The sequence below is a fragment of the Mobula birostris genome, chromosome 14 (assembly GCF_030028105.1).
Source record: "Mobula birostris isolate sMobBir1 chromosome 14, sMobBir1.hap1, whole genome shotgun sequence".
In the NCBI taxonomy this organism is placed as follows: domain Eukaryota; kingdom Metazoa; phylum Chordata; class Chondrichthyes; order Myliobatiformes; family Myliobatidae; genus Mobula; species Mobula birostris.
Genome location: NC_092383.1, coordinates 54,347,547 through 54,594,797, shown reverse-complemented (window position 1 = coordinate 54,594,797; position 247,251 = coordinate 54,347,547). Strand labels below are relative to the sequence as shown.

Sequence of the window (247,251 nt, the reverse complement as noted above, 5' to 3'; positions counted from 1 at the left end):
CTCTCTATCATTACCTAGCTTTTTGAACCTTTCGTAAGCTCTTCTTTTCTTCTTGACTAGAGTTACAACAGCCTTTGTACACCACGGTTCCTGTACTCCACCGATCTTTCCTTGTCTCATTGGAACGTACCTATGCAGAACTCCACAGAAATACCCCCTGAACATTTGCCACATTACTTCTGTACATTTCCCTGAGCGTAGCTGTTTCCAATTTATGCTTCCAAGATCCTGCCTGATAGCCTCATACTTCCCCTTACTCCAATTAAACGCTTTGCTAACTTATCTGTTCCTATCCTTCTCCAATGCTATGGTAAAGGAGATGGAGTTGTGATCACTATCTCCAAAATGCTCTCCCACTGAGAGATCTGACACCTGACCAGGTTCATTTCCCAATACCAGATCAAGTACAGCCTCTCCTCTTGTAGGCTTATCTAAAGCGGCCAGTGCGTGAGTGGGCCAGTGAAGGAGTGGAGCTTTGAGGCTTTGACTCGAGAGGCTTCGAAGAGAAGAGGCCGAGGACAAGCTAGTTCGCAGTTAGTTTTTACAATGTCTCCTGAGACGGTGATGTGCCTCTCATGTGAGATGTGGCAGTCTTGGGGGAACTCCTCTCTCCAGCAAAGTCACATCTGCCAGAAGTGCATACAGCTGGGTGATCTGGAAGACCGTGTAAGGAACCTGGAGCAGCAGCTGGATGACCTTCAACTCATAAGGGAGAATGAAGCAGTCATAGATGAGAGCTACAGGGAGGTAGTCACACCTAGGCTGTCAGAAGCAGGTCGTTGGGTGACAGTGAGAGGGGGGAAAGTGAAGGTGAGCAGACAGGTAGTGCAGAGCACCCCTGTAGCCATTCCCCTGAATAATAAGTTTACCGTCCTGGATATTGTTGGCGGGGACGACCGACCAAGTGTGAGCCACGGTGGCAGGGCCTCCGGCACTGAGTCTGACCCTCTGGTGCAGAAGGGTGGGACGGAGAAGAGGAGAGCTGTCGTCATTGGAGACTCTATAGTCAGGGGAGCAGACAGGAGATTTTGTGGACGTGAGAAGGACACCCGCATAGTTTTTTGCCTCCCGAGTGCCAGGGTCCGGGATGTCTCTGACCGGGTGCACGACATCCTGGTACGAGAAGGGAAGCAACCAGAAGTCATGATACATGTTGGGACCAACGACATAGGCAGGAAGAGGAATGAGGTCCTGAAGTGTGAGTTTCGGGAACTAGGCAGAAGGCTGAAGAACAGGACCTCAAGGGTGGCATTCTCAGGATTGCTGCCAGTGCTACGTGACAGTGATGGTAAGAATTGGAGGAGATGGCAGTTGAATGCCTGGCTGAGGAGTTGGTGCAGGGAGCAAGGTTTTAGATTTTTAGGTCGTTGGGATCTCTTCTGGGGAAGGTGGGACCTGTACAGATTGGATAGGTTGCACCTGAACCTGAGGGGGAGCAATATCCTTGCAGGTAGGTTTGCTAGCATGGTTCGGGAGGGTTTAAACTAATTTGCAAGGGGGATGGGACCCAGAGCGATAGAGCAGTGAAAGAAGTGCATGGAGTAAAGCCAGATCTAACATACAGAGAGGCTTTGAGGAAAGAGAAGCAGAATAAACGGTGTAAAGACAGTAAGGTAGAAGGGCTGAAGTGTGTTTACCTCAATGCAAGAAGCATCAGGAACAAAGGTGATGAACTGAGAGCTTGGATACATACATGGAATTATGATGTAGTGGCCATTACAGAGACTTGGCTGGCACCAGGGCAGGAATGGATTCTCAATATTCCTGGATTTCAGTGCTTTAAAAGGGATAGAGAGGGCGGAAAAAGGGGAGGAGGGGTGGCATTACTGGTCAGGGATACTATTACAGCTACAGAAAGGGTGGGTAATGTAGCAGGATCCTCTTTTGAGTCAGTATGGGTGGAAGTCAGGAACAGGAAGGGAGCAGTTACTCTACTGGGGGTATTCTATAGGCCCCCTGGTAGCAGCAGAGATACAGAGGAGCAGATTAGGAGGCAGATTTTGGAAAGGTGCAAAAATAACAGGGTTGTTATCATGGGTGACTTTAACTTCCCTAATATTGATTGGCACCTGATTAGTTCCAAGGGTTTAGATGGGGCAGAATTTGTTAAGTGTGTCCAGGATGGACTCCCGTCACAGTGTGTGGACAGGCCGACCAGGGGGAATGCCATACTAGATCTAGTACTAGGTAATGAACCGGGTCAGGTCACAGATCTCTCGGTGGGTGAGCATCTGGGGGACAGTGACCACCACTCCCTGTCCTTTAGCATTATCATGGAAAAGGATAGAATCAGAGAGGACAGGAAAATTTTTAATTGGGGAAAGGCAAATTATGAGGCTATAAGGCTAGAACTTGCGTGTGTGAATTGGGATGATGTTTTTGCAGGGAAATGTACTATAGACTTGTGGTCGATGTTTAGAGATCTCTTGCAGGATGTTAGGGATAAATTTGTCCCGGTGAGGAAGATAAAGAATGGTAGGGAGAAGGAACCATGGGTGACAAGTGAGGTGGAAAATCTAGTCAGGTGGAAGAAGGCAGCATACATGAGGTTTAGGAAGCAAGGATCAGAAGGGTCTATTTAGGAATATAGGGAAGCAAGCTTAAGAAGGGGCTGAGAAGAGCAGGAAGAGGGCATGAGAAGGCCTTGGTGAGTAGGGTAAAGGAAAACCCCAAGGCATTCTTCAGTTATGTGAAGAAAAAAAGGATGACAGGAGTGAAGATAGGACCGATTAGAGATAAAGGTGGGAAGATGTGCCTGGAGGCTGTGGAAGTGAGCGAGGTCCTCAATGAATACTTCTCTTCAGTATTCACCAATGAGAGGGAACTTGATGATGGTGAGGACAATATGAGTGAGGTTGATGTTCTGGAGCATGCTGATATTAAGGGAGAGGAGGTGTTGGAGTTGTTAAAATACATTAGGACGGATAAGTCCCTGGGGCCTGACGGAATCTTCCCCAGGCTGCTCCATGAGGCGAGGGAAGAGATTGCTGAGCCTCTGGCTAGGATCTTTATGTCCTCGTTGTCCATGGGAATGGTACCGGAGGATTGGAGGGAGGCGAATGTTGTTCCCTTGTTCAAAAAAGGTAGTAGGGATAGTTCGGGTAATTATAGACCAGTAAGCCTTACGTCTGTGGTGGGAAAGCTGTTGGAAAAGATTCTTAGAGATAGGATCTACAGGCATTTAGAGAATCACGGTCTGATCAGGGACAGTCAGCATGGCTTTATGACGGGCAGATCATGTCTAACAAGCCTGATAGAGTTCTTTGAGGAGATGACCACGCATATAGACGACGGTAGTGCAGTGGATGTGATCTATATGGATTTTAGTAAGGCATTTGACAAGGTTCCACAAGGTAGGCTTATTCAGAAAGTTAGAAGGCATGGGATCCAGGGAAGTTTGGCCAGGTGGATTCAGAATTGGCTTGCCTGCAGAAGGCAGAAGGTGGTGGTGGAGGAAGTACATTCAGATTGGTGGATTGTGACTAGTGGTGTCCCACAAGGATCTGTCTGGGACCTCTATTTTTTTGTGATTTTTATTAATGACCTGGATGTGGGGGTAGAAGGGTGGGTTGGCAAGTTTGCAGATGACACAAAGGTTGGTGGTGTTGTAGATAGTGTAGAGGATTGTCAAAGATTGCAGAGAGACATTGATAGGATGCAGGAGTGGGCTGAGAAGTGGCAGATGGAGTTCAACCCAGAGAAGTGTGAGGTGGTACACTTTGGAAGGACAAACTCCAAGGCAGAGTACAAGGTAAATGGCAGGATACTTGGTAGTGTGGAGGAGCAGAGGGATCTCGGGGTATATGTCCACAGATTCCTGAATGTTGCCTCACAGGTAGATAGGGTAGTTAAGAAGGCTTATGGGGTGTTAGCTTTCATAAGTCGAGGGACAGAGTTTAAGAGTCGCGATGTAATGATGCAGCTCTATAAAACTCTGGTTAGGCCACACTTGGAGTACCGTGTCCAGTTCTGGTCACCTCACTATAGGAAGGATGTGGAAGCATTGGAAAGGGTACAGAGGAGATTTACCAGGATGCTGCCTGGTTTAGAAAGTATGCATTATGATCAGAGATTAAGAGAGCTAGGGCTTTACTCTTTGGAGAGAAGGAGGATGAGAGGAGACATGATAGAGGTGTACAAGATACTAAGACGAATAGATGGAGTTGATAGCCAGCGCCTCTTCCCCAGGGCACCACTGCTCAATACAAGAGGACATGGCTTTAAGGTAAGGGGTGGGAAATTCAAGGGGGATATTAGAGGAAGGTTGTTTACTCAGAGAGTGGTTGGTGCGTGGAATACACTGCCTGAGTCAGTGGTGGAGGCAGATACACTAGTGAAGTTTAAGAGACTACTAGACAGGTATATTGAGGAATTTAAGGTGGGGGCTTATATGGGAGGCAGGGTTTGAGGGTCGGCACAACATTGTGGGCCGAAGGGCCTGTACTGTGCTGTACTATTCTATGTTCTATGTTACATATTGTGTCTAGAAACCTTCCTGAACACACCTAACAAACTCCACCCCATCTAAACCCCTCACTCTAGGGACATGCCAATCGACATTTGGGAAATTAAAACCTCCCACCACGACAACCCTGTTATTATTACACCTTTCCAGAATCTGTCTCCCTATCCACTCCTCAATTTCCCTGTTACTATTGGGTGGTCTATAAAAAACACCCACTAGAGTTATTGTCCCCTTCCTGTTCCTAACTTCCACCCATAGAGACTCCGTAGAAAATCCCTCCATGTCTTCCTCCTTTTCTGCAGCCATGACACTATCTCTGATCAACAGTGACACACCCCCACCTCTATTGCCTCCCTCCCTGTCCTTTCTGCAACATCTGAAGCCTGGCACTTGAAGTAACCATTCCTGCCCCTGACCCATCCAAGTCTCTGTAATGGCCTTATATAACATCATAGATCCAAGTACTGATCCATGCTCTAAGCTCATCCACTTTGTTCATAATACTCCTTAGATTCAAAAAGACACATCTCAAACCATCTTTCTGAACCAGTCCCTTCTCGATCACCTGCCTATCCTCCCTCTCGCACTGTCTCCAAGCTTTCTTTATTTATGAGCCACCTGCCTCTTCCTCCGTCTCTTCAGTTTGGTTCCCAACCCCCAGCAATCCTAGTTTAAACTCTCCCCAATAGCCTTAGCAAACCGTCCCCTGGGATTCAAGTGCAACCCGTCCTTTTTGAACAGGTCACTCCTGCCCCAAAAGAGGTCCCTATGATCCACAAATCAGAATCCCTGCCCCCTGCTCCAATCCCTCAGCCACACATTTATCCTTCAGGTCACTCTACTCCTATACTCATTGTCCCGTGGCACAGGCAGTAATCCTGAGATGACTACCTTTGTGGTCCTGCTTCGCAACTTCCTTCCAAACCCCCTATAATCTGCTTTCAGGACCTCCTCCCTTTTCCTGCCTTTGTCGTTGGTACCAATATGTACCACGACTTCTGGCTGTTCTCTTTCCCACTTGAGGATATCTTAGACGCAATCAGAAACATCCCGGACCCTTGCACCTGGGAAGTAAACTACCACCCATGCTTCTTTCCTGCATCCACAGAATCGCCTGTCTGACTCCATAACTATAGAGTCCCCTATCACTGCTGCCATCCCCTTCCTTTCCTTGCCCTTCTGAGCCACAGGGCCAGACTCTATGCCAGAGGCGCAGCCACTGTTGCTTCCCCCAGGTAGGCCATCCTCCCACAACAGTACTCAAACAGGATGACTTATTGTCAGGGGGTACAGCCACAGGGGCACTCTTTAGCCTCTGACTCCTGCCCTTCCTTCTCCTGACTGTCACCCACATCTGTCTCCCGAGGACCCGGTGTGACTACCTGGCTATAGCTTCTCTGTATCACCTCCTCACTCTCTGTAACCAGACGAAGGTCATTGATCTGCATCTCCAGTTCCCTAACTCAGTCCATAAGGAGCTGCAGCTTGATGCACCTGGCGCAGATGTGGTCGTATGGGAGGCTGAGAGAAAACCCGGCTCACACACATACTTCCTGTCTGTAATCTATGCAGGCAACCTACCTTGCCTTGACCCATTAACGCCAAAGCTCCATTGAGCCAAAGCCCTCATACTCTGTCTCCCTCTACAAAGATGTCTCCTTTTGACCTCTCCTCGCTGTTCTCACTGGCTGACGTCCACGCGCTTGACCAGTCATTCCCTGATTAAACTGCTGAAGAAATACCCCTACTAATCCTACTTTTCTCCCACCACATGCTCTTCAATTACCCAAGATTCTTCCACACACACTGGGGGGAGGGGGAATGTAATTCGTTACAGCCAAAAAATCCACTGATGTGCATATATTTGGACTGTAGATGGAAATGGGAGCATCCAGAGAAAACCCACATGGTCACAGGGAGAATGTGCAAATTCCACTCAGGGTGACGAGTGAACCATTGTCTCTGATCCTGTGAGGCTGTAGCTCTGATGACGTGTCTCAGCCTGAAACGTCGACTGTTTACTCTTTTCGATAGATACTGCCTGACCTGCTGAGTTCCTCCAGCATTTTTGTGTGTGTTCCTTCAGATTTCCAGCATCTGCAGATTTTCTGTTACTTGTGAGGCTCTGCTAGCTTTATGCAAGGTGTACTAGTTATTCCAAGTATTATTGGAAAGTGTTTGGAAATATGCATTTTGGAAAATAGTGATAAAAATTGGGAAGTCGTTCGCGTACTCAGTTGCCACCACTACAGTCATGGAGGTAAGTCCAGGAAGAGTGACCAAACTGGATTGATGACATCCTTTCCAGTGATGCACCCTCAGAATGACTAAAGGCAAATATATAGAAACATGTACAGCAGAATAAACTACCAAAGAGCCAAAGTGGATTTTTTACTATGCAGTCTAATTGTTATTGAACAACTATCTGTTTGCGCACGCGGCCTCTCCGGTGAAATGATATCGTATTTGTTAAATAGGGGGCCATGCACAATTCTGATTTGATGGAGACAGACATGAGAAGCACGGAGGAACATCTGGAGAAACTTGTGAAATGCCCGGTTCGCTGCTGCTGCTACTGTGCTGTCGAGAATCTCTGGAGGGAAGGCCCCAAATCCTCGGCTTTTCCTGTTGCTGGTGGCCAGGGCTGGGGTCTAAGCACTTGGCAGAGATGGTGCTCAGTGCTCGGTGTCAGAGGGCTGGTCGGAGGCTCAAAGTTTTCGGACGACTCAGAGTCGGAATGTGGTCGGGTGCTTCCAGGATGCTGCATCAACAAGTTTGCAGCACTGGTAGCTCATGGCAGGGAGAGTTTTCTTCCTTTCCCATCTGCGTGAGATGTTGGGACTTTCGAGAGACTTTGAACTTTTTTTACCGTGCCCATGGCCTGTTCTTCATCAAATTACGGTATTGCTTGCACTGTTGTAACTATATGTTATAATTATGTGGTTTTTGTCAGTTTTTCAGTCTTGGTCTGTCCTGTGTTTCTGTGATATCACACCGGAGGAACATTGTATCATTTCTTAATGCATGAATTACTAAATGACAATAAAAGAGGACTGCATGTCCTCATAATCTAATCTAATCTTGTTGCTTCCATTGTTTCTTAAAGGGCAGCACTGAGGTTGGTATGGTTAAAGAAACCTTTAGAGACACTGACTATATCACAGTGACTGGCTAGCTTCTTTCTTAATAACATATGGAGACTAGCTCCTCTACAGGTTTTATGCCAACAAAGCTGCTAATGTTTTCACATGTGGTGGAGCTACTGTGGAGAGATTTAAACTGAAGACAATGTTTCAAAGTAAAGGAAAGCAATTCTGGCAAAGTAAGGATGTGCAGGCAGCAATCCAACAAGCATCTATGAGACTCAACAATGGGATTTCTGTCAAATAGTCCAACTTCACATTCCAATAAGAAATTTAATATTAGAAATAGTTAAATTTGTCCGTGGTTGATCAAAGCAAGAGATATACCTGAAGATACTAAAATGTTGTGAAATGAAATGATACGTTGAATACAACTAGGCTTTTCTCACTGAGGTTGGGTGAGACTAGATATGTAGAACTAGAGCTCATAGGGTGAAAGGCGAAATATTTAAGGGGAACCTGAGGGGGAGCTTCTTCACTCAGAGTATGGTGAGAGTGTGGAACAAACTGCCTGCAGAAGTGATGGATGCTGGTTCGACATCAACGTTTGAGAGAAATTTGGATAAGTACTGTACATGGATGGGAGGGGTATGGAGAACTATGGTTCTGGTGCAGGTCAATGGGACTAGCCAGAATAATAGCTTGGCACAGACTAAATGGGCCAAAGGGCCTGTTTTTGTGCTGTAGTATTCTATGACTCTATGTGTAAACCTGATATCCACAAAAAGATCAGCCATAAAGACAGAGCAATAATGAGATAAAAGTTCTTTGATTCAAGGCATGTACTGAAGCAGTTGTATACATTGAGGAACAGACTTAACTTGTAATGATTTTTACATGTGAGAATAAATAAATTATATGGATATTAAATATAACGATACTGTCAAAGGTTCAAAGGTTCATTTATTATCAAGGTATGCAAGTCTGAAATTCTCCTTCTCCAGATAGCCACGAAATCAAGCAAGAAAAGAACAGCAGCACAATCATAAACCCCCAACTCTCTCATCTCCACACAAAAAAAACAAACAAAACTGGGACAGGCACATTGACCCCCAAATCACCCTCCTCCACACACCAAAAAGTGCAAAAGATCGGGCGGGAAGAATAGAATACAAAAGAACCATAAGACTGAAAATAAAGTCCACAGTCCAAGTCCACATCCAAAACGCAGAAAACCTGGGCAACATTCTTCCTCTCAGTAGCAAAGCAATCTCACCAACGATAAAAAGGCAGTCTCTGCTTTCTGTACAGAGAAATCTCACCAACGATAAAAAGGCAGTCTCCACTCTTCGTGCAGAGCAATCTCACCAACGATAAAAAGGCAGTCTCTGCTTTCTGTGCAGAGCAATCTCACCAACGATAAAAAGGCAGTCTCTACTTTGCAGCCCCAGAGCAATCCGCCAGTCATAAAAAGGCAGGCAGCTGGCATTTCAATATCCCTCGTCATTTTAATTGATGAACAATGGAAGATTTAATTGGCAAAATGAAGTCAAACCTTGGCTTGCAGCCTTCTCGCCACGAGGTTCCTGCATGCTGCCTCTGCCTCCCAGAATCCCCTCGGAGACTGCAGAGGGCTGAAACACCCAAACAACTTCCAAACTATGAATTACTGGCTCCAACAGTTCTAGAATAACATTCAATATGAAAAACAAATGTAAAAGGCATGAAGGTAGTGTAATATATGGTTTCACGATCTATCCAGAAGATGTCAACTGAAGGAGCATTGTATGCAGACACCATCTTGACCAGAATGTCAGGTATATAAATAATGCATGAGCCAATGATTGCTGATCTTACTGATAGGTCAGAATGAAGTACATACTCATAATGCTCCTGACGATCTGTAGATACTATTGTGATTAAGGTTTACCAGCAGGAGCAGCATTGTCCAAGATCCACGTCAAATGATTTTACAGTCAGTATCAGAATCAGAATCAAGTTTAATATTACTGGAATGTTCGTGAAATATATTTTGTGGCAGCGTTACATTACAATACATCACCATAAAAAGGTACTATAAATTGCAGTAAGAAGTAGATGTAAAAACGAAATGAAAAAAGCAGTGCAAATGGAGAGTAGGTTCTTGACGATGGATGCTGCCCTTTTGAGGCATCGCCTTTGGAAAGCGTCTTCGATGCTGGGGAGGCCAGCGCCCATGATGGAGCAGGCTGAGATTATCACTTGCTGCAGATTTTTCTGATCCTGTGCAGTGACCCCTCCATACCATGGCACATCAGTAGAAATTTGAGAGAGTCTTTGGTGATATACCAAGTCTTCTCACACTCCTGATGAAAGTTAGCCAGTCATGCCTTCTTTGTAATTGCATCAATATGTTGGGCCCAGGTCAAATCTTCAGAGCTTGAAACCGCTCGTCCCTTTCCACTGCTGATCCTTTGATGTGTGTTCCCTTGACTTCCCCTTCATAAAGTCCACAATCGATTCCTTACTCTTACTGATGTTAAGTGCAAGGTTGTTGTTGCAACCCCCTCAATCAGCCGATCTATCTCATTCCTGTACAACTCCTTGTCACCATCTGCCAAAAATGGTTGTGTCATTGGCAAACTTACAAATGGCATTTGAACTATGCCGAGCCACGCAGTCGCAGGCGTGGAGAGTGTGAAGCAGTGGGCTAAGCACGCCTCCTTGAGGTGTGCCAGGGTTGATTATCAGTCAAAAGGAGTTGTTATTTCCCATCTGCACTGCATGTAGTCTCCCGGTGAGGAAGTTAAAAGATCCAGCTAGAGAGGGAGGTGCAAAGACCCAGGTTTTGGAGCTTGTTAAATAAAACTGAGGGCCTGAATACTGAGCTGTTATCAATAAACTACAGCCTGCTTATAGTCTGTTTTTACTCCCTGTATGAATGCAAAATCTACTTTGTCATTTTAAACCCACCCTGCTAACTCGCTACTGCAATAAATCCATTAAAGAGTAATCATTAATTCTGTACTCACAATTAATGTATTTTATATCTAGCATTACTTTGAATTTATATGAATTAATCACCATTTGCCAATCATTACCCTGTGCTAAAGCATTCCAAAGCTCTGACTACCATTAATGATTCCAGATTTTTGTAATTAATTAAAATCCCATCAAATTGGAAGCACTTAGAGAGAAGGTCCCTTGCAATTTGTGACTAATTGAGAAATGCTTTGCAGTTCTTCGTGGAACGTGCTCCAGGGGTGGTGATAGAGGCAGATACATTCGGGACATCAAAGGAATTCAAGGATATGCACATGGATGCTAGAAAAATAGAGGGAGATATATAGGAGGAAAGGGTTAGTTTGATCTCAGAGTAGTTTAAAAAAATGGTCAGAAGGGCCTGTACTGTGCTGTAATGTTCTATTTTCTCATTTAATCTTAGATTTTCAAAATGAGGTAGAGGGGGTCATTCAGCTTTTGATTGCTCCTTCAACTTTTTGAAAGAATTAATTCCACTTCCTGACATTTCTTTCCTCTTCAAGGTCTGACTTAATCTTCATATGCATTGTGTTTCTCACTCTGTTGTACAGCCTGTCTATAGGTTGCTGAGCAGTCAGTATACAGTGGCATGCAAAAGTTTGTGCACCCCCGGTCAAAATTTCTGTTACTGTGAATAGCTAAGCGAGTAAAAGATGACCCGATTTCCAAAAGGCACAAAGTAAAAGATGACACATTTCTTTAATATTTTAAGCAAGAAAACTTTTTTTATTTCCATCTCTTACAGTTTCAAAATAACAAAAAAGGAAAAGGGCCTGAAGCAAAAGTTTGGGCACCCTGCATGACAGTACTTAGTAGTACACCTTTTGGCAAGAATCACGCTTGTAAATGCCTTTGGTAGCCAGCTAAGAGTCTTTCAATTCTTGTTTGGGGGACTTTTGCCCACTCTTCCTTGCAAAAGGCTTCTAGTTCTGTGAGATTCTTGGGCCGCTTTGCAGGCACTGCTCTTTTGAGGTCTATCCACAGATTCTCGATGATGCTTAGGTCGGGGGACTGTGAGGGCCATGGCAAAACCTTCAGCTTGCGCCTCTTGAGGTAGTCCATTGTGGATTTTGAGGTGTGTTTAGGATCATTATCCTGTTGTAGAAGCTATCCTCTTTTCATCTTCAGCAATTTTACAGACAATGTGACATTTGCTTCCAGAATTTGCTGGTATTTAATTGAATTAATTCTTCCCTCTACCAGTAAATGTTCCCTGTGCCACTGGCTGCAACACAAGCCCAAAGCATGATCGATCCACCCCCGTGCTGAACAGTTGGAGAGGTGTTCTTTTCATGAAACTCTGCACCTTTTTTCTCCAAACATACCTTTGCTCATTACGACAAAAAGTTCTATTCAAAAGGTTCAACAGTCCACAGGGCTTGTTTCCAAAATGCATCAGGCTTGTTTAGATGTTCCTTTGAACCTTTTAATAGAACTTTTTGGCTGCAATGACAAAGGTATGTTTGGAGAAAAAAGGGTGGAGAATTTCATTCTTCTCAGTTCCAGTGAGTACAGGCTCAGAGCCATCAAACACTCCTCATACATTAACCCTTTCATTTCCTAGATCATTCCCATAAACCTCCTCCGGACTCTCTCCAATGCTAGTGCATGCTTTCTTAGATAAGGGTCTCAAAACTGCTCACAATACTCCAAGAACACCTTATAAAGCCTCAGCATTACATCCTTCCTTTCATATTCTAGTTCTCTTAAAATGAATACTAACATTACACTTGCCTTCCTTAACACTGATTCATCCTGCATTAGGACTCCCAATTCTCTGTGGATCTCTGATTCCTGAATTTGCTCCCAGTTTAGAGAATAGTCTTTGCCTTTGGTCCTTCTACCATAGTACATGACCATATACTTCCTAACAACAGTATCTGTACCTTCCATCTGTACCTCTCTGCCAATTCTCCTAACCTCTCCAAACCCTTCTGCATACTCCCTGATTTCTCAACACTTCCTGCCATTCCACCTTTCTATATATCATCCACAAACCTGGCCACAAAGCCATCAATTCCATCATCCAAATCATTGACACATAACATGAAGAGAAGCGGTCCCAATGCTGACACTTGCTGAACACCACCAGTCATCAGCAGCCAGTAAGAAAAGGCCCCCTTTATTCTCACTCTTTGCCTCTTGCCAGTCAGCCAATCTTCTATCCATGCTAGCATTTTATCTGTAATAACACGCGCTCTTATTTTGTTTAGTTGCTTCATGTGCGGTGCTTTGTCAAAGGCCTTCCAAGTAAACAATATCCATTGACTCTCCTTTGCTTTTCCTGCTTATTATTTCTTCAAAGATTTGCAGCAGTTTTGCCAGTCAGGCAAGATTTCCCCTTAAGGAAACCATGTTGACTACAGTCTATTTTATTATGTGCCTCTAATTACCCTGAAATCTCATTTTTATGGACTCCAACATCTTACCAACTATTGAAGTTAGGCTAACTGGCCTATAATTTCCTGTCATTAGCCTCCCTCCATTTTTAAAGAGTGGAGTGACATTTACAATTTTCCGATCATATGGAACTATTCTTGAAAGATCAGTACTGATGCCTCCACAGTCTCTTTATCCACCTCTTTCAGCACCCTGGTGTAGAGTTCATTTGGCATCTAGGGGACTTATCTACCTTCAAACATTTCAGCTTCCCAAGCACCTTCTCCTTAGTTACTATTACTCACTTCTGATCCCTGACTCTCAATTTCTTAGCATACTGCTGGTGACTTCCACAGTGAAGACTAACGCAAAATACTTGTTGATTTTGTCCGCCATATCCTCATCCCCCATTACTACCTCTCCAGGGTCATTTTCCAGCCGTCCGATATCCAATCTTACCTCTCTTTAATCGTTATATATCTGAAAAATCTTTTGGTATTCTTATTTATAATATTGGCTATCTTACCTTCGTATTTCATCTTTCTCGGCTTATGGCTCTTTAGTTGCTTTTAAAAGCTTCCCAATCCTCACTAACTTTTGATATAAGATATGCCCTCTCTTGTAGCTTTTATGCTGTCTTTGACTTCCCTTGTCAGCAACAGTTACCTCATTCTCCCTTTAAAAATGTCTTCTTCTTGGGGATGAATCAGTCCTGTGCTTTCCGAATTGCTCCTAGAAACATCTGCCATTGCTGTTATCCCTGCTAGTGTCCCCTTCCAATCAACTTTGGCCAATGTTCTTCATTGCACTGTGTAATGATTTGATCTGTATAAACAATGTGCAGGAGAAGCCCTTCACTGTACCTCAGTACATGATGGTTAAAAACAATTCCCATTCCAATTCCAAATGATACTTCCACGATCCTCCACATAGTGAAAACCGCCTTGCAACTGCTGCACAGGATTCCTTCTCTGCTGGCTCTTTCCTACCCAACTGGACATCAGTCTCATACAAACCCCTGAACTCTATGCAGCTGCAGGTGAGCACGAGGTCGGGGAAATTTTATGACCTGTTCCTGTTTGCTAAGAACCTCAATAACCCCGAGCCCCAATTCTAACAGGATGCACTTTTTGCATACACAAAATATCTTCCCATTCTTCACAAGAATTATACGTGGTCACCAAGCTCATAGCCAGCACCGCGGGGAGCAACACAAACCAAGGGGCTGTGGTAATACAGCTTCTGGGATGAGGGAGACCATGGGACATGGGTGGGCGGTCATCCTGCCCCAGTCTGCCCAATGCCAATCTTCTCTGTAAGCCCTTCCATTCTGGGAAATTGATAATTCCTTGCTGCAGAAGCATCAGCAGGTTTTCACACCAGGTCCTGACACAACAGCAGCATGGCGATTATGTCAGGTTCCTGCCACACTCAGCAACCACCTTTTCTAGAGGTTCACGAGGATCTTACCTGTGAATATTTGTGCTATAACTCCAATAGTGCTCTACAAGTTAGCTCTGTGGGTAGCTGTAGAAATGAAAGTCATTAGACATGCAGAGCTCTTCTCACAATACAGCAAAATTACTAAACTGATTTGTGTAGGTGAGTGATTAAATGAATGAGTCACTAACTCAAAGAAGTTCAAGCCAAATATGTGCAATGAAAGGTTTCCAATTTTCAAACTGAAACTACTCAGAAATTCCCCAACCATCTTCCAACGCCTCAATCCAGAAAGTGATCAATGTCAAATGTTCAGAAGTTCACGTGTTGTATTTGGAACTTATTGTTAATTCATGTATGTGAATGGAATGGTTGTTTAATGTAATATAAATTCAGCAAGCACCAAAACCCTCAGCTTATTTTAGCAATATGCAAATCTGATAATTAGAAGACTATTAGAATTCAGTTAAGGAAACTCATGATTTTAAACATGGCTTTCCTCACATCCATCCTTTGCTCTTTTCTGAAGTGACCTGAACTACGTTATGGGAAAAGCTGTTGTGCTGATGGCCAGCCTATCCTTACATCCTGGTGAACGCTGAGGCTGAAACTGAATGCAATTGATACTAATCTATAAATGCTGATTTCTTTCAACATAAGGTGCAATTTGAAGACGAGATAACATTAAAGCATCCTTTGTTATCACGACTGCAGGCTATTGTCTTATGCTTCTCCTCCCTCCAGATCCTGTGTAAGAAAATAAACCTGGAGAAAGCATAGAATGGAGAGAACATCGATGGAGACAGGCATGATGAATCTTTTGTTAGAACTAAACATTGATAACATGTTTTGAAAGACAATGTTGCCCTCTGTTTGAAAGTCCTAAAAAAATTGCTGATATTATTGGTTCCATTTCTCTCTTCATACACATTTCCTTCAGTTCTACATTTGACAGGTTTAATGTTCCAGTGTTAATGTTCTCTCTCCTTAGCCCATTTGGTCCATTGAGTCTGCCCTCACATTCAATCATTTCTGATCCTTCTTTCCCCCTCCTCAGTCCCACTCCCTGGCCTTCTCCCCGGCCTTCTCCCCATAACCTTCAATGCCATGGCCAATCGAGAACATATCATTCTTCACCTTAAATACACCCAACGACCTGGCCTTCCACAGCTGCCTGTGGTAACAAATTCCACAAATTCACCACCCTCTGGCTAAAGAAATTACTCCACATCTCTGTTTTAAATAGATACCACTCTATCCTGAGGCTGTGCCCTCTTGTCCTAGACTCTCCCACCATGGGAAATGTCCTTTCCACATCTACACTATCTAAGCCTTTCAACATTCAAAAGATTTCACTGAGATCCCCCTCATCCTTCTAAATTCCAGCAAGTACAGGCCCAGATCTATCAAATGTTCCTCATATTATAATGTTTTCATTCCTGGAATCATCCTTGTGAACCTTCTCTGGACCCTCCCCAAAGGTAGCACATCTCTTCTAAGATGAGGGGCACAAAACTGTTCACAATACTCAAGATGAGGCCGCACCAGTGCCTTATAAAGCCTCAGCATCACATCCTTGCTCTTGTATTCTAGATCTCTTGAAATGAATGCTAACATTGCATTTGCTTTCCACACCAAGGATTCTACCTGCATGTTAACCTTTAAGGTGTTCTGCATAAGGATACCCAAATCCCTTTGCATCTCAGATTTTTGGATTTTCTCTCCTTTTAGAAAATAGTCTCCATATTTATTTCTGCTGCTAAAATGCATGACCATGCATTTTCCAACATTGTATTTCAATTTCCACTTTCTTACCCATTCTCCTAATCAGTAAGTCCTTCTTCAGCCCAATGCTCTAACCATGCCAGTACCTATCCTGTAATACCATGGGCTCTTAACTTAGTAAGCTGCCTCATGTGTGGCACCTTGTCAAAGGCCTCCTGAAAATCCAACTTTCACTGCATCCCCTTTATCTATCCTACTTGTAATTTCCTCAAAGAATTCCAACAGATCTGTCAGGTAAGATTTTCCCTTAAGGAAACCTTGCTGACTTTGACCTATCTTGTCCTATGTCACCAAGTACTCAATAATCTCATCCTTAACAATTGATTCTAACATCTTCCCAACCACTGAGGTCAGGCTAAATGGTCTATAATTTCCTTTCTGCTGTGGTCCTCCTTTCTTAAAGAGCTAGAAACATAGAAATATAGAAGGGCATAATACAGCACCTTCAGCCCACAAAGTTGTGCCTTAGAAATTACTAGGCTTATCCATAGCCCTCTATTTTCCTAAGCTCCATGCACCTATCCAAAAGTCTCTTAAAAGACCCTATCGTATCCACCTCCACCACCATTGCCGGCAGCCCGTTCCACGCACTCACCACTCTCTGAGTAAAAAGCTTACTGCTGAGTTAAGTGACATTTGAAAATTTCCAGTTCTCTTGCACCATGATTTTTGAAAGATCATTAGTAATGCCTTCATAATCTCTACCGCTACCTTTTTCAGAACCCTAGGGTGCAGTTCATCTGGCCCAGATGATTTATGTACCCTTAGGTCTTTCAGCTTTTGAGCACCTTGTCCCTTGGAATTGTAACTGCACTCACTTCTCTTCCTTCACACACTTCAACATCTGGCACACTGCTGCTGTCTTCTGCGTGAAGACTGATGTAAAATACTCATTAATTCAACTGCCATTTCCTTGTCCCCGTTATTATTTCTCCAGCCTCATTTTCTAGCGGTCCTATATCCACTCTCATCTCTCTTTTATTTTTTATATACTTGAAAAAGCTTTCTTGATCCACTTTGATATTGTTTGCTAGCTTGATTTCATATTTCTTTTTTCTTCTAATGATTCTTCTAGTTGCTTTCTGTAGGTTTTTAAAACCTTCCCAATCCCCTATCTTCCCACTAATTTTTGCATTGTTGTATGCCCTCTCTTTGACTGCATCTCTTTGAACCATTTGACTTCATCTACAGACTATCCCCACGTTGCCTTTATCCCTTCAAAGATTTTCCTTCTGTGCTCTCTATCCCTTACCAACTCCCTGTAACTTTAAAACTAACTTGTTTTCCCAGTTCAGACAAAGAGTCTTAGGGTGGGGAGGCTTTGGTTCATCAGTCTCCAGTGAGAACAGGTTTGGGTGAGGTACGTATCTTCTTCATTCTTCATTTGTCAGTACACAGTCACGATGGCTCCAGGGGCTATGTTCTGTTCTCTGTGTGAGATGTGGGACTTCTGGGAGACCGACAGCCTCCCAGCTAACCACATCTGCACCAAGTGCACCAGCTGTAACTCCTCAGAGACCGTGTTAAGGAACTGGAGCTACAGCTTGTTGATCTTCAGCTCATACTGAAGACTGAGGCAGTGACAGATAGGAACTACAGGGAGGTTGCTACCCTAAGTTGTGGGAAGCAGGTACCTGGGTGACTGTCAGGAGAGGGAAAGGAGATGGACAGCCAGTACAGAGTACTCCTACAGTTATAAGTATACTGCTCTGGATACTGTTGTGGGGAACGACTGGTGCTGTGCTGAGGCTGGTGCTGTGGTTCAGAAGGGAAGGGGGAGAAGAGGAGTGCAGTAGTGATAAGGGATTCCATAGTTGGAGGAGCAGACACGGGATACGGTTGACGCCATAGAGACACCCAGATGGTATGTTGTCTCCCAGGTGCCAGGGTCAGGGAGGTCTCAGATCGGGTCCAAGGCATTCTAAATGGGAAGGGTGAGCAGCCAGTAGTTTTGGTACATATTGGCACCAATGACATAGGTAGGAAAAGGAAGGAAGTCCTGGAGAGAGAATTTAGGGAACTGGGTAGGAAGCTGAAAAGCAGGACCTCCAGGCTAATAATCTCTGGATGGCTGACTGTTCCACGCACCAGTGAGGGTAAGAATAAGATGATTTGGTAGATGAATGTGTGGCTGAGAAATTGGCGCAGGAGGCAAGGTTTCAGATTTTGGGATCATTGGGATCTCTTCTGGTGAAGGTGAGACCTGTACAAAATGGCAGGTTACACCTGAACCAGAGGGGGAGCAATATCCTTGCAGGCAGCTTTACTAGAATTGTTCAGGAGGGCTTAAACTAATTTGGCAAGGGGGTGGGAATGGGAGTGATAGGGCTGAGGATGGGGCAGTTGGTATACAAGTAGAGGCACTGTATAGTGAGACTGTCAGGAATGTCAGGCAGATGGTAGGGCAAAATTGTAGTCAGCAGGATGAGTTGAAGCGTAACAGGGGGTAAATTGAAAAAACAAGATGAATACAGGACTGAAAGTGTTATATTTGAATAAGAGCAGTATATGGAATTAGAGATCTAGTAGCACAGTTAGAGATTGGCATGTACGACCTTGTGGGCATCACTGAGTCGTAGCTGAAAGAAGATCATAGTAGGGAGCTTAACATCCAAGGACAGGTAGGTAGGCAGAAGTGGTAGTGTGGCTCTGTTGGTAAAAAATTAAATCAAATCCTTAGAAAGAGGTGACTTAGGATCGGAAGGTGTAGAATAATTGTGCGTACAGTTAAAGAACTACAAGGGTAAAAATACCCTTAAAGAACATTGGAAAGCTTTTAAAAAGCAACAGAAGGCAACTAAAATGAAAAGATGAAATATGTAGGTAATATAATAGAGGATTCTGTAACCTTTTTCAGATATATAAAGAGTAAAAGAGAGGTGAGAGTAGATATTGGATCACTGCAAAATGATGCTGGAGAAGTAGTAAAAGGGGACAAAATGGCAAGCAGATGAATAAGTATTTTGCATCAGTCTTCACTATAGAAGACACTAGCAATATGCCAGATGTTCGAGAGTTTCAGGGAGCAGTTGATATTATAAGGGTGAAGCTAAAAGGTCTGAAGGTAGATAAGTCACCTGGACCAGATGGACTACACCCCAGGGCTCTGAAAAGGTAGATGAAGAGATTGCGGAGGGATTAGCAATGATCTTTAAAGAATCAATAGATTCTGGCACGGTTCCAAAGGACTGGAAAATTGCAAATGTCACTCCTCTCTTCAGAAGGGAGCAGGCAGAAGAAAGGAAATTATAAGCCAGTTAGCCTTACCTCAGTGGTTGATAATATGTTGGAGTCAATTGTTAAGGATGAGGTTTCAGAGTACTTGGAGGCACATGATAAAATAGGCTAAAGTCCTTAAGGGGAAATCTTGCCTGGCTGGCAAATCTGTTGGAATTCTTTGAAGAAATAAAAAGCAAGATAGACAAAGGGGAGTTAGTGGATGTTGTTTGCTTGGAATTACGGAAGGCCTTTGACAAGGTGCCATACATGAGTCTGCTTACTAGCATGGATAGGCAGGAAGTAAAAAGTGGGAATAAAGGGAGCCTTTTCTGATTGGCTGCTGGTGACTAGTGGTGCGTCACAGGGATCTGTGTTGGAACTGTTTGTTTCTTACTTTACACAGTATGTCAATGATTTGAATGCAGGAGTTAATGGCTTTGTGGCCAGGTTTGCAGACAGTATAAAGAAAGGTGGAGGGAAAGGTAGTTTTGAGGAATCAGGGAGACTGCAGAATGACTTAGACAGATTGGAAGAATGGGCAAAGAAGTGGGAGATGGAATATAGTGTTGGGAAGTGGATGGTCATGCACTTTGGCAAAAGGAATAAAAGGGTAGACTATTTGCTAAATGGGGAGAAAATTCAAAAATCTGTGGTGCAAAAGGATTTGGGAATCCTTATGCAGGATTCCCCTAAAGGTTAATTTGCAGGTTGAGACTGTGTGAGGAAAGTAAATGCAATGTTTGAGAGGACTAGAATATAAATATAAGGGTGTAATGCTGAGGCTCTATAAGGCTTTGGTCAGACCACACTTGGAGTATTCTGAGCAGTTTTAAGTTCCTTATTTAAAAAAGGATGTGCTGACATTGGAGAGGTTTCAGAGGAAGTTCATGAAAATGATTCCAGGAATGCAAGGCTTATCATATGTGAAGTGTTTGATTGCCCTAGGTCTGTACTCACTGGAATTTAGAAGAATGTGGGGGTTGGGGAAGAGGGGTTGGAATCTCATTGAAACTTATTGAATGTTGAAATGCCTAGATAGAGTGGATGTGGAGAGGATGTTTCCTTTGGTGGCGGGGGTCTAGGACCAGAGGACACAGACTCAAAATAGAAGGATGTCCATTTAGAATGGAGATGAGGAGGAATTTCTTTAGCCAGAGGTTGATGAATCTGTAGAATTTGTTACCACAGGTGGCTGGGGAGGTCAGGTATTTGGGTTAATATAAGGTGAAAGTTGATAAGTCAAGGTGTGAAAGGTTATGGGGAGAAGGTAGGATAATGGGTTGAGAGAGTCATGGATCAGTCCTGATTTAATGGTGGCGCAGACTCAATGGGCTGAATGGCCTAATTCTGCTCCTATGTCTTTTGGTCATATGCTCTTACAGGTTTCAACCTAAAACCTTATCTCTTTTTCTCCTTCTACAGAAGCTGCTTGACAAGCTGAGAGTTTCCAGCATTTTCTGTTAATATTAATTTTACTTATCTACGTTCAATGTTTCCTGCATTAAAATCTGGAACAAACACAAGGCATTGAAAAATGACTACTCCTTCTGCTTAGATTCAGGAATGATCCTTCAGTCAGTTTGCTGTGTGGTCCTTACACTAATCATTTTAAATTTAACTTTTGGCATTTGACTTTCAATTAGATTATCATTGAGTGAGTGAGCAAATCAAAATGGAAGTCAGGCAATCTCTCTTTTCTAGACATATTTATCAGTAACAATGTCAACATCTAAAGATTAAACCTTTACACAAATAAATTAATAGATTTGAACCTAGATGCAGCCAGAGTTACCCCTAAATCTGAATTAAATCTGACTAATGGAGAGAGTGGGAATTACACAGGCAGTTAGTTGTTTCAAGATAAATCTACATGAAAGGGTGATAGGAAATAATTATAGCAATGACGAAAGTCTGACGTTATAATAGTTTCAACTCAATGTCAGCAAAACCAAGGAGCTGATTATTGACTTCAGGAGGAGGAAACCAGAGATCAACAAGCCAGTGCTCAATAGGGGATCAGAGGCAGAGAGAGTCGGCAACTTTAAATTCCTCAGAATTAACATTTCAGAGGAACAGTCCTGGGCCCAACATGTAAGTACCATTATGAAGAAAGCATGGCAGTCACACTACTTCCTTAGAAGTTTGTGAAGATTCAGCATGACATCTTATTTAAACTTTGACAAACCTCTATAAGTGTGTGGTGGAGAGTAATTGACTGGTTGCATGAAGGCTTGGTATGGAAACACAAATGCCCTTGAACTGAAAATCCTACAAAAAGCAGTGGATAAGACCCAGTCTGTCATGGGTAAAGCCACTGAGCATGTCTACATGGGGCACTATCACAGGAAAGCAGCATCCATCATCAAGTACCCCCACCAGCCAGGCCATGCTCTCTTCTCACTGTTGCCATCAAGAAGAAGGTACAGGAGCCTCAGGACTCACACCACCAGGTTCAGGAACAGTTATTACCCCTCAACCATCAGGAAGGAGGTACAGGAGCCTCAGGACCCACACCACCAGGTTCAGGAACAGTTATTACTGCTCAACCATCAGGCTCTTGAACAAGTGGATAACTTACTCAGCAGCTCTTACCCCATCACAGAACTGTCCCTTCAACCTATGGGCTTACTTTCAAGAACACTGTATTTCATATTCTCAATATTTATTGCTTAATTGTTTATTATTATTATTTCTGTTTTTTCTTTTGTATTTTCACAGTTTGTTGTCTTACACATTGGCTGCTTGTCTTTCCTGTGGGGTGCGGAGTTTCATTGATTCTATTATGGTTCTTGGATTTACTGAGTATGCCTGCAAGAAAACGAATAACAGAGTTGTATATGGAGACGTATATGTTCATAATAATAAATTTACTTTGTACATTTGTACTTTGTAATTGGCGATTAATTGGCAAGGTTAGTCCCTAAAAAGCTTTAAACAACATCAGGTTTGTATAACCTAACTAATGGGCAGTTTATCATCAAGCCATAACATCAAAAAATTTACAACATGGAAACAGGCCACTGGGCCCAACTAGTCTATGCTGACCCGTGAGTATATTTCTGCATTAACCCAATCGCACAGCATTTGGCCCATAGCTCTCTATAGCCCGGCTATTCAAATGCTCATCTAGAACCTTCTTAAATGCTGTCAGCAACTCAGTTTCAAACATTGCATTCCAGATAGTTACCATTCTCTGAGTGAAAATGATTCCCCCTCTGATCCATAAGACCAGAGCAGAATTAGGCCATTTGGCCCATCAAGGCTGCTCCGTCATTCCATCATGGATTATTTATTATCCCTCTCAATACCATTCTCCTGACTTCAACCCATAACCTTTGACACCCTTACTAATCAAGAACCTATCAGCCTCCACTGTAAGTATACCAAATGACAGCCATCCGGGGTAATGAATTGCACAGACTTACCACCCTCTGGCTAAAGAAATTTCTCCTCATATCTGTTCTAGAGGGACATCCATCTATTTTGAGGCTGTGCTCCCTGGTCCTAGAACCCTCCCCCCTTTACCCTAAATCTATGTTCTCTAGTTTTATCTACCTCTGATATGGGGTCAAGTTTCCTACAGTCCACATTATCTATTTCCTTCTTAATCTTATATGTCTCAACCATGTCTCTTAACCTCCTCCGCTCGAGGGAGAACAGAGCTATCTGCTGCAGACTCTCCTCAGAACTCAGCCGCTCCAACCTATATTGTTCAAATTAGCAATAAATTACCGGCATTTACAACCTCTACTGGTGGAAGAGAAGATCTTGGGTTTAAATGTTTATTTGCCTGTCTTCTAACTGGGCTCCAGTTGATCCTGCAAGGCCTTCATGGTGATGATGAGCTCTCTCCAGCGCTCAGTCTTCGTACAGATCTTTGACAGTAGATGTCGTGTGCTAACGCTGATCCAGGCCTGAGTCAGTGGACTGGGAAGGTTGAATCTTGCAAGGTGTACCTGTGTTGATTATCAGACCGGAATGATACAGGCTTAAACCTAAGTATCCTTGCGCTTAGTGCAAGGATTTCTCAAACTTTCTAGACAGGAAGATGAGTATGATAGAGCTGAATTTATCCTGATATTCATCGGTAGATCAGACCAGACATAGTTCCCAGGCAACCACTTATGCTCAGCTCCTAGGAATTTAAGATTACAATGCAAGCACCCAGCTATTTGTTTCAGAAAGATTTTTGCAACCAAGTTCAAATGATGACATTAGAATTATCAAGACCTTTACATTTTTCTGCCCTTGGCTCCTCGCTACTAAAGGAGAGACTACTTGCAGTTGACCAATTTGTTCCTCATCGTGACCTCAGGTAGTTAAACTAATACTTGTTACAGGAGAAACAACATCAATCTTTCATGACAGAACATATTGAGACTGAACACTTAAGCCTGGTTCAAACAAGAGAAAATCTGCAGTTGCTGAAAATCAAAGCAACACATACAAAATGTTGTAAGAACTCAGCAGACTAGGCAGCATCTATGGAAAAGAGTACAGTTGATATTTCAGTCTGAAACCCTTCAGCAAGACTGGAGAAAAAAAGATGAGGAGTAGAGTTAAGAGGTGGCGGGGGGGAGGGAGAAACAGAAGGGGATAGGTGAAACCGGGAGGGGAGGGGTGAAGTGACAAGCTGGGAATTTGATTGGTGAAAAATATACAGGGCTGGAGAAGTGGGAGTTTAATAGGAGAGGACAGAAAGGCATAGAAGAAAGAAAAGAGGAAGGAGCACCAGGTGGACAGGCAATGAGATAAGGTGAGAGAGGGAAAAGGGGATGAGGAATGGTGAAGGGGGAGCCATTACCGGAGGTTCAAGAAATTGATGTTCATATGGCATCAGGTTGGAGGCTACCCAGATCAATTATAAGGTGTTGTTCCTCCAACCTGAGTGTGGCCTCTTCGCAACAGTAGAGGAGGCCATGGTTAGACACAACAGAATGGGAATGGGAAGTGAAATTAAAATGGGTGGCCACTGGGAGATCCCACACGTTCTGGTGGATGGAGTGTAAGTGCTCGGCACAATGGTCTCCCAATCTGCGTTGGGTCTTGCTGATTTATAGGAGGGCACACCGGGAGCACCAGACACAGTAAATGATCCCATCAGACTCACAGATCAAGTGTCGCCTCACCCGGAAGGACTGTTTGGGGCCCTGACTGGTAGTGAGGGAGGTGGTGTAGGGGCAGGTGTAGCAATTGTTCCACTTGCCACCTGGCTGTCAGTTCTCTTGAGTACAGACTTGACGCAGCTTACTGGATAGTAATCACGGTCCAGCTATGTCCATATTACTGAGAGGTAAATTATAGGTATTTTTATTTTAATATGAAGCCAAGAAATGCTGGATGACTTTGTCTATTGTTAGTACTGGGAAAGGAAAAGGCTCATTTCTAAGACTAGGATAGTAGAATGATATAATCTGCAATCTGCACAGTGGACTCACTGACAGTCCCGGTTATTCAGAAATGGAGCTGGTCCAATCTGAGTGAGAAGACCTGGATTACACGAGGCAAGAAAATGCACCAGAGAGCAAGGCTGGAGGAAAGAATTGATGGTGTACTCCCAATGATGTCCATTCACCCAGATAAATGGATACCGGTCATCAGAAGAGCTGCCCACAGAGCCTTATATTGAATTCCAGCAATCCCAAAGCAGTACAGGTGTTGTAACTGTCATTTATTGGCCCATTGTAATTCTCTTGCATGTGCATTGACATGGGTTGACATGAAATGTTTTATAGTCATAAATGCCTGGAATTAGAACTGTCCGTTCTAGTGAACCGAAGTGAATAATACCAGTCATTTGCCCCTCATGGTTAAAAGGATGTGCCTTACACACAGAAACCTGCTGTAACACCATCCCTGTGCAGTTCCTGACATGATCACACCTCTTCTGCTCTTGGCACTTTGCAGTGCATCAAACGCTGAGAGGTGTCACTCTTACCTTCCTCGTGGCAGACAATGTACATCATTGAGATTGGGGACTGGGATAAGAGGAAATTCCAGATTTCTATGGAAGTGACCCTGTGGTTAGAGAAATGCTGGGGTCACCGTAAGGAAGGGCCCCGAGAAGAGATGGTCAGACGAGTACTGTGTTAGAGTAAGCATCCTTGTACTATGTGGCAATGCCAATAAAGATTTCATGACTTCACTTCTTAGAGGTGCTACAATAGTCCAGCTTGTCGAGATGCCACCTCACTGCTTTGGGGACAGTTCCAAAAGCGGCAGGTTTTGAATTGGGAAAAAGCACGGAATAAGCCAGGGAAAGGAGGAACAGCAGAGGAGAATTGGAAGGGGAGCAGAGAAAGTAACAGAACATTTTGCTAAAGGGAAAGATACAAGTCATGTAGATATTAGTGCTGCGATGGATTCATTATTACCACATGCAGCAGAATACCGTGAGAGCTTTAGCTCACATGCCATCCAGACAGATCAAAGCACACACACGGTAAGTACATTACGGCAGTAAAAAGGAAACGAGAATGCAGAGTATTGCGTTGGAGTTACAAAGAAGGTGCAATGCAGGTGGACAAAGTGCAAGAGCCATGCCAAGATAGATTGGGAGATCAGGAGCTCACCTTTTTGTGGTCAAAAGTCTCTTAATAGCAGAATAGAAGCTGCCCTTGAACATTCATTGAAGATTTTTTGTTCAGCAAACTGGGTATGTTAGGGATCATCAGACCAAGTAGCAAGTATTGAGTGCAGTGCATATTGTGATGATTTCAAATACACTTCTGTTATTCACTGTTATTTATTATCAGTGGACTTCGTTATGAGTATAAATGAACACTTGCAATGAAAAATAAATCACTGTCAGTTGATACAGGTGCCCGAGATGTGCCGCTGCGATGAACGGACAAAATTCAGCAATCCTCACTATTGTCTTACTTTAACTCAGCAAATCCCAAGGTATTTCCACAGAACTGTATTACATCTTTGCTAGTTCTTGGATCATTTTCATTTCACACGATATTCAAATCTAAGTGTGTTCTCAGGTGACTATAATACCCTTTTCGAGTGTTGATTAGCTCTTCGTATTGTAGAGAACACACATGCAGTGCCTACAGCAAAGATGTTAAATGAAAGTGAATTTGCATCAAAGCAAGTTGAAGTTCTATCCTCTGGTTTAATAGCAATTGCCACAGAAATGGAAGCAGATCATAAAAGATGCAGCCCCTAGTCATGCTGCACTACATTGCAAGTGTAACACAATGTCTGTGATGAATATAGGATTGCACCTACTTCAAATCTTCTACTGAGAGATAATCGTATTGTCTCTAATGGAACACATTATGGACACTGCTAAAGAAGGAACCGTAAAAGCAAAACAATTGTTAAGGGAGGAGTAATCGATTTTCTGGTTGAACACAAAATTGACAAATTTCTGGCATGTCTAACAACCACAAAGTTAAACCTCACAGAATCATTTCAAATATCAAAGCTACCCAAAGGATCATAGGTTAACATTAGTGCTGATATTGAAGACCTTTATCTAATAATCATTGATAGATTTGTTGTAGGAATTGTCAGTTCTCTCTCCACAGAAGTTACCATCTCAATGTTTCATTCAACATCGTGGGCAGAAGGGCCTGTACTGTGCTGTAATGTTCTATTTGTGCTGCTTGGTCTACTGCAGATAATGAGGACATGAAAATGGCCCTTCATTCAGTGCAAAAGAAAATTCAAGTCATTTGAAATCCACCTACCGTAGGTTCCACATGTATCAAGATAACATCTTATTGCCCTTGGGCCAGTAGTGAGATAAAGAGTCTTCTAAGAATGCTAAAGAAAAATGTGAACTGTCATGTTGAAGGGAGAGCAGGAAACAAATGTTTTCTGTTTTTGGTTCATGGAACTAGAGAGCAACACCACATTCATACCAGAAATACCTCCAGCTACATTTGGCTTTACATAACCTGCAGATAATGTCTATCGGAGATACCCTGTGAGATGGACAACAGAAGTCCAGATGAGTGTGATAATGCCAAAAGGAATACTGTGAAAACTTGTGCACAGAAGCTTAAATCTATGTCACAACAATGCAGAATGATAATTGTACGACCAAGGAGGCAAACCCACATGACACTCAGCCTTGGAAGCTACAGCCAGAAAACATAACGTAATCATGGTTTTCAACCAGTCATGCAAATTGCACTATTTGGCTAGTCACAATTTACACTTATTAAACAGGAAAAGAGCTGAAATGTTTTACTCCATTGAAGTGCGTTGTGATTTTTTGAATGCATCATTTCATTTACCATAGCTACCAAGCACTAAATGATGCAAAGCATATATGTTGCACACAAAAACTCCAACTGTGGAAAAAGGGAGCAACTGAGTGATGCAGAACTATCAATATTATTAGTTCTGCATCAGATGCTGCAGAAGCATTTGGTTAGCAAATGTGAATTACTCACCATAGTGTTATCATCCAGAAAAATATGTCCTTTATGGGAATATTGCATCCAATGCCTAGTTAGAAAAGTTGCCATTTATATGCACTTTCTTTACCTGGATGCCTGTTTGTACCTTTTTTTTTGTCTTTAATTTCTTTCTTCTAGTTTTAGCTCAGAAGATTTTTACAGGCATATTATCTGGGAACTTCAATGACTGCCTAAATGGTTGGCAAATGTCCTTGTTTAGCCATTTCTCACCATTTAAGTTCAAAAGCTGAGAGAAATGCAATCAAACTCAAATTCAAAATCAAAATCAAAAGTTATACCTTCCCCAGATGAGATCCCAATGATCCAGAAATCTAAAACCTTTCCCCCTGCACCAATACCTCAGCCATGCATTCGCCTGCAAAATCACCCTATTCTTACCCTCACTGGCACATGGCACAGGCAGCAATCCAGAGATTACTACCCTGGATGTCCAGTTTTACAGCTTTCTACCTAGCTCTCTAAAATCTCTCTTCAGGCCCTCCTCACCTTGTCTATCTGTGTCATTGGTGTCAATATGTACGAAGACTACTGGCTGCTCACCCTCGTCCTTGAGAATGCCATGGACCCGATCCGAGACATCCCTGATCCTGGCACCAGGGAGGCAACATACCATCTGGGTGTCTCTATCGCACCCACAGAATCTCGTCTCTGTTCCTCTGACTCAGGAAGCTCCTATCAACACTGCAGTCCTCTTCACTCTCTGCTCCTCTAAGCTACAGCACCAGATTCAGTGCCAGAGAACAGGTCACTGTGGCTCTCCCTGGTAGGTTGTTTCCCTCAATAGTATCTAAAGTTGTATACTTGTTACTGAGCGGATTGGCCACAGGTGTACTCTGCACCGGCTGTGTATTGCACTATCTTCTCCTGACAGTCACCCAGTTACCTGTCTCCTACAATCTGAGTTCCTTTCTTTCACTTCCTCAGTCACCCATATGAGACAAAGATCATCGAGGAGCAGCTTCAGTTTCTTAAAACGTTACCTCCGAAGATGAAGCTCGCTGCATCTGGTGCAGATGTGTTTATCCATGAGACTGGAAGTCTCATACATCCCACACACAGTGAAAAACACTGCCCCTGGAGCCATTCTCACTACACTACTCTGCCCTAACAGATGAGGAATGAACAAATAAGAAAAGAAAGAGAGAAACTTACCGAATACTTTACCTCACTCAAGCCTGATGAGCCAAAGCCACTCTAAGCACTGGCATATTCAAAAGAATGGCCACTCTGCTCGCACTTGAATTATTCTTATTGGCCCTTTCTAATGAATCCCTCTTGCTGAATGTCACTCCGCTCAGAGAAATTGCCGCAAGGCTCTGCCTTTTCGGTCTTGATCGCAGTCCTTATTGAAAGGTAGCTCTTTTTATGCACTCCCTCACATTGATTGCCCATCTCTAGTAATGCCATATTGACAGCATTCTTTGGGTAATTATATACGGTAGCTCAGCAAGTCTTTTTTTTTAACATATCATAAGACAAGTTCTTGCTTTTTCTCTCTGATTTGGTTATTGCTGTCAGTGATCAAATATTTTGCACTCTGCATTTTCTCTACAGCCTTGCAGATATTTATAGCACACACTTTCCACCTGTACCCTTGCTCACTAATCCAAATGTCTAATCAGCCAATCATGCGGCAGCAACTCAATGCATAAAAGCATGCAGACATGGTCAAGAGGTTCAGTTGTTGCTCAGGCCAAACATCAGCATGGGGAAGAAATGTGATGTAAGTGACTTTGACCGAGGAATGCTTGTTGGTGCCAGATGGGGTGGTTTGAGTATCTCAGAAACTGCTGATCTGGGATGGAATTAACTCAGAAAATGTGTAGTGTGGGTGTTTGATGGTAGGGTTGAGTTGATCTCCGATCCTGGAAATTCCCTTGCAAATGTTTTGTCACCATACAAGGAGACATCATCAGTGCGCTGTTCATTTGTGGTGTGCCATCCGAGTGCTTGGCCTTTATATACATATCAATCAGCTGATGGTCGTCATTATGGAAACTAAATTATGATGTAGGGAAGGTCTCATTGCTGATTGGTTGCATGGCAAACTGGGCACTGTGGTCTGGAACTTAGCTCACATTGGCTTATAAATGGGATCGAGGGCCATGTGTGTGTTTACAGAATTGTTTGCGGAAAACCACGCTTCTAGGAATTTTCTTGCATGCCACGTGTCTAATTACGCCATAACTTTCAATGATGCCCAGTCGAATTTGTGGCCCTCTTGATCTTCATGGGTAGAGACCAGGGAGAGTTGGTTATGTTACTTACAGCCAGTTGATGTTCATGGATCCTTGTGGATAGTTTTCTCCCAGTCTGGCTGACATAATATTTTGTCACACCCGTGTAGCACTGGTCTCATTGTGTGTGACGAGCTGGCGCACTCTTTGAGAAAATCAAATTACACTAGGTGCCAGTAGGCCATCAGAGGAATCCAGGTATCGGAATAAGGCAGTGAATAGAAACCACACACTCCTGGAGATAAGGTTTTGTTTATAAGAAAAGAACAATATGTACAAAATATTTACATGAGCAAGAACAATTCAAAATTCAAACATTCTGTTTAGGTTCTAAATCTTAGGCTACGTCCACAGTAGACTGGATAAATCCGTAACCGAAGCCTTTTCTCTTCATTTTGACCCTCCATCCACACTGAAACGGTGTTTTCATTCCCTGAAAATGGAGCTTTTCAGAAACGCTCTCCAGAGTGAATAAATGTGAAAACGCCTAATATCCGGCATAGGTGTATACAGGGTAACCGGCTATTTTTAAAACCGCTGTCATGACGTGCCGGAACAAATGGTGGCGGCAGCGCAGCATTTCATTGTTTTCTTGAACACAACCTCCAACACCACAACAATATCTGACAATAGATGTGTAACAGCCTGATGTAACATTGTGTGGAAATACAAGATAACACTGATGCAGACATGTTTTATACATTTAACAAGGTGCTTTATTAATGTATTGCTTGTGCAAACATTCAATAGATGCAATTGTCACTTTTGCCCAGTAACTCGTTTTATTGCACATGTTAAATACAGCAAAATAATACACAAAAACATGGCAAAAGTAAAGGCAAACAAATGAGATAACACCAAATTTCACTTTTGCCAGTAACAAGCCTTATTGCATTTAGTTGTAGCTGTCGTCCCTTTCATCGCTGAAGAGACCATGGCTATAGGAAATGTTTCTGGACAAATGCGCACCAAGTCTTTCGTTTGGCAATTTCCTTTTAAGTTTTTCTAGTCTGTAACTATACAAACGCGCACCAAGTATACCGTTTCCTCTTCACTTGTTTTCTGTGTGTCCTGTGCATGCCCAGTAGGAGGAGATTCGCTCAAATATCTGTTGTAATGTGGACGGAGGTATTTTCAAAAATGGCTAGTGTGGACGCCTATCGTTTTTACGCGAAACCAGCGTTTTCAAAATTATTCGGTCTAGTGTGGATGTAGCCTTAGATATCAAACCACAACAAATTCCTTTTTAATTAGAATCAATGAAATTGCTTTAATACTCTAACCTCTCTAACTAATTAGATCTAGTGTTATTCCCTATTTAAAAGTTTACAGACTAAACTTTTTACTTATCCCTAATTAGTTAGAAAACCAAATATAATTCCTAGTTTCAAGTATTATAGGTAACTTCAGTTTCAGTTCCAGGCAGTATATCTACAAGTTTAAATTCAAATTCAAAAACTATATATACACAGTTTTACTCCTTTCACGACAATTCTCCATCACAACTTTTAAACAAAGTAAATCTCATTCAGTAATTTATCAAAGTCTTCGCAAAAATAATCAGTTCTTGCAGAAAATCAGATTCGGATTCTTTGAAGGAAAATAAACTTGTACATCCAATCGTATTAAATCCACTGCGTCATTACACATTTCGTTCCCACACTGGTTCTTCATCTTGGGCGACTCGCCATCTTGTTTCTTAGTTCTTTGGAATGAAATAGTTTATCGTCCACAGAAAGTCAATTGACAATCTTGTACAGACCTTAACCAAAAGCCTTGGTATGATTTTACAGAACAAATTCCCAATTACACTGTGGGGATTTTAGACACTCGTCTCTGCCAATATTGTCCCGTTATAGCTCCCGCGTGTTATAGCCGTAGTATTGTCTTTCCTCCAGGGGTTTCACCCTGAGGGTTTCCACTTAGTAAGGTAAAGATACTCACTACTCATTCCACTCTTAACAGTTCATGTCTTCAGCTTCTAATTGTTGCTTCATTTCTCTCCTTTCCATTGCTGCGTCAGCCACCCCATGCCCTCGCATAGTGTTTTTTGCAAATTTTCCTCTTTGTTTTTAAATTGGTAAACCTCGTTTTCATCTCTCCACCAGTAGAACTTTCTAACATTACAACTTTGGGTTTAATTAACCTGGGTTACAATTTTCTGCAGTTCCTGCGCTGGATTTTGTAAACCACATTGGTCTTGCCCAATTGCTTGGTTTGATCTTTTGGTCTGCAGAGTATTGTCTTTAATGTTGCTGTTGGCTTATGCGTGACTGAAATTCTATGTTCTTGGAGCAGTCAGAATGTCATTTCTGAGATATTTCGAATGTATGGAAAGGAAAACCGGTTTAGTCGCTTTTTGGTTGGTGTGTTGTTGACCTCGTAGGCATCATCTGATGAAGTCACGTTGGTATCCTGCCTGTGGCCATCAAACTTTGCAGCTCCTCCCATGGAGGGTCAGACACCCTGAGCCAATAGGCTGGTCCTGGACTTATTTCCATCTGGCATAGTTTGCATTTTGTTGTTTGATTGTTTGTGGTTTTTGTATTGCTATATTTATGCTCTATTCTTGGTTGGTGCGGCTGTAACAAAACCCAATTTCCCTCGGGAACAATAAAGTATATCTATCTATCTATCCATTTTCAAAATACTTTAAAGAGACATTTCTCCTCTTTATCCTTTAGCTCCGCAGTGCTGCAGTCTGTCTCCGCTCTTTGAAACAAAGTTTTGATCGTGCTCTTCTTGTGTGCATTTGGGCGGTTAGTGTGAAAGTTTAGCATCTAATCTGCCTGTGTTCCCTTATGATAAACAGAAGTTTCCAAAGTGCCATCTGCATATCTACTGACAAGCACGTTCAAGAATGCCAGTGCACTTCAGTTCCCTCAGACCCATTTCCAGAAACAGATCCGGGATTTCCAGGCACAAAAGTCTTTAGAATTTACAGAGAATTGTGCAAACAGCATAAAACATTCCATGAGGAGCAGTTCTGTGGGCAAATATGCCTTGTTAATGAGAGAGGTCAGAGGAGAATGGCCAGACCATTTCAAGGTAACAGGAAGGTGACAGCAACTCAAATATTATCGTGTTGCAACAGTGGAGTGCAGAAGGGCATCTCAATGTATCGAACCTTGAAGTGGATGGGCTACAGCAGCAGAAGACCAGAAACATACACTGAATGGCAACCTTGTTAGGTACAGGAGGTACTTAATATAGTGGCCAGTGAGTGTATTATTGAGGGTGTCGTGCTGCAATATATTCCTGGATGCAATCTAAATTTTGAAAGGTTTCTGAGAACTGTTAAGTATCTTCAATGCCACTGTACAGCTCTAAGTGCAGCAGACCAGCATCCAGATGTACTGTTGGATGAATATTACAGCAAATCTTCTGGATTACCTAAGGACAAGACAGGAGTGGTATACCTAAACAAATCAGGAAGGTGCTGATATAGGAATATGTACATCTGGAGTGCTCAGTGAGTTAGACAGAGTTGGTGGAGCACAGAGTTAAGACCATAAGACAGAGAGTCTCAGAGATCTCAGAGAGCTGCATGATTGAGGACCATACAGAGATCATTTGGCATATGATGATGGGGAGAGATTTGGAAAATGAAACAGTAAGACTGTATTGCTGTAGGAGTAAGAGGCAACATCAAGAATGAACAGTACATTAAACATTACAGATTCTGCACATGCTGGAAATCCAGAGTAACACATAAAAAGAGGAATTCAGTAGGCCAGGCAGCATCTATGGAAAGGAATAAGCAGTCTACCTTTTGGGCCAAGGTCCAAGGTACTGATGAAGTGTCTTGGCCCGAAGCCTCAACTGTTTATTCTTTTCCGTTGATTAATACAGTAGCGCTGAGTAAATTGCTTTTGATGCTAATTCGGGTGATGCATTAAGGTTTCAGATGAGTTCTAAGTTACAGAATGTGCAAGGTACAAAAATTGGTACCGGTTTACTAAGATTAACATTATCAGAATAGTGGGAACGGGTTCACTTTATGCTGGCGCTCTTCTCTGGTCATCTGCAGAGTTGTCCCAGGCAAAGCTATTCATGGAAAAGCTCTGCCCCAGTACAATTTATCTGGATGCAGGTTTTTTATCCAAAAGTAAATGATGGCAAAAGGAAAGATCCAGGTAGTCCTTCCCTGAAAAATGTTGGGAACGCTTTGTGAGTGAAGGCATGCAACAGTCCCCTTCAAAACCTTGCCAGAAGTCATCAGCCCTCCAGCATCACACATAAGATTTTTTCTGTCTTTCTTCTATACACTCAATGTTTACCAAGCAGAGATTTGTTTCTTGAGTTAACCATCAGTTGACATTGCACCCAACAGTCCTGTCATTACCATTAGCTTCAGCCTTTAGGACAAATAATAATGCTTAGGAGTTTAGATCTCCTGGGTTCCAAGATTCCAGAGGGTTTATTAGAAACGTAGAAAAGAGAGCTGTGCCGAACATGTCCTTACCTTAGAAATTACCTAGAGTTACCCATAGCCCTCTATTTTCCTAAGCTCCATGTACCTATTCAGGAGTCTCTTAAAAGATCCTATCATATCCACCTCCACCAATGTCACTGGCAGCCAATTCCATGCACTCACCATTCTCTGTGTGAAAAAACTTACCCCTGACATCTCCTCTATACCTACTTCCAAGCACCTTAAAACTGCCCTCTCGTGTTTGCCATTTCAGCCCTGGGAGAAAGCCTCTGACTATCCACATGATCAATGCCTCTCAATATCTTGTACACCTCTGTCAGGTCACCTCTCATCCTCCGTTGCTCCAAGGAGAAAAGGCTGAGTTCACTCAACCTATTCTCATAAGGCATGCTCCCCAATCCAGGCAACATCCTTGTAAATCTCCTCTGCACCCTTTCTGTGGTTTCCACATCCTTCCTGTAGTAAGGCAACTAGAACTGAGCACAGTACTCCAAGTGGGGTCTGACCAGGGTCCTATACAGCTGCAATGTTACCTCTCGGCTCCTAAACTCAATCCCACGATTGATGAAGGCCAATACACCATATGCTTTCTTAACCACAGAGTCAACCTGCGCAGCAGCTTTGAGCGTCCTATAGACTCGGACCCCAAGATCCCTCTGATCGTCCACACTGCCAAGAGTCTTACCATTAATACTATATTCTACCATCATATTTGACCTATCAAAATGAACCACTTCGCACTTATCTGGGTTGAACTCCATCTGCCACTTCTCAGCCCAGTTTTGCATCCTATCAATGTCCCGCTGTAACCTCTGACAGCCCTCTACACTATCCACAACACTCCCAACTTTTGTGTCATCAGCAAATTTACTAACCCATCCCTCCACTTCCTCATCCAGGTCATTTATAAAAAACACGAAGAGAAGGGGTCCCAGAACAGATCCCTGAGGCACACCACTGGTCACCGACCCTCATGCAGAATATGACCCGTCTACAACCACTCTTTGCCTTCTGTAGGCAAGCCAGTTCTGGATCTACAAAGCAACGTCCCCTTGGATCCCATGCCTCCTTACTTCTCAATAAGCCTTGCATAGGGTACCTTGTCAAATGCCTGGCTGAAACACTACATCTACTGCACTACCTTCATCAATGTGTTTATTCACATTCTCGAAAAATTCAGTCAGGCTCGTAAGGCACAACCTGTCTTTGACAAAGCCAGGCTGACTATTCCTAATCATATTATACCTCTCTAAATGTTCAAAAATCCTGCCTCTCAGGATCTTCTTCATCAACTTGCCAACCACTGAGGTAAGACTCACTGGTCTATAATTTCCTGGGCTATCTCTACTCCCTTTCTTGAATAAGGGAACAACATCCGCAACCCTCCAATCCTCTAGAACCTCGTCCGTCCCCATTGATGATGCAAAGATCATCACCAGAGGCTCAGCAATCTCCTCCCTCGCTTCCCACAGTAGCCTAGGGTACATCTCTTCCGGTCCTGGTAACTTATCCAACTTGATGCTTTCCAAAAGCTCCAGCACATCCTCTTTCCTAATATCTTCATGCTCAAGCTGTTCAGTCCACTGTAAGTCATCTCTACAATTGCTATGTTCCTGAATAAGTACCTCTGCTATCTCCTCCACTTCCACACACACGTTTCCACCATCACACTTGATTGGTCCTATTCTCTCAGGTCATATCCTCTTGCTCTTCACATTAGAATGCCTGGCGGTTTTCCTTAATCCTGTCCACCAAGACCTTCTCATAGCCCCTTCTGGCTCTCCTAATTTCATTCTTAAGCTCCTTCCACCTAGTCTTATATTCTTCTAGATTTCTATCATTACCTTGCTCTTTAAACCTTTCGTAAGCTTTTCTTTTCTTCTAGACTAGATTTGCAACTGCCTTTATACACCACAGTTCCTGTACCCTACCATCCTTTCTCATTGGAACGTACCTATGCAGAACTCCACGCAAATATCTCCTGAACACTTGCCACACTTCTTCCGTAAATTTCCCTGAGAATATATATTCCCAATTTATGTTTCCGAGTTCCTGCCTGGTAGCCTCATATTTCCCCTTACTCTAATTAAACGCTTTCCTAACTTGTCTGTTCCTATCCCTCTCCAATGCGATGGTGAAGCAGATAGAATTGTGATCGCTATCTCCAAAATGCTCTCCCACTGAGAAACCTGACATCTGACCAGGTTAATTTCCCAATACCAGATCAAGTACAGCCTCTCCTCTTGTAGGCTTATCCACATATTGTGTCTAGAAACCTTCCTGAACACACCTAACAAACTGCACCCCATCTAAACCCCTTGCCCTAGGGAGATGCCAATCAATATCTGGGAAATTAAAATCTCCCACCACGACAACCCTGTTATTATTACACCTTTCCAGAATCTGTCTCCCTATCTGCTCCTCAATGTCCCTGTTACTATTGGGTGATCTATAAAAAACACCCAGTAGAGTTATTGACCCCTTCCTGTTCCTAACTTCCACCCACAGAGACTCCGTAGACAATCTCTTCATGCCTTCCTCCTTTTCTGCAGCCATGACACTATGCCTGATCAACAGTGCCATGCTCCCACTTCTTTTGTCTCCCTCCATGTCCTTTCTGAAACATCTAAAGTCTGGCACTTGAAGTCACCATTCCTGTCCCTGAGCCATCCAAGTCTCTGTAATGGACACAACATCTTAGCTCCAAGTACTGATCCACGCTCTAAGCTCATCTGCTTTGTTCATAATACTCCTTTAATTAACATAGACACATCTGCTATACTTTATTAGGAGTTTGAAGTGATTTGGCATGTTAACAAATATGCTCAAAACTTCTATAGTTGCACCGTGGAGAGCATTCTGACAGGCTGCATCACTGGCTGGTATGGAGGGGATACTGCACAGGACCGAAAGAAGCTGCAGAAGGTTGTAAATGTAGTCAGCTCCACCTTGGGCACTAGCCTACAAAGTACCCAGGACATCTTCAAGGAGTGGTGTCTCAGAAAGGCAGCGTCCATTATTAAGGACCCCCAGCACACAGGGCATGCCCTTTTCTCACTATTACCGTCAGGTAGGAGATACAGAAGCCTGAAGGCACACACTCAGCGATTCAGGAACAGCTTCTTCCCCTCTGCCATCCGATTCCTAAATGGACACTGAAGCTTTGGACACTACCTCACTTTTTTTAATATACCATATGTGTCTTTTGCACATTTTAAAAAATAATATATTCAATATACATGATTGATTTACTTGTTTATTTATTATGTTTTATTTTATTTATTATTTTTTTGCTCTCTCTGCTGGATTATGTATTGCATTGAACTGCTGCTGCAAAGTTAACAAATTTCATGTCACATGCCGGTGATAATAAACCTGATTCTGATTCCGATTCTGATTCTCAAACCATCGGTCTGAGCATGTCCCTTCTCTACCACCTTCCTATCCTCCCTCTCGCACTGCCTCCAAGCTTTCTCTATTTGTGAGCCAACTGCCTCTTCCTCTGTCTCTTCAGTTTGGTTCCCACCCCCCACCAATTCTAGTTTAAACTCTCCCCAATAGTCTTAGCAAACCTCCCCGCCAGGATATTGGTCCCCTTGGGATTCAAGTACAACCCGTCCTTTTTGTACAGGTCACACCTGCCCCAAAAGAGGTTCCAATGATCCAGAAATCTGAATCCCAGCTCCCTGCTCCAATCCCTCATCCACTCATTTATCCTCCGCTTCACTCTATTCCTATACTCACTGCCACTTGACACAGGCAGTAATCCCAAGATTACTACCTTTGAGATCCTGATTCTCAACTTCCTTCCTAACTCCCTGTAGTCTGTTTTTAGGACCTCCTCCCATTTCCTACCTATGTCGTTGGTACCAATACGTACCACGACCTCTGGCTGTTCACCTTCCCACTTCAAGATATCATGGACATGATCAGAAACATCCCGGACCCTGGCACCTGGGAGGCAAACTACCATCCGTGTTTCTTTCTGCATCCACAGAATCGCCTGTCTGACCCCCTAAGTATAGAGTCCCCTATCACTGTTGCCATCCTCTTCCTTTCCCTACCCTTCTGAGCCACAGGGCCAGACTCTGTGCCAGAGGTGCGACCACTGTTGCTTCCTCCAAGTAGGCCGTCCGCCCGCCAACAGTACTCAAACGGGAGTACTTGTTGTTAAGGGGGACAGCCACAGGGGTACTCTCTAGCCTCTGAATCTTGCTCCTCCCTCTCCTGACTGTTAGCCACTTATCTGTCTTCCAAAGCCCGGGAGTGACTACCTGCCTATAGCTCCTCTCTATCACCTCCTCATTCTCCCTGACCAGACAAAGGTCATTGAGCTGCATTTCCAGTTTCCTAACGTGGCCCTTAAGTCTCCCTAAATCTACTTCCATAAGTCTTCCCTATGGATCCCTGCTTCACACAAACCCTAACTTAAAATTGCCCTTCAAGGCCAGTGTCACTTTATTCCTTACTTGCATCCTTCTTACATCAATTGTTCAGGAGAAATAATGCTGGTGTTGTTCAAGAATTTATTAAGTTGAAAAGTAAGTGTCATTTAATAACTTTCATCTGACATTGATGTGCTTTTATGGTACGAAAAGAAATAAATGTTTTTATCTTTCCAAAAACATTCAGTTTCTCACAACAAACTTATTTGAATAATAGCACAACGCTCCATCAAGTAGCCTTGAATATTTAAATTTGGTAGTGGGAAGGATTAAAACCTATTTCACAGCAACTCCAAATCAAGTTATCAACACACTTAGTTGCTAAACAGAGAAAATGTAATGTTTTTTGCTAACAAGGGACCAAGAATTTGCTTACAGTCTGCTGACAATAAATATGCTAAACCATTGAATGGTGTGGGCAGATTTACGATCACAAGCTGAGTTCAGCCTGCCCTCTGCTGGAGTCTCTCCAGAAAAAATAACACTTTCTAAAGCCACTCTTACAATAAATAAAGGATTATTCCAAACTTGGAACATATAGAAATTCCACACAGCTCTCCCTCTTCATAGCACAGATGGAGAAGGCCAGGAACTCAAGAGTGTCAACATTTGCTTGCCGTAGTTTCCTGTGCAGACAAACCACACAGAAGGGAGGACTCCCAAAGAGCCAGGCACACAAAGTGCTAGAGGATCTCAACAAGTCAGGCAGCATTTTGTGTGCGTTGCTCTAGATTTCCAGTCAAAGCCTTTGTAGGTGATGTGGGCAGGGCCCATTCAAGTTAGTGTCACTAGTTTAGAGAACTGATTGATTAAATCACATCTAAAGATAGGAATCAGATGTGAGCCTGGAGATATAGTGGGAAGTAATTATTTTCTTTACTTGTACAAAGCATATTGACGAATACCTCTTCAGAACAGACCATTGCTGGCTCAGTGCAAACCATATTAATAGACAGGATCGGCTAATGTTAGTACAGTTTCTTGTAAAAGTGTGCTTCAGATCTGCTTAAAGGGTATTGTTAGCTTTGTCCTTTACTGAGTCAGAACAGGAGTGGTTTGTGGCAGAAGGGAAGCATGTGCATCAGACATCATTTTGAATGTAACCTGCTACATTCACACAATTGACATTACTAATCACAAACTTATTACCTAGAATTCTTAAGAATTCACTTGGAGAAACATAGGCAGTCGAGAAGCTAAAGTACCAGTTGATCTCATTCTTTTACTAAAGCATCCAACCTGCAGAAAATCAGCCAAACTCACATTTGTTTAACCACACTGGAGTCTGGAAGCCAAAGCTTACTTAGGATGTAGGACAGGCTGGAAACTGCAGGTCAAGCTGGAGCCATAGACCAGAGCTAGAGGTTCTTGCTATTAAAACTGAGGTGGTATTCTAAAATCACATTAACATGTATCAAACTGTTCACGGTAGAGAAATACAATCACCAGCAGCTCGCCTGTCCATTAACATATATCACATTAACGTATATCAAACTGTTCACGGTAGAGAATTACAATCACCAACAGCTCACCTGTCCATTAACGTATATCACATTAACGTATATTAAACTGTTCACGGTAGAGAATTACAATCACCAGCAGCTCACCTGTCCAAACCACCTTTCTACTGCTCCTGAGCAAAATCCTGAGATTTGAGTCACCACTAAGTGAAATTTCATTTTAATTACATCCACATACATAGAGTGTAAAGTTCTTCAAAGTGTTCAATTATCTCAAGGTAGATTATTGCACTGTAAGATGAAAAAATGTCAAGAGTTACTATATTGGAATATGAAATAAGTTACACCATATGTTTTTTTCGCTCTTGTTGGCATCTGTTCCCATCCCTCTGCTTTCTCCAACCTACACATACACATACCACTTAGATCTCAATTTAGTCAGTTTTGCATACAGGAGCACCAGCACCTAACTCTTTCCCTTGATGTGTGTTCCAGCCTAGTGAGTCAGATTAGTTCCAACTTGTGACTTGGAATATCAAGTGAAGGTAGTCATGTCTTACCTCCCAGGATTCATGACCAGCAGTGCTGGAAACATAGCAGGAGGAGTGAAAACTAACCAATACATTAGCTACTAGGTTCAAAAAGCCAAGAAATCTAGCATCCTTTTCCAGCGTTAGTAATGCTACCACAGGAAGAATTCAGCTACTTTATAAGTGAAAACTAAATCAAGATAATTAATTTTTTCAGTAGAACAATATGGTGATTTTTCAGAGAATGACGTCAGTTAAATAGAGAGATTGAATATGAATGCCCTCAGAGCAGGCAATATTCCGATGATGACTTAATTCTCTCTCCTTAACTTTGTCTGACCTGCTGTTTATATCTAATTTTTTTTGTTCCAGGATCTTTTGCCCTTGGTTATTTCTGTTTTCTGATGACACACAAAGATACCCCAATGCCAAATACAGCTACTGTGCTCATTGTTGCAATATTTACTGAAGCTCGGAGACGACACTGTCTTTGTTCACATATTCTTTTGGTGAATTTGGAGGATTTTGCAAGAACATTGTTGGTGGACCTTTCAAGTGATACCTGCCTTAGATAATCCAGATCTCAGAAGCATATGGGATTGAGCAAGATTTGCCAAAAGATGAGCTACGAAAAAATGATGAATCATTATTTTTAGAGCAATTTCAATGTCACATTTGAGTTGAGTACAAATAGTTGAACTTGATTTACCCAGTGTGAGTTTTGATCTACCCTTCCCTCTTCCATTACCCCATCATACTTCCTCTGTATTACCAGGCCTGAGAACTTTCTAAACTGTCTGAAAAAATTTAGCCTACAATACACAAATAGGTAACATAACAGTTTAAATACCAATTGGGTGCATATATCAAAGAATACATCTCTCAGACAAGAACATTCAAGATCGGATCGGATTGGTGAACTGCGATTAAGGAGATGTGAAAGCAATGGCTAAATACAGTAAGAAGTATTTGTTTGCAGAAAGCACAAGAAAGATGTTGTAGAAAAGAGAGCAGTCTGCAGCAACTGACAATGTGCTTGTGGCACCACACCTGCACATTTTTTGGTTTTCTTCTTTAAGGAGGGTTATACTTGCTTTGGAGACAGTTCAGAGAGGGATCACTAATTGCTGGGATGAAGGGGTCTTCAATGAGGAAGGTTGAGAATATTGAGCCTTTATTCATTGGGGTGTATAAGAATAGCAGGTGATGATATTGAAGCATACCCTGTATAAGATTTTGAGAGGCAAATAACCACTTCTCATGCTGTAAATTGATGTTGTGTTTGCAGATCACAGTCCTTATTCATTCTGTACCATCAACAACACCTTCCAAAGACGCGAGATAAGTATAAGAGGCAGCCGTTAGTCTTGCGAGACCATGGATCTCCGCCTGGAAAATCTTCACTCTCCAGGGCGCAAGCCTGGGCAAGGTTGTATGGAAGACTAGCAGCTGCCCATGCTGCAAGTCTCCCCTCTCCACGACAACAATGTTGTCCAAGGGAAGGGCATTAGGACTCATACAGTTTGGCACCAGTGTCGTCGCAGAGCAATGTGTGATTAAGTGCCTTGCTCAAGGACACAACACGTTGCCTTGGCTGGGGCTCGCACTCATGACCTTCAGATCGCTAGTCCAATGCTTTAAGCACTTGGCCACGTGCCCACACTCGAGATAAGTACTACATCATAAATTGATTTAAATTTTACCTTAATGCTGGATTTATTGAACAATAATAATAACAAGTCAATGGCAGCAGTGATACAACATATATATACATACATATATAAATATATATTTTTTACAATCGTTATACATAGTTAAGACTTGTTTGGTAAATTAAAGATTTGTAATTATTGTGTGAAATTCTAACAACAGTAACTTAATTACATAGTAGTTCATTTCATTTTGTCACCATCTATGGATACTGTCTGGTCCGATAACCTCTCCTTGAAAGTTCCAGGCAGAAGTGCTTATTTGAATACAACTGAAAGAACCCTTCAAATTGCAATATTGGATTAACTAGATTAGATTAGATTAGATTAGATTCAACTTTATTGTCATTGTGCCGAGTACAGATACAAAGCCAATGAAATGCAGTTATCATCTGACCAGAAATGCAAAGAATAGTGTTATTTACAAAATAACTGTGAATAAAAAGTAAGTGCTACAGCACACAAATATAAAAGTACTGAGACAGTACAATATGGGTGCAGTACTGCTTAGCGCTGTGATGTGAACCATGTTTGAAAAATCTCAGGATAGAAATACATTTGATTTGAAAAAAAAATTAAGTATTTATACTTGAATGACTTGGCTTCTGCCTTGACTAAATGTTAGGTAACAAATATAAGTTTTGTAAATAATACGATAAATTTAACTGGGGCTCCACCAAGAAAGCCAATGAAATGGTAAGTGTCAGCAGCATTGGGGGTGTTGGCCCAGGAGAGGACGTTAATGTGGGTTCACTTATCCTTTTGTTGAGTTTGAAGTATTTGCAGAGACCACATTGGTGGCATTTTGCCAGTGCTTCGAGATGCTTGCTGTAGGGAACCCAGATCTCAGGTGCATATAAGAGAGCAGCAATCAGCTTTGGGACAGGTCTGAGTTCTGGATCTTCAAACACTCTTTCCCCTGACTTATGTCAAGCCATGTTGATGCTTTGAAGGTCGTTGTGAATTTCACTGATGACGTCAACTTTCAGAGAAAAGTGGCTCTCAAGGGAAGGAAGTATCGCTCATTTTCCAGGATCTCATTATGAACCTTCAAAGAACAGTGTTGCACAGCAAGGACAGGCTTCTAAAAGAACTTAGTCTCACATTAAGGTGTTAATAATACTCCACAGTTCAGACCATGGCACTTACTTACTCAATGCAGCTCTATTCTATGCATCAGAAGTTTACAGACACCCTGTATAAGTGGCAGAAGAAAATGCACCACCTTCCAAACTACCACCCACTCACCCCAGCAGGCACCTGCCACCTCATCTCTGAAAGATATGGTTCCCATATTAATGTTCCCACATCAGAACCCAGAACATCAGAGTGAAAACAGGTCATAGACAGTCTTGAAGGGCTTCCTAAAAAGGAAGAAATATCCGCAATAAATTATTCATTTGTGCCACTCTCCACCCCCTATACATTAATTACTCATTATGTGAAATATTCTTATTTATTCCAACTTTTGTTCTTTTCACTTATTCTCACAATGCATTTTGAAGGAACAGTTTGATGCTGATCTTTAGTAAAGAACTTTAAATATAGTTGTTATGCAGACTGAATATGAAGGGAAAGATAAACAAAATGTTTAAACACTGATTTCCAAACTAAATAATATTTTATCAGATGCAAGTTAAACAACTCTCAAATTAACAAAGTTGTAATTCAGTTAAAGCCAAACTGAAAACTGCTATCAGCCGGGTTAAATAACCAGAGAGAAAGTAAGCTGACTGTAAGATTGGTGTTGATAGCAAAGCCCCTTTTTCATATATTTTGTCAGTTGGGTAGAAATTCATCTTTGATCTCTGACGCTTTGCACTTGCTATAATATTAGACATCTGGTATATTCTCTTTCAATATCCCTGCCACAAAAGTGAATGGGGCCAGATTTCAGAAGGGGAGGCATTCCTTGATATAATGCATACTTCAATCTCCCATTCAAGCTTGAGCTTTGAATTCAGAGTCCTTGAGTTGTAGGGTAACGTAACTGATAGAAATGTACCGAATTCACAACCACCGACATTGAGTTGGAGGTTCACTTTAAGGGGCTGGTCTGACATGATGACGTGATTACGTAAAGGGTTCTAGCGCACTTTTGTGTTCTGGTTTTTGGAGTTCAATGAATGTGTTGTGTCTATTTTCTTAGACTAAAAACACCTCACTTTGTTTTATTCGTGAAAACCTACGTTGGTGACCCTGATTCTCTGGGACAATTCCAGAGTTATTGAACATGTCAGCCAACACAGTCACTTTGAAACTGCTGGAGTTTTGGGAGCAAAATGCCATTGCTTGATTTGTACCAGCTATGGCCCAATTTACGCCGTGAGAAATCTCCACCGAGGACACCAAGTTCTGCTACATGGTAGCATTGCTCCGAACCTCCAATGCTACAAGAGTCTACGAGAGCATCTGACTAAACGCAATAAATACCAGTGGCTGAAAGCTCACCTTTGGACTATCAGAGTCTGAGCACACCAAACAGTTGTTCTCCTTGCCAGTCTCGGCGATGGTAGGCTGTCAGAACTATTGGACCCCATGCTGTCTCTCCTGGGAAATCACCATCTTGTTTTATTTTTAAAGAACTCTTCATGCAGCAAATGCCTGATCCAGTTTGCACAGCCCCCACTAATGTACCTGTGATGGACTGTAGGGAGCTTGCTGATAGACTACACTCAGCAAGGCAGTGGTGCATCATTACACCTCCTTTCTCTACCTCAATAAGGCCAGTCAGTAAGGCCCCCAAAATAAGGACACCCACAGCTGTGAAACAGATGATGCCATCCCTGTGTTTTTACCACTCTCGCTTTGTAGGAACGCTAGGAAGTGCCGACCGCCTTGCAGCTTTGACAGTGCCAGTGCAGCGGGACATCTGAGGGTTCCAGCTGTCGATGTTGTCTACTGTTCATTATGGACACTCTTTTGGGGTAACGTTTCCTGTGTGACACGGGTGCTCAAGCGAGTGTGCTGCCAGCATCACCTATTGATCAGAAGGCAAAGGGCAATGAAACCTTGCAGGAGGTTGCCAATGACAGCAGGATCCAGACTTATGCGACACGATGGTTGATGCTCTGGTTCAGTGGGTGAAGTTACATATGGGACTGTGCCTGGCTAAAGTGCTTGAACCTCTTCTCAGTGTAGGTTTCCTGTGTGCCCAAGGACTATTAGTTGACCTTAAAATCTGCCGGCTTGTGGACGTCAAGGACTTTGGGTCCTTACCCTGCTCCCCCAGTAAGTTCCCCACAACAACTCTGTCAAGCGCACGCATGTGAGTTTACTCGACTGCTGGGCAAATTCCCAAACCTCACCAAGCCCACATTCTGCACTACAGTCACAAAACATGGGGTCGAGCATCACGTTCCCACAACTGGCCCGCCAGTGCATGCCCGCATACGTAGACAGGACCCAGAAAAACTGGCAACCGCGAAGGCTGAGCTTGCCAACATGGAAAGACTTGGCATTGTACTCTGATCGAATAGCCCTTCCATATGGTCCTCAAGTCTGATGGTGGTTGCCACCCATGTGGCGATTAACAATGCCTTAATGAGACCATCCCCTGCCGCCCCCCGCCCCCCCCCCATCATTACCCGGTCTCACACATTCAAAATTTTTCGGCATGTTTAACCAGAAAGTTAAATTGTTTTCCCAAACTCAATCATCAGGTGATATGTGCTCAGAGGATATTCTCAAAATGGCTGTGATAACTCCGTTTGGCCTCTTAGAGTTTCTGTGAATGCTGTCTGGGCTGAAAATTGCTGCACAGACGTTCCAACAGATGGCTGATGGACTCTGTATTTAAAGATTTAGATTTTCTTTTTGTTTAACTGGATGACATACTTGTCCCCAGTGCGTCGAAATCGGAACGTGCATCTCATCTCCGCATGCTTTTCAAGCACTTAAGCCAATGCAGGTTGATTATAAACTCTGCTAAAGGCCAGTTTGGGTCGTCAACCATTGACTTCCTCAGCATCACATCTCCGCAGAAGGTGCAAATCCCCTCCCATAAAAAGTACCCATTATTATGGATTTCCCACTGCCCCCCACTTCTAAAAAAAATTACAGAAACTTTTAGGCATAGTGAATTTCTCTCACCGCTTCAGTCTGTCAGCTGCTGAACCTATGCTTCCCCTGTATAATAGGCTTAAAGGCAACACCCGTAATCACGTGCCTGACTGGTCAGCGGACATGACCAGGGCACTTGATGATACCAACAAGCTCTTTCCAACCCAACCCTACTGACACACCCACACCCCAATGCACCCACAGCCATTACTACTGATGCTTCAGACTATGCTGGGGGTGCGGTTCACGGACGGTTGGTCAGAGGCATGTGGCAGCCACACACTTGCTTCAGCTGGCAGCTCTGTTCCCTTAAAAGGAAGTACAGCATGTTTGACTGTGAGCTTCTCAGTCTCTATCTGGCTGCCCGCCATTTTCATTTTCTTCTCGAGGGTCACCTTTTCACGGCATTCATTGACCACAAACCCCTCGTGATTGCGATGGCCAAAATATCAGACCCTTGGTCTGCACAGCAGCAATAACATGTGGCCTACATATCCAAGCTCACAGAGGGTATACAACATATCGGGGGAAAGATAATGCAGTGGCTGATTGCCTCTCATGGCCTGCCGTTGAGGCGGTATGCATAGGTGTTGACTTTGCCGGCATGGCAGACGGGAAAGCCACTGACCCAGAGGCCTGGGCTTACTGAACAGCCACTGACCCAGAGGCCTGGGCTTACCAAACAGCAGTCATGGGCCTGCAGTTTGCTGACATTAAGTCTGGGGAAGCTGGGGTTTTTTCTCCAGTGCGATGTCTCAACCAGTCGACCTCACTTCGCATATTGAAGGTGGACTGTTTTTGACTTCATACATGGCCTCTCGAATCCAGGCCAGAACGCCTCACAGAAACTGATTGCACTGAAGTTTGTGTAGCACAGCCTTTGAAAGGATGCGAGGTTGGACAGCAGCCTGTGTGGAGAGCCAGTGGGCAAACATTAACCATCGTGTTCAGCCACCATTGGCACCTTGTGAGGTTCTTGACCGACCATATTGGTTCTCTTCCCCTCTCGCACTGTTTCACACACCTCCTTACCATGGTGGACAGTACCAGCTGGTAGCCAGAGGTCACTCCTGTAGCATCGACGATGGCCGCAGTTATGGTTCAGGTGTTCATCAGCACCTGGGTTTCTTGGTTTGGTCCCCCATCTGATATTTCCTCTGACCACGGTTCCCAATTCATAGCAGATCTCTGGGCTGTGATGGCCCAAAATTTCAGCATTAGGCTACATCACACCACAGCGTATCACCCGCAATCCAATGGCCTATGCGATTGGTTTCACCGCTCCTTAAAGGCTGCTCTGAGGACTTCCCTGACCGATGAGTGTTGGCATGATCATCTCCCTTGGGTCCTGGTGGGGCTCAGAACTGCTCCAAAAGAGGACCTGCAGTCGTCCACGACTAAGTTGGTATATGGACAACCATTACGAGTGCCAGGTGATTTCACTCCTGACTGTGACCACCTGGTCGGTCTCTCAACAGCGTTCCACGCTCCTCAGCAAATCAGTTCCTTTGCATCTATTCCTACCTCCCATCATGGCGTAGAGCACTCACGAATTCCTGTTGACTTATATTCTGCCTTGCTTGTTTTCATCTCCCATGATGCACGTCAGTATCCCCTTAGGTTCGTTCTAAATTTTGGAATGGGGAGAAAAGCTTTTATCATAGATAAGAGGGGTAAACCTGAATGTTTACTGGTAGATCTCCTTAAACCGGCTATCAAGATTTGAAGGATTCTACCACCAAGCCCCTGCCATCACGACATGGCCACAAGCATGTCAACACACCTCTGGACGAGCCAGAGGCACGTGCTGTTCCTCCACCCATGGGACACAGGACCCGAGATGAACGGCTCACATTGCTGGCTTCGGTGAATTCCTGTGTAGTGTAACATAATTTGATGGAAATGTACATAATTCACAACCACCAACATTGAGTTGGGGTTTATTTTAAGAAGTTAATCTGATGTGATGATGTAATTACGTAAAGGGTTCTAGCGTACTTTTGTGCTCAGGTTTTTGGAGTTTAATATATGTGTTGTTACAGTTTGCTTAAACTTGAAACACCACACATTGTTTTATTTGCGAAAACCTACAGAGTGTCTGTAGGATTTTGCAAGGCAGTTTTGACCTGAATCTCAAGATTTGGTTGTTTTCCATTTGTAAGTCTCAACAAGTGTGGGGTGCTAAATCAGAGCTGATACACAGGGTTAATATTAATGGATGTAAAGGTAGGAATTAGGATTCATAAATCAAACTAAGCAAATGGTGTCAACACTATTCACCCGAACATACTCGATAAATGGGGCTTCTATTCTACATGTCTTTGTGTCATACGTTAATCTATTAAAGCCTGGACTAGTTCCATATAACAAGAGAGAGATTTTGTGATACCTTTACTAAGTAGGAGTGGCCTCAGACCCTGGAGTTTAGCCTCAGTCTTAGGCAGCGTACCATGAGAAGATGCACAATGCAATCATCCAGAATATTCTGAAAGTTTTTAAAAAGTCCACATAACAATTGTAGTTTCAGATCCCAGCTTTTTGTTGCACAGTATAAGAAATTACCAGGGTGGGGAGTTAAAACTACATTTATGATTGCTTTGGAAATATTAACTTTAATAAACTGATGCTGAATAATTCCTGAAGGCATTGTCCTGTGGAATGATTACCTCATTAGCGGAGGTATGAATCATTTCACATAGGTTTTAAAGGTTTTCAATACACAAAGGGTTGTCCAACATTGAGAACAATGGCCCAATGGCATAGAATAATAAATTAATTTTAAAATGCATTAAAAATATGTGATGGTCTCTGTTGCTGCTTCTACCTACTCTGCACTGAAGGGGTGGGTGGGTGTGTGTGTGTGTGTGTGTGTGTGTGTGTGTGTGTGTGTGTGTGTGTGTGTGTGTGTGTGTGTGTGTGTGTAAACCAAGGTAATATTAACCAGTGCGTGACTAAATAATAGAATATCTCCCTCAATTAACTCTCTCAGAATCTCCCTCGATTAACTCTCTCAGAGAAAAACTCACTGGAAAACACTACAGTTCTTGCAGTGGCAGCAAGAAACGTAAACGAAGTTGGTCACTACGTATTTCTGTCATGTACATACACTGCACAGCAGACTGACAGACAGCAAATTGTTGGATGAGATCTCAACAGGCAAGTACGTGTGGAGAGGACACCAAGATGAATTCCCAAACAGATGTGGTGATGAGATTGTGTGGGGCAGAAGATCTGAGTGAACAGGGTATCACACTAATCCTCCTCACAAATAATACAAAATCACTACATTGGGGGCTGCTGATCTGTCTGCGGATTGAGAAGGCTCAAAGTGTATGCTGGATGGGGATAATAGAAGAGTAATTCTCACAACATGTTTTTCAGGTTTAGTGTCAAAAGTACAGCCAATATTACACAGATATATTTACAAAACCAATGCAGAAATAATTTCATAATATTATCTACATTACGGTAAAATAATAGTTTCACATTACTTTGATACCTGCCCACATAACTATTTAATATAGGGCCATAATTCTGATGTAAATTTGTGTAAAGTATTGTCAACAAGACAAAAAATACTTATCATGGACAGAAGTATAAAAATGGTTAGTTTTATCTTTTTTTCTGTTTTCCTTGCTCCTCAAAGCTGATGTCAGCCATGTTTTGGTTGGTCATGGCTTGGTGGACTATTGCCAACTCTGCACATCCATTCAGTCATTGATCAGAAAGTCTGGGATTTCACCTGCTGCTTGGTTCTTTATTTAAGTGATTGGAACTCTATCCCTTTCACGTGATGATAACCAATATTAGTTATAGGTCTGGTATATGAAGATTGTAAAAGCCATTGCACAAAGCTGAAAAGAAGAAAGAAGCGAATTTTATTCAATGCTGTGACTCAATAATTTTTCTAAGAATATTTAGAATAAAAATATTTTTACACATAAAAATATTTAGACAAGAAGGGAGATAATTTGATCCACTGCAGTAGTGTAAGGTCTTTGAAAGAATCACTCATTTTGCATTTGCTCCAGGTGCTTACAGACTTATCTCTGTGTTCATGTACTTCCCATTACCTTATTAAACCAGATACTACAAACAGTTTCACTTCCTTTCCTGTAGAACAAAAAATGTGAAATGGGGAAAAAAATTCATTTCCCCTGATAGTCAAGAGAAGAATGTAGAGTCATAGAACACTACAGCACAGAAACAGACTCTTTGACCTATCTAGTCTGTGCTGAACCATAGTACATCTCGTCCCATCAATGTGCAACCGCACCATAACCTTTCAAACAGCCTCTCATCCATTTACCTTTCCAAATTTCTTTTAAATGTTGTAATTGACCCTACATCCACTGCTTGAGCAGGCAGCTTGTTCCACACTCCCACAACCCACAGAATGAAGAATTTCCCTTTCATGTTCCCCTCAAACTTTTCACCTTTCACCCTAAGCCCATGACCTCTGGTTGGAGTCTCACCCAACACCAGTGGAAAAAGCCTGCTTGTATTTATCCCTTCTACACCCCTCATAATTTTCTATTCCTCTCTCAAATCTCCCTTCAATCGTCTATATTCTAGGAAATAAAGTCCTAACCTGTTCAACCTTTCCCTATAACTCAGGTTCTCAAGTCTCGGCAACATCCTTGTAAATTTTCTCTTCTCTCTTTCCATCTTATTGACATCTTTCCTGTAGCTAGGTGACCAAAACTGCACATAATATTCAGAATTAGGCCCACCGACATCTTGCACAGCTTCAACATAACATCCCATCTCCTGTACTCAATACTTTGATTTATGAAGGCCAATGTGCCAAAAGCTTTCTTTATGATCCTATCTACCTGTGACCCACTTTCAAGAAATTATAGATCTGCGTTGCCAGATCGCTCTGCTATACCATACTCCTCAGTGCCTTCTCACTCATCTTGCAAGGCCTGTCCTGGTTTGTCCTCCCAAAGTGCAACACCTCACACTTGACTCCATTAAATCCCATCGGCCATTTTTCCAGCTAGTCCAGATCCCGCTGCAGGGTGTGATAGTCTTCCTCACTGTTCACTACACCCCCAGTCTTGAAGTCATCTGCAAATCTGCTCATCCAGTTTACATGTTTTTAAATGCATTGTTTTTTATTTGGAGCTACCGTGCAGGGTGGGCTCTTCCAGCCCTTCAAACTGCACTGCCCCAGTAACGCCCGATCCAACCCGAGCCTAATCACGAGACAATTTACAATGACTGATTAACCTACCAACTGGTAGGCATGTCTTTGGACTCTAGAGGAAACTGGAGCATTGGAGGAACATCACACATTCCACAGAGACTCCTCACAGATGATGTCAGGATTGAAGTCTGACCTCCAACACCCAGCGCTGTAATAGCGTCACACTCGCCGATACACTGCTGTGGCGCCCATCCAGATCGTTGGTATAGATGACAAACAACAACGGACCCAGCTCTGATCCCTGCGGCACTCCACTCGTCACCGCCCTCCAGTCAGAGAGGCAACCGTCTACTACCTCTCTCTGGCTCCTTCAGCAAAGCCGATGTCCAATCCAATCTACTACCTCATCCTGAACGTCAAGCGACTGAGCCTGCTTGACCCACCCCCTCACGCAGAACTGTATCAAAGTCCAAGTAGACAATATCCACTGCCTTGTCTTCTTCAGTTTTCCTGGTAACCTTCTCAAAATTCTCTATAAGATTGGTTAGACATGACTTACCACGCACAAAGCAATGCTAATGATTCTTAGTAAGTCCCTGTTTATCCAAATACCTATATATCCAGTTTCTTAGACTACCTTTCAATAACTTTCCCTATACTGATATCAGGCTCAGCAGCCTATAATTTGTTGGCTTATTCTTAAACAGCACAACAACATTGGCTATTCTCAAATCCTCTGGCACTTCACCTGTTGCTAAGGATGTTTAAAGTATCTCTGCCAGGACCCCTGTAATTTCTGTTCTAGCCTCCCACAGGGTCCAAGAAAATACCTTGTTAGGCCCTGGGGATTTATCTACCCTAATTTGCCTCGACTCCTCTGTGATCTGTATAGGGTCCATGACCTCACTGCTGAATTGCTTCACATCTATAGACACTGTCTGTCTCCCAAGTAAATGCAGATGTAAAAAATCCATTTACGATCTCGCCTATACCCTTTAACTACACACATAGATAATCACTCTGACCTTCCAGAGGGCCAATCTTGTCCCTTGCTATCCTTTTGCTCCCAAAGTATCTTTAGAAGCCCTTAGGATTTTCCTTCACCTCATCTGCCAGAGCAACATCATATCTTCCTTTCGCTCTCCTGACTTCCTTCTTAGTGTTCCCTTGCTTTTCTTATGCAAAGAACATAGAACAGTACAGCACAGGAACAGGCCCTTGGTCCACAATTTTGTGCCAAACCAGCTAAAAAGTAGATCAAAAACTCACAATAACTAATCCATCTTAACTACACAATGTTCATATTCCCCCGTCTTCCTCATCTTCATGTACCTATCTAACCACCTCTTAAAAGCCTGTAATATATTTTCCTCTACCACCATACCAGGCAGCACATTCCAGGCATAGATCACTCTCTGATTAAAAAGCTTGTCCCTCATATCCCCCTTGAACCTGTACCCTCTCATCCTCATTGTATGCTCTCTGGTATTAGACATTTCTAACCTGGGAAGAAAGATACTCCTTGTCTACTCTATCTGTGCCTCTCATAATCTTATAAACCTCCATCAGATCTCCCCTCAGTCTTCACCACTCCAGAGAAAACCCAAGTTTCACCAGCCTCTCATAATGGCACATGCCCTCTAAATCAGCCAGCATCCTGGTAAACCTCTTCTACACACTCTCCAAAGCCTCAACATCCTTCCCATAATGGGCCAACCAGCATTGTAGGCAATCCTCCAGATGTGGCCTAACCAGAGTTTTATAAAGTCGCAATGTGACCTACGAGGGGGAGGTGGGGCATTAGCGGAAGTTAGAGAAGTCGATGTTCATGCCATCAGGTTGGAGGCTACCCAGACAGAATATAAGGTGTTGTTCCTCCACCCTGAGTGTGGCTTCATCTTTACAGTAGAGGAGGCCGTGGATAATTCCTCCAACCTGAGTGTGGCTTCATCTTCCCCCTCGTACCCCATCTGTTACTTATTTTTATACACACGTTCTTTCTCTCACTCTCCTTTTTCTCCCTCTGTCCCTCTGAATATACCCCTTGCCCATCCTCTGGGTCCCCCCCCACCTTGTCTTTCTTCCCGGACCTCCTGTCCCATGATCCTCTCGTATCCCTTTTGCCTATCACCTGTCCAGCTCTTGGCTCCAACCCTCCTCCTCCTGTCTTCTCCTATTATTTTGGATCTCCCCCTCCCCCTCCAACTTTCAAATCCCTTACTCACTCTTCCTTCAGTTAGTCCTGACTAAGTGTCTCGGCCTGAAACGTCGACTGCACCTCTTCCTAGAGATGCTGCCTGGCCTGCTACGTTCACCAGCAACTTTTATGTGTGTTGCTTGAATTTCCAGCATCTGCAGAATTCCTGTTGTTTATCCTTTTCCATAATTACTTTGAAACTATTGGCATTATGATCACTAAATGGAAAGTGCTCCCCTTCACAAACTTCTGTCACCTGTCCAGTCTCATTCCCTAATAGGAGATCTAATATCACTCTCTCTAGTTGGGACTTCTCTGTATAGATTAAGGAAAGTCTCCTGAACACATTTGACAAACTCTTTCCCATCTAGTCCTTTTACAGTATGGGAGTCACAGTTAATATATGGAAAGTTAAAATCACTTACAGCCACAACTTTATGTTTCTTGGAAGAGTTTACAATCTCTCCACAAATTTGCTCCTCTAAATCCCGTGGACTGTTGGGTGGTCTATAATATAATCCCACCAATGTCATCATACCTTTCTTATTCCTCAATTCCATTGATAAATCCTCACTAGATGAGCTCCCCAGACTGTCCTGTCTGAGCACTGCCATTACATTTTCCCCGACTAGTAATACCACCCCTGCCCTTTAACCTCTCCCATTCTATCATGTTTAAAACAATAGAACCCCAGAACACTGAGCTGCAAGTCCTGCCCTTTCTGCAACCGTGTCTCACTAATGACTACATTGTCAGAATTCCACAACTGTCCATGCCCTAAGCCCATCCACCTTTCCTACAATACTCCTTGCATTGAGATGTACGTAGCTCAGAATATTAGTCCCACCATGATCAACCTGTTGATTCCTAACTTTGTACGTAGGCTTAACAACATCTTTCTGCACAACTACTCCATTATCTGTTCTGCCACCATGGTTCCCATTCCACCCCCCGCCCCCATAACTCTAGTTTAACCCCCTGCCTGTGCAGCACCAGCAAACCTTCCCGCTAGGATACTAACCTGCTCCAATTCAGGTGCAAGTCATCCCTTCGGTTTAGATCCCACCGTCCCTGGTAGAGAACCTAATGATCCATATTTGAAGCCTTCCTTCCTGCACCAACTCCTTAGCTATGCGTTAAGTGGTATAATCTTCATATTTCTGGGCTCACTAGCACATGGCATGAATCAGAACTCTAGAGGTTATGTCCTTTAACATAGCACCTAACTAACTCCCTGAACTCACTCTGCAGGACCTCGTCACCCATCCTACCCATGTCATTGGTACCAACATGGACCTTGACCTCTGTTTGCTCACCCTGCTACTTAAGAATGCTGTGGACACATTCCAAGATATCTCTGACCCTGTCAGCTGGGAGGCAATGACCCATCCAAGAATCTTATTTTCATCTTCTGATATCTTGATTTTTTTCCCCATTAACTAAAACTATTGTTTGAAATATAGAACTTTTCCCACAGTTTGTTTCCCAGAGAGAACATGAGGATACTGGATGTTTTACATGAGGATACTGGGTGTGTTGCATGAGAAGATAAAGTGGAAGAAAATGGGAAAGAGTGTTGCTAGCACAACATCTCAACTGAAGTGGACTTCCTCAGATAGAAATTACATCATTTGAGATATTTCTCATCTTAATCTTTTCATTTTATTTTCATGTTACCAAAATCATAGCTCATCTGTTGAGCACAGCATTGCCTTTTATTTCAGATTTCCAAAAACTTCCATTTCCTGCTTTGCAAGGTCAATGTTGTTTGGTTGTTTTTCCCTGCACTCTTATTCACATCCTATCCATCTACAGTTAACAAGTATTCACCACCCTCTCTAAGGTGATGACAACACCATTTGTTTCACCCAGATTCCCTTGATTTCCAGCCAACCAAAGAAATTCCCTCTGTTCTCTCCACCTTATCATCAGGGCAAAGAAACTATAAGAATATTGTCGGCAGCCTAAACTCACGTTTCCTTGGTTTTCAAATTCTGATGAAAGGTCACAGCATGAAACTTTAACTCAAAAAACACATAAAAATACACCAAGTCTATGCCATTCAGCCCATCACTATGCCTCGCTATGGTTGATCCTTGCTGACCTCAGCTTCTCTTCAATGCTGTTTCCCATAACTCTATTTCTCTCTGCCCACTGCTAACTAACTTTTACATTTTCAACCTTTTTAGACTTCCATTATTTATCTCTGTATTTTTGTCGTTCTTCTCCTTAAAAGATTTACTACCAATAGGGAATTTTCAATATAGGACAAATAAGTTTCATTGTAATTCCCTTAAGACAGTGGAAGTTATTGCATGGTCTACCACCCAGATTTAGCAAATGCTCAAAACCAAGTATTCATGCACAGTTATTCATGGCCACCTTTCTAGTCAATGCTTTCAGCTGCCAGCTTGGTAAATTAATTTTTCCCCCATCCTCTCCTGAAGTCACAAGCATTTTTCATGATCGCGCCCTCTGGTATATCTACAGTGTCAAAACAAAGCACAACATTCGACAGGACCATGTTCAAACCAAAGTGGTAGTAAATTATTTAGACCAGAAATTACATTCCTGATCTTTCTTTCTCCTTTCAAGATTGAATTTTCCTTACTTTGCTTGACAAAACAACCAGAGGTGGTCTTTTAGTTCAAAAGTTACTTGTTATCTTCCAGTTAGGCAGTACTATATTTATCTTGTTACTCTTCACCTGCCTGTTCATGTATACGTACTTATTCTCTTATTGTGAAGAAATGTACAGCACATACGTAGAGAGCAAGAAGGAAACTCATTTTATAAAATGAGGGCAACAACTGGAAGGCAATCCCACAGCCCTTTATAAATCTTAATGAGTCTATCATGCTCAGTTTCACTAACCTGTTTACCTTTTCAATACCTTTACATATTTGAAAGTGACCTTACCTCAATTAAGAGCACTATTATACTGAAAGCGCCAACTAAATGGACGTAGTTCCGAAAATTCTCTGCAATCATTGAGAAACATCCCTGAAAAAAACGTAAGGTTAATAAGTGCGTCACATACAAAGAATCAATTATTGAATAAGTATCTTGTGCAGGGGACAGTCCAGGGGCACACAGGACATGGACACTCTCAGACATGACCACTGCTGCCACAGAGGCAGTGGCCAGCAAAGAACTGTGAAGATGTACGTCTTCATACTTTGTTATACTTCTCACACATCACTTCTACCCCACTCTGGCCTTGTAAGGTTCAAATGCTCCATATTTGCCTTTCTTCGGATATTATTGTTTGTTATTTCATTTCAGATAGCCAGGAGATACCACAACCGAGGGGCTTGAGTTAATTGGTAATGAAGACAATGACTGAGACACAGATACAGCAGCTCAGGTCCTGGCACATCACAGAGAGCATGCGATGGGTTTCAGGGGAAAATCTGTATGCAGTTAATCGTCAGACATGTTTGGATTAAGAAAGGTGGAGGGAAATGTTGCCCCTCCAGAGAGAGAGGGGCACACCAGCTCTGTTGCTGATGGCTCAAACAATTATGATGAAATGACCACTGGGCAAAGGCTACTGTGATGTTGTGCTTTGTGAGGTTAGCCATGACTAGAATCAACTCCCGAGCAAGGATGTGAAACCTGCTGCAGTTTGCCTATTGCTAAAATAGATTAACAACAGATGTGGCCTCATGGCTCTCCACTCAGCCTTAAGATCACTTGGACAATAGTGATACTTACATCAGACTGCTGGTTACAGTTTAGCATTCAACACCATTGTGGTAAACCGTATATATATGTTGTAACTGGGTTAACTGTCTGGACGCGCCCCTCTGTTGACTGCCCCTGTGGCTCCTCCCACTGACCCCTGAATAAAGGTGATTTGGCCCTGCTCCTCCCCCTCAATCCAGGGGCAGACACTCAGCATGCTGGAAGTCACATTTTACTGCGAATAAAAGCCTTTCAGTATTTACCCTACTTCAGTCTTTTGGAGTAATTGAAGGTGCATCAACAATCATACCCTCAGTTCTAATCAACACGCTCCTCTGGACCTCTCTCTGCAAATGGATCCTTAACTTCCTCACCAGGAGACCACAGTCTGTGTGGATCAGAAATAACATCTCATCCAGGCTGACAATCAACACTAATGCATCTCAAGGGTGTGTGCCTAGCCCACTGCTCTACTCTCTCTACACCCTCAGTTGTGTGACTGGGCACAGGTTAAACACCAACTACGGTACAAATTTGCCACTAACACAATTACTGTTGGCAGAATTTCAGATGGTGATGAAGTGGCGTACAGGAGCAAGATAGGTCAGCTGGTTGGGTGGTGTCGCAGCAACAACCTGACACTAAACATCAGTAAGACCAAAGAATTAATTGTGGGCTTCTGGAAGGAGAAGTTGAGGGAAAACACATCGAGGGATCAGAGTGGAAAGGGTGAGGAGTTTCAGGTTAATGGGTATCAACATCTCTGAGGATCTATCCTGGGCTCAATTGATGCAATTACAAAAAACACATGGCAGTGGCTATATTTCATTTGGAGTTGGAGGAGATTAGGTATGTCACCAAGGACTCTCACACATTTCTACAGAAATACCATGGAGAGGATTCCAACTGGATGCATCACCATCTGGTATGCAGGGACCACTGCACGGGATTGGAAAAGCTGTAAACTCAGCCAGCTCCATCATGGGCACCAGCCTCCCCAGCATCCAGGATACCTTCAAAAGATGATGCCTCAAAAAGGAGACACCTATCATGAAAGACCCCATCACCCAGAACATGCCCTACTCTCATTGCTACCATCAAGGGGGAGATACAGGAGCCCAAAGACAGACAGACAGACAGACAGACACACACACACACACACACATACGTTTTTAGGAACATCTCCTTCCCCTCCGCCACTGGGCAATGAATCTATAAACTCTTCCTCAGTATTTTATCTCTCTTTTCGCACCACATATTTATTTTTTATATATACTGTACTTCTTATAATTTATAGTTTTATTGCTATGTATTGCAATGAACTGCTGCCGCAAAACAACAAATTTCACAACATATACTGGTGATATTATATCGAATTCTGATTCTTTTCATGGTGCGCATTGTTGGATCTGCTTAAAACCATGCCCGTGTAAGGACTGTCAGCCAAGACACCCAGTGGGCCAATCCAGTACCACAATGTTTTAGCCTGGTTCAGGGAGTCCGTTAAGTCCTTACAAGCAATCAAAAATTCAAATACTACCCCTTTCTCTAGCCAATCAGAACGAAGGATATTTGGAAAAAGAAGCCCAAAGGACTTTAAGGCAGAAAGAAAAGAGATGGTGGCAATGAGAAGTGAGGGATAACTGGGTACTACAGGAAGTGATGGAGCAGTGGAGGGTCAAGGAGGGTTTGTAAAGAGTGGAGGAACACTCTTCCACCTGGAGTGAGGGAACACTGAGGGACAACAAGAAATTGAGAACAGGACAGTCATCAAAGGAGCACTGAAGGACCAGCAGAGACCCTGAGGAGCAAGGCACCTTTAAAAACTGAGAAGCTCAGAGGCAATGAGAATCAGACAAACAACTAACCTTCAGAGAAAGGGCAAAGACAGATAAAGAAACAAAAATGAACAATGAATATGTAATGATTCAAGAGGCTTGAATGGAAATGACCTGGCAGGAACTTGGACTCCCCACACTGATTCTTTCCTGGACACAGAGACTTCCAGCCAGCCACAGCACAGACACTCTCCAATTATAAGTGGCTGGCTGAACTCAGAACTTCATGTCCCAAGGCACATTAATCTGAGGAATGTAAATCACTTGAAATCTCCGGGTTTGCAATTTCCTGAAAAAATTCTGTATAGAGAAGGAAATCAGGCAAGTTATCACAAAAGTTAACCTTTACAGCCTAAGCAATGGCAAGAAGTTCTATACTGGAGAACAATTCAATCTTTCAGTTGTTTACCATAAATTTAATCATCCAATTCTATCAACAGGGAGTTAGGTTTCAATTAATTTTCATGATGCTAAGTTCTGTCCCGACCGTGGACAAAGGCTGCCTTCCATGCAGATGTTATTGAGCGACACAATTCATGTACAGTATTTAGCATGGGGGAAAGCTTTTATTAAATCTGTTTCAATTCTAATTTACTATTTCCATTTTTCTAAAGCCAATATACAATCAGCAAATACAATATACTGGGACAAGGTAGTAGTCTGAAGGCTTTTTTCCTTCCAAACACCTTGCCCTGAAAGTAAAATCCCTCGATTTTAGGGATCTAGGGGTGCTGAAATGTGAAATGTAACTCCAGCACTTTCTAATATCAATGAACAATGCGTGTTCTGTAATAGGAAGTGAAAACGTTTAAATTGGCATTAGATTTGACAGCCCCATTGCAGAATCAAAGCTGTCAAAGAGACTGAATGATTACAAATGTCTTCACCAGAAATTCAAAATCATCCTGCATTAAATATCAAAAATATATAAAACCATGTTTTTTTCAAAATTTGGAGTATTAAAAGGCATTTAATCAAACTCGAAATAATAATTTCATTTAAATTAAATCACATAAAGGGTAAGCTACCTTCTACTCTCCAACTAGTCCGTGGCCGTTCCTTCCCATTGAAGTGAATGGATCTGCTTTACTTGTATCAGATTATCCTGGCAAAGGTTCAGCGAATGGCAGGTCTGACAAAACTGAAGAGGTTTCGGCTTCCCTGCTGGTTTTCATAAGAAATTCACCAGCACAGGGTGAATACCCGAAAGCCAGCACTTACCTGAAGCAGAACATTGGACCTTAGACTATGCCTGCAAATACAAGCTTCACCCATTTAAGTGCTTATGTGAGGGTCCAGGCAAGATCTGGGCCGCTGTTCTGTTAAAGACAGTAGATCAAATATTAATTGGCAAGGGGAAAGTTGCAGAGTCAAATGAATCACCTTGAAAATGAGTCACAACAGTGCCTGTAGGACAATAGGTGAAAAGTGAAAACCATGACAACTGCAAACGCTGGAAATCTCCGAGTAAAATCAGGTGGCGCAGTGAAAGTCAGCAGGGCAAGCAACAACAGCAAAAGTGTCACAGATCCGAAATGTTGACTATTAATCTGTCCACAGATGCTAAGATTTCTCAACCTTTCGTTTTTGTTTCAAAAAACTTTGCACTTTCAGACAAACAGATCGCGGCCGTAAAAGAGTCAGAAACTGCCACAAGGGGATAGAGCTTAATTAATATCAAGTACATGTCATATTGTCACAGATGGAGATTTTGTGAAAGACTGCTTATGAATAGCACACGGGATGCTCTGCTGTGCCCCAAGCTTCAGATGTATGACTGATCAGCACCACATGTCGGGTCTAAGAAGTGCCATTTTCTCCACGCTGCAATGACACGCCAGCAAGCTTCATGTGTTCCTCCTTGGCGCAGACAAAACTTCTAATTTCTCAGTTACAGCCCAGTTGACTGTCTTTAGTGTGACAAGAGAGTTTAAGAGTTTGAGGTTTAGGAGGCAGCAGTGAGAATAAAGCTATTTTCAGGCAGACAATGGGCACAGACTTGTTCATCAATTGCTGGGGTAAAACCTGGTCTTTGGGTTTGGATTGGGAAATGCCAGGTTGATATTTTGACAAACGGCCCACCATCAATGAAGGGCAAGTGAAGTGCGGTGAATGTACAGCTCAGTTCCTCCAGCATCACTGTAACAGTCCGCCAGAAAACTCAATCTGGCAAACCCTGGGTGAGGGCAGCTGGTAGATGTCAATACCTTCCCAGTCAATGTCATATCCTAAAGAAAGACACAAACATTTATGGAATGGATTGATGGCAGAAACTGATAGGCAGGTGAAACAGGTAAAATGTTAAAGTCACTACTGTCAGCAATCAGAAGATTTTTTGATGATAGAAGAAATGTCTGTGACCATCCAGGAACTTATGAACTGGCCTTGTGTTTTGATGTTCATTCACTTATCAAACTTCCCCTCTAACTTAACAATCTGAATGTTTGGCTTCGGGGAAAGGGACAACTTACATCTGACCTCATCAGTCAAATCGCATCTTTCCAGCTAAACTGTAACATTTCTATACCAAATTCTACTGAGGTGATTTCCCACACTTTTTCCATCTGCAAACAGCTATTTCTAATCATGAGCTGAAGCTTTATCCTGATGCTGTGGACAAATTTTAGTGTTCATTTCAGCTGCAAGTCCCAGATAGACACAAAAATACAGAAAGGCTTGTTTTCTGATTTTCAACTGACCCAGAAGTAATTGAATCAAATATTTAACTTTAATTTATTGACCTAAAAAACTTTGACTCACTTTATTGTGAACATCATAAAATCTATTTTTTTATGGCTCTCTGCACTGAAAAGTTTCCAATCCTGGTTTTGTTCTCTTTCCTGGCAGCCATTTTTTTGCTCACATACACTTTTACCCCAGAATATTTGCAAATTAAGACAGCATAATTGAATTATTACTTCAAGATAATGTTGGTAATGTGTCTGGTAATGCGAAAATTGCCCAACTTTCCCAAAGTATTCTTCCAGAAACATTAGAATACTTGGAACCACTACAATTAGCCAACAGGCCATGAGAGCAGACACAGTCTCACTGGCTCTCTATTCAGCTTCAGAGCACCTGGACAACACCAATACACACACCTACTATATCTCAACATACAACTCCATCATCCCCTTAGCACTAATTCAAAAGCTTCAAAATCTGGGTCTCCGTACCTCCCGCTGCAACTAGATTCTTGAATTTCTCAATGGGAGACCATAGTCAGTGTGGATCAATAATAATATCTCCTCCTTAATGACAATGAACACAGGCGCACCTCAAGGATAATGCTTGGCCTACCGCTTTTCTCTCTCTATTCTTATGTCTGTGAGGCTGAGCGCAGTTCAAATGCCATCTATAAATTTGCCAGTGACGCCACTGTCGGCAGAATCTCAGATGACAGCCAGGATGCATATGAGAGCGAGAGAGATTGGCTGGTTGGGTGTCATTGCAACAATAGTCTTGCACTCCGTGTCAGAAAGATCAAGGAATTGATTGTGGAATTCAGGAACAGAAAGTCTGAAGAACTCCCAGCAATCCTCTTTAAGAGTCAGCCTTGGAAAGTGTGAGCAGCATCAACATTTCAGAGAATCTACTCTGGCCCAACACATTGATGCAATCCTGAAGAAGGCACGTGAGCAGCTAGACTTTGCTAGGAGTATGAGGAGATTTGGTTTGTCACCAAAGACTCTTGCAACCTTCTACAGATGTACAGAGAGCTCGGTTGGATCAGAGCCTGGAAAGAGATTCCAATGCGCAAGATCAAAAGAGGGGGCAGTAGATTTCAGACTCAGTCAGTTTGATCGTAGGTGCAAGCCTTTGCACTGTCGTTATTCAAGAAATCAGTGGATCTGGGGATACGTTAGGAAAACGGAGCTGAGGTGAAACTGAACCATTAAAGGGCAGAGTGGGTTGCTCTGCAGATCTAGAGGAACCTGCTAATATTTTCCAGAATGATTCTCATGGCTCTCCAACTGCCACTATAATTCCACTCTCCAATGCTCACGGGAATCCAGGATGAGGGAGGAACTTTTACCCACCAAGCTCCAAGCATCTGCCTGGTGTAACCGCTAAACCATGGAAGGCACAGAATCCTGTGAGCTTCCTGGAAGCAGAACACTGGGCTAACCTATCCATCATCTGCACACTCAGGGAGAAACAGCTTTCCTATTTGACAAAGAGCTCTGGGCTGGGAGTCTCTGGAATGCTCCTGGACATTCAGGATAGAGTGCAATGTGGGAGAATCTATGTGCTTATGTGGCTCTCCCATGCCACCAGTCAGAACAAAGAGCTTCTGTGACCTGTCCACAATAATTAACTTCAACCTGCAAATTTAGCAGGTATGTGAACCACTCTCTGGAATGAGATAAAACCATAAGACCATATGACATAGAAGCAGAATGAGGCCATTCAGCCCATTGAGTCTGCTCTGCCATTTCATCATGGCTGATTCATTCCCCTCTCAAGCTTATTTTCTTGCCTTATCCCCTGTAGCCTTACATGCCCTGACTAATCAAGAACCTATCAACCTTCGCTTTAAAAACACCCAATGACCTGACCTCCACAGCTACCAGTGGCAGTGAATTCTACAGATCCACTGCCCTTCAGCTAAAGAAATTCCTCCTCATCATTCTAAATGGATATCTCTCTATTCTGAGGCTGTGTCCTCTGGTCCTAGACTCCCCACCACTGGAAACATATCCTCCCCACATCCACTCTATCTAACATTCAATAGGTTTCAACGAGATCTCCCCTCATTCTTCTGAATTCCAACAAGTATAGGCCCAGAGCCATCAATTCCTGACATGGTATTCTACCTTCCACTTCTGTGTCCATTCTCCAAATCTGTTCTAAGTCATTCTGCATCCTCCCTGTTTCCTCAACACAACCAGCCCCTCCACCCATCTTCGAACTGCAAACTTGGCACAAAGCCATCAATTCCCTCATTCAAATTGTCGACATACAATGCAAGAAGTGGTCCCAACACCAATCCCTGTAGAGAGAACCTCAGGGTATCAGTGACCTTGGTCTCTGCAGGTAGAGAGGTCAAGGTCTGAATATATTGGAATACTTGCCCATAGAACCTGTCCCCACTGTTCTTAAAAAGTCTTAGCCACAAAATGCATTCCTCCTCAGGCAAGACAAGATGCAAATGCTGTTCCCAGCAAAGGGGTAGAATGTCTTAACCAAAATCTTTTTCCCCTGCCCTTCTAGATGCACTGAGAGCAAGATCTTAGCTCTTTCCTTCATTCCATTTTTGGTCATGTTGGAGGACCAGTAATATCACGACTAAAGCAGCTATAATATTGTTAATGAGGCTTATACTCAAATATTCTAAGAATAATGCACCAACAATTTCTTGGTAGTTGTCATCAATAATTTCTTCTCTATTCAACTCCAAGCAAGTTCTAAATAATTAATAAAAACTTTAAATAGCAGAAGTGTAGGATCACAAACACAAGAAAATCTGCAGACGCTGGAAATCCAAGCAACACACACAGAATGCTGGAGGAACTCATCAGGCCAGGCAGCATCTATGGAAAAGAGTAAAGTCGACGTTTTGGGCTGAGACCAGAATCCTGATGAAAGGCCTTTTGAGACCTTCCAAACTTCAATTAGATCATAACTGATCTTTATCTCATCTGCTTACATGTCTTTGCTTCGTAATGCTTATAGATTGACATTTAACTCATTGTACTGCATCACGTTTACATCAAAAGAAAAGTATGTACATCATAAAAACATTGGAAGTTCATTAATAAGAGGTGTGATTTATGGCAAGCACATAAACCAGTTTCTCTATACAAAAACGCAAACACGAGGAATTCTGCAGATGCTGGAATTTCAAGCAACACACATAAAAGTTGCTGATGAACACAGCAGGCCAGGCAGCATCTCTAGGAAGAGGTACAGTCGACGTTTCAGGCCGAGATCCTTCGTCAGGACTAACTGAAAGAAGAGCTAGTAAGAGATTTGAAAGTGGGAGGGGGAGGGGGAGATCCAAAATGATAGGAGAAGACAGGAGGGGGAGGGATGGAGCCAAGAGCTGGACAGTTGATTGGCAAAAAGGATATGAGAGGATCATGGGACAGGAGGCCCAGGGAGAAAGAAAAGGGGGAGGGGGGAAAAAGCCCAGAGGATGGACGAGGGGTATAGTCAGAGGGACAGAGGAAGAAAAAGGAGAGAGAGAGAAAAAGAATGTGTGTATATAAATAAATAACGGATGGGGTACAAGGCGGAGGTGGGGCATTAGTGGAAGTTTGAGAAGTCAATGTTCATGCCATCAGGTTGGAGGCTACCCAGATGGAATATAAGGTGTTAGACAATAGATAATAGACAATTATCCCCATAACCTTTGATTCTGCTATCTTTAAGAGCTCTATCTATCTCTTTTTTGAAAACATCCAGAGACTTGGCCTCCACAGCCTTCTGAGGCAGAGCATTCCATATATCCACCACTCTCTGGGTGAAAAAATTTTTCCTCAACTCCGTTCTAAATGGCCTACCCTTAATTCTTAAACTGTGGCCTCTGGTTCTGGACTCACCCATCAGCGGGAACATGCTTTCTGCCTCCAGCGTGTCTAATCCCTTAATAATCTTATATGTTTCAATAAGATTCCCTCTCAGCCTTCTAAATTCCAGAGTATACAAGCCCAGTCGCTCCAATCTTCCAACATATGACAGTCGCGCCATCCCAGGAATTAACCTTGTGAACCTACGCTGCACTCCCTCAATAGCAAGAATGTCCTTCCTTAAATTTGGAGACCAAAACTGCGCACAGTACTCCAGGTGTGGTCTCACCAGGGCCCTGTACAGCTGCAGAAGGACCTCTTTGCTCTTATACTCAATTCCTCTTGTTATGAAGGCCAACATGCCATTAGCTTTCTTCACTGCCTGCTGTACTTGCATGCTTGCTTTCAGTGACTGATGTACTAGAACACCTAGATCTCGTTGTGCTTCCCTTTTTCCTAACTTGACTCCATTTAGATAATAATCTACCTTCCCGTTCTTACCACCAAAGTGGATAACCTCACATTTATCCACATTAAACTGTATCTGCCATGCATCTGCCCACTTACCCAGCCTGTCCAAGTCACCCTGCATTCTCATAACATCCTCCTCACATTTCACACTGCCACCCAGCTTTGTGTCATCGGCAAATTTGCTAATGTTACTTTTAATTCCCTCAGCTAAATCATTAATATATATTGTAAACAGCTGTGGTCCCAGCACTGAACCCTGCGGTACCCCACTGGTCACCGCCTGCCATTCCGAAAGGGACCCGTTCATTGCTACTCTTTGCTTTCTGTCAGCCAGCCAATTTTCAATCCATGTCAGTACTCTGCCCCCAATACCATGTGCCCTAATTTTGCCCACTAATCTCCTATGTGGGACTATGTGTTGTTCCTCCAACCTGAGTGTGGCTTCATCTTTACAGTAGAGGAGGCCGTGGATAGACATACCAGAATGGGAATGGGACGTGGAATTAAAATGTATGGCCACTGGGAGATCCTGCTTTCTCTGGCAGACAGAGCGTAGGTGTTCAGCGAAACGATCTCCCAGTCTGCGTCGGGTCTTGCCAATGTATAGAAGGCCACATCGGGAGCACCGGACGCAGTATATCACCCCAGCGGACTCACAGGTGAAGTGTCGCCTCACCTGGAAGGACTGTCTGGGACCCTGAATGGTGGTGAGGGAGGAAGTTTAAGGGCATGTGTAGCACTTGTTCCGCTTACAAGGATAAGTGCCAGGAGGGAGATCGGTGGGGAGAGATGGGGGGGACAAGTGGACAAGGAAGCCTCCGGGTCCAACATATAATTCTCCGTAACTTCCGCCACCTCCAACGGGATCCCACCACTAAGCACATTTTTCCCTCCCCCTCCCCCCGCATTCCGCAGGGATTGCTCCCTACGCATCCTCTGGGTTTCCCCCCCCTCCGCCCTTTCCTTCCCCCTGGGCCTCCTGTCCCATGATCCTCTGATATCCCTTTTGCCAATCAACTGTCCAGCTCTTGGCTCCATCCCTCCCCCTCCTGTCTTCTCCTATCATTTTGAATCTCCCCCTCCCACTTTCAAATCTCTTACTAACTCTTCTTTCAGTTAGTCCTGACGAAGGGTCTCGGCCTGAAACGTTGACTGTACCTCTTCCTAGAGATGCTGCCTGGCCTGCTGCGTTCACCAGCAACTTTTATGTGTGTTGCTTCTCTATACGAAAACTGCTTCAGGTAGATAACAGTTACCTTGTTGTTTATGTAGCCAGCATCTCCCTGTACGCATTTGCTCCTGTCTAGGAGGTGCTCTACCGGTGAAGTGTTATTCCTTTTACAGCATGCTTCAGGCAGCAGTCTGTTTGGGAAAAGCTGGTAAAAAGTGGAATTCTGTCCAAAGTCACGAGGTCCATTTACACCACAGCAGGAAAACTGAAATGACAAGTCATAAATGTTATGCCTTTTATAGGAATTTGCCTTAACAAAATAGAAAATGAAAAGGTTTGAAGGTCCACCAAGAAAGTCAGATTAGATTGAATGAATAGTGAACACTTTTGATAGGCTCAGAGGGTCAGGCAGTGAATCACAGCAGATTCGCAAACAGTTACTGACACAGCACTCTCAAATGTGCAGTTCAGTACAGTGGGTGGGAAGGTTGAATGTATGGGAAGCACAAGCTACAGTAAATTAATAATAATAACAAATATAATAGAAAAGGTTTTGATGCACAAACATCATAAAATACCCACTGTCTATAGTGTGTGAACCCCATGGCTATCAGAAATGGTGAGTCAATAGGTCAAGAGTGAGTAAAGTGGTCTTGTCCAAGAATGTTGCCCATGTATCACAACCAACCACACTGCTCCACTGCATGTCGCGTCAGAAGAGTAGAGTAGATGTCTCCTGGTCTGGAAAACTATCCTTTGACCCCCCCCCCACCCCCTCCCACCAAAAGTTTCATTGTTGTTGTCAAATGAAGATGGAATCAACTCATGTGTGATGCGTTACGTGGTCAAATAGCGGGCTGGTGGTGAAGTGGCATCAGCACAGAACTTCAAAGCCAGTGGTTCCAAGTTCGTATCCAGCAAGCTTCTTGCACGCTTTCCATCTGTGCTGGGTTGAGGACTGGGCAAGCAACTCGGCCACATGAAAAACAGTCAAATGCTACAAAAATGGCAAAAATGCAATCCGAGGCGCGAAAAGGAACATCAACAGCAACAACATGGTCAGCACCCACAATTAAAATGCATTGCATGCTCAAACTAGCTGTTGAGACTCACTTAGTTGAGCGACAAGTTGGCAGCTGACACCTGTTGTGTCAGCTCCCAAACTTACATTAGTTTGGGAGAGAAATATTTCTTTCCTTAAAATAAACTTACATCCACCATGATTACATTCCAAGTCTTTGAAAAGACATCAGTAGAATTGTCACCTTTATATTTCATCTGCAATTCCTTTAAGAAGTAATCCTTTCGGATCTGAAAGTAAACAACAGTATGGAATTTAGGATACCATAATTGCAAGGAAATAGCTGAAAATTAAGATTTATTTCTGGTGATTGTACCTACCTGCTTTCGGAAGACCAATGCAAGGACGGCAGCTATCAGCTCCAGGATGAAAATGATCAAAATAAGCAGCAAAAACTGCAAATGACAGGAGAGAACTAATAATTCTTGTAATCATGGTGTGAGGAAGAGCAAAGTCATAAACCTGCATCATTGCAAATACATGCTGATATTTATGAGTTTCTGTACATTTTATTCATATCCATATTTAACCTCTACCTTTTTTATATATACAGAAAAAGAGCAATCCATATTTAAGAAATGTAAAATAGAGCATATCAAGCCATTTCAAACTCGTTTCAGGGTGTTTCTCAGGCTTTCAATAATTGAAGGTGCCAGCCTGTGTAATTCTGAAACTAGCAAACTTGTCTCATTTACAAAGTTTCAATTGCAAAGATACCAGTTTTTGCAGGTTTAAGCCAAAAATAGACATTATTGATCTAACATACATATTACATTTTGTTCAAAATGATGGTTTAGAGAAATTAAGATATTCTGATTAAAAATAATCCACATGGTACATAACACATAGTTCTGCACAAGAAATGAAAGATGAAATAGAGATCTGGAATCACCAGCAGGGACTGTTCACAACCTAGAACATATGTTCTGAAAAATACACTCCAAGTTTCTGCTTCCTCCATTAACTCCTGAAAAACGACTCAGATTTGGTCTTTTATAGGTCATTTTATAATAATTTTAGACTTGGATGAAGAAGTGAATTTAAAACAAAGTGAAAGACAAAGAATTTACCCAAGGCAAAAACTACATTTTCCAAAAGCCCCCTTCTGGAAAGCATTATGGGGTTGTTAAAACAAACCTTCGTGCCATCTTAAAAGTTTCCTGCCCCAGACAGTTAATCTAATCAATCATTCTGATTAGCCCCTCCCCTCTTTCACCCCAATCAGTACACTGCACTGTAAACACTTTAAACCACTTTTAAAGTGATATTTATACTGTAAATATATTTATGCATATTTTATTCCATATCCATATTTTAACCTCTAACTCTTTATCCAATTTTTTAATAACTGTTGAACATTTTTCTTTCTTGTTGTATGTCACATAAACGCACCACAGCAAATTCCCATATGTGTGTATGGCAAATAAAATTGAATAAAGTACATCTTTATATTCACTTTTATGGTTATAGTAGTCACTAGCAAAGCCTGCATTTATTGTTAATCCATCTTCTTTAACCACTACACTCCATATAGTGAATGTCACCCCAGCTCCCACACAGTGATGTTGAATAGGGAGTTCAAAAGTTTAGATCTAGCAATAATGAGAGACCACTAATGCATTTCCAAGCCAGGATAGTGTATGACTTGTAGGAACCCCTACAGATGGCTCTTCTCTCATGTTCCGGCTGCCCTATCTTTCAATTTAACATATATCACAAAGTTTAAGAAGTGGAAATGGTGATCACCAATGCTGAAACTTCATTTCAAAATTTCCTGATTGTTAGAGCAAGGGAAGATGGAAGAGAAAGATGAAGAAATAATTCCACATTTTCTGACAGTGAGACAGAATAAATTGCAGCGGACTTTCATTCCAATAATAGTGATGTAGAAAAGAACACGGAATTGTAATATCAGAATTTTTTAAAGGCTATGTCACTAAAAGTCAGAACTTTCCACCTTATATGGAGCTAGGTTACAAAATACTTAAAGATGTTTTAGCCTAGGAAATTTGCAAAAAAGAATTTGGTAAAAGTAATCTAAAGGTTATAGTAATGTTCAGAAAATTTTGTTATTATTTACAGAAAACAAAATAAACAGTTCTGCCTTTATATAGCACCAATCAGAATCCCAGGAGGCTTAATGCACTTTACAATCAATTGACTGTTAATGAAGTGTTTTACATGTTGTATTATAGGAAAAAGGAAACACAATAGATTCAATACTGGAAAATCCCACAATTAACAAGATAATGAACGAATTAGTTCATGCATTAATGTTAACTAGGACACATTGGACAGGACTCCACTGCTCTTTAAAGAGAATCTTCTACCAAAAAGTTGATATCTTATCTGAAAAGAACACATTATTAACAATGCACTGCTCCCTTCAATTTCAGTCTGAACTTTCAATTGATTTTATCTGTTGATAATTCCAGAGTGGGATTGGAGTTTACAATTTTAATGACTTCTGGGCAATCGTGTCCAAGTATACTGAATCTGATTCTCTGGAAATGTGTCAAGAATACTAAAGGATGAGCCAATATTTAGAATTTCTTGGGTCTGTGCCAATATTTTACAGGACCCACTGGAAGTAAGTCACTCAGTGCTTATAAATACCTTTATAGGTTGTCACAATTGGATTGGCTGCACTGCCCAAAGACATTTCAATCGTAACTGAAGAGCTAGTAAGTTAACAAGCTAAAATTAATTTGATAAAGTCATATAGCATAGAAACAGGCCCCTTGGTCCACCAGCCCATCAGTCACTCATTTTTACACTTGTAAATTTTCACAAATAAAACAAAGTGAAGCATTTTATATTTAATGAAACCCATAACACATTTTATTGAACTCCAAAGCGCATCAAAACCCTTTACGTAATAATGTCATCACGTCAGAGCAGCCTCTGAAAGTGAAACCCCAACTCAGTGTTGGTTGTTGTGAATTATGTACATTTCTCCCAATTACATTACCCTACACACCTATTTTACCCTAACCATAACCCTAATCTACAGACTAATGGAAATTACAGTGGCCAATCAATCTATCAACCTGCACATCTTTAGGGCACTGGAGCACCTGAAAGAAATCCATATGGTCTCAGGGAGAACGTGCAAACTCTACATACACAGCACCGAAGGTTGGGATTGAACCCAGGTCCCTGACACTGTGGGATGTACAATCTGCAACACTGTGTCGCCCAAAACACTAGCACTGCTAATGGTAACCATGAAATAGTTGGCTTATCATAAAATGAATCTAGTTTACTAATTTCCTCTGAAAAAGATGAACCGTTGTGGTTTATAAGTGACTACAAGATCAAAACATTGTGGATGAATCTTAATTTCATTCTGAAATGGCAAAACAGCCTATTCTGTAGCACCCAGTTTTTTTGTGCCTTCTTACAAACCATTCAGGAATGGACAACAGATTCTGGCTCAGCCCATTCTACACCAATTCAATTTTTTTTTTAAGTGTTGAGGGAATTTATAAGGTGTATCTGTTTTTACATTTGTACACAGGCTCCTTTATTAAGTAGGGTATTGGGATGTTACTTGAGTGAAATACAAGTTGTAATATTCGCATTCATTCATATACCTCTGAACAATCAAAAATATTGTAAAGGATTTAAGATTGGCATACGTACAGTCATAAGCAGTTGCTTGCTCTCTCGGATGGCTCCCCAACAACCTAAGAACCCTAGAAAGAAGAGAATTACTCCGACTGACAGAATGATGTAAGCCCCAGTATATATTAATGGGTTTGTAGCCACAATATTCTTGAAGCCATTGGGATTGGTTGTAACCCAGATGCCAACTCCCAGCAGACAAATACCTCCTGCCTGTAACAGACCAGAAAGAACAAAGTTATTACAGTGAGCTCTAGGCTCCTGCATTAAAATTCACTGAGAATCCTATAATTATCTCCACAACCTCTGGATATAATTTCATAAATGTTTCAAAGGTAAAGTATTTTTATCTTGCAATACAATTAAGCTGTAATCTAGTCTTTATTAAAATTACTCAGTATGGATTTGATTAAAATTATTGAGTAACATTGGCTGTTTCCATGGACACAGGGTTTAGCATGATATCTTGTATTTACCAATCTCATGAATATTCTGAGAGTTTTCTACCAAGGTCCCCTCTCTGAGCAGATAGCCATTCTCAACTCTTCACAAATGTCTCCAGTCAGTTACTTACAAAAATTAAACTATTGGACAGAAACATGAGGTACTTGAGACAGGTCCGAGATTTTTCCATTTGGACTCCAGTAGTTTTGTTGGTTTTAAACAGTGTTTGGTCTGCAAAAGCAAGCAAAAGGGCATCACAGTTTACAGTGTGCAACTATTTTATTACAATTTCGTTTGGATTACAAGAAGCCTTCTAACAGGCAGATTTGCAGAACAGTAAATGGTTAAACAGCACAGGAAAAGCCAGTACATTACTCCATGAATTTCACTGCAGTCAGGAGCACAATTTGAAATGGGGCTGAGAATTGTTGCTCTAGTTCGATCTGGTAGCATAGAAAATATCCCAAAGGAATAATCAGTTAATTTAAAGCCTGTTATCAATGCTTCTTATTTCCTTCCTTTCTGAAGTACTTCCTAAAACAACCTGAAGCTAGAAGATGGCATCCTTCAATCTGCTTTCTAGTCCTGAAATATAACAGATTAAACATTGTTATATTTATTTCTGAATTTACTGTGTTGTTCTGATTGGAACCTGATAAAGTTGTTATCATTGGAACAGAGCATTATTCCACCTATTGACTGCCAGTTGAACAAGTAACACAAATTGACCAATTCACACTCTTTTAATCAAACAAAGTGAACAGTTGATTTATTTGTTACTAGGATGGTTATGGGGAATACTTCAAAATGCAAATCAAATGGCACAGTGTGAACAATATTCAGACTCTTTCATAATATTGTTGGAGTAAGATTTTTAATCACCAATTAATTTTAGCCTGTGAATTATCATTAGTGAACTTATCTCAGCCAGAACTGGGCAAAAAAAGTATTAGTCAAAAGGCAAGGATACAGAAAAGATCATCTGTACAGTTTTGCTTGGACACACAAACAGCAACCTACAAATTTTCCCCTTGGATAGCTTCTCCCTCTTTCCTCTCCAATTTTCTTAGACTGATTGGTTTTATTGTTCTTTTTTTTAAAGCCAATTTCCTGTCATCAAGTAAACATGAACAGCTTGACAACAGCATGAAGCCCAGTCATAAAAATGTGACTGCCTCCCTCCCTAATGAAGTACTCAATGAAAACAGTTTCACATTGTCTTCACTGAATAACTTGTACAGCTGTGAACTCCATTCCTAACTCATTGTGTTAATTTACACTCAAAATCTAATTGATCCTACTTATCGCTTCCATGCTATAGTACTTGTCTAGCTTGTCTATGGAGAGCTGGTCCCTCCACAAACCAAATTTTATAGCTGATTTCCTGTCCACAGAGCAAATTCATGTTTTATTAGAATAACTGCAGTCCAACATTATACAGCTGGTGGACTGTAGTACATCGAGAAGACAATGGCTTCATTTACCAGGTTTTCCCTCCTGATAGCATGCACAGTGTTTCTACCAGCTGCATATCTTTCAACTGCAGTTCTTCTCATAAAAGATGAATTTCCTGAGCACACAGGAAGATCAGGCATAAGATCTGCTGTGTGATAAGGTCAGTTCTCCATAGACAGCGTAGACATTATTAGCTTCTCGAAAGTGATGGGTTGGATTCATTTTGGTAGGATTTTGTTTTATTTGTGAATTAATAATAATAATTGGAAATAAATTCATAATCACTCACATCTACACGCATCAAATATATAGAAAGCTATTGGCTGAAAAGTAAAACATGATTTTCTCTGTTGATTTGAAGCATTACTCAATTTTCGCTAAAAGGTTTATTTTCTCCACTAATGATGAAACATTTGATCGATCTGTAAAAGAGGCAAGCCTACTTAAGTAATTCTTGAGAGGTGTTAATGTTAGTGTTGTCACTCTTTATCTAGTTTATGCAAATCCCAACTGAAAATGTCATGACAAGTCATAAGAGAAGCTAATTCTAATTATACCCTTTTATAGTTAAACCCAGAGCAAAAACTGTCTTCTAGAAAGATGAAATTTGAATTTTACAAATAAATTTTGAAGGTTTTGGAAAAGTACTCTGATGAAAGATATTGCACATACCCAGGAAACTTATTAATAAACAAAAATAAAATAGATCTTTTATAAGAAACATAATAAATTAAATGGGAGGTCATTTGGCTATTGTTAAAGCTTCTGATTAGACTTGTATTGAAATCATCAAATTTGTGCTAGCGGAACATTCAAACCACTTTTCCATCTCATGCAAAAATGATATTGAGATATAAACTTGAAAGTTAATTTTACATTTAGTTTCCAATTGTACTTCAAATGATGTTCTAGTTTAAGTAATTCATTGACAAATGGTTTTGGTTTGCCTAGCTGGCAGTGGATCATCTTACAGGACTGCTCAAGCTCAAGTTTATTGTCATAAGCATACATCGACGGGGCATAAATACCAGGAAAATTGTTTTTATTGCAGCAGCAGCATAGTATATAACAACCATAACAAACAGAAGTTAACATAAACTTAACATAAATAATACATAACTTGCACTGATATCATTATGTTTATTTTGCTGTGTATGTTGAAAGATATAAAAATATATTCTGAGGTAGCCTTAGGTTTATCTGGTTGGTTCAAGAACCTGATAGCAGCTGTTGTTGATCTGTGAAGTGTGGATCTTCAGGCTCCTGTACCTCGTCCCTGATGCCAGCAGCAAGAAGACATGGCTTGGATGGGGCAGTCCATGATGATTGCTGTCATCTTCCTGAAATGTTGCCTCTTGTAGATGACCTTGATGGAGGGGCTGGCTGCACCTGTGATGGAACTAGCAGAGTCCTCTACTTTCTGCAGCCTCTTCCACTCCTATGCATTGGAATTCCAATTCCAGGTGAAGATGCAACCAGTCAGGATGGTCTCCACTGTGCAGATGTACAAGTCCATCAGAGTCATTGCTGACATGCCAAATCTCCTTAACCTTCTAAAAAAGTAGAGGTACTGGAGTACCTTCTTCACAGTTGCATCTACGTGCTAGGCCCCAGGATAGGCCCTTTTGAAACATTAACACCTAGAATCCCAAAGCTGCTCACCCTTTCAATGCAGATCTTTCAATCAGGACTGGTGAGTTTTTGCCTGACTTGGCCTGCCTGAAGTCCACAATCGTTTCCTTAGGGGATTAGGGGATGTACTGACAAGACCTTTGCTGCATTGCATAGATGGGGAATACACTGCAACTTCCTTCTTATGTGAGGCTCTAATGATCTTTGGTTCTGATGGATAACCAGGTCTTCCTGGTGGCTAAACTGTAGTTAGGACATGTTGCAGGCAAAAAAATGCAAGCAGTGAAAGTAAAACGGATGGGTATATTGTATGCAGCACTTATTTTGACTACTAGAAAATGGCTACCAAGAGATAAAAGACTAATTGTGAAGTGAGTCACAAAATATCTGGACTCCGTGGGACTGAGAAGTGTCGGTGACACTACACAACCTGGCTGAATTCAAGCAGGCAGGGGGACATGAAAACAGGAACTAGGGCTCATTCCACTTCCTTACTGTTGACTTACTGTAGATGCATTGAGCAATAAACTTTGGCAGTGAAATCCAAAGTGTTTTGACTGTGTAAACTCTCACAAGGCGAGGGACTAGGAGAACTCCTTGGATGATCTTTACAACCGTTATACTTCTCTCTTCTACATTGTTTCGAACAGTTGTCTTCTGTGTGTTTTCTTTTAAAGGTGGAATGAGAATTTGCTTAACCATCCCCTTCCTGTACCTCTCTTATATATAGCTGCAAAGTTGGCTGCAAACCCCCCCTGAAAGGTTCCAGAAATTCCACAAGATTAACTTCAAAACTGTAAAAACCTTACTATATACTTATAAATCACTTGTCTAAATAAAGTAATACTGTTTAGGAAATAATCAAGCTTCATATGTAATATCATCTGATCATTTTTTTTCCACAATTCTATGGGGATTACAGCCATTCACATAGGCCCAGTGAGCGATTCATTGGTATTAACCATCTTTGTCATTTCCAATCTGTATAATATTGTTGAAAATCAACATTGCTTCACTATTCCACACTGGCTGTTTGAAGGTAAAACAGATTTCGTTTTAGGTCAAAACCCTGTAGCAGTGATTCCTGACCTCCTATATGCTTCCAAGGCTGGGACTAGCTACAACTGGCAACTCAAGCCCCTGGAAAAATAGCAACAACATTGTCTCTAACCTGTAGATTGGAGTGGCACGGTAGCATAGTGGCTAGCACAACAAATGAGGCCAGAACTGGTGGTTTACACTAGTGGAAACCATTGAACATTGTGTTACATTCAGTTGAGCAAAGGGGGTAAACTAGTTTGATGTAATATTACCTCTAGTAAAATGTCATAGAAAGGGAAGTCATTCAGGCCCATCAATCACTTCTCCCCATTGCTGCCATCAATCAAACTCAACCATTCCTTCCCCGTTACCACCTTCAGACAAAATCATTGACCATCCCGTCCCTATCATCAGTATCATTATCACCATTTCAAACCTTCAATCATTCTTCCTCTTTTAATTATCATTATCTTACCAGACCTATCAAATATTCACCCCATTGCAGTCAAAGCTTTCAATGATCAAGATTCAAAGATTCAAAGCACGTTTATTCTCAAAGAATGTATAAATTATACAGCTTGAGATTTGTCTGCTTACAGGCATCCACAAAGCAAGAAACCCAAATTACCCAATTTGAAAAAAAGAAAGACCTACAAACCACTGTGCAGAGAAGGAGAGGAAAAAAAAACACAAATCATGCAGACAGTAGGAGCAAGCCAACAGAGTTTCGAACCAGACTGAGGCCACAGATCTACTCCCAGATCGGACAGAGTGGGCCCATGCCTCAGTCCCACCCAGTCAACACACTTTTCGTCCCTCTTCCCTCCTGGAGAACGCTCAAGAGCTTGAAGACTCATACTGCCAGATTTGGGAACAGCTTCTTTCCAACTGTGATAAGACTGCTGAATGGATCATGACCCGGATCTGGGCCATACCCTCCAAATATCCGGACCTGCCTCTCGGTTTTTTTGCACTACCTTACTTTCTGGTTTTCTATTTTCTATTTATGATTTATAATTTAAAATTTTAATATTCACTAGTTTTTACTATTTTTAATATTTAATATTTGTAATCCAGGGAGCGGGAAGCACAGAATCAAATATCGCTGTCATGATTGTTTGGCGACTATAAAGTATAAAGTATAAAGTCGCAGTTCATCACACCAGTGGGGCAGAAATGGTGAGCAGCCAGATCAATTCAAAGCCACAGCACTGTGGAGGAAGAATGAGCCTCACCTCCATTCCTGACACTCAGGCTTCAGGTCTATGTATGCCGGCATTTAAATTGTCCAAGAACCAGGTGGCTCCTCACTCTAGAGCCCAGACCCCAAAGCCACGGTACACTTGGGCTGCCCAACCTAAAGCCATTTTCGATCTCACCAAATCAGCTCGGCGCTTGGAACAATTCAACCTCACACCTGGGTCAGGTGAGTGGGAATCGAAACCCTTCTGCACCGCCTCTTCTCCGAATGGCTCACTCCATCTCCGGCAGCGATACGAATTCTGTCTCCGACCTCAGCTCGAACGCATTAAGCCTCACAATGCCCCAGCACAGCTCTTGCCTCAAACTAGCTTTCCCCCCACCTGCCTCCTCAATGTCTGTGGCAATAGTTCACCACAATTTCCTTCAGAAAAGATGTTTTTAGTCAAATCTCTTGCCTTATGATTTACCAGTAAGCTGTCACACACCTTCGATAGTGCCATCTTAAACTAGAAACATTGCTACTGTGCATTTTTCACCACCAATCAAACATATGGTGTCCCCTACTCTATCTCTCCATCAAATTACAGAGTATTCATCCATTATTGTCCTTTTGGTCAGTTCTGGCCATTGTTGCTTTTTGCCTCCTGTCAATGATATACTTGCTTACAGGAAATAGAAAAATCTTTTCACTGCAACAATCTACGAAGGAATAGCTTAGAAGATGAAAGCTGAATTTTGCTCCTTCAGGTGGGCCTCCAACCTTAGAGCTATGCAGAGAGAGAAAATGAAAGGGACAACTGGAACACTGAATGCCAAAGATAAGAAGTGAAAGTTAGGCACAGAATAAGTTTGAAAAGGAAATATGGGGCAAATCACACACATCTATTTCATTCTCATTTGCAAGCAATGCCACAGCATCTTGACTGACTTCCCGTGTAATCTCTAAGAGCCACCCGTCTTTGAGTTAAACATTTTCAGGTACCCACTCCTCTCTATCATCTTCCCAGATACAGCCTGTTGTCTGATATGCCTCTGATACCCACTAGCACCTTACTTGTACCCACAACAAATTTCACATCTTAAGACAATGGTAATAAGCCTGATTCCGATTGTGAATTCTCTCCAGACCATTCTCAGTCAGTGATAACCACTATTTTATCTATTTATCTGAAATACAGTACATTTTGTCTGGAATTTTTTCTCTCCAGTGCCATCCCAAGTACATATGATTCAGTTGTTCCCTTTCTCTCAGATAATTTTACCTGCACCTGTATTATACAAATACCCACTGCTACACATTTTATTTAATACATTTTCAGTTACCCTGCAGTTGAAAGGAATCCACCCACACAGCATTTAGTTTTATTAATTATCCTTTCTTAGGCAATCATTTTCCCTAAAACTCTACAACCAGCAGCAGCTGTCTGCATTCAATGTTCCCTGATGCTGCCTGTAAAAAAGCATGGGGTACCTGTTTTAGTTCAAATCTTTGTGATCTTGGCATGCATGACAGTTGTGGCCATTTATCTGGGCTGGCTATAATGCCTGGGGAGCTTATCGTATCTCACTTCTACACTGCTTTTAAGCCTGAATATATTATATTTCAAACACTTGAAATAAACAAAGCCTTAGTATTTTGGCAGAGATACAGCAACCTAATTCTTCAGCTCTATGGATTCTTAGATCAAGATATTGAGAATAATTCTCTTTAAGTGTTTCCATTCCTGAGCAGGCAGAACGAGAAATACTAAGAGCAGTTTTCAAAATTTTCTCAGCAATTTAGTTCATTGTGGTGTTAATTCTTATTTCGTCAAGCAACAAATAAACTTTGGCATTTTAAATTTCAAAACTATTTTTGTTCATACATTATAGGTTGGTTATTTGGAAGCCATCTAAGAAAAAAACAAAAGAAAAGCAATCTATGCAAAAAGACGAATTGAGGAAACATTGTTGGCAATTCTATATTCAGGACATTTACCAATTTGTCACTGGGTCCCGGGGTTACGATATTCTGTTTCATCTCGGGCAGATGCTTTGGATTGAAGGTTAACTTGCTTCTGCTCTGGTTTTCTGGGTTCTCAGGAGGCCAGTGTGAGTACCACTGATTCCTCTGCAGGTAAAGCAGGAAGTCGAATTTGGGTGGACTGTTGTCAAGACAATGCCTTCCTTCTGCCATTTAGGCAGGGCTTCCAATTCATGGCTCTGTGGTTCTTGACAGCAGTTAGAATTTTCCTTCTCGACTTTGAGCAGGACAAGGTGTTCCCAGGAGTCAGTGGGGAGGTTGCACTTTCAGCACCCTACTGAATTTTCTACCCAAGTGGTTTCAGGTATGGTAGAACATACCTCAGACATGCAAGTGAGCACAGAGGCCTGTCCTCAGCAATTTCCTGTGTAGTGTTGAAAACCCACTGCATTTCTTTGCAGGCCACACTGTAATAGCCTATTTCATTAAAAATGCTTGTGAAGTATATGTCACTGTTATAATGTAGAAAACATAGTAACCTTTATGGGAAATATCATAAACAGGAGATTCTAAACTAAGGACAAATAGAGGTCAATAACTCCAAAAGTCACCATCAATAACTCCAAAAGTCTGGAAGTAGAGTAAATACTGAAAGGCTTTTATTCGCAGTAAAATGTGACCTCCAGCATGCTGAGTGTCTGCCCCTGGACTGAGAGGAGGAGTAATGGCACAATCACCTTTATTCAGGGGTCTGTGGGAGGAGCCACAGGGGCAGTCAGCAGAGGGCTGTGTCCAGACAGGTAACCCAGTTACAACATAAATATATGGTTTAGAAAGAGGAGACTGAAAGACTATATCCCACAACACAAGTCCCCAGGCATGAAGAGTTAGACTGGGTATTTTAAACACAAAATACCCTGCAGATGCTGGGTTCAAAGCAACATTCACAACACGCTGGAGGAACTCAGCAGGTCGGGCAGCATCCGTGGAAATGATCAGTCAACGTTTCGGGCCAGAACCCTTCGTCAGGACTGTAGGGGGAAGGGGCAGAGGCCCTATAAAGAAGGTAGGGGGAGGGTGGGAAGGAGAAGGCTGGTAGGTTCCTGGTGAAAAACCAGTAAAGGGAAAGATAAAGGGGTGGGGGAGGGGAGGCAGGGAGGTGATAGGCAGGAAAGGTGAAGAAGCAATAGGGGAAAACACAATGGGTAGTAGAAGGAGGTGGAACCATGAGGGAGGTGATAGGCAGCTGGGGGAGGGGGCAAAGTGAAATAGGGATAGGGGAAGGGAGGGGGAGGGAATTACCGGAAGTTAGAGAATTCTATGTTCATACCAAGGGGCTGGAGACTACCTAGATGGTATATGAGGTGTTGCTCCTCCAACCTGAGTTTAGCCTCATCATGGCAGTGGAGGAGGCCATGTATGGACATATCTGAGTGGGAATGGAAAGCAGAGTTGAAGTGGGTGGCAACCAGGCCATCCTGTCTGTTGTGGCGGACGGAGCGGAGGTACTCGACGAAGCGGTCTCCCAATCTGCGTCGGGTTTCACCGATGTAGAGGAGGCTGCACCGGGACTGGGTATTTTGCTTATTTCACTAAAATTATGGGGTCATATTAATCTTAACAGGGCTAATTTGCTTCACTCTCACACTTATTTTCCCACTAACAACTGGGATAGAAGAAAATATACGCAGAGAATTATTTAAATATATTTAAAGTCATTATTATTCTTCCCCTTTAGTTTCAGCTTCCCCAATGGTCTCTTGCTCGAGGCAGCATTCTTCTTGCAATTGTCTAGACAGTAGGTATTCAACTATGAAAATATCACAGTTGAGCTTGATCCTTTGCTTGCCTCATGCACACAGAAAGCAATTCATCAAAACCCATTGGGAGTTGGGCTTTGGGCAGTTCTAGAGCACACAGATTGACATATAATGGCAAATGTAGCTAGCCAAACCAAACCAACTGTGAATTTTTCAGGTTGCTGCAGGTCACTTTTGGACGTTATTTACCCACGCTCCCTTTCAGCACATCACCGTTTTATTGATAACAACTACTTTTTAAGACCATAAGACATAGGAGCAGAATTAGGCCATTCAGCCCATGAGTCTGCTCTGCCATTCCATCAGGACTGATTTATTACCCTTCTCAACCCCGCTGTCTGGCCTTCTTCCCGTAACCTTTGATGCCCTGATTAATAAAGAACCTATCAACCTCCAGCTTAAATATACCCAATAACTTTGCCTGCACAGCCATCTGTGACAATGAATTCCACAGATTCACCACCCTCTGGCTAAAGAAATATTTCCTCACCTCTGTTCTAAGTGGATGTCCCTCAGTTTTGAGGTTGTGCGCTCCGGTCCTAGACACCTCTCTATAGGAAACGTCCTCTCCACATCCACTCTAAGTAGGCCTTACAATATTCAATGAGGTTCTCCCCAAACCCCATTCTTCTAAATTCCAAAGAATACAGGCTCAAAGACATCAAACAGTCCTCATTTGTTAACCCTTTCATTCCCAGGATCATTCTCTGGACCCTCTCTGATGCCAGCACATCCTTTCTTAGATAGAGCCCAAAACTGCTCACAATACTCCAAGTGCACTCTAACTTATGTCTTATAAATCCTCAGCATTACACCCTTGCTTTTGCATTCTAGTCATCTCAAAATGAAGGCCAACATTGCATTTGCCTTCTTTACCACTAACTCAACCTGCAAGTTAACATTCAGGGAATCCTGCACGAGGACTCCCAAGTCCCTTTGCTCTTTGGGCTTTTGAATTTTCATCCCATTTAGAAAATAGTCCATGCCTTTACTCCTTCTGCCAAAGTGTGTGACCATGCATGTCCCTCCATCTGCCACTTCTTATTCCATTCCTCCAAAATGACTGTCCTTATGCAGACACTCTTCTTCCTCAACACTACCTGTCCCTCCACCTATCTTTGTACCGCCTGCAAACCTGGCCACAAAGCCATCAATTTCTTCATCCAAATCATTGGCATATAACATGAAAAGAAGTGGTCCCAACACCGACCCCTGTGGCACACCACTAGTCACCAGCAGCCAACCTGAAAGGGCTCCCTTTATTCCCACTCTTTGCTTCCTGCCTGACAGCCTATCTTCTATCCACACTAGTACCTTTCCTGTAATACCATGGGCTCTTATCTTATTTAGTAGCCTCAGGTGTGGCATCTTGTCAAAGGCTTCTGAAAATCCAGATAAACAACATCCACAGACTCCCCTTTGTCTATCCTACTTGTTATTTCCTCAAAGAATTCCAACAGATTTATCAGGTAAGAGTTCCCTTTTGAAAACCATGCTGATTTTGGCCTATTTTATCAAGTGCCTCCAAGTACTCCGAAAACCTCATCCTTAATAATAGACTTCACCTTCTTTCCACAATCTTTTCAGTTACCTCTTTCAGAAACCTGGGTGCAGTCCATTTGTCCAGGTGACCTATGTATCTTCAGACTTTTCAGCCTCCAGAGTACTCACTTCTTAGGAATAGCAATAACACCGACTTCTGCCCTCATTTCTGGCATACCGTAAGTGTCTTCCACAGTGAAGACTGATGCAAAAAACTTATTCAGTTCATCTGCCATTTCTTTGATCCCCACTGCTACCAGTGGTCCCATATTCACTGTCATCTCTCTTTCAATCTTTATATATCTGAGAAAATTTTTTAATCCTCTTTTATATTATTGGCTAGATTAACTTCATATTTCATCTCTTTATCTTTTCTCTCTTTATGTTTCTTTTAGTCACCTTCTGTTGATTTTCAAAAGCTTCCCAATCCTCTGTGTTCCTACTAATTTTTGCTATATTGCATGCCCTCTCTTACTTTTATGCTGTCTTTGACTTCCCTTCTCAGCCATAATTGCCTCATCCTCCCTTTAGAATACTTCTTCATCTTTGGGATGCAAATTTCCTGTGACTTATGAATTCCTCCTACTGTTCTGCCATCATCCCTGCTAGTGTCCCCTTCCAATCAACTTTAGAAGGTGAATTCTATCATAATATGATAAATAGCCTCCTAAAGGTTCCATTATCTTCGGATGCCTAAACAAATCTAGATCATTATATAAAACCCAATCCGGAATTGCCATTCCACTAGTGGGCTCAACCAACGAGCTGCTCTAAAAACAATTTTGGAGATGTTCTACAAATTCCCTCTCCTGGATCCAGCAGCAACCTGATTTTCCCAATCTATATGCATATTGCATTTCCCCATGATCATTGCAACTTTGCCCTTTTTACAGGCTTTTTCTATTTCCCGCTGTAATTTGTAGCCCACATCCAGGCTACTGCTTGGAGGCCTGTATATAACTTTCATCAGGGTCTTTTTATCCTTGCAGTTTCTTAACTTTACACACAAGGATCCTACGTCTTCCGATCTTATATCACCTCTAAGGATTTGATTTCATTTTTTACCAACAGAACCCTCTGCCTACCTGCATTTCCATTCAATACGATGTGTATCATTGGATATTCAACTCCCAACTATGATCTTCTTTCATCCACCACTCAGTGACACCCATAACGTCATACCTGCCAACCTCTAACTGTGCTACAAGATCGTCTACCTTATTCCGTATACAGCTTGCATTCAAATATAGCACCTTCAGTCCTGTATTCATCACCCTTTTTGATTGTGGACCCCTGTTACACTTTAGCTCATGCCACTGTCTGCAATTTTGCCCTATCGTCTGCCTGTTCTTCTGTACAGTCTCACTAGCACTGTATTTGGTGGTATACCAACTGCCCCATCCTCAGCCCTATCACTCTGGTTCCCATCCCCTGCCAAATTAGTTTAGTCCTCGCAAACTGCCCGCAAGGATATTGGTCCCCCTTGGGTTCAGGTGTAAACCTTCCCTTTTGTACAGGACATACCTACCTTCCTTTAGAAGAGATTCTAACGATCCACAAATCTGAAACCCTGCCCCTGCACTAATTCCTCCACCACATACTCATCTGCCAAAGCATCCTATTCTTACCCTCACTGGCACATGGCGCAGGCTGCAGTTCAGAGATTACTAACCTGGAGGTCCTGCTTTTCAGCTTTCTGCCTAACTCCCCACATTCTTTCTCCAGTCTCTCCTCCCTTTTCCTACTAATTGGTACCAATAAGTAGCAGGACTTGTGGCTGTTCACCCACCCCCTTTGGGATTATATCTTTGTCATCCCCACAGAACAGCAGACTGCTATCTGATGGCATCCTTCAACAAGCTGCTTAAAGTGCACATCACCATACTGACTGACTCGCCCACTGCTTTCCCACATTACCCTCCAAGGAATAAAATTAATGTTCTTCATTCCCCACGGTACTTAGGCATCTGCAAGAGACGCAAGGGAACAACTCCTCGTGAGATCTAAAGTCACAGAGCAGGGAGGCAGTCTCATCAGCCCAATGAGCCCACAGTGAAGATGAAGCACCCATTTACAACAAATCTACACTCATTACACTATTTTCTTTTCCCCACAATTCCCCCCAAATTCTACTATCCATTGATATACCACTTAACCTACCAATCCATCTGCCTTTGAGGTGTGGGAGTGAACTGAGCACAGAGGAGTGCCATCTGCTTGCAGGAGAATGTGCAGACCTCCGATAGAAAGCACCAGAGCCCAGTGTAGACCCCAGTGCACTGGATTGCGAGCCAATGGTTCTACTAGCTATGAGACCATCAGACCATCAGACACAGGAGCAGAATTAGGCCATTCAGCTCATCAAGTCTGCTCCGCCATGACTGATTTACTATCCCTCTCATCCCCATGCTCCTGCCTTCTCCCTGTAACCTTTGACACCCTGACTAATCAAGAACCCATCAACTTCCACTTTAAATATACACAGAGGTTGGCCTCCGCAGCCATCTGTGGCATTGAGTTCCACAGATTCACCGGCCTCTGGCTAAAGAAATTCCTCCTCTTCGCCATTCTAAAGGAACGTCCTTGTATTCTGAGGCTGTTGCATCTGGTCCTAGACTTTCCCACAATAGGAAACATCCTCTCCTGTTTAAGCCAAAGTAAGGCAACGACACAATGATTTAAGCTTATATTCCATTCGTCCATTCAGTCAGAGTAAATAGAGAGAGTTAATAAATGCTTTCTCAACTCAGTGCGATACACAAAAGGAATAGCCAATTCAGCCGAGAACAAGGCTAGTTAACATCGCATGTGTGTGCCGTATAAATTTTTCACTGAACCGTCTCATATTTACAATGTGAATAGTCTGCTTCTGTTCATTTTCTTTGCTCAATTGGACAGAAACTTGGATAGTTTATCAGCTGCAGTGTGTTTTTAGCTGAACACTTTAGAAAGTCTCCCCACATGGTTATGATAAAGGCTCTACCGCTCAATTAAATCCAATAATGTTTTTCCAGCAGCGCTGTTCTTTGCACAATATCTGGAAACCAGTATAAGTCTGCATTGTGGTAAATTGAGATTTTAATCTGCAAAGGTAGGTTATATCCTGGGAGGTTTGTGGAGTATAATGTTAGAAAATATGACATTTTTCATTTAGGTAGGAGGAATAGAAAACCAGATTAACTTCTAAGACCATAAGACATAAGAGCAGAATCAGGCCATTCAGCCCATTGAGCGGGCTCTGCCATTAAATCATGGCTAATTTTTTTTATTGCAATACAGTGCGGAACAGGCCTGTCTAGCCCTTCGGGCTGCGCTGCCCAGCAACCCTGTTTTAACCTGACTAATCACAGGACAATTTACAATGACCTATTAACCCACCAACCAGTATGTCTTTGGAATGTGGGAGGAAACCAGAGCACCTGGAGGAAACCCACGCAGTCACAGGGAGGATATACAAACTCCTTACAGGCAGTGGTGGGAATTGAACCATTCCTCTCAACCCCATTCTCCAGCCTTCTCCCCACATTTGGTACCCTTAAAAAGATCATATCAACTTCTGCTTTATGTGCACCCAATGACTTGGCCTCCACAGCTGTCTGGGGCAATAAAATTCACAAATTCACCAAGCACTGACTAAAGAAATTCCTCCTCATCTAGTGGGACGTCCTTTTGTTCTGAAGCTGTGTCCTCAGGTCCCAGGTTCCTCCACTACTGGAAACACCCTTCCCACATCCACTCTATCTGGGCCTTTCAATCTAAACAGTGAAAAGTAGTAGCAAAAGCAGGAGAACTGAGCAGTCTGAGTGAGCGGTTTCAAGAGATGCAGAAAGTAAGTACCCAGGCACAGTAAGCAATTAGGAAGGCAAATGGCACAATGGACTTTATCTCAGAGGCAGGAGAACAAAGTTCAAGGAAATCCTTAAGAACCACTCAGCAAGTCAGACAGCATCTGCAGAAAGGTAAACAACTGATATCTCAACTGACAACTCACATCTGGATCTACTCGTCAGAAGAAAACCCTGTTGAGATCAGAGCCATGGGGTCATACAGCACGGAGGCAGGTCTTTGGGACCATAGAGTCTGTGCTGGCCATCCACCATTCATTGACGCTAATCCTGCATTAATCCTTTTTTTTAAAATTCTTGCTACATCTTTATCACCTCTCCCCAGATTCTACCACTCACGGACATACTGTGGGGAATTATCAATGATCAGTGAACCTACCAACCTGCATGTACCAAGAAGGCATGCCAGTGGCTACACTGCATTAGGAGTTTGAGGGAATTTGGTATGTCACCAAAGCTTCTGGCAAATTTCTATCGATGCCCAATAGACAGCATTCCGACTCCGCCATATGGGGTTGCATCACAGGGAGGGGAACGTTGACTCAGACCATGAGAGGCCTGCGTTGGGCATTTTCATGCCGTACAAGGCACAGATTGGAAGTCTGTGTGGGGCGCCACTCCCCGCACAGACACTGGAGCAATGTGTGGTTAAGTGCCTTGATCAAGGACACAAACACGCTGCCACAGCTGAGGCTATAACTAGCGACCTTCAGATCGCTTGACGAATGCCTTAACCACTTGGTCACAGGATCTCCAATACACAGGATCGAAAGAGGGTCATAGACTCTGCCATTTTCGTCACAGGCACAACCCTTCCCACCATCAAAGACATCTTCACAAGGCAGTGACTCAACAAATACCACTCATCATTATTGGCCCTCACTATGAGGCCATGCCCTCTTCTCATCACTACCATCAGGGAGGAGGTACAGGAGCCTAAAGATACACCCTCACTGTTTTAGCAACAGCTTCTTTCCCTCTGTCATCACACTTCTGAATGGTCCACGAACCCATGGGCACTACCTAGCCGTTCCTCTTTAGCACTATTTACTTATTGTTTGTGTAACCTATGTCATCTTCTATGTCTTACAATGTCCTGCTGTTACTAAACAATGGATGTCACGATTTACAGTATGTCAATGACAATGAGCCTGATGCTGATTCGACCTGTACATATTTGGCAAGGAGGTGGAAGCTGGAGAACACAAAGGAAATCCACAATCACAGGAAGAGCATGCAAACTCCACGCAGAAAGCACTGGAGGTCAGAACTGAACCCAGGTCACTGGAGCTTTACTAGTTCCACCCCTGTGCCACCTCTTGACTGATTCCAAAGGACCACCATTGGATATATTATTGGTGGGTCCCTGAGAAACATGGGTGACAGCCGTTATGTCTGGTAGGTCTGGAGATGATTTAGGAACCCATTTCTGAATACACGTGGTTGAGGGTATCCTGAAGATGACTGCTCACTTATGTGTGCAGCTGCCACAGGACACTCCTGTTACACACGTAAAGCTGGAGGATCTGTCTCATGTTGAAAATGTGACTGTCCATTTCCCTCCATAGTTGCTGCTCGTCGCACTAGATTCCTCCAACTTTCTGTGTGTTGCTCCAGATTCCAGCTTGTGAACTCTCCTATGTTTCCCCATAACACATGAACTGAAGGTTCTCTGGCACCTGCAGTCCACGTGTGGAGTTTTAGAGGTGGGTGCCCCAGTATCACATTGCCTTCACCATCTCTCCTTTGTTGTGATAGGAATAGAAGCCTATTGATTTCACACTTAATATGGGAATTGCAGTACACTGCCAGGTTCACATAACCTTACTGGTTGCTGGATACATTGGATCAACAACCATATGGGCCATGATGACCTGACCTAGCCTCCCATTAAAAACTTCTAACCTCACAACCTTCAGAGGCAGAGACTTTCCCTGTTGGGACAGGAGGACTTTTTTCAATATTATTTGGTCTAGAGCCTCTCCCTAGAATTTACCACCATGGCAACCCTACCAGAACTTAAAATCCTAAATGCCTTTTCTCTTTGGGTGACTGGAAGCTTAAAACCTCTCTGCTATGGCAAGATGACAGTGGGGGCTACAATTATGTGAAGCCCTAGTGACAGCACAGCTGTAACACTCTGAGGAAGGCTTACCTTCCAAATCGAAGAAAGGAAATATTTGCCTTTGAGTCAATGCAGAATATATTCATTAGGCCAGTTAACACAGAAAACCTACAGCACAATACAGGCCCTTCAGCCCACAAAACTGTGCCGAACATGCCTTTACCTTAGAAATTACCTAGGGTTACCTATAGCCCTCTATTTTTCTAAGCTCCATGTACCTATCCAGGAGTCTTTTAAAAGAAATTAGATTTGTCTTGCACAATAAATTTGGTAAGGATAGATATCAGATTAATGAGACCTAATATTCTGGGGTGGATGGAAGGGATGATGCTGGGAAGCTGTTTTACGTGGCTAAGTACCCCAGGATCAGGAGTCAGCAACTTTGGACAAAAGTAAATATTCAGTTCTTGAGAATCTTTGAGGCTAAGATTGACAGACGTTTGGCCATTAAGGGAAATCAAGAGAAATAGGAATGATGTGAGACTGTGTAGAAGATGGAGGATCGGCCAAGATGTTTGTGAATGGCAGAGCAGACATAATGTCTACCTGCCCCATTTACACGCCTGTTTATGTTCTCAAACAATGTCGATGAACAATCGGACTGTTACAGTTAATCTTTTGTTTTCTGACAATGCAGTTTGTCCTCAACCTCACTCCCTGAAACACAGTTCTAACTTTGACTTTTTTGCAATCATTTATTGATGAACTATTTTAATCTTACTAAAATCCTGCCATGGTCCATCTGTTTCAGAACAGATGTCTAAGTTAATCAGCCAAAAGGAGAGGAACCAGGCACTATCCTTAACTAATTATTTGCAGTGTGTCGTATGCTACCATACAACAGACAGCTCCATGATTTCCAGTTGTAAATGCTCAGCCCTCAGCAGAGCAAGAATACCAAATATCACTAGAGTAGAACAGGCAATAACTTGAGAAAATAACCTCTATCTTCACACCCTGTTCGTCACTCATAGAAGCCCACAGTTGTTGAAAAGGATGGTCCTTGGAACATTCACTATAAACCTTCTCAGACACAGGTCATTCTGGACCCTTGTTTCATTTTTAACAGATAAAATGGACCAAAAGTGTCTGCAATTATCCTCCAAAAATGTTCGGAGCCACACTTCCAGAATCTGAACATTGCTGGGTGAGGTACAACCGACTGCAGAGCAAAACCACAGTGTGTGCTGGAGGAAGGGCTTAGAAAAGATCAGTCATTGTTACCTACAACTGTAACAGAATCAGCATCAAAACAATTTCTTGCGCAGCCACAATCTTTGATTAATAGAATTATTAAAGTAAAGAGAACAGTTAATACCAGATGTTCCTATTTAGGAGCAAGACTTTTAACTTATACAGTGCCTCTCATACATTCAATATTATATATATCTCAAGTAAAACCCCAATAGCTTAAGAAAATTAGACCATTACAGATATTTCACTTAAATTGCATGCTAAACTCACCTTGTGCTGACTGTGTACGCCTCTGGTCTAGGAGCCTAATTGTTGCAATCACTTGAAAGGCAAACCCAGTGCTAACTGCATGCACATGGCTAAACCATCAGTCATTTTGTAAAATAACACAACATGGGCAAAGTCGGGGGTGACAAGCGGGCAGATTTTTTCCTCAGTGCTGCTGCATAGAGCAGCCAAGTCTAACACAAGGAATTCTGCTGAGAGAAATATGCAGAGCAGGAGATAAAGAGATAAGGGTGGAAGTTGCTGTGAGCTAAAATCTTTCATTAACAGGAATAATAGAGAAAACAGTGTTTACGATGTGTTTTTTTTAACAGAAGGAGGTAGGGACTAACACAGTGGATTAAAGTATGTCCTGCCTTTACCCCTAGAGAGAAGGAATTGTTTTTTCTTCTCTCTGCAGTTAGTTTCTATATAGGTCCCAAAGGAGACTTATTTAATGCATTTTTTCCAGCTATAGTTGCCATTCTCATCGGTAGTGGAGGAGTTCAAGGTGGCAAAGTGTAGAGTTATGTTAACACCAAGGGGCTCCGATGACAAGCTAATAAAACAAGCAGAAGTCACAACAAGATCGGGACAAAAGTGGGCCGCCAACTCGGCCATAGACCAGGCAGTGAGCTCCGTGCAATTGAGAGACATAATCGACAACCCATGCCTGGGATGACAAGGCCTTGGCTCTGCGCACTTCCAATGATGGGGGAGTGTAAGTGCGAGGGATAGGCATGACATTGTCCAGGCAGAGGTACGGAACTGTGAGGGCAAAAGGAGGTTATTGAAGGCAGTGGAGTTAGGGTTACAGGGTGCCTGGACAAAATGGGATGTTCCCAAGCACAAGCTCACTTGGGCAGAGGTTTGGAGACTGGAGCCCTTTCACATTTCTTTTCTCCTGCAAATTCTCCTGCATTTCTCCTGTATGACACTCTCCCTACACCATTACAGCTGCACATATGGGAGCTGAGAGAGGACCCTAACTGCAAGTTTTGTGGTCAGCAGGGTTCTCTGGCACACATACTGTCTGGATGCAAAACAGCTTTAACACAAGGACGATATAGGTGGTGCCATGACAAGTTCCTGCTGTCCTTTGCTGACACACTGAAGCGGGAGAGGTGTAAAAAGAGACCAGCTAGCAGACAGGTAAACAGGGCAGTCATTTTCACCAAGGAGATGGCCACACCATTCACATCAAAGAGGCCTAAATCCAATCTGGTGCAAACTGACAAATGATGGGAGATGAGGGTTGATGTGGAGAGGAAGCTGCTGTTCCCGGGGGTGGTACAAACCACACTTTGTTCAGACATCATACTGTGGTCCACCAAAGGCAGGAAAGCCATCCTGGTGGAGCTCACAGTACCATGGGAGGAAGATGCGAGGAGGCTCACAAGACGAAGGCTCTGAAGTACCAGTCCATTGTCCAGGAGTGAAGGGACAAAGCTTGGCAAATGTGGCTATTCCCAGAGGAGACTGGCTGTGGAGGGTTCCTGGCAAGGTCGACATGGAGGTGACTATCCATGCTGGGCCTTGATGAAAGGAGCAAGAACCAAGCATCTCACAGGATGGGAAAGGAAGCAGAAAGAGCCTCTTACTGGATATGGAGTAGATGGGAGGAGTTGAGCTGTAAGTCAAGAGCAGATGGGCAGTGACTTGGCCACCACTGCTGACCTGCCAACTGGAGAGTTTAGCAGTTAAGGGTTGAAACACACTATGAAGGTTGGGCTCCAACTGATAACATCTGCTTCTGGCCAAAGGTTATGGGTACCTCATCAGATAACTGAAGAGAGCAAGCGAGTGCACACTTTTCACTTGTATGCGTAATTCAGCTCTGAAAATATGTAAGGAAACTAACGATCAAGTTTTTTTTCAGTCATGTAATGTCCTCTTGGTCAATATTCGGTAACTATTAATTCTTTATTCCATCTCCTTCCAGCTCACTCACCTCCTGTAAGAAATACGTCAAGGTACTTATTTGACTTTGGAACCAAGTGGACTCTCTCTTCTGGATGGTGCAGACTTCCCGAGGACAATTCTCAAATCCTCTGCTGTTTTATCTAAGTAATCCTTTATGAGTTTTTTTTCTCCCCCGAGCTGGATTTCATCACACCAGCACTACTCTCCTTCGAATATCAGCCACTGATTCTCTGATCTGAAATTTGGCATTTCAGTTCACTGAGTTGTAAAAGGGTGCTAAGGCAGGTCAATAGTAGAAAAGATAAAAAATAATGTCAACATTTCAAACAAACTTTCCTTCTTTCCTGAAGTTGTTAGTTCTCAATGGATACAGTTACTAAAATATTAATGTGACCACCCAAATGATTAATGTTGATGTGAGAATTTAGACAATGAGGGTATTTACTGCTGGGAGAAGAGAAGGAGGGACGAGTTGCTGGATGAGATACTGGGATGAAAGCTCAGCTAACACCCACTTACACAGCCTTTCCAGCACAAATTACTGGATAGCAACAGTGGGAGCTTTCATTCTCTCAAATGTGTCTGTGGTCTGGATTACGTTCGACCAGAAGATCTCCTACCAACAACCTTATTAACCAATCAATCAGCCTTTCCCTCGCAAGTTCACCATATGCACAAGCCCCAAATCTCTGTACAGTAATAAACTTATCCTCCTCACTCTCAAACTACTGAAGAGATTATGGGGGAAGGAGTCATCGAGAGGATGATGGGGAAAGGGCTGTTGAATGACAGGAGGGGTGACACAGTCAGGTGATAGCTTGAGGCACTAGATGAGGGGATTAGAGAAGAGTTTATGAGGAGCTGGGTGGGGAGAGGCAGATGATAGTGTGGGATAATTAGATGGATCAAGTTCAGGTAGTCAGATAGATGGTGGACATACAAGCAATGAGGCTGGACAAATAAGTGTTAACAGGTGTCAGACAGTCTCACAAATTTCTACAGATATTCCACAGAGAACATTCTAACTGGCTGGTATGGCAGAGGGGCTACTGCACAGAAGCAAAACAAGCAGCAGAGAGTTGCAAACTTAGGCAGCTACATCGCGGGTACTAGCCTCTGTAGTATCCACAACACCTTCAAGGTGCGATGCCTCAAAAAGTCAGCATCCTTCATTAAGGACCTTCATCAGTCAGGTCATGCCTTGTTCTCAGTGATACAATCAGGAAGGAGGTATCGAAACCTGAAGGCACACACTCAATGATTCAGGTATAGCTTCTTCACCTCTGCCATCAGATATCTGAATGGACATTGAACCCATGAACATTACTATTTTTTTAATTTTAATTTTTGCACTACATATTTAATTAAACAATTTTTATATATACTTACTGTAATTCACATTTTTTCTCTATTATTATGTAGTGCATTGTACTGCTGCCAAGTCAACAAATTTCATGACATATGCCAGTGATACTAAACCAGATTCTGATTCAGAAGTGATGGAGGTTTGGCTGAAAACATTGTTGGCATGTGGGGCCGTTCAGGGCAAACAGTAACTAATGGCAAGCTAAATGCCATATCTGTCTGAAGGAAGATGATCCCTTCAGACTCACCTGCCCAGCCCAGGTAAGGTAGAGACAATTAGTAACACTCAAGCAGATGTCAATCATCTAGTTAATATTAGCCACTCTTTACTCTGGGCTCAAGTACACGGGAGAAATTTATCCAAGTGACAATGAAGATGTATGGCATGCTGTATCATGCCATTCCCTGGATCCAGCAATCTCCATGTATTGGGACATCACACACACAGAATAGTTGGAAACAATTTTGCTGCATGCTTTTCTACTCCAACCTGAAAACTGTCCTCAAGTTTGAAGAATCAGGTACAAAGAATGAAAAGCCATTTGGTTAAGATAATTGAAGAAATTTATAGAAACTATTCGCACTGAACAAGGATTATAACCTTAAAAATGGAGCAAGGCAGCTCTGAGATGTTCTTAAAAAATCTTTCTTCGCACATATTCCAGAGGAAGTTGAGAATTCCCTTCTATAAGGAGCAGTAAGGCTAGGTTCTTCTTCTTCTTTTTTGTTTTATGGCAGTTGGCAACCAGTTTTCAGTGCATTACCGCCACCTGCTAGACATCTTGTGTTCCAACCAAATATGTCCTGGAGTTCTCTACTTTAGACAATCTATTTCAGCCTGCAGTTCTCTATTAGCATCACTCTGTAGTTGCAATTCCTCGTGAATGCTTAATGAGCTCAGTAGATAATGCCGCCAACTGCTATTCTTCCCTAATTATGTCACATGTTTTCATGTAGATGCATTACCTCAATTACATTGATTTCATCTACATCACTTGTAAGACTAAAATCGTCTTGTTAAAGAATAGTAATTATCGCACGTTATACTTTTTAAATTGCTGTTTTTCCAAGTCTACCTGCTTTTTCAGGTTTTCCTTTTCTTGGATCGTAGCCTGCAGTTGTTTACTGAGACCTCGGAGTTCTTCTTCATTTGCTTCCATGTTTTCATTTTATAATCCGAATGTAGATAATTCACCTTGCAACAAATTCCTTTTCCTTTTGTATCCTTGTAATAATTTCCTCCGTTTCCAACCTCTTTCCAACTCACCGTTGTTCTTGTCAGGTACTTCTATTTGTTGTTGGAGTTCTGCACTTTTACCCTGGGCTTCAACCATAAAATCTGAGGATTTTCCTTAAGTTCTGAAACATTTCTTAAATTCTTGACCATTTGGGATAAATATACTGCCATTAAGATTCCATCTCCCCTGCCTGTGAACTGTTGGATCCTCCATTCAGCGTTTCTTTCACTTCTTCCCACCTAATCCCTTTAATACCAAGATACTTTTCTGCAGACTTGACAATAATTTTAATTTTCTCAGTTCTTTTGCTTGTTTGCGCTGAACAATTAATTGCATCCACCATAAAAAGCATGAAATCCTTTCTAGTCATTAATAGTGAATCCTTATTTTTCATATTACAGCTCTCATAATTCACCTAAAAGACTTGGAGGCCATTTATTCAACATTTTCATATGATGTAATTTGATCTTTTCCAAACTTATTTTATTTCTTTGTAATATTGGCTGAGAGGAACGGAGTCGTCGACACGAAGGTTTTCTCTTTTTTTTACGAAGTTACATAACAGCCCATGTCTTTTTTTTAGTTCAGTTGATTAATTCTGTTTAGATTAGTTTTTTGGGGGGGGGTCATAATTATTTTTTCCTTTTTCATGATTTTTTTTAGATATTTTTCTTTGTTTTATATTGTTCATCTGTATCCTATATGATTGGGAGTTTTATCATTTAAGTGTCAACTGGCTTTATAATTACTTATGCTAATTATAAAAATATATTCCCAATAACTTTGTACCATTACCATGTTATGTTTGTTATGAAACTGATAAAAAGATTGAAAAAGAAAGAAAGAAGGCGTTCACAATTCACCAGTTTATTTATTCTCTGTATTTGTTTGCTTGACAGCCTTTTTTCCATCGAATTCTTTCACTGCCTCTGCATAACTGATTCCTTGAGTTACTTTTACATATTGTATCTCAGCTGCCTTCTTGCTATAAATGCACCCTCGATAAGCTGTGCTGTGTTCCTCGCCACAATTGCAGCATTTCAGCCTAGCTCCCGCTTCACATTTCCCATATTCATGTTCTCCAGCGCATCTCCCACATCTTTGTTTTCCTCTGCAGACCGCCGCAATGTGCCCGAATTTCTGACATTTATAGCATCTTAAAGGCGGTGTTATATATATTCTAACCGCATAACACATATACCCTAAGTAAACGCCAGTCGGCAATCTCTCTTCATCAAAGTTAATCATTACTGATAAACTATCACACTTTCTCCCGTTTCTTGTAACTTTCAAACGTTTGGCCTCAATAATTTTTGCTCCTTTTATGTTCTGTTTAATCTCATCCATAGTAACTTTTGTTGGTATCCACGAAATAACTCCTCTAGTCTGCTTTCTATTGTTGGGTATTGAGCATTGTACTTCTTTGCCGTCTATTTTACATAATCTTATCACTTTGCCTTGCTGAGCACTATCCAGACAAATCACTAATAGCGATCCATTTTGTAAAACCTTTGCTTCTTTAATCTCGCCTATAATTTTGTTGAGCATCTTCGTCAAACGAATCGGGTTCCAATCACCAAATGACACCCCGTCTTCACTTAGTTTTATAATTGCTTTAACCTCATCTTCTTTCTGTTGTTTTGCTGTCCTGTTTTGATCATCCACTGACTCCTCAGACTTTGATATCCCATACCTCTGCTTTCTTTTCTTCCTCTTTCTGTTCTGTTCCTCTTTCCCGCCGACCTCCATCTCTAGTTCACTTCCACTCTCACCAAAAACTTCCTTCAACAGCTTGGCTCTTTCCTTGATATTCTCTCTCTCTGCCATTTTCCAGTCATAACACAACTCCTGGATCAGCCACTCCTCTTCTCCATTAACTTGAACTTTTTCTTTTCTCCATTCAGCCTTACTCCAGCCACTATCCTAATCAGCCAGTTTGTAAGGCTAGGTTAATAGTCAGGCCGAGGTACATCAATGAATTGTCAATGATTGGGCTGAGGTACATCAGTGAATTGTCAATGATTGGGCTGAGGTACATCGGTGAATTGTCAATGATTGGGCTGAGGTACATCGGTGAATTGTCAATGATTGGGCTGAGATATATCAGTGGATTGTCAATGATTGGGCTGAGATACATCAGGGAATTGTCAATGATTGGGCTGAGATACATAGGTGAATTGTCAATGATTGAACTGAGGTACATCAGTGAATTGTCAATGATTGAGCTGAGAGACATCAGTGAACTGTCAATGATTGGGCTGAGATATATCAGTGGATTGTCAATGATTGGGCTGAGATATATCAGTGAATTGTCAATGATTGGGCTGAGATACATCAGGGAATTGTCAATGACTGGGCTGAGATATATCAGTGGATTGTCAATGATTGGGCTGAGATATATCAGTGATTTGTCAATGATTGGGCTGAGATACATCAGGGAATTGTCAATGATTGGGATGAGATACATCAGTGAACTGTCAATGATTGGGCTGAGATACATCAGTGAATTGTCAATGATTGGGCTGAGAGATATCAGTGAATTGTCAATGATTGGGCTGAGGTACATCAGTGAACTGTCAATGATTGGGCTGAGATATATCAGTGGATTGTCAATGATTGGGCTGAGATATATCAGTGAATTGTCAATGATTGGGCTGAGATACATCAGGGAATTGTCAATGATTGGGCTGAGATACATCAGGGAATTGTCAATGATTGGGCTGAGATACATCAGTGAATTGTCAATGATTGGGCTGAGGTACATCAGTGAATTGTCAATGATTGAGCTGAGAGACATCAGTGAACTGTCAATGATTGGGCTGAGATATATCAGTGGATTGTCAATGACTGGGCTGAGATATATCAGTGATTTGTCAATGATTGGGCTGAGATACATCAGGGAATTGTCAATGATTGGGCTGAGATACATCAGTGAATTGTCAATGATTGGGCTGAGATACATCAGTGAACTGTCAATAATTGGGCTGAGATACATCAGGGAATTGTCAATGATTGGGCTGAGGTACATCAGTGAATTGTCAATGATTGAGCTGAGAGACATCAGTGAACTGTCAATGATTGGGCTGAGATATATCAGTGGATTGTCAATGACTGGGCTGAGATATATCAGTGATTTGTCAATGATTGGGCTGAGATACATCAGTGAACTGTCAATAATTGGGCTGAGATACATCAGGGAATTATCAATGATTGGGCTGAGATACATCAGGGAATCGTCAATGATTGGGCTGAGATACATCAGGGAATTGTCAATGATTGGGCTGAGATACATCAGGGAATTATCAATGATTGGGCTGAGATACATCAGGGAATTGTCAATGATTGGGCTGAGATACATCAGGGAATTATCAATGATTGGGCTGAGATACATCAGGGAATTGTCAATGATTGGGCTGAGATACATCAGGGAATTGTCAATGATTGGGCTGAGATATATCAGTGGATTGTCAATGATTGGGATGAGATACATCAGGGAATTGTCAATGATTGGGCTGAGATATATCAGTGGATTGTCAATGATTGGGATGAGATACATCAGTGAATTGTCAATGTCTGGGCTGAGATACATCGGTGAATTGTCAATGATTGGGCTTAGAGACATCAGTGAATTGTCAATGATTGGACAATTAGATGAATGACCTTTTCCTGTTGAGCCTCTATTCTCCCAGTTGCTGAGATTAGCACAAGTTCGCATGTCTTAGTCATTATACTTCCTTAGAGTGGCTATGCACTGGGCCTTGCCAATTATGTGCTCATTTACCTTCAGTTTTGGTTGCCCATTGTGAGAAGGATGTGGGGGCTCTGGGGAAGGTGCAAAGGAGTTTTACCATGATCCTGCCTTGATGAGAGGGCAGGTGCTATAAGGAGAGATTAGACTCCGTGGTTTAGATGCTCTAACTCTCCGGGATGTGAATGGCTGGTGTGGCGTCTTTAAAGTTTCAGGCCCACCCCTGGATTTTGGTGGCCATGTTCTGCCTCCAGGATTTTAATATTTAAAGAGCACCTGAACTGAGGTTCGGTGTTCAATGGTCAGTTCAACTTTGGATTCTTGTCTAGCATCTGATTTAGATCCCCATCTTTGTTTCAGTCTTGTTTAAAGTCTTGATTCTAGTCTCTGATATTCCAGGACTTGGGTCCTAATCATCCTCACCTCGGTATCTTATTGCGGGATGATTGAGCAGAACATGCACCCTGTGGGGTGTGAGAGCCTCCCTTCAGCTGTGACCAGCCACAGCGGGAAAAATTCTAGACAGACCCTGGAGATACACGACCTTCTGGTCACCATGTACTAACTATCACAAGGAGGAAGCGGCTGTCGCTTGGGTGAGGCTGTCAGTTGGTCCACAAGGCTAGTCCATCTTCTGATCCCAGAGAGATGAGGTAGTGACCCAGGCTCAGTGCTCATTGGTGACGAACTCCAGTTGTCCCAGTTCCCTATGGAGCGTGGAAAGTTGGCCAACGTGATCTCTCTCCTGACCGCAAGTGCCCTGGCCTGGGCCACCGAGCAATGGGAGGGGAGGTCGGAGATTTTCTCAGATTCAGAGGAATTCATGAATGTCATGAAGCGGGTATCATCCCACCAGAACAAAAAAAGCCTCAAGCCATCTGATTAAGGTATGTCAGGGTAGTTGGTCAGCAACCGACCATGCTGTTGAATTTCAGACTTTGGCAAGCATTGTTGCTGGAAAGGGGAGGCCTTGGCCACTGTGTACCACCATGGACTCCAAGGTGAACTAAAGGATGCCCTTGCCTTGGGAGAGCCGATAGAGGCTCTGGTCGACTGGTCTATCCACCTTGGTAGATGCCTGGCAGAGCAAGAATGGGATTACCTCAGGAAGTCAAAGAAGGCTAGCCTCAGCCCAGCTTCAAGGCATCACATTTCCACTCCTTGACCTCGGACAATGACCAGCCCACCTCTTGCACAGGGTCCTGTTGAGCCCATGTAATCTGCACAAGACTCCGCCGATGAGAGAGCCCAGCATCGAAGACGAGGTTGCTGTTATTTCTGCAGGGAAACAGGTCACCTGTGGGCCAAGTGTCTGAAGCTGCAGCCATCACTGCTAAGACCGTCAAGTGTCAGGAGGACTCTGACAATAGTGTCCACTACTCCCAACCCTATTGATTCTGGTGTCACGCTGAATGCAGAGATCTCCTGGGGTAAGAACAAATGAGAGGAGAATACCTTTATTGACTCTGGGGCAGCTGGTAATTTCTTGGACTTGAGGATGACCATTGACTCAACATACCTCTGCAGGAGTTGAGCCAGCCTATGTCTGCAACAGCCCCAGACGGTCGTCCTCTTGGTTCCGGGCAACAGACATCGGTTTTGCAGATAACGATAGAGAAACGTGTGGAGGACATTTGTTTCTATATGAATTTTCCTCACCTACCTCTGATCCTCGGGCACCCTTGGCTGTCCCAGCATAACCCATCCGTGAACTGGAACGAAAGGAGTATCATTGCAAGAGGGTATATTTTTGGCTTGGAGTTCCAACCTCCAGACTCTTCCAAGACGAGCAGCTGACAAGGAGGCAGATTTTTGTTCAGGGTAACCTGAAGCTTTTGGGAGACCCAATCCTACTTCCAAGGGAAGACAAGCCAGCTCCAGCCAAAAGGACCATGCGAGTCCTGACTCTGTCTAGTCGAGGTGTGTGCTGGAACTAGTGAGAAAGGGTCTCTAGTTCAGGAGCAAGCCAAGGAGGTGCCCAAACAGTCTGGAGCTCTAGCAGCCAAGCCTAAGGGATCAGGTTATGGGGTCCCATCTTAGAGAAAGGCTCCTAAATGTAGACCCTTGGAGACCATTGTCTGAGGATACGGATGAGGATTTGGACTCTGCTTCAGCTGAACACTCTAGTGAACTATGGAGAAGACTAAGGTCTGCTGAATCACTTCCGCTACCTAAAGAGCCTCAGGAGTCATCTGTGGAGGGAGGTTTGGGGATAATTGCAAAACCCAAGCTGGTTGAAACTCCTTCCAAGGATTTGGAGGAGGGCTTCAGCAAGAAAAAGGCTTCGACTCTTGCACCACACCAACCCTAAGACTGTGCTATAGAACTACCGCCTGGTACTTGTCTTCTGCAAGGTCAATTATACACGCTGTCAGGCCTGGAGAGAAGCACTATGGAGGAGGACATAAAGGAGGCTCTTGCCATGAGATTCATTCAGCCCTCCACCTCTCCAACCAGTGCTGGCTTCCTCATACAGAAAAAGGGCAGGAGCCTGCAGCCATGCATTGATTATAGATTGATTTGGGTATTCTCCACCACTCTTCCCTAAGCAGGATGCTGAAGTTGGGGTTCCTGCAGCTGAAGATCTTGCCCAATGCTGCAAGGAGAAATGGACTAGGCCAAGGGAGATTTTGTTAGCCTCTACCCAGAAGGCTGAAGTAAAGTCTAACTGCTAAAGAAGACAAGGATCAGCTAAGCAGCCAGGGAAACAAGTCTGGCTGTCTACTCAGGATTTGCCTCTCCAGGTGGAGTCTAGAAAGTTGACACCCAAGTTTGTTGGACCATTCAAGGTTCTCAAGAAAGTACACTTTGCAGCTCCCCAAGACCCTCAATCTCAATCCCACTTCCCACATTTCAAAATTAAAACCTGTAAACACCAGTCCTTTCACCCCACCACCATCAGTCCCGCTGCCACCCAGTCTTGTCAATGGGGAGCAGCTCTTTACCACAAAAGAATTCTGGATCCAAGAACTGATTGGGTGTTCAGAAGTTCCTCAAGGAACAGTGCTGGGTTCCTGAAAGGGATACCTTAGATCAGGTGCTCATCCATGACTACATAAGAAACAGGAGCAGAAGTAGTCTATCTTGCCCGCCGAGCCTGCTCTGCCATTCAATAAAATCATGGCTGATCTGACCATGGACTCATCTCCACCTACCTGCCTTTTCCCCATAACCTTTAATTCCCCTACTATGCAAAAATCTATCCAACCTTGTCTTAAATATATTTACTGAGGTAGCCTCCACTGCTTCATTGGGCAGAGAATTCCACAGACTCACCATTCTCCAGGAACAGCAGTTCCTCCCCATCTCCATCCTAAATTTACTCCCTGAATCTTGAGGCTATGTCCCCTAATTCTAGTCTCACCTACCAGTGGAAACAACTTTCCTGCCTCTATCTTATCTATCCCTTTCATAATTTTATATGATTCTATAAGATCTCCTCTCATCCTTCTGAACTCCAGCAAGTACAGTCCCAGGTGACTCAATCTCTCCTCATAGTCCAATCCCCTGATCTCTGGAATCAACCTGGTGAACCTCCTCTGCACCACCTCCAAAGCCAGTATATCCTTCCTCCAGTAAGGAGACCGAACTGCACGCAGTATTCCAGGTGTGGCCTCACCAGTACCCTGTAACCTCCTTGCTCTTAACAGCATAACCAACCTGCTCTTAAATTCAATCCCTCTAGCAATGAAAGCCAATATTCCATTTGCCCTCTTGATAGCCTGCTGCACCTGCAAACCAACCTTGTGTGATTCGTGCACAAGCGCTCCCAAGTCCGTCTTCACAGCAGCATGCTGCAATCTTTTACTATTTAAATAATAATCTGATCTTCCATTTGATGACAACCATCATCACCTCTCCAGGCAGTCGGGGCCATCAGGAGTCAACGGTAGGGGAGGGTGTCTGGTTACTACACGCACTCGACAGCAACAACTTCTGGGGTTGACACGCTCTAACTCTCCAGAATATAGATAGCTGACATGACCCCTTGAAGTTTCAGGACTGCCCTGCTAATTGTTCCACATGTTTTGGCACCAGGATTTTAATATTTAAAGAGCACCTGAACTGAAATTTGGTGCTCAATCATCAGCTCTAATTTAGATTCTTGTCTAGCATCTAGTTTAGAACCCTGTCTTTGTTTCAGTTTCGTATCATCTCAATTCTAGTCTCAGATACTCCAACATTTGGGTCCGAGGTCTCTCGTCACGTTAATAGAGGCATCTGAGAGACTCCCAGGCACATGAATGTACAGAGAATGAAGGGAGATGGACCATGTGTAGGCAGAAGGGATTTTTATAGTCTGCCATTAAAGGTAAATATATCACAGGTTCACTGTTTCTATCCTTAGATTTGACACCTTGGATTTAGCAACGCCATTATCCTCCTTGGGTTTGCCCCCCGCCCTTAAATAATCATTTTACATCACTTAGAACATACTATTTTCACAAGCACTTCTAACTTCAGACAAAAAACAAACACTGGCTCCCTTGAAATATCTCGCAAAGAGAAAGATCTATTGTTGATTTGACAAATATGGAAAGAAACCTAGAAACATATCAACTAACCTGAGTGACAAAGAACACATTTGACATGATGGAAATCTAAAGCAACTGTCAAAAATAAACCTGCTGGAACTGTGATCTCAACCTCAATAAATACTTCTATTAGAGAAAAGGCAGATGAATTTTATGCTGAAAATCCCCACCCAAATATACTAATAATTTTTCTCTGCTCTTCATATCTCTCATACCGGTTCTCTCTCTCAGGACATAAAGAATGAAAGCACAGATATTCAGGGGATGGTAAGATACTTCATGTGATTGTTATTCTGGTGATGATGTTTGGCAATATAGAATTGTCTCTCAGGATGTCACTGTGAGTGTAAAGAGATGCTTGTGATAGTAAAGGGCTTGCTAACCTAAATGGTTCTTCCACACTGTGCTTTAATGTTCCTTTATTGTGCTTCTCTGAGCTGCACACCTCTGACAATCGGAAAACTAATTCTGATCCACCCTCAACAACTAAAAGATTTACAACAATCATCTTTATTATTCAATAATATCCAGAACTGTTCACATCTTAGTCAAATATGAAGGCACTTTAACTAGATTTAAGAAATTCTTGGCAAGTTTTTTTGGACAGAGTCGTAGAGCCTGCTGACTAAAATTCCCATTCAAGCTAGTCCTATCTGCCCACAGATGGCTCATATCACTCTAACCCTTTCCTATCCATGTATCTGTCCAAGTACCTTTTAAATGTTAATAATGCACTTGCTTCAAGCAGTTCCTCTGGCTGCTCATTCCATATACCGACCACTCTCTGGATGAAAAGGTTGTCTCTCAGGTTCCTAATAAATCTCTCCCTTCTCACACTGAACCCGTGTCATTTAGTTCATGACTCCCCAACCCGGAGAAATGGATTGTCATATAATTCAACAAAATAGGACAGACAGTTTCAATCCAATCCAATATAAGGATCACTGAATTTTTTGCAATAATGAATTTCAAACTATCCAAGAATATTGCTGCTTAGAAGCTGGATTGACAAACATCATTTTTCTGTCCATTCAGTTTTAATGAAAATGAAAATTAGACCACAAAGCCATAACACGTATCAGCAAGATTAGGCCATTCAGCCATTCGAGTCTGCTCCACCTTTCCATCATGGCTGATCCCAAATCCCACTCAACCCCATACGCCTGCCTTCTCGCCAAATCCTTTGATGCCCTGACCAATCAGGAAACGTTCAACTTCTGCTTTAAATATACCCACGGATTTGGCCTCAACCGCAGTCTGTGGCAGAGTATTCCACAGATTCACTACGCTCTGGCTAAAAAAATTCATCCTTACCCCTGTTCTAAAAGGTCGCCCCTCAATGTTGGGGTTGGGGCCTTTGATTCTGGATACCCCCACCATACAAAACATCCTCTCCACATCCACCCTATCTAGTTCTTGCAACATTCAATAGGTTTTAATGAGATCCCCACCCCCCACCCCCATATTCTACTAAATTCCAGTGAGTACAGGCCCAAAGCTAACAGATGCTCCTCATATGTTAACTCCTTCATTCCCGGAATTATCCTCATGAACTTCATCTGGACTCTCTCCAATGACAACACATCCTTTCTGAGATATGGGGCCCAAAACTGTTGACCATACTCCATGTGCAGCCTGCCTACTGTCTTATAAAGCTCCAGCATTACCTCCTTGCTTTTAAATTCTATTCCCTTTGAAATAAATGCCATCATTGCATTTGCCTTCTTTCCCACAGACACAATCTGAAAATTAACCTTCTGGGAATCGTGCATAAGGATTCCTAAGTCCCTCTGCATCTTTGAGTTTGAACTTTCTCCCCCTTTAGATAATAGTCCACACTATTGTTTCTTTTACCAAAATGCATTAGCATACATTTCCCAACACTGCCACTTTTTTGCCCATTCTTCCAATTTGTCAAGTCCTGTTGCACTGCATTGCTTCCTCAGCACTACCTACCTTTCCACCTATCTTTGTATCATCCGCAAACTTTGTCACAAGGCCATCAATTCCACTGAGGGAAATTAAGGCAAAAGTAGTGCCCGTACTACAATTCCATGGTCCTCTGAACAACATGAACATAGAATAGCATGGCACAGTACAGGCCCTTCGGCCAACAATGAAGTGTTGACCTTCTAATCTACTTCAGGATCAATCTAACCATTCCCTCCCACAGAGCTCTCTAATTTTATTTCATCCACATGCCTATCTAAGGGTTTCTTGTGTCCCCAACGTTTCTGTCTCTACCACCACCTCTAGCAGTGCATTGAACACATTTACCATTCTCTGTGTAAAACACCTAGCTCTGACATTCCACCCCCCCCCCATATGTTCTTCCTTAAGATTACTGTATGTCCTCTCCTATGAGCCATTGCCATCCTGGGAAATGGCACTGGCTATCTATTCTACCTATGCCTCTTATCGTCTTGTACGCCTCTATCAAGTCACCTCTCAGCCTCCTTTGCTCCAAACAAGAAAAGCCTTAGGTCATGTCAACACTTGCACACAAGACATGCTCCCTAATTCAGGGAGCATTCTGGTAAATTTCCTCTGCACTCGATCCGAAGCTTCCACATTCTTGTGTGTAAATTTGTGCACTGGAACTCTATGATATGCAGCACATGCCTGGGCCCCCTTTTAGGATTTTCATTTATGTTTGGATAGCCTCGTCATTCATTGGCCTCTCCTGCTGAGACAATCCTTCACAATGGTCACTTCAATGTTACTAAAGTAGACTTGCCTCAATTGGTCCCCAGCCCTTTGAATCCAATGCTGTGAACTTTCTTCAAGTGGGTCCCCTTGGTGGGCATGCCTAGCTGTTCCTCACAATCCCTGAACCACTTCCTACCTCCATTCCACGGCATTGATATCTGAATCCTAAACATTCACCAAACCTCCCCTCTCCTCAATGAATGATCTGATGCTTCCACTGAAACTTATCCAAACTACTCCTCGCTAATCCTTGCATCAGGTTCTTATTTCAACCTTCCAAATCCATTGTCTATATCAGTCTCACAGTCCACACCTAAATATATGTCCTGGTTTTATCCTCCTACCAATCCCAGAAAAAGCTTCCCTTCTCCGCATTCAGAAGCCACACTACCTTCCACTGGAACCTCACATACTTCCCTTCCTTGACTTAATTTCCCCTGTGAGCACTGAAAGAAAAGGCCTTCCTTCATGTAAGCCCTGTTGTCTAGTGAAACCACTAGGCTTTCCATTGGGAGCTATTGATTAGAACAGTTATTAGGTCACCACACAATGACTTTTTAACAAGCCTAAACATACAATATTCAACTTCTAGACATGCATTCTTTGGCTCTGTACAGAAATTAGTGTTAGCTTCCTCCACTGTCTCTAAACTTCTCCAGCTGCATTTAGGGTTGAGAACCACTGTTGGTTCATTTTCATACAAACAGCTTTATTTATTGATAGATAAGCGCATGTTAGCTCAGCCAGTCCCCCCAATCCCATGAAATTGCAACCCCGCCACACTATGACTTATTAAAGATAAAGATTAGTTTTACTTGTCACACGTATATCAAAATGTACAGTGAAACGCCGTTTAGCATCAGATCAAATCAGTGAGGGTCGTGCTGGCAATTATCACCACACTCCTAGCATCATAGCATGCCTACAACTTACTGACCCTAACAATTCACCTTGGAAAGTGTACGGAAACTGGAGCATTCAAAGGAAGCACACGCAGTCACGAGAAGAATGTACAAATTCTTACCAGACAACGAAAGAAATTGAACCTGGATCTGTGATCGCTGGCCAATACACTACAACACTGCCCCTTGCGAGCACTAGCTGTTGTAATGCAGATAACGGATCACTTGATTTCCGTTATGTACAAGGTTAACTGCTCTCGGCTATAGTGTTTATCTATAGATCTAAGAAGAATCCATTCCCTTTCCCCATCATCTTTCTCCCATCACAAAGTTTCTAATGCTTACTGAGCTGCCTAACCTTAGGCTTCTCAATCACCTGACCGTCACTCGTGTGCTTGCTATGGACGTAAGGACATAGGCCCATCAAGTTCACACCATTTACACTAATCCTTCATTAATACCTTACATTATCCTGCCCACATTCTCATCAGCTTCCCCAGATTTTCACCATTCACCAACACACATGGGGTAACCTACAGAAGCCAATCAACCTACCATCCTGCATGTCTTTGAAGCTTGGCCAGAAATTAGAACACCCAGGTGGTCACCAGCAGAACGTGCGAACTCCACACACACAAGAATCTGAGGTCAGGGCTGAGTCCAGGTCTCTGGCACCGTGTAGCCGCAGCTCTTTTTTGGATGGAAACTGCACTGGGACCCAGCTTCAAAAGATTCTGCTTGTGTTAGTGGTGGCTATCTCATCCCTTTTAGTCCTGCGCCAGCGTTTGGACAAGGCACTCACTTTATTCACCGCAGAAAACTGAATGGATTAACTACACCAGTCAACCAACCTGGCATTTATGGTTATTTAAGAAATGTAATTATAGACCTTCAGCTGGAAGGGAGGAGACAGTTTAAACCATTTCCATATGGGTCCATAAAAAGGGTCAGGAAAAAAACATGGGGAACATTTAAGCCTATAATATAGAAAATGAAGTAATTCTCTGCACATGAGGAAGAAGTATAATTTTCTATGTAACTCAAAACATCATTTGAACTTTCCCTTTGCGAAGTTTTCTCCAGCATAACACACAAAAGGGCCCCATAGTTGCATTCATCTTAACATTTCATGAATCAAACAAAAACAAACACACGTAAGGATCTAGATAACCATTTTTCTACAATGTTCTGGATCAATAACTTACAAGAATATCTTAAACATGACATATAAATTCAAAGATAACAATCCAGCCACTGCTAAGTTCTGTTCGATAACTTTTTCTCTCATCTCTTGCAGATTATAACAGCACTTGATAAAGAACAAAACATCCAAGTGGAATAAACAGGAAGTAGAACTCATTGGTAGCTCGATGGCATGATGATTGAATGGTCTCTTTGCTGTGTGGTTCACAGATTTAACAAACTGTCTTAATCTGCAAATCTCTGCAATGTACTTGAGGATAATTGATAGGTGGCAAAGGACATAGCAGGAAGCCATTTGCCCCATCATATCCTTGTCAATAGAAAAAGTGCCACCCAAACTATCCTCACTTTCCAGCATTAAGTCAGAGCTCTCCACTCTGAATGCATATATCAAATTTATACCATGCTTGCAAGTTAGTGATCCAGAACACATCCCACCACTGTTCAAATTTAAATAGGTTTTCTGTCGCCATTACTCAGTCAGGCAGTGAATTTCAGACTCTTAACCCTCTCTGGGTGAAAAAGATTTCCTTTGTCACCCCTCTAATCTTTCTATTAATTATTTCACATCTATACCCCTGTTTGTAGGTTATTTCCCTGCTCAAAGACAAAAACTAATATATTCCCATCCCTTGAAGCCATTGAGTCAGAACTCAACTGAACAGTGATTTACTGCGCCTGCATAGATTGTGACCTGTAGTCTGGCTCTCAAGTCTCCTCTAATGTATAGCTGTTCTCACTCCTCCTGACCAGTTATGCAGACTCTAATGACCCACTTACAATCATTTTTATAATATTCCTTCCAGCAATCTAACAAGAAGAAAGAAGCCATTGATCTATTGGGAACAGGGTCAAAAGTGGATCTGTTTGATCATTAAACAGTAGGCTGGTCCAAATTTTTTCATTCAACAAAACTAAGACTGCCTGTTCCTCCAAACTCAAACACAACAAAACTAAGACTGCCTGTTCCTCCAAACTCAAACACAACAAAACTAAGACTGCCTGTTTCTCCAAACTCAAAAACAACAAAACTAAGACTGCCTGTTCCTCCAAACTCAAACACAACAAAACTAAGACTGCCTGTTTCTCCAAACTCAAAAACAACAAAACTAAGACTGCCTGTTTCTCCAAACTCAAAAACAACAAAACTAAGACTGCCTGTTTCTCCCAACTCAAACACAACAAAACTAAGACTGCCTGTTTCTCCAAACTCAAAAACAACAAAACTAAGACTGCCTGTTTCTCCAAACTCAAAAACAACAAAACTAAGACTGCCTGTTCCTCCAAACTCAAAAACAACAAAACTAAGACTGCCTGTTTCTCCAAACTCAAAAACAACAAAACTAAGACTGCCTGTTTCTCCAAACTCAAAAACAACAAAACTAAGACTGCCTGTTTCTCCCAACTCAAACACAACAAAACTAAGACTGCCTGTTTCTCCAAACTCAAAAACAACAAAACTAAGACTGCCTGTTCCTCCAAACTCAAACACAACAAAACTAAGACTACCTGTTTCTCCAAACTCAAACACAACAAAACTAAGACTGCCTGTTTCTCCAAACTCAAAAACAACAAAACTAAGACTGCCTGTTCCTCCAAACTCAAACACAACAAAACTAAGACTGCCTGTTTCTCCAAACTCAAAAACAACAAAACTAAGACTGCCTGTTCCTCCAAACTCAAAAACAACAAAACTAAGACTGCCTGTTTCTCCAAACTCAAACACAAATGCCTTTGAGTAAATCAGAAATGTTAACAATTAGGCTGGTGATGCACGTGCACCATTACACCCTCATGTTCAGTATTTAGATTGATCTGAGCTGTTGGATCTTTTCCGAGCAGATCATAGGAATTTCTCTTTTATAGATGTTTAAATGTGGTATCCTGGTATTTGGAAGTGGATTTCAGCTTTCATTTACCCAAGAGCATCTCTTTTTTAAGCAGTTAAAATACATTCCAGCATGAATTCTTTTTAACAAGTTATGTACTTTCTGCCCAACAGATACTTAACTATGGAAATGCCTATCAACCATTGAAGGTTGCAGGATAACTTTCCCATTTTGTTATTCCCCCATATGATCATCTCTGCCAGGGGAATGAGCCGCTGTGGGTTATTCTAATAAAGACTAGCAAGTGAATTCAAATCTTGAGTTTAGGATGGGGAGGAGGGTTAAAACTCCTGAGCATACATTTGTACCTGGCTTCAACATGGCATTGTTGAACTTAACTCTACACATTTGAATAGATGTTCTTAAGCCCCTACGCAGATGATAACTGCATGTATTGCATCTGCAGACCCCCACATAATGTAAGCCAACCACAACGTAATACTTATGCAGAAGCATTCCAGATTCTCAGTGAGCTGATGTAATGCTTTCAATCTCTGGCAGTTCACTCTTGCCTGTGAGTAGACTAGGAAAATGCCCTCTTCAAACTTGACTGATGACACACATGAAAAACACTTAATGAAGCCCAAGAAACAATCTGTGTCATCACTATAGGTATTATTGACCAAGCCATTAGCATCTCAAGGTATGATTCTAGAATGACACTCTGGAATACATTTGAACAGACACCAATCTGCGATCAGAAGCACGAGAAGACGTAGCTCACTCAGATTTGCCCGAATGAATACATAAGGCATCAATTTGCGGCAGTTTGGATTTTGCACAGTGGCCAATTAGTGATTAGGACTGATTGGCAAGAACAAATAAAAATAAGGCAGGGACAAGCAGAGTGGCCTTTGTTGGAGTGGACAGCATTAGAGTGGGTATTTGAGGCTTTAGCTTTTCAAGGATTCAGCAAGGAGAGGCTTGTGTGACAGAAGGCAAAAACATTTTACATAGATTTTTTTCCAGTTTATTTATTGTTTCGTCTGTATAATTGCACAGTTAGAACTGTAAGAATGACAGGCAGGAAAGCTGAATGCTCCTCTTGTGAGATGTGAGAAGGGAGAGAGATCTCCAGTGTCCCTGTCGACTACAACTGCAGAGTGCATCCAGCTGCAGCTTCTAACACCCCACGTTAAAGAGTTGGAGCTGGAATTGGATGAACTCCAGATCTTTCAGGAGGCTGAAGGAGTGATAGATAGGACAAATAAAGAGGTAGCTACGCCCAAAGTGCAGGACACAGGAAACTGGGTGACAGTCAGGAAGGAGAAAGGGATTAAGCAGTCAGTGCAGAGTTCCCCTGGGGCCATCCCCCTCAACAACAGGTCTATCACTTTGGATACTGTTGGGGATGATGATCTAACAGAGGAAAGTCACAGTGGCCAAGTCTCTGGCACTGAGTCTGGCTCTGCGACTCAGAAGGGAAGAGGCATGCTGGTGATAGGGGATTCAATAGTTAGGGGAACGGAAAGGAGGCTCTGTGGACGAGAGCAAGATTCCCAGATGGTATATTGCCTCTGGGAGCCAGGGTCTGGGACATCTTGGATCGAGTCCTCAGCAATCTTAAGTGGGAGGGTGTGCAGCCAGAGGTTGTGGTCCACATTGGTACCAATGACATGGGTTCTGCAAAATGAATTCAGGAACTAGGTGCTAAGTTAAAGAACAGGACCTCCAGGATTGTGATCGCAGGAATGCTACCTGTGCCACGTGCTAGGGAGGCCAGAGATCGGAAGCTTATTCAGCTTAACACATGGCTAGGAATTTGGTACCAGATCATCGGATCAATGGGCTCGCTTGTGGGTAAGGTAGGTCCTGTGCAGAAGAGACAGCTGGCACCCAACCTGGAGTGGGACTAATATCCTAGTGGGAAGATTTGCTAGAGCTGCACGGAGGGAGGTTTAAACTTGAGTTGCAGGGGGAAGGGAACGAGAGAGTCAGAACAGATAGTGCAGAGGTTGAGACAAAAAGGAGGTCCTGTCTAAGAAAGAAAAGGAGGTGCACAGCAGGTTTAGGCAGGTAGGAATAAATGAGGTACTTGAGGAGTATAAAAAATGCAAGAGAACAATTAAGAAAGAAATCAGGAGGACCAAAAGATTGCTCTATCAGACAAGGTAAAGGAGAATCCTAAGGGATTCTACAGATATTTTAAGAGCAAAAGGATTGCAAGGGATAAAATTGGTTGTCTAGAAGATCAGAATGGTAATCCATGTGTGGAGCCAAAAGAGATGGGGAGATCTTAAATGGATATTTTGCATCTGTATTTACCTGGAAGACGGACGGAGAGCCTGTAGAAGTGAGGCAAAGCAGCAGCAAGGTCATGGACCCTATACAGAATATAGAGGAGGTGGTGTTTGCTCTCTTGAGGCAAAGTAGGGTGGATAAATTCCCTGAGCCTGACAAAGTGTTCCCTCAGACCCTGTGGGAGGCTGCTGCAGAAATTGCAGGGGCCCTAGGCGAGATATTTACATTATCCTTAGCGTCAGGTTTGGAGGACAGCTAATGCTGCTCCAGTTTTTAAGAAAGGCTCTAAAATTAACCAGGAAAGTATGGGCCAATGAGCCTGGCATCAGTAGTGGGAAAGTTATTGGAAGATACTCTAAGCCAGGAGTCCCCAACCTTTTTTTGCACTGTGGACCGGTTTAATATTGACAATATTCTTGCGGACGGCCGACCCGGCGGGGGGGGGGGGGAGGCGCGGGTGGTAGGGTTGCCAACAGACAAGAATAACAATCAAATACATTGAGTTTGCTCTGAGAAAGACTACCATGACCACGAAGCCTTGCACGGGCACCAGTGCACATGCGTGTACGTGCCAATTTTTTTTCTACAAATCGTTTTTGGCGATTCTGTTCGGGGGTGGGGGGGCGTTAATCATGACCGGAATATAGGTGATAAATGGCTAATGCAATCAATTTCGTTTCTAAAAGGGTTTATCTAACGAATTTAATATTAAACACACAGAGCATATTTTCCTCACATGAATATAGTGATATGTCAATTATAAGTCACTTATAAGTCAATAGCATCATAACATTTTAAGTAACGTTTTGGATATTAAACACACAGCATGTAATTTCCCCGTATGAACATATAAAATCATTGCAACACACCAATATCGCTGAATCAGTGGGAGCTCTGGGCTTGTTTTCCTGCAACAAGACGGTCCTATCGAGGGGTGATGGGAGACAGCGATACTCGAAGGGGGTTCCTTATGTCCAGTCTATCCCGCAATTTAGTTTTTGTTGCATTCATTGCAGAGATATGTTGGAAATGGAAGCAACGTTTTCAGTGCTTTCATGGCTATCTCAGGATATTCAGCCTTGACTTTGATCCAGAATGCCGGCAGAGATGTTATGTCAAACACACTTTTCAGCCTGTCGTCAATTGCAAGCTTGAGGAGTTGATCTTCTTCCCGCGCTGACATGGATGATGCGTGGGTAATAACCTCGCGTGCGTTCAAGCTCAACAGTGGCCATGACAGGGAATGAGGAAAGGTGCAGCTGACTCATATCGCCAAATCATATCATTTCCTCGCTGCCCGGTAGCACATGCTTTGCAGCCCAGTACCGGTCCGCAGCCCGGTGGTTGGGGACCGTTGGTCTAAGCGATCGGATATATGAGTATTTGGATATACATGGACTGATTAGGGGGTAGTCAGCATGGTTTTGTACATGGTAGGTTGTGTCTAACCAATCTTATAGAGTTTTTTGAGAAAGTAAACAGGAAAGTTGATGAAGGCAAGGCAGTGGATGTTGTGTACATGGACTTTAGTAAAGCATTTCACTGGGCCCCTCATGGGAGTTTGGTCAAGAAGATGTAGTCACTCGGCATTCAAGGTGAGGTAGTAAATTGAATTAGACATTGATTTTGTGGGAGAAGCCAGAGAGTGGTAGTGGACGGTCGCCTCTCCGACTGCAGCCCTGTGACTAATGACATGCCTCAGCAATCAGAGCTGGGACCATTGTTGTTTACCATCTGTATCAATAATCAGTATGATATGTGGTTAACTGGATCAGCAAATTTGTGGATGACATCAAGATTGGGGGTGTAGTGGACAGCAAGGAAGACTATCATAGCTCACAGCTAGATCTGGACCAGCTGGAAAATGGGCTGAAAAATGGCAGATAGAATTTAATGAGGACAAGTGCGATGTGTCGGACTTCAGAAGGACCAACCAGGGTAGGTCTTACAGAGTGAATGGTACGGCCCCGGGGAGAGTAGCAGAACAAAGAGATCTGGGAATACAGGTTCATAATTCATTAAAAGGGTGTCACAGGTAGATACGGTCATTAAGAAAGCTTTTGGCACATTGGCCTTCATAAATCAAAGTATTGAGTACAGGAGATGGAATGTTATGTTAAAGTTGTATAGGACGTTGGTGAGACCTAATTTGGAATAGTGTGTGCAGTTTTGGTCACCTACCTACTGGAAGCATGTAAATAATATTGTAAGGGTACAGAGAAAATTTACAAAGATGTTGACTGGACTGGAAGAACAGAGTTATAAAGAAAGATTGAATAGGTTAGGACTTTATTCCTTGGAATGTAGAAGACTGAGGGGACACTTGACAGAAGTATACTAAATTATGAGGGGTTACAAAATTAGGCTAAATGCAAACAGGCTTTTTCCACTGAGGTTCGATGTGACTATAACAAAAGGTCGTGGGCTAAGAAAGAAAGGTGAAAAGTTTAAGGGGAACATGTTGGGAAACCACTTAACTCAGTGAGTAGTGAGAGAGTGGAAGTGGTGCACGTAAGCTTTATTTTAACGTTCAAGAGATGTTTGGATAGGGTCATGGATGGTAGGGGTATGGAGGCTATGGTCCTATTTGACTCTATAACACAGCATTGCTATAAAGAATTATAGCGTGCAGATTCAGAAACTACAGACAAAAACGATCCAGTGTAACTAGGGGCAGCCAGACTCCTAGAGTATATACTAGTAAACTGAACTAGTCACCTTCACTGATGGACTAGAGCAATCATATCCAGGGTTAATTTACTACTTGGCTTAAGTTCCACAGAAGCAGTGAACCTCAGGCAGGTACAGGATCACAAGGTAGAATGGAAGGGTAACAAGCATATTGTGGTGAGCATTTGGTCCAAGATGACAGATGAGAAGAGAACGGAGTTCTCAGGGGACCACCAGCCGCAGGAGATGTCTGTCAGCATCGGAAATCTACCACCGCCAGAACAGCAACCCGTCTCGCATCTCCAGTGTGCCCCACTGAGAGTGTAGGGCTTTGGGCCTGGATACAGGGCGGAGACCTCTGCCCACTCCAGCTGCCGTCCCACGCTCAGCCATTCCCCTCACCCGGGCCGGCATGGGATCGCTCACCTGCTGCTGGTCCATGGTGGGAAGGTCTCCCTCGCCACCAGCTGCCACCCGAAACATTGCCATTGCCACTTGCCCCTGGCTCTGCTATGTTGTATTGGGCCACGGCAGGGTGTGAGCACTGTGGCGGGCCACTGTGAAACCGGCGGTGGCTGTAGCTGCGTCTGCCGTGTCTGCTTTCTGGAGCTGCCCTGCTGGCATTGGCAGCACCAGAAATTTTTTCTTGCTGGTGCTACAGTGGGGCTGAATTACTCAGTGATGGTGCTGAGGGATATGCTGTATGGTAATACGTATTTGTAAGGCCAGATGCGTGCCGTTCAAAAGTCAGTTTCAAGCATTATGTGCCGACTATAAATGCCTCTGTTGATTCACAAGCAGCAGCAATTGATAGATCTAATATAGAAGTGAACTGTGACAGTGTCAACAGCATCGGAGACAACCCGGGCTACACAGAGCACAAACAAACAAACCAACAGAGCCATGAATCATGCATAAATCCTGCAATCAGTGTCAAATGTGTGCTTTTCAACTGAAAAACACAATGTCCACTGCTATTCGCATTACATAGACAGACAATGCCAAAAGATACACCATTACTAAAGTCAAATAAGGCAAACAACAGATGCAAGGCTTTACCAGGAGTTGCACAAATCGTACTCTGACCATGCAATACCTCAATTAATTTGGCTACTGAATTTAAAACAAAAATCAACAGAATCACCGCTTGGAAGTCTAAGCAAAACCAGTAGGCTTAATAGCAGTAAATGTAATAGTTTAGGATTTGCAGGAAACATAAGGACTATGGGGTATCCACCACAAAATAATGATTATAATCAGCATAAGTCTAGGCCGAAATTTTTTAAAAATCAACTGCACTCACCATTGATGTTTTCAGAGAAGCACGATCCATCTGTTGTTGTGATTGGTGGCGAAAGCATCAATGATTTACTGGATGTGAAGTGCTTTGGTCCTCCGACTGTTTATGGCCAATAGGGCCAAGCTGCTGTTCCGAGCATCGCCGCTGCTGTTCCTTAGGTAGTTTTTGAGGCATCTGAGGCAAGAGAAACTCTGTTCGCATGAGGCAGATGTAACAGGCAGAGTCAGTGATATGCAGATTAGTTTTTATCAATCTATAAATGCATCGTGGTAGGGTCTCATTAGAGCTAGAAATTCCACTGTGTCATTCACTGTCTGTCCTTGCTTTTGTTTTGTTTCCAGCAGACGCCGAACCTGATGTAGCTCTGCAGTCAGGTTCACTTCAGTCACTCCATAGTATTGGGCCATTGGCCAAAGACAATTCTTGCCTAGGAAGAACTTGTGTTTGGGACTCAATGCTGAGATTCCAGTCAGAACACCTCCAGTCTCAATTAAGAACCGTCTTTTCATTTCAGTCAGACGTCTGTCTATAACCCGATAGAAACAGTGGTTGTGAAGGTCATCAGAGGATGTGACAGGTGTGTGTTCAGTTTGGGCCTTAACAACAAAATCATGTAGGCAGCGGGGTGGCTGGGCCTGTCTCCTTTCATGTGGTCTGCTCTGTATACCGGCCTTGACGCACAGGTCCCTAGCTCTTGCCTGAATTTCACTCCATGGGTCCTCTCCCCATTTTGCTGAGAGTGCATCGATAATAGACTAAGCCAAGTCCACAGCGGATGAAAGCTCCAAACTGGGAGATTGTAGCTGGTCTGACATGAACTTGGTGACTCGGAATAAATCCTCAAACAGAGTGAGAAGTAAAGCAAACTGCTCGTCAATCAGTCCATTTACAGCTCTAGCCTCCGTTTTCCTCCGTGCATTTGGTTGACCCATAATATCCTGTAGTGTAGCTAGAATGGCAGGGAATGATTTCCTTATAGCCCACAAAGCTGTATATTGCCTTGCCCAGCGTGTATCTGACAATTTCTTCAACTCCACGGGCTGTGCAGTTGATTCCAGTTCTCTCTGTTTCTTCATGAAAAGATCGTGGGCAACAGAGTTTGAAAAGAAGTTGTAAAGCAGCTGCACAGTTTCAAAAAACTCACCCGCCCGCTTGTTGTACATTGCTCACAACATCCACTAAAACAAGGTTCAGTCTGTGAGCATGGCAGTGTATATATAATGCCTGTGGGGCCTCTCTCCTGAACCTCTCTTGTACCCCGTTATTACACCCGGACATCACTGCCGCCCCGTCATAACACTGACGTGTATATCAATAACACACTGAGCGAGTGTCTGTTCAATGCTTTCAAAAAGCGACTCTGCGTCCAACTCTTCTGCTGGAGAGAAGTGCAGGAATTCTTCAAGCACTCTTTCGTTATTCAAATACCACACTACCACTGATATTTGCTCCTTTTTACTCAAGTCTTTACTTTCATCCACCATGATGGCAAAATGTCCAGCCTCCTTGATTTCTGCACTTATTTGACGTCTGACCATATCTGCCATAATACCCATAATTTCATTTTCGATATCGTGATGGGTGGTTTTTGTATTTCCAGGATTGTCCTCTATTTTTTTAGCTACAGTCTTATCAAACTGCCCAATTGCACCGAGCAACTCAACAAAGTTTCCCCTATTGCCAGATCCATCATCCTCCCGGTGTCCTCCCCGGGCAATGCCTTGGCACGCAGTATAGCGTAGAGACTCAACCACTGCTCTCATATACTCACGATTTTCTTGGATAATCTTTGCATGTCCTTTATCAAGCATATATCCCAATCTTGAACCGTCTTGTTTTCTCAATCTGAATTCGGCCCATGCCTCCATAGCAAACTTACAAGCTGCACGTACATGATGGGTTTTAAAAGCTGTTGTAGCTTTCCGCCAGTTGTGGTAACCGATGACAGTGAAGGTAGACTCAGAATGGAACCCATGTCCTCCACACAGGAAATGCCAGCAAGCAAAGCAGAAAGTAGTATCTTTCGTGATCAAATATTCCAGCCAGGAGTACAGGTCAAACCAGCCACGAATAAAACCCCTTTGCTGATTACCAAACTGTCGCAAAGGGTACTTTTTCAATGTTGGCCGATGGGGTCCTTCCTCAGGCTGCTGGCTAACATTGCTAACAGTATTCCCACTAGCACTAAGAGCAGCTTCATCAACGTTCTCTTCTGAATCACATTCCATTTCTTGTTCCTCTACTTCGTCCTCACACTCCTTCGATGAACTGCTGTCGTCCTCATCCCCACTTACTTCTTCCTGCATGTCACTTTCAATTAGGTCAGGCTCAGACTGAGACACCACTGATTCCTCTGGATGAGGTCGTTTTCTCATTAAAAATTGATCCATTTTTCACTCTGGCCAAAATAATGCACGTGCCAGGCCCACGCTAGCTTGTAAAAGCACAATGTGTTTGCGTGGCATCCGTTAGTCTCGTGAGACTATGGATCTGTACCTGGATCCTACACAATGTATGTATGCTATCAATCTCTCGCGTGAGTGAGAAGGAGTGACATCACCACCTTAAGTGATCTTAGGTCAGCTTAACTGATCTGAGTGAGGACAGCAACGGCAAGACATTGACAATGAACGAATAAGTAGAAGTGTAGAGTGGATCTGACCTGAGACCAGCACAGAGTTTATAACTTTATTGCTGCGTGGGTGCTATGGTAATTGGGGGCGCTGTTTCACTAGATCAACTGGAGAAACAAGTTGTATTCAAAACCATACAGAGAAAGCAGCTGCAATTTGTATGTCAGATTTCAGTTAATTTCTTGCTGGTGCTATTGTAATTTCTGCTGGTGCTATAGCACCAGCAAGCACCACCTCAGCGCCACCACTGCCCACCAGACAGTCATGGCTTCAGCATCGAGGTAAAGAGTTGTCCCCGGCACATCCATACGGGCCCCCCAGTGGGACAGCAGGTCCAGACCAGTGATGCAGGCCAGCCACACCTTGTGCTTCTCTGTGTTGTTCCCCACCGCAATACGCAGCCACCTCTTCCCTCTCATCGCCGCACGGTCGCCGGAGTTCAAAGTCAGCTGGATCGCCATCATTGTCCACCCAGGTGGGATGGCTGGCCTGTGTCGGGGAGGACACCTGGACGGATGATGGTGATGGTTGACCCCCGCATCCACCAATGCATGGCATCTGACGCAGTCCACCTACAAGCCTTGCTCTTCACCCAAATGACCCACCTGGAGTGGCGACAACGGAGGCATTCTGCTGGGGGTTTCGGGCGGCACTGCCCATTCGGTGTTTCCTGATGTCTGCGCTGGGCTGTAGCAGTCCCGGGGCCAAGCGGCCTGCCCCGCCACACCAGTAGCAGAGATCACTCTGTGGGACGCAATGGGGCTGGCGCGGCGCTGGCTGCGCCCGTCCCACGGGCCCATTCTCGTCGGTGTCCTCCTCCACCTCAGTGACACAAGCCTGGGCTTACAGCGAGTGGGCTGATGCTGGAACACCTTAGGGAGGGGGCTAAGTTTGCTTCTGCCCTCTCCGTCTCAGCCAGCGATGATGGTGATGTTAGGGGAACATGCTACTGAAGGCACTACAGCGTCAGAGCCTTTACAAAGGCGTGGAGGGCAAGCTCTTCCTGGGAACTGGGGGTGGCCATGACAAGCACAGTGGTGAAGATCTGCTGTTAACGCCCTCAGGCTGTCTCGCACGCGTCGCTGCCTGCTGCCCAGATCTTCCCTCATTGCTTCCTCCAATGGCCTCTGCTCGAAATGCCACTATGAGCGCCCTATAGTCACGCTTCTGGGCCAGCGTTAGGTCGAGGAGGGCCTGCAGGGCATCCCTGTCCAGCGCCAGAGCAAGGTGCACTGCGCCATGCAGCAAGCGTGACTTGCACCAGGTAAGACTTCAGGTGGAGGGTACCATTGTATCCCGGGAGCTTCAGGGTGGACTTTGTGGCGTTAATTGCTGGGGCCCATTAATCCCTTCCGTTCTCCGGCGGCGTGGGTGGTGCCTCCCATGGCTGCGGCATCTTCGATTCCCCGGCATGGGCCGCAAGGGAGTGGGGGTGACGTGCTCCGGCATGACCCCTGGGTTGGGAAACCTGGGCACACTTGCCCCATTGCGGTTTCCTGGGAAGACACAGTGCTCGGCTCCCAGGTTCTTCCTGCGGAGTCAGTGTCCCGTCTTCAGGTGCCCGGCCTGGGACTGCGTTGGCGACATTCTGCTCGGTCCCTCGACTTGTTCCCTGGGTCTTCAGGTGCTCCATCCGACTCTGTAGCTCTTCAATTTCGCTGTCAGTTTCTAATCCCACTCCTGACACCAATGTGGCGAGCATTCGGTCCATGAAGACAAATAAGAGCTCGATTATCTCAACTGACATTTTTATTGTGACAGTCAGAGCACAGTAGCTCAGTGAGAACCAACACAGTCACATACAGACAGGATTGGTGATAATTACACACCCCAGTTACAGTCAGGGTGACCCACAAACACACAAGTGAACAACTATAACCCGAGCTAAACTGTAACAGTAAATGAACTTTAACATCTCACCATAATCCCACAGACAAGAACAATTTATAGCGCTGGCCACTAGGAATGCTGGGGCTAGCAGGCAACCAGGCCTCTGAGTGCCACAATATGTTTGGGAAGGTCCTGGTTTCTTCTGGCACTACATCAAAGGCAGTTAGAAAGCAGAACTTTATCTTTTAGTTGCCATCCCATTGGTACACGAGGACAAAAGGCTTGAGTGGAGACTAGGCATTTGCCACCACAAAAGTAAATACTAGGAGCCTATCATTTGCTCAAATGTTTGTCAAAACAACTTGCTTCTATCCTCCACCAAAGCACTGATTAACAGAAGTCAGGAAAAGGATGATCCTCCAGGTAATTTACTGCTGACTACTCCGGGGTTTCTAGCTAGTTCTTCAGTTGTTGGCTGAGTTTATCAATCCTGATTGGGCAGTTACTCAAAGTGGACTGATCTGTATTCCAACATGGCTAATATGTGATTTGAACTGAATTGAATTGACTTTATTACTCACATCCTTCATATACATGAGGAGTAAAAATCTTTACGTTCAGTCTCCATTCAAATGCGCAATTATAGTAATTTATAATAAATATTACATACAACAGGATAGTTAATATAACATAGAAAACAGTTGTGACAGCATGAATTAATCAGTCAGATGGCCTGGTGGAAGAAGCTGTCCCGGAGCCTGTTGGTCCTGGCTTTTATGCTGCGGTACCATTTCCCGGATGGTAGCAGCTGGAATAGATTGTGGTTGGGGTGACTCGGGTCCCCAATGATCTTTCGGGCCCTTTTTACACACCTGTCTTTGTAAACGTCCTGAATAGTGGGAAGTTCACGTCTACAGATGTGCTGGGCTGTCCATACCACTCTCTGCAGCGTCCTGCGATTGAGGGAAGTACAGTTCCCATACCAGGCAGTGATGCAGCCAGTCAGGATGCTCTCACTTGTGCCCCTGTACAAAATTCTTAGAATATGAGGGCCCATATCAAACTTCCTCAACCATCTGAGGTGAAAGAGGCGCTGTTGTGCCTTTTTCATCACACAGCCGGTATGGACAGATCACATGAGATCCTCGGTGATGTTTATGCTGAGGAGATTAAAGCTGTTCATCGTCTCGACCCCAGATCCATTGACGTCAATACAAGTTAGCCTGTCTCCCTTCCTCCTGTAGTCCACAACCAGCTCTTCTGTTTTTGCAAGGTGAAGGGAGAGGTTGTTTTCTTGACACCACTATGTCAGGGTGATAACCTCCTTTCTGTAGGCTGTCTCATTATTATTTGAGATTAAGCCAATCAGTGTTGTGTTGTCAGCAAATTTAATTTGCAGTTTGCCTTCTCTGCCTCCTGCAGGAGATGATGATAGCAAGTGTGGTTGGGTAGTATCAGAGGTACGGAGTCTATCTCCTGCTGTTTACACTGGGTCTCAAAGGTAACCCAGGTGTTACCAGGTGTGCCTTCTCCATTTGAGACAGGGATTCCCAAAAGTCAATGGGAATGCTACCTTTTTTCTTAAGGCATCATTAAAAGCCTTAACTTGTTTCCTCTGAACCATCTGGTATTACCTTGCCATGATAGAACTCAGAATAGAGAATGTGTTTTGCAAGCCTTGTGTTGGGTGGATGAACAGCATGACCTCCTGACCACAGCCCACTGAACAGAATTAGGAACTTGATGCAGAGGGTGTCAGGCTGGGAAAGGTCACTGACATTGCTTTACTTGTCTCTCCAATGGATTAGGAAGGTTTTGATAAGACAGCATTGGTGACATCTGGTTACCTACAACTCATGTCAAAGTAAATCAAAGCCAAAGTACATTTACTATCAAAGTACATATATATCACCGTATACTACCCTGAGATTCATTTTCTTGCAAGCATCTACAGCAAAATAAAGAAATACAATAGAATTTATGAAAAACTATATATAAACAAATCCAACAAAAAACAAAACAAAATAAGACCAATTGTGCAAATAAGATAATTAATACTGAGAACATGGGTTGTAAAGGATCTGTAGGTTTTGAAATCAGTGCTGAGTGAAGCTATCCATGCTAGCTCAGGAGCCTGATGCTTGAAGCGTAATAACTGTTCCTGAGCTTGCTCAGCATCCTGTCGAGGGTGAAGGGAGCATGGCCTGGGGGCATCCTGTAGAGGGCGAAGGGAGCATGGCCTGGATGGTGGATGCTACTTTCTTGTGGCAGCACTCCTTGTAAATGTACTCAATGGTGAGGGGGCTTTGCCTGTAATGGACTGGGCTGCAACCACCACTTTCTATAGCCTTTTGAACTTTGTTTTTATGAACTTCTTATATAGAAGAAAGCTGATGAGATTGGCAGCAGGTTATATAATCTATCGGCTCACTGATGTACCAATCTGCTGCAATTACAATTACAAGACACTGCACTGTGTTCCTTGCATGCCGAGTTCCCAAAATGCCCTATGCTGGCAAACAAAGACAGTGAATTGAACCCTATCTCTGAATGTCGAGGGCAGTTTCCATACAGATCAGGATGACCCCCACTCTGCGCTACGTTGTCTGAAATTAGCAAGTAGTGTTGTTATCTGGGTCAGAGAGAGGAATATTACTGGGATTCTAATGCTATCCCTTCTCAGTGATTTGCACAAGGATATTAGTGAGTGGTGTCTAATACTACATGTATATTCACAATGAATTCATGCATAGAATTCGTAGAACATAGGGCATACAGTACAGGAGGAGGCTTTTCAGCCCAAGATGTCTGTGCTGAACACAATGCCAAACTACACTAAATCTCTTCTGTCTGAACATGATCCATATCTCCTCATTCCCTGCGTATGCATTTCCCTGTCTAAAAGCTTCTTAAACACCACTATCATGTAGTGGGATGACCTGAGTGGAGAGAACTATTCAGAAAACACATAATTTCCCTCGGTATGTCTGCTGTATGAACAAAGCCAGATATAAAGCAAATAATTATGGTAATAGAGCAACACTTTAAAGAGACCTAACACTCATACGAATTCACTGCAGTCCACGTTCCTATGTTTATCTTTGTTGATTCAATAGAAGCCTTCTCTCTTCCTATTTTTTTCCGTGAGGCAAATCTAACGAAGTCTTAGCACATGCTCAGTGGTTGTGGGTTCACAGTACAAATGCACCATCAGTTGGGGAAAAATAAATTTTAAGGACTACTATTTTGTGGGTGTGTAAAAAATGCCTGAAATTATGAAAAACCATAAAAATTAATATCAGTGAAGGAAGCAGTGCTAGCTTTTGCTCCAGAGTGATTCAAAACTAGTCTCATGGGGTCTCACCTTACCCATTAAATAGAAGTCTTTCTTTGTTTTAAACCCCTAAATCATCTTCTACTTTAAAAATTACCCACTTTAACCTCGCAATATACAATAGTCCCTTCCTCTAGCCCATCTGTTTTTAAAGAAAACTCTTCAAACCTCCAGTCTGTAGAATCACACCCAGCTCCACCCTAAATGACTGGGAATGTAATGAACTGCATGCAGTGATTTACATTTAGCTTTTATGTTGAAGATTAATAATAAAGTTATTGTTGTTTGCAATTAATTTTAGCCTTGAATTCTGATTCAATACTAAATTAAAATCTTACTAATCTAAAACAATACTTCTATAAAATGACAGAGATTGATTTCACTGGCTGTCCATTTCGTTTCTCAGTCCAGCTGCTGTTAACTGCCATGTTGCTACACGTTAGCACTTACAGCAGAACTAAATGGTTTGATCTGTTGTGCTACTGCACTGATTAACATCAGCTGTAATACTGAAAACATTTATCTACATGGTCTTTATAACCAGAAGGCTTTTCAAAATAGCCTGATAATTTGATTAATCTGCCGTAACACTAAATTGAAAGATTATGTTTTGCTGTGCAAGGAATGTGTAATTGGTTACTGCAACTTTAACGACGAAGTTGCTTAACTGCTACTTTGGTAAAACACCCCTGAAGTATTTTGGTAATTGCTTATTTTGACGTTTAAGGTACAAGAGCTAAATTGTTAACAGTCTCCAGTAAGGAGTAACTTGAATCATTGTGCAGGGCATGAATCCTATCACCTCTTACCAAGTGAAATCGAGTGACATGGGTGACAATAGGGCTTCACTTCCAGATGAGCTCAGTGCCTTCTATGTTCAATTTGGCCATCAAAACATGGAGGAACTATCATGAACTCCCACAGTCTTTGATGGTCCTGTGATTTCAGTCTCTGAGTCCTTTGTGCGAGCATCCTTCAGGGTGGTGAACCCACGTAAGACATCCAACCTAGATGGGGTACCTGGCCAACTACTAAAGAACCGTGCTGATCAACTGCCTGGGGTACTCACTGATATCTTTAACCTTTCCCTTCGGCAGTCTGAGGTACCCACCTCTTTCAAGCAAGCTTCAGTTATACTGGTACCAAAGAAGAACATGATAACCTTCCTCAATAACTATCGTCCAGTAGCACTTACATTCACAGTGATTAAGTATTTTGAGAAGTCAGTGATGAAACATATCAACTCCTGCCTGAGAAGCGACTTGGATCCGTTCCAATTTGCCCACCGGCACAACAGTTCCACAGCAGATGCCATTTCATTGGCTCTACACTAAATCATGGAACATCTGGACAGCAAAGGTGTATCCATCAGGATGCTCTTCATCATTTAATGCTATCATCCCCTCCAAACAGATCAATAATATTCCAATCCTTGGCCTCGATAGATGCTTATGCAAATGGATCCTCAATTTTCTCATTTGCAGACTCAAGCCAGATCAAATTAGCACCAACATCTCCTCCACAATTCCCATCAGCACAGGCGACTTAGATGGTTGCGTGCCTAGCCCCCTGGTCTCCTTGCTTTACGTTGATGATTATGTGTGGCTAAACACAGATCCAATGCCATATTTTTTGCTGATGACACAACTGCCATAGGCCAAATCAAAGGTGGTGATAAGTCAACATATATGTAGAAGGGAGATTGAAAATCTAAACAACTACAACCCTGTACTCATTATTAGTGAAACGAAGAAGCTGATTGTTGACTTTAGGAGGAGGAAACCAGAGGTCCATGAGCCAGTCATCATCAGAGAATCAGAGGTGGTGAGCGACAGCAACTTTAAATTCCTCCATGTTATCATTTCAGAGGATCACTTCTGGGCCCTGCAGATAAGTACAATTATGAAGAAAGCATGGCAGTGCCTCTACTTCCTTAAGGGTTTATGAAGATTTGGCATGACATCCAAAACTTCAACAAACTTCTATAGATCTGCAGTGGAAAGTATATTGACTGGCTGCGTCACAGTCTGGTATGAAAACACTAATGGAAGATCCTACAAAAGGTAGTAGATACGGGCCAGTCCATCATGGTTAAAACCCTCCCCACCATTGAGCACATCTACGTGGAGCGTTGTCGCAGGAAAGCAGCACCCATCATCAGAAACCAGCACCGCCCCCCCCCCACCCAGGTCATGCTCTCTTCTCACTGCCGCCATCAGGAAGTAGGTACAGGAGCCTCAGAACTCACACCACCAGGTTCAGGAACAGTTATTAACACACAACCATCAGGGCTTGAAGCAAAGGGGATAACTTCACTCAACTTCACTGGCCCCATCACTGAACTGTTCCTACAACCTTTGGACTCACTTTCAAGGACTCTTCATCTCACATTCTCAATATTTATTGCTGATTATTATTTTTTTCCCTTTCTTGTTGCACTTGAACAGCTTGTAGTCTTTTGCAGCACTGGTGTCTGCCCTGTTGCTGCAGTCTACCATTGATCCTAGTGTGGCTATTGGGTTTGGGGTGATGCGATCCCCAACACTGTCTGTAAGCAGTTCTCCCTGTGACCACGTGTCTTTCCTCTGGGTGCTCTGGTTTCCTACCACAGTCCAAAGGTGAACCAGTTGGTGGGTTAATTGGTTATTGTAAATTGTCCCATGATTAGGCTAGGATTAAATCAGGGGTTGCTGGGCACCACAACTTGAAGGGCCAGAAGAGCCTATTTCACGCAAGAAAATGAATCTCAGGGTTGCATATGGTGACATATCTGTACTTTGACAATAAATTTCCTTTGAACTTAGAAATGTAATCATTTTACTGACTACTTTAAAAGAAATATCAATTATATATTTCTCATGAGTTGATTGATACTAATTTTTAGAACTTCAAAATGGTAGACAAACATTTATGATTATTGAAAAAGCCTAAGCAAATGAGATAATAGGATATGCTGAAATATATGGATTAACAGAGCAAAGTGAAGAAGCAGTTACCATTATTTTACATGGGAAAAATCTTTGAGCCTTCCCATACCCAAAAAATAACCTACCAAATCATACCAAATAACACAGAAAACCTATAATAACACTAACATATAGTAAAAGAAGGAATGATATGATAAATACACAGCCTATATAAAGTAGAAATAATGTATGTACAGTGTAGTTTCACTGAACAGAATTAGGAAGATTAAGCCAAAACCAATTTGTAGAAAAAAATCAGCACATACACGCATGTGCACGTCATGAATGCACGCGTCACGCATGTGCACACAGGTGCCCGCGCAAGGCTTCATGGTCATGGTAGTCTACCTCAGGGTAAACACAAGTGTCCCGTATTTGACTGCTACTTTTGTCCCTTATTTGGGACTGAGAAAGTTGACAACCTTAGTGGGGAGAGAGGCAGCAACTGGAGAAGAAATGATCAAGTTGGGTGCCCAAAGGTTTGGGGGAGCCTTGGTTTGTTAAAAACAGGGGCAAACTCAACAACATTAGTGAACCTACTTTCAGTCAAAACTTCAAACCCTGGCCTTGTCTGGTTACTTGAGAAGCCCGAGAGGAGGGTTCAATGTTTTGACTGAAAGCAGATTCTCCAGTTTGCCCCAACATCAGCCAAGGTTACTGTGCTGAATTCTAGCTGGCTCATGGATACTGCAGTTGGTAAAGAGAAGACAATGGAATGTTTGGAAACGTGGGCAACACGGTAGCACACTGGCTAGCACAATGCTTTTACAGCGGCAGTGGCCCAGCCGCTGCCTGTAAGGAGTTTGCACATTCTCCCCATGATTGAGTGGGTTCCCTTTAGATGTTCAGGCTTCCTCCTTTCAAAGGCATGCGGGTTCGTAGGTCAATTGGTCACATGGTGTAATTGGTCACATTGGTGTAATTGGTCACACGGTGTAATTGGTCACATGGTGTACTTGGTCACATGGTGTGATTGGTCACATGGTGTAATTGGGCACATGGTGTAATTGGTTGCATCGGTGTAATTGGGCACATGGTGTACTTGGTCACATAGTGTGATTGGTCACATGGTATAATTGGTCACATGGTGTACTTGGTCGCATAGGTGTAATTGGTCACACGGTGTAATTGGTCGCATGGTGTAATTGGTCCCATAGGTGTAATTGGTCACATGGTGTAATTGGTCACACGGTGTAACTGGGCACATGGTGTAATTGGTCACATGCTGTAACTGGTCACGGTGTAATTGGGCAGTGTGGTGTAATTGGTCACATGGTGTAATTGGCACATGGTGTAATTGGTCACATGGTGTAACTGGGCAGTGTGGTGTAATTGGTCACATGATGTAACTGGTCACATGGTGTAATTGGTCACGGTGTAATTGGGCACATGGTGTAATGGTCACATGGTGTAATTGGTCACATGGTGTAACTGGGCAGTGTGGGTGCGTTGGGCAAGAAGGGGCTGTTTTGGTGCTATACCTCCAAATAAATTTTTAAAAATTAACAGAAATCAAAGAAGAGAAATTAAGTAACACTAACGTTGAAGAAGGCAGCAGAGAGATTCCTATAAAAGTGGAAAGGAGCTCTGCAACATCAGTTACGATGACAAGGTGGCCAGGAACCTGTAGTAACTGTGCTGGGTGGCTATCGGTCATGATGCTGATGACCTTCTGAGTCATTTGGGTCAATCTAGTGGGTGTCTGTCTGGTGCCATATTGTAAAATAGTATATTCCTGAGAGTGGCCAATAATGATTTCAAACTGTAATAATTTCTCCAGCAATGCTCCACCATGCATTCACTAGATCTGAGGCAGCTCAATTTCCAGGACTATCATTTTACTCATTTGATCCATGTCTAGTGCTGCAAACAAGCAGGACTCATGCCAGGAAATTCCTGGATTGATGCAGAAAAGCCTGGAAATGGTCACTCTACATATGGTTGAGAATAGACTTTGAACATCAGGAACCTGATCACGCTTCGAAGCTAAAATATAGCAGGAGTTGATTAGGAAAGAAATAGATACCATTTTTGTAACCTAAATCTTCCCTGAATGTGAAAGTGAGGAACTCTGGCAATATCAGACAAGTATAATAATGCCTGATGTTCAGGAGACGTGTCAGAAATAAAAACATTGAAGCTAGGGCTGTTATTAAAAACATTTGAAGTACGAAACGGAGATAGCCTATGATTCAAACCAGGAACACATTTCATGCTTGTAGCTAATGCCTAGGGAATAAGATTGGTAGTGAATGCAAGGAGAACACAAAAAGAGAGTTCAGCTTGCAACAAGGGAGTTGCCAAGATTCCAGTGCCTTCATTGCTTGCCCACAACTCGCTAAGCCTAACTCGTACATCTTTGGAGTGTGGGAGGAAACTGGAGCACCTGGAGGAAGCCCACACGGTCATGAGGAGGACATACAAACTCCTGACAGGCGGTGGGGGGAGTCTAATCCCAATCAATGATCACTGGCGCTGCAGAGGTGAGTGTGCTAACCGCTGTGCTGCCAGGCCACCTTGGCACCATTAGGATATCTGCCTGACATGGGATAAAATGTAAGCTGCTGCAACTGCTTGTCGCAAGGTGAAAGACCAATCCAGGTCACAAAGGTAATGACGTTTGACAAAACTGCAGCATTGAATGTTAGAAGTTAACAAAATCCTAAAGTCAGATGATGTGATCACTCAATCACCAACCCAAAAACTGATGCAGTGTCATCAATCACAATATGCAACAACGAGGACGAAGGAGGGCAGCCTACCTCTTCCTTCTCCCCACGACATTACCCAATTGCAGATGGTAAATGAATGGAGAACTCCCTATTAGTCTCAGCTAAAATTAAACTGAGCTTTAAAGGTGAAAGGACACGTTGTTTCTTTGCTCCAACAAGTTCTCATTGCATTTGCAATCTAACAAAAATAACGAGTACTTTTTAAGATACCTTTGGCAGAGTACAATTTTACTTTCTCAGACCCTGTGCATATTAAGGGATTGATGTGTAATACGTAATGTACTCAGAAACAAGGGTGCTCTCAGTGATCTTGTGTCCAGATGAAGCATAAGTGCACAATGTATGCTCAGAAACCTCTTTGGCAATGACACAAGTTTTCATGGAGCATCAGAGGAATGATGTAAGAAATCTGAGTAAACCCATCTCCTCATAGAAGAATTCTTGTTCTGTCTATCAAGTCTCAGAGAGACCAGGGGCAAGTAAAGTAGAAGAAGTATCTGGTTTATACAAACCTGGATGTACGTGAATACACCCAACATGTTTATTGGCTCATCCCACCATGGCAGAGAATGAAGGTATTCAGCGAAACGGTCTCCCAATCTGTCTCGGGTCTCGCCAATATATAAAAGGCCACATCGGGAGCACCAGACGCAGTATATCACCTCAGCCGACTCACAGGTGAAGTGTCGCCTCACCTGGAAGGACTGTTTGGGGCCCTGAATGGTGGTGAGAGAGGAAGGGCACGTGTAGCACTTGTTCTGCTTACTCGGATAAGTAGGGACAGAAATTGGTGGGAAGGGATGGGGGGGGAACGAATGGACAAGGGAGTCGCGTAGGGAGTGATCCCTGTGGAAAGCAGGGTGGGGGGAGGGAAAGATGTGCTTAGTGGTGGGATCCCGATGGAGGTGGCGGAAGTTACAGAGAATTATATGTTGGACTCGGAGGCTGGTGGGGTGGTAGGTGGGGTGGTAACTCCTCTGTAAGGAGATTGTATGTCCTCCACGTGGAATACATGGGTTTTCCCCAGGTCCTCCAGTTTCCACCCACAGTCCAAAGACGCATGAGCTGGGTTCATCGGTCACTGTAGGTTAGGTTAGACTTAAATCGGTGTTGCTGGGCGGTATGGATCAAAGGGCCAAAAAGGCCTATTCCATGCTGTGTCTCTAAATAGATAGATAGATTGATAGATGAATAAATGCATACATACATAATTGATTGATAGATTGACAGACAGATGAATAAATACATAGACAGATAAATAAACAAATAACAGCTGGTAAAGATTTGGCATGTCATCTAAAACTTTGACTAACTTCTATAGATGTGTGTTGGAGAGTATATTACCTGGTTGCATCACAGCCTGGTATGGAAACACCAATGCCCTTGAATGGAAAAGCCTACAAGAAGTAGTGGATACAGCTCAGTTCATCACGTGTAAAGCCCTGTCCACCATTGAACACATCTACGTGGAGCACTGTCACAGGAAAGCAGCATCCATCATCAGCGGCCCCACCATCCAGACCATGCTCTCTTCTTGCTGCTGCCATCAGGAAGGAGATACAGATCCCTCACCAACAGGTTCAGGAATAGTTGTTACCCCTCAACCATCAGGCTCTTGAACCAAAGGGAAAAACTTAACCCACCCTAATACTGAACTGTTCCCACAACCTATGTTTCACTTTCAATGAGTCGGCATCTCATGTTCTCAATATTTATTGCTTAATTATTTATTATTATTATTGTTTTTCTCCTTTTATATTTGCAAAGATTGTTGTCATTTGCACATTGGTTCTTTGTCCATCTTCTTGTGTACTTTTTCATAGATTCTATTTGTTTTTGTTTTTATTTCCTGTGAATGAATCTCAGGGTAGGATATGGTGACATATATGTAGTTTGATAATAAATTTACTGTGAAGTTTGAACAACACCAGTTCAGGAACAGTTATTACCCCACGTGACGAAGGCCCGTCACTAACTACGGACAGCACATGGGGCACTCGGTAAAACACTCATCCCCAGCAGTAATAGTGACTGGGTCTGAACCAGAGCTGCTGCATGGAGCTGTCTCATTTCGAGGCAGCAGCAACCTGCACAGGTGTGCTGATGGTGGAGGATACCATCTTTAATTGGATAATTGAGTTAATTAGCTTTTGGATGGTCTAGGGGGAGGGGCTTAGCAGTTATAAGCCTCAGGTTACCAAGGCTTTGGGGTTAGTTTTCTTTGGTGTTTAGTCTGAGGGTGGCTGGTGAGCACTGTGAGGGTCATGTTTTTTGACTTCTCCAGTGCGTTCAACACCATCCGCCCTGCTCTGCAGGGGAAGAAGCTGACAGCGATGCAGGTGGATGCTTCCCTGGTGTCATGGATTCTTGATTACTTGACTGGCAGACCACAGTACGTGTGCTTGCAACACTGTGTGTCCGACAGAGTGATCAGCAGCACTGGGGCTCCACAGGGGACTGTCTTGTCTCCCTTTCTCTTCACCATTTACATCTCAGACTTCAACTACTGCACAGAGTCTTGTCATCTTCAGAAGTTTTCTGATGACTCTGCCATAGTTGGATGCATCAGCAAGGGAGATGAGGCTGAGTACAGGGCTACAGTAGGAAATTTTGTCATATGGTGTGAGCAGAATTATTTGCAGCTTAATGTGAAAAAGACTAAGGAGCTGGTGGTAGACCTGAGGAGAGCTACCTGGGGATACCAATTGACAATAAACTGGACTGGTCAAAGAACACTGAGGCTGTCTACAAGAAGGGTCAGAGCCGTCTCTATTTCCTGAGGAGACTGAGGTCCTTTAACATCTGCTGGACAATGCTGAGGATGTTCTACAAGTCTGTGGTGGCCAGTGCTATCATGTTTGCTGTTGTGTGCTGGGGTAGCAGGCTGAGGGTAGCAGACACCAACAGAATTAACAAACTCATTCGTAAAGCCAGTGATGTTGTGGGGATGGAACTAAACTCCCTGATGGTGGTGTCTGAAAAGAGGATGCTGTCTTAGTTGCATGCCATCTTGGACAATGTCTCCCATCCACTACATAATGTACTGGTTGGGCACAGGAGTACATTCAGCCAGAGACTCATTCCACCCAGATGCAACACAGAGTGTCATAGGAAGTCATTCCTGCCTGTAGCCATCAAACTTTACAACTCCTCCCTTGGAGGGTCAGACACCTGAGCCAATAGGCTGGTCCTGGACTTATTTCCTGGCATAATTTACATATTACTATTTAATTATTTATGGTTTTATTACTACTTGATTATTTATGGTGCAACTGTAATGAAAACCAATTTCCCCCAGGATCAATAAGGTATGACTATGACTATGACCCCAAGTTTTTTGTGACATATGGTGGTAGTGGTGGGATCAGTTTTTCTTTGGTATCCTTTGTCTCTGTGTCCCATGGCAGCTGTGTCAAGTCTATGAAAGGTGTCTCTCAGGAATCAGGTTCTAGGACCAGTCTTCCTGCTCCTTCACCTTTACCCCTGGCAGCTGGAGGGCTGGGAGGCAAGCCCACCTCCCGCTGCAGCTGCGATCCTGCTGCCACCAGGTCCTGTGCCAGCTGCACGTGCTCATGGATGTACCGCTGTGAAGCTGGGTTGTTGACCCGGTTATCCTCGTCTGGTGCCACATCCTGCAAGTACACCAGGTCATGGCGGGTCACACTGAAGATGGGCAAGCTGTGCAAGAAGGTAATGTGCTGCTCCAGGACAGGATCTGTCCCTCGCTGGCCGGCATGCAGAGTCTGCAGCTGCCTCTGGGTGTTCGAGTACGTGGGGTCCTCCAGCACAAACCGTTCCCTCAGCTCCTGTCTACTGAAGTACCGGAAAGGGTTCTTTCTCTCCCCCACCGACTGGCGAATCAGCGAATCCTTGAAGATCTGCCTCCTGTGGATCTTTTCCTCCACACTGCCACGGGTGACCAGGCGGTAGATGAGCACCTCTTCGGTCTGCCCAATTCTGTATGCCCTGTCCACGGCCTGGGCGTCGCTGCAGGGTTCCAGCTGGGGTCAACGATCACTACCCGGTTGGCAGCGGTGAGGATGAGGCCCACTCCACCCACCTGGGTGGTGAGTACGAAGACTGAGCAGTGGGAGTAGCGCTGGAAACTCTCCACCACCTCCTGCTGCTCAGGCAAGGCCATGGTGCCATCTATGCGGGCCATCTGGAAGCCCCTGGCGGTCAGCACCCTCTGGACAATGTCTAGCATCTTGCGTGACTGGGAGAAGACCAGGGTCCGGTGGCCCTCCTCCCTCAGCCTCTCCAATAAACCCAGCAGGAAGACCAACTTGCCCGACTCTTGGACCAGCAGAGACCTGATGGATGTCATAGCCGTCACCATCACCCGCCTCCAGCCCCAGTTCCCCCCAGACTCTCCTGCTGCCAGAGGTAAATTGACACTCTACCACCATCAGCGGATAACTTGACTCACCACAATGCTGAACAAATCCCACAATCTACAATCTCACTTTCAAAGACTCTATAACTCATATTTTTGGTATTATTTATTTTTATTTACACTGTTTGTTTTCTTTGCACATTGGTTCTTTGTCAGTTTTTGTTTATGTGTAGTTTTTCATTGATTCTCTTGTATTTCTTTGTTCACTGTAATCCACAGGGATGTGATGTATTAATCTCCAGAGAAAAGGGGAGGGGAGGGAATCAGCCTATTAACTACCTTTGTGGGTAGCTGCACCAGGCTTTGCATTGACTCTGGGTGTGCTAGCTCTTCAGTGCCTTTGCTGCTCAAGATGGTCTTCTGGATGAGATGGCACAGAGCTGTGATGTCTGTTAACCCCATGGCTCAGACCTGCTGCTTTTTTGGGTTTGAGGATAGCACAGTGAATTATGTGTCAGGTTAGGGTTTAGGGACAGGGATGAGAGAATGTTAGAGGTCCAGGGCAGTAAAGGAAGGTCGGGGCAGGAGCCGGTGTTCGGAGTGCGTTATGGTCCGGGGATGGGCAGCAGGCTCTGAGACCAGTAATCCCCAGGTCAGAGGCTCTTACAGGTAGGGATCGTGGGTCTGGTGTCTGCCTGCCCAATGTCACTAGGGTCAGAGGTCTGTGTGAGTCCAGAGTTGAGGCCTGAAGGTCAAACCCATGATCTGAGAGTCCTGGGTTCAATACCGAGACGCTGGCATCATCCTGAGGGCAAAGCTTAAGTTTGGAGTTTAAGCCTTGGCAATGCCAATGGTAGAAGCCCAAAGGACACAGACCAATGTCAGTGAGACCGTAGTTAGCGACTCAAAGGTCAGAGGTTAAAAGCTTAATGTCTGAGAGCCCGTGAATCTGGGCCAGGGCTTGGAGGTTGGAGGCCCAATGTTTATGAGTCAGAGAGTCTGGAGCAAAGACTGGAGGCCTGAAGGTGGCCTGCCTGATGTTGGTGGCCGGTTTGTGACTGGGTAGGAGGGTGGAAAAGGGGCTTTGTTTTGCTGTTGTTGTCTTGTTTTGTTGTTGCTAATTGTGTTGTTCTGCTGAACACTGAGGACATGCAATGTTGACACCAGAATGTGTGGTGGCACTTGCCGGCTGCCCCCTACACATTCTTGGGTGTGTTGGTTGTCAATGCAATGATAAATAAAGCTGAATTGGCTCTGTGCTGTAAAGGATGGGTTGGCCCTATTTCCACAGAATGTTTCATTTACCTGAACTGTACAGCACCACCTATCTCTCATAGAAAAGCTTATACAGGAGAACACTACTAACCACAAAGCAGTCAGGCAGTGGTGTGGACAAAATGACTTTATGGTCTTCAGGTAAAAGGAAAGGGCAGATCTTATACTGAGCAGTTAAAGTCATTTTCCGGAGCATCTTATCACCCATCACACACATCAATACCTTGTTTGATCTGTGAGGAGAGACCCTCCCCACTAGATCCTTCATACACGGTCAGAATCTGAACACCACCACATGCTGTGGAAATAAAATTGTCAACCATCTCCCTCTGGAATGCACATTTGTCGAGAAGGTCTGAGAAAGAATGCTGTAGTCTTTGTCAACGTTCAATCCGTCCAGCTGGACAGAACAGGGCTCCGTGCTCTACAAGCAGTTTCCATGGATACAAATTGAGACAAACACAAACTGCTGCTGGACAATTATCAATTTGATGTTTGTCTGAAATTTGCAGGTCATCGGATGAAAGGACATTGCATTCTGGTACAATCCAATGTGCAAGATTCGTTGCTGAAGCTCAGTACAACCTCTGTAAAAGGTCAATGGGGAAAGGACACAATTTACAGACCTCTCACCATCAAAAGGCTCCCTAACATTGCATTGGCAATGAATTTGAGAAATTTTACACACATAGCGACCAGTGCAAAGGCCTCTCAAATTCATCTAGAACATATGTAAAGATCTCTCAAATTCATTGCTAGCAAAAGAAATATCAATGCCATTATGTACATCTTCCAAGTAAATACAATGAGAGACTAGGCACAGTGAATGAAGACAAGTGAGTGTTTGCATGAATCAACCAATTTGTTTCCACTTATGTTTCTACTGTTTTTCTCTTAAGAATACAATTCATGCATAAAATTAGAAAATGAACAACACATGGCATTCATTCAAAGCAAAATAGATTGCAAGAGTCTGGAACAAAACAGAATAACAGAGGAACTCAGTAGGTCAGGCAGCATCTGTGGAGGCAAAAGGTGTGAGGCAGTATTTCAGGTCAATATTCTGCGTTAGGTTTTGGGTTTCAATTTGAAACTTCAATGTATACCATTTCCCTCCATAGAGACTGCTTGACTTGCTGAGTTTCAGTTTTCTCATCTTAGTTCCTGATTCCATCATTGGCAGTCCCTTTTGTTTTCTACAAATGCCCAATTTTTTACATTTTAAAATTTTATGAACTAGGTATATTGGGAGGGGGGAATAATTGAGGAGGCAAAGTAGCTGAACCAGATTCATAATTCCAAACTTTCAAGTCCTTTCCAAAGTGGTGGCTTAATCATTCCTGAGGAATATCCCAGGGCAGTGAGACACGCGAGATGAAGGACTGCAATCTGTTTCTCTCCTCTGTCCATCAGTATCAACCATGAGCAGATGGGAAGGGACAGAGAATTCCAACTTAATTAGCATCAGCTGAAATTAAACTGAACTTCCAGAGTGAAAGGACATGTCATTCTTTTTTGAACCAGCTCTCATTAGATTGATTGTCAGACATAAGGATTTGCTTTCTATCTGAGAACTGAATATAGTGGAAATACCGGGTACAAGTTATTATATTGCTTTATTGTACATTTAGTAAGCGAACAAGCATACTGACAGCTATACTAAAATTTTACCTCAATCAATTAATGTTCTAACCTCCTTTGAGAATAAGATTAATGAAAATGTACAACTCATTCCTGATCAAGGCCCCCGTTAAGTTTCCCAGTCAGCCTTTTGTCACTACTAGGTCTAGGCCTAAAGAAATGAACCTTCCCTCGTTCAGCCAAACTACACTCCACCACCAGCTGACTGACAGTAGCTCTTTTCTTCCCTCCCAGCATGAACGCAAGGATATTGTTCCCAACTTTTCTATCGTTGACAGAGGCCAAGTTGCATTGTTAGCAAACATCAGAACTCACTTTAATCAAATCGTTCCCATCACAAAAGCAGCAAATTACTTGTAAAACCATCTGAACAGAGATTTTAAAACTCCTTTAATGTCCCCACCCTCTCCAACTCCCCATTATTTTGGCAACTTCTTCAGTGCAGGGCTGCTGATATCTCAAAATCTCTTCTGACCAATTGGCTACAGCCTGTGGCTTCTCTAAACATGAATTGTTTTCAAAACTAAACAGTTAAGTTTAATTTACTTTTAAATATTTCTGGCAGCCATACATTAATGAAATATGACAGAAAATTTGAATGTGTAGATAAAATTCCATTTAGTATTATCACAGAACCAGGTTACAAACAGATTTTCGTTAAATGGAAACATAAACCTATTTTCTTCCTCCTTGAGTAATGAAGCAACACAGAGTATAATACGGTATATCCAATTTCAATGTTCAAAGTAAATTTATTATCTGAGTACATATATGTTCACCATATACAATCCTGAGATTCACTTTTTTCAGGTATTCACAGTAAATACTGCAATGTATGAATCTATTTCTTTTAAAGCAATGATCCCCCTTAGCATTATATATGGACTGATAACTTACCCATCACATAGGGAATGTGGGAGAGCATTTTTGAGGTAGGAATCACACCTCTATACCATAGCACTGGAGAGGGATAGGAACAGACATGGGAAATCATTTCATCGGGGTAGGGGGAAATATGTAGCTATTAGGTAGAAACTTGGGAGCAGATGTTCTCAGGGAAATGCATGGCAGAAATGTGGCAAATGTTCAGGGAACATTTGCATGGCATCCTGCATAAGTATGTTCCATTGAGGCAGGGAAGGGATGGTAGAGTAATAGATCCACGGTGTACAAAGGATGTAGAAAATCTAGTTAAGAAGAAAAGCAAAGCTTACAAAAGGTTTAAGAAAGTAGGTACTGTTATAGCCCTAGAAAATTACAAGGTTGCCAGGAAGGAGCTTAAGAATGAAATTAGGAGAACGAGAAGGGGCCATGAGAAGGCCTTGCTGAGCAGGATTAAGGAAACCCCCAAGGCATTCCACAAGAATGTGAAGAGCAAGAGGATGAGCTGTGTGAGAATAGGACCAATCAAGTGTGATAGTGGAAATGTGTGATTGGAGTCGGAGGAGGTAGCAGAGATACTTACGAATACTTTGCTTCAGTATTCTCCAGGGAAAAAGACCTTGGCAATTGTGGGGAGGGATGACTTACAGCGGACTGAAACACTTGAACATATAGACATTAAGAAAGAAGATGTGCTGGAGCTTTTGAAAAGCATTAAGTTAGACAATTTGCCAGGTTCAGATGAGATGTACCCCAGGCTACTGTGGGAAGTGAGGGAGGAGATTGCTGAGCCTCTGGCAATGATGTTTACATTATCAATAGGCACAGGAGAAATACCAGAGGATTGGAGGTTTGTTAATGCTGTTCCCTTGTTTAAGAAACGGAGTAGAGATAACCCAAGAAATTATAGACCAGTGAGTCTTACTTCAGTGATGGGCAAGTTGTTGGAGGAGATCCTGAGAGGCATGATTTATGAGCATTTGGGGAGACAGAATCTGATTAGGGATGGTCAATATGGTCTTGTCAAGGGCAGGCTGTGCCTTACGAGCCTGATTCAATTCTTTGAGGATGAAACAAAACACATTGATGAAGGTAGAGCAGTGGATGTAGTGTATATGGATTTCAGTAAGGCATTTGATAAGGTTCCCCATGCCCAGCTCATTCAGAAAGTAAGGAGGCATGGGATCCAAGGAGACTTTGCTTTGTGGATCCAGAATTGGCTTGCCCACAGAAGGCAAAGGGTGGTTGTGAATGGTTCATACTCTGCATGGAGGTCGGTGACCAGTGGTGTTCTGCGGGGATCTGTTCTGGGGCACCTCCTCTTTGTGATCTTTATAAATGAGCTGGATGAGGAAGTAGAAAAGTGGGTTAGTAAGTTTGCTGATGACACAAAAGTTGGGGATGTTGTGGATAGTCTGGAGGGCAGTCAGAGGTTACAGCGGGATATTGATAGGATGCAGAAAAGTGGCAGATGGAGTTCAACCCAGATAAGTGTGAAGTGGTTCATTCTGGTAGGTCAAATTTGAAGACAGAATTTAACATTAATGGTCAGACTCTTGGCAGTGTGGAGGATCAGAGAGAGATCATGGGGTCCATGTCGATAGGACTGTCAAAGCTGCTGTGCAGGTTGACAGTGTTGTTAAGAAGGTGTATGGTGTGTTGCCTTTCATCAACCGTGGGATTAAGTTCAAGCGCCGTGAGGTTATGTTACAGCTATATAAGACTTTGGTTAGACCCCACTTGGAGTACTGTGTTCAGTTCTGGTCACCTCACTACAGAAAGGATGTGAATATGTGGCCATCCACAGCTGCCAGAAGTGAGGCCTCGGCTGCCGACCTCAGAAATCGAGCCCGAGGCTCGGCTGGAGTGGAGGCCTCTGCAACCGTGACCCGGCATAAGGACTTGTTTCAGCCAGGAGCCCGGCCATTCGGGATTAAGTGTCGGCTTCGGGGCTTGACCCAATCGACAGCCCGGGCCCCCGGCAGCTGGAAGTGGCAGAGGAGCCTCACCCGTTACTCGGCCCGACCCGGAGCATCCGACGACACAACCAGCTAATCAATCCCTGCGGGATGCATCCACCAACCTCAAAGAGCTGACAACAACACACTGCATCGATGGAAACCTGGAAAGATGCACTATTTACTGAAGAAGCGTGGGAAAAGAGCTGGGCTGCTGGTCAGATTGAAGCTGAGGGGCTTCAGGGTCCCTATGCCCACCATCCTACTAGCCAATGTGCAAGCTACAGAGAACAAGGTGTATGATCTTAAAGGGAGACTCACCCACTACAGGGAGATGCAGAATTGCTGTGTATTCTGTTTCATGGAAACCTGGCTCTCCCCTGCCACCCCCGACTGTGCCATCCGACCGGAGGGATTTTTGATCCATCGGATGAACCGCACGGCATTTTCGGGCAAGACGAGGGGAGGTGGTGTCTGCCTACTGATCAACACTGGGTGGTGCTCGGACACAGTGGCACTGACAAGCTCCTGCAGCCCGGACCCGGAACACCTGTCGGTGAAGTGTCGTCCCTACTATCTGCCACAGGAATTCAGCTCAGTCATACTGACAGCGTCTACATTCCCCCCCAGGCGGACGTGGGGTGTGCTCTGAACATACTGTATGCCAACGTCAGTGGACTTGAGACCAGGTATCTGGAGACTTTGTTCATTACAGCCGGGGACTTTAACCAGGCCAACCTCAGAAAGGCACTGCCAAAGTTATACCAACATGTCTCCTGCCCCACTAAAGGCCCAAATATAGTTGAACCACTGCTACACAGCAGTCAAGGATGCCTACCGTTCCGTGCCACGACCTCACTTCGGAAAATCGGACCATTAGGCCGTACTCCTCCTCCCAGCTTACAAACAGAAACTGAAGTGGGAGGTCACGGTGTCAAAAGTAGTGTCGCGTTGGATGGAGGAAACAGATGAGGTCCTCTGTGACTGCTTTGAATCAGTGGACTGGTTAGTAACATAGAAACATAGAAAATAGGTACAGGAGTAGGCCATTCGGCCCTTCGAGCCTGCACCGCCATTCAGTATGATCATGGCTGATCATCCAACTCAGAACCCTGTACCAGCCTTCCCTCCATACCCCCGATCCCTTTGGCCACAATGGCCATATCTAACTCCCTCTTAAATATAGCCAATGAACTGGCCTCAACTGTTTCCTGTGGCAGAGAATTCCACAGATTCACCACTCTCTGTGTGAAGTAGTTTTTCCTCATCTTGGTCCTAAAAGGCTTCCCATTTATCCTCAAACTGTAACCCCTCGTTCTGGACTTCCCCAACATCGGGAACAATCTTCCTGCATCTAGCCTGTCCAATCCCTTTAGAATTTTATACGTTTCAATATGATCCCCCCCTCAATCTTCTAAATTCCAACGAGTATGAGCCTAATCGATTCAGTCTTTCATCATATGAAAGTCCTGCCATCCCAGGAATCAATCTGGTGAACCTTATTTGTACTCCCTCTATGGCAAGGATGTCTTTCCTCAGATTAGGGGACCAAAACTGCACACAATACTCCAGGTGTGGTCTCACCAAGGCCTTGTACAACTGCAGTAGTACCTCCCTACTCCTGTACTCGAATCCTCTCGCTAAGAATGCCAGCATACTATTCACCTTTTTCACCGCCTGCTGTACCTGCATGCCCACTTTCAATGACTGGTGTATCATGACACCCAGGTCTCGTTGCACCTCCCCTTTTCCTAATCGGCCACCATTCAGATAATAATCTGTTTTCCTGTTTTTGCCACCAAAGTGGATAACCTCACATTTATCCACATTAAATTGCATCTGCCATGAATTTGCCTACTCACCTAACCTATCCAAGTCACCCTGCATCCTCTTAGCATCCTCCTCACAGCTAACACTGCCGCCCAGCTTCGTGTCATCTGCAAACTTGGAGATGCTGCATTTAATTCCCTCATCTAAGTCATTAATATATATTGTAAACAACTGGGGTCCCAGCACTGAGCCTTGCGGTACCCCACTAGTCACTGCCTGCCATTCTGAAAAGGTCCCGTTTATTCCCACTCTTTGCTTCCTGTCTGCCAACCAATTCTCTATCCACATCAATACCTTACCCCCAATACCGTGTGCTTTAAGTTTGCACACTAATCTCCTGTGTGGGACCTTGTCAAAAGCCTTTTGAAAATCCAAATATACCACATCCACTGGTTCCCCCCATCCACTCTACTAGTTACATCCTCAAAAAATTCTATGAGATTCGTCAGACATGATTTTCCTTTCACAAATCCATGCTGACTTTGTCCGATCATTTCACCGCTTTCCAAATGTGCTGTTATCACATCTTTGATAACTGACTCCAGCAGTTTCCCCACCACCGACGTTAGGCTAATAATTCCCCGGTTTCTCTCTCCCTCCTTTTTTAAAAAGCCGGGGTACATTAGCCACCCTCCAATCCTCAGGAACTAGTCCAGAATCTAAAGAGTTTTGAAAAATTATTACTAATGCATCTACTATTTCTTGGGCTACTTCCTTAAGCACCCTGGGATGCAAACCATCTGGCCCTGGGGATTTATCTGCCTTTAATCCCTTCAATTTACCTAACACCAGTTCCCTACTAACATGTATTTCCCTCAGTTCCTCCATCTCACTGAACCCTCTATCCCCTTCTATATCCCGAAGATTATTTATGTCCTCCTTAGTGAAGACAGAACCAAAGTAGTTATTCAATTGCAAACAACAGGAATTCTGCAGATGCTGGAAATTCAAGGAACACACATCAAAGTTGCTGGTGAACGCAGCAGGCCAAGCAGCATCTGTAGGAAGAGGTGCAGTCGAAATTCCAGGCCAAGACCCTTCGTCAGGACAAACTGAAGGAAGAGTGAGTAAGGGATTTGAAAGTTGGAGGGGGAGGGGGAGATCCAAAATGATAGGAGAAGACAGGAGGGGGAGGGATGGAACCAAGAGCTGGACAGGTGATAGGCAAAAGGGGATACGAGAGGATCATGGGACAGGAGGTCTGGGAAGAAAGACGGGGGGGTGGGGGGGACCCAGAGGATGGGCAAGAGGTATATTCAGAGGGACAGAGGGAGAAAAAGGAGAGTGAGAGAAAGAATGTGTGTATAAAAATGAGTAACAGATGGGGTACGAGGGGGAGGTGGGGCTTAGCGGAAGTTAGAGAAGTCAATGTTCATGCCATCAGGTTGGAGGCTACCCAGACGGAATACAAGGTGTTGTTCCTCCAACCTGAGTGTGGTTTCATCTTTACAGTAGAGGAGGCCGTGGATAGTCATGTCAGAATGGGAATGGGATGTGGAATTAAAATGTGTGGCCACTGGGAGATCCTGCTTTCTCTGGCGGACAGAGCATAGATGTTCTGCAAAGCGGTCTCCCAGTCTGCGTCGGGTCTCGCCAATATATAAAAGGCCACATCGGGAGCACCGGATGCAGTATATCACCCCAGTCGACTCACAGATGAAGTGTTGCCTCACCTGGAAGGACTGTTTGGGGCCCTGAATGGTGGTAAGGGAGGAAGTGTAAGCCACCTCCAACGGGATCCCACCACTAAGCACATCTTTCCCTCCCCCCCCTCTGCATTCCGCAGGGATAGCTCCCTACACAACTCCCTTGTCCATTCGTCCCCCCCATCCCTCCCCACTGATCTCCCTCCTGGCACTTATCCGTGTAAACGGAACAAGTGTTACACATGCCCTTACACTCAGATCTGCAGCTGGATCTTCAACTTCCTCACAGACAGGACCCAGGCTGTAAAAATAGGGGACAAGCTGTCCTCTACAATTACTCTGAGCACTGGTGCCCCACAAGGCTGTGTACTCAGCCCCCCTGCTGTACTCACTGTACACCCATGATTGTGTAGCCAAGTTTCCATCAAACTCGATATATAAGTTTGCTGATGACACAACAATTGTAGGCCGTATCTCGGGCAATGATGAGTTTGAGTACAGAGAGGAAATTAAGAACCTGGTGGCATGGTGCGAAGACAATAACCTATCCCTCAATGTCAGCAAGATGAAGGAATTGGTTGTTGACTTCATAAGGAGTAGCGGACCGCACGACCCAATTTACATCGGTGGTGCGCAAGTGGAACAGGTCAAAAGCTTTAAGTTCCTTGGGGCCAATATCACAAATGACCTGACTTGGTCCAACCAAGCAGAGTTCACTGCCAAGAAGGCCCACCAGCGCCTTTACTTCCTGAGAAAACTAAAGAAATTTGGCCTGTCCCCTAAAACCCTCACTAATTTTTATAAATGCACCATAGAAAGCATTCTTCTAGGGCGCATCACAACCTGTTATGGAAGTTGTCCTGTCCAAGACCGTAAGAAGCTGCAGAAGATCGTGAACACGGCGCAGCACATCACACAAACCAATCTTCCATCCGTGGACTCACTTTACACTGCACGCTGTCGGAGCAGTGCTGCCAGGATAATCAAGGACACAACCCACCCAGCCAACAGACTCTTCGTCTCTCTTCCCTCTGGGAGAAGGCTCAAGAGCTTGAAGACTCATACAATCAGATTTGGGAACAGCTTCTTTCCAACTGTGATAAGACTGCTGAACGGATCCTGACCCGGATCTGGGCCGTACCCTCCAAATATCCGGACCTGCCTCTTGGTTTTTTTGCACTACTTTAGTTTCCATTTTTCTATTTTCTATTTATGATTTATAATTTAAATTTTTGATATTTACTGATTTTTACTATTTTTAATATTTAATATTTGTAATCCAGGGAGCAGGAAGTGCAGAATCAAATATCGCTGTGGTGATTGTACATTCTAGAATGAATTGTTTGGCGACAATAAAGTATAAAGTATGACTATAGAAAGAGTGCAGAGGAGATTTACAAGAGTGTTGCCTGGATTGGAGAGTGTGCCTTATGAGAATAGGTTGAGTGAACTTGGCCTTTTCTCCTCAGAGCGATGGAGGATGAGAGGTGTATAAGATGATGAGAGGCATTGATCATGTGGATAGCCAGAGGCTTTTCCCAGGGCTGAAATGGCTAACACAAAGGAGCATCGTTTTAAGGTGCTTGGAGGTAGATACCGAGGAGATGTCAGGGGTAAGTTTTTCACACAGGGAGTGGAGGGTGCATGGAATGCTCTGCCAGAGATGGTGGTGGAGGTGGATACAATAGGGTCTTTTAAGAGACTCTTAGACAGGTACATGGAACTTAGAAAACTAGAGGGCTATGCAGTAGGGAAATCCTAGGCAGTTTCTAGAGTAGGTTACATGGTCGGCACAACACTGTGGGCTGAAGGGCCTGTAGTGTGCTGTTGATTTCTATGATTCTATGTTCTAAGTTCTATTGATCTGTTGTCTACGCATGTATATTGATCTCTCTCTCGCTGCAATGTGAATACACCAGTTAAAGCCATCTCCCACATGTGTAGTTTTATTTTAATTGATGCATAGTTGCACAGACACAACAAATTGGCAATGAGTACGAACCTGAATGTTAGAGAATATCACCAACTGCACCAACAGTTACAGTATGATTACAGGACAAGACAGTGAGACAGGAAAGAGTTAAGCAGTACGGAGGAGACCATCACGGACGCTAACAAAGGGACGAGTGAGTAACTGCATAGAACACAGTGAAAGGCGCACAACTAGTAAAATTAAAGTGAAAGTAACATGGCGATAGCTTCAGTCAGGAAAGTTGATGAATTTGATAGTACTAATGAAGGTTGGGAGTTGTATATCGGGGGGGTTGAACTGTATTCTAAGGCAAATGACATGGATGAAAAAAAAAGGTATCCACATTACTTAGGTTAATGGGTGCTAAAACGTACAGACTCTTACACAACATAGGAACTCCTGAAAAGCCAGTAAGCAAGATGTTCGAACGAAATTGTTGCCACTTTACAAAATCACTTCAGCCCTAAACTGCTGGCAATTGCTGAAAGATTTAGATTTCACAAGAGGAGCTAGTCAAAGGATGAAAGCATTTCTGAATACATTGCAGAACTGCACAAACTTTCTAAGCACTGTGACTTTAGAGATGGACTCTCTGATACATTAAGGAACAGACTTGTATGTGGCATTCATAATCAAAGCACTCAAAAGAGGCCTAACCTTAGAACAGGCAATAATCATTGCAATATCGTTAGAAACTGCAGCAAACAATGCAGCAGAACTATAGAAAAAGAGTTTAGAATTGAAATGCACTAAATATTCCTGGATGGTGCAAAAAAATCAAAAATGTTATCAAAGTGGAAAATCCTTCCATTGACTGTTGGTTCAAAGAAAAACTTTGCAGAAAATGTCACAAAGTCACATAGAGTGTGCAAGGCAGACAAAAAGCACAAAGAGAAAAACAATACCTAGTGAAAAGTTTCAAATACAAAACTAAGCAAATACATAAAGTGCCTGAATGTGAAATGGAATCAGGCAACACAGAGTCTGATAAAGGTGAGCTGTCATACCTACAACTGCATAGTATTACTGAAGCAAGTCACAAAATCATCTGGATCACAATATATGTGTCTGGTGTAAAACTAAAAATGGAGCTGGATACAGGGTCAGATTTCTCTATAATTTCAAAGTTTGATGACAACAGACTGTTTTTTAAGCTACCATTAGAGAAGACTTCGATGATGCTAAAGACCTACACAGACAAAAAAGTGATTCCCAAAGGCAACATGGAAGTGAAAGTGATCTAAGGAGGCCAAGCATGGCAGTTAGAGCTTTATGAATTGGAAAGTGGGGGCCAGCACATTCTGGATGTGAAAAATCCAACTAGATTGGAAGGATATTGATAAACTCAAAGGCACGAAGGTCAGAATTGAACTGGATGAAGAAGCAACACTAAGATTCCATAAGGTGTATCCAGTGCCTTATGCACTACATCCTAAAGTGGATGCTGTAATTCAGAGCTTGGAGGCACCTAGAATTCTCTGCAGGGTTGAGTGGAGCGATTGGGCCATGCCCATTGTCCCGGTGATCAAGAAAGGGAAGGCCAGAGCCATTCGCATATGTGGGGATTTCAAAGTGAGCATGAACCCAGTGTTGTGTACTGTGCAGTATCCCCTGCCACGAATAGAAGACATTTTTGCATCTTTGGCAGGTGGGGAAAGGTTTTCAAGAAATGAATTGTCACAAGCCTATCTGCAAATGGAGATGGAGGAGTCAAGCAGGAAGTTCCTCATAATCAACACTCACAAAGGACTGTTCCAGTATAATCATCTTGTCTTTGGTGTCACATCAGCCCCAGATTGGCAAAGAACAATGGAACAAGTGCTCCAAGATATCCTAGGAACACAATGTTACCTTGATGGCATCATCATGACTGGCAAGAGTGCTAAATAAAGAGCACCTCCAGGACCTTGGTAAAGTGCTTACCAGGCTGAGTGGGTATGGTCTGCACACAAAGAGAGAGAAATGTGAGTATTTTTAAAGAATGAAATCTCATATTGTGGACATGTCATTGACAAGCAGGGCTTACATAAGTCACAAGAGAAGATTGAAGCAGTGTTACAGGCACCCAAACCGGAAAATATGTCACAACTCAGGTCACACTTGGGCCTTGTAAACTATTACCACCAGTTTCTCCCAAACATTGCTACAGTGCTGCACCCATTGAACACACTGTTACAGGCAGGAGCAAAGAGGGAACGGTCAGGAAGATGTGAAAGAGCATTCAAGGAAACAAAGAGGACTAATAAGATCAGGTGAATTGCTCACCCATTGTGTTCCACCTCTGCCCATCAGACTGGTATGCTATGTTTCCTCTATGGGTTTAGGAGCTATTTTGTCACAAACTATGAAAGATGGATCTGAGCATGATTGCATTTGCATCAAGATCACTGGTGACCGCAGAGCGCAACTACACACACATCGACCAAGAAACCCTTAGTCTAGTATGGGGAATAAAGAAGTTCTACCACTACTTCTATGGATAAAGGTTTATTCTAGTGACAGATCACCAGCCCCTTGTGTCTATTTTCAATCCCAGGAAGGGAATTCCAGTGACATCTTGACCCAGTTGCAATGTTGGGCACTGTTCTTAGGAGCCACTCTTATGACATAGAGTTTAAGGGTACCAAACAACACAGCAATGCTTCCACGGCTTATCATATCTTCCACTGTTGGCAATCAAAGAAGAAAAGTCTTCATTCTGTGACCCAGGAGAAGTGTCCCACTCCACATTGGTGGACCAGTTGCTGGTAACAAATTCTGAAATACAAAGGGAAACAAGGAACGACCTGCCATTGTCAAAGGTCTGTGGCATCACCACGCAAGGTGGCCAGCTCACAGTAACCTTATGTTTCCAGAGTTCTCAGTGAGACAAGACCAAGTACGTCAAAGAACGCTGGTGCGTGGATCTCGTGTTGTGACTCCCTCTAAACTGTGCACCAGAGTGTTAGAGAACCTGCATGAAGGACACCTGGGTACAGTCAAGATGAAGAGTCTCACATGGAGCTACGTGTGGTGGCCGAGCATAGATAAACAGCTTGAAAAATTGGCCAAAAGCTGTTTGGGATGCCAAAAGGATCCAAATGCACCCCCAGAGGAACTGTTACACCCATGGGAGTAGACGTCTTCGAAGTGGCCTGAGGTCATGCAAATAAAGACAACCACCTCAGCAAAAACTGTCTCTGCTCTGACTAGCTTCATCATAAACAGCTTACCAGAACAAACTCTGAGTGACAACGACCACAATACATACCAGAAGTATTTCGACTGTTCATGAGGAAAAATAGCATCAGACATTTCAAGTCAGCTCCTCACCACCCAGTAACAAATAGATTAGCTGAAAGGTGTATCCAACATCTTCAAGAAGTCCATTAAAGCTGTGGAGATTTTGCTACAGCACAAGGTGGACAATTTCCTTTTTGTGTATTGGAACTCTGTTCGTGCAACAACAGATGAAATAGCTGTTCATGAGCAGAATTCTGAGATCTCGCATAGACCTCCTGAAACCAAATCTACGAAGGGAAGTGCAGAATAAACAGTTCAGCTAATTGCCAAGTTAAGTAGCAAGAAGCTTCAAGATTGGTCAGGAAGTCCTAGCTCTAATTACCAAGAAGAGAAGTGGACACCTGGTAGGATAGCTACAAGAACTGGACCACTGATGTATATGGTAGATGTTGGAGATCAGATATAGAGATGTCATGTGGACCAGATACTGAATGCTCAACTGAAGAACACACCTGAATTGACTGTATCCAACAAGACGGACACATTACAGTCACCGAACTTACCTCTCAGTGAGGATAATGTCACTGACAGCAACATGACACTGGAAACTGAGAACATTGTCTTTGACCCGACACCTGCCAAACCTGATGCAACTCCACAGATCGAGAAGCGCTACAAGAACGTTGTTTTTGACAAGACACTTGCCAAACCTGATGGCACTCCACAAGTCCAGAGGTGCTGTCCTGAAAGAAACAGGGCGCCACCCAAAAGACTGAATCTTTAGTATAGTGAAGTTAGTTATGGACCGTTATTGAGAAAGCATGTTTATTTGAATAGTTTTGTCAAAGGGAAATTGAATATTTTGTACATATGCAGTTTTATGTTACATTAATCGAAAGGGGGAGGAAGTGTAATGTATGGATTTATTTATTTTAGAGCAATGACTCCCCTTAGTGCTATGTGTGGACTGATAACTTTGCACATTGATCTGTTCTCTACACATGCTTAATGATCTCTCTATCTCTCACTTCAATGTGAATACACTATTTAAAGCCATCTCCTGCATGCATGCTTGTACTTAATTGAAATGTAGTTGCACAGACACAAGAGATACAAAGAAAAACCATAGAACCAATGAAAAACTACACACAAAGACAGAGAAACAACCAATGTGCAAAAGGTGACGAATTGTGCAAATACAAAAATAAAAACAAAATAATAATAATAATAAGTAAATAATGAATAATAGTGAGAACCTGAGTTGTAGACTCCATGACTAGATAGCTACTGGACACCAGGAGAGTCAAGGAAGATGGTATTGCCAGGCAAATTCAGCAGCTAAGAAGGCTCCAACATCCATGGTCTGGACATTCTGCGTAAGCCTCCTGTTGGGCAATTAATGTAAAAATCGGAGAACAGTCACTGATATCAACGTATGAACTACCAAATGAGCACATCCAGAAGTAATAGGATTGTCATTGGAGACTCCAGTAGTGTAATTGAAGGAACCACATTATTGATGAAGATGAAGAATTAAGAATCTGATTTATTGGCAGGTATATTGTCACTAATATAAATTACTAAATGTGCTGTTTTATGGCAGCAATACAGTGGAAGCATAATAAATTGTTATGTTACAATAAAAATAAATAAATGATGCAGAAGAAGAATAGTAAGGTTGTGGTCACGAGATCGTCACCCACTCAGAAAGCTGATGGCAGAGGGGAAGAAGCTGTTCCTAAAATGCTGAGTTTGGGTCTTCAGGAGTATGGTAGTAATGAGAAGAGGGCATATCCTGGGTGGATCCTTAATTAAGGATGCTGCCTTCCTGAGTCACCACGTTTGAAGGTCTTCATGATGCTGGGGAGGCTTGTGCCTGTGATGATAGTGGCTGATGCTACAACCCTCTGAGGCTGAATGCAATTCCTTGCATTAACACATCCCTACCAGACAGTGATGCAACCAGTCAGAATGCTCGCAATAGTGCACCTATTCACCTAGATCTTTGTTGACATACCAAATCTCCTCAAACTCCTAATGACATATAGTCGCTGATTGCCTTCATTGTGACTGCATTAGTATGTGGGCCAAGAGTAGATTCTCTGCGATGTTGTCACAGGAACTTGAAGCTGTTCACCCTTTCCACTGTTGACCCCTCAATAAGGATTGGTGTGTGTTCTCCCTACATCCCTATCAATTCCCTGATCTGCTGATGCTGTGCACAAGGCTGTTCTTGCACCACCACTCAGCCAGCCAATCTATCTCACTCCTATATGCCTACTCATCACCATCTGAGATTGTGCCAACAACATTGGCAAATTTATAGATGGCACTTGAGCTATGCTAGGCACCCAGTCGTGACTGCAGAGTGGTAGAATTGGTAGAAACTTGAGTGAGAACAATCAGGTAAGCCTAATTTGTTACTTCAAATCTCCCAAGTTCATCCACATTGGATATTAGAAATGAGGGTACAATTCTGAAGGGATCTTTGTCAGCATTAAACTGCAAAGTGCTCATGGGTCCAATCCCATGTTCTTACTACCTGCACAGTTCCATCCTATTACACACAACAGGTCCAAAGAAGTCTCAATTTCAAGAAGGTAAGTTGGCATAATTTCACAACGTACCTTGACATATCAGCGATAGACATCCAACCTTACCCAACAATCTAGGAATAAACAGTTTGTAAACATGGGAAAAAAATTCCGCAAAGCCATGGAACGAACTGCAGAAGGGAACACACTCAGAGCAGACACCATTCACATATAAAACTGATCTTCTTGCAGGATTATTGCAAAGGGAGAAGAACTTGCTGCTGGGCTGACAAGGAGATTTTATGGGAGAAACTAACAGAAAATACAAACAAGATACGCATCTGCAAGAAAGTTTGGTTAGTTATTAAAAACAAAGCAATAAACCACAGAGAGCATAGCCACATTGCCAGGTGGCAGACCAACCGCTTAAAAATGGCAAAACTCCAAACAAGCAGCAGAAAAGGGAGCTGCAAAGGGACATACAAGAACGAGGAAACAGTTTTATTGACCACTTCACAGGGGAGCGAGCCATCAACAACTCCAAGATTGGAATAACGGATGCGGTCCAAGATTTGAAGAAAAATACATGCCATCGTATTTTGAAGTGAGGTAAGCATCCCTCAGATCCCTTAGTTATTTTCATTGCTTTGCCTTCTTTACAAATGTTAAGACTACACCATCCCGATTCTGATCTTACCCATTCCAAGAAGTTAACTCAACCCTGAGCATGCTGGTTTTCAACCATGCAAGTCACGGGTTGTCCTAATGGTAAACTCTACTCAATATATTGAAGTAAGCTTTGAGGAAAATACAGCATCACTGACATTACTTTTATTGGTCTCTCAATAACACTTAATCATCAAATCTTGCTTCAAAACTCTACAAAATGATGAGGGACCATCAGTAGAAATGCAAGTCCACTAATCTATAAAACAACCTCCATCACATCAAACAAGCTCAAGTTCAAGTTTATTTTTGTTCACACGTGTACTTCCAAATGAAACAATGTTCCTCCGGACCAAAGCGCACCACACAGTACCTATAGCTCACACACAAAGTAATATTACCACAGGTAAATTAGCAAATAATAACACGGAGGAAAATGCTGTTGCTTGTACTTGTAAGACAACAATTTCCACCAACATTGCCATCACTCTGCCGTACCTGCAATGCTAATGCCCAGCACATGTCTCAGCACCCCTGCTTACTAATGTTTACACAACTGACAAACTAATCTTCCACCAATTGTCTAGCAGCAGAACTGTAGGAAGAGGAATTAGTGCAGCTCAAGCACATCAGTTAGGTAAACAATGATGTTAATTAACTTCTACCAAAGTATAACAGCCTAGGCTCCCCCTACAGTATATGATTGTGAAGTGAATGCTGTAATAAGAAAAGCATCAAGTGGAACAGTGCCCATATCAGTCACTGTCTGAACCCAGTTGAGCTCGGAGTAACCACAGACCTTACTCACTAAAAGCGAAGAGATGGTGCTTCCTCTTGGGGTGGAGAAGAAATAGTCCTGCTGCAATATCACACTGTAGGCAAGGTAGCCACTCAAGAGCAGACATGGTGAAGTGGGACTAGACTACAAGACTCCAGATCTACGGTGGTGCTGAGAGACAGACTATGCAGCATCTTTTGGGATGCACTCTCCTCGGGAGTCGGCCAAGTTCATTTCAAGAGCCCAGCTGGTGAGCGTTTTTCTGAACCCATCAGTAGAAGGAACTATGACTTTGGTGGATAGACACAAGAGGACGGAAAAAGGGATTTGCAAATCAGATGGAAAGGTAGAATTGAGACAAACCAATCAGGAGCCACTTGTCGTACTCCAAAGAAAAGTGAAGAACGGTAAGAACACAACACTCAGTCCTTCATGTCCGTGTCAGCCCTCTGGTCAAACAACCTAATCTCATCCTTTTTTCCTTGAGCCCTGTAATGTCTTTTCTTCAGACTAATCCATTATAAAAGCAATACAACAAACCAATGTTTTATTAATGTTCAGGGCAGCTTCCTCACTTTTATACTCCATGCATCTACTGTTGATGTGTCTTAAGACTTCATGTGAGACTTCATGTGTTGTTTTTAACCATTTTATCAAGCTGTCTTACTTTCTTCAAGAAATAGCTTCCTGTTAACTAATTATTTGATCAAAGTTGATCTTCAATTGATCCCGTTATAGGTACTGTTCTAGAGATTTGCTGAATATGCCTGCAGGAAAATGAATCTCACCGTTGTATGTGAGTTACATATACTGTATGTGCTTTGATAATAACATTTACTTTGAACCTTCACAACACTCTAATCTAGTGGATCACAGGTGCACATTAAAACATTGTTCCTAATTTTCAAATAAGTCGTCAAAAGACCACAGCAAAAAAAACCCTCACACTGCCATGGAGAAAGCTGGTCTCATAATATCAGACCTGAAAGGCTTTTGTGAAGACACGGAAGTTCAGAGTTGGGAGGCCTTTTGTATTTTTAGCACCACTACCTCTTCTTCTGACATTCAGAAACATTGATGCAGGAAGTAATTTAAAGGATAAATTATCACTGGCACTTCGGAAGAAAAACATGTAAAGAAGACTATTAGAAAAGGGACCCCATATTGATTGATAAAGGTGTATGGTAGGTAATGATAATCAAGTGAACAGAGAAAGAAAGAACACCATGAACAGGTAATAAAACTAACACTGGGAAACACTCAGCAAATGAGAAGATATTTCATCCCATCATTGCACATTCTACCAATCTACACTATCTAATTTGATTTCATTTTTAAAGCATTCTGGATTTCCTTTCCTACCCTTTCAGAGCAGGGCAACACACACAAAATGCTGGAGGAAGTCAGTAGGCCACGCAACAATTGTGGAAAAAAGAGTCTTGGCCCGAAGTGTCGACTGTACTTTTTTCCATAGATGCTGCCTGGCCTGCTGAGTTCCTGCGGCATTCTGTGTGCGTTTCTTTGGATTTCCAGCATCTGCAGATTTTCTCTTGTTTGTGCTTTCAGAGCAGGGCTTGTTTGGTACTCCTAGCAACCCACCTATCTATTCCTCCCAAATGGCTCAAAGCTTACCATCAAGGAGTGGATAGCCCTGGGAGAGGAAATTGTTGCAAAGCACGAGCTGGCTTTATCTATAAGCCCATGCTGACCATGGGAGCTTTGCTGCTGACTGCAAGACAATAATACAAAGTAAAGTTAGTATCTTCTTTTATCACTTCTGCTTAAATTAAGTTTGCACTGCAAAAGCATGCATGTCCACTCATTTGCAGAAACAGAGCGCTACTTATCACCATTAGAATCCTAGTCAAATCAATGGTAAGCAAACACTGAGGAGAAGGACAACAATCTTTGCCAATGTAAATATTGCTAAGAATATTAATAACAAATATTAGGAACAGCCCAAGGAGGAGAAGTAGACAGATCCAACTACAACATCACAACTGCTCAAAGACCTTTGGATGGGTATCTGCATAGGAAAGGCATAAGGGGATGCAGGCCTAATGCGGACAAGTGGGATTATCATAGATGGGCATTATGGTTGATGTGAACAAGGTGGGCCAAAATGAGCCATTTCTGTGCAGCACGTTTCTGTGGTTCTACTTTATGATAGTAACAGGGCAAAATTCAACCCGGGTGGTGGCACCAAGCCATATGACCGTGAACAGACAATAAAAACAGAGATACTGGAAATATTCAGTGTCTGTGTAAACAGAAGATAGAATTAACATTTTTTCACATGGGAAAAGAGAAAACTAATTGGCTTAAAATTGCAGAGAAGGGAAGGATCAAACAGAGGAGAGATTTCTCTCCTTCTGCAACTTCTCTCTTCTCCAGTTCTGGTGGAGAGTCTTCAGAACAAAAAGTTAACTCTACAAATATTGCCTGGCCTACTGACTATTTCCAGCTTTTTCTGTTTTTATTTCAGATTTCCAGTATCTGCAGTTTCCTTTGGTTTTCCTTGATTGTAAACTGACAATCTATTCTACACAGCAGGCAACTATTTCCACGGGAACCATGGAAAAGAAAATCATGTGGAGATTAAAACAGGGAAGCAATTCACGATTACCTCCTTGTACAATTGGCCAAGATGAACCTTAAGCCTCAGTTCGTTAAAATTCCCATGCAGTTAATTAGAGGGCTTACGAAACTTATAGATCAGAATCAAGTTTAATATCACTGGCATATGTCGTGAAAGTTGTTAGCTTAGCGCCAGCGATACAATGCAATACATAATAAATAAAGAATATATAAATCAGTAAATCAATTACTGTAACTATATATATGTATATTAAATAGTTAAATTTAAAACAGTGCAAAAACAGAAATAATAAAAATGAGGTAGTGTTCATGGGTTCAATGTCCATTTAGGAATCGGATGGCAGAGAGGAAGAAGTTGTTCCTGAATTGCTGAGTGTGTGCCTTCAGGCCTCTGTACCTCCTTCTTGACGGTAACAATGAGAAGAGGGCATGTCCGGGGTAATGGAGGCGTTTTAATACTGGTCGCTGACTTTCTGAGGCACTGCTCAGAAACTGCTATTATCTGAATAGTATATTATTAGGTGGTAACCCAATCACAAACAAGAGAAAATCTGCAGATGCTGGACATTCAAGCAGCACACGCAAAGTGCTGGAGGAACTCAGCAGGCCAGGCAACATCAATGGAAAAGAGTACAGTCGACATTTCGGGCCAAGACCCTCCGGCAGGACTGGAAGAAAAAGGCTGTGGAGTAGATTTAAAAGGTGGAAGCACAAGGTGATAGTGAAACCTGAAGTGGGAGAGATGAAGTAAAGAGCAGGGAAGTTAACTGATGAAAGAGATACAGTGCTGAAGAAGGGGGAGTCTGATAGAAGAGGATAGAAGACCATAGAAGAAAGAAAAGGGGGAGAAGCACCAAATGGAGGTGATGGGTGGGCAAGGAGATACGGTGAGAGAGGGAAAAGGGGATGGGGAAATGGTGAAGGAGTACCCAGTGGCCACCCATTTTAATTGCACTTCCCACTCCTAGTCCAATATGTTTATCCATGGCCTCCTCAACTGTCGTGATGAGGCCACACTCAGGTTGGAGGAACAACAGTTTATTTTCCACCTGAGTTGCCTCCTACCTGATGGCATGAACATGGATTTCTCGAACCTCCAGTAATGTTTCCACCTCCCCCCCACCGCTGCTCTTTCGCCATTCCACATCGCCTTTTCCCTCTCTTAGCTTATCTCCTTGCCCGCCCATCGCCTCCTCTGGTGCTCCTCCCTCCCTCTTCTTTCTTCCATGGCCTTCTGTCCTCATCTATCAGAATCCCCCTTCTCCAGCCCTGGATTTCTTTCTGAAGGGTGTCGACTTGAAACTTCGACTCTTTTCCATAGATGCTGCCTGGCCTGCTGAGTTCCTCCAGCATTTTGTGTGTGTTATTAGGTGGTAAATTACCTAGTGCTCTGATATCATTACCAAAAGGTAACACTTTAAGGGAGTCGCTATATATTACGATATACTGGATGAAGAACACAGAAATTTAAGTAATCACAGAATTCTTTATTTGCTTGACTATGTTACTATATTGGTTGTAATTAGCATTCAGGTTAGTTTAAATAAGAAATAAGAATCATAATCAGAAATTAGTTCGCTCCTTGATCCTGCTTTACCACTTAAAAAGGTTATAGCTGATCTAAACCTGGTCTCAGCACCTCTTTGCTATTCTCTCCCTACACCCCCTCACTCCCTTGTAGATTTAGTATCTGTCAGTCTTTGTTTTGAGTAAATTCAGTGACTCTCTCCACAGATCCCTATGGGTAGAGAATTTCAAAGATTCCCATTAAGATTCTGATGGAGATTATCAGTATGGATGCTGAGATGTTTTCCATGGTGGAGCTAGTAAGAAGGCATAATTTTTTGAACAAGAGATGATCAATTTAAGATGGAAATATGGAAGAATTCCTGATTCAGAAATTATATCTCTTACTTTTAGATACCTCCAGAAGGAAATCATCTTTCCAGTGTCCATCCTAACAACCTCTCAGACTTCCATATTTCATTAACATCACCTCTCACTCTTCTCGAAGATCGTCCCAGAAGCAGTGTTTATTTCTTTCATTATTAGACGTTTAACTGATGATGTTGTCTAGGAGACAGTGGAATCGTTTACAGCGACACAGTACAATGAGCTCACATTGTTATGCAATGCATTTAGCACTATTGATGAGGATGAGTCCACTGCCTTATTTGGCTGTATAATTGTGCTTGGATGAGTGACAATTAAACTTGAACCTGAACCTGAATTTCCAGGAGCATGATAGTGAATGCCTGTGCCTTTGCTGTTACCAGAGCAACAAAGGTGATAAACAATGTCACAGTGCCACCTAATTGGCAACACAAAAAGCAAACGTTAATTCCAATTCCACAAGACCAGAGACCATAAGGACTAGGAGAGGCTATTTGACCCTTTGAGCTTTCTCTGCCATTTCATCATGGCTGATTTATTTTTCCTCTCAATCCCATCCTCCTGCCTTCTCCACGTGACCTGTGACGCCTTTACTGATCAAAAGTATATTAACCCCTGCTTTAAATACACCCAATGGCACATCCATCAATGGATTTCCCACCGTCTGGCTAAAGAAACACTCCCTCATCTTGTTCCAAAGAGATGTCCTTCTATTCTGAGGCTGAGCCCTCTGGTCCTATGCCCTCCCACTATTGGAAACATCCTCTCCATATCTACTCTATCTAGGCCTTCCAATATCCAATAGATTTCAATGAGACCTCCTCCCTTTTCTTCTATACTCCAGTGAAAATGGGTCCAGAGCCACCAAACATTCCTCATAGATTTACCCTTTCATTGCCATAATCATTCACATGAACCTCCTCTGGACACACTCCATTGCCAGCCTATTCTTTCTTAGAAATGAGGACTAAGTCTGCTCACAATGCTGTCTGGCCATTGCCTTATAATGCCCCAGCATTATACATCCTTGCTCTTATATTCTCCTGAAATTAACGCTACCATTGCATTTACCTTCCTTACTATTGACTCAACCTGCAAGTTAACCATTAGGGAATCCTCCACTAGGATTCCAATATCCTTTTCACCTCTGACTTCTGAATTCACTCTCCACTTAGAAAATATCCTATGCCTTATTCCTTCTAATCTGTCCAAATCCTTCTGCAGATATCCTGCTTTCTCAATGCTACCAGCCTTGTCATCTATCTTGGTGTCATCCACAAACTTGGGTACAAAGCTATCAATTCTGTCATGCAGATCCTTAACATTTAACGTGAAGAGTAGTGTACCCAACACCATTCCCTGTGGAACACCACTAGTCATCAACAGAAAAGGCCCCCTTTTATTTTCACTCTTTGTCTCCTACCTGTCAGCCCGTCTTCGATCCATGCTAGATTCTTTGCTGCAGTACCATGGACTTCTATTTTGTTTAGCAGCCTCATGTGTGGCTCTTGTCAAATGCCTTCTGTAAATCCAACTAAACATCCTCCACTGACTCTCCTTTTCTGACCTGCTTGTTATTTCCTTAAAGAATTCCAATAGATTTGTCAGGCAAGCTTCTCCCCTTAAGGAAACCATGTTGAATTCACCCTATTTTATCATGTGTCTTCAAGTACCCTGAGACCTCACCCTTAGTAATGGATCTAACATCTTCCCAACAATTGAAGTCTGGAATACTAGCCTATATTTACTTGTTCTTTGCCTCCCTCCCTTCTAAGAGAGTGGAGTGACATTTGCAATTTTCCAATCCGCTGGAACCATTCCAGTACCTAATGATTCTTGAAAGCTCATTACTGATGCCTCTACAATCTCTTCAGCCACCTCTATTAAAACTCTGGGGTACAGTCAATCCAGTCCAGGTGACTTATCTTCCTTCAGGCCTTTCAGCTTCCCAACACCGTCTCCTTAGTAATAGCAACTACACTCACTTCTGCCCCCTGACAAAGGACAATTCAAAAGACATCGCGTAATTAATGCAGAAATGCAATTTTTGTCCAACAACAGATATATGTATAATACATTGAATATTATGCTATTTTATGTTATATTAATATACTTTTATTTTCAAAATCACAAAATGGATTCTTCCACTGTGGGGTTAAAATGAAACATTTGTGATTATTAGATACTTGCTTCCAATATCATTTTGAACGTTGATTTTTTAATATAAGATGGCACATTGGTATGACTTTCTTCAACAGGAATGAATGCCAAATACTTTACCTGTCAAATGTTAACTCTGAATTTAATTATGTCTGAACTATTTTCTTCTGCAGGGAAATAAATGTCATATTTCTGAGTTTGAAAATGATTCCAATGTACAGTATTATTTTCATGAAAGCATCTTTAAAAAACACTCATTTGTTATGCAGGCAGACTGTATTTTCTGGGTGGGATAGGAATCATGATACAAATAGAAATGGTATAAATGCAGAGTATGTGGAAGATTAGAACTCAGTCAATTCCAAATCTCAGCTGAATTAACTTGGATTTAGTTGAATACCTATGCTGAAATGAATCTTGATTTTGACCTTCCAGATAAGAAGATAGAGTCTTTCTTTAATCAATATTGCTATGAATGCATAATTCTGAACTATAGAAAAAGACATGATTTTTGAAATCTAATTTTAGGTTCTGATAGCTGGAAACTGGGTTTCAGTTATGAATCAGGACATGAGATTCTGTATGTGCACCATCTGAAACAACTCAAGTTAACACTACATTAGTTTCTTCACAAGAGTGAGCAGAATAAGTGTTTTCTTCTCACCTTCAGCGTTAGGTCTGCAGGCTCAGTTCCATTACTTTAATATGTACAATATTAGATTTCTGCTGCAAAGCAGAAATCCTGTTGGGAATCCAGATGCATAAACCTAGAGCAAAACAGTCACTTAATATCTTCCAGTAAGGAGAGGGGTTGGTGAAGTGAGTCAACAGAGGATTTGTAAGTAAGGGTGAACATTTTTTAAAGTTTAGATGCTGGGTACCAAAGGAGTAAGCAGAAGGTGATTGAAAAACATGATCTGGTGCCACTTAGGTTAAGTACAGCCGTGATTTCAGTGAGTTAAGGAAAAGATAGGAACAGTCATGTTTAGAATTAACCAAGGCATGAGTGAGATTTTTAGCAGTTGGTTGATGCAGGGAAGCTGTTGGTTGAGGTTATAGAGGAAGAAGTAAGTGGTTTTGCGATCTATACGTAGGTGTGGGAACCACATCACAGTGTCACCAAAACTGCATCCCTTCTGTGATCTTTGCTCATTCTCCTAAGCTTCCAAATCCTTCAGAATCCCTGCCTCTGCAACACTGTCCTTCCACTAGTCTTTGTATCATCTACAAACCTGACCACAATGCCATCATCTCTTTCATCCAGATCATTAACGCATGAAGTAAGAAGTTGTATTCTTAATCCGGCATCTATAGAAGACAACTAGTCACTTGCAACCACCCGGAAAAGACACCTTTATCCCTATCCTCTGTGTTCTGCCAGTCAACCTATCTTTGTTCCATGCCAGTACCTTTCCCATAATATGGACTCTTGTTTAGTTGCCTCCTCACAAAACTGTCACCAAGTTGCCTTGCTTTTCTACAAAAAGGAAAAATTATTATTTTAATAAATGACAATCAATTTTAAAATTAATATTTACCTCTCAAAAAAAAGTATACTTCTTTGTGGTGTGGAATTCTGCTTTCTGTCACCTGGCCATTTATTCAAAGCAGTTCTATTAATTTGATGTTGATCCCACGTAAAAAATTTGAAATTGTTCATGATACATTTTTAACAGGAACCCAAGCATAAAAGTGTGGTCATATCAGTATTTTATATGCATGACAATTGTTACATGATGCTTAAAATCGGAATTATTTAATTGGAAATATTTCCTGGTAAACTCTGCAAATAAACAAATATCCCAGCAATGCTCCACTTTCTACCTTTATAGGTTCAGACAGTACTTCAACACCCCAGGTCAGCACCAACCATTTCACCTACTGACCTGTACAGCTTTGGGATGTGAGAGGAAGCCAGAACCTTCAGAAAAAAACAGCACTGTTCACAGGAAGGACATGCAAACTCCACAGAGACAGCACTCAAGGTCAAGCATGAGCCCGGGTCACAGGAGCTGTGAGACAGCAGCTCTATTAGCTGTGACACGGTACTTTCTCTGTTACTCAGTATAAAGTGCATGAAATTGTATATCATAGTGGTGTAACATTTGCTGACGGGAGAGTTCAAGAATTCAACGAGATTCGTGGGAGCTGAATTGAAAAAACAGAGTGGAAATCTGGTTGAAACGAGTGTTTTAAAAATCTGTGTACATATGGGATGTATTGCCTCTAAGTGCGTTTAATTCCTTTAAAAGGAGATTGAGAAAATATTTGAATAAGGATGGAACCATAATAAGCAGTATAAATTTTTAAAATACTCTTAGGAACACAGTAATGTAAAATTCCTCTGCGAATATAGCTAGTCAGAGTTGGAAAATATAGTCTGTACTGTTAAACTGACTCTGTGAAGTTTTGGTTGATTACTTTAGGACTGTGAAAAAGAAAGTTCACACAGATCTATGTTCAGAAACTTTTCCCTCAGGAGAAGTGATTAAGTGTTCCCTGTAATTTTCACCCCTGCTGGGTCACAAGTGAAAGAGTCACTTGTGCCATTGCTGCAATTATACCCTGGGCTGTCATAAATGTTTCATTTAATCACTCTTTGTCTTCATTCATGGCAATAAGCGACAGCTTAAAATAACTGAGCAAAAAGGTAATAGATAAGCAAATCCAATTGCTTCACTCAAAGTAAACATAATCACATTGTGTATGATATGGTCCAATGCATTTGATTTTAATTTTCTCAGTAGCTGAACGTCCTAGTGGACATATAAACTATTGGCTCCTATAAGTCTGTGGTATAAAATGTGATAGCGCATAAAAAAATGTTGGGGAATTCTCTCTCAGTCCTCCATGCTTATAACATTCGCAGAGGCTGCTGGCATGAGCAAAAACATCAACTGACATGCATCTCATGTTGTTTTTGCAATCGTGTTTTACAGGCTTGCTGTATGAGAATAGCATGGACCTTATGTGTAGCAACATGTCTTAACCTGAGGGCTAAGCCTTGTTGCTGTTTTCCTAAAAGACCCAAACCTAGTTGACTCACTGCCAAGGAGTCTGGCAATGAAGATTCTAGGCTATGCAATTAACCTGTTCACACCAGCATCAAAAACTTCCATTGGTAAAACAGGACACCTGCCCATCCCATCATTACACTTACGTCCATCTTGCTGCCTGACTCTTCCATGATACTTTTCTCCCAATCTGGAATTGCTAGGATACCTGTCCTCAGTCCACCATGCATCATTTAACTCTCAAAGGTCCCAATCCTTACCGTTCCCTTGATTTCCTCTCTCCATTGTTTCTCCACATCCCTCCCTTGCGCTTTTACAGCCCCTCCCAGTGAGCTCCCTCGTTTTTCAGATCTTTTGTTTCTACCACTCATCACCCCTCCCACAGGATCTTTCCCAGCCCTTGGTCTCCCGCCCACAATGAACCTCTTTCCGCCGTGGTATGATATTAAGGTTTATCATGTTTTTGCGTGAATATACTTGCAGGCCTGGCATTTCTGATTTGAACATGTAGAACTCTCTTAGCGCTCCACACACACAAAATGCTGGTGAACGCAGCAGGCCAGGCAGCATCTATAAGAAGAAGTACAGTCTACATTTTGGGCCGAGACCCTTCGCCAGGACTAACTGAAAAAAGAGATAGTAAGAAATTTAAAAGTGGGAGGGGGAGGGGAGATCCAAAATGATAGGAGAAGACAGGAAGGGGAGGGATGAAGCAAAGAGCTGGAAAATTGATTGGGAAAAGGGATACAAGGCTGGAGAAGGGAGAGGATCATGGGACGGGAGGTCTAGGGAGAAAGAAAGGGGGAGGGGAGCTCCAGAGGAAGATGGAGAGAAGACAAGGAGTAATTGTGAGAGTTTCTTTTAGTGCTCTGCTTGTTTCTTGGCTTTGAACAAAGGTATCCCCATTGTGCAAGTACACTGTGTGGTGTTGTTTCGCCATATGCTCTTACGTGTTGATGAATGTTTAAGCCAATACATTTCTGACCAGGCAAACAAGTTCTAGTTTAAGTTTATTGTCATCTGACTATATATATAAGTACCTACAGAACATACATCACAAACACCTCACAAAACAAAATAAGTTAATAAAATATAATTCAAAAAGCACATAGTGTGCAGCATTGGTAAACAGCAAACAGTAAGCAGTTCACTGTCTCAGTGACGAGACCTGGTGGTGGTAGGGTATTCATTAGTCTTACAGCCTGAGGAAAGAAGCTGTGTTAGCTCATCTGGCAGTCCTAGTCCTGATGCTCCTGTGTACAGTGATAACTTTAGATCATGAAGAAACCTTTACTGCTCAAGTGATGATATACTTTGTGAATTTCTTAGTATATGTTTCAAGTAATATTATAAAGCTAATTAAAAATATAAAGCACTTTGAAGCCTCACAATGCTCCCAAAACCAAAATCACATTATTATGTGTGGAATCTTGTTGTTCATCCTTTGCTGCTATGATCCCTTCATTACAATGTTGACTAGGCATCAGAAACATATATTTCACTAGCTTTGAAGTGCTGCGGGATTTTGCTGAGTACAGACTACAACGTTCGTACAAATTCCAATCAACTGCATGCAGACAATGTGTCTACTAACTATTCTACAGTCAAGAGATGAAATAGTTTGTATTCCCATTATGATTTTTCTAATTCTGCTCTCCCTGCATAAAAATTAAATGCAATTCTTTTCTTCACTGCTTGAATCAGAAACGTTGAAGCCCTTCTACTGATAGCTTTTCTCTATTGTGGAATTGTAGCTTTGGTATGGCAGGGCAAAATTATTTATCCTAAATTTCCTTTGTGTGTACGGGGTCTTTCTTTTTTGTTAAATTTAAAATGGCTTCTTTTGTTATGTCATACTGGGGAATGCTGAGACAGTCTCTAACTAGACAGTTGCTTGGGTTAATACAGATAGCAGGGTGCTATTAGCCAATGGGTGGTCATGTATCGTTTTGTTTCCGGATACAATGCTGTATCATACGACTGGGGACGGGGTATTTGGGGGGAGTCGGAGGAGAGACGGGGAGGATGGTGGACGGGGTTATTGACGGGGAGTCGGAGGAGAGATGGGGAGGACGGTGGACAGGGGTTTTGGGGGGGAGTCGGAGGAGAGATGGGGAGTCAGAGGGGAGACGGGAGGACGGTGGACGGGATTTTTGACGGGGAGTCGGAGGAGAGACGAGGAGGACGGTGGATGTGTGGAGGTTTTTGACAGGGAGTCAGAGGAGAGACAGGGAGGACGGTGGACGGGGGTTTTTGGGGGGAGTCGGAGGAGAGACGGGGAGGACGGTGGACGGGGGTTTTTGGGGGGAGTCGGAGGAGAGACGGGGAGGACGATGGACGGGGTTATTGATGGGGAGTCGGAGGAGAGACGAGGAGGACGGTGGATGTGCGGGGGTTTTTGGGGGGGAGTCGGAGGAGAGACGGGGAGGACGGCGAACGTGCGGAGAGGCTCCGGTCGATCACTCCGGGTAATCCCGAGCCGTGAGTCGACAGGATTCGGGTGGTCGTCCGGATTCGATTGAGCTCCAACAGTTGCGCGCGAAGAACTTGGACTTTGATAAGGTTGGCGTCTTTTTTTTCCATTACTTTCCTTTCTGTATCGAATTTATATTAATGTCATAGAATTAGCAATATCTATAAAGTGTACTTGTTAAAATTTACTGGGTGTGCTGGCTGATGATTGATGTTTGGGATTGAATCGGGCGGCAACTGACCCTGTGGGGAGTGTTGAGGCGGGTGCTGGGTGGGATTTCCCCTAGACATATACGAGCCAATATAACGGAACGTTACATATGTAACATATATAGCACCAAATAATCAGAATCTCAATGTATCAGTCATAATGAATTAATTCATATTACATTCTCCTCAACTTTTCAATTATTGGTTCAACATGCAGAATTTTTGCATCATTTTCAAAAGAATTAATAACAGGGTTTTCCTGAGGTTATGAAACATTGCAATGATTCTATGTCCTCCGTTGATTTAGTCGGGCACTCAAAGTAAGTAGTCAAAATGTTATCTTCTGTTTTAATAAAAAACTATGTAATTACAATCTGCTTTTCTATGCTTTATTACATTAATTGTATTGTTTTCAGTGCGTTTTTTAAAATCTACCATTGAGGAATTCACAATAAAAATGTAAAATCAGACTGATTTGAACTACTCTTCCCGTTGTGATTAACTTGACAACACTGCCAGCAAGAAGAAAGGTCCTACCAAAACAAAGCTCTTTTAAAAAGGATTTGTTTATCATATAAAGTTGCCTTTAGGGTTCAGCAAAGCCCAAACATCTTACAGCTGACAAAGTACATTTTAATATTGAACCCAACAATAGTTAAAATCATTTTGCTTAGTATAATTTCCCCCCAAATTTTCTAAGTCACACTTTGTCCATAGAACACGATTGATAAAACTTTGTAATCAGGAGCTGAGCCGCACAGGCTTGCTTTTAGAAATTTTGATACAGGCCCATGAAAAGTTAAGGAATTTGTTTGAGGAATTTTACTCCAACTTAGCCCTGTTCCGAAATAGTTACCTTAATCGTTCAATAATGTTTTTGCTTTCTCCTGCTTCATATCAAGTAGCTACCTACTACAATAGTAACCATAATAAGTTAGTAGGATTCACTGACCTGTAATTGAATAATCATTGGAGTTTCATAGCACTCGCATTTTCAGAGACCTTCAGAAAAACAGCTGCTGGTCCTGTGTGCAGAGTACATTGTGTGCAATGGAAAATCTTGGCCCGCTTTGTAGGTTTTCAGAGCACTAACTTCGAAGCATGTTTAATGATATTTTCCTGTTTGCTCTATTTATTTTGGCAAAATATAGCCAAGTTCTACAAGAGTTAATCTTCGCAGCAGATCTCTGTAAAGTTATTTTATGGTGCTGCAGCCGACCAGTTTTCAGGATTCTATTCAAATTACAGCAAAGTTAAAATGAGTCTGCTGTGTCAAAAATTGTTTGAAGTAAGTTTGAAAGTTTAACTCTGGTTGTCACCTATAGTTTACAGATCACTTGCACTCAGCTTCTCATTTCTCTTGCCTATATTGAGTCAGTCCTAGAATAATCTATCATTCTAAATCCTGAAGGTCAAAGGACCAAAGGATATGGAGATTAGAGATGATGATCAGCCTTGATGCTTATGATTGAGTGAGCATGTTCAAGAGGTCATATTTCCTACTCCAGCTCCTTTCCTTATGTTTTTAAGATCACTTGCCACTGTTGGATGAACCCCAAGAATATCTGCCTTTCTAAATTCCCCCCTGCCTTTGTAGCTGTCAGATCCGTAGACTGGAAAGGGAAGAACCATTCTGTCTCTGTACCCTAAGAAACACAAATTTCTATATTTCAATTTGGACCTCTCATACATGAAGAAGAATATTCTTTGATGTGAATTTTTTTATTATCCAGATGCCCCAGATGCCCAAGAATTAACTATTTGTTTCACTGAATTTTAGCTACATCTGGATTATTCTTTGAATTGGATGGCAAGGTTTCATCGTTTGAACAGCTTCCAGGGGTGCACTGAGATTATATGCATTTCTCCATTTCCAGAAAGAGGTACCCAAAAATACTTCTCCTAGAATGCTCTAAGGTCATTTAAACTTTATGTGTTTACTAAAAATCAACAACTTACTAAGTCCTGAAGAGTTTCAACCTGAAATGTTGGGTCCATAGATGTTGCCTGACCTACTGAGTTCCTCCAGCATTTATGTGTGTTGTATCTTACTAATGCAACCCTTTTATTGCAGTATAAACAAAAACAGAGAGTTTACAGTCAGGTTGAAGGCTCTTTATTTTCCCGTGAGTTCCCAGCGGTTTTAGAGTCTAAAAAGGCTCATTGGAAATATGACCAGTATGTGACTTTATTTGTCAAAATTGTATCATGATAATAACACAAACCATAATTATAAATGGGACCACAAAATGATATAAATAGCTGTACATCTGTAGTTAGGCCAATGCTAATAATCTAACGACATGAGTTCTAATCCCATCTTGGGGATCTGTGAGTTTGAATACATTTTTTTAATCATTAAATGAACAAGCTGTCATCTCTTCAATATGCCATCTGTTTCACTAGTGTCCTTCAGGGAAATAAATATCTTATTCTACCTATCTACCTTATCAAACACAATTGTAACTTAACTCCCCAGGCAAGCCATTCAGTTGGAACAGAGAATAAACCTATGCAGATTGCTCAGTTGCAACCAGAAAACAAAAAAAACGAAGATAAAGAACCAACCAAACCAACCTGGTAGAGTCCTCGTGAATAACCTCGGGGAATTAGTTCCAAAAGGGAGCTTTCTCACGGGCTGTCGTACACTGGTTGGTACTGACACTTGAATGTGTGGAGAGTCACAGAGATCTTGGCGTCTGTGTCCACAGGACACTCAAAGCTGCTGCGCAGGTTGACAGTGTTGATAAGAAGGTGTGTGGTGTGTTGGCCTTCATCATCTGTCGCATTGAGTTCAAGAGCCGTGAGGTAATGTTACAGCTGTAGGTATATAGCTATAGGTGAGGTAATGTTACCTTGATCAGACCCCATTTGGAGTACTGGGCTCAGTTCTGGTCACCTCACTACAGGAAGGATGTGGATACTATAGAGAGAGTGCAGTGAAGATTTATAAGGATGTTGCCTGGGGAGAATGCCTTACGAGAATAGGTTGAACAAACTTGACCTTTTCTCCTTGGAGTGATGGAGGATGAGAGGTGACCTGATAGAGCTGTATAAGATGATGAGAGGCATTGATTGTGTGTATAGTCAGAGGCTTTTTCCCAGGGCTGAAATGGCTAACACGAGGGGGCATAGTTGTAAGGTGCTTGGAAGTAGGTACAAGGGGATGTCAGAGGTAAGTTTTTCACACAGAGAGTGGTGTGTGTGTGGAATGCACTGCCAGCGATGGGGATAGATGCGGATACAATAGGGTCTTTTAAGAGCAGCTTCGATAGGTACATGGAGCTAAGTAAAATAGAGGGCTATGTGGTAGGATAATTTTAGGCAGTTTCCAAAGTAGTTTACATGGTTGGTACAATATTGTGGGCGAAGGGCCTGTAGATTTTTATGTTCTATGTTCTACGAACTCTGGACATAACATTAACTGATTTTGACCTGGAGCGTCACTTGAAGGTTATAGTTATCCACTCTGTAAAATGAACTGAAATATGATAATGACAATGTTGCTAGGTTAACCAGGTGGTGCAGTTTCTTGATGTAACAGCAACATTAAATGAATACTTTCATTATACACGTACAATATACACATGCACAAACCAGTAGCTACAGGCCACACCCTTACCCCTTTTAAAAAATGTAAGAACTTGCTTAAGAAGAAAGTAAAGACAAGAGATTCTGATGATGCTGGAAATGTTGAACAACACACACAAAATGCAGGAGAAATTCAGCAGGTCATTAGGCAGCATTTATGGAGAGAAGCAAACAGTCAACGTTTTGGGCCAAGTGCTAACCCTTCGCTCTGTCTGCTGCAAAGGTGGGATTTCATGGTGAACACCCATTTCAATATGATTTTCCATTCCCTTTCTGACATGACAGTCCATGGCCTCCTCTACTGCCAAGATGAGGCCACACTCAGGTTGGGCAAGAACATCTCATATTCCATCTGGGTAGCCTCCAACCTAATGGCATGAACATCAATCTTTCTAACTTCCGGTAATTTCTCCCCTCCCCTTTTTTCCATTCCCCATTCGAGTTCCACTCTCACCCCTTTCTCTTCTCCTGACTTCCCTATCACCTCCTTCTGATGACGCTCCTCCTTCCTTTTCTTCCATAGTCTACAGACTTCTCCTATCAGATTCCTTCTTCATCAGCTCTTCTCCACCTATCACACGTCAGCTTCTTGCATCATCCACCTCCTCCATTCACCCACTTTCCTTCTCACTTGGTTTCCCCTGTCACCTGCCAACTTGTACTCCTTCCCCTCCCCCCATCTTTTTATTCTGGCTTTTTCTCGCTTCCTTTCCAGTCCTGATGCAGGGTATTAGCATGAAAAGTTAACTGTTTATTCCTCTCCACTGATGCTGTCCACTGATTCTGAGCTCCCTCTAAGGTATGTGCATGTGTGTGCGCACTCATCTTCTGCTCCTAGCGCACAAAGGAATTTAAACTGCTCACAAAAAAGTCGTCGCCCTCTACCTCACTGACGTCTTAAGTATATTACACAGTTACATTTCCTTTTCTGGTTTCTGATGTGGATGATGTTGACAACATGGAGTTTGCAATGATTTATCTGCAGATTTTAGAACTGGCTTATTTATACTGTTTTTCTTGAAGAAATTATTGATTCACTATGTCGAAATCCAAAGACACAGAGGGTGTGAAGCACAAAAGAACTGCAAGTTCATTTAAAGCAGAATGGCTTAATGAAACAGTGGAAACTGCTACACAGAAAGCTCATGCGGTCAGGAATGTGCAGCTACGAGAAATATTTATGTGTACAATACAAAAACTGGTGCTACATGTGTGTGGTGTTGCAATGCAAAATTTGCTGGAGAATTTGCAAGTGGGAAGGAATGGAGTAATACTTAAAAACTTGACTTTTCGAAGTGTCGTTTAGCAAGCAAATCACATATAGACAGTGTGCAAAACCTGCAGGGAGGAAATTCTTCATTACCCGCTACAAGCCTATTTTGTATGTTTTGTGAGAGTGCAGATGAACGAGAATGAAAATGATCAAACCCAGAGGAGATCAAAGTTCTAATTAACAGTGTATTGTTTGCGGTTGAAGTGAATACCTCTATATATAAAATCCAGTGCGTACATGTTCTGGGTATAAGATTGCACAGTACAAGGAATTTGCGCACACTGGTCATCACGAATTAGAAGGAACATTGCCTCTGGCACTGTTCGGCTAGGTGAACGCTTCACATTAACTCACAATTCACATTCAATTGCCTAAGTTTGAAATGTGAAAGCCTTCATTATCTGTACAATGCTGTTTATTTTTACAGATTTGTAACACATGTCAATCATAAAACTTAAAGCAAATTACATCCAAGAAATTATATACATAACTCTAACACCTTAATCCAATTTTCAGACTTCATAATCTTAAGGCTTTCCATGGCCTCACTGAGCCCAGTGTCTTAATTTAATTCTTATTTTCCTCCAGTTACATCCTGACACAAAGTGCCTCAGACTTGTTTCTGCCGTACTTGAGCAACCCTCCATTGTGCAGCTACCACTGTGACTTGCCGGTTACCCTCCGATCTCCCAAGGGTAAATGGTCTCCTGTTCTGGGTTCCAGTATTACTGTCAGAGTGCTGTGCATTCTTCTTGCATCTTGTTCTGTCCTATTTGCAATTAAATGTCCTCTGCTAGAAATTGAATGATCAGTATCGGTCCAGACTCCTAACTAACAATTCTGCATGCCATGAGATGATTGCTGTATTACACAACAATAATTACTGAGATCCTGCTTTAAGCTTGGTGTATGAAACACCAGACCTCATCTGCTTTGATCCAGCCCAGCAAAACTAACAAAACTTCATACAGTGGCCTGATTTTCTGCCTTTCTTATCTTCAGCTTCCAAGAGGAACTTTCTCAGGCAATACTACTTCAGAGTCTTGGTCCCATTTGACATATCACTGGCTTTCCCCTGAGCCCTTAATTGGACTTCTTGCCGTTAATTCTCCTCTTACTGAGGCCTTCATCATGCTCTGATATTGCCACTTGAGTCTTTGACTGATGCCTCAGGCAAACTGGCTACCCTCACCAGCACGCTACAATCATTAAGTGACAGCAACTTCTCCAAGTGCTACAACGCATACAAACCATAGACAGAATATGTCCAGCCCATGACTCTAACTCTATTGTTTTAAAAGAAAGTCTTCAATGCTTTCTTTAAATCTTTGTTCTTTATTTCATTTGACCAGACCATTGATGAATATTAGAAAGGCCCAGAAATATGTCCCCATTTCCCTTGGTACATAAGGCACAGGAGCAGAATTAGGCCATTCTGCCCATCAAATCTGCTCGGCCATTCCAACATGGCTAAAGTATTATCCCTCTCAACCCCAGTCTCCTGCCTTCTCCCCTTAACCTTTGATGCCCTAACCAAGAACCTATCAACCTCTGCTTTAAATATACTCAATGACTTGGCCTCTACAGCCATCCGTGGCAATGAATTCCACAGATTCACTACCCTCTGGCTAAAGAAATTCCTTCTGATCACTGTTCTAAATGGACGTCCCTCAATTCTGAAGCTGCGCCCTCTAATCCTAGACTCACTCACTATAGGAAACATACTCTCCATATCCACTATGTCTAGGCCTTTCAATATCTGATAGGCTTCAATGAGAACTCCTCTCATTCTTCTATACTCCAGTGGGTATAGGCCCAGAGCCATCAAATGCGCCTCATGCATTAACTCTTTCATTCCCGGAATCATTCTCGTGACCCTTCTCTGGAGCTTCTCCAATGTCAGCACATTTCTTCTTAGATGAGGGGCCCAAAACTGCTCACAAAGCTCCAAGTGTAGTCTGACCAATGTCTTATAAAGCCCCAGCATCACAACCCTGCTCTTATATTCTAGTCCACTTGAAATGAATACTAACATTGCATTTGCCTCCCGTACCACCAACTCAGCCTGCAAGTTAACCTTTAGGGAATCCTACACAAGGACTCCAAAATCTGATTTTTGAATTTCCTCCCTGCTTAGAAAATAGGCTGCTCCTTTATTCCTTCTGCCAAAGTGCATGACCATACACTTCCCTGCATTGTATTTCACCTGCCACTTCTTTGCCCATTCTCCCAGTCTGTCAAATTCTTTCAGTAGACTCCCTGCTTCCTCAACACTACCTGTCCCTCCACATGTCTTTGTATCACCTGCAAACTTGGCCACGAAGCCATCAACTCCATCACCCAAATCATTGACATGTCATGTGAAAAGAAACAGCCCCAATACAGACCCCTACAGAACACCACTTGTCACCGGCAGCCAAACAGAATAGACCCTCTTTATTTTAGCACTTTGTCTCCTGCCAATCAGCCAAGCTACTGTCCATTCTAGCATCTTTCCTGTAATACCATGGGCTCTTATCTTGTTGAGCAGACTTATCTAAGGCCTTCTGAAAATCCAAGTACACAACATCCACCGATTCTCCTTTGTCCATCCTGTTTGTTATTTCTTCGAATAATTCCAATGGATTTGTCAGGTAAGATTTCCCCTTAAGTAGTCCATGCTGACTTTGCACTAGTTTATCAAATGCCTCCAAGTACCCCAAAACTTCATCTTTAATAATGGAATCCAATGTCTTCCCAACCACTGATGTCAGGGTAACTGGCCTATAATTTCCTTTCTTCTGCCTCCTTCCCTTCCAAATGTGGAGTTACATTTATATTTTTTCAGTCCTCCAGAACCATTCTAGAATCCGGTAATTATTGAAAAATGATTACTAAAGCCTCCACAATCTTTTCAGCTACCTCCTTCAGAACCCTGGGGTGTAGTCCATCTGAATCAGATGACTTATCCACCTTCAAACCTTTCAGCTTTCCAAGCAGCTTCTCGCTCGTAATAGAAACTACACTCACTTCTGCCCTCTGACACTCTCAAATTTCTGGCATAATGCTAGCGTCTTCCACAGTGAGGACTGATGCAAAATACATGTTTAGTTCATCCACCATTTCTTTGTGCCCCATTACTACCTCTCCATTACTGAATATCATTTCCCAGTGGTCCAATATCTACTCTCACCTCTCCTTTTACTCTTCATATATCTGAAAAAAAAGCTTTGGTATCCTCTTTGATACTTTTAGCTAGCTTACCTTCATATTTCATCTTATTTCTCCATATGACTTTTTACTTGCCTTCTGTTGTTTATCAAAAGCTTCTCAATCCTATAACTTACCATTAATTTTTGCTATATTATATGCCCTCTTTTGCTTTTATGCTGTCTTTGACTTCCCCTGTCAGCCATGTTTGCCTCATCCTGTCTTTATAATACATCTATATCATTGGGGTGTATCTATCCTATACCTTCCAAATGGCCCCCAGAAACTCCAGCCACTGCTGTTCTCCTGTCATCTCTATTGGTGTCCCCTTTCAATAAACTCTCATGCCTCTAATTCCTTTTACTCCACTGTAGTACTGATACATCTGACTTTACCTTTTCCCTCTCAAGCTGCAGGTTGAATTCTGTCATATCATCACAGCCTCCCAACAGATCCTTTACCTTAAGCTCCCTAATCAAATCTGGTTTATTACACAACACCCAATCCAGAATTGCCTTTCTGCTCATGGGCTCAAACACAAACTGCTCTAAAAAGTCATCTTGTAGGCATTCTATGAATTCCCTCTCTTGGGACCCAGCACCAACCTGATTTTCCCAATCTACCTGCATATTGAAATATCCCATAGCTATCAAAACATTGTCCTTATTACATGCCTTTTCTATTTCCCATTGAAATTTATATCCCACAACCTGACTACTGTTCAGAGGTCTCATATATCTCCCATCAGGGGTTTTCTACCCTCGCAGGTTCTTAACTCTACCCATAAGGTTTCGACATCTTCAGATCCAATGTCACCTCTTTCTAAGGATTTGATTTCATTTTTTACCAACAAAGCACCCCACACCCTCTGCCCACCCACCTGTCCTTTTGATACAACATGTATCCTTGAATGCTAAGCTCCCAACTATGAACGTCTTTCAGCCACGTCTCAGTGATGCCCACAACATCATACCTGTCAATCTCGAATGCACTATAAGATCATCTACCTTATCCCATGTACTGTGTGCATTCAAATATAACACATTCAATCCCATCTTTATCACCCTTTCTGATTTTGCCCCATGGTACACGTCACCTCATCTACTGACTGAAATTTTGCCCTAACATATGCCTGTCCATCCTCAAAGTCTTGCTACACACTATATCGATTTGTATAAAAACTGTCCCATCTTCAGCCCTATCATTCCAGTTTCCATCCCCAGCCAACTTAATTTAAACATTCTCCAACAGCTCTAACAAATGTGCCTACAGAGATATTGGTCCCCCTCAGGTTCAGGAGTAACCTGTCCTTTTTGTACAAGTTATACCTATACCCAGAAGACTTCTATATGAACCAGAAATCTGAAACCCTGCCCCCTGCGCCAGATCCTCAGCCACTCATTCATCTGTAAGACCATCCTATTCCTGTCCTGACAAGCACGTGGTACTAGGAGTAATCCAGAGATTACTATCTTGGAGGTTCTGTTCTTCAACCTTTTCCCTAACCCCCTTTACTCACATCGCAGGACCACAACCTCTGGCTGCTTGCCCTCCCTCTTGAGAATCTGCAGCCACCCTGAGACATCCTGGACCCTAGTACTTGAGAGGCAACACACCATCCTGGCTCCTCTTTTGTGGCCACAGAATTTCCTGTCTGTCCCCCTAACTATGGAGTCTCCTATCACTGCTGCTCTGTCTGACTTGACCCTTCCCTGCTGAGCCTCAGAGCCTCAGAGCCCTGGCTGCTGTCGCTGTGCCCTGGGAGATTATTGACTCACACAGAACATAGAAACATAGAAAATAGGTGCAGGAGTAGGCTATTTGGCCCTTCGAGCCTGCACTGCCATTCAGTATGATCATGGCTGATCACCCAACTCAGAACCCTGTACCTGCCTTCTCTCCATACCCCCGATCCCTTTAGCCACAAGGGCCATATCTAACTTCCTCTTAAATATAGCCAATGAACTGGCCTCAACTGTTTCCTGTGGCAGAGAATTCCACAGATTCACCACTCTCTGTGTGAAGAAGTTTTTCCTAATCTCGGTCTTAAAAGGCTTCCCCTTTATCCTCAAACTGTGACCCCTCATTCTGGACTTCCCCAACATTGGGAACAATCTTCCTGCATCTAGCCTGTCCAATCCCTTTAGAATTTTATACATTTCAATAAGATCCCCCTTCAGTCTTCTAAATTCCAACGAGTATAAGCCTAGTCGATCCAGTCTTTCATCATATGAAAGTCCTGCCATCTCAGGAATCAATCTGGTGAACCTTCTTTGTACTCCCTCTATGGCAAGAATGTCTTTCCTCAGATTAGGGGACCAAAACTGCACACAATACTCCAGGTGTGGTCTCACCAAGGCCTTGTACAACTGCAGTAGTACCTCCCTACTCCTGTACTCGAATCCTCTCGCTATAAATGCCAGCATACCATTCGCCTTTTTCACCGCCTGCTGTACCTGCATGCCCACTTTCAATGACTGGTGCATAATGACACCCAGGTCTCGTTGCACCTCCCCTTTTCCTAATCGGCCACCATTCAGATAATAATCTGTTTTCCTGTTCTTGCCACCAAAGTGGATAACCTCACATTTATCCACATTAAATTGCATCTGCCATGAATTTGCCCACTCACCTAACCTATCCAAGTCACCCTGCATCCTCTTAGCATCCTCCTCACAGCTAACACTGCCGCCCAGCTTTGTGTCATCCACAAACTTGGAGATGCTGCATTTAATTCCCTCATCTAAATCATTAATATATATTGTAAACAACTGGGGTCCCAGCACTGAGCCTTGCGGTACCCCACTAGTCACTGCCTGCCATTCTGAAAAGGTCCCGTTTATTCCCACTCTTTGCTTCCTGTCTGCCAAACAATTCTCTATCCACATCAATGCCATACCCCCAATACCATGTGCTTTAAGTTTACACACTAATCTCCTGTGTGGGACCTTGTCAAAAGCCTTTTGAAAATCCAAATATACCACATCCACTGGTTCTCCCCTATCCACTCTACTAGTTACATCCTCAAAAAATTCTATGAGATTCGTCAGACATGATTTTCCTTTCACAAATCCATGCTGACTTTGTCCGATGATTTCACCACTTTCCAAATGTGCTGTTATCACACCTTTGATAACTTACTCTGGCATTTTCCCCACCACCAATGTTAGGCTAACCGGTCTATAATTCCCCGGTTTCTCTCCCCCTCCTTTTTAAAAAACTGTATTGTTTATCTCTACACGCTCCCATGGTTACTCAATGGCTTTGCTTCTAACTCCATCTCATCATATGCCATTGATTTGGTTAACATCTGCCTCTTCAAAGTTCAAAGTAAATTTTTAATCCGAGTACCGTATGTAAACAACATACAACCTTGTGAGTCCTTTTCTTACAGACACCACAGGAAAATAAATACGATAGAATCCACGATACACCATACATAACAAAGACTGGCAAACGTCCAATGTGCAAAAGAGGACAAACCATGCAAATAATTAAAAAGTTAAATAAAACAATAATGCGGGGAGCATGAACTGCGGAGTCGCTGAAAGTGAGTCGACGGGCTGTGGAGCCAGTTCTGCGCTGAGGCGAGGCAAGTGAAGCCACCCACGCTGGTCCAGGAGCCTGATGGTTGGAGAGCAACAGCGGTCCCTGAAACTGGTGGTGCGGCACCCAAGGCTGCTGAGCCTCAATGTTCCTTCAACACGGCAAATCAGGGATAGGGTGAATGATTCTGATGGGAAAGTAGAGCAGATTGTATGCTTCTGATCTTCTTCTACTTCACTGAGCACAGAGCTCAATAAAATATTCTAGCCTCAAGTACTCTAAACCATTCCCTGATCCACACTGTCAGTTACCAGGTGCAGTCTGGTATAATTATCAGCAGCTTGATTTCCCTGTCATTTTGAGCACACCTCATCTCTTCTAGTGCCCTCAGCACTTCTCCTGATTATGTACAAAGTGGGACAGCTCTCTTGGTCAGTGGAACATACAGTAGATAGTATTATGAGTGCAGTTGTCTCATGAAGCAATGTGTTGTAATTATCAATATTGAATATAAATCTACCCATTCATCTTAAAATTAGTCTTTAATTAATTGCAGAAATTTCCTCCATCACTACCTTAAAGCATTAGAAACATTTAGCATGAACTTAAAGTCTTTTAACTTCTATTATATTCAAGACATCTCTCTGCGTTTGCTCTGAATTTTAGTTCACCTGCTTGTGAGACTTATGCAACACATTCTCAAACTTGTTATATTCTACCTATGTTTACAATTAGTATAAAATGTTCCTTTTCATTCCCATTATAGCAATGGGTTTCTCTGAATTGTCCTGAGACAGTGTGATTGTCTTCTAGGTGCTCCGGTTTCCACCCATATCTCAAAGAGGTGCAATCTGGTTGGTTAAAAGGCTTCTAGTGTGTAGGTTAGAGGTGGAATCTGGGGAGCTGGGGTGTGGCGGGGGGAGAGTTAAGGGAAATATGGGGAGAATGTTTTTAAGTGAGATTAATGAAGGATTAGTGGAAATTGGATGTGATAGACTCAATGGACTGAAGAGCCTGTTTCTTTATGTCTCTCAATGCATGGAAAACTGTAGAACCCCAAGCTGGATGGCTCTGGGAATCCTCAGTGTTGATCTAGACAATGGATCTCATAAATTATGTGGTTGCAGAGTAGTGTAGCAATTAGTGTAACACTATTACAGTACCAGTGACATGGGTTCAGTTCCCACCACTGTCTATGAAGAGTTTGTGTGTGCTGCACATTGCCACGTGGGCTTCCTCCAGACGTGCTGATTTCCCACCACACTCCACAGACGTTCGTACAGGTCACATGGCGTAACTGGACGGTGTGGGCTCGTTGGGCTGGAAGGGCTGTTACTGTGTTAACAAATGAAGAGAGATGAAACACTGTAGACTACACATGAAGAGTAAAAGTGAATAATAAGTTTCAGTTATCATTATGACAGGGATTGTTGGTGACTGGGCAGTGTGGTCAATGCTGTAGACCGGAGAGTAAGAGTGGCCCAGATAATCATTATCGGAAGAAACAGTGTTGGGAAATTTAAGATCTTGAGGGAGAAGGAATTAGAAAATAGGTGGAAGAGGATAATTCTAAATTGCCCATGATAAGAAGGAATTAGATGCCTGGACAAGTAAAAAATGTTTTAAAAACTTGCATTGTAGGGGAAAGAATAGTAAGGGCTGATGTGGTAACAGGGAACAACACACAAAGCCTAAAAGTAAAGACATGAAATGCAGCAATGATAAGACCATAAGACATAGGAGCAGAATTAGGCCATTCAGCCCATCGAGTCTGCTCTGTCATTCCATCATGGCTGATCCTGGATGATGACATCCACGTTTTAGGAACTCCATTAATTACGTTATAGCATGCACTCATTGTTGTAATAGAAAATTGGATTTACTATTAGACCAGAGGGTAATCATTTTATTTTGTAATCAGGACCTATTCTGTTACTTAATTAAGTCTTTTTTTCAACCATCATTTGTTTTACCGGTAATCTTGTCCAGGTAGATCAGCTTTGACTGGTCTCCTGGTGCACACCAGTTTTTTTTTAATAAATCAGCCATTATTTCAAACACCTACTCAGTGTGGCACTTCAGGTTGCTCCTATTCATGAACTTTTGGATAATAATTAGGGGTTAATAGAAGACGGGGTTAACCCAGAAGTTATTTCATTACTAAAGCATTCCTAAATGAGAAAGAATGGGAATCCAACCTATCAAAATGATCCCCATCAATGGGACCAGTTTAACAGCTCTTTATTGCCACCTACAGATTATAACCAGAAAGTGCAGGTTTGTAGTACAATGCTAACAGACCATCAGCAAAAAAGTGTAAAAGAACCATCTATTTTTTCTTTCAATATTCCATTAATCTCCCACTGATGGTATAGTGGGAAGGAATCATAGATCCCACAAAAATTCCATTCTCTGGTAATGACAGGACACTATTTTCAAATAAACATAAAACACTATCCAAGTGTAGAAATGAACAACAGAATCAGAATCAGGTTTAATATCACTGGCATATATCATGAAATTTGTTGTCATGCAGCAGCAGTTCATTGCAATAAATAGTAATAAAAAGTATAAATGTAGTAATAAATATATATAAAAAATTAAATCCAATAAATAGTGCAAAAAGACAAGGAAATAAAACTACTGAAGTAATGTTCATGGGTTCATTGTCCATTCAGAGATCTGATAATGGAAGGAATAAACTGTTCCTAAAATGTTGAGTGTGTGTCTTCAGGCTCCTGTACCTCCTCCTTGATTGTACTAATGAGAAAAAGGCATGTCCTGGGCAATGAAGGTCCGTAATGATTGTTGCCATCTTTTTGAGGCATCACCTTTTGAAAATGCCCACGATGAAGCTGCTAAGTTTACAACTTTCCACAGTTTTTCCAATCCTGTGCATACTAGATGGTGATGCAACCAGTTAGAATACTCTCCATAGTACATCTGTAGAAATTTGCTAGTGACTATCAATTGTCCTCAAACTCCTAATGAAATATAACCACTGTTGTGCCATCTTTGTAATTGCATGAATATGTTTTGGCCCAGGATAGATCGTCAGAGATGTTGACACCCAGGAACTTGAAATTGCTTGCCCTTTCCACTAATGATCCTTCGATGCAGGCTAGTGTGTGTTCCCTTTACTGACATTGAGTGCAAGGTTCTTGTTGCAACACCTCTCAACCAGTTGATCTATCTCTCTCCTGTACGCCTCCTTGTCACCATCAGAAATTCTACCAACAATAGTTGTGTCATCAACAAATTTATAGATAATGTTTGAACTGTGCCTAGCCACACAGTTCTGGGTGCAGAGGGAGTAGAGCAGTGGGTTAATCACACGTCCTTGAAGTGCACCAGTGTTGATTGTAAGCAAGGAGGAGATGTTATTTCCCATCCGTACAGACTGTGGTTTCCAAGTGAAAAAGTCAAGGATCCAGTTGCAGATGGTGATACAGATGCTCAGGTTTTAGAGTTTTTTGATTAGAACTGAGGGTATGATTGGGTTGAACACTGAGCTACAGTCAATAAACAGCAGCCTGACTATTGTCCAAATGATTCAAGCCCAAGTGAAGAGCCAGTGAGATTGTATCCTATTGTGGTCATAAGCAAATTGCAGTGGATTCAGGGTCCTTGCTTTGGCAGGAGTTGATTCTAACCATGAACAAACTCTCAAAACACAGCAGCTACTTTTGGAAGATCAGGGGACCAGGTAAAGTTGGAGTCATTTCTAATGTGGTTTCAAATGAGAAGAAGACGAGATGTGAGGGTTGGGGGAAAATGCACCGAGATAATTCTTGGTAATAAAATGGGCACTATACCAGCATTCCATGACTGTATTTGCTTATGTTAAACTGATGCAGTAACTATGGTGACAATTAGTCTGTTTTACATTGTTGCTATAATCACGAAAATGAAATTTACAAAGGGAGAGTAAAAACATTCTCAGGGGAAGTGTTATAGCAAAAACTCAGATCATATTTTTGAAGAAAATCAGTCCTCTCTTGATTTGTCCTTCTTGTAAAAAGCCATGTCAAAGTTACAGTGTAATATTTAGGCAATTACAGAGCCATAAACTCAATGCACTTCTGACCTGATCATTTCAGGAATCAAATAACTGCTTTTCTCTATACTAATTCACCTTCCTCTAGGGATTCGATTATAATCTCAATATCTATTGTAGATCATCTTGGCTGTGACGCATAGACTTCAGTTGATCTGTTGTCTAATGCATTCCAGTTAGCTAGCTTGTTGTTTAATCCTGAAAGACAATTTGAGAAAAGCCTGAATTCTTTTAACAGGCATTAAAAATGTGCAAATATTTGACTGTTTATAATAATCCAACAGATAACATCAGAGAGAAATTCGATGGCATTAGGAAAAGGTCATGGGACTCTCATTTGTAATTAGCTCTTGCACAGCTGACCTGGTGGGGGCCACACAGGAAACTTGTGTTCATATACAGTATGATCATCATAATTGGAGCAATCATACAGTTCTAATTGTGCTGCTTATTCTTAATGTCATTACTCTACCTTAAAGCAAGAGTGCTTTGTGGCTGCAAATAATGCTGGAAGTCATTTGTCACAGTAAAGACAAGTCATGAAAGGGAGTGTTGTCCTGTTTCTCAAATGCTGATGGAGGAGTATTAGGATAAAGAGTTCAGAGAACATTTTCACTCCTGACTTTATACTGGAAGGAAAGTCATCAAACAGGCCGTTGACAATGGTAGGAACTAGAAGGTTATAACCCTGCAATGATGTCTCCAGCTGGGACATTAAAAAGCCACAATTAATTCTGGTGTTGGCCATTCATTTCAGGAATATCAGGGCTCCTTGAGGTAACAATCTATTCTGGTGTAAGCACACTGGATGACATTTTCCATTATTTGACTACAGTGATAGCAGCATTGGGCATTTGCAGGATTGTCCTGATTTTTGTACATAAGGCACACACTCAGTGGCCATTTCATTCCATTGAGGACATTTACAACAGCAGGTGCATAAAGATGGCCTGGAAGATCATCAGGGACACCAGTCACCCCAACCATAAACTGTTTCAGCTGCTTCTGTCTGGCAAACGGTACCGCAGCATTAAAGCCAGGACCAACATGCTACGGGAGAGCTTCTTTCTACAAGCCATTAGACTTTTAAATTGACATGTCTGTACACGCAAAGATTTTTACTCCCTCACATTGTGGGACTGATGTAAGATCTAAATCAATTCAATTCGGTAGTTCCTGTACCTAATAAAGTGGTCACTGAGTACATGTTCATGGTCTTCTTTGCTGTAGGCTGTCCACTTCAATGTTTATCATTTTATGTATTCAGAGATACCCTTCAGCACACCATTGTTATGAGGTGTGGTTGGTGAGTTACTGTCACCTTCCTGTCATCTTGAATCAGGTGGCCATTCTCCTCTCATTAACAAGGCATTTTCACCCATAGAATCAGATAGATAGGTAGATAGACAGACATTCATACTTTATTAATCCCGATGGAAATTGGGTTTCGTTACAGTTGCACCAACCAAGAATAGATTATAGATGTAGCAATATAAAACCATAACTAATTAAATAATAATATGTAAGTTATGCCAGATGGAAATAAGTCCAGGACCAGCCTATTGGCTCAGGGTGTCTGACCCTCCAAGGGAGGAGTTGTAAAGTTTGATGGCCACAGGCAGGAATGACTTCCTATGACACTCAGTGCTGCATCTCAGTGGAATGAGTCTCTGGCTGAATGTACTCCTGTGCCCAACCAGTACATTATGTAGTAGATGGGAGACTCAGACACCACCGTCAGAAAGTCCAGTTCCATCCCCAAAACATTATTGGCCTTACGAATGAGTATGCTGATTCTGTTGGTGTCTGCTACCCTCAGCCTGCTGCCCCAGCACACAACAGCAAACATGATAGCACTGGCCACCACAGACTCGTAGAACATCCTCAGCATCGTCCAACAGATGTTAAAGGACCCCAGTTTTCTCAGGAAATAGATACGGCTCTGACCCTTCTTGTAGACAGCCTCAGTGTTCTTTGACCAGTCCAGTTTATTGTCAATTCGTATCCCCAGGTATTTGTAATCCTCCACCATGTCCACACTGACCCCCTGGATGGAAACAGGGGTCACCGGTGCCTTAGTCCTCCTCAGGTCCACCACCAGCTCCCTAGTCTTTTTCACATTAAGCTGCAGATAATTCTGCTCACACCATGTGTCAAAGTTTCCTACCGTAGCCCTGTACTCAGCCTCACCTCCCTTGCTGATGCATCCAACTATGGCAGAGTCATCAGGAAACTTCTGAAGATGACAAGACTCTGTGCAGTAGTTGAAGTCCGAGGTGTAAATGGTGAAGAGAAAGGGAGACAAGACAGTCCCCTGTGGAGCCCCAGTGCTGCTGATCACTCTGTCGGACACACAGTGTTGCAAGCACACGTACTGTGGTCTGCCAGTCAGGTAATCAAGAATCCATGACACCAGGAAAGCATCCACCTGCATTGCTGTCAGCTTCTCCCCCAGCAGAGCAGGGCGGATGGTATTGAACGCAGTGGAGAAGTCAAAAAGCTTGACCCTCACAGTGCTCGCTGGCTTGTCCAGGTGGGCGTAGACACGATTCAGCAGGTAGACGATGGCATCCTCAACTGCAAGTCGGGGCTGGTAGGCGAACTGGAGGGGGTCTAATTGTGGCCTAACCATAGGCCGGAACTGCTCCAGAACAAGTCTCTCCAGAGTCTTCATGATGTGGGAGGTCAATGCCACTGGTCTGTAGTCATTGAGGCCGCTGGGGCGCAGCATTTTGGCACAGGGATGAGGCAGGACGTCTTCCACAACACAGGAACCCTCTGGAGACTCAGGCTCAGGTTGAAGACATGGTGAAGTACTCCACATAGCTGGGGGGTACAGGCACAGGGTGAATTGCCACTCACCCTAGATGTTTCTTGTTTTTCACACGATTCTCTGTAACCGTAGAGAATTGTGTGTGAAAATCCCAGGAGATCAGCAGATTCTGAGATACTCAAACCACCCCATCTGGCACCAACAATCATTCCACAGTCAAAGTCACTTAGATCACATTTCTTCACCATTCTGATGTTTGGTGTGAACAACAACTGAACCTTTTTATCATGTCTGCAAGATGTTATACATTGAACTGCTGCTACATGATTGGCTGATTCGATATCAAACAGGTGTACCTAATAAAGTGGCCTGCCTGTATGTGCATTTTGAACATTGCCAAGCAGTTGTCAGTGTAGAAACTCTGAACTACTGAATTTCTCTTTTATTTCTTTCTTGTTTCTTTTTTGTTTCTTTTCCATTCTGTTGCATATTTTTCCTGTCTGGCTGGAGATGCGGCTATTTCTGGTATGTGTCTTTGGCACTACAGCCAAGATCTTGCCTGCCCAGAGCTTTTGCTGTATCCTGAGCTAATGACTGTTTTCACATCAGATTCAGTTAATCATATTGGCTGAAAACTGGGTTTTGAGACCTCATCACTGAGGCAAACTGGATCACCAACTCAACACTTCTGAGTGAACAGGGTTGTGAATGTTTCAGTCTTTAAGACAGATATGCCAACCCTGATATGATACATTAAAAGTAGGGATGCTCATGGAGACCCCTTTACCATTCATGTGCTTAATGGTCCACAACCATTCACCACTGGATATGGCAGATTTGAACCAATCCATTGTTCTGGGATCATTTATCTCTTTCTACTGTATGCTTTTCTTACTATTTAGCATGGATAAAGTTGTGTGTTGCTTGGCACTTCATTTTTATATATCCCGACTTCTTTACCCAGCTCTTCTACATTCATCAGTGAAGCACAGTTAATGCTCTGCCTTGATGTGGCAGACCATGCTACCATCAAACATGGTGAAACACAATACTGCTGCTGTTGATGGCCTATCCCAGTTCTGATCTCCTAGATTTGTGCAAAATCCATGCCATTTAGCACAACAGTGGTGCCACGTAGTAACACAAGGAATGTATTTTGATCACTCCTACCAACACTGTGATGGACAGATGGATGTTGGTGACACTCAAACTATTACAGATCTAGGATCCACAAGCTTCAGGACAGCTGTTTCAGTGGTGGTGCTACTGAACTATTGTGGTGGACTTTGAAGTGCCTTCAGTCAAAGTCGATTCTGTGCCTTTTCTGCTCTCAGTACTTCTTTCAACTCTTGTTCAATACGGACAAAACTGTTTCAGTATAGCAACAACAGGAGGTTATAGCAGAAGGCATTTGTGTTTGATCCAACGTCAAAAGACTTCCAGCTAACTGAAATCACTGCCAAAGCTTCCCAGTCCCACTCCTTTCAGCTTGTAAAGCACAGTTCCAAAACTTCTGTCAGTTTGCAATGCATTAGAAGATTATATTAGAAGAAATTAAATAAGAATGTTTTATTATTATATTAGAAGATAATATTATAAAGAAGCAATGTTTAAGCAGAGCAGTTATAGTGGGATCAGCCATTGTTGGAATGGGCTTGGATTAGAGTGGGTGGCTTTAGCTCAACGGGCTTCAGCGAGAACATACGGAGGCTAAGGGAGCTGAGTTATTTGGAATCATTTAGTTGATTGTAGAAATTAAGCTTAAGAAGCTAGAGCCAAACATATAACAAGTGTAGGCAGGATGATAGTTGAGGCAGTGGAATGCAACTCCTGTAAGATGTGGGATTGCAGGGTACCTAATGGTCTCCCTGATAACTGCATCTGCAGGAAGTGAACCCAACTTCAGCACCTGACTGACAAGGTCAAGGAACTGGATCTGGATCTGGATCTACTCAGGACCACTGGGGAGGCTGAAAACCTCATAGATGAATCTTTTACTAGATGATCATGCCCAGAGTGCAGGTTTTAGGTAGTATGTGTGTTACCATCAGGAGGAATAAGGAGAGTAAGCCGTCAGTGCAGGGTTCCCCTCTGGCCTTTCCCCTCAGCAACAACTCCTTTTGGATACTGCTGGAGCAGGAGGAGGTGATGACCTCAGCAACAGCCAGGCCAGTGGCACTGTGGCCAGATCTGAGGATCAGCAGATAGAGCAATAGTGATAGGAGACTCAATAGTTAAGGGGGCAGATGGGAGATTCTGTGGCCGCAAAAGAGACACCAGGATGATGTGTTGTCTCTCAGGTGCTAGGGTCAAGGACGTCTCAGAGAGGCTGCAGAATATTCTCAAGATGGAGGGTGAGCAGCCAGAGGTCGTGGTACACAATGGCACTATTGACATACAGTAGATAGAAAGAGGTAGAGGTCCAGCGTGGTGAGTTCAGGGAGTTAGGAAAGAGGCTGAAGGGAAGGACCTCAAAGGTACTAATCTCTGGATTACTCCCTATGCTACGTGCTAGTCAGGGCAGGAATAGGATGAATGAGTGGCTGAAGAACTGGTGCAGGGGGCAGGGTTTCAGATTCTTGAATAATTAGAAACTTTTTTTGGAGTGGGGTGACCCGTAAAGAGGGAGGTGTGGCACCTAAACTGGAGGGAAACCAATATCCTGCCCAGGAGGTTCACTAGTGCTACTCGGGTGGTTTTAAACTAGTTTGGCAGGAGTTTGGAAACCAAAGCACCAGGTCAGAAAGTGGAGAAATGCAGAGGAAGGTAGGTGGCAGGAGCAAAGTAATAGAAATGATAGGATGGATAGTTAGAAGTGTGGCTATTTTAATGCTAGGAGCATGGATAAAGGTGATGAACATAGAGCTTGGATTAGTACATGGAACTATGATATTGTGGCCATTATAGAGACTTGGTTGAGGGAGGTTCAAGAATGTGTGCTTAATGTCCGAGGGTTTTGATGTTTTAGAAAAGGCCATAAGACCAGAAGATGCAGGAGCAGAATTAGGCCATTTTGCCCATCAAGTCTGTTCCACCATTTCATCATGGCTGATCCAATTTTCCAGCTCCAATCTTCTGCCTTCTCCCCATATCCCTTCATACTCTGACCAATCAGGAATCTATCCACCTCTGCCTTAAATATACATAAAGACTTGGCCTCCACAGCTGCCTGTCACAACATATTCTACAGATTCACTACTCTCTGGTGAAAGAAATTCCTCCTCATCTCCATTCCAAAAGGATGTTTCTCTATTCTGAGGCTGTGTTGTTTCGTCCTAGACTCTCCCACCAGTGGGAACATTCTCTTCACATCCGTTCTACCAAGGCCTTTTACCATTCAATAGGTTTCAATAGGGTTACCCCTCATTCTTCTGAATTCTAGTAAACACAGACCCAAAGCCACCAAACACTCTTCATATGACAAGCTGTTCAATCCTGGAACATTTCCTTGAACCTCCTTTGAACCCCCTCCAGTTTCAGCACATTCATTTTAAGATAAGGTGCCCAAAACTGCTCACAATACACCAAGTGAGGCCTCATCAGTGCTTTATAAGGTCTCAATATTACATCCTGGCTTTTATATTCTTGTCCTCTTGAAATGAATGCTGACATTTCATTTGCATTCCTCACCGCAGACTCAACCTGCAAATTAACCTTTAGGAAATCCTCCACAAGGACTCCCAAGTCCCTTTGTGCCTCAGTTTTTTGTATTATCTCTCCACTTAGAATACAGTCAACCCTTTCATTTCTTCTGCCAAAATGCATGACCGTATATTTTGAGACACAGTATTCCATCTGCCACTTATTTGCCCATTCTCCTAATCTGTCACAAATCTTCTGTAGCCTCCCTACTACCTCAAAACTACCTGCCCCTCCATCGATCTTTGTATCATCTGCAAACTTTGAAACAAAGCTATCAATTCTGTCACCCAAATTATTAGCATATAATGTAAAAAGAACTGGTCTCAACACTGAGCCCTGTGGAACTCTGTTAATCACTGGCAGCCAACCAGAAAAGGCTCCCTTTATTCCCACTCTTTGCCTCCAGCCAATCAGCCACTGCTTTATCCATGCTAGAATCTTCCCTGTAATACCATGGGCCTGTAGCTTGTTAAGCAGCCTCATGTGTGGCACCTTGTCAAAGGCCTTTTGAAAATCCAAGTACACAACATCCACTGACTCTCCTTTGTCTATCCTGCTTATTATTTCATTGAAAAATTCCAACAGGTTTGTCAGGCAAGGTTTTCTCTTGAGGAATCCATGCTGACTACAAGTTATTTTATCATATGTCTCCAAGTACCCTGAAACCACATTTTTATCAATAGATTTCAATGTTTTCCCAACCACTGAGGTCAGATTAACTGGCCTACAATTTCCTTTCTTTTGCCTCTCTCCCTTATTGAAGAGTGGAATGACATTTGCAATTTTCCAGTTTTCCAGAACCATTCCAAAAACTAGTGATTCTTGAAAGATCATTACTAATGCCTCCACAATGTCTTCAGACAGCTCTTTTAGAACACTAGGGTGTACACTATCTGGTCGAGGTGACTTATCTACTATCAGACCTTTCAGTTTCCCAAGAACCTTTTCCCTTGTAATGGTAACTTCAAACACTTCATGACCCCTGACACCTGGAACTCCACCATACTGCTAGTGTCTTCCACAGTGAGGACTAATGCAAAATATTGAAGAAACTTTTGGTATCCTTTTTAATGTTATTGGCTAGCTTACTTTCGTATTCCATCTTTACCTTCTTAGTGACTTTTTAGTCACCTTCTGTTGTCTTTTTTTTAAAGCTTTCCAATCCTCTAACTTCCCACTAATTTTTGCTCAATTATATGCCCTCTCTTTGGCTTCTATACTGGTTTTGACTTCTTTTGTTAGCCACAGTTGTATCATCTTGCCTTTAAAATACTTCTTCCTCTTTGGAATATACATATTCTAGACCTTCCGAATTGCCTCCAGAAATTCCAACCATTGCTGCTCTGCCATCATCCATGCCAGTATTCTTTTCCAATCAATTCTGCCAACTGTTCTCTCATGCCTCTGTAATTCCCATTACTCCACTGAAATTCTGATACATCTGACGTTAAGCTTCTTCTCAAATTTCAGACTGAATTCAATCATAATATGATTACTTGTCCCTAAGGGTTCTTTTACCTTAAGCTCTCTAATCAATTCCAGTTCATTGCACAACACCCAATCCAGAATAGCTGATCCCCTCGTGGGCTCAACCATGAGCTGCTCTAAAGAGCCATCTCATAGGCACTCCAGAAATTCACCCTCTTGGGATCCAGCACCAACCTGATTTCCCCAATCTACCTGCATATTGAAGTCCCCCATGACTATTGCAACATTGCTCTTCTGGCATCCATTTTCTATCTCCCATTTGTAATTTGTAGGCCCCATCCTTACCACTATTTGGAGATCTGTATACAATTCCCATCAGGGTATTTCTCTCTTGCAATTCCTTAGCTCAGTACACAATGATTCAACATCTTCTGACCCTATGTCACCCTTTTTAATGATTCAACTTCATTTTTTTACCAACAGAGCAACGCTGCCCACTCTGTCTTCTTGCCTATCCTTTCAATACAATGTGCATTCCTAGACATTAAGCTCCCAGCTATAATCTTCTTTCAGCTATGGTTCAGTGAGTCCCACAACATTATACATGCTACTCCCTAAGTGTGCTACAAGTTCAGAATCAGATTTAATATCACCAGCATATGTCAGGAAATTTGTTAACTTAACAGCAGCAGTTCAATAAAACACATGATAAATAAATATAGAGGAAAAAACTGTTACATTATCTATATTAAATAGTTAAGTTAAAATAAGTAGAGCAAAAAAACAGAAATAAATAAGTGTCAGGCAGTGTTCATGGGTTCAATGTCCATTTAGAAATTAGTTGGCAGAGGGGAAGAAGCTGTTCTTGAATCACTGAGTGTGTGCCTTCCTTTTTGTACCTTCCCCAGAGGAGATCTCAATGATCCATAAATCTGAACCCCTGTCCCCTGTACCAGTTCCTCAGCCATGCATTTACCTGCCAAATCATCCTATTCTTACCCTCACTGGCATCTGGCACAGGTAGCAATCCAGAGGTTACTGCCCTAGAGGTCTTGTTTCTCAGCTTTCTACCTAGCTCCCTAAAATCTCTCTTCAGGACCGCCTCTCCTTGTCTACCTATGTCACTGCTGCCAATATGTACCAAGACTTCTGGCTACTCATCCTCGTCCTTGAGAATGCAACTGACCTGATCGAGACATCCCTGATCCTGGCACCAGGAAGGCAACATACCATCTGGGTGTCTCTGTCACACCCACAGAATCTTGTCTCAGAATTAATGAATTGACTTTATTTCTTACACTCTTCATGTACATGAGGAGTAAAAATCTTTACGTTGCGTCTCTGTCTAATGTGCAATGTGCAGTCATAGTAATTTATAATAACTTATAATAAATAGAACAGTCAATGTAACACTCAAATCAGTGTGAGTTAATCAGTCTGATGGCCTGGTGGAAGAAACTGTCCCAGAGCCTGTTGGTCCTGGCTTTTATGCTGCGGTACCATTTCCCGGATTGTGGATGGGATGACTCAGGTGCCTAAAGATTCTATGGGCCATTTTTACACATCTGCCTTTGTAAATGTCCTGAAGTTCACAACCACAGATGCGCTGGGCTGTCCACACCACTCTCTGTAGAGTCCTGTGATTGAGGGAAGTACAGTTCCTCTACCAGGCAGTAATGCAGCCAGTCAGGGTGCTCTCAATTGTACCTCTGTAGGAAGTTCTTAGGATTTGAGGGCCCATACCAAACCTTCCTCATCCATCTGAGGTGAAAGAGGCACAGTTGTGCCTTTTTCGCCATACAGCTGGTGTGTACAGACCACAGGAGGACCTCAGTGATGTGGATGCCGATGAACTTGAAGCTGTTCACCCTCTCAACCTCAGATCCATTGATGTCAATAGTGTTTAGTCTGTCTCCCTTCCTCCTGTAATCCACAACCAGCTCCTTTGTTTTTGCGTCATTGAGGGAAAGGTTGTTTCCTTGACACCACTGTGTCAGAGAGGTGACTTCTTCCCTATGGGCCACCTCGTTATTGTTTGAGGTAAGGCCAATCAATGTAGTGTCATTGGCAAATTTAATTAGCAGATTAGAGCTATGGGTGCTGACAGTCATGGATATACAGGGAGTAAAGGAGGGTACTTAGTACACAGCCCTGAGGAGCTCCTGTATTGAGAGTCAGAGGGGTGGAAGTGAGGGAGCACACTCTTACCACCTGTCGGCGATCTGACAGGAAGTCCAGGATCCAGCTGCACAAGGCAAGGTGAAGGCCGAGGTCCCTGAGCTTCTTGTCAAGCCTGGATGGAACTATGGTGTTGAATACTGAACTGTAGTCCAAGAACAGCATTCTCACATAAGCATTCTTCTTCTCCAGATGTAAGGACAGTACGTAGAGCAGTGGCAATTGTGTCATCTGTCAACCAGTTGTGTCAGTCGGCAAATTGTAGGGGGTCCAGTTTGGGTGGTAGCAAGCTGCAGATGTAATCCTTGGCCAGCCTCTCAAAGCATTTGCTTATTATTACAATGAGTGCGACAGGACGCCAGATGTTCAAACATGTTACCTTGGTCTTTTTAGGTACAGGGACAGTGGTGGATGTTCTGAAGCAGGAGTACACTCTGTGCTGGGAGAGGGAGAGATTAGAAATGTCTGTAATGTGCCACACACATCCTGAGTACCCGCCCTGGGATGCTGTCAGTCCTGCAGCCTTCTGACTGTCCACTGGTTGGAAACATCTGCGTACCTCAGCCTCAGAGATGACCAGGTTGCAAATTGTAGCGGTGGCTTTCCTCGGAGGCTCAGAGTTAGTGACATCAAACCGAGTCTTTCTTTGACTATGGAATCTCCTATCAGCACTGCACTTCTCATCACCTCTCTGTTCCTCTGAGCCACAGCACCAGATTCAGTGCCAGAGACCTGGTCACTGTGGCTCTCCCCACCCACCCCCCTCCCGGTAGGTCATCCCCTTCACGGTACCTAAAGCTGTGAACGGCTACAGGTGTACTCTGCACTGGCTGCCCATTTCCCTTCCTTCTCCCGACAGTCACCCAGCAATCTGTCTTCTGCAATCTAGGGGTGACTACTTCCCTGTAGCTCCTGCCTATCGGCTCCTCATTCTCCCGTGTGAGTCAAAGGTCATCGAGCTGCAGCTCCAGCTCCTTAATACGTTCTCTCAGGAGCTGCAGCTCAGTATACCTGGTGCAGGTGTGCTTACCTGGGTGACTGGGGGGCTCTCAGACTTCCCATATCCCACACAAAGTACAAAACACTGCCCCTGGAGCCACTCTCGCTAAACTACTCTGCCCTAACAGATGAGGAATGAACAAATAAGAACAGAAAGAGAGAAATTAACCAGATACTTAGAAATAGAGAGGGAGGTAAAACAGGTATAGGGGAGTTAAACTACTAATCAGGGACAATATCACAACTGCACTGAGAGGAGACATAATGGGGGCTCGTCCTCTGAGGCTATTTTGGTAGAAGTCAACAATAGGAAGGGTGCACTCAGTCCGATGGGATTGTAGTTCAGACCCCCAAGAAGCAATCGGGACATTGAGGAACAGATAGGCAGGCAGATTAAGGAAAGGTGTAAAAATAATAAGGTTGTTGTCATGGGGGCTTCAACTTCCTTTGTATGAATGGGGATCTCCTGAGTGCAAGAGGTTTAGAATTTGTCAGGTGCATCCAGGACGTCTGTCATTGGTGGTGTTCTGCAGGGATGTGTACTAGGACCTCTGCTGTTTGTGATGTATTTAAGTGACCTGGATGAAAATGTAGATGCGTGGATTAGTAAATCTGCGGATATTGCAAAGATTGGTAGTGTTGTGGGATAGCATAGAGGACTGGCAAAGAATACAACAGAATATAGATCAGTTGCTGATATGGGCAGGGAAATGGCAGATGGAGTAGTGTAGTACTGCACTTTAGTAGGGCAAATGCAAAGAGACAGTACACTGTTAAAGGTAAGATCCTTAATAGCGTTGGAGAGCAAAGGGATCGAGGAATCCAAGTTCATAGCTCCCTGACAGTGGTTACGTAGGTTGATAGGGTGTTTAAGAAGGCATATGGCATGCCTGCATTTATCACTGAGCCATTGAGTTCAAAAGTCAGGAAGTTGTGTTGCAGCTTTATAAAACCCTAGTTTGGCCACATCTAGAGTACCACATACAGTTCTGGATACCCATTACAGGAAGGACGTTGATGCTTTGGAGTGGGTGCAGAAGAGGATTACCATAATGTTGCCTGGATCAGAGAACAAGAGGCTGGACAAACTTGGGTTGTTTTCTCTGCAGCACCGGAAGCTGAGGGGAGATCTAATAGAGTTTGATATGATAATGAGAGGCATAGATAGAGTGGACAGACGATATCTTTTTCCAAGGGTTGAAATGTCTAATACCAGAGGACATGCATTTGAGGTGAGAGGGGGTAATTTCAAAGGAGATGTGAGGGGCAAGTTTTTTTTTTACTCAGAGTGGTGGGTGCCTAGAATGTGCTGCCTCATTAGCAGAATCATTAGAGATTTTTAAGAAATGTTTAGATAGGCACATGAATGTGAGGAAAGTGGAAGGATATGGACATTGTGTAGGCAGAAGAGATTATTTTATTTAGCCATTTGATTACTAATTTAATTGGCCCAGCACAACGTTGTGGGCTGAAGGGCCTGTTTCTGTACTGTACTTTACTGTTCTATGTGCTATTACTTGCTAGGCCACCTCAAGGAATAAATAAAGAAACACATAACTGCAGACTGGTGTCACATATAAGCTGGACCTATTACTGGTCTAAAGGATATTGGTCAACCACCTGGGCTTTTACAACAGTATGACTGATTATGATTACCAGAATCAAATCCAACAATTAATAAAATGGTGAGATTCAGCAATGGTGGCCTGATAACCCCACTCTTCATCCTCACACATTTAACATCAGCTGTTCCATCTCATTTTTTCGAACAAACTCATCCAAATATATTACAATATATTCCTTAACACCTCTCTCTTGCTCTCTCTCTCTCTCAAACACACAAAAACAAAGGAAAAGGTGGCACATAATCATCGGCAATGACAAAAATTTGCAAACTCGCTTATGCCTTCATTGGTGCAGTACTCTACAGCAAGCCTTTGAAATCTCTTGTAGTTATTATAGATATCTAGCAGCAGCCAATGGGCCATTTTCTCACATTCTATTAAATGTCCATGGCACAATCTGCAAGATGCAGTTATTGTAAGCATGGTCCCCTTAATTCACCCTTCCCTCTGCACACTCGTATGCTTTTCTCCTTTCTGAGAAATTTCACCCAGATCAAAAGCAGCTAGGAGAACTCCCACAGATTGAGGAGGAAGAAGACACCCCATTTGATTTGACTTCATTTTTGCAACCGCAAGCTCAGACACTGATATTGGGTGTGATCTTTTATATTCATGTGAACGCAGGCAGAATGTCATTCAATAGATGCTGGGTTAGAAGTTTTCAACAGTCGCCCAGAAACTGTACTGTGGAATCACTGTATTTTTTCAGTGTTACCTGATGCAAAGTTGACTTTACCTGCAGCAGACACTGACTATTTCTAGCATTTTCCATTTTTATTTCTGTAATTGCATTAATTTATTTCAGAAGCTATCATCAAGATTATTAAAATTCCTGCTTTTTTGATTACACATGTCTTGGGTATTTTTGCTTATTTTAAAATTACTGATAAATCTTAACATTGTTAAGGGAAACATCGTAAGGGAAAGGAAGTTTCGTTTACTAGTTTGATATTTTCAGTGTATGAGAATTGTCAAAGGGAAGAATATTACTGTTGAACAATAGAATATTATTCTATGACTCTTGAAATCAATGTGATCGTGACCTCCATGATCTATGTTAATCATAGACAATTATGCAATCGTTTCTACAGCACCAGGGCGAAGCCTTCCTTGTACCACCGCAAAGATTCTTATTTCTTTCCAAATGAGATCATAGAATTGTGCTGAAGGAAAATAGGAACTGAATTGAAAAAGTAGCATTTAAGTAGCATTATCATAGTCAGTGGGGAGTGAAAACCTCATTCTGTGTGGGCTAGAATTGAAATGTCTCAGAGGCACAAATGATTGTATTACTCACTTTACATGCAAGCCATTCTGGACTTAATAAGTGAAAATCTGTAAAATGACCTGAAAAAAAAACTTGTGATCACTGACTTTGCTCGCCTCCCCCCCCCCCCCCCCAGTTAGGTCCTGGAACTGTCATTACTTGGAAGATCACATGGAAGTGTTTAGCAAGCGAAACTGGTTAACACTATGAGTAGGTTCCATCGTTATCTATTCTGATAGTTATAACATAGTCCCAGCCACCTTCTGTTATCTATATCTCTTCATCCTTAAAAACATCAGAAGTGAGAATATTTCCCAAACTCTCTGTCAACTTCCTATGCCAGTGGCAAATCTAGTGCATGCTGCATATAAAATTTGTTGGGAATCAGCCAGCACTGACAACAGAAAGAAAGGGGTTTTTGAAGACCGTGACCTACAGGTTCAAACAAAACTTTTGGTTTATAGAGTAGTCAACAATACTATATGGAGCTGAATCATGGACCACCTAAAGAGGCACCTGAAAGCCCTGGAACGATATCAACAAAGAACCTTACCAAAGATTTTGAGGATCAGCTGGAAGGACAGACACATTAACAGCATACTGGAGGAGGCCAACAATAACAGCATCTCCACCACAATTACACAACGCCGAGTCCAATGGATCGGTCAGTCATTCAGTTAGCCAGCTCACGTCTCCCCAAACAGATCCTTTACTCCCAGTTGAAGGAAGGTCAGCGAGACCCTGGTGGGCCAAGGAAATGCTTCAGAGATAACATCAAAATCAGCCTGAAGAGATACAACATTACTGTACATCTAAAAACTGGGAAAATATTGCACTCAGTAGATACACCTGGAGGTAATTTGTTCAGGAGGGGCTGTGCCACAGAGAACAAGTGGCAGCTGAAAAAAGAGGGACTGAACAACCAAAAAGACACAACTATTAACAACTGCGAAGATAAAGCATTTCCGGATATATATTGTATACATTTCTCTGACATAAAATGTAGCTATTGAAACCTACTCTGCCCCACACTGCATCAGAATACTGTATGTGGATCTTGGATCAGCCTCTACAGTCACCTGAAGACCACCAGTAGACACCCCCTTAGGAGAACATCATACTCAACTTGAATAATCACATGACTACTGGCAATGAGAGCCAAGATCTCCACAGGTCCTCGACTTGTGAGTGTCAAGCTAGCCAGCATTGATTAAAAGATATCAGTTTGAGACAGGTACCACAGACAAAAGAGACTGCAGTTTCTAGAATATAGAATAAAAAATAAAATAAAAACCATACCTGGAATGGAAGAACTCAGTGGGTCAAACAGCATCTGAGGAGGCAAAAGGTGTATGTCAACACTTTGGCATCAGGATTCATGATCTAGATCATGACGCAGTGTCGATCTGAAAAATCAGCTTAAAACTTTTGTCACCACAGATGCTGCTTGACACACTGAGTCCTTCCAGCGTTCTGTTATTTGTTGAGGTACTGGTTGAAGAGCCACTTGTTAGATTCTGTGTTGTCCTTTAATCAAGCAAGTGGACCCAAGGGTGTATGGCAGAGCAATGCCATCCACCTTCCAAACTAAAGTTAACATTTTCTAATATTCCAATAATGCTAAAAAATACTTCATAGCAACCTTGTTACTCGACAGTTGCACATGCAGAGTTGTACAATCCTCTACAAGCCGCTCTAACCTTTATAATCTCAGGCTACTGACAATTTTCTCTTCGGTTACAATGAATATTAGCACACAGGAAATTCAAGCATAAATCATCCATCAGCTCCTTGGACTTGGTCCAACATTCATTCGAATCATGGCTACTTTGATACCTGACTGCCACTTTCCTGCATTAACCCCACTCCTATTGCATCCTTTAATATCTAAATATTTATTGGACACATCTCACAAATATAAATATAAACTGAATCTTCACAGCAATTCAAGGTTTAGAATTCCAAAGACTCACCACTCTCCAGGTGAATAACTTGGCTGCAAGTATACCCTTCCTTAGTTGGGTAGGCCAGACCTGTATGGTGAGGGAGGTGAAGATGAGAATGATGTAAGAATCTGGTAGGTGAGAGGTGGAAGTGACAAAGGACTGAAGAAGATGATTGAGAGGACAATAGACTATGAAATAAAGCAAAGAAGGTGAGGAGGGTGGAAACTGAGAGTGATGGGCAGATCAAAAGGACAGCACAGGGGATAAAGAAGTGGTATAGGGCCAGTGGGATCAGGGTAAACAAAGGGAGAGGGAACAGAGGGAAGTGTTACCGGAAGTTAGAGAAATAATCATCATGTCATCAGGTTGGAGACTTGCGAAGCAGAATGACGTGCTGTTCCCATGATCTCAATCTGGCCTCAGCTGGGCATTAGAAGGGGCCATGGACGGACATGTCAGTGTGGCAACGGGAAGTGAAATTAAAATGGCTGGCCATCAGGAGATACTGGCTGTTATGGCAGAAGGCACTTGGTGAAGCAATCCCCCAGTCTGTGTAAAGTCTCACAAATGTAGGAGAGTCTGCACCAAGATGCAATGAATGACTCTCATGGCTCCACAACCTCACTTGGAAAAACAGCTGAGGGCACTGAATGGTGGTGAGGTAGAAGGCATAAGGACAAGTGTAACATGGTTAAAGGGATAAGTGCATGGAGAGAGATCAGTAGGGAAGGACAGCTGGACAAAGGAGTCATAGAGAGAGCAATCCCTACATAAATCGAAGAGGGGAAGGGGAGGGGAAGATATTCCTTGTGGTGGGGTCCAATTGGAGATGGCAGAGGTTGCAAAGAATGATATGTTGCAAGGAAGATGCAGAGAATGATACAGCATGTCATTCTTTTTTTCCAGTCCTGAGGAAAAGTCTCTCTCTACCCAAAACAGCAACTGTCCATTTCCCTCCATAGATGCTGCCTGACCCATTGAGTTCGTCCAACATTTTGCACATTGCTTGGATTTCCAGCTTCAACAGTCTCTCTTGTATCCTTTCTAATCTCTTACTATTGCAAAATACACTGCTTTTATACTCGCTTTTTACAAAGGCACATGACCTTACATTTTTCTGCTTTATATTCTTTCTACCATGAGCTTGCTGATTCACCTAGTCTGTCTAAACCTCCCTGAAGCCACTATCCCTCCCCTTTACAGCCTACACTGCCACCAGCAACCTAGCAATCTGAGGAGCTTGATATATTATATAATCCTTTCTTCCATTCTGAATCCTAGGATGACAGGACTGTAGTGTGAAGAGAGATAGGGATATTATTTTTGATATGCAAATGACAGGGAAACGATCTGAACCTTATAAAATCCTGAATGGACTGAGCAGATAGATGAAGGAAGGATGTTCTTGATGGTGGGAGGTCTAGCAGTAAGGGTTACTGTCTAAGAATAAAGATTTAGCCATTTAAGACTGAGGTCAGAAGCAACAAGCCTACTAACTTGAAAATGACCTAATTATTTCTAAATTCTGTTTTCTTTGCCATGTTGATATATTATCCTCAATACTGTGTGCTCTAATTTTGTTCAGTAATCTGGCACGCAGCAACTTATCAAGTCACTAATCTTTCAAAAGTCTAGACACATCACATTGTATCTATTCTATTAGCAATTCCATTGGATTTCTCATTTCCCTTTCATAAATTCTGTTTGCTTGAAACAAGAAAACTCCTGAAAGTAGTAGAAGGCTGCAAATCCAGACTAAATGAGGATTTGAAAAGAATTAATGTCAGTAAAAAGCCAATACTTCCAGAGCACCTTTGATAAGTCAATGCACGTGAGATTAAGTTCCTCGCCACTTTTTCATTCACCAAAAGGATTTTTCCTCTCTCAATCTGTAAGGGACCCACATAATCTTTTCCTTTTTATATATCTATAGAAGCTTTTACAATCAGCTTTTTATGTTCTCATCTGTCCTCTCTTGAATCTACTTTCCCTTTTGTTATCTGTGCCTTTGTCCTCACTTGCTGAATTTTGAAATGTTCCTAATCCTTGGGTTTTCTGCTTTGGTTTGTTATTGTCATAAGCCTTTTCCTTTGATCTAATAGTGATTGTTCTTGATAGTCATTGATTGACCATTTCTTCATTTGTTTTTTTGCCTCAAAGTATACGTTACATATAAACTATGCATTCATTTTTCAGCATCATTGTCATATTGCTTCACGTAGCTTTCCAATCTACCACGAAGTTACATATTATGCCCTCAGAGTTTGTTTTACTCAGATTTAATATCCTTGTTTCAGATTGAATTGAATCTCTTCTAAGATTTGTATAAACTGAATCAGCTGAACATATGTTAAGTTCCATGTATGTACTGACATCACTCAGCTCGAACCCAATAGTCCTCCCTTCTCATTATCTGTCTGCTTCAAGCAGCATCGATGGAAAGGAATGAATAGTTGACATCTTGGGCTGAGACCCTTCATCAGAACTCCACCACACACACAGACACTGACTTATTTATTTATTCATTGATAAAGCCACAGTTATTGCCCATCTCTCACAGCTCTTTGTGAAAATAATGGTGACAACTAGCTCGGCCTCTTTTTAGACTCAAGCACGTGGGTGGGTCTGAAGCTCATATACTCTGGACTTAATAAGGACTACAGATTTTCTTCTTTTGAGAGCAGTGTTGAACTAGAGAGGTTTCGACAACTAACTGATCATTTTAATATTACATATCAGTAAATAAAATTAAATCCCACAGCTGCCATGTTCAGACATGTTAGTCCAGAGACCTGGATTGCTGGTCAAGTGACTTAACCATTGCATTATCACTTGTCCCCTGTTCCTTGCCAACAAATTTGTCTCTTTGGAAATTGTCTCATTCTGAATCAGGCGACTGACAAACCTGGTGTTGTGTTTGAGTCTGCCTGTGTGTGGGCTCAATTGCCAGCATGTCTTGCTTCACTCTGCCTCAGTTTATTAGTGGCTGGATTGTTATATGCTCTTACTAACTTTAGATTTTATTTCCATGCACTCTTAGCTGGTCTATCATTTTCATCCCATATAATCTTGAGGTCATCCAAAAGCCTGCTGTTCAAATTATAACTCATTCCAAGTCCTGGTTTCTTCATCGTTCTGAGTTTGACAACCTGTGCCAAATCTTCCTCTTCCGGCTTACTATAGTTATAACCTTATTCCTCCCCATCCCTATTATCTACAACTCTGTAACATTCCAGGATATCTGAAACTCTCTAAATGCAACCTTTTGCCTCACAGTATTACTTGTGCCCATGTTTCGAGCAGCCAAGACCATAAGTAAATCACTGTCCTGCTGATTCTTTCCTTCCTTTCTTCTTGTTTAGGCATCTGTTAGTCTCATGAGACCATAAATTTGGGCCTTGGAAGGTTTCCAGGGTGCAGGCCTGGGCAATGTTGTATGGGAGACCAGCAGCTGCCCATGCTGCAAGTCTCCCCTCTCCATGCCACCAATGTTGTCCAAGGGAAGGGCATTAGGGCCGATACAGCTTGGCATTGGTGTCGTCACAGAGCAATGTGTGGTTAAGTGCCTTGCTCAAGGACACAACACGTTGCCTCAGCTGAGGCTTGAACTAGCGACCTTCAGATCACTAAACCGATGCCTTAACCACTTGGCCACACGTCAACACTGCTTAAGGTCGAAAGCTGGAACAAACCTTTTGGCTCTCTATCCTATTATCCCTATATATGATAGGCTAAATTTTGCTTGATAAAGTTCCTGTGATACTTTACATCACAGGTTCCATGGAAATATAAGTTTTGATGGTGGTGCTGGGTAGGCAGTGAGCCCTAGTCAATGCAGTCTCTACTCAGCCATACGTTGAAGTTTAGAATGGGTCAGTTTACATAATTTGGAAATACTTTTCCATCAAAGTTTCTGCTAAGATTTGGTTGAAAAATCAGACCTTAGATCCAGCTCAACAATCAATGGGGATAAACTGCACTGGTTCCTCCCAATTACTTCACAAGCACGACTTTTGTGAACACATTTAAAATATTGCCACACAAGGTGGTCAGAGGAAATCTCTGTTCCCCTGTATTTCCACCCTCGGTTCACGTAACGAATGAAATTCGTGTGAAATGTAAGGTGGACCAAAATCTATTGTGTTGCAATTAAAGGTTAAGCTCATGGCCAAAGAATAATTTACCTTAAATAAACAGCAGTTATTTTGATCACAGAAATTACTTTAATCATGTGTACTATTGTCTAAATGTTAGACTGTAAAATTGACATTTTTCAGAGGTAGGAACGGGTATGTTTGGAGAAGTAATTTTCACAGTGAGTATGTTTTGAACATTTGCCAGTGAATATTATGAACACTTCCCCGGGGAATGCTTTTCTCTCCCTTCAGAGTTTCCAAGCATATACATTTCTCATCACAAGACTGAGAAATCTGGCATCCACTTCAACATCTGTAACTGTTTTAGAAATGCATACAAAATAGTCGGGCAGGAAATAGTTTTGAAATGATATGGCAGGAGAAGCACATTTCAGCACTAAATTGCATAGTTTACTAAATTACTTCTTAGAGCAGAGGCTTTGTGGTGTGGATGTCCACACAAAGAAATCTAATATTGGCACTTGAGCTTACAGCACTGTAGAAGTTTTAACCTCACATTTGTCACATGTTTTTAAACCACTGCACATCCCCAATTGAGCAGATGGGATGATGACAGAAAAATAAATTGGCAATGCTTTGTTACTTGCACATCAACATTTATGTAATCAAATCTTTCCTTCATGCAGTCAACCATCCAAACCAAGGACCCTGAAAGGAATACCAGCATATATCCATCAGTTTCACAAACCCTCGCTCAACAATTCACACACATCTACACAGGCACTTGAATGGCCAAGGCATTAAAAGCAGTGAAGCTAATGGGGGTAAATACAACTAATATAGATGGGTGCAATGGTCATGGATGTGGTAGGTTATGGGGCCTGTTTCACTGCTCCAGTCTATGATTCTCTTTATAACTTTTCACTCTGGTACCCTCAGGCATTTCCTACACCTCATTTAGATGTCCATTAGATCGACATTTTGAGCAACATTTTGCAACTTGTATCTTTGTTTTCTCGCTATCTATCCTCATTAATCTACCAACCAGATGGCTTCATCAGCAGTGTGTTGCCATGGCAACTTAATGTTCCTCTTGCATTATCCATCGTTCTCACACACTCTTTGCAACTTAAAACTAATTTGTTTTCTGTCTCTCCCAGCTCTGATGAAGGATCTTAGACTTGAAATACAAGTTATGATTCTCTTTTCACATATGCTGCCTGATGTGATGAGTGTTTCTAACATTTTCTGTTCACTTACATCAACGTTTAGTACCGCAGTCACTCTTTGTAATACATGGGAAATGTGGAAGGAAATTTGTGTAATGTCCCACAAAGCGAATAATGCAGCAATGGTCTTATTCTACAGTTGTTAATTGAGTGATCAATTTTGGCTGAAATAATGTTCTTCTGTCCCCCCAACCCAATGCTGAGGCTCTCCTTCAAAATAATTACAAGGGTTTATTTTTCTTACAACAACTGAGATGGCAAACAGAGTTTTTTGTTTGACATTACACATGGAAATAGCACAGTGTACAATTACATCAAAGATAAATACAGTAACAATTACATTTGAAGGTAATAAATATCTCAAGATCTAATGGACAACTTGGATGTTCAGTCAGGAAATAAGGGAGAGACAAAGAGATTGCAGATGCTGGAATCTGAAGCAACAAGTAATCTGCTGGAAGTGCTCAGTGAGAGAAGCAGCTTCTGTGGGAGGAAAGGGATTGTCAATGTATTTGGTCTAAGCCTGTATCCTGATGGAAGGTTCAACTCGAAATGTCAACAATTCCTTTCCTGCCACAAATGCTGCTTGACTCGCTGTGGTTTTTCAGCAGATTGCTTGTTACTTCAGGAAGCAAGGGCTTTGGGCTGTTGCTTGAATCTTAGTTAAGAAAGTGGGCCTTGAGTAAGTATTGAAAGAATGAGGGATAGGTAGATAAATGATATGGTTTAGAAAGATAATCTTAATGTCCAGGAACTCACTGTCTGTGACAAAAGGAAAAGTATGTGCAAAGGCCAGAGTGGGAACAAAAGAACTGACATAGTTACAGAGTTAAATGAATAAGGCCATACAGCTTCTGAAAAAAAAAGGATTAAGATTTTAAATTGAAAATATTAGTGCTCAAAGGTTAAGTCAGGAAGGACATGGCAACAGCTGAATGAAATACATAGCAAAGCTTTATGTTTGATGGAGGTGTATACGTTTGTGTGGAGAGTGCTGGAGTTCTTAAGTAAGAGGTTGTAGAGGCAAAAACAAAAAGTTCAAAACAAAGTTGAAACAGTACAGAGAGAGATAGCAAGGGTATGGTCTTTTTGGAGCAGATATGAGACCACACAGCATATCTAGCTGCAAACCATCCAGCTCAGTCGGAGACTGTGACCCAAAGGGAGCTGTCACTGATGTAGAGCATGTGGATAAGAAGTGCAAGCATGCTCTCAGCTGTGATTTGATATTCTACTGAATTCAAACCGCTGAGGTGTTTCATTCTACTGCTGAAACATACACATTGATGTGTATGATCTTCGTGTTGCAATGATGCCTATTGCCTCGCTGTCTAGTTACAATCTATAACTTGATGACATCTAGTGGCCTTGGAAGAGTTTTCACCATTAGGTAATAAAAGGCAAAAGATTTTTTAAAATCTGCTAATCTAGAATAAAACGAAAAAATGCTGGAAGGGTCAGAATTCGTTGTGGCCTGATATTTCATGTTAGTTGATATTGATCCTTCATTTCCCTTCCGATTTTTGTCACATCATTCCAGAAAATCAAGTACTTTCGCTGAAGAAACGAATGTATGTGACTCAGAAAAAAATTATGTCCCAACGTTTTTGTCCACTTCTTTCAGACTGTTCTCAGTAGCATCATATTAATGCCCTCAATTCCCAGAGGCCCAGTTACTCCAGACTCCCAATCATCCTAGACCTCAGTCCTTTGCTCAACATCTGTTATCAGAACTTTATGCCCCCCAGTCCCTATGACTCCTCAGTTGGACTGCTCCCAAATCCATACTCTCCACCACCCTGATCAGCCCAGACCTTGGCTCCCAACGTTCCAATCACTCTGACACTGTGAAATACCTGACCCCCATATTCAGCCTGAATGCCAATGTCCCAAACTCTCCAAATCACTTTTTTCACTCCATCATGCAGAAATATCCAGCTGGCCAGCAGAATCCACTGTCATCCCCAAACTTCCAGGCCTAGCCCCAGACCCAAACCCAGAACCAGACCCAGGCCTAGCCCTAGACCCAGACCCAGATTCTTTCACCTCCTTCTCGAGAGACAAAGGGAAGAATAACTGAAAAAAAAGGCAGCACGCAAGGACTACATTGCTGGCAACATCAGAAGCCCTGTAAAATAATCACTAGCATTCCAGGAAATTACCCTATGATGAGTCTATTTTACACACATTAATTTATAAACAATGGAATTTTAAATCTGATATTTTAAAAGACATTTAAAGAAACAAGACACCAACTAGTAAATTTTGATAGAAAGAAGATTGATTAACAGTTACCTGTAATTATGTTGTCAGAAGTGATCCGTACAATAACTATTAGCCCCTATTATTTATAACTTGTTTATTAAATGTGGCTAGAATACCATCACACAAACACAGTAAAATTCGTCACATTCAATGCTTATCAGTGCAGAAAGCAAGATGTCATTTTCCTAAACATAATGGCAGTGCAGAGTAACTCACACAACATATTTTGAAAAGTTGTCTTTAACCAAATTGCAAAGGCTGACTTGCCTGAGCTTACGTAAATAATGGCAAGTGTCATTAGTCTCACTTTTACTTCCACTGTAACTTTTGACCAGAGGTTGGCTAACTTAAAGAGAAAAATTAGCACTTTAGGTGGAGTCCTTAAGCAAAACTGATCTTTTAGCTCACCACTTAACAGTTGAGACTTACATTTCTGTGGTCCTCATTATCTGCATGGAGACATCAGAGAGTAATAGACAAGATGATGAATAGTAAAGCCATGAGGGAAAAGGGATACTGGAGTTGCCAAGGTTGAAGAGATTTCTTTTAAGCAGAAAAGAAAGAGATAAGAAAAAGGGAGGCTGCTCCAAAATGTGGGGCATTTGATGTCTGAATAAGTACTGCCTTTGACTGCTGGGATCCTGTGGATTCAGTAATAAGACAGCTACTGACACCGAACATAGATAAGAGGCTCAAAAGAGTTTTTACAGGCACAAAGGGTCAAATACTGTAAAATCCTTTAAATCTATGTGGCTGGGAAGACGGCAGAAAAAGAGTGCTTTGAGACCAGGTAGCGGTGTGAGGTTGCGGATGATGATATCGGCACAGAGGTGAGTGAATCTTGACAAGGGTGGAATTATGTGAGAATGAGTACCGGTAACTACAATTCTTACTTCAATTTTCAATAAACACGCAATGAAGTCCTTTACGTATCTGTTTAATTTCATTCTTTCCCCTTAAGAACTTTCACTTTAAAACATGGTTCTTTCACAACTGGGACTTTGGTTGTAAACTGTTGAAAACTTCAGAGTTGAACACATTTAGTCTTACAGTGTAACTGAAATAGCGACTGAAATATGAGTCATTCAATGTGTATATTAGGAGTTATGTTTTAAAATAAACAGACTCAAAATAAGGGTCTTAGGTTACAGTATTTAATAAATTCATACTTAAACATCTGAACTGTGTTAACCTGACAGATGGAAACATCGTGAGATGTCTATGAACAGCTTTTGTTTGCTTTTTCAATCTGCCTTGCTTGTCCCACAGCAACAGCCATCCCGTCCAACCACAAACTCTACTTTAAAGTTAGCGATGCATACTATCGACTAACAGCTTGCAACAGTAAATAACACAAACATAACTCACCTGCAGTGCTAGCCTTGTTAAAATCAGATGCTTGTAGTAAGTCGGATTTCTTTTGGCTCCTCACAATTTGCCTGTATGTTCCACTGTTGCTTGAACTCGTCTGTGCCATAACTAGCTCCAAAAACATCTGGGAAATAAGCAGTGCCATAAAATAGATTTGTTTGGCCTGCTCACTGCTGGGACAGTGGAAAAGACACGTGACACAGGAAATGATTCAGTGCAATTCCAACCTCAAAAAAAATTACTGCAGAATCCAGCTATTTCTTAGCTGTGGTCTTATATCAGACTTACTTTATAAAGATGAATACTGGTCAAAGGATTTGTGGTAAAATTGCTTTATTATTTTTTTCTGTCCTGAAGTCTTTTGAACCATGGTCAAATTATAACCTTGTGCCAACTGGATGGAATAAAAAGTTCTGGAAGAGAAATTCAATTGCATAGTACTTTCTTTTATGTGCTTTGTGACTGATTAGAAGCAGAAAATCTGTCAGAGTGGGCAATGTGAAATTGAACCCTGGACTTCCTGGACATGATGCGCTTCCCTGTGGAAGTTGCTGGGTGCAGACTAATATTGTCTATCATATTGACCCCAGTGCTGATGGATTGGAATGGGTATGTTTTCTGAAGACATGATGGCCTGACTAATCATAAATTAAAGGGACATACATTATCTGAGCTGCGGCTGAGGAGCGTGAATGATGAAACCTGCTACAATGGACTATAAATCTTCCAGAGGAGGCATTCTTTCTCAGGAGTGGCACCACCATTCAGGCTTGGAGCACAGTTGTGTGGAGTGGAGTGGAGTGGATCGCTGATCCACTCCTGGTGATTTGAGCATTCCACTGAAAACCACCTCTGTAAGAACTCTCCCCATGCCAGAAAATGCTACTAATGACTTTGTAAAGTCCATGCCCCCTTACACATCCTGCTCTTGAGAAAATTGCTTCTTTGCAGCACTACAAGGAATGGGTTCCATGCAGATTTAGCACCTATTTCTATTAGGATTAAAACTTCTCAGCCACAAATTCCATATGAATGTAACAAGCTCTTCAGTAGATTCAAGATTGTTTGATTGTGTAACAGTACACAAGTCCTCTACGAGGACCACAACATGTCATGGCTTGGAGGCTTGGGCGACTCAATGACCCGGAGAGCTGGGCTGGCTGGAGTCAAGGCTTAATGCTTTGGCTCCTGGTAGGATCACTCATGCTAAATAGGTCAAAACATACAGGCCAGACTAACAGTGGTCCACTGGCCCTCCAGGTTTGGGGTTCAGCTCAGAGCTAACAACCTTGACTGGTAAAACAAAATTGTTACAGAAACAGCAATGAAGAATCCTTCTACATCTGAGTACAACAGTATTCCCAAGTGTCCACCTGGGACTTGCACGACTGACAGTGGTGAAAACCAAGAAGCTACCGGCATGATGAAGGAAGCCCTGAATACCGCCAGAATTGGAGGATCTTCATTGCCGCCCTAAACGCCAGCGGCGTAACAGGTAGCAAGTACCAGCACACAAGTATGAAGTAATTGTTACTCTGGCTCCAATGCAGCACAAAGGAAACAATATGCGAAAGGATAATAATATAAAATATAAATTTACTGTAAATATGTAAGATAACTTATATACATAGATTGATTGTATGTCCATAAAGTGATGCTAGGTACATAAGGTGCCTGACAGGAAATGTTCAAGCAATGGAGGTTGGGGTTGTGGAGGGTGGGTTAGTGAGTGGAGCTTTTGAGCAGCTTTACTGCTTGGGGAAAGTAACTGTTTTTGAGTCTAGTGATCCTGGCGTGGATGCTACGTAGCCTCCTCCCTTGGTGGGAGTGGGACAAACAGTCCTTGAGCAGGGTGGGTGGGATCCTTCGTGATGTTTCTGGTGCTTTTTCAGCTCCTTTCCGTACATGATGGCAGGTAGGCTGGTGCCAGTGATGTGTTGGGCAGATTTGACTACCCGTCATCCGCTCTGCTGCAGTGCAGTTGCCATACCATGCAGTAATGCAGCTTATTAGGATGCGCTCTACTGTGCATTTGTAGAATGGCGTGAGTGTACTATAGACATGCATAGTCTAGCTCTCTTCAGCCTTCTTAGAAAGTCGAGGCATTGGTGAGCTTTCCTGATTGTGTGGAATGTGTTCTGGGACCATGACAGGTTGTGCAAGATATGCACTCCCAGAAGTTTAAAAGTGCACCCAGCTTCTACTGCTGTGCTATCAATGTAGAGAGGGCTGTGAGTGTTGCAAGTTCTTCTGAATCAATACTCAGCTCCTTTCTCTTGTTGACATTGAGTAATTGGAAAGAGGAAAGACAGTTCTTGAGTGAAGAATTTTTTGCCCCTTTAATCTACTCTAATATTTAGATGGAATATTCTGTAGCATAACACAGCATAACCATTAATACCCTTTATCTGATTATGACTAAAAACTTGAAATAAAAAACAAAAAACGTTGGATACACACAGAAGGTCCGGTTGTGGAAAGAGAAACAAAGTTAATGTTTCAGGCTAAAGATCTTTTGTCAGAACTATTGAGTTTTATGCCTTTTCTGTTTTTATTCCGAAGAATCATTAAGCTACATTTTTAAATTTTCTGTTGACTAATCTCTTGGGAGAAGTTTGCTCATTTTTAGTTTTGTGAAAAAAAATGCCCAGAATCTGAACTCTAGATAAAGTTTTTCACTCAAAAACTCATTTTTGAGAGTTCTGACTGGTTTGTTGCAAATTTCCAACATTTTTTTCTTTCCCTTGCAGATTCCCAGAAGCCAGTTCTTTTTTTATCACAACCTGTCAAATAGCTATAAAGAAGTCCTTGCAAGATGGTTTCTAGATATCCAGGTCCAGAGACACCACAGCACAGAGCATTTATGAATGTAATCAATTCCATACTGGGCAATGCTTCTATCGGTTGGGGCATTGATTCGCAAGGAAATATGGAAGGAAACTGCCTTTTAAACTCACAAGAGTACATAGGCCATCAGCTTTTTGCTGTTGATGTTTCTGTAGCAGGCAATTTCTTTCTTACAAGGTCGAGTTGCTAGCTCAACGCTCAACCCAGCACGGATGGAAAGCGTGCCTGGGGAGCCGGCTGGGTTCGAACTCGGGAGCCTTCGCTCCGAAGTCCGGCGCTGATGCCACTACGCCACCAGCCGGCCAACAAGGAAATATCGCTGCCTCAAAAATCCCCTCCAGGTCATGTACAATTCTGATAAAGACATACATTGCCGCCCCTTTGTTGTCACTGATGCTACTTATTTGAAATTGGGCTGTGAACAATGCTAATAAGTTTTAATTACTATAATAACTGTACAATACCAGGACCAACAGCAAAGCACATGGTTTTAAATATATGTATGATGTAATGGCATCTTTAAAACAAGTGCTTGAGCACTCTCCACATGTGTATATTGTCACTACACATTCAGTCTACTGACTGGCTTCCTCAATAATTTCATGTCTGCAACTCCTGTATATGTTGGTCTCAAACATTGCATTGACTCATTGAACTGGCCTCCATTCTGTGACTTAATGTACGAGTACGATTGCTTGCTGAGTTGGTAGCAAGGTTCTTATCTCTAGCCATCTAATACATTGGGATTGCTACAAACTTGATTTCTGCCAGCTGTGCATATAGGACTTGGAAAGGTGACAACTCATGGTATTCAATGTGAATTATCTCATTCAGATAATCATATCCATTAGCTAAAACTACTGTTGGAATTGCTCACTTGTTCTGAGTTACTTTTTGCAAATTTCATGAACTTTTCCACTCGGTACTTCAAGGAGTGAAAAACAAACCTTGTACAATAAATTGCTTTAGTATGAAACAATCCATTTATGTGCTTTGAGTGCACAGATATTTTTGAAAATGAGATTATATTTGTACAATAGTACGCATTGTCATGATATTTGAATTTATTTTTCTTTTAATTGAGATATAGTATGGAATAGGCCCTTCAGGCCCTTTGAGCCATACTGCCCAACAATCCCCGGATTTAATCTTAGTCAAATCATTTACAATGACCAAATAACCTACCATCCCGTACATCCTTGGACTGTGGGAGGGAACCCACACAGTCACGGGGAGAGCATACACACTCTTACAGGCAGTGGTGGCAATTGAACCCTGTTCATCTGCACTATAAAACATTGTGCTAATGATTACACTACTGAGCCATCCCACGTATATCTGTGTGGACACTGAGACCCAGTTGTGTTTCAACCTTCTGAGCCAATCTTGGCTGAACAGAACAGGGCACCCAGTATACTCAGTAACGTGGCAAAATAACACACTATCATTTTAGCATATCATACTTTGGGTCTGACCCAATATCTTAAAAGCTACTTATGAATAAGGTTTGAGACCGGCCATGCTACTTGCTAAGAGTATGTGACTACATTTCTTTTCATGTACAATGGATTCCATATAATTGGAACATGAGAGAGGAGCTAGTCAAAGATCTTCGAAGGGGACACCAGCAGAGATGACAGGAGAATAGCAGTAGCTGGAGTTTCTGGGGGCCATTTGGAAGTCGTAGGATAGACATTTCCTAGGATGAAGAAGTATTCTAAAGGGAGGATGAGGCAAGCATGGGTGACAAGGGAGGTCAAAGATAGCGTAAAAGCAAAAGTGAGGGCATATGATATAGCAGAAATTAGTGGGAAGTTAGGGTATTGGACAAGTCTCTAAAATCCAATAGAAGGCAACTGAAATGCCCATAAGGAGAGAAAAGATGAAATATGAAGGTAAGCTACATAAAAAAAGAGGATATCAAAAGTTTTTTTTCAGATATATATCAAGAGTAAAAGCGTGCATATTGAACTGCTGGAAAATGATACTGGAGAGGTAGTAATGAGGGGCAAAGGAATGGTGGATGAACTTGATGTAAGTATTTTGCATCAGACTTCACTGTGGAAGATACTAGCAGTGTGCCAGAAATTTGAGAGTCTCAGGGGGCACGAGTAAATGTAGTTGCTATCACTAAGGAAAGCTGAAAGATCTGAAAGTAGATGTCGTCCGGATCAGATGGACTACACCCCAGGGTTCCAAAAGAGGTAGCTGAAGAGACTGTGGAGGTATTAGTAATGATCTTTCAAGAATCGCTGGACTCTGTAATGATTCCGGAGGACTGGAAAATTGCAGATGTCACTCCACTCAATAAGAAGGGATGGAGGCAGAAGAAATGGAAACTACAGGCCAGTTAGCCTGATTTCAGTGTTGGGAAGATGTTGGAATCCATTATTAAGGATGAGGTTTCATGGTACTTGGAGATGCATGATGAAGTAGGCTAAAGACAGATGGTTTTCTTAAGGAGAAATCTTGCCTGACAAATCTGTTGGAATTTCTTGAGGAAATAGCAGGCAGGATAGACAAAGGGGAGTCAGTGGATCACAAATACCAGGAAGTCTGCAGATGCTAGAAATCCAGGGCAACATACACAAAAAGCTGGAGGAACCCAGCAGGTCAGGTAGCATCTGTGGAAAGGAATAAACAGTTGACGCTTTGGGCTGAAACTCTTCATCAGGATGAGAAAAAGATGAGAAGTCAGAGTAAGAAGGTGGGGGGAGGGGAAGGAAAAGTACAAGATGGTAGCTGATAGATGAAACTGTAAAGGGGGGGAGGGAGAAGTAAAGAGCTGGGAAGTTGCTGGAAGAGATGAAGGGCTGGAGGAGGTGTTATCTGATAGGAGAGGGTAGAAAACCATGGAAGGAAAGGAACAGGGAGAAGGACCATTCAGAGGTGATGGGCAGGAAAGGAATAAGGTGAGAGAGATAAGTGGGAATGTGGAATGGGGAAAGGGGGGTAACTATCAGAAGTTTGAGAAATCAATGTTCATGCCATCAGGTTAGAGGCTATCTAAACAGAATATAAGGTGTTGCTTCTAACAACCTGAGTGTGGCCGCATCGCAGCAGTAGAGGAGGCTATCGACTGACATGTCGGAATGGGAATGGGAAGTAGATGAAATGGGAGTCACTGGGAGATCCCACTTTTTCTGGCTCGTTGAAGCAGTCTCCCAATCAACATCGGGTCTCACCAGTATACAGGATGCTACACTGAGAGCACCAGATACAGGAGATGACCCCAACATGGGTGAAATGTCGCCTCACCTGGAAGGACTGTTTGGGGCCCTGAATAGTAGTGAGGGAGGAGGTGTAGGGGCAGGTGTAGCACTTGTTCCACTTGCAGGGATAAGTGCCAGGAGGGAGATCAGTGGGGAGGGATGAATGGACAAGACAGTCATGTAGGGAATGATCCCCGTGGAAAGTAGAAAGTTTGGGGGAGGGGAAGACATACTTGGTGGTGGGATCCCGTTGGAGATGGTGGAAGTCATGGAGAATTATGTGCTGGACGTGAAGGCTAATAGGGTAAATACACCTTTGGTTCAAAGGAAGTTGGAGGAGCTGAAGAAGAAATTATTGAGAGTGAGGACCAGTTCCGGCTGCAGGAGGGGAGTGGTGGTGGAGGGAATCAGTTGGGTCTGTTGTCCAGAAAGAAGCAGAGAGCTGTAAGGTCATCCAGGTAGGGCAGAGAGGTGTATGGGCACTGGCCATCCATAGAGGAAATTAAATGATCAGGGCCAGCGAACTTGAAATCAGTGAAAAATCCAGAGTTTGTGAAGTGTCGCAGGTAGGAAGGGACTGAACCGGGGGTGGGGGGGGGGATTAAACAGAGTTGGGGTATGCAGGTACAAGTTCAGTGGAGCGGTAACAAGCAGAATCAATGGGTCTATCTGGACAGGCAGTTTAGGAGGTAGAAATGGGAGGTGTGGGGTAAGGGAAATATTAAATTGCTGGCAGTGGATGGGAGATCCCCAGAGTTAATAAGGTCAGTGATGGTGCAGGTGACGATGGCCTGGATCCTGCTCGAGGGGCAAGTAAAAGAAGGTGTCTGAGAGTTGTCACCTGGCTGCAGCAAAACAAGGGTCAGTTCACTGGACTGCTATAGCAGACCACTCCCCTCCCCCCCGTCTGCAGGTTTGATGGAGAGGTTACAATTAGTGCGGGGAGAGTGGAGAGCTGTGCGTTCGGAAGGAGTGAGGATTGAATTGGAGAGAGGAGTGGTAAAGTCTAGATGGTTTATGTTTCATCGGCAGTTGGCAAAAAAAAGATCCAGAACAGGCAGAAGACCAGAGTGGGGTGTCCAGGAAGAGGAGGAGGACTGAGAGAAGGAGTCACCGGTGTGGGCTGGAGGGTCCTTGCCCAAGAAGTAGGCACGGATACTGAGGTAGCTGAAGAAGAGCTCAGCAGGCGAGTCAGTGGTTGTTATTTACTTGGATTTTCAGAAGGCGTTTGACAAGGTGCTGCTCATGACACTGCCTAACAAAATAAGAGCCCATGGTTTTACAGGAAATATACTACCATGGATGGAAGATTGGCTGACTGGCAGGAGGCAAAGTCAGAATAAAGGGGGCCTATTCTGGTTGGCTGCCGGTGACAAGTGGTGTTCCTTAGGGTCAGTATTGGGACCGCTTCTTTTCATGTAATGTATCAGTGATTTGGATGACAGAATTGATGGCTCTGTGGCCAAGTTTGCAGATGATACAAAGATAGGTGGAGGGACAGGCAGTGTTGAGGAAGCAGGGAGTCTGCAGAAGGATTTCACCAGATTCGGAGAATGGGCAAAGAAGAGGCAGATAGAATATACGTAGGGAAGTGTATGATCATGTACTTTGGTAGAAGGAATAAAGACGTAGAGTATCTTCTAAATGGGGAGAAAAATTCAAAAATCAGAAGTGTGAAGGAACGGGGGTGTCCTTGTGCAAGATTCCCTAAAGATTAACTTGCAGGTTGAGTCAGTGGTGAGGAAAGCCAATGCAATATTATCATTTTTTTTTTAAAGAGAACTAGAAAATAAGAACAAGGATGTAATGCTAAAGCTTTTAAGGCACTGGTCAGACCAGACATGGAGTGTTGTGAGCAGATTTGGTGCCCTTATCTAAGAAAAGATGTGCTGGCATTGGAGAGAGTCCAGAGGACGTTCATAGGAATGATTCCAGGAATGAGGAGCATTTAATGGCTTTGAGCCTGTAGTCACTGGAGTTTGGAAGAATTTGGAGTCATCTCATTGAAGCATCGAATACTGAAAGGATTAGTCGAGCGGGTGTGGGAAATATGTTTCCTATAGTAGGTGAGTCTAGGAATAGAGGGCACAGCCTCAGAATAGAGGTGCATCCATTTAGGACTGAGATGAGAAGGAAATTCTTTAGCTAGACAGTGTTGAATCTGTGGAATTCATTGCCACAGTTATCTCTGAAGTGTGAGTCATTGTGTATATTTAAAGCAGAGGTTAATAGGTTCTTGGTTCGTCACAGTGTCAAAGGGTGTGGGGAGAGGCAAGAGAATGTGGTTGACAGGGATAATAAATCAGCCATGATGGAATGATGGATCAGACTCAGTGGACCAAGTAACCTAATTCTGTCCCCCGTGTCGTACAGTCTTATGGCCTTATATTGGGTCAAGTACATTTTGGCCCAATTAAGCTGCTGCCCCAATTAGCCGAAGTTTCATGGAAATGGTTAAAAAAGATATAAAAAAGACAAACTATCATTTAATTGAGTCACAACTTATGTTTTTAAATTAAATACACAACAAATTAGAGCACTAAAAATACTTCTACAGTGCTATAAAATTGATGTTCCTAATAGTTATCAACAGAGGAATTCATCCAGTGTACGCTACCGTGTCCTTTTGATAGACTGTAAATAAGTAACATTACACATACCACTGGACCTGGAGTTCCGAGGTTTAGAGAGTGGAACTTCCTCAGTGCAACAGCTTTTTCTGTCTTTGTTGGATACAATAGACAACAAGCAAATTAATAAAATCAGTGCAGACATGTAGTGTAGATAATAAACTGCCTTCACACAATGCTTTCAATAATTGCACCCTCCAAATCTTCACTTCATTGTAACATCCAAGATGATTCACAATACCTTCAAATTCTTTGTAGTTCTTAACTTGTTGAGATATTTAAATTGACCATTTTTAGCATCTCCAAGCCTGAATGCTTGAGATCACAGCGAGCAAAACAGTTCCGAATTGCCTCTCTGTTTATTTCTTGCCTGCTATCTGTTACAAAAATCATTGTTTTCTGAACACAAACACACAGAAATGATGCTATTTTAAAACTGCTCTAAGCACAGTGTAATGTTTAATGGCCACACAAGTGCTCATAAATGATGCTGGTTAGAAACTTTGGGAGCAATCTCCTGTCCCAATTAAGCAGCATACTGTCCCAAATAAACAAAGGTAATTCTGGCTATTTTTTCCATTAGTTTTTGTTCTTTAAGAGTTACCCCAAATAAACAGCTGCCCTGATTAACCGATAGCCCAATCCACTGTATTCCTTTGCCATTATGGAATAATCTATTCATGCATCAATCTGCATTACAACATAGATGCACTATAAATTAAATTTTGAATTATTTGCATGGCTATTTGGTTATGTAAATTGTCTCTTTGTGTCTTTTTATTAGAGAAATTTCTGTTCTAAGCAGTGTCACATTAGAAGTAGCTTTGCTCTCTGCTACACTCACTGGCCATTTTATTAGGGATCTCGGGCACCTAAGACAGTTCCCCCAAGTGTATGTTCATGGTCTTCTGCTGCTGTAGCCCATCCACTTCAAGGTTCGACAAATGCGTTTACAAATGCTCTTCTGATGTTCATTGCTACAACACGTGGTTATTTGAGTTACTGTCACCTTCCTGTCAGCTTGAACTAGTCTGGTCATTCTCCTCTGACCTCTCTCATTAACAAGGTATTTTCATCTACAGAACTGCTGCTTGCTAGATGTTTTTTTTTTCTCGCACCGTTCTCTGTAAATGCTAGAGACTGTTGTGAGTGAAAGTCCCAGGAAATCAGTAGTTTCTGAGATACTCAAACCACCCCGTCTGGCATCAACAATCATTCTAAAGTCAAAATCACTTAGATCACATTTCTTCCCCATTCTGGTGTTTGGTCTGAACAACAACAGAATCTCTTTACCATGTCTGCATGTTTTTATGCATTAAGTTGCTGATTAGATGTGTATAGTGTACCTCATAAAGTGGCCACTCAGTGTATCTTACCTGTTGATTTTCTTTTCCTTTTTAAAGGATCATCCACAGCTTTTTGAAATGAAGTATTTGAAAGACACACAACTCTCTGCAAAAAAAAACAAATTTTCTTCCTCTTCATCCTAAGTGTCTTATTCTCACAGTTTTGGACCTCACTGAGAAGAAACAGCCATCGGTACCTACTCTATTAATCTTAATTCTCCCTGTCTCCTTAATATTGTACAACACGGTTTGTTCTCAAATTCCACTGAGCATAGGCAAAGCTTTTTCATTGAATCTACACAAAGCATTCTCTTCAAAAATAATCTTTTAAACCTACTCTACAGTAACTCCAATGCAAGTATACCCTTTCTCAGACATGCAGATCAAGCTACACACAGAACTCTGAATGTGTCTCTCTGAAATCCTGTAGAAACTAAAGAAGACTTCCTTTCTTTTGTATGCCTAAACCATTTTAATAAAGGTTAACCATAAGATATAGGAGTAGAAATAGGCCAATGGCCCATCAAATCTGCTCTGCCATTTCATCATGACTGAACCATTTTTTTCTCTTAGTCCCAATCTCCTGCCTTCTCCCCATGTCGCTTCATGCCCTGACTATTCAAAAATCTATCACCACCATTCAGGGCCCCAAACAGTCCTTCCGGGTGATGGAACATTACACTGTGAGATTGTTGGGGTCATCTATCTGGTGCTCCCAGAGTGGCCTCCTGTATATTGGTGAGACTCAGTGATGATTGGGAGACTGCTTCACCGAGCACCAAAGCTCCATCCGCCAGAAAAAGCGGGATCTCCCAGTGGCCACCCATTTCAATTCTACTTCCCATTCCCATTCCGACATGTCAGTCCATGGCCTCCTCTACTGCCGCGATGAAGCCACACTCAGGTTGGAGGAGCAGCACCTCATATTCCATCTGAGTAGCCTTCAGCCTGATGGCATCAACGTTTATTTCGTAGAGATGGCAATTGCACTCCCCGCCCTTTATCATTCCCCATTCCCATTTCCCTCTTTCACCATATCTCATTTCCTGTCTATCATCTGCTTTCCTGCCCATCACTTCCGTCTGGTGCTCCTCCCCTTCCCACTTTTCCATGGCTTTCTGTCCTCTCCTATCAGATTCCCCCTTCTCGAGCTCTTCATCTCTCTCACCAATCTATTTCCCTGCTCTTTACTTCACCCCTCTCCCTCTCCTGATTTCATCTGTCACCTACTACCTGCTACTTCTCCCTTCCCTCCCCTCACCTCACCTTCTTACTCTGACTTCTCATTACTGTTTCCAGTCCTGATGAAACGTTTCGGCCTGAAACATTGACTGTTTACTCTTTTCCATAGATGCTGCCTGGCCTGCTGAGTTCCTCCAGCATTTTGTGTGCATACTTTGATTTCCAGCATCTGCAGTTTCTCTATTGTTTGTCTGTAAAACTCTGCCTTAAATATATGTAAAGGCTTGACCTCCACAGCTGCCTGTGGCAACAAATTCCATAAATTCACTACTCTCTGGCTAAAGAAATTCCTCCTTATATCTGTTCTAAAAGAATGCCCCTCTATTCTGAGACTAACTCTCCCACCATAGGAAACATCCTTTCCACATCCACTCTATCTAGGCCCCTCGCCGTTAAATAGATTTCAATAAGTTCACCCCATATTCTTCTAAATTCCGGTGAATACAGGTCCAGAGTCATCAAACGCTGTTCATATGACAAGTCATTCAATCCTGGAATCATTTTTGTGAACCTCCTTTGAACCCTCTCCAGTTTCAGCACATCCTTTCTAAGATAAGGGGCGCAAAACTGCAAATTAACCTTTAGGGAATCCTGCACAAGGACTCTCAAGTCCCTTTGCATATTAGATTTTTGAATTTTTTCTCCATTTAGAGAATAATCTACCCTTTTACTTCTTCTACCAAAGTGCTACCATACAGTTCCCGACACTGTATTCCATCTGCCACTTCTTTGCCCATTCTCCTAATCTGTTGAAGTCCCTTGTGGCCTCTCTACTTTCTAAAGACTACCTGCCCCTCCACCTACCTTCATAGCATCTGCAAACTTTGCAACAAAGCCATCAATTTCATCATCTAAGTTATTGACATACATATAACTTAAAAATAAGCGGTCCCAACACAGACCACTGTAGAGAACCACTAGTCACTGGCAGCCAACCAGAAAAAGCTCCCTTTATTCCCACTCTTTGCTACCTGCCAATCAGCCACTGCAATATCTATCCTGGAATCAATCCTGTAATACCATGGGCTCGTAGCTTGTTAAGCAGCCTCATATATGGTACCTTGTCAAAGGTCTTCTGAAAATCCAAGCACACATCAATCAATTCTCCTTTGTCCGTCCTGCTTGTTATTTCTTCAAGGGATTCCACAGATTTGTCAAGCAAGATATTCCCTGAGAAAACCATGCTGGCTGTGGCCTATTTTATCACATGCATTTAAGTATTCAGAAACCACATGATTAACAATGGAATCCAGCATCTTCCCAACCACTGAGGTCTGACTAACTAGCCTATAGTTTCCTTTCTTCTTCCTCTTTCCCTTCTTAAAGAGTGGAGTGATGTTTGCAATTTTCCAGAATCTAGTAATTTTTGACTGATCATTACTAATGCCTCCACAATCTCTTCAGCCACCTCTTTCAGAACCCTGAGTGTACACCATCTGGTCCAGATTCCCAAGAACTTTCTCCATAGTAATGGCAACTTCACATACATCTGACCATTGACACTCTGGATCTTCCACCATACTGCTAGTGTCTTCCACAATGAAGACTGAAACAAAATACTTATTCACTTTATCCGCCATTTCATTGTCCCCCATTACTACCTCTCCAGCATCATTTTCCAGCCGTCTGATATCTACTCTCCCCTCTCTTTAATACTTAATGTATCTGAAAAAACTTTTGGTATCCTCTTTAATATTACTGGCTAGCTCACTTTTATATTCCTTCTTAATGACATTCTTAGTTGCCTTTTGTTGTTTTCTTTTAAAGCTTCCCAATCCTCTAACTTCCCACTAATTTTTGTTCTGTTATATATGCTCTCTCTTTGGCTTTTATCTTGGCTTTGACTTCTCTTGTTAGCCACAGATGTGTCATCTTGCCTTTAGAATACTTCTTCCATTTTGGCATGTATATATCCTGTGCCTTCCGAATTGCTTCCAAAATTTCCAGCCTTTGCTGCTCAACTGTCATCCCTGCCCATGTTCTTTTCCAATCAATTTTGGCCAACTCCTCTCTCATATCTCTGTAATTCCCTTTACTCCACTGTAATAATGATACATCTGACTTTAGCTTCTCCTTCTCAAATCGTTGGGTGAGTTCGATCATATTATGATCACTTTCCCCAGGGTTCTTTTACCTTAAGATCGCTAATCAATTCTGGTTCATTGCACAACACCCAATCCAGAATACCTGCTACCTTAGTGGGCTCAAACACAAGCTGCTCTAAAGAGCCACCTTTCAGGCATTCTAGAAATTTCCCCTCTTGGGATTCAGCACCAACCTGATTTTCCCAATCTACCTGCATATTGAAATTCCACATGACAATTATAATATTGCCCTTTTGGCATGGATTTTCTACCTCCCATTGTAATTTGTAGACCACATCCTCACTACAGTTTGGGGGTCTGTATATAATACCCATCAGGGTATTTTTCCTTTGCCGTTCCTTATCCCTATCCACAATTCATCGTCTTCCAACCCAATGTCACATCTTGATTTCATTTTTAACCTATAGAGCCACGCCACCCCCTCTGCCTACCTGCCTGTCTTTTTGACACGATCTGTATCCCTGGACGTTTACTGATTCAGTGATGTCTACATCATATATGCCAATCTGTAACTGTACTACAAGTTCATCTACCTTATTCTGTTACTGCACGTATTCAAATATAACACCTTCAGTCCTGTATTCACCTTTTTCAGTTTTGTCCACCTTTTACATTGCAACTCATCCTGTTGGCTGCAATTTTGCCCTGTCATCAGCCTCTGCTTGCTAGGAGGCTCACTACACGTTGCCTTTGTTTGTAAACCACCTACCTCATCCTCAGCACTATCACTCCAGTTCCATCCCCCTGCCAAATTAGTTTAAACTCTCCTGAACAATTCTAGCAAATCTGCCTGCAAGGATGTTGGACACCCTTGGGTTCAGGTATAACCATCCCTTTTGTACAGTTCATACCTTCCCCAGAGGAGATCCCAATGATCCATCAATCTGAACTCCTGCCCCCTGAACCAATTCCTCAGCCACACGTTTACTTGCCAAATCATTCTACTCTTACCCTCACTGGCACATGGCACAGGCAGCAATCCAGAGATTACTATCCTGGATGTCCTGTTTTACAGCTTTCTACCTGACTCCCTAAAATCTCTCTTCAGGACCTTCTCACCTTTCCTACCCATGTCACTGGTGCCAATGTTCACCCTTGCCATAGAGAATGCCATTGACCTGATCTGAGATGTCCCTGACCCTGGAACCAGGAAGGCAACATGCCATCCGGGTGTCTCTATCACACCAACAGAATCTCATCTCTGTTCCTCTGACTGTGGAATCTCCTATCAATGCCGCAGTTCTCTTCACCTCTCTGCTCTTCTGAGCTACGGTACCAGATTCAGTGCCAGAGACCTAGTCGCTATGTCTCCCCCCAGTAGGTCTACCCCTCAATAGTTACTAAAATTGTATACGTATTACTGAGGGGATTGGCCACAGATGTACTCTGCACTAGCTGTGCATTCCCCTTCCTTCTCCTGACAGTCACCCAGTTACTTTGTCTCCTGCACCTAGGGGTAACTATCTCCCTGCAGTTCCCATCTAGCTCTTCCTCATTCTCCCATGAGTCAAAGGTCATCGAGCTGCAGCTCCCATTCCTTAGTATCTTCTCTCAGGAGCTGCAGCTCAGTGCACCTGATGTAGATGTGTTTATCCAGAACAATGGAGGTCTCCCAGAATTCCCACATCTCACACACAGTACGGAACACTGTCCATGGAGCCATTCTCGCTGCACTACTCTGGCTGCCCTCACAAACAAGGAATGAAGAAATAAGAACAAAAAGTGAAATTTACCAGATTCTTTACCTCACCCGAGCCTAACCTCACCTAAGCCAAATGAGCCAAAGCCACTCTAATGACTAGCACACTCAAAGAGTGGCCGCTCTGCTTGCACTTGTGTTGTTTTTACTTATCCTTTCTAAAGAATTCCTCTTTGTTGATTGGTCGCTGCAAATATCAGAGGAACAGCTGCGAAGCTCTGCCATTTCAAACTTGATCGCAGAGATATCTGAAAAGGTAGCTCTTTTTACACACTCTCTCCTTGTTGATTGGTCCAAGCCAGTATTTTTTTTGTAATTACTGGTTATATGTACCTAAATGTTTAACTTTTGCTTTTCCTAAAACATTTCACAATTTTAGATCTCCACGTCCAAACCAACACACAGTTTAGATCTTTGGCATGATAAAAACGTTCTCGATTAACACCAATCAGTATCCTTCGTTTACTTCTGCTCTCCAGCCTGCCATGGATTTCCTTCGTTTGCCCCACTCCTCCCCCGCCCCTGCAATTTAATACATATCTGTTTATGAAATGTTCCCAGTGCAGGTGACAGGTCATTAAACTGACATATAAAGTTTATTTCTCTCTTGAAAGATGCTACCTAACCTGCTGTGTATTTCCAATATTCTCTGTTTATATTTCAACAGAGGTTTCCATTATGCACAAATATTTATCAGCATCTCATTATTTAACAAATAATCTACTGTAATGTTCCCCCTCACCAAAGTGCACAATGTTGAATTTTCTCGCATTGTAGGCTATCTGCCAATATGTTTCCCATTCCTCTAGATTGTCTACGTCCCTTGCAGCTTCATTGTATCGTCACCAGCATTTTTATCTTTGGATCGGCACGAAGTTAGGAGCCATTGCATTGAACAGAAAATGTTGGAAGGATTCAGCAGGTTCAACAGTATCTCCAGAGAACAAAACAGAATTAACATGCCGGATCAGTGAACATTCACTGGAACTCGAGACACATTGCTTGTTGCTTTTTCACCTCGGTCATTGATGTAAATTATGGAGGACCGGAGAGCCCAGTCTCAGACACTTTGGCATCCCAAAGAAAACTGTCAACCTGAAGACACATTCATCTTTACTCAGAAAAGGTTGGGAATTAGTTAGTGAGCTGCATCACAATGGCAGCTAACCAGTCATTTCAGTGCAGTACTCACGAATCAGCACATTACCCAGGTGTGAGGTTGGATCGCTCCAAGTGCCAAGCCGGTTTGATCAAGTACGGCTTCAGGCCCTGTGGCCCAGGTCCCAGAGCGAGGCCCCACCCGCTGCTTGGACAAGTTAAACGTCGGCCCGGGTCCCAGAGCGAGGCTCTACCTGGTGCTTGGACAAGTTAAACGTCGGCCCGGGTCCCAGAGCGAGGTTCTACCTGGTGCTTGGACAAGTTAAACATCAGCCTGGGTCCCAGAGCGAGGTTCTACCTGGGGTTTGGACAAGTTAAACGTCGGCCCGGGTCCCAGAGCGAGGCTCTACCTGGTGCTTGGACAAGTTAAACATCGGTCTGGGCCCTAGAGCGAGGTTCTACCTGGTGCTTGGACAAGTTAAACATCAGCCTGGGTCCCAGAGCAAGGCTCTACCTGGTGCTTGGACAAGTTAAACATCGGCCCGGGTCCCAGAGCAAGGCCCCACCCAGTGCTTGGACAAGTTAAACATCGGCCCGGGTCCCAGAGCGAGGCCCCACCCAGTGCTTGGACAAGTTAAACATTGGCCCGGGTCCCAGAGCGAGATCCCACCCGCTGCTTGGACAAGTTAAACATCGGCCCGGGTCCCAGAGCAAGGCCCCACCCAGTGCTTGGACAAGTTAAACATCGGCCCGGGTCCCAGAGCGAGGCCCCACCCAGTGCTTGGACAAGTTAAACATCGGCCCGGGTCCCAGAGCGAGATCCCACCCGCTGCTTGGACAAGTTAAACATCGGCCCGGGTCCCAGAGCAAGGCCCCACCCAGTGCTTGGACAAGTTAAGCATCGGCCCGGGTCCCAGAGCGAGGCCCCACCTGGTGCTTGGACAAGTTAAACATCGGCCCGGGTCCCAGAGCGAGGCCCCACCCAGTGCTTGGACAAGTTAAACATCGGCCCGGGTCCCAGAGCGAGGCCCCACCCAGTGCTTGGACAAGTTAAACATCGGCCCGGGTCCCAGAGCGAGACCCCACCCGCTGCTTGGACAAGTTAAACATCGGCCTGGGTCCTAGTGCGAGGCTCCACCCGGTGCTTAGACAGGTTAAATGTCGGCCCAGGTCCCAGAGCGAGGCCCCACCCAGTGCTTGGACAAGTTAAACATCGGCCCGGGTCCCAGAGTGAGGCTCCACCCGGTGCTTAGACAGGTTAAATGTCGGCCCAGGTCCTAGAGCGAGGCCCCACCCAGTGCTTGGACAAGTTAAACATCGGCCCAGGTCCCAGAGCGAGGCCCCACCCGGTGCTTGGACAAGTTAAACGCCGGCCAGGTAGACTGGATAGCCCAGGCGTCGGGATTGGAGGTGAGGGTCAGGCTGATTTTACTCGCTCTCCCGTATTGTTCATTCCTCTCTCTGGCAGCTGTCATCTCTGTGAGTTTGCCAGCATTTTCAACCCAATAATATGATGAACTGAGATTGAGGCTTGGGCCTGTTCCTCTAGCTGCTCTGGGGAGTGGATCCCAAGGGCTTCGTCTGGTTCAGAATGCTGTCACACAAAGAGAAAATCTGCAGATGCTGGAAATCCAAGGCAACACTCGCAAAATGTAGGAAGAACTCAGCCGGCCTGGCAGCAGCTATGGAAAAGAGTAAACAGTTGACGTTTCCAGCTGAGGCCCTTCAGCAGGACAGGAAAAAAAACGATGAGAAATTATAGCAAGAAGAAGGGAGGAAGGTGGTAGGTGATAGGTGAGGCCGAGTGAGGGAACAGAGTTGAAGTAAAAAGCTGGGAAGCTGATAGGTGAAAGGGATAAGGGGTTGTAAAAGACCATGGAAGAAAGGGAAGGGGGAGGAGCAAAAGAGAGAGGTGATGGGCAGGTGAGGAGATAAGGTGAGAGAGGGAAACAGGTTGGGAATGGTGAAGGGGTAGAGGCAATTACTAGAAGTTTGAGAAATCGATGTTCATGCCATCAGGTTGGAGACTACCCAGTCGGAGTATAAGGTGTTGCTCCTCCAACCTGAGTGTGGCCTCATCACAGCAGTAGAGGAGGCCGTGGACTGACGTGTTGGAATGGGAATGGGAAGCAGAATTGAAGTGGGACAACAGCCGGAGTTTCCATTTTTTCTAGCGGATGGAACGTAGGTGCTCGGCGAAGCAGTCTCCCAATCTACACTGGGGCTCACCTATACACAGGAGGCCACACCGGGAACATCAGGTAACACCAACAAACTCACAGGTGAAGTGTTGTCTCACCTGGAAGGACTGTTTGGGGCCCTGAATGGTAGTGGGGGAGGAGGTGTCGGATTTTTACTCCTCATGAATATCAAGGATGTAAGTAATAAAGTCGATTCAATTCAATTCAAGGGCAGGTACCAGGAGGGAGATCAGTGAGGAAGGATAAATGGACACAGGAGTCACCTACGGAGTGATCCCTGTGGGAAATGGAAAGTGGGGGTAGGGGGAAAGATGTACTTGGAATCCTGTTGGAGATGACAGAAGTTACAGAGAATTATGTGCTGGTGGAGTGATAGGTGAGGACAAGGGGAACCCTATCCCTGGTGGGGTGGTGGGAGGATGGGGTGATGGCAGATAGGTGCGAAATGGAAGAGATGAGGGCGAGGGCAGCATTGCTGATGGAGGAAAGAAAACCCCTTTCTTTGAAGAAGGAGAATATCTCATTAATTCTGGAATGAAAAGACTCATCCTGAGAGTAGATACAGCAAAGACGGAGGAACTGAGAGAAGGGGATGGCAATTTTACAAGTGACAGGGTGGGATGAGGTATATCAGTGAGAAACGATGTAGATTGGGAGACTGCTTTGCCGAGTGAGAAAAAGTGGAATCTCCAAGTATCCATCACCCATTTCAATTCTATTTCCCATTCCCATTCCAACATGTCAGGCATGGCCTCCTTACCTACCCATCACCTCCCTCTGGTGCTCCTCCCTCTTCCCTTTCTTCCATGGTCTTCAGCCCTCTCTTATCAGATTCCTCCTTCTCCATCCCTTTATCTGTTTCACTTATCAATTTCCCATCTCTTTATTTCAACCCTCCCCTTCTCCCAGTCTGTCAGTACCTCCAGTTGAATTCTGTCTTTGTGTGTTTCCCCCTAGCTGTCAATCTGTGGTTTTGTGTTGCCATGTCCTCCTGTCTCCGCTCCTGCTCTAGTCCGGCCCCGTATTACTGAATACTCTGTCTCTCATCTTCTTCTTCTTCTTCTTTTTGTTTTATGGCAGTTGGCAACGAGTTTTCAGTGCATTACCACCACCTGCTAGACTTGTGGTGTTCCAACCAAAAACATCCTGGAGTTCTCCACTTTAGACAATCTAGTTCAGCCTGCAGTTCTCTATTAGCATCACTCTGTAGTTTCAATTCCTCATGAATGGTTAATGAGCTCATTAGATAATGCCGCAAACTGCTATTCTTCCCTAATTATGTCACATGTTTTTGCGTAGTTGCATTACCTCAATTACATTGATTTCATCTACATCACTTGCAAGACTAAAATCATCTTGTTAAAGAATAGTAATTATCGCACGTTATACTTTTTAAATTGCTGTTTTTCCAAGTCTATCTGCTTTTTCAAGTTTTCCTTTTCTTGGATCGTAGCCTGCAGTTGTTTACTGAGAACTCGAGTTCTTCTTCATTTGCTTCCATGTTTTCATTTTATAATCTGAATGTAGATAATTCACTTTGCAACGAATTCCTTTTCCTTTTGTATCCTTGTAATAATTTCCTCCATTTTCCAACCTCTTTCCAACTCACCGTTGTTCTTGTCAGGTACTTCTATTTGTTGTTTCATTTCTGCAAATTTTCCTAACTAACCTCCCATGCGGGACCTTGTCAAAGGCCTTACTGAAATCCATGTAGACAATATCCACTGCCTTCCCTTCATCCATTTTCCTGGTAACCTCCTCGAAAAACTCCAACAGATTGGTCAGACATGACCTATCACGCACAAAGCCATGTTGACTCTCCCTAATAAGCCCCAGTCTATCCAAATGCTTGTAGATTCTGTCTCTTAGTACTCCCTCCAATAACTTACCTACTACCGACGTTAAACTTACTGGCCTATAATTTCCCGGATTACTTTTCGATCCTTTTTTAAACAACGCAACAACATGAGCCACTCTCCAATCCTCTGGCACCTCACCTGTAGACAGCAACATTTTAAATAATTCCATAGACTTCATGCCAGTTTCCTTAGTAAACACAGACGCAAAAAACCTATTTAAGATCTCCCCCATTTCCTTTGGTTCCGCACATAGCCGACCACTCTGATCTTCAAGAGGACTAATTTTATCCCTTACAATCCTTTTGCTCTTAATATACCTGTAAAAGCTCTTTGGATTATCCTTCACTTTGACTGCCAAGACAACCTCATGTCTTCTTTTAGCCCTCCTGATTTCTTTCTTAAGTGTTTTCTTGCACTTCTTGTACTCCTCAAGCACCTTATTTACTCCCTCTTCTTCTTTATCAGAGTTGCAATATCCCTTGAGAACCAAGGTTCCTTATTCCTATTCACTTTGCCTTTAATCCTGACAGGAACATACAAATTCTGCACACTCAAAATTTCTGCTTTCCCACCTACCGATCACATCCATGCCAGAGAACAACCTGTCCCAATCCACGCTTTTTAGATAGAAACATAGAAACATAGAAAATAGGTGCAGGAGTAGGCCATTCGGCCCTTCGAGCCTGCACCGCCATTTATTATGATCATGGCTGATCATCCAACTCAGAACCCTGCTCCAGCCTTCCCTCCATACCCCCTGACCCCCGTAGCCACAAGGGCCATATCTAACTCCCTCTTAAATATAGCCAATGAACTGGCCTCAACTGTTTCCTGTGGCAGAGAATTCCACAGATTCACCACTCTCTGTGTGAAGAAGTTTTTCCTAATCTCGGTCCTAAAAGGCTTCCCCTCTATCCTCAAACTGTGGCCCCTCGTTCTGGACTTCCCCAACATCCGGAACAATCTTCCTGCATCTAGCTTGTCCAATCCCTTTAGGATCTTATACGTTTCAATCAGATCCCCCCTCAATCTTCTAAATTCCAATGAGTACAAGCCCAGTTCATCCAGTCTTTCTTCATATGAAAGTCCTGCCATCCCAGGAATCAATCTGGTGAACCTTCTTTGTACTCCCTCTATGGCAAGGATGTCTTTCCTCAGATTAGGGGACCAAAACTGCACACAATACTCCAGGTGTGGTCTCACCAAGGCCTTGTACAACTGCAGTAGTACCTCCCTGCTCCTGTACTCGAATCCTCTCGCTATAAATGCCAGCATACCATTCGCCTTTTTCACCGCCTGCTGTACCTGCATGCCCACTTTCAATGACTGGTGTATAATGACACCCAGGTCTCATTGCACCTCCCCTTTTCCTAATCGGCCACCATTCAGATAATAATCTGTTTTCCTATTTTTGCCACCAAAGTGGATAACTTCACATTTATCCACATTAAATTGCATCTGCCATGAATTTGCCCACCCACCCAACCTATCCAAGTCACCCTGCATCCTCTTAACATCCTCCTCACAGCTAACACTGCCACCCAGCTTCGTGTCATCCGCAAACTTGGAGATGCTGCATTTAATTCCCTCATCCAAGTCATTAATATATATTGTAAACAACTGGGGTCCCAGCACCGAGCCTTGCGGTACCCCACTAGTCACCGCCTGCCATTCTGAAAAGGTCCCGTTTATTCCCACTCTTTGCTTCCTGTCTGCTAACCAACTCTCCACCCACACCAATACCGTGTGCTTTAAGTTTGCACACTAATGTCCTGTGTGGGACCTTGTCAAAAGCCTTCTGAAAATCCAAATATACCACACCCAGTCCTCAGGTGAGCCTTTCTCATTTCTTCAAATTTGGTCTTCTTCCAGTTAAGAACCTCAACCCTAGGACCAGATCTATCCTTGTCCATGATCAAGTTGAAACTAATGGTGTTATGATCACTGGAACCAAAGTGCTCCCCTACACAGACTTCTGTCACTTGTCCTAACTCGTTTCCTAACAGGAGATCCAATATTGCATCCCCTCTAGTTGGTCCCTCTATATGTTGATTTAGAAAACTTTCCTGAACACATTTTACAAACTCTAAACCATCTAGATCCCTAACAGTATGGGAGACCCAATCAATGTATGGAAAATTAAAATCCCCTACTACTACAACTTTATGTTTCCTGCAGTTGTCTGCTATCTCTCTGCAGATTTGCACTTCCAATTCTCTTTGACTATTGGGTGGTCTGTAATACAATCCCACTAATGTGGCCATACCTTTCCTGTTTCTCAGCTCCACCCACAAGGACTCAGTAGACAAGCCCTCTAATCTGTCCTGCCTGAGCACTGCTGTAATATTTTCCCTAACAAGCAATGCCACTCCCCCACCTTTCATTCCTCTGCCTCGATCACATCTGAAACATCAGAACCCTGGAATATTAAGCTGCCAGTCCTGCCCCTCCTGTAGCCAAGTTTCACTAATTGCTACAACGTCATAATTCCACGTGTCAATCTATGCCCTCAACTCATCTGCCTACCCCGCAATACTCCTAGCATTGAAATATATACACCTCAGAAGATTTTTACCACCACTCACAACCTTTCTATTAGTGGATTTGCTTGAACTTTTAACATCATTTATTTTCACCCCAGCCACACTGTCAGCTCTGGCACTCTGGTTCCCATCCCCCTGCAAATCTAGTTTAAAGCCCCCCCAATAGCATTAACAAACCTCCCTGAAAGGATATTGGTCCCCCTGTAGTTCAAGTGTAACCCGTCTCTCTTGTACAGGTCCCACCTGCCCCAGAAGAGGTCCCAATTATCCTGAAATCTGAAACCCTGCTCCCTACACCAGTTCCTCAGCCACTTGTTCATCCTCCAGAGCATCCTATTCCTTCCCTCACTGGCACGTAGCACAGGTAGCAATCCTGAGATTACCACCCTCGAGGTCCTGCTTTTCAACTTTCTACCAAGCTCTCTATACTCACTCTCCAGGACCTCCTCACTCTTCCTTGCTACGTCATTGGTACCGATGTGCACCACGACATCTGGCTAGTCACCTTCCCACTTCAGAATGTCATGCAATCGATCAGAGACATCCTTGACCCTGGCACCTGGGAGGCAACAAACCATCCTGGATTCTCTGTCATGATCACAGAACCTCCTATCTGCACCTCTAACTATTGAGTCCCCTATCACTACCGCTCTCCTCTTTTTCCATCCTCCCTTCTGCACTGCAGAGCCAGTGAAGTCACTGTTAAGAACCGTTACCCTCTTCTGCTCATGACCTTGGCATTTGAACTACTACAAGGAGCCTCAGTTTTCACCAAGCTTGCTCTCTGTAACGCCTACCATCTTGTCTGCATCCGCAAAGGGGACGAGTGGAATACAGCATTCAACACCACCTCAGGCCATTACGAGTATCTGGTCATGCCATTCGGTCTCACCAATGCCCCTGCTGTCTTCCAAGCCCTGGTAAATAACGTTCTCAGGGACATGCTGAACCATTTTGTTTTTTTGTATCTCGATGACATTTTGATTTTTTTTCTCTAAGTCCCTTGCTGAATGCACAGGTCATGTCTGCAGAGTTCTCCAGTGCTTTCTGGAGAACCAGCTCTTTGTGAAGGCTGAGAAATGTGAGTTTCATCACAATACAGTCTCCTTCCTGGAGTATGTAATTTTGGGCTGTTCCATTCAGATGGATCAACAGAAGGTCAAGGCGGTAGTCAATTGGCCCCAACCCTCAACTCATCTGGAGTTGCAACACTTCTTGGGCTTCGCTAACTTCTATCACTGCTTCATCAGAAATTGCAGTACACTGGCTGTACCACTCACCACTCTTACCTCATCTGCTGTCAGATTCTCCTGGTCCCCTGCTGCTGAAAAAGCATTCTCTGACCTGAAGGAACATTTCACCTCTGCCCCATCCTGATACAACCCGACACCGACCAGCAGTTCATTGTGGAGGTGGATGCGTCTGACATTGGTGTAGGAGCTGTTCTCTCTCAGCGCTCAGCCAAGGATGAGAAGGTACACCCCTGAGCCGTCTTCTCTCACTGCCTCACTTCCATGGAGTGGAATTACAATGTCGGAAACTGGGAGCTGCTGGCTATGAAGCTAGCTCTGGAGGAGTGGAGGCAGTGGCTGGAGGGAGCCAAGGTGCCAATCTTAGTCTGGACTGATCACAAGAACCTGGGATATATCCATACTGCCAAGCATCTCAACCCCCGACAAGCTTGTTGGTCCTGATGTCATCATCACTGCTCACTGCCTTGTGGGTGCAACACAATGGGACATTGAAGCCATGGTGCAAGCTGCTCAACAGAGCGAGGCAGCCCCTAGTCAATGCCTCACTAAGTGTGTTTATATTCCCAGCTCTGTCCGCTCACAGGTATTGCAGTGGAATCATTCTTCCTGGTTCTCCTGTCACCCTGGAACCAAGCATACTCAGGCCTTCATCAGTCAGCGGTTCTGGTGGCCCTCCATGGGAGATGACATCCACAACTTTGTCTCAGCCTGCTCGGTCTGTGCTCAAGGCAAGAACTCTAACCAGTCACCCGCTGGTCTGTTACAACTAGGGTTGCCAACTGTCCCGAATTTGCCGGGACATCCCGTATATTGGGCTAAATTGATTTGTCCCATACGGGACCGTCCATGTCCCGTATTTCCCCTGCTAAGGTAGGGCGTTCCTAAACCATACGTAAACCAAAATGGCATAAAGCAAAGAAGCAATTACCATTCAATTATATGGGAAAACTTTTTGAGCGTTCCCAGACCCAAAAAATAACCTACCAAATAGCACATAAAACCTAAAATAACACTAACATATAGTAAAAGCAGGAATGATATGATAAATACACAGCCTATATAAAGTAGAAATAATGTATGTACAGTGTAGTTTCACTTAACAGAATCAGGAAGGTTAAGCCAAAATGGCGATATGTAGAAAAAAGTCGGCACGTATGTGCACACATGTGCCCGCTCAAGGCTTCATGGTCATCCTAGTCTTTCTTGGGGTAAACACAAGTGTCCCGTATTTGACTGCTACTTTTGTCCCTTATTTGGAAGTGAGAAAGTTGGCAATCCTAGTGGCAACCCCTGTCTATCCCCAAGAGACCCCGGTCCCAGATTGCCCTGGATTTTGTCACCGGTCTTCCCCCATCAGATGGTAACACCACCATTCTCACAGTAGTTCATTGTTTCTCCAAGTCTGTACACTTCATTCCTTTACCTAAACTCCCTTTGGCCAAAGAAACAGCCAAATTACTAGTACCACATGTTTTTAAATTGCATGGTTTACCCGTAGATGTTGTGTTAGACAGGGTCTCTCAATTCACATCCAACTTCTGGAGGGTATTCTGTAATCTTCTGGGTGCCTCTGTGAGTCTGTCTTCAGGATTCCACCCACAGACCAATGGCCAGACTGAGCGGGCCAACCAACAGCTGGAGACTGTGTTACGGTGTCTGGTCTCCCAGAACCCCTCTGTGTGGAGTCAGCAGCTACCCTGGGCTGAGTACGCCATAAACTCTCATCCGTCCTCATCGACCGGTCTGTCCCCCTTTGAGTGCTGCCTTGGCTACCAACCTCCACTGTTTCCTGCCCAGGCATCTGCCGAGGCATCCATCTGCCGTTGTCAGTGGACATGGAGGTGCATTTGCTCTGCCCTTCTCCGTGCCTCTGCTAGGATCGAGCGTCAGGCTGACCGCCATTGCTCCAAGGCTCCACGTTACCACGAGGGACAGCATGTGTAGCTTTCAACCTGAGACCTGCCCCTCAAGGTGGATTCCTGCAAGCTCGCCCCTCACTTCATCAGCCCCTTTCCCATTGCTAAAGTCATCAGCCCTGCTGCCGTCCGTCTCAAGCTCCCCTCCATTCTCTGCCGCATTCATCCCACCTTCCATGTGTCTGGATCAAGCCTTTCATGAGCCACCCGCTGTGTCCTGTCCCCAAATCCCCCCCCCCCACGGCTCATCGAGGGGGCAGAGGCCTTCACAATGCGTCAACTGCTGGATGTTCGTCGCCAGGACCTTGGCCTCCAGTACCTTATGGACTGGGAGGGCTACGGTCCTGAGGAGAGGTGCTGGGTCCCTGCCCATAACATCCTGGACCCCTCTCTCATCAGGGACTTTCATCGCCAGCACCCAGCTCTACCTGCGTGATGCTAGGAGGTGTCCGTGGGGGGGGGGGGGGGGGGGGGGCGTCAGTACCTCCAGTTGAACTCTGTCTTTTTGTGTGATTTTTCCCCCCCAGCTGTCAGTCTGTGGTTTTGTATTGCCATGTGCTCCTGTCCCCGCTCCTGCTCTACTCCGGCCCCAGTATTACTGAGTCTCTCATCTATTTCTCATTATTACCTGTATTGCTGCCACCTGTGTCTCATTGTGCCCCACCTATCATCTGCCTCTGTGTATTTCAGTCCAGTGTTTTCAGCTGTTTGTTGCCATTGAACTTTCCTGAGCCTTTCCAGCATTTGTATCTGTACTCTGTCCGTCTGAATATCGACTCTGCCTATCTCCCGATTCTGGTTTTTGGATTTCTCTGGATGTTTTGATCTCTGCCTGAACTTTGATGCTAGCTTTGTTTGTGCCTTGGGATGTGTTACTCAATTAATATCACTGTGTGCACAGTACTGGGTCTGCGATTGGATCCCTGCTCTGGCGTCCTGATAGAGTTTCACCTTTCACCTACCATCTTGCATTCCTTCTGCCCCTCTCCTCACCTTCTTGCTCTAACTTCTCACCTTTTTTCTCTCAGGTTCTGGTGAAGGGTCCCAGCCCAAAATGTCGACTGCTTACTCTTTTCCATAAGTGCTGCCTGGCCTGCCGAGTTCCTCCAGTATTTTGTGTGTTGCTCAGAATGCTATTGCTTGCTTCTATTGTTTGCATGATGTGTGGTTGTTTTTTTTTGTCCCTCTTTCTCTGAGCAGGGTTTCTTGCTTTGTGGCTGCCTGTAAGGAAACAAATCTCCAGGTGTATAATTTATACATTCTTTGATAATAAATGTACATTAAATCTTTGAACCATTATGGAGTTCCATATGTAATCCTAGATTCAACACTGAGTCAACCCATTAATTTGAAAGAAGTTGAAAACTTGCATTCTAAGAATAAGTAAGGCAGTAGTATGATTTGCAACCTTTAATTACTATTAATGCTTAGTTAGTGTACATAATAAAGTTCATTATTTACTTTTTAAATGACTTAATTTTCCTGAGAACTTTAATAAATTTCAGATCTTCCCGAATGGCTCTAGTCCTCAGGTACACATGGAAGTAAAGTCTCTCTGAAAACTGTCACAGCAGTTTGGGAGCAGGGCACGGTTTGAAACACTTGAGACCTAATCTTATCATCCACCTCTTTAGATGGTCATGAGATCAAGGCCTTCAGGGTATGAGTCATGGACCATGTCAAGCAATAATCAGCCCAATGAAGCATGCTGGAGTTTGGATTTACAGAGAATGAAAAATGAACTTTAACTTACGAAAGCAGGCTTAAGTAGACAATATCAGACCAACTGCCCATTAGTTCTCTCACCCAATTTCCGTTTTAAAATTTATCTTTAAGTTTACAGAGCAAAAATTAAAATTATCCTAACTATCAAAAGCATAAAATGCAGCAAATACACAGTAGGCCAATTGAAATTTGAAAAACCTGAATGATTAATGTTTTGGAAGGAATAAAGCCAAATGCTTCTTTAATTTGAGTAATATGTTTAGTTTTATTTTTACACTGCAGTGTGATTTTGTTCTCTGGGATAATATAAAGTTTAAGTTTGGTAAGACAAGGTCTCCATCAAGTAACTACATGTGGGAATGGTTAATGCTATGGAATTTAAATACTGGCAATGGCTCAAAGTATTAGACAGCCTCAAGAATAAATTGGTTTTGTAGTGTCTAAATATAGATTTAAGGAAACTGATGTGTAAGATAGTTAATCTATCATCACCCAACTGATTTGACTTTTTATATAATAGATTTCATTAGTTTTAGCTGTTTCACATGCTGTATATCTGTTGTAAACAAGTATATGTAATTTGTAGCATTATTGAAGTGATTATGAGGGAAATGCAGAGACCTCCTGGTTACTATCATCATACATTAATGCTGACTGGTGCCACAGCAATATTTTCAATAAATTCAACATGCATGTGTGCAGATGATTAAGAAGACAAATGGAGGATTAGTTTCCATAGTAAGAGGAATCAAATATAGGAGCAGAGGGGTCTTGCTGGAAGACAGAGCCTTGAGTATTGTGTACAGGTTTACGAGAATCAGAATCAGGTTTACTATTATCACTGTCTAATGTGACATGAAATGTGTTGTTCTGCCACAGCAAAGACATAACATTACCATAAATTACTAAATAAATAACAAGATAGTGTTCATGGATTCATGAATCATTCAAAAATCTAGAGGGCAGAAGCTGCTTTGAATCAATGATTGTGGGTCTTCAGACTCCTGTACCTCCTCCCTGGTGGTAGTAATGAGAAGAGGGCATGTTCCAGATGGTGAGGAGCCTTGGTAATGGATGCCGCCTTGTGAGGCATCAACTGTAGAACATGTACACAATGGTGGAGAGGGTTGTGCTCATGATGGAGATGTTGAGACGACAACACTCTACAGCCTCTAGCGATCCTGCACATTGAAGCCCTAGACCAGGGTGTAATCAACCAGTCAGAATGCTCTCCACTGTACATTCATAGAAATTTGCATACTAAATCTCCACAAATTACTAATAAAATAGAGCTGCTGCCCTATCTTCTTGATGATTGCATGAATGTTTGGGTCCAGGATAGATCCTTATTCACATTATCTGAGGAGGTATGTTCTCAGTATAGACGGAGTACAGTGAAGGTTCTCCAGGTTCATGGGATGATAGGAATTATCTGTGAAGAGAGAATGTGTGCTGGGCTTACAATCAGAAGGGTTTAGAAGAATGTAACATGATCTCATAGAAGCCTACAAAGTTCTGTCAGGACAGGATGGCTAGACGCAGGATAGGTGTTCTCAATGCCGAACCTGTGGAAAGCCAAATCATTAAATACATTCAATGAGAAATCAGATATTGTTCTTAGGGCTAGGGGAATCAAGGGACATGGGAAAGAACCTGGAACCAATTACTGAGTTTGGGTGAACAGCCATGATCATATCAATGGTGGAGCAAACCTGAAGGAACAACTGGCTTACTCCTGTTTCTAACTTCTATGTCTCTATGGATATTTCTCACTGCACTGCTGCACTTCATCTTCAAAAAGCTTCCTACAAATAATCAGGAAGCAAGATTGAAGAGGTTAGCTCTGTTTTCCTTAGAATGAATGTGGTTTAGAGCAGAACTGAGGTATATAAAATTATTTCCATATTTCCTTGTTTCATAGAAGGAGGCCATTCAGCCCATCAAGTCTATGAGGGGTATATAGATAGGCTGGACTGCATGAAGTGTTTCCCCATATCATAGATAGATAAAACTTGAGGACATAGGTTTAGGGTAAGGGGCAAGAGATTTAGAGGGGATCTACGACGGACTTTTTTCACTTAAACGGTGGTGAACCCCAAGAATACACTGCCTCCCTATAATACACTACCTGGGAGAGTAGTGGAAGCAGAGTCACTGACAGCATTTAAGAAATAAGTAGAATCACCTAGGCATAGAAGACAATCCCATAAGATAGGATTACTTAAGAAGGTGCCCCTGGTCGACATGGACTAGTGGGCCAAGTGGCTTCTTTCCGTGTTGTACAACCATGACTCTGTGACTCTGTTTCAGGATATGAAACAGCAAAATGAAGAGGAATTAACAGTAGATGTTTTGGGCTGCGACCCTTCATCAGGGCATCTTCTCCAGAGATATTGCCTGACCTGATGAGTTCCTCCAGCATTTTGTGTGTGTTACTCCGGATTTCCAGTATCTGCAGAATCTCTTGTGTTTATGACTTTATTTCATCTCTAAGGTCACCCCAGCCTTAGTAGTCAAGCTGCTCTAAGCATTTGACACTGGCATATGTGCACATTTATAGGCCAAGCTCCAAGTCATCATTGGAAGCACCTGATGCTCAACATCTGCAAAGAAAATATCTTCTACGAATCTGCCCCTTCTGTACAACATTGTCCTATACAATAAAGATTCATTTCAAAATGCTGGTATGAAAAATCTAAATCTCCTGAGCAACTTAGGAAAAGCACTCGTAATGATGAAATGCACCACCATCCTGTGGTCCAACTAATGAAAGGGGTATTTGAAGATCATTATCATATTATTTCTGACACCAGACTCCCAAAACAGACACTATTCTGACCTCTGTCACATGAAAAGATTGGCAGGCAGACATTCAATAATATTCTCAACGTCTCCTTGAAAAAACTGCAACATTCCCAGAGTCCTGGCCCACCACCACTCAAATGGGAAATCGGCCATTGGGGATGATATTGAAAACATTAAGGCCATGCAACAGGAGTATACAGAATCCTGGCGTAATTGGTGACAGGAGCCCATCAACTCACAAGCTACCACCTCGCCCATTTCATCATGGAGTCATAAAGCAAATAAACAATATTTTTACTCATTAAGTTTGTGGCAATCGTCAATACACTAATCCCATTTCTATTCTCTGCCCATTGCCAGTAACCCCCACCCCCCCCAAAGATTCCAGTGTTCACCTATATACTTGAGGCAACTTACAGTAGCCATGAACCCAAGTGTTGAGAGGGAGGAAACCCACACAGTCACACAGAGAGCATACAAGCTCCAGCCATGGTGACAGAGGTCAGGTTTGAACCCAGACACTGGAACTGTGATGCAGCATCTCCACCAGCCACAACGCTGTGCTGCTCATCAGACACCCCTTGTTCCTCCTGAGCTGCTTATATTGGCCTCACCTCAGAACTCACATAAAGTGGAAGCAAATCATCCTCAAGTCTGAGGGACCAGTTTAGAATAAGAAAATGTTTAGTATCAGTCCTGATAAAGGGTCTTGACCCAAAATGTAGACTCCTTACTATAATCCGTATGTGCTGAGTTCCTTCAGCACTTTGTGTGTGTTACTACTCTGGATTTTCAGCCCCCACAGAATCTCTTGCGTTTATTGTTGTCTAACACATCTATCCATTTTAGGGTAGTTGCATCTTGCATCAACATGTGAGACTGTAACACCTGACTGAATGTAAAGATGCACGTTAGATTTTTCTCACAACCTGTAGTTTTTGATCATCTGAAAACAGGCAGTAAAACCAAGTAAATCCTGCCTCTTGTGTCTGACGGTTGTATAATTTACACATACTTTGATAATAAATGTACTTTGAATATCTAAAACTCCAGGTAAAGCAAGTTCCAGGTAAAACACGACTGTTAGCATCTTCAATATATCAAAGTATTTTATTCTTTATCATCAACTAAGCTGAAAAACCCTGATTAGTTCTGCCTCACAGTCGCATGGACAAAGAACCCTTCACATTTTGGCTATTGTCGACTGAAATCTTTTTTCTCATAGAGCTGCAAATTTGCCTTTGTGTATACAGTCGGCCCTCTGTATCCATGGGGGTTTGGTTCTGGGACCCCCGCGGATACCAAATTCCATGGATGCTCAAGTCCTGTATATAAAATGGTGTAGTATTTGCATATAACCTACGCACATCCTCCCATATACTTTAAGTCATCTCTAGATTACTTATAATACCTAATACAATGCAAATGCTATGTAAGTAGTTGTTATACTGTATTGTTTAGGGAATAATGACAAGAAAAAAAGTCTCTACATGTTCAGTACAGACGCAACCATCGTAGCTCTTCTGCGAACGCTGAAGCTGCCTCGACGTCAGCCGATCCTGATTCTCCCATGATCTTTAAGTTCTTGAGGCTGTAGCACCTTACATAGCTAGCCAGCCATCCCTTACTAGCCTTAAACTCCTTCCTCTCGCTCACAACACAAGTAGCGAATGAATGAGACGCGAGGCAAACAATGCTCAAACAACGAGTAATACTTTTAATCATCTCTACATTACAGTACTTTACGCTCCCTCTTAGCCTTTGAGGAATTGTTTTGACCACTTAATTGCTTTTTAGGAGCCATTTTTTCACAGAAACAAAGGGTGCACACAAGTAGTGACCGAACGATACGCGAGGTGAACAATGCTCAAATAATGAGTGCTGGAGAGAGAACTTCCGGGCTTTTTTTTGATCCCGATTCGCGGTTGGTTGAATCTGCGGATACGGAGGGCCGACCGTATTAGTGTAACATGTACACTTTATAAATGGCATCCTCTGTAATACGGATTTCCTAAGCTTCAATGCAAACGTGATATTTATTTGCTTTTTTAGCGTTTCAGCTTTAAAACTAGGACACCTATTATAATGGTATTGAGCACCTTGTTTATGCAAATACCCATCATTCAGAAAGCTCCACACACACATATGTTTCTTTTCAAACAAGTATAAGATTTAATTTCAAACTACTACATGTTTACTTTTGAGTTATAACCTGCCAACCATCCAAGAAGCCTCTCAGGATCTCTGAGATTGTCTCCTAAAGTTCCATGACTCAAATCCAGATTCCAGGAATTTCTTGTTGACAGTGTTGAACTGTTCTGTGCAACATCAGAGGATAAATATAGAAAAAACCCAGAGGGCCTATTATAGCTCATTTCTTCAGAATAAAGAAAAACTTATATTCCTCTAATATATCAAGACAACATCTAGGAAGAAAAGGCAAATGTTGGCTATTTTTAATTTTAGTACTGTGTTTCTCACCAAATTGCCCAAAATATTCCTTTCCTAGTTTCACTTTATGCTTCCTGAACTAATACTTCGAACTAGTTACCTTATATTTATATTTTAAACATTGTATTTTATCCTTGTTTTGAAAGATAAAAGTATTCACTTCTAATTTTTGTTAACAACTTAGTCATTTAGTTCTATGGTTCAGACTCATAGGTCTTTGCTGCTGTGTTTCCATCGTTTCCCACACCTAACTGAGCATTCAAGGTGAGGTTCAATCAGGTCAGTGTATAGTTTTAACGCAACATCACCTGAATAGAATCAACTGAGTAAGATAAAATACTGTATTCCATTTGTTTTATTAATTCCTGCTAATAACCATTGTTTTGGAAGTAAAATCAAGAGAGGTCTATAACAGGTTATAACAGTTTGTCATGGTGTACTTAAATCAACAGTTAAATTTAGATCATCAACTAAGTTTCCATTATTACCAGCTTCAGAACTTACTGTATATTTTCAAGTTGTGCTGAGATTCTATAAAAACACACTTACTCAAGATAACAATAGTGCTCATGTTCCTTTATTTCAGTAGCTTGATACAGAGTAGACAAACTTATGAGCATACTGTAATTTTCCACAACAAAATTATTGCCTTCATGAAACATAGATTTCTCTAAACTCAATAAGAATGAAGTCAGAAATTGGTCAGAAAAAAAGAGCACAGCTGCCATTTCTTCATAATAGAGCCAGCATTTTTAATTAACTTTGTTTTGTATTAAAGGCTTCAAAAGCAATGAGATGAGTTCAATGTTAAGGAATAACAATCTTCAGTAAATTACTAGCCTTACCCATAACTAAATGTTTCAACATGTTGCCGTAGTGCCAACGGAAAAGCAGGGTTCAGAGTTGAGGAAATGATGACACCTACTGCTCATTGGACAAATTGCAGCTACATTATTATAAAGGCCATCTTTGGGTTGCAAACAGATTCCAGTTTTGCATCCATAGGTCAATTTGTCTATAAATGGCAAATACCGTAAACAAAAATCACTTGCTACGTAACCATACCTCCACAGTATTGTAATGAATGGCATCAAAATGGCAGTTTTCTGGAATTGGACTGCTACCAATTACAGAGCGGGAGCATGAGGAGAGAGCTGCCTTTTCGCTTAGGTTTGCACCCAAGATTAAAAAGGCAGCAAATCGCGACAGTTTTTCAGAGTTGGATTGCAACCAATCATTGAGCGGGAGCATGAGGAGAGAGCTGCCTTTTCACTGAGGTTTGCACTCAAGATTAACAAGGCAGCAATTCGGGACAGTTTTTTGGAGATGGACTGTGACCAATCACTAAGCAGGAGCATGAGAAGAGAGCTACCTCCTCACCGAGGTTCGCACTCAAGCTTAAAAAGGCAGTGCTTCACTGCAGGTTTTCTTGGAGTTGGACAGCAATCAATTATTGAGCGGGATTCATTAGAAAGCGCAAATAAAGATAAGACAGGCCCAAGTGGAGCGGCCATTGTTGAGTGGTCCAGTGTTAGAATGGCTTTGGCTCATCAGGCTTTGGCGGGGTAAGTATCTGGCAAGTTTCTTTTTTTTCCTTCTTTGTTCTTTATTCCTCGTCTGTTAGGGCATAGCTTGTGCGGTGGGAATGGCTCCGGGGTAGTGTTTTGTACTCTGTGTAAAATGTGGGAATTCTGGGCAACCACCAGCCTCTCGGATAACCACAGGTACACCAAGCTGCAGCTCCTGAGAGAAAATATTAAGGAACAGGAGCTGCAGCTCAACGATCTTTGACTCATATGGGAGAATGAGGAAGCGATAGATAGGAGCTACAAGGAGGTAGTCACCCCAAGGTTGCAGGAGGCAGGAAACTGAGTGACTGACAGGAGAAGGAAGGGAGATGCACAGCAAATGCAAAGTACCACTGTAGCCTTTCCCCTCATTAATAAGTAAACCACTATGAATACGACTGAGGGGCACGACCTACCGGGAGAGCCGCAGTGACCAGGTCTCTGGCACTGAGGCTCAGATGAGAGGTGAAGAGGACTGCTGTGGTGATAGGAGATTCCATTGTCAGAGGAACAGAGGCGTGATTCTGTTGATGCGACAGGGACACCCAGATGGCATGTTGCCTCTCAGCTGCCAGGGTCAGGGACGTCTCAGATCGGGTCCACAGCATTCTAAAGGGGAGGGTGAGCAGCCAGAAGTCTTGGTACATATTGGTACCAATGACATAGTTAGGAAAGGTGAGGAGGTCCTGAAGGAAGATTTTAGAGAGCTTGGTAGAAAGCTGAGAAACAGGATCTCCAGGGTAGTAATCTCTGAATTACTGCCCATGCCATGCACCAGGGAGGGTAAGAATAGGATGATTTGGCAGATGAATATGTGGCTGAGGAACTGATGCAGGGGCAGGGATTCAGATTTGTGGATCATTCGGATCTCTTCTGGGGAAGATAAACCTATACAAAAGGGACAGGTTACACCTGAACCCAAGGGGGATCAAAATCCTTGCGGGCAGGGTTGCTAGAGCTGTTGTGGCGGGGGGGGGGGGGGTTAAACTAATTTGGCAGGTGAATAGGAACCGAAGTGACAATGCTGAAGTTGAGGTAGTTGGTTTACAATCAAAGGCAGAGTGTAGTGAGGAGAGAGGAGAGCAAGCAAGGAGAGACTGATGATGATAGGGCAAAATTACAGTCAACTTGATGAATTGCAATGTAAAAGGCAGGCAAAATCGAGAAGGGTGAATACAGGACTGAAGGTGTTATATTTGAATGTGCTCAGTATATGGAATAAGGTAGATAAATTTGTAGCAGAGTTACAGATTGACACATATGATGTTCTAGGCATCACTGAATCATGGCTGAAAGAAGATTACAGCTGGGAGCTTAACGTCCAAGGATACATATTGTATCAAAAATAAAAAAATGAAATCAAATCATTAGAAACAGGTGACATAGGATTTGAAGGTGTTGAATCGTTGTGGGTAGAGTTAAGGAACTACAAGGGAGTTATATACAGACACCCAAACAGCAGTAAAGATGTGGTTTACAAATTACAATGGGAGATAGAAAATGCATGCCAAAAGGGCAATGCTATGATAGTCACGGGGGATTTCAATATGCAGGTAGATTGGAAAAATCAGGTTGGTGCTGGATCCCAAGAGGGGGAATTTCTGGGATGTCTACGTAATGTTGAGGCTTTATATAGCACTGGTGGGGCCTCACGTGGAGTATTGTCATAGGGGAGTGCAGCACAGAAACAGACCTTTAAGCCCATCTAGTCCATGCCAAAACTGCCTATTCCCATGGATCTGCACCAGGACCATAGACCTCCATACCTTTACCATCATGTACCAATCCAAACTTCTCTTAAACATTGAAATCAAGCTCGCATGCACACTTGTGCTGGCCACTCATTCCACACTCTCACGGCCCTCTAAGTGAAGAAGTTTCCCGTCATGGTCCCCTTAAACTGTTTACCTTTCACCCTTAACCCATGACATCAGGTTATAGTCCCACCCAATGTCAATGGAAAAAGCCTGCCTGCATTTACTCAGTCTATACCCCTCATAATTTTGTATACCTCTGTCAAATCTCTCCTCAATCTTCTATGTTCCAAGGAATAAAGTCCTAACCCATTCAATCTTTCCATATAACTCAGGTCCTCCAGACCTGGCAACATCCTTGTAAATTTGTGGCTGCTTATCTAAGAAGGGATGTGCTGACATCGGAGATGGCTCAAAGGTGGTTCACAAAAATTATTCCCGGATTGAAAGGTTGGTCATATGGGGAGCAGTTGATGTCTCTGGACCTCTACTCACAGGAATTCAGAATAATGAGGAGTGACCTTATTGAAATCTATCAAACGTGGAGAGGATGTCTCCTATGGTGGAAGAGACTAAGACCAGAGGACATAGCCTCAGAATAGAGGGGCGTCTTTTTGGAATGGAGATGAGGACAAATTTCTTTCACCAGAGAGTGGTGAATCTGTGGAATTCGTTGTCACTGGCAGCCTTGGAGGCCAAGTCATTTGGTATATTTAATGCAGAGGTTGATGGATTCTTGATTAGTCAGGATATGAACAGATATTGGGGAGAAGGCAGGAGATTGGGGCTGAGAGGTGACATGGATCAGCCATGATGAAATGGCGGAACAGACTCAACGGTCTAAATGGCCTAATTCTGCTCCTATATCTGACAAGAATGAACAAATACTAAACGTGGAGAGGGAAAGGAAACTAGGTATCTTATTCACAGAAGTGAACATAGATATGGATGTACATTGGACTTTTGAATATTAGTGGAGCTCAATCATATGGACTGGTGTTCATAAGTTGGGCATTTGTAACCAGGGGCCAATCTGTTGGTGTGTTTCCTAAGCAACACACACAAAATGCTGTAAAAACTTAGCAAGTCAGGCAGCATTTGTGGAGGGAAAAAGACTGTCAATGTATCAAAGACCCAGCATTTGCAGAATTTCTTGCGTTCATGATGTTAATCCTAGATTTTTAAACTAGTTTTATCTTACCAGGGAAGTACAGAGAGATACAAAGGTTATCATCAGGAAACTGAGTTCAAAATTATAAGAGGGTTCCACAGACATCCACATTTGAGAAGAATAGCTAACTGCTGAGATCACTTCCAACAGAGGCCGCCAGGGCATTCAGACCAGGCATGAGATCTGAGTCACGAAGGTCTGTTCAGTGTTCTGAGATTAATGTGATTGGAATGTACTTCATATTGGTCTCCTTCAGTTTTTCTGCATTTTCTTTCTTGTGGCCAATTGGCAGGTGGATGACCTGTTAGTTCTTTGTGGGTGAGTGTGGGGTGGGGATTCAAGGTTTTTGATGCTACTGTCACGGTTCCTTTTTATGAGTGAAGGGGTCAAGGATTGTTATTGTCACAGTTCTTTTCTACGGGGAGGGATTGGGGGTGTGTTGTTATTGTCACTGTTTTATTCTGCAAGTGAGGGAGTCGGGGATTGTTATTGTTGCTGGTTTTTCTCTGGGGAGGGGGTAGAGATTTATTGCCATTGTTGCTGTTTTTCTGTGGGGGAGGGGTGGGGAATTTTGGGGTCTGCAAGTTTTGTTTCTTTTTCTTTTTCATGCAGGGGAAGTTGATGTATGGTCTTCCTGTATTTCATGGCTACCTAGAGAAGACAAATATCAGAGTTGTACTGTACACGCAAACTTCAACAATAAAATGAATTTTTTAACCTTTTATTAAAAACAGTATTAATTTAAATGTGGCAATGACATTTTTAAACAAGAGAATCAGCTTTGAGGCTGCACCAAAGACTATTGAAGACAAGGCATATGAGAGGGAAGCTCTCACACAAGTTTAAAAGGTTCAGACATCTTATTTGGGGTAAAAGATTTCTGTACTTATATTCCAAATCCACCTTTCAGAGGTTAGAGATAATGACCACGTCACTACCATGTATCTCTACTCCCCAGTTCCTGCTATCAGCAAAAATATTTTTACAACTGTGGATATTGGATTTGCATGAGTTGTGGTCTTTTTTTCCCAGATATGGCTTCTGAAGCAACTCGCTTAAGTTGTATGTTGACAATATTCATTTATTCCATAGTTTCATTTTAAGGTTGTGTGATTGGCTGTTGTGCTGCCACTATATAAATGAAAGAATACTGGGGAATCAAATGTTCTTTTTCTCACTTTTTATTTGGGAAGCAAATGGCTGCATCCTCTTCGCCTGTTTCAAAAGTGGACCAGGGTTTCTGAAGGTTACAACCAATATTTACAAACCATGGTTTTGCCTGAGTGGTTAACTAAGAGTTGCACCATTGAAGAGAGTGGTATAAAAGTGATTGTGCTCCGCTTCATCAAGTTTGGACCCAGCATGACTGAGGAAAGGAATTGGTAGTGATGGAGAATAGCTCTTGTTTTCCAATGTTCATCTCAGGGAATTTTTGAACAATCTATGCTAATATTGAGCCAGTGATCGAAAAGGGATGTAGTGGAGAGGATAGATTGGAAGTGAGAACATTTTCTCAAAACTGTAGATAAGAGCAAGAACACTAGAGAAATGGTGTGTAGTCAAATATTAAACAACATAGAAATATTTATATTCAGTAGCCACTTCATTAGATACACCTGCTTGTTAGTGCAAATATCTAATCAGCTAATCATGTGGCAGCAACTCAATGCATAAAAGCATGCAGACATGGCCAAGAGGTTCGGTCGTTGTTCAGACCAAACATCAGAATGGAGAGAAATGTGACATAAGTGACTTAGACTGTGGAATGACTTTTTGCTGCCAGATGAGGTGGTTTGAGTATCTCCTGGGATTTTTATGCATAATGGATAAAGTTTACAAAGAATGGTCCAACAAAAAACATCCAGTGAGGGGCAGTTGTACGGGCAAAAACACCTTGTTAATGACCGAAGACAGAGAACGGCCAGACTAGTTCAAGCTGACAGGAAGGTGATAGTAGCTTAAATAACCACATTACAACAGTGGTGTGCAGAAGTGTATCTCTGAATGGACAACACATTGAACCTTGGAGTGGATGGGCTACAGCAGCAGAAGTTCCACTCTTGTGCCTAATAGAGTGGCCACTGAGTGTAAGTGTACACTGGGAGATATTTGATTGATGCTATAAGAACAGGCAATGTCATTCATTGCTTTATCTTCAGCAGCCCTGGTACGATGATTGTGTAAATGGAATAGGAATGTACTTCAGGAAATGTTGTTATGAAGAATTTCAATCACCATGGGAGGCTAAGAATACTTCAGTTGAACAATAGTAAGAATTTGGTTGGTTGATATATTTTCATATCAGTTGGATAAGCACACAAACAGAAGAGAAAACAAACAATATTTTCAGATCAAGAGAAGAAAACAGTAAAGGGGTCTCTTGCTGTCCGGTGCAGGGAAAGCAATCACTGTCCTTCTCATTTAGCTCCTTCTAATGGCCAAGACCTGCACCCTTAATTAAAGTGTGGATTCCCTCCAGCTCAACAGACAATGCACCATGTGGCAGTATCAACTCACACTCATGTTCTTTTTGACCTCACGAAAGTCTTTCACTCGGTGAATGGAGCCGACTAGCTTATCTTTCCTCAAATTTTACTGCCCACCAAAATTCATCCCCAACTTACACTTGCTTCACATGGAAATGCAAGCCATGATCTTAACCATAATGCTCATCTCAAATCCAATCTCAGTACAGACTGGTATCAATCAAAGATGCATCAACACCCCAACTCTTTCTTCAATCTTCCTCATTGTAACGCTGCACTTTACCACCAAATTTCCCAATGGAGTGAACTATTCTACAGGACTAATCAACCATACATTGCTTTCACTCCAGAACCAAGGTCATCATAACTTTAAGCTGTAGCAACATTTGCCCACATACACATAGAAAGCAAGAGCTCCAATATTGGCTTTCAGTGAGAAAATGAGCCTTAGACATATCATCTGTAAAAGTTGCCCTTGTTGTACAACATGAACCTCTCAAGCTAAACTCGCACATCGTAACAGTGAATGTGGTCAACCACTTTCCACACCTCAGAACCCATTCCTCAGGGGAGGCAGACATCATGAAATTCACCATTGCCAGCAGTGTATCATCACAGTCTTTGTCTCCCTGATGGGAAAAAAAGCATTTAAAGATCGAGATCTCAATCCAGGCACAAAGCTCATGGTCCACTGTGGGCAGCGATCCCTGCTTTATTGTGACATGGACAACTTAAGTATGCACCTCAAAAGAGTAAAACACCACTTTTTCAAAATCTTTCAAATCCATTATCAGACTAACTGTGAACACAGGACATACAGCAACACACAAAGCACGAGAGGAACTCAGGCAGTATCTATGATGGAAAATGTTTCAGCTGAAGACCTGCTGAGCCCCCCCCCCCCCAGCACTTTGAATAAAGTGAGTGCCGTGGGTCAGGGAAGTAGATTGGAAAACTTTCAAGAAGGCTTTATCTAGGAATTGTTTCCTCTGTCCAGTTGCTAATCTCTTGCTGTGATAGAGCTCAGAAGAGAGTGCCTGCTTCAAGAACCTAACATGATTTGTGAAACAACACACATCAAAGTTGCTGGTGAACGCAGCAGGCCAGGCAGCATCTCTAGGAAGAGGTGCAGTCGACGTTTCAGGCCGAGACCCTTCGTCAGGACTAACTGAAGGAAGAGTGAGTAAGGGATTTGAAAGTTGGAGGGGGAGGGGGAGATCCAAAATGATAGGAGAAGGCAGGAGGGGGAGGGATGGAGCCAAGAGCTGGACAGGTGATAGGCAAAAGGGATACGAGAGGATCATGGGACAGGAGGTCCGGGAAGAAAGACAAGGTGGGGGGGGGACCCAGAGGATGGGCAAGGGGTATATTCAGAGGGACAGAGGGAGAAAAAGGAGAGTGAGAGAAAGAATGTGTGCATAAAAATAAGTAACAGATGGGGTACAAGGGGGAGGTGGGGCCTAGCGGAAGTTAGAGAAGTCGATGTTCATGCCATCAGGTTGGAGGCTACCCAGACGGAATATAAGGTGAGTAAGAGATTTGAAAATCATTTTGGATCTCCCCCTCCCCCTCCCCCTCTCAAATCTC

At 42.8% G+C, this 247,251-nt stretch overlaps 1 protein-coding gene across 3 annotated transcripts; it reads right to left on the bottom strand.

The window, feature by feature from the left end:
• Positions 1-46,228: 46,228 nt before the first annotated feature.
• LOC140209914 (tetraspanin-18-like) lies at positions 46,229-205,916 on the bottom strand. 3 transcript variants are annotated; one of them, XM_072278576.1, is made up of 8 exons: positions 205,751-205,916; positions 73,019-73,119; positions 72,463-72,657; positions 69,138-69,212; positions 68,949-69,047; positions 67,822-68,001; positions 56,977-57,060; positions 46,229-50,562 (listed from the first exon to the last, which is right to left on the bottom strand). In XM_072278576.1, exons 1-8 carry the CDS (start codon positions 205,896-205,898, stop codon positions 50,515-50,517), a joined length of 930 nt encoding a protein of 309 aa, XP_072134677.1. In that variant the 5' UTR covers positions 205,899-205,916; the 3' UTR covers positions 46,229-50,514. The 3 variants fall into 3 exon arrangements, with proteins under 3 accessions (XP_072134677.1, XP_072134679.1, XP_072134678.1); XM_072278578.1 differs by lacking the exon at positions 205,751-205,916 and adding an exon at positions 116,699-117,095; XM_072278577.1 differs by lacking the exon at positions 56,977-57,060.
• Positions 205,917-247,251: the final 41,335 nt, after the last annotated feature.

Bases quoted from the DNA above. Each gene is read 5' to 3' on its own strand.
- LOC140209914 (XM_072278576.1), bottom strand. From the start codon at position 205,898: ATGGCACTGCTTATTTCCCAGATGTTTTTGGAGCTAGTTATGGCACAG. The intron at 69,048-69,137 runs GTAGGTACAATC...GTTTACTTTCAG, and splicing joins CATTGGTCTTCCGAAAGCAG to ATCCGAAAGGATTACTTCTT. The intron at 57,061-67,821 runs GTAACTGTTATC...CGTTTTTTTCAG, and splicing joins CTGGCTACATAAACAACAAG to GGATGTTTCTCAATGATTGC.